This window comes from Bombyx mandarina, chromosome A1, assembly GCF_030267445.1.
Source record: "Bombyx mandarina strain Sakado chromosome A1, ASM3026744v2".
NCBI classification, from domain to species: domain Eukaryota; kingdom Metazoa; phylum Arthropoda; class Insecta; order Lepidoptera; family Bombycidae; genus Bombyx; species Bombyx mandarina.
The window spans coordinates 16351492-16639849 of NC_143234.1; the positions used below are offsets into that span (position 1 = coordinate 16351492).

Consider the following 288358-nt stretch of genomic DNA (forward strand, 5'->3'; position numbering starts at 1 on the left):
TTGTACTGTTTTCCGGCGTCGGCCTTTGTTTCCGATTTGCTTTTGATTAAATTTGCGCTGCTTTGTTTTATTATTGCTCTGCAAGTCTAACTTAATTTATGTATGTGGTTGGTGGTAATTGTTTGATTCTGTATTCCGATTCATAGTAACGATATGAATTGAAAGTGGTTTAATAGACGCGAGCCGAACTAAAAAAAGCAAGTTCGGATCGAATGTCTTAGAGTTGGCGAATGTGAATATTATGTGCTAGCTAGATAAATAGATAAATAGACGGATAGCCGGACAGGAATACAGACATATAGACGGATAAGAAGCATTATATTTCGCGATACATTGAGCGTTATTCTTTTAGTTTCAATTAGTTGAATACGAATTGACGAATATGAAATTTCATCAGAGATTTTTGGTTTTTCAAGAATAACACATTAACCCGACAAACTTACTCGCACGGGGATGTACGTAGCCCCTTTTCATTTTGCTATGAAGCGTTTTATTACTGTATGATTCAAATCGATTGTGAATCGATTTGAATCATACAGTAATAAAATCCGTTAGTTATACCCCGAATTCATAATTCTACGATTTTAATCGATTGATCTTTAAGGGTTATCTGAGTTGAAAGTCGGATGAAGCGTGTACTATCAGTGTAAGATCGTTCACGTTGATTGATGGTGATAAATGAGATAATTTTGGTGTAAAAGCTTTATTATTGTCAACCATACCACGTTCTGCCCTGATAATATTTACGAAATACGTATATTTGTTGGCACGACTTGAGCGCTATCTGTTTTATGAGGGATAGTTCTACATAGGGTTTTTACTGCATTAACCTTGAATACGAATGTCGCCCAAAGTCTTGAAAGATGACGTCGAACTCTCAATTGATTACGTCACGGCAGAAGTTTGGTTATATCCTAAACTAAGAATACAATTATTTTAGTAAAACTGACTGCCAGTTTTGTTTGCTCGACCTCAAAGCGGAAATACAGTAGGATAACACTACGTATGACAAAGGACACAAAAGGTTACGTGTATATTTAAAATAGTAAACTTTCATTAGCGGTTTTCCAAACCAAATCAACATTAGTTATCTATGAGAAATTGTGAGTAATTATAAATTGTTTTGCATGCGTACCTCGGTTACTATTGATCCAATATCATTCTAGACATTCGCAGTAATAATGTAACAGTTGAATTCCCTTTCCTTTATATTGGAGTCATAACTATGGTGTGTATGTACTCTTTATTGAGAAACAAATAAAATTTCTCATACATTTAAATGTAAGAAAACTACGTCAAGTTATTTTCATACAGTGTACCGATTTTTCTCTTTTTAGTTTAAGCCTTAACCCAGATTTAGTCTTTAATTTGTTGTATTCTTTAAATGTGTTTTTTGTACGAGTATATGTCATCATGTTATCCGATACCTCCGTCTAATTTCAAGTCATTAATATAGATTAATTAAGATTAGGGTGATTAAGATTACCGATGGAGGCAGGCAGTAATGATTGAGCGATGGAAAAGAAGAAGAAGAAGGGTGGGTCAAGCACTCCTGAGGACACCATAATTAATTCCACATCAATGATTATCATCAGCGACCTTTCCGTCAATGAGAAGAGCTAGAAGAGTAATACTTCTCTTATCTTCTTCTATTTATCTACCTTGTTTTTTTCGAACTAATATTGTAGTAGATGCAAAAATCATATCACAAAACTTTAGAAGGTCCCAAAATATTGTCAGAAATTTTTTACCAATCTTGAGTATTAAAAAGTCATTATACGTCCTCTACCAGTACGTGACGTCTTGAAAGTATTTAGCATCTGTGAAAAAAAAAAGAAAGAGATTCGCTGGACGTAGCCTCTCAAAACCTTCCAAAAGTAAACTTTGAGGTCTTAGTAACTTCGCTATTTTATTGTGAATCTATTTCTAGTTTCATTGCGTTTATTTCGATTATATGTAATAAATACCAAAACGATATCAGATAGATCAATATTACTCGCGGAAATGTTACGATAAACTTACTGTAGTTAAACTCAACATTGGCAATGATGACGCGGTAAGAAACTAATTGCCATACTGAAAAATAAAAGAAGACATCCCATGTGTTGACACACAGATGTAACGTCCAGTCTAATTTAATTATCATTATTATTTTTAATTATTTGATTGCTATCTATGATTCAGTCGCGTATTGTCATATTGCTCAGTAATCATGAAAAATATTTCTAAATTACTTTTACGAGTACATTATTCATCTAAGCTTTGACTGTTTAAGCTTGAAATCGGTCAACCTTAATTTCTAAAAATAAAATAAAAATCCAATAAATATGTAAAATATAAAATAAAAATATAATTTTTTCTAAAATAAAAATCAAACCCGCAAAATTATAATTTGCGTAATTACTGGTGGTAGGACCTCTTGTGAGTCCGCACGGGTATGTACCACCGCCCCGCCTATTTCTGCCGTGAAGCAGTAGTGCGTTTCGGTTTGAAGGGTGGGGCAGCCGTTGTAACTATACTGAGACCTTAGAACTTATATCTCAAGGTGTGTGGCGCATTTACGTTGAAGATGTCTATGGGTTTCAGTAACCACTTAACACCAGGTGGGCTGTGAGCACGTCCGCACACCTAGGCAATAAAAATAAAAAATCTATAACTGACCGAATTGTTTTTTTTTTCTAAATTTTATTGAGATCAACAAACAAATTGCGTGACGTAGCATGTTTTTAACTGAAGCCCTTTTCGCTAGACGGTCCAGATGTACGTAACCAGAGACGAGGGCGCGAGGCGATTTTTTTTGCTGACATTTCGATCCCAAAACCGAAAGATAAGCAAACCGTGGTTTCATTATGATTTATTGCGTCGTTGAATGATGCCAGCAGGTACTACATGTCGTTTTTATGACGCTAGACGTACAGACACCATCGCTGTCAGACAATTTTGAACATGACCATTATATTAATTTGTTTTTAGATAGTTTTTTTTTATACGAATGTAGTAGTATAGTACTTTACTTTACTTCACTTTGGCAGAAGTCCAATGCGCTGATCGGACCACATATGCTCCACTCTCAACACTCCAGTCCACGTTGCTATCCACACAGCCGAGGATAGGTAGGAGTGGCGTAGGATAATTCAAGAGAAAGTTATTAGAGGAGGCCGCGACCTTCAGCATTGAGGGTTATCGATGCAAGGAGGAAGACAATAGTACTGCCTTATGTTTTTAAATAGTGTCACCATTAACCTTGAAACTAAGATTTTGGATTTTTTTAAATTGGATAACGGCTATCCTAAGCATCAAAGGTTTACGGAGCGCATTACTATTTTGTGAGCGGGCGTTACAATAAATACGTCCTTCAGTACAAACAACTATCTTTTCAGCTAAAGATGCGCGATAAACAATAAATAACATTAACTGTGCAAATAAATCTCTAAAAATGAATAGTCGTGAATAGTCGCGAATTACGTCAATACCAAAATAAGATAATGTATTAAAATATGTTTTTATGAAGAAAAAAAAACAAAAGACTCCGAAAATGGCCCGAAATTTGACATCGCTCGTGACAGACACGCCTGAGTCCTCTACGCCATGTGTGCAATAATTTACGATACATAGTACAGCTCAGGAGCAGATGTGTGAATTTTAAGAACATAGGTACATTCATTAGCCATGATTGATGTTGACAAGTTCCTTCAGTTAAGCAATGCTCTACTCAAAATGTTATTGTGAAAAATCAAATGTTGTAATGCCATCTATCGTGTAGTAGCGGAAACTTTGTAAAGCGATTTCTTTGAAATGATCCATAGACGAAATAAAAAGAATCACCCGATTTTTCTTATACCTATTTGGGTGTTTAAATAATTAAAATAAATAATAGTTTAAAAAAACTAACAAAATACGTTTTTATAGAAAATCACAATTAAAAAAAATTTATAAATTTGAATTTAAAATAGTGTAAGAAAAATTATTTTATTGTAAAAAAGCGTGGGGTGCTTTTCAGGATATTATCAAAATAACCCTTCTACTCATATCTGTTCAGAAAATATTTATAACTCCATACGTATACCATGCACCTCACGTTTTTTTTTCAAATTTATTAAAATTTATTTTCTATTTTTTAGTTAGATTGTCTGTAAAAGCATATTTTGTTAGTTTTTTAAACTATTATTAATTTTCATTTTTTCGTTGAAATTAAATTTTTCCAATTATTATTTTTTTCATTATTATTTTTTTAATATTGAATTGTCATCGGTCCTTAATAAGTATACCAAATTTCGAGATAATACGACGTTTTGAAAGGGGTCAAAATCATGTTCAAAGATTCCGTTACAAACATACATAGTAATACGTCTGAAGCTAGTAAAAGCGTATTAAAAAATAGGCAGCAAAATATCCACACCAGCATCGCTTAAACGACATTATCTTAAACTTCTTATAACATTTTACCCCAACCGGAACTCTTTGCAGTTGAGTACCATCAAATGTATAAGTATCTCTTAACACAATACATCATTGATATTTTCGTACAGAAACCCTCATATAAAATTATAATGTACCCGTATTACTGCACTTACTCCAAAATATTAAATCTGCAAAACGAATGAGTTAGAGTTTAGACCTTTCATTAATAAAAAGTACTTGAGCTCATAATTTTGATGTCACTTGAGATCTTAAACGCGTTCTATAATATTACGTAATTCAGTGAAAGTTTTCAGGTCATTTTGATACTTTTTAAAAAGAATTCCGTTAAATGACAATAAAAGATAGCTATGGTCATTTTTATTAATCAAATAATTCAAATCAAGTATTTTAACATCCATAAAACACTAAAATAAAAGAATTTCTTCAAAGATCAAAGCAAAATTACTGTTATATCGGATTTAATGAAACTTTTTTCATAAATTCAAATTCATTAAATAGAATTGTGTTCTAAGGGTGCTGCGGTAAATAAGATGTTTTTGTTTCTATGATGCAAACTACCTATCGCTAGATGGCATTAGCTTCCCAACTATAAATGGAAAATTAATTCGAAAATTTTTACTCATTAATCAATAGTTTATATATTGTTAAAAAACAAGCGGGCACATAGGGGTACTAACTAAATTGTTGAAGTGGTTTAAGTTAATTTTTGTTAAGTGCGGAATTTTAATTGGTCCTGGTAATTGGTATTTATAAATAATTGTAATTTTATCCGTCACACTTCGGGTTTTATTATTTATCTAGTTAAAATTTAGAGTTTTTGGTTTCTTTTATTTAAGAAGACTTCAAAGTACTCATTTCTTAATTAAGTCAATCAAAATATTGTGTTAGAAATTAAAGCTCTGTAATTACTGGTCGCAGACCATAGTTTGAACCCTCAGTAATAAACATTATCACAATTATGTGTGATAGCCACTTTAAAAAACTGAAACTTTGACTCCGGGTTTCACGGTAGATAAGAGAGTTCATAATTTTGTGGCTTCAGTATCCGCTTATGATCAGATGGTTAATAGTAGTTTGGCTATCAAACGTCGCCTTAATTTACAATGTTATCCGATGCAAAAAAATTATACCTAGTCATCATAATCAATTTTAATTGTTTATTTGACGTCATTTTAATTTACAAGCAAAAATGCATGCTGTTACAGCCACCACACGCATATTTCGTAACGAGATAGGAATTGATATAAATTGATTTTCGATTCCTGTGGGGATCCATTATTAGAAAAAAGTTACCTCTTTACGCATTAAAATGTGTGAGAGAGCTGTCAATGATCGTATCGGATCCAACGGATCTTATGGTGGCAATATTTTATCGGCATTATCCAATGATTCGGTCGCTCTGTTTGCAGGGTGCAATTGAATCAATTCCAAAATACATAGCGTAAAACATTACAGCTATTGATCTCTATGTTAATAGCAATAGAAATCGCAGTTATTGCACGGTACTCTCAAGGCTATCAGCTTAGGAAATAAAAAAAATGCACGGTATGCAACTAGCGTTACGAATTATCTGACGCCAAAATTTAAGGTCTAGACGAAAAGCGGGGAACTGTACGTTCACAAAACTTGATATAATCTTAAATACAAGAATTACTTTATAGTTTAGTAAGCGAAAATTGTTTTCAGAAGGCTAGTAGTTTCCCCAGTTTCGGTTTTAGTGAGGGACTCTTAATATGCCGTATTATTTTGCAATAAGGAGAAAACGAGAAAACAACATTTAAAAAACATTAATTTTTTTACAAGTATTTAATAATAATTATTAATTTTCAAAATGTATGGTCGATTTGTATCATAAAATTTATAGAATTAAGTATAATCAAATTTTAGGGATGAGTGTCATTTGAATAAAACAATTGTAGGGGTTGTAATTACAATGGCAGATGGACTCGTGGCACGTGCCGTAGATATAATCTGTGGCGCCCTGTGTGCGACATGCGTGGTGATGGCACGATGGGCATACCTTGTTTTCAGTTTGACAGTTGACATTTTAACCGAAAGAACGCGAAAATATCCAAGAAAAAAACCTCAAATGAAAACAATTATGGCTGACAATGGAAAGCATATTGCTGCAACGAATGTACACTTAAGGGGTTCGACGCAACTATGTGCCGTTTGCCTCCGCAGCGTTCTCAAATACTTCGCCCACCTTGCCAGATGGGAGGAGAATACTTCGAGGAACTCTGCATTACTGGTAAAGTGGACGGAAAGATACTTCAACAAGAACGCTGTCTCTTGCTCTGGATCAAATCCGAGCGACGCTCAAATCTAATCGTCCTTATGTCATTATCCGCGCCCAGAGGATATGATTAGATGCAAGAACATAGTCCGATATAATAGTATATGTATAATCTTTTCTTTGGTTCGGAAGGATGGATTACTGGTGTCCCGAATCTCTTTCCCGTTTCACCAGGACAGGTGGGCGAGCAAAGGCTCAGCCAGGAGGGGTGGGATTTGATAACTGCTGCCCGAGCGCTTCCGAAGGAGACCTAACAACTGAAACAGCTGCTTCGCGAATGTATCTACTACCGGATTGGAATCGCGACCCGTCAGATTTGAGCCCCGTGAGCTCAGCTACTTGTTAGGTTACGCTGACATAGCATCTCAAGGCTATCAGTTTAGGTAGGAAAAAAAAATAAGAAGCTATATGTGGTACTCGAGATATCCTTGGCCGTTCTCGAAGCCGAGGAGGTATAATCGTAAAACTTTGTCTCATTCTTGTCAATCAACAAAACAATTCAAGTGTTCAATTCAAGATAATAATATAACATACGCATAACATAGATGCAGGCCCTTTATCTTGTCCCATCATATCTTATCTCCCGTAGGGATGTCACAGTACAGTGTACATTTTAATAACGGTGAATATAACTTATGCGGAATATTGCACGAATAAACTAGTGTTTCGTAATGATCTTTACGATAAGGCACGTCGAGAATTGCGTATTTGTATTCTATGAAAAGAATATTCGTTTTCTGTAATGAAACATAAAATATCTATGATTTTAGAAGAATAATGTTTTATTTAATTAATATGGTTGAACTTGAGTTGTCGTATAACCAAAAAAATGCACATAATTATCGCCTGTGACCATTTGGTTCTACTGTTATTGTAGTCTGCTTCGGTAGTGGATAAATGAAACGTAAACTAATCCTCAGGCACATTGAGTTTCTCGCCGGATCTTCTCAGGGGGTCGCGTTTCCAATCTGGTGGTAGCTTCTGAGAAGCATTGCTCTTGCTAGGCCTAGTGTTAGCAAATTCGTCAGGTTAGAGCCCTGAGCTCTCCTACTCGCCCGGTGAATCTATTTTGACCCCTATGAGAATAGGTAAGAAAAAAAGGTGGTAAATGAATATGGCGCAATCATCTTAAATATCTCTCGAGAGCACTCCCCATATGGAACAAAATTCCATAGTAGACTCAGAAGGTGTGGCCGTGTAATCACACGATAATCCACAATCCGAACGGCTCTGTTCTTGGTAGAGTCAAATTGAGTCTGGCGAATGGAGTCGGTAGGCAGTGGCTTGGCTCTGCCCCTGGCATTGCTGAAGTCCATGAGCGACGGTAACCACTCACCATCAGGTGGGCCGTCTGCCTATAAGGGCAATTAAAAAAAATGGAAATGGAAGTGCTACAATAAGTGATACTAGTATTGTTTTACTGATCTGTATGATTATAAGGAGGTGAATGTGAAGTCTGCAGCTTAAAATATGGCTTGTTGTTATTTTAAAATGTTAATTTTAATAAGGTACTGCTGTATACTTATAAGTTCAAAGAATCAGTACTTCCAAAATGAAAGTCATAGATGTACTTTTGTTACTATTTTAACTTAAAAATGATTTTTGAAATTGCGTTGAGTTATTTATAATCGCAATAATAAATAGTAGAGTTTGGCGTTTTAGAAGTATGTATATAGATATACTTACCATGGGGATATTTATAACGAAAATTACCATTTTCTATGCAAGTAAAGCAGCTGGGAACAGACTGAATAATTGACTGGTTTTGCATACATAGGTTCAAGTTTTACGCCTACATTACGTCCATTTTGTAGAACTAATGTTCACTCCCAATAATAACTAAAATTATAACAATTAGATACTTATATATCAGTTCAATGGTCACATATTTTTTTAACAACTAAGTTCTTGTTTTTATTTGAGTGAAATGCAACGCAACTACTGTGAAAAAATATTTACTAACTAATCCTTCAGAGTATTATTGCTTATTATTAGCGAAAACTTTTACCCATATTTAAGGTAGAGTTGACGTTAGAAGTGGTCGCCTTCTGAAGTTACCCACTATATAACTATAACTATTGTTTGACATCTGTATGTGAGATGAGCTGGTGGTCACACAGATTATGCAGAATTGAACGAAACAAATAATAATCGAACGGCGCAGTATCTTAGGAATATGGCGAGTGGAATAGGCCCATAGGAGCATTTTCAAGTAGGTTTTAAGGAATTTGGTAACGCGAGGCTGGGCTTTCTTTTTAGCTGACTGGTGGCCTAAGGGACTGTTCCAACTACGCTCGAACCAATAGGTGATTTCACAGGCATACACTGAACATGAAGCAAGAGCAGGGCTTTGCTGAATCTACCACCGATTTAGAATCGCGGCCCACTGAGAAGATCCCGCGAGAATCTCAGTCGGTTGCGTCTATGGGAGTCGGGCGTTGTAATGCAGGAGAATGGTGAGATAAAGTGTAACAATATCTTATTCCATCCTTGAGAGGTAGTAAGGTCATATTAATTCTCCAATTCCTCCAATTCAATTCACTTTTGCTCCTTTTAGAAATGGAATATGAAAGAAAAATAATTAGGCGTATTTTATCTCTGGTGATTTCATAAATTGAGATATTCTTATTTAATGTCATTTGTCATACTTTTGGGTGATTAAACAATTAAGTTTCATCATCTGGGCATATGTTACACGTGGTATCACCATTTCCTTTAGACCCCGTGTCTAAGTTATCAATGACGCCGATCGGATACGTCGCAATGTCATGCTAATTATAAAAAAATGTCGTTGTTTTAATGGTTATAGTGTACATTAGTAATGCCTTCAACTGTGGAGAATTCGTTTTAGTAAGGCAAAAAATGAACATATGAATAGAGTTGCAGTGAATATTCTGTTTAAGTTAAAACATTAAAGTAATTCAAGCGATATTCTTAAAGTGGTAAACGTAAATAATTCACAATTTTTATTGTTATATATCATGTATCGTTGCAGTTCTATCTACTATCAGAAAAAAACCGATGTTATTTTTTCAGTATGACATTCCAAATGGTTCCCTAAATTGCAATAATTACCAATGTCGATTTTCTGTATGACAGCCGAAAGGTTAGAGTTAAATTTTATATAAAAATCTTCATAATTTTCTAAATAAAATGCAATTCAAATCCACGACCATAGGCTTCTTAGAAGATCCCGAGAAGCAATGTCCGGAGATTGTAATGCCATTTGCCTACACTTCACCACTTTCATTTGCATGGTGGTTTGCGTTTTACGCATTCGCATGCGGTTTCCGATTGATTTCCAACTTTGTATAACTATTGTTGGTACTTAGGCGAAAATGGCGCTTCAGGGACAATTTCGCGCATAGTACCAGCAAAGTACAAGATAATATAACGCCATAGTCATACCGAAGCTTGGCCCGTTTCCACTGATGTATTGGATAATAAATAAGTGGATTGAAACGTGCGCTATGACATTATTATAATTCGGACCATTAAAACCTAAAGGATACGATCGGTGTGTCATTGCAGACGCATGGGCTCGTGCCACAATTTTCTAATTAATTCAGTGATCCGCCAGGTGGCGTGGCAGATGGACGTGAGGGTTGCGGCTAATTTACATTTCTCGTGTTGTCTGGGCACGAGACAGCGTTTTATATTAAAGTCCTGGATGATGACTTGCTGATCGTACGATTGTGGTTTTTGTGTTGATAACGTAAATTATTGTAATTCGATTAGATAATTTATAATAATGGTGGAGTGGTGGCCTAAGATGACGCTACCCTATGTCTGCCGGTCGTAAAATATGCCAAAGGGATTCATCAGAAAATGGGGAAACAGCGTTCTATAATAATTATTAATAAACCAATGCGCTGCGAACGCCAAACGGAAATTGCGAATAATTATATTTTGCCTACCTATGCTAGTAGCCTCGAGGGGTTATACTAGCTTCACCTAGCGTGTAGGCTCACGGGGCTCAGCCTAGGAGACTTTGCCAATATTGGCCTTAGCAAGAGCAGCGCTTCGCAGAAGCTACCAACGGATCGGAATCGCGACCCATTGAGAAAATCCGGCGAGAGACTCAGTGGGCTGTGTCTGTGAGTTAAATTAAGTCTAATCGTATAAACTGCGAACTATACCGAAGTTCTTACCATTTTTCCTAAAATACGTGCCGAATTCATGATCACTTTCACAATCAAGGAATAACATCGTGCAATAAAAATCAAACCCATAATGACTATATAATTGAGATATAAACCAAAAGTTTGAAGCTTGAAGCTTTTGAAGAAGACCATGGAATTTTGTAACCGCTTAACACCAGATGTACCGTGAGCTCGTTCAACCGTCTATCTAAAACAAAAAAAAATAAAGCGTATTACACTAATGAATCACTAGCAAACATTTTTAACTATTACGAAAATAAACTTTCTTATAAAGTTGGTGGGACATACTGGTGGCAGGACCTCTTGTGAGTCCGCACGGGTAGGTACCACCACCCCGCCTATTTCGGCCGTGAAGCAGTAACGCGTTTCGGTTTGAAGGGTGGGGCAGCCGTTGTAACTATACTGAGACCTTAGAACTTATATCTCAAGGTGGGTGGCGGAATTTACGTTGTAGATGTCTATGGGCTCCAGTAACCACTTAACACCAGGTGGGCTGTGAGCTCGTCCAACCACGTAAAAAAAAAAGTTGAGAATAATACCATAAATGAGAGAATACATTCAAATCAAATTGAAAATAAACTAAATATATTCTGCCTTTAAAGGGTGTTGTTTGAACGTGTAGTGGAACGAAAATGCTAATTGGCTTTATGAATTAATTACACAGTATCGTTCTGAAGCACCTTGAAGGGTATTGCGCGGTCCAGGTGCTCACTAAATTGGAAAAAAGCCAATTTAAGGGATTCGCCCCCGACGGACTAGGGGTGTCTTGTCTTGCGGTAATGAAGACAAGGCATTTACAGAGCTTTAATTTGTATAGACAGGGCCTTTTTTTAATATCGCATTGAAATCGCTGAAATACCATCTTATGTATTAGTTAAGAGGTTTCATAGACTTTGTCTGATGCGAAGGCTTTTATGTAAGGCGAGTATTTTTTGAGCGTGATAGATATTACGTTACATATGTGGATATTAAGTATAATGACAAAAATAAAAAATATAACACACCTGTTCATCGTATGAATGATTGCCTGATGTGGGAATCGAACCCACGACCCTTGGCGCAACAGTCAGCGGCGCTAACTACTACATCACCGAGTCAATTACTATAGATTCAATGGAGATACAGTTATGATGGAGATACAGAGATGCTTAATGTGAGTTTTTAAAGTTCACGATAGCGTAAAAGTTGTTTCAACTGCATACAAATTTGAGTTAACTTTTACGCTATCGAGAAAGTTAAAAAACTCGCACTAAGCACACAGAGCTCAAGTCTCGGCGTAGCAGCATTCACATTGTGATTTCTGTGTGCTGCAGTGACCACTTATGACTAGATGGGTCGTGAGGTCGTTCACCCGTATTTTCTTCTTCTCCTTCTTTCTAGCGTTGCCCTGAACACGTCATTACGGATCCTCCCGATACATTAACGGTGCTTTTAGGTACCTCAAGCACTGGTCTCCGTCCTCCCAGAACCCGTCGCTTGCGACGAAGGACTCGACGAGTAAATTAACCCATAGAGACACAGCCAACTGAGTTTCTCGCTGGATCTTCTCAGTGGGTCGCGTTTCCGATCCGGTGGTAGATTCTGCGAAGCACTGCTCTTGCTAGGGTCAGTGTTAGCAGCACTCCGGTTTAAGCCCCGTGGGCTCACCTACACGTCAAGAAGCTGAAATAGCTGAAATATTAGCATGCAGCAGCAGCAGGTGGGAAAGAAAAAAAGAAAAAAAAACCAGCAACCAGCAGCAGGTAGGAAAGAAAAAAAGAAAAAAAAAACCTAGCGTTTTTCTGCTCTAGTTCCAAGGTTCCGATTTCCTACTTAAACTCCTCCACTTTGCTTGGTCTTCGGCATCCTTCTGGCTGAGGTTATTCTCCTCCATATCCGCCTTTATCACTTCGTTCACTCGTATAAGGAAATAAAGAGTTTATTAAACTACACATACACCTCAATCACATACGATCGGTTCTCTATTCAATTTATTTCCACATACAATTTTTTTTCATCACTATTAATATACATACTGTTTGCACTGTAGAATTTTCTCACGGCATCGTTTCCAATGGTATTTATTGATGAAAAAAACGAAATACTATTGTACCGACCATTTATGTCTATTGTTATTTGTTTGGCTCATTTACTTAGAAGTGACGTGAAATCATATATCGTGACGCGTTATTGTAATTGAGTTCATTGTGAATTGTTCACGACGCAGTGTTTTTATTCATGCGTCTGTTTTCATTATTTTTAATTAAGAAAATCGTTTTGAGGTGAGATATAATATGAAATGGGTATTGGTCATGTCATCGGCAACCACTGACAATAGAACCATAATAATGTACCATAATAAATAATTATAATTTCAATTACCTAATTATAGTCGAATTTCGTCTACTGAGGGACCACCAGTAACAGTAAAAATGCGAGATTAAACAGTAAAAATAATTTTAATAATTTCAGCCACTTCCAAGTTTTCCTAGCTCTACGTCCAGATGTAAACTACACGGTAATGTTCTACACCTGGTGACGAGCCGCGCCCGACGGGGTGCGACCCACATTGTCTATAAACGGTCCTTTCTCCTAGATCTAAACGGCTACAATTACAATCTCCAATTTAGGGCCGTGTAAAGAAAAATTAGGCGAACTAATAATATTTCCGTTTCGTGATATAAGAGTGTGTTATGATATTCGTTTTTTATTGTCGCGAATCGTAATTCGAGATTACGCTTTTTCCTTTTTTTGCGGCAGCCAAAATATCTGTTATATTTTTTATATCAACTGTGCAAATGACAAGTCGATTATTCATACTTAATATTACTAGAGGTCCCGTAGTAGTCGAATTTCGACTATAATTAATTGGAATTGTAAGTTTGTACACTATTATGATTGTATTTTATACTTCTATAATCACAAATTTCGCCAAGGCTACACTATAAAAAATATTAATAAAGACAAACAATATTTAATCTATTCTCAATTTGACCACAGACGTCAAGAACAAAAGTTTGACAATAAATAGTATGCATGCGTGTGTGCGTCAAATACATACATGATATGTAGTGTGTGTAATGTTTTCTTTATTGATTTAATGTATCTTTTATGCATTATTTAAAAAAAAAGCATTGTGCACTTCTTCTCTATATTCTCTATAAGCGTGGAAAATTTCATACTCCTCCGTCTGCGCAATTTTCGTAAAAAGGGATACAAAGTTTTTGCTTCACGTATTAATATATAGATAAATCGAAACGTCAATTTGTTTCGCTTTTCACGACTTTATATGATAGATTTTTTGCCCTACTTGTTCTAGTAACCTCGAAGTGTTTGTTATATACGATAGTGAAGAAATTTCGCATACATACACATTGTCAACGGCAATAGCACAGAAAAGGGTATAGAATATCTTTCATTCAGAAAAATCGAAGGATGTTTTTTTTTTTATTCTAATATAACGCAAGTCATTTAATAATATCAATATTTTTTCAAAAATATTTCGTTCGCATTGGCAAAGGTAAACTCTGAGCAGCGACACAATCCAAAATTGAATATAGAACTACAAAGGGCAGATCCTTCGTACGATTAAAATTAAAAGCTTCATTTGAAACATAATTTGTACAGTGCGGCAAACGGACAAACCGCAAATACTCAAAACGTTGCGCTTGCACGTCCCCCGCACACGAATAGTCGATGCGTTAAATTTATGCGCAAACTCAAATTACGCATCGCATGGAAATGTAAACCTCATGCGTTTACTTATTTGCATACTGATAAGTTTGCATTTTTATTTAGGCTAACAGGATTTTGGCTGAATGTTAGTTTAAGCGCGGGTCCGTCAGACGATCGAGCAAAATAATCAATTAACAGAAAGCTTTAATATTTACTAGCGGTTTTTCGAAGATCCAATGGCATATTAAAATTTTATTCAGAAACTCTATACCACATATTATTCGTAATCTTAACTTAATTGCTGATCTATTTATAAAAAATTCTCTTGTACTAATGTTATGTGTGATTTTTTTACTAATCACGGCTTTTTAACATAACTAGAGACCTCGGACGATGAGAAGCTCAAAAGTCATGGTCTCTTTGTCTTTTCGTGTAACAGTGCCATCTTTCGTCGAGTGGCTAAGCTGTTTTTATTCGTTGGATAGTTTAATTGATTAGTCCTTTAATATAAAATACAAACGTAGTGTTCTTAGTAGTAGCATGATATTAGTAAGTAGGACATGTTTTATCTTTGAGGATACCACTTTTAGGTAGATACCTACCTACTATGACCAGGGGTTATTAATAACTGCCTGAGTGTCTCTGAAAGAGGCATATCTGTTATACGGCAGATGCTTCAAGAGTAGCCTATGCTACATTATTTGATAATTTAAGTTCAATATATTTGAAATATTTTGATGAAAGCAGATGCAAGCAAGCTGCTTAAACTAACAATACCCAATCAAAACAAGCTCTTTCGCGCATGCGCCATCATTTGTAAGCGCGTTCAAAATTCAAATGCATCATTTACAAAAAGCAATTAGGCGTTCTTGTCCAAAAGAAAAATGACGAAAGTGTTTCAACAATCGATGTTTTGCATATAAATGTTTTTATAATGATGCTCTTGTTGGTTTAAAACTAGTATTTGGCACGTGTAAATTCGTAAATATATTTTTCATTTTCTCCAAGCACAGAATGGTGTACTATTGTGTTTTTTTGTTCTTTTCATGTCTTACGACATTTTAATAAATTGAAATACTAATCAGAACAACGGTGTTCGTTTGGCAATGCGAAATACTAAAATTAGATCGATATTTTAATTTTAAAACAATCTCCTGTCGAATAAAATTTGAATGAATATTTAGGTTAGAAACCATTGCAAATATGACTTAACTTAATTTTTAAAGGGCATTGGGGCATTCCGCTCAGTAAATAATAAGTAAACGTAGTAAGTATGTTTTTTTTTTCTTCCTTCCTATGCTGATAGCCTTGAGAGTCTATTTCAGCTTCACCCTAATGTGTGTAGGTGAGCTCACGGGGCTCAAACCGGAGTGCTGCTAACATTTACCCTAGCAAGAGCAGTTCTTCGTAGAATCTACCACCGGATCGGAAACGCGACCTACTGAGAAGATCCGGCGCGAAGCTCAGTGGGCTGTGTCTATGGGCTAATTCGCTTGTCGAGCCCTTCGTCGCCAGCGACGGGTTCGAAGAGGACGGTGACCGGTAAGTGTGTAAGTGAACATAGATAGGTCGTGAATTTAATTTAAAATTTCATGTACCGCAAATCAACAAATGGCACCCAATTCATATTATGTTTATGTTGTATGTACTACTACTAAATGCAGTAAAACCTCCATTCTTGTTTATTGTCACAAAAAAAACAGTTAATCTGACGGCTTAACTTAGCGCCTTTTCGACAATACTGCGCAACAGAGCAAGTCTTTATATTGCCATGTTATACTTTAAGGCGCTTAACGACTACTTCACATTCCCATGGCGTCCGTGTGTTTAGTGCGAGCTTTTTAACGTTCTGGATAACGTAAAAGTTAACTCAAATTTATAAGCAGTTACAACAACGCACCAGTGGCAAACGTAGGAGCCCTATCCAACTCCATACAAATTTGAGTTAACTTTTACGCTATCGAGAACGTTAAAAAACTCCCACTAAACACATTGAAAAATACAAAATATAATATAATTACAAAATATTTTATATTTTCCCATACACCTTTAAGAAATTTGCAAGATAAGGTTGCATATATACAAGTTTCGAACAACATTTGAACATTTAACGATGAAATATCCTGTAACGCAAATCAAAATCGCAAGTTATAAATTTGCGTAATTATTGATGTTAAGTAGGCACCGCCACTCTACCTATTTACGAGAAAAAATATGAAATGTCCCGGTTTGAAATATGGAGTAGCCATTATGCAATAGGCCGTCCACTCATGCGTAAAAAAGCTATAAAAGATAATCCTCTACAGTTTAACCTATTCGATTTTATGACCGATGGCTATCAGAAACGACAGCTTCAAATCGTGTGAGCACATGGCCCGAGGGCAGTGTGCTTAGTGCGTGTATTTTAATTTCTCGATCGCGTAAAAGTTAACTCAAATTTGTATGGAGTTGGAATAGCGCCCCTAGCGGCAATCATAGGCAAACGATACAAATTTGAGTTAACTTTTACGCTATCGAGAACGTTAAAAAACTCGCACTAGCACACAGCACGCAAGGGCGGAAGGGCTGCTCTTCCCGCAGCGCCGGAGATAAGGCGGATTCAAACTTAAGCTCCCTTCGAGTATGAATAAATAATGCAATTTTAATCAAAAAAATTAACCCTGGATATCTTCATAAGCAAGAGGTTCCGCGGGGTGGGAATAGTGCAGGGGGTAAACACTTAACCCCAATCCCCACTCCTACCCAAAATCGACGGACCATAAAGGAAAGTTTAACCGAATTTTTGCTGCGGTGGCGTTAATACGTAAGTACCAAATACCTCAACGAAAAAAAAAATCCCCAAATTTCTCCATCATTACTCACAGGTCAGAATCACGGGTCAGAGACAAAGTTACAAGTAGGGACACGTTGCCTCGGTGACTCAACGTTTTCCGTCAATCGGATGAGTCATGCTCGGACTCTATTGGACTTTTATTTGTTTACACCATTGGGTTCCGTCGTATTCAAGATCAAAGATTGTAATGAATACTGAACCGTTTGTTATAGGATTGTTTTCGGGACCATTGACTGATGATTTAGAATATTCTGATTGCTAACCTTTATTTACTGGTCGTAAGGCTGATGAGTCCTCGCAATTGGGTGTCATAGCATAACCCTGTCTATTTTTGCCGCATAGCAAACATGCGGTTTGAAAGATGGAGCATCCCTCAAACAATTATATTGAGACTTTGTTAGACTATTGTTAGTCCTTTAGTTAAATTTATACAGTGTATACACAATTTACGTAGTGTATACACTTCAGTTGTCGCATAATACGTATATTATTTTGTACTTCAAGAAACCCCCTCTCCTGGCTGAGCCTTTGTTCGCCCACCTGTCCTGGTGAAACTGGAAAGGCCTTCGGGCTACCAGTAATCCTTCAATCATTAAAAAAAACTGTAACAAAAAATTATTAAATCTGTGGTTGACTTGAATTTAAAATGAGAAATCACCACAAATAACAAACACTGCAGAACCTTTTGCCTGTTTGACGCTTTTTTTCGTTTTTGTTTTTAATTTAACTGCGTGCATCGCGTGGGACACCTCCGAATATTCGGACTCCATGTCCAGTGGGTAGGAAGTAACTAATTTGAAAAGTATTTTGCGACGTTCTTTTTGATTTTCGAAAAGTTCCAGACAGTTCTGTAGGTGTGTTTTTTTTTGTAGATTTAGGATATTTTGTAAAAGCGACTCGTTTCGATTGCTAGTATTTTATTATTATTCTAGTTATTATTTTTATTGATTAGTGCTTTTGTGGAACGTAATTGTAGTTTTGATTTCAATATTATTTTTTCTAATTCATAATATATATTTTGTGTTTTCTATAAAACCTTTCTAGTGTTTAAAATATGAACAAACTTGAATCTTCGTGTAAGTAACCCTATCAGTTTTCACATTTTCCGACGTGTTTCACATTTCCTATGTAGGTATAACTAAGTTACTTAATTGTTTCACTACTTCATAGACATTGCGGGGTCATCTACTTCAGTTAATGAAACAATTATGTTAAGGGTTTATAATTATACAAAAGTGTGTGTGTGTGTGTGCAAGTCACACACGGTAGAAGTGAAACTTATAAATAAGATATAGATATAGATATACCGACTATCTCACTACACAGGAGCATACATATGGACAATGTGTAGTAGAACGATAGTGGGGATGCTACGAAGAGTCGCACAAAGAGACCGAGAACGTCTAATGTGTTCTATCTCATTCTCTCGCCGGCTGAATCCTATACATTTATGTGTTTGTGTCTCTATGGACTTATTTTTTCGTTTCATCGAGTTTGAAATCACAACGATTCAAAGAAGTTTCACTTCAATAACTAATTGTTTTTTGTCGCAAACTAATACAAGCGTAATTTTGTATTTATGAGGTCAAAATTTAAAACCAGTGTCTATTTTCGAGACAAATATGAACGGCTGTCTTCGAGGATTCACAATGGGTCTTTTTCATCACCAGTGTCCCGTAGTCTATTGACTTACCACCTGCTTGCTGTAAATTGGAAATTATATGCGGAAACTTACTATAGGTGCCTTTGTAAGAGTCGTGTCTTCTATAGCAAACAGATCCAAATTAATGAACGACAAGAAATAAACCAAATAAATACAATTATATTATCAAATTTATTTATACAAATAGCAAGTTGTACATTAATCTTGTAATTAAAAATATCACTTGTTAATCTAAAAAACACGAAGAAGCGCTTGCACCAAGACATTAAAGGCTAAATTATTTAACGGGTGGTTTTTTTTTTTAAAACACTAACGAAAATACTAATTTACATATAAATATTAAAAACAAATCTAGGCACTTAATCGACTTATTTTTATATAGGTATTAAATTTCTATATTAAAATTTACAGGCTAAGCGTTTTTTATTATTATTATTATTATGAAGAGACTATAATCTAAGGACAGAATAATTAGGAAGCTTCCTAGATTAACATAATTTAAGAATTAAAAAAAATATATATATGTATATATATACATTATTGCAGAGATCTCAGACTAGATTCTAAGATTAAAAACAAGGTTTAAAACTCTTACATAGGTACGCTACGTGTGGATGCGATGGACAATGAATGACTTTAGCTCTACGCAAATAGATTCTAATTAATCGAAGTACCGGTAGGGTGTGTTCTAGATCCAGACAGGTTCGACCATACGTCTGTATCTCTTACAGGTCATAATTTTTTTTATTGCTTAGATGTGTGGGCGAGCTCACAGCCCACCTAGTGTTAAGTGGTTACTGGAGCTCATAGACATCTACAACGTAAATGCGCCACCCACCTTGAGATATAAGTTCTAAGGTCTCAGTATAGTTACAACTGCTGCCCCACCCTTCAAACCGAAAGGCATTACTGCTTCACGGCAGAAATAGGAAGGGTGGTGGTACCTACCCGTGTGGACTCAAGAGGTCCTACCGTCAGTAAAAATTCGTTGCCGTTTGAGTGGTGAGACGTGTTTAAACTGTGATGTCTAAGCAATCCGGTCACTGCCCGCATCGGATGGACTGTGAACACGATTATGAAGTATCGGCGTATGTAAAAGTTTTATTTTAAAATATATTTTTGAAAGAAAACGCATTTTTTTTTCCGTTTTTTTAAAAACAACTTAGGATTTAACGACGATCTCAAAACGTGAAATTTATTGATATTTCAAACAATATTTTCCACATACTTTTTCTATATTATAATCAGAATGCATAACTAACATGCCTTGAAACCTGTAGCTGTGTCCGTTCTAATACATAATCAATCAGTATGTTTTTTTAGATGTTTAAGTACATTAGGCAAATGAATAAATAAAAATATTATGAAAAATACGAAGCGATATAATTATTGTTTTTTTGTTAAAAAATGTATTTTTTATTTATTTCATTTTACAGTGTTTCAGTTTGAATAATTCGCATTCATCGCCTTTATTAACTACAAATTATTGTTTATAGTTTTATTTTTAATACATCTAGTCTTTCGTGATCACGAAATATTTTAACTAAGTCATTAGAATATAAAATGAATTAAATATAGACGTTTTTTAATGTTTAAGGTGAATTTTAATTCGGACGCATTATGAAAATCCATGAAATATCTTGTAAAATGAGTATAGTGTTTATTTATTTTTGAATTTGCCCGTCTGTTAAATAAATTATTAAATAACATTGTCTGTTTGTTAAATAGATCCGATAAATAGTCTGTACAAAAAATAATCAATTGAATATGCTATTTCGAAAAGGGCACATGTCGCATATTTTGTCAAATACGTTTTTTCATATACATGTAGTTTTGAGGCTTACCTACACCCATGTTATAATAATTCCTAATTAATTTTCAATTGCTAATTAATACTAAAATATATCTCAAAAGTTAATATTTTAAATTTTACACTGCTTTAGAAAATAATCAGTTTTTTTATTTTATTTCCTGAACATTTTACATTTTCAGAGATGTGGCCTTTTCGAAATTGCTTATTCAATTGTTTTTCGACGTGATCCAAAAGAGATTTTGAATATCTCAATCTTCTATTTACATCGAAGAAAATCTGCATAGTGGCATGCTATTTATATATAGGCACGTACGTTGTTTCAATGAATTAAAAACTAAAGCATTAATTCAAGTTATTAACAGAATGAAATATCTTCTTCAAACTTCATTTTAAGTGAAGAAAATACGAATCCCGCAATAATTGAGGATCTCTATTCGAACTTCATTGGCTCTTTAAAATTGATGCGATTAAAACTATTTTTACCGGTTATTAAATTAGCGATTTTTTTTTTCTCTCTCTCTCTCTCTAGAAGTATCGAATGCTTTTTAATTTTCACAAGGAGCTATTCGTTGACATTTTGTGCGACTACCGTCAAATTACCTGTAAAATTACTTCAATAAATGACAGCGAAAAGTTAAAAGTATTCAAAACACCGGAAACGATACGACGTAAAGTATCAAATGCGAATTTAAAATGCTAAAAATAGCTTTAGTTTTATGTCTGCGAGCGGCGAAAATCGCGGGAAATGTTACGTTGACTTATTACCTTTTTGGGTGTGCACAATATTATTTTACATATGCATGTATATTGAATGGCTATGGAATTAATGTATAAGAGTAATTCCGTGTTGGAACACGTACTTAGGACCGTTGAAACACAATACAATTATAACTGATATCCCTAAGTCTGTAATGTATGGTAACAAAATATAGGATACACACACTTAATTTGTTTCTTATTTTTTGGTTACAATTTATGAAAAAAAGAATATTGCTCGAATATTAAAACAATAATTATTAGTCTAACTATTCGTGAAATAGCTAATTGATAGGAATGATACATAACTCAGATTAATTCAAAAGTTATATCATTTATGAAATTTCGTTAATTTAGTTTTTTTAGAAAAAAAATTAAGACTTTTTAGCCTCTAAGCCCCGAAAGATAAATAAAAAAAACCTTAAAATCATTTAAACATAGGAACACAATGTTAGTTGAATGAAAATAAATCTAATAAATATTTGATTGATTTGTAAGAAAATTATAATTAATCATGCGTTTTCTATCATTCTTCTAATTTTCTTTATCGCTGGATGAAGAATCGGCATGCTTCCTTAGCGTCCAGTAATCTGAAAAAATTAAATAAAATTAGTTTAAAAATAAAATATAACACATGTAGTGTGAAAACTTAAAAATGTAATTTAGTTTGAAAACGAAAAATAAGCGCGTTTAAATAGCAACCCGAAGTTGTATTATGGGAATGAAAATATTTTTAAGTTTGTAACGATTTAAGGAGTTTTGCTTTCTGGGTTGAAACCATATTGATTGGGGTGATTGGGCGACATTTTTGCATCTTTACAGGAGAGACATTTAAAGTTTTTGGTAGGCAGCGGCTTGGCTCTGCCCATGGCATTGCTGAAGTCCATGGGCGACGGTAACGACTCACCATCAGGTGGGCAGTATGCTCGTCTGTCTACAAGGGCAATAAAAAAATAAAATTTAAAATTTGGAAAAATAATCATAACATATAAAACTTCTTCAGCTGAAATAGCAATGTAGTAAACTTAATTAAAGTTCAATTAAGAACATCGAACCGTTGATGTTAATAGGAAATAAAACGCACTTTTAATCCTTAAGATAATTGTCGCGTATTAAGCAAAATTTCGAGGCTATAGGCTCCGATAGATGCTAAATATTAGCTGAGATGTCTAGACGTGACCCGTTACGATGGTAATATAAAAACAATATAAAATCGAGTATTGATTACAAAACAAATTTTATGTTTTTTTTTATTGCTAAGATGTGTGTACGAGCTCACAGCCCGCCTGGTGTTAAGTTACTGGAGCCCATACACATTTACAACGTAAATGCGCTACCCACCTTGAGGTGTAAGCTGTTCTAAGGTCTCAGTATAGTTACAACGACTGCCCCACACCCTTCAATCCGAAGCGCATTACAGCTTCACGGCAGAAATAAGCGGGGTGGTGGTACCTACTCGTGCGGACTCACAAGAGGTCCTACCGCCAGTGACATTTAAATTAAAACGAAAATTGTTATTTCAATAGATACAATAAAAAAAAGTGCGGCGTTTTAAATTAAATGAAATGAATCTGGAATTAAATAAATATTAAATAATCAAATAAAGGTGGGCGGTAAACTGGTCTGGTTGGGATCACATCAGACACGAAAGAAGGGCTCCCACGTTAAATTGATTTATCAGAATTAGGGTTCCGCATAATGAATTCCATTTCACATTCCATGGACGTGTTTCTCGAAAGGAAATGTAGGTTGATTGTGCTGAAATCGCTCATTGTTATTCGAAAACGAACCAATTCGATTTTTTTTCTCGAAAATATTGAAATTTCGTTCACAGGTTACGCAAGTGTATCAAACAATTTTGTTTAGAGCCTTAGATAGTCTAATGAACAGGCGATGCTGAGATAGATGATATATTCACAGCTCTGTTGTTGTTAAATGGTTTCTGGAACCCAATAACAGTTTGAGACATGAGCTCGAAGTCCAAACTTCAAAACGACTGGCCCATCTGTTGGGAGACATGTACACATGACGCCAAAAATGTCTTATTGACGACAGCTTAACAGATTCCATGGCAGTTATTCCTATATAATTTTAGCGAAAGCCAGGGCCACAGTTATTATTTTAATTCATATCCTCCTGGCGTCGTAATACTCACTGCTGAGTGCAAAAATATCATAGTATTTTCTTTAGTTTTTACAAGTATACATAGCTAATTAATACTACTTTTACGGTTAATTCTTGGGTTTTTTATATATTTATTAGAATATATACATATTACTAGCGACCCGCCCTCGCTTCGCTTCGGAAAATGTAATTTATTATTGATTTCTCCACTATTTAATGGATGTTATTATACATAAAAACCTTCCTCTTCAATCACTCTATCTATTGAAAAAAACCGCATCAAAATCCGTTCCGTAGTTTTAAAGATTTAAGCATACATAGGGATATAGGGACAGAGAAAGCGACTTTGTTTTATACTATGTAGTGATATTCATACAATATTATATTGATTATTATTATATTATAATCGTACTATGTACGAGTAGTGCGTTCGGAAATTTAATAGATAAACGAATAAAAATTCAGTTTAACTTCCTACATTAAATTAAGTAGGCTAGTAAATAATATACGGCTAATATATTATATTATGAGAATGTGATCACGTTAAAATTAGATTTAAAAGTTAACGCGATACCGCCAGACAGACGTAATTAGAATCAAATTTTAATTCTTAAAGAACGGACTAATTTTAATGTACTTTTTTCATTGTCTGTTTGTTCGTTGCTTAAATAAAGAGCCTATCGGTAACATAAAAGCAATAGACGCATCTTACTTAGATTACAGATCACGTTTGCAACATTGTAATATTTTATTCACAAACGAATTTGAACTCTGTCTTCCTTGAAATAAAGATGAATAGGTAAAGAAGGTTCTTATTGCATTTTTATTATTGATTTCATTGGTGCCTGAGTACAGTTAAAGTTGTCTAGCAAAACATGCGACTACCCACAATTTTGCGTAGGTAGTGTATATTATCTAATATCTAATATATATAAAAATGAATTGCTGTTCTTTAGTCTCGCTAAAACTCGAGAACGGCTGGACCGATTTGGCTAATTTTGGTCTTGAATTATTTGAGGAAGTCCAGAGAAGGCTTAAAAGGTAGATAAATATGAAAATGTTCATAATTAAATAAAAATAACAATTTTGTTTTTCCTTTGGTGTGTCCCGCTCCGGACGGATTCCTTTTGTTTAAGTTTATTTATACAAAAGTTTAGGTCTTTTGTTTATCGATTGAGACACTACGAAGTCTGCCGGGTCAGCTAGTCTAAATATAAAATTCTTTCCAAAGCCATCTATCTGTTCTGGGGAGCGATGAGACGTTACGATCGAATTCTCAATCATAATAACGATTCTACTCCTCGGAAGCCGTGACTCATACTTCGAGTCAGAAATTGGCCAAACCACAGGGCCAAACCGTCTAAATTTGCCTGTCTCCTGCTAAACACTTAACGCCCGATAGTGTGTGAGCTCGACTGCCCATAATAAACAATTAAGTTAATCAAATTATAAAGATAATTCTCTAAAGATTATAATCTAATTATAAAGATTTTAGTCTGATTTTTATTGTAATATACACATATACGGCATGTATTGCACTGTATAACATAAATAATACACATCATAAGATAGGTACATTCTTTTGTCATTTGTTTTGTCGTGTACCCGATGATTACTCGTATAAACACGAATATTTATCTTGTGCTATACAAACAAAACAATAAGAAAGTGTAATTTTTAAACACCAAGCGATGTGAGACCGCTGTGAGACGTATGTACTCGCGAAAGAAAACCGGTCCTTATTCTCGTCTAACATAAGAAAAAACTGAACAAAAAACACACCATAAAAAGTAAGGTTATTTATCGAATGTGCTACCTGGGTTACGCAGGCTAACAATACTGAACAACAATAAAACTTAAGGTTCCTTATATTGTATTTCTTTTTTGTGGGTTATTGAAATTGACATGGTTTTTTTTAACAGACTTCAAATTAATAAATACAGTTTAATAACTATGAGAACTCGCTTAATCTGAAAGCTGAAATATAAATTAAAATGTATTTTTTTATCCGGACGATCTTGGTCAGTTATTAGTGGTATTAAGCCCACTAAGTTTTTCGCCGGGTCTTCTCAGTGGGTCGCGTTTCCGATCCGGTGGTAAATTCTGCGAAGCACGGCTCTTTCTAGGGTTCGTGTTAGCAACACCGTCAGGTTTGAGCCCCGTGAGCTCACCTACTAGTTAAGGTTACGCTGATATGGTCTCTGTAGACCAAAAAATGGTATTAGGCTAAAATTATTGTATTCACGTCTTCACGTCTTGAAGTTGATGAAAATTACGTTTCAAAAACCCATTACATAGATTCAAATCAAGCTAATCAATGTTAAGAAGAAGGCGCAATAAAGCTGTGGTGTCTATTGTAACGGTGGCCCGAGGTAAATGATCGTTGAAATAACAATAAATTTAATAAATACATTGGTTCCAGTTGTCGAAAGGAACTCTGTTTCGTAAGTAAGAAAGAGATTATCACAAATGATTCCAAAAAGCAGTAAGTGCCCGTGTAGTAAGAGAAATGTTTTTCGTTTATACCCACAATACAGTTTGATGATTCAATCTCTTATATGTTTGTAATTTTTCCGTTTTCTGATAGTCCCATTAATAAATGTGAAAATTTTAAAGTCATCGTGGATTAGCCGTATTCGTATCTAGCGATGCGACTGTGCCGTGATTCGATTCCCGATAAAATAATTTTATAATATTACAATTATTGTAATTTGCGTAATTACTGGGTATCTTATGAGCCCGCACGGGTACCTACCTACCCTACCACCGCCCTGCCTAATTCTACGTGAAGCTGTAATGCGTTTCGGTTTAAAGGGTGGGGCAGCTGTTGTACTGAGTACTGAGACCTTAGAACTTAGGTATATCTCAAGGTGGGTGGCGCATTTACGTTGTAGACGTCTATGGGCTCCAGTAACCACTTAACAGCAGGTGGGCTGTGAGCTCGTCCGTCATATCTAAACAATAAAAAAACTGAAATTTGGTGAAATAAATCAGAATGATATTTTAATATATTACAAATATCCGCGCTAATATTTTATGAGTATGGACGTGGCTTTGCCTGTTTTACATTTTCACACCCAAACTGCTGTATCGACGCTGACTAAAATCGGTATGGAAACAGTTGCGAGGGGAGTCCTCAGTTGGGTGTTGTTAATGTTGTACTTAAATCTTTTTTTTAATTGTTTACGACAGGGACGACGGCCAACAAAAAATAAACTAACTTTTACGGACCAGTCTTAGTGATCAGAATATAATCGCGCAGGAAAGGGTTTAATTCATAAACTTTTATCATTTTAAATATCAACTCTCTGACTGACTTGGCGATGAAATAGTGCTCTTGACTGCTGGTTCTTAATATCTCTAATGTACAAATTTAAATCTTATTAAGTACGTTTTTTTATTGCTTAGATGGGTGGACGAGCTCACAGCCCACCTGGTGTTAAGTGGTTACTGGAGCCCATAGACATCTACAACGTAAATACGCCACCCATCTTGAGATATAAGTTCTAAGGTCTCAGTATAGTTACAACGGTTACCCCACCCTTCAAACCGATACGTATTACTGCTTCACGGCAGAAATAGGCAGGGTTGTGGTACCACCCATGCGGACTCACAACAGGTCCTACCACCAGTAAAAACGTACGTATTATAACCTCTTCGGATCCGACGGCACAAGGAATCTTATTTTGAGGACAGATGACCGTGTCAAACTTGTCTCTGGTTATTATTTAATTATTATGGCTACTCTAGTATACCGTAGCCAATTACTGTCAAAGGTGAGTCGACAAAGGAACTATTTATCATTACATTCGATATTAAGCACCGTACCTAACAAACACTATCTCGGCGAAATCAGATGGCAGGTCAGATAATTCGTTTTCTATAAGATCTTAATTGTATTTTTTTTGTGTTCATTCAGAAATCAAAGAATGCAAGAATATTTAATGCAACACGATTAACAGATGCATGTTTTGGATACAGATATCTTTTCCTAGAGGCGTTTTAATAAAAAGATTTCTGTCCCAACGTTTTTGTATAGCCATTATTTTAAATCGCCTGCAAATTATGTTAATTTGTATTGAAATACATGTCTGGCTAGATTCTTGATTAAAATGTATAATGAGGTGGGTAGATAAGTATTGAATGGTAAATTACAATATGTCCATGTTTACGTTAACTATTATTATACATAATTGTTACCACATATCTTCGTTGTACGCTGTCCACGATTTTAATAATTATTTTGTAATCTGCCTTCAGACAGTAGCTTCCACGTTGATAGTATTATCATTGTTTTTGCCAAAAAGTTTATTTCGATTATGACATTTAGTAAAATGGTCTTAGGGCTCATTATTGATTCGTATATTCGTTTCGTTTCGCATGTGCCTTAATACAAGTTTATCAAAAAAGCTCCTGCCTAAGCTCGTCATGTTGTTGTAGTCCTAGGGTACCCCGCTGGTACATAGGGCCCTCACAAGTTGTCTCCACTTTACCCTGTCTTGCGCTTGCTCTTTGACATCACTCCAGGTCACGTTGGCAGTTCTCATCTCACTCTCTACGGTGCGTCGTCAAGTGTGTACAGGGCGACCAGGTCTTCTCCTGCCAAGCGGTTGCCACTCAAACGCGATTGATGCTGCGTTGACTCCGCTGCGCCGTAGAGTGTGTCCTATCCAACGCCATTTCCGATGAGCAATGTCTTGCGCGATGGGATTTTGGTCACATTTAGTCCAAAGGTCCTTATTAGAGATAGTGACTGGCCAGAAAATGCGGAGTATCGACCTCAAGCACTTATTTACAAATACCTGCAGTCGGTTCGTGAGTGTCTTGGTCACTCTCCAGGTCTCACATCCGAAAGCTCGTCATGCATTCATATTACTATAACATAATATTTTGTTATACGAGAATGTGCAAGTATCAACAAACTTTCAACTTAATCGCATAAGCAACGCATTTACAGTTGCGTAAATAAGAATTTGAAACTGTCCGCATATTTAATATTTAAGCTCTATATCAAAACATTTTTACTCTGAGCACATTGGCACTATAATTGTAAAGTTTATTAGAATTTAAAAAACACGGAACACATGTTTATTATCAGATCAGATTGAAAAAGTTATTGAATATTTCCTAATCGAAGGATTTGTTGGTGATCTAATTTTATCATGCAAGTCACTGTGTTGCCAGCTTTGAACTGCCTAGAATGCATCTGTTTTCGCCATGTCAACACTCACTTTTTTCCGAGAACCAGTCTTTCTACGTAAATATTTCTGCATGCTACCGCCATTATCCTTTTGACAGATCTATTTTGATTTTGCAAACGCATACTGTGGTATGAATGGAACTTTTTTTTTCATCCTAAACACCTGGCAAGCCTAGTCGCAAATTACACGTACATCTATTATATGTAATTGTGAAAATAGGAATTAGGATGAGGACCTTGGGAAGCTGTGTGGAAAAAGTAAAATCATAATTCTATAGATCGATGATGGGGACATAAAATGGTGGTAGTTCAATAAAATCTGAAGCGGTTATTGCTGCTACTTTTAGTGCACCTGGTTTTAACAGTCTCCTATATATCACGACATGAACCTAGCTTCAGATAAGAGTTCGAAGTTTCAATTGTATCCTAACACTCTTGTCCAATCCTTCCTAAAGCAGGACATATGACTGCTTCATGAAGGTTTTTTTTTATTGCTCTATTGGGTAGACGAGCTCACAGCCCACCTGGTGTTAAGTGGTTACTAGACTCAGAGACATCTACAACGTAAATGCGCCACCCACCTTGAGATATAAGCTCTGAGGTCTCAGTACAACGGCTACCTCACCCTTCAAACCGAAACGCATTACTGCTTCACGGCAAAAATAGGCGAGGTGGTGGTACCTACCCGTGCGGGCTCACAAGAGATCCTACCACCAGTAATTACGCAAATTACAATTTTGTGGGTTTTATTTTTTACACGATGTTATTTCTTCCCCGTGGAAGTCAATCTATTCGTGACAGGGAAGATCGAGGGAAAGAGACCGCGCGGGCGCAGTCCGACAAGTTGGTTCGACCAAATCCGCACCACACTAGAGATCCCATTCCACGACGCCCTTCATGCGGCCAATGATTGGAGGCGCTGGCGGGACATCACAAGGAATAAAATCATGTCGAATTATAATGGTCACGACCCTCAGCAGTGAGGAAACGACGCGAGGAGGAGGAGGAAGTCAATCGTGAACATTTGTTAAGTACGTATTTCATTAGAAAAATTGGTACCCGCCTGCGGGATTCGAACACAGGTGCTTCGCTAGATACGAATGCACCGGACGTCTTGTCCTTTAGGCCACGAAGACTTCGAGAACACGCGAGAAATATAGATAGATACATGGATGTAATTTCATCGAATAGAATCGTGGTATGTATCCGAGGGTGCTCAAAATATGCCCAATCATAACCAAAGCATACCTTGTCCTCCAATTAATATACCCACGGGCAGTCATCGCGCAAATTGATTTTACATGTCAATAAATAAATCAATATTTACTAACAATCGCGCCACGTTAACTGGTCCCGTGATAAGTTCATAAAGAACTTGTGTTACAGGTACCAGATAACGGATATAAATGTAAGATTTTTATTATACACATACATATATTTAATATACATCCATAACCCTGGAAAATACATTTATATTTATCATACAAATATTTTCCCTTGGCGGGATTCGAGCCCGCGACCCCCTTGTGTAGTGACCATGTCACTTACCGCTACACCAGACGGCCGTTAAATATATTGAATATTGAATATAATAATATTGAAACTCAACTTGCAACTGTTACAATATTTTTAAACGCTTTATTCAGCTTCATATGTATGGAAGTTTCATTCTTTGTAACGCAATCTTTGAACGTGATTTTCACCAAAACGAATATGTCTGATCAACTTAAAAATCTGCACACCAAGGACCGTTGGCAATGCAATAAGTTTATAAATCCGCTCTTATATCCTGACCAGTATCGACAGGATAAAAAAAAGAACGAAATTAATTGTTACTTCGGTTCGTTATTTTAGTGTGTTTTTGTTTTACGTTTATTTATTCAATCGGAAAGCTTGTTTTCGTTTTGAATATTTTTAAATTACACCAATTCCCTTCGCCGACCTTTAAAATTGCTTCGATAAATAGAAATGATTGAACGAATGGCTATTAAACAGGAGCAGCGTGTTAATTGATAGCTTCCTGTTCCTGTTGGCCTGAATAAACAAATCACTATTTAGAATCTAAATTAGTCAATACAACGTTTAATTTTTTTTTAACTTAAAGTAAGGTGGGAGGTTTAGTCTATATTTTTCCGTAGACTATTAAAAGTTCAATTGAACGAGTTCAAGCCAACGGTAAAGACAAGTGACCGCCTTTCTTATGAGGCGATGTGTTCACGCGGATTTGACGGGTCGATGTTTTTTAATTTTGAAGACTTCGATGTTCGGGTGCTTTGTTTCTCCAGTTACTACATATTTGTAACTAACGAAAAAAATAGTAGGTTTTTTTTTGGTCAGACGGAAATGGGCGGAATCCCACCCTCCACCGGGGATGGCAGGCCGAGCATGTCGGAGTCGAACCGACTAAAACCTCCTGTCGCTCAACAACCAACGTCTGAGCCTCGCATGAGACAGAACTCATGAAAAGGCAAAGGGGCTAGAGTGAAGCGTTTAGTGCGGAGCACATCTCTCCCATCACCCTCCCCCTCTGGATGGCGGGCCGGCGGTCGTCGGCGCCACGACCACCAGCCCTCTCGCTCGGCAAGTATGGTAGGTACGATTTTAGGCAGTTCGTGTATAAGGTAATCACTATTATAGTAGCAATTACAGTGTATCACAATATAGAGAGTCATCGTCTCCTCCTTACATCATGATCCTCAGTGCTGAGGGTTGTGACTGCTACGGAGCACTTTTATTCGGACTATGTTCCTCTTTTTTTTCCTGTCCTCGGCGCAGTGGATGGCGACATTGATGCTGGAGTCCATTGTCGTCTTAATTTGACTAAACCAGCGCATGGGACTACGCGCGCTTGGCCTTGCACTTACTTCTACTATGCCTATGATGAGTAGTTTTTCGAGATTGTCCCCCTTCTTCGCTGTATAGAAGATTAGTATAATTATTTATGTAATGATTGACATCATTTCGGGTTCAACTATATATCAGTATCTGAGAGGCGAATGTCGTCCTGCAACTGCGTGAAGAATTTCACATTTCGGCAAAACGATTTCGTATTTCGATCTTTAAGTTTTCAATAATACAGACGAAGAATAGCTCATATTTAAAAGGTTTCCGTTTTTGAGCGACCGAGCCATAGCTTCTCCACGGCTATATTTAATCTAGACTTTAACAGTTTTAAGTTGAAATCGAATTAATCCGAAAAATACCAATATACTTAGTCAGCGACTTAGTGAATGACTAAACCGCATATGTTAAAATTGTACTATGTGCAGAACTGATTTTTGTTCTGTAGTCATTACCTCAGATTTGCAGAAAATTTTCTTGTATTTATATTCATTCGACGTATTGATATATATATTTTGATAAATAAAAGTCACATTTTTATGTATGTTTGTCCTCTATGCATTCCTAAGCCATTCACTCCGCTGAGATGAGACCATTTAGGTACTTATTAACTCCATGGATGAGACTCAGTATAGTTGTTGTTTGCACGACAAGGATGGTTTTTGTTATAGTACCTTCGAAGTACGTTAGATGGCACGTGAATAATTTAAAGACATCTAGCTTTCGCTTATCAATCTATAATTTCCAGTTCTTCTGGGTTGTAGCGTATGTCCGTCCATATTAATATAGTCTTCGCTAAGTAGATAACGAATTGATAGTATTGACTGAAAGCATCTGTGAAATACGTGCTTGAGCAAAATCGCAAATGTCGCATCGAATTTCATTATTTTAACAGTACGACAATATAAAAATGGCAATGAGCCCACAAGTTCCCGGAATATTTTGTGCAAGTCTTCGACATTCGTGAGTGTCATTATCGAATTGCCATTGGGTGATCCATTCGAGGAATCGAACCCCTGATATATTTCATCAAATTCCCGGTTGGCTCGTAATTAAATATCGATTTCATACAAAAAGACATCATGTACCGCATTATCGATTGATCTTTATCGCATATTCGGGTGAGGTTTACCAAGATTTATTTCGATAGTGCCTCGTCTTTTTCTTGTATTTTCTCTTACAAACTGAGAGCGATGGAAATAATAACAAAAATCCCGTCAAGAGAAAAATGCTTTTTATTTTCAATTAAAATCCAACGTGCCCATTTGACCATTTAGGCCATTTCATTTTGGAAGTCGCTTATTGAAAATAACAATTACTATTTAAACTAAATACAGTTAAAGTTAAGTGTTTCCTTAATGTTACGCATGTCAACAAATGTTCAAGACGGTATTAAAGAGAATTCATGACCAAGCTACCCCCGTTTTCTACTATAAATACGAGTGACTATTGTCGCTCAAAAATTAACCCATAGACACAGTCCACTGAGTTTTTCGCCGGATCTTCTCAGCGGGTCACGTTTCCGATCCGGTGGTAGATTCTGCGAAGCACTGCTCTTGCTAGGGCCAGTGTTGGCAACACTCCCGGTTTGGGACCCGTGAGCTCACCTACACGTCAAGGAGAAGCTGAAATAGCCTCTCAAGGCTATCAGCATAGGTAGGGAAAAAAAAACGCTCAAAACATTCTGTCTCGACAGCAGACTGGGGCCGAGCTCTCTGTTGTTATCTCTATACACTTGAAATGTAATAAATGGAATTCATTGGAAAAGTGAGCCTTAATTACTGTCACTATGGAAGGAAATGATAATGGCATCAGTGATCCTAAGGTCACCATTTTACAAACACCATGGAAAAAACCTGTACTCCGTTATATTTTATTGTTTTTTTTTAAGCTCAAAAATCTTTTCACATAATTATTTTTAGTTTGGTATCAATATTATAATCCGCATGCATTTCATTATTTTCTTAAGAACATCACCCGTACACAAGGATTACACAATATCGGTTTATTATACAACACGAAAAGGATTTTGTTTACCAAAACATTCGCCACGCACCGACGCTATGTTGGATCCCGTTAGTATTAGTTCAACAACCTCACATCTCTATGGTGACGTTGCGAAAAACATTTTTTTTCTTTACCTTAATATACATGACAATTAAAAGTAGCATTTAAATATGAAGTTATGTTGAAACATAGTTTAATTTTTGCCATAATCTTTGTGAGTTCAGGTTAAGGTGCATATAGTATACAAGAGACACTTAATATTAAGCGGATTTTGAACTAGGACTTCCTGTCCTATTTCATACAATAGAGTTGAGATTTCGATGTCATATCTCAAGGTAGGATGAAATTCACTACGAGTCAATGGCGGTAGGGCGTCTTATGAGCCTTCTTGGGTAGGTATCATAGCCCCGCCTACTTCTGCCGCGAAATTAAAGCGTTCCGGTTTGAAAGACGAGGCAGCCGTTGTACTATGAAACGAACACTTACGACTCATGTCTCAATGCGGATGACGGCATTTACATTGCTGATGTCTATTGGCTCCGGTAACCACTTTGCGTCATTTAATCCGTGAGCCTGTCTACGCATCTCAAGAAAATACCGATAGTTGCTCGATAGTTTTGATTGAAAGCACCGTGTCCAATTGGATTATGAATAATATACGGGTATTGTGGGAAATAAGTACTTTAAATACATTGTCCCTAGATCACTCCACTGTATAAGTTGACAACATTCCTCGACACGCTTATTGGTAGAATCGATTATGTACGCTCTGGTAACACCGAACCCATTACGGTCAGGATCAGAATGGCTTACCAACAATTATTTTTAGCCGGCCAGTTGCTTAATACTGGGGATGCTGTAAGCGTGCATAGTTTATTAATAACTTTATTTTAAATGATGATAGTATAGATTTTTTTTCGTATACGGATCAAGCGTAAAAAATGATTGTTTTTTATTCGTAATTTTCATTTTCGCACACAACGACTAAGCTCTTTCGTTTTATTTAAGCAGAAACAAAATTAATTTACTCCAAAATTGGTAGTTTACAGCAAACTAAAATACAAAACACATTAAAGCTATACATATTTGTTTAATAAATACAAGAGCGGTGTAAAGTATAGAACGCTAGTACACCTGTGTAACCCAACACCGATTCGTAGGTACAGCATTTGTTGTGTTTGAGAACTTACCATGCTGTAGGGTTGCCAAGCTTAACCATTTAAAAATGTTAAAAAAATGTAAGAAAAAAATACAAAGTTAAACAATTTTAACAATCTCATTCGAATCTCTTCGCTTAAAACGTTTATGATTTTAAATCACGTTTCATTTTGCGTGTTCCAAAGAATCTGTTTCATATAATCATTTAGGAGGTTTATTACATTACGTACCGCAAAAGATACATTAAAAGCAGTAAATTCGTGTGTGTCACAGACGCGAGAATGCAAGTTGGAAATTGAGCACGTGTGGACGGTGTTTCCTGTAGCTCGGATCCCGTGGACACTACTGCGTGGATGGACTTTCAGTAGAAAATTCAGTTGTGGCCTATAGGAATATTTTTTTTTTCCCTACCTAATCTGATAGCCTTGAAAGGCTATTTCACCGTAACCTTAACTAGTAGGTGAGCTCACGGGGCTTAAACCGGAGTGATGCTAACACTGACCCTAGCAAGAGCAGTGTTTCGCAGAATCTACCACCGGATCGGAAACGCGACCCACTGAGAAGATCCGGCGAGAAACCCAATGGGCTGTGTCTATGGGTTAATTCGCTCGTCGAGCCCTTCGTCGCAAGCGACTGGTTTAGGAATACTGGGGACCGGACCTTTAAACGAGACCATAGGATTGCACCACGGTAAAAAGAAAGGTATTGGTGCTTAAAGCATACCTTAACATTAACAGCCCTAGTTCATAGCGCGTGCCTCGTGTTGTGATAAGCATGCGTAACAAGGAACCACAGTTATCAGGCCACAGCAGTTCAATGACCTAAATCTACTTAGTTTTCTCCCTGCCATGTTACGCAAGGGAAAAAAATACGTAATATTTGAAGCGCCTTCATAAAATAACATTCCATTATCCAAATTTCGTAAGCATATGAAATTACGTAGATATTTTTTTGGCTTTTCATCTTTACACTCTATAAATGTAAATTATAACTGATTTCAATTTTACCGATATTTAAATACGTGTCTTCTGTACTATGGGAACTGGGAAACCACATACAAGATAAACATCGATTATCTTTAACACTGATTCAAATCGATTCCGAACCCTGTGTTGTATTACCATTCTCACTAACAATTAAACCGTTGATTTTTTTTTATTGCTTAGATTAATGGACGAGCTCACAGCCCACCTGTTGTTAAGTGGTTACTGGAGCCCATAGGCATCTACAACGGCTGCCCCACCCTTCAAACTGAAACGCATTACTGCTTCACGGCAGAAATAGACAGGATGGTGGTACCTACCCGTGCGGACTCACAAGAGGTCCTACCACCAGTAATTACGCAAATTATAATTTTGCTGGTTTGATTTTTATTACACGATGTTATTCCTTCACCTTGGAAGTCAATCGTGAACATTTGTTGAGTACGTATTTCATTCGAAAAATTGGTACCCGCCTGAGATTCGAACACCGCTGCGTCGCTCAACACGAATGCACCGAACGTCGTATCCTTTAGACCACGACGACTTCTAAAATCTAAAATCTTCTGAATCGATAAATACATTGAGAACAGCGCTTGTTCCCTTAAAACCGCCTTTTCAAAGGTCCTCCAATTTCAGATACTTGACCTCTCTCATGAAAATAAGCTCCGGTGCCTTGATTTTGTTACTTGTTTTGGATAGCAACCCGACAAACGCTCCCATAGGGTACGGTGGCCACCTCCGGTGGGAGCGTCACGCTCGCCGCTTCCGTTCCGCACGAAGAAGCAACGGAATTTTTATTCTCATTATTCCAACCATGACCTGGGAAACTTGGAAACGAATTTTTGAATTGTAACGTATTTTGGCCGTCTCGAATGTTGACTGACGTTTCGGTGGCTATGATTGCGAGATAATTTTCAACAGACTACTTCAGGATCAACGAAAATGAGTCTATAGAGCGCCTTGTCGTTCAGGGCAAAGTAGAAGGCACCAGACCGCGTGGAAGGTTGCCCGTGCGATGGACCGACCAGATCAAGTCGGCAGTTGGCGGTTGTTTGCGTGAGTGTACCAGGCTCACCACAAACCGGGAGAAGTAGTGATTGCTCGTGAGGCGCATAACATCTGCCCACAGCAATGATGCCAGATGACGGCCACGACCGCTCTGGCAAGAGTGATACGACATACGATACCTCAGGATCATAGCTAGCATATGCGTAATTTGAAGCGATTGAGGTTCTTTTTTAAATATGTTGCCCAGTTTCACCGGGACATGTGGGCGAAGAGGGGCTCAGTCAGGAGGGGTGAGATTTGCTGACAACTGCCTGAGCGCCTCCAAAAGAGACTTAACTACTCAAGGGCTGGACGCTGCTTCGCCAATGCATCTACTATCGGATTGGCGGTATTTATATGCCAATTTACAAACGATGGATTGTAACTGCTACATTACGCAGGTAGTAGGAGAACGGTTTTTAATAGGTTTATCGACGGCTAGGGCACAGCCAAGCCGTTGTCCACCGCTAAAGAATCCTTTCAATTCTCACTTTAAGAAGAACACGTCAAAACACTGAGGTAGTGTTGAGAAGTGGAAATAAATTCAAAGGCAGGTGGATACGTTGAAAAAAGGAGCTGAAACGCATCACTGCTCCACAGTAGAAAATGTAACAGGTACAAGTACAAATGTACAAGACAAGCAGGTATCATGCGGGCTTACAATACTTAAAACCAGAAGGGTCATATTAGAACGATAATCACTTTCAACGTCAAAAGTCAAATTAGTTAATGTAACGTAACAAAAGTCCGAACAGATATCCAACCTTAAACCCTTAAATACCCTAGTGTCTGATATTTAAAGTAAAGTTCGTTTTTCACGATCTGAGTCCGTCGCTTCACATAAGCAGTGCCCGTGTGAATTGACACAATAATAGACAACAATGTGGGCGCTCTGTACTCTATTATAGCCCTGTACTGTGGACTTGTGCATTATTGTGCGGCGTTGCATTATCTGTTCGATCTGTACAGACTTCCTCGTATTGTTACTACGTATATTACGATTGACAAGGCGGCCCGATTTGTAAGTATTATGTTGTATAAAAATGATTCGAACGTTTGAGATATAATATTTTGTAATACTAATTAAACTCAGCCCGGTTTGCTGGTCAATCTTTCATGTCATAGTATCACCCGCTAGGATAGTCGATAGACTTTTATACATACATAATATTTTTTTGTTTGAACAAAATGTAATAAGATAAACCTCCATTTTACGTTTTGGACTCTTTCCAGAGCTCTATTTCCATCGCTTGTCAACTCCAGTACTCGTCTTCTATTCTGTACTATTCGCATACTTAATGATTCTCGTGTTATATTCCTAAGTTTTAATGTAGCCCATCTGTCTATAGTGAACGGTCTCTTTTATACCACCGAATTAGTTGATCGATTTCAATTTTAAATTTAAAAACGTACGAGGATTAAGTTTGGAAGCTGGTTCGTCACCAAAGACAAGGAGCTGATGCATCTGAGCACGCAAATCTGCGGCTAAGAATAGTGAGGCTGAATCTAAGTAAGGTGAAGTAAATAGCTGGAGAAGAGAATACAGTAAGCAAACTAACTTAAGCGGTAGGCAGCGGCTTGGTTCTGCCCCTGGCATTGCTGAAGTCCATGGGCGACGGTAACCACTCACCATCAGGTGGGCCGTATGCTCGTCTGCCTACAAGGGCTAAAAAAAAAATTAAAAATAAAGAATTGATATCAAGTTCCGAAAAACCAGCTTTATTCGTACACATTTTTTTGGTCAACAAACAATAAAATACCTCATGATTCAAGTGGTACAGATTTAATGTGACAACTATAAATCTCTCAGATCCTAATGAGCACGTGCGTTAAAGCACCTGTAGCTTCTTTGTATCCCGTAGTGTGTAATAAATTATTAGAGGTGAACAGTTATACATAATATATTTAGAATAAAATATATATAATGTCATTACTGGTGGTAGGACCTCTTGTGAGTCCGCGCGGGTGGGTACCACCACCCTGCCTATGTCTGCCGTGAAGCAGTAATGCGTTTCGGTTTGAAGAGTGGGGCAGCCGTTGTAACTATACTTGAGACCTTAGAACTTATATCTCAAAGTGGATGGCGCATTTACGTTCTAGATGTCTATGGGCTCCAGTAACCACTTAACACCAGGTGGGCTGTGAGCTCGTCCACAAACCTAAGCAATAAAAAAAAATTAAAAAGAAATTGAGAGTTATTTGTTTTACCGGAAACGTTCATTAAAATATGCAAGGTTACAATCTCGTAGACATAAAAAAAATTCGGTCAATAAGTCTGGTGTTTGAAGGGAAAGTTATTACGACTTTCTCTGTGCTTGCTTTCGTGATTACGGTAGAAGGAATATCAATGTTTGCGTTTATTTTAATGCGATATCGACTAAAGTTAAATCGTAGGAAGGTCATGTGCGTACAGAGCATATATGAGCCGTCAATTATCAAAGTAGGCAATCTGTGCATTTGGACAAAAAAATGTTATTGATATAGCAATACAGATTGATTTGAATATAATCGTCTCCTTCAAAGAATACGGTTCAAAACCTGCATTAAATAAAGTATTAACTTAACCTGTTCTTTATCTAAGATGTCGTTCAGAAGAGTTTTGTGACTGCCAATTGAATACAAAGTCAATAATTCGTTTTTCTGATTTACCAATAATTGTCCAAAAGTCACATTGACGGCTTTGATAATAGTCGACTCATATTCCACAAACAAAAAAAACCCCTTTTATGATTCATGAACCGCTTGATTACGAATTAGTTGCACAACTTCAAAAGTCAAAGTCGTGAACGTCGTGACGTTGATTTCATTTTAAAATATGGCCGTGTACAAACGACTTTGTTTCATTATAGGAACGTTAACCTAAAGGTTGCCTGATCGCAAGTTATTACTGTAGCTCATGAACGCGGGTGATCCGAAGAAGAAATATCCAAAAATATTGCTATTCATTGATATGTATATTAATATTATTCTTTACAAATTTAAAGTTCGTGAAACCGTCTGGCACGTCTAATATAGTATTTTCGCATTAAAAGTGTTTCCCATTACAATTCCCAAAAATATTCCAAATTGAGTGAATATACAGAATCATTTTTGGTATCACCAATTTTCTCATAAATACTGTCAAAAGAGCGTAGTTTAGTTTTTTTTTTTTTTTACTTTACCTATATTTTGACTACTATTAACAAAATTAATACATAACTTAATCTTAATGTAAAAGACAAATAATGCAACTGGCAAGAAATAAAAAATAAATGTTGCAAAGATGATAAATTTATTGATAGCCCATCTCTTTCTATTTCCAGCTTTAGACAGAGAGAGAGAGAGAGAAAATAAAAAATAAATGTTGCAAAGATGATAAATTTATTGATAGCCCATCTCTTTCTATTTCCGGCTTTAGACAGAGAAAGTAGGTGAAACGACACGGTCGTACGATAGTGTAACCATAGCCTTACGTGATGGCAAATAATAAAGACATATCGTCTTCTCGCGTTAAAACTGTATATCTCAAAACTTACAAATTGTACTCCTGTAAAATTAAATAATAATTTTACTCCTGTAAAATATCACATGTTAAACCTGAGTGTTAAAGGTCTTTATTATTTGCCACCACGTAAGGCTATGGTTACACTATCGTACGACCGTGTCGTTTCACCTACTTTCTCTGTCTAAAGCTGAAAATAGAAAGAGATGGGCTATCAATAAATTTTCGTGCAGACAATAACAGAGGAAACCTTTGGGCGCTCCGTTAGCTTCGCGAAGCTTGATTCATACAGTCGAAAACGATTAAAATTTTTGAGATTTTATTCGGTTGTATGCAAAATAAAATCTTTTGATTCATCTTATTTGTCATGATCTGATCAAATGATTGCTGACTCATGTAATTTAAGGTAGCCTTTTTGGGCGTTGGTGTGTTAATTTTTCTGCATTTTAATTCTTAGCTTTTTTTCTGTACCTGGTCGTTGGCAGCCAATCGGCTTTTCGAACTACCCGCGATTTGGTAGGTGAGCCCACGGGCCTCAACCTGGGAGGAATTTCTAACACTAGCCCCAGCAAAGGCAGTGCTTTACTCACTGAGTTTCTCGCCGGATTTTCTCAGTGATTTGCGATTCCGATTCGGTAGTAGATTCAAGGAATCTATTATTAATTTTATCAGGTTGAAACTTCCGAAAGAGATGAGCTCACCTTCCGATTCACGCGAAGTTGGAAAAGCCCCTTAGGCTACCAACGATTTGGTAAGGTAAAAAGCAGTTCTTCGCTGAGTCTATCACTGGATCGGAATCGCAATGCTTACAATAATGTATATTAGTTTTAAATTGTTTGTTTACATTAATTCAAAGTGAACTATCGTTTGCTATTTTTTAACAAAACTTCAACAGTTTTATCGAAGTATTAAAATTTTAATTTTTCAAAAATAAATAAACAAAACGGTGTCCAAGTAAAACAAGCAAATCCGGTTCGACACTCGCTTAGCAACAAAAATTTAGTAATTTGCATTTTTTTTTATATCTATCTTTTTTTTATTGATCGAAGTGATGACCTATAAATTCTAAACGCAAACACGTCAACAAGATAACCAACCTAGATTTAAACGGGTCAAGTGAGACACGCCCAGAAACATTCTTGTTTATTTACTTACTTCGTGCAGTATGGAATTTAAGCCGATCCTCTATCTACTTATCAGCAAATAGATTTATCGATTTATGTTATTGGCTCTTTAAAATAACCATTAACACAGTTTTTTTTTCCGAATTGTGTAGTGTTCATATTTATTTAACAAAATGATTAATATGGCATCGAGCACTCGTGAACGCAATTCCCATAACCTAAATGCGGTTTTTTTTATTGCATAGATGGGTGGACAAGCTCACAGCCCCCCTGATGTTAAGTGGTTACTGGCCATACCCACCTTGAGACATAAGTTCTAAGGTCTCAAGTTTAGTTACAACGGCTGCCCCACCCTTCACGGCAGAAACAGGCAGGGTGGTGGTACCTACCCGTGCGGATTCACAAGAGGTCCTACCACCAGTAAATCTAACCTAACAGTAACCTAAATACGGTGTCTTATGAGTACCAAAGTCGACGAGCCTGTGTTACTCTTAGATGAACGATTCAACGACATATCACTGTAAAAAAACTATTGTGAGCTATTGGTTGTGTTTAAGCTATATAAATGTTTTATTATCAAAAAGAAAAATCGATTTCAACTATATAAATTGAGAAATACATAATAAGAAATACCAACTTACAGATAAAAAAGAATGATCGAATAGATTCACCCAGCAAAAAGTTAACACACAAAAAGAAGGCGCATTCATAACCACCTCCTTTTTTGAAGTTGATTAAAAACAAAGATACGGGGCTACGTCTCCAGAAATTTCAACTCTATGGCTTACGATTATACGAACGTATTTTGTATCAGATGCGTTTGCAGGTGAACCAATTCGGTTAGAATAGAAATTAAGAATCACAGATAGAAGTCTGAGCAAAACCTGAATTTTGTTTGTGTTCTCCGAAGCTTCCGAGAGTAACGTGTCTGATAATACAAAAAAAAAACAACAAAAGTTTTGTTAGTGATGTCTTATTTATGTATTTTTATTGAAACTAGTGGTCGCCCGGTAGTAGAAATTCGACTATAATTAATTTAAATTATAAGTTTGAACATTATTAAGGGTCTATTGTCAAAGACTATCATAGCCCTCTATATTAACAAATTTCGCCACGGCTACACTATAGATACATAATATTGAAGACAAACAATATCAGTATATTCTGAAATTGACCACAGACTAAACAATAAGCAAAAAAGTTTAAATGCGTGTGTGTCAAATACATGGTAAGGTGTGTAATGTTCTTTTTATTGATTTAATGTATTTTTATGTATAATTGTAAAAAAATATAAGCATTCTGCACTCCTTCTCTATATTCTCCATAAGTGTGGGAAATTTCATACTCCTCCGTCCGCACAATTTTCGTAAAAAGAGGTACAAAGTTTTTTCTTCACGTATTAATTTAATGAAGATACCAGATCATCTTTATCTGTTCTTCAATATTTTAGGAAAATACTAAGGAGTAGATAAAAGTATCTATTAAATCGGTAGATGTTGGAGTCTCAACGAATTACATAAGAATCGAACATAGCTTTAGTTTTGTGCTGTAAATTTTAATAATTCTAATTTTCATTAAAAATTTCATTCTAATATAAAGCTTCGCTGTCATTTAAAAGCTCTCTATATTTGATTAGCTCATCAAACGAGGTTGGCTGTAGCATGTAGCTTACACTGCGGGTCGTTGACTTTAGAAGATGAATACCCTTTCTTTACAGATAAAAACTATTCACGGTCGTGTGTCTACAGATTTTCACACTGGCGTTATACGAACGCTGCGCTTAAGCCGCAACTAATTTTAGTTACAGGTCAACAATTCGTGTTCTCGCATTAAAACTGTATAATCTCAAAACTTACTAATTTTACAGGAGAGTGTTTTAAATGCTTAACATATGATACTTTTAATATTTATTAATCATCTTTGCAACATTTATTTTTTATCTTTTACCAGTTACATTATCTGTCTTTTAAAGTAATGTAAAATTATGTATTAATTTTGTTAATAGTAGTCAAAATATAGGTAAACTAAAACTAAACTACGCTTTTTTTTACAGTATTTATGAGAAAATTACTGGTGATACCAAAAATGATTTCGTATATTAACAAAATTTCGAATATTTTTGGAAATTGTACACTTTTAATGCGAAAAGACGAATTGAGTTAATTGTTAAGACATGAAGCGCTTTAGCTGTACAACTGGTATAAGCATACACTGGCGATAATAACCATTTACAAACCGCTGATATTTTCTTTCGACTGCCGTAAATAATGTAGTAATTATAAATACGGTGGTAGGACCTCTTGTGAGTCCGCGCGGGTGGGTACCACCACCCTGCCTATTTCTGCCGTGAAGCAGTAATGCGTTTCGGTTTGAAGGGTGGGGCAGCCGTTGTAACTATACTTGAGACCTTAGAACTTGTATCTCAAGGTGGGTGGCGCATTTACGTTGTGGATGTCTATGGGCTCCAGTGACCACTTAACACCAGGTGGGCTGTGAGTTCGTCCACCCATCTAAGCAATAAAAAAAAAAATATCTCCGTTAATGTTAAGATATTGCAATTGGATATTGCAATTGGATCTATACATAAATTTTCGAAATAGCTTACATGTTTACTTTACGTGTTTTTTTTTAGTTCCAATTCGTAAACTGCAATTTTTTTCAGATAATAAAGATGGCTACTCGAGTAATGACCGCTTGAATCCGACTTTTTTAACGCCGCAAACAAATCATTTAAGATTAATCGGAGGATATAATTTGCAACTTTGTATCGAGCGTATAATTCAAGCGTGGTAGCAAAGAATGAATCATTCACTTTTTTTTAAAATACAATACGTACATATATCTTATGACAACGTAATACGTGCAACATTGAAAGTATTTAATGTAACTACGTAAGGTAGAAATTCGCCTGTTTCGAAACTAATCAGGGATGTCGAATGATTTTGTTAAGGTACTTAGTGAAACAAAAAAATAGAATGGTGCGGACTGATGACGTAACGGGGCGATGACCTCGAAACCCATGGCCCGCCTATCGATTAACCATGACTTGAATTTCTGACTTTAAGATAGGAAGTATATACGGAAGGTTACCGACCTCAGATGAAAAAAGGTAAGAGTAGATGATGTCATGAATTCACATGAAGTAATATGACAAAAAATTGTACCCACATGTTGCTAATATTATCTTTTGGATTATTGATTGTATTTATATAGCACGTGTCCGTCAATGTGAAATGTTCGTGGCCTAAACGTTAAGACCCCTGGTGTTATGGTATCGAGTAATGCGATTACGGGTAGAAATCGTATTAAAAGCGGAAGAAGGTAGGTATCATTTATCTTAATTAATATGGACCTAAAACTTTTATTAGTCAGTGTTGTATTGTTCGCCCACGCGGCTAGGTAATAATGCTACACGCTACCAAGCAGTTGACGGTTCCGGTTTGAATGGTCATAGTCATCACGTTGTGATGTCCATGGACCCCAGTAACGACTCAACACGAGATGGACTGTGAACTGATTTGCTCAATCGCATTTAAATATATAAATATATGTTTTATTTATTTTGAAATGAGTACTATTTTTGTTTGCATAATTAGTGTAACTAGAGGTCCCGCTGTAGTCGAAATTCGACTATAATTAATTGGAATTGTAAGTTTGTACACTATTATGATTGTATTTTATACTTCTATAATCACAAATTTCGCCAAGGCCAATATTTAATCTATTCTCAATTTGACCACAGACGTCAAGAACAAAAGTTTGACAATAAATAGTATGCATGCGTGTGTGCGTCAAATACATGGTATGTAGTGTGTGTAATGTGTTATTTATTGATTTAATGTATCTTTTATGCATTATTTAAAAAAAATATTAGCATTGTGCACTTCTTCTCTATATTCTCTATAAGTGTGGAAAATTTTATACTCCTCCGTCCGCGCAATTTTTGTAAAAAGGGATACAAAGTTTTTGCTTCACGTATTAATATATAGATAATATTCTTAGTTAATCAGAAAATTGGTTTGGAAGTTGATAATTCCAGGTACATTGAGTTGTCACTACTATACTATACCGTATCAGTATTAGTAAATCCTAAACCATTCCTATCCTGAGACAATCCATGATTTATTGGGAGGATTGGTATATCAGACGGCCTGGGCTAAATGTATACAGACTCGAACTGCGACTTGAAAATGTTTGTCAATCGATGGTAGGCCAAACAGCACGAAGTCAGTAGAAAGAGTAGTCTAAATAAGGAAGGTGTTCTCTGGAATTAATTTCAGAAATATTCCGCTTTTCTACTAATTGAACATTCTCATATATAATAAATAAATTTTCATTGAACTTTAAAAAAATTAAAATGCGTGTTTACTGGTGGTAGGACCTCTGGTGAGTCCGCACGGGTAGGTACCACCGCCCCGCCTATTTCTGCCGTGAAGCAGTAATGCGTTTCGACTTGAAAGGCAGGGCAGCCGTTGTAACTATAGTGAGACCTTAGAACTTATATCTCAAGGTGTGTGGCGCATTTACGTTGTAGATGTCTATGGGTTCCAGTAACCACTTAACTCCAGGTGGGCTGTGAGCTCGTCCACCCATCAAAACAATAAATAAATAAAACTGCTTTCCCGCCCTTCAAAACGGAACGCATGACTGCTTTGCGATAGGAATAGGCAGAATAGTCCCTACCCGTGCGGGGTCACGATTGTGTACCAAACATCATTGATTAATTTAACCTAACCACTCGACACCAGGTGGGCTGTGAGCTCGTCCACACATCTAGGCAATAAAAAAATAAAAAAAACCGGCCGCCCGCTTTGATACCCAACTATTAATGTGTTTGCTGTCAATTCAATCATAGGTAAAAATCCGTAGACCAGTTAGTTGTTAAAACGACGATAAATGCAATTTTATGTAAAACATTTAAACCTGGATAAACGAGTCGCTTACATCACGTTCAATGCAACGTGGATTGACTAAAAAGGGGCTTAACCAGCGGCTCTCAAACTTTTTTACCTAAAGACGCAGTGACAGTCTCGTCACAAAACCGCGATATGTATTTATTTGGTTGTTCAGTTAACATCTAGTAAATAGTTTCAATGCAGAAATACAATTCCTCTGGGTCAGCTTAGATAAAAATATCGTATTTGTAAATCTCTCTACACACTTGACAAGGGCTTGGGACCAATTTGTCGCGACACGGTGGTTGAGAGCCGCTGGCTTAGACGCTCTATTGAATTACAAGGAGCATTTTCTAGCATACATTTACTTGGAACGTACAATATTTGAATAGAATCGTGGAAATTCTGCACAAATATTCAAACATTTTAGATTTGTTTCACTCAGTTCGAAAAAAAAAAATTGTCATGTAAAATATTTGGGAAAGCACGCCACGTAACTTAATTAATTTGAACAAAAAAGCTCTTAAAAAGGCACATATTTTTTCAAATTACCTGTCGTACATTATTACATCATACCTCCATAGTACAATGCAAGACAATTTCTCTGGACCGCTAATAAACAAAACAAAAACACAAAAAGGGTTTTGCCAAAAAAAAAGCTTAACGAGCATTAAATTGAATATTTCTTTATTTTCTTTGTAAAATTTTATGTTAGAAGATAGTGCGACCCTTAAGCCTTGTTCGGACTAGGCGAGTATTTTAGTCGAGTACCGAGTAATTTAGTAGCTAAATGTGTCTCAACACCAAAAATTTTGTCGAGTAGGTTAGTAAATAATTTAGTCAAGTCAATCCATTTTGTTCTATTTTTATCGGGTGAGTAGCGAATAGTTTAGCCACTAAATACGGTACTCGACTAAAATACTCGCCTAGTGCGAACAAGGCTTTACTCTCCAATTTAAGTGTATTTTAATACGGTGTACATATTTGATGCTGCAATAATGGACCTATATCATCTAAAATTATTATTAAACTAGCGGCCCGTTCCGGCTCCGCTCGAGTCTTTAACAAAAATTTCAACGACGTTGTTTTATTTTTTTAAATAAAAGAGAACTTATTGCGGCGTAACTATAATAGTTAGACATATGAGCTGTCGTGACACTATTTGTACATAAAAATGTGTACTACAAAATCGTAGTAGATTATTTTATTCTATCATCAATAGTTTTCGAAGGACACGTGATGTAAAGAATATTTTAGGTACTTTTTTTACACTTTGAGTTACATTATTGGAGTTTTAGTAAAGATCTAATATATAAAAGATATAAGATATAAGTATAGAAGTGTAGACAAACTATCTGTCGTTCCCTTTTGTTAGAATACATTTAGTTTAAGTCAAATTGAAGTTGTTTTTCAAACTTTAAACGAAATCTATTAATTCTTATTCATTAACCGTTCTACCGCCTTCTGAATTTATGTAATATAGATTGTATGCAGACTTGAAATCAATAGATTTTTATTATTATTTTGTATTAAATATAGACATTATGTTGGTTTCGCGTATTAAATTTCCCGTAGGTAAGTACGTATTCATCAAAACGCAATTAATCGCATCAGCTAAACCTAAAGCTTCTTATAAATTGCGACAGGTTTCATAAATTTGTATAAAATTAATTATTCTAAATCGTCCTTTTTTTTCCTACCTAAGCTGATAGCCTAGAAAAGTGTTTGCAGCATCGGAGATTAACAAAGAAAACAAAAATATATGAGTTTCCGCATTCCATGTTCATAGATTTATATAAAAGAAATCTTTATACTGATTACCAATAAATACTCAACAAGGAAGTCCTTGGAATTGTAGTAATTTGGCAGATATTATCATATTTACTGTTTGAGAAGTCGAGTGTAAAGCCACTGGTGTCAAATCCGTGCATCTTTAAAAAACTAAAAAAAAATATATAACGATAACGAACCCAAGTATTGAATCTTAATGATCCTTGTAGGTAAGTAAAGTAAAAAAAAGACGTTGTAAATAAATTCGATTTACCTTATACACTGAAGTTTTATTTATTGACCTTTTAATATTTGAATAGCTTTCTTATTGATAAGCAAGCTGATTTCCGACACTTGCACAAACATTAATACAATGACGTTACAAAAAGAAAGTCTGACAACAAACCTATTTCGTCTTGACTATAATGCATCACGGCGTCAGAATACTAAATGAGTTTGACCAAGAACATTATAAAATTGTAGACGACGGGTAAATTTATGTGCATTTAGGAAAAAAATAATTTATATTATGTTGTTCCTATTCTTTTGCTACGATTTATTGTTTATCCTTTTACCAATCCCCAAGAAGTGGCCTCGAGCAAATTTCGTGTGAAAAACTTTCAATAAATACTTATTTTAAAAGTATAACTAACTAGATTGGTTCCGTAGATTTTTCCTTAATGACAAGTGAATAGTAAAAAAATGTTAACATAAACAATGGAATGTTGGTAATAATATTAATTGGTACCTGTCATTTGGAGCTGTCGTCTAGAAGCAGGCGTTCGTGGAGTTCGTGGTGTACGAGATGCCCGCGGAGTGCGAGGTGTTCGAGGGGTTCGCGGTGAACTACTATTGCTTGTCGACCTTCTAGATGGCGACCCCAAAACCCTCAAGTCAGTGTTTTCCACACATGCCAATGCTTCAGTTCCATTCCTCACGGGGCTATTTGAATTTTCTTTATCTTCTTCGAGGAACTTAACAGGAGAATCCAATTTCACTGCTTTATAAGCACACTCTGATTCTATGTCAAAATTAAACCTTCTAATGAAACGCTTCTTGTCTCTTGCATATTGTTCAGCCATTAATCGCCTCGTTTCATCTCTGTCGGGCGCACCGAATAAGCACTTGCAGCTTCCGCGTCGCCTCCTTGGTGTATTAGATACATTTCTTAAGGCTGCCATTCCAGCAGATATCTCGAATCTCCTCTGTTTAGGTGTTCGTCCTCCAGCAGCCATGTCTAACGAACGAGTCAGGTGAGCTTCAACTGGTTGCCAAGAAACATCTGACTAATCTCTCGAGAGAAAACAGCTGTTGTCCGCAGGTAGGGCAGGTGAGAAAGACTATACGGCGTACGGCAAGTTAGAGCGGGGGAGTAAATAACACCTGGCGATACGACGCGCCAATTCTAACCTAAAAGCCGGTTCGGCGTGGCTGCGACCGAACGCGGGCTCTTTCTGCGTTCGACTGACGCTCAGTTTTCCCGCGCATCGCCTCATGCGCCGATTTCGGCCACTTGGCGCGCAAACTTTAACAATGGAGTCAATGGATCCAAGGACGCTTTTTGTCACGGGATACAGGTGTAGTCTTGAAAGGGGAGACATTTAAGAATAGATCCTTATATGTATATACATTTTTTATACTCTGAAATTGTGCCTATAATTTGTTCTCTGGGCGGTATTGAAATTAGCAGCATTTATTTTTAGGTGTGACGTTGTTATCTCTCGGTTACAACGATTAGATAAATAAACGGACACGGGTAATTTGTAAATTTTATGTGAAAATGTTAATTTTTTTAATTTGTCTAATACCCGATAATTATTTCAAAACAAGACATTTCATTTCGTAGTTTCCTTTTGATCTTCTGGTTTCTCAATCATGGCCGCGAATTTCAAGTGTTTCGTATTTTATATTGTTTTAAAACCAACGAATCGTTTTAACGATGGATTGAAATGTGTACCTGTTAATGTTCTCAATATATTGTTTATGGTTACTCGAACTTCAATTTTTTCCACATAACTCAGCCTTTCTGCATTAGAAGGAAACGGGAGAACGATCCGTCAGTAGCCGTAAAGTTGTCAGGCGATTGCAGGGTTCTAATATGGGTCTAATACAATATTTATAAGAGACATCAAACGAGCGCTGGAAACTTGGCAGTCCAAGTAGGGATGTGCTATATGCATCTAAGCGCACCTTTCTGCCAGAAAGAGACGTGGCCATTCAACTTTTGACTCCGTTAAATGTTATCGCGCAAGTAGATAATATTCACCAAAAAAATACGTTTTTTTTCGTTTTCACCATAATGAGTTTTATTTAATCATCACTTGCTACCAAAAACAGAAATAAATTATGACAATTGTCTTGGTTCATCCATAGCAAAATACAATGGGTCTCCATTTTGAAGTCAGAAGGATTCTAAAGAATGGAAGAATAAAACATAAACGATCTTGGACCCCGGTGTTACACAATAATATACAACCAATAAAACAATACGGATGACCGAAAATTGCCGTCATAAAATATTGAAGTAAGTGATTTATTGTCAACCATAATAAGTATTTTTACGACGTAAAAGTAGCGGCTTCTTTGGCTATACTGTGGTTCAATTGTATTGGAAAAAAGTAAACTAAAGGTATTAGTTAGAATCATAATATGAGTTTCATTTTCTCAATTATATTTTGTTTTATGGTTTATGTTTTTCCTTTAGTGGGTTAACAAATAATAATTATTGATGTATTACCAAAGCCACATTTTCTTCCACAAAAAAACTCACCAGCCGATGTGACATTAACAACAGACTCCTCAGACTCCAACAAATTCTTCAAAGCCTTTTTGTACTGCTTCTCAGGTATTGATTTTTTTCTGTCAAAAAGTTGAACATATTTTGGAATAAGTAGAAATCTGTTGTTGCAAGGTCTGGTGTGTATAATGGATTGTTCAAAACTTCCAAGCCTAGTTCTTGTGACTTAGAGGCGATCTGTTATGCCGTATGAGGTCATGCGTTGTCGTGTAGGAGCAGCGTCGAGGAGCGATTACCAAGGCTGGCCGGAGATTCATGAGCTTCTGTGTCATTATGTCCAGTTCCTCCTAGCACACAATGGTGCGGCGGGGCGAGTGAGGCAAAGCTCTCCTCACTACGCAGAAACCCGCCGCCGCCGAGCAGGGGGTCGGGACCGGGGTCGTATCCGTGACCTGGCCCCCTAAGAGCTAGGAGTCCCACCCGTTTTGTGCGGGGAGAGACCCAGACGTGGGGTGGCGTGCTTTGCACGCTCACCCGCAGTAGGAAGCCGGGTGATGGTAGACCGCGTTCCCCCGACCGCTCTGGGGGAAGGTGTAACGCGGCGCCATCAAGGCAGGCTCTCGGCCCGCTGAACGAGGGAACCGGTGGTCGTGGCGCTGGCGGCCGCCGGTCCGGCGTCCGTGGGACGGTGGGATGGATGTAATGTGCTCTGCGTCAACCCTGTCCCGCCGTCTCAATAGCCCCGACTGGGCTCCGGCCCGGTCCGAGGTAGGGCGCCGGTTGTGAGCGGCAGGAGTTTTTAGTGAGGTTCAACTCCCACATACCCCACCTGCCGTGCGGGTGGGGATCCGGCGATTTCCTCCTGTGGAAAAAAAAAAAAAAAAGCACACAATGGTACGCAGTGGCTAACGGTAGGCAGCGGCTTGGCTCTGCCCCTGGCATTGCGTCCATGAGTGGCGGTAACCACTCACCATCAGGTCGGCCGTCTGCCTACAAAGGCAATAAAAAATAATAGGCTCTATAAAGAGGCTATGATGAACGGCACTGGACCACAAAACAATGACCATGACTTTTTTAAGTCTTTATTTCTTTAACTAACGTGACCTATAAAGTTTTTACCACGCCAATTCGTCGCAAATCGATCAATATTGTTTAGATGCTAATGTTGAATTCGGTTGCTAGCTCAGCGACAGATTGAGCATCGTCAGCTTTCACTGTCGCCTTTCATTCGTCGTTGTTAACTTTAGTTTTCGGATGACTCTGAGGATAATTTTTTAGTTCAACATTTCCATTTGGAAGCGTTCAAATCAATAAAAAGTCATGGTTTCGTTTGTAGTTTTATTTTTATTTTTTATTGCTTAGATGGGTGGACGAGCTCACAGCCCACCTGGTGTTAAGTGGTTACTGGAGCCCATAGACATCTACAATGTAAATGCGCCACCCACCTTGAGATATAAGTTCTAAGGTCTCAGTATAGTTACAACGGCTGCCCCGCCCTTCAAACCGAAACGCATTACTGCTTCACGGCAGAAATAGTGTCGTTAGTCTTGTGAGCTGTTTGCATTGCTATCGCGTATTGCATAACCGAAACTCGTATTTTATAATTACTACTAAGAGTATCGTGTCTATATTGTTGAAAAACATAAAACGTAATGACATGACACGTCATTACGGATCCTCCCGATCTATTAACGGTGCTTTTAGGTACCACAACCACCGGTCACCGTCCTCGTCGAACCCGTCGCTTGCGACGAAGGGCTCGACGAGCGAATTAACCCACAGACAGAGCCCACTGAGTTTCTCGCCGGATCTTCACAGTGGGTCGCGTTTCCGATCCGGTTGTAGATTCTGCGAAGCACTGCTCTTGCTAGGGTCAGTGTTAGCATCACTCCGGCTTGAGCCCCGTGAGCTCACCTACTAACTAAAGTTACGCTGAAATAGCCTCTCAAGGCTATCAGCTTAGGTAGGAAAACAAAAAAAGTGACTTGGTGGGTAAGACGATCACTATATTCGTAACTTCTATTACTTTTTATGTTTGTTTTTGGCCTACCAAACTACCAGTACCCTTGACGGGCTACCCGTATCCTGCTACTTCTCCCGTAGCGGGTGGGCCAGCTCATGGGGCTCAGCCTGAGAGACGCTGCTAGCATGTACCCTAGAAGACCAGTACTTCGCTGGATCTACCACCGGCAAAATCTACCCACAGAGCAGATCCGGCGAAAAACTCAACTGGTTTCTCTAGGTATATGCCGGAATTCAAAAAATCTAGCAAAAACAATTGGGTGTTTGATAATCTGACAAATCTAGACAAACAACTTCTGTACAGCAATGCGACTTTTATAATATGTACCTGAGAACATCAGGAACACAATGTGATCGTACTTCTTATAAGCAGCTACTGGTAGTAGGACCTCTTGTGAGTCCGCGCGGGTAGGTACCACCACCCTGCCTATTTCTGCCGTGAAGCAGTAATGCGTTTCGGTTTGAAGGGTGGGGCAGTCGTTGTAACTATACTTGAGACCTTAGAACTTATATCTCAAGGTGGGGGGCAAATTTACGTTGTAGATGTCTATGGGCTCCAGTAACCACTTAACACCAGGTGGGCTGTAAGCTCGTCCAACCATCTAAGCAAAAAAAAAGTTATTACTGGATTATTTATTCAGAAGAAGTGGGAACTAAGCTAACTAACCACCATTTCAAATCGTTGTACGGAATTTAATATTGCTTCAATATAAATTATTTGTTTAACAATCGCGAACACAAGCGCCATCTAGTTATGAGAGTGGAATGTTATAGTGTTTTTTTTTTCTTCAAAACTAGCATCAGTTGCACGAGTGTATAATCTATGGTTGCACGTGTCACCCGACACGCCAATAACTAATTTTGAAAATCAAACAGGTCATGCAGCACGCGACACAGGTCATTAAAATTGACAGGAAGTTCTGTCATTAAACAATACAACAATTGATTAATGAAAAAAAAAAATGAAACGTGGCTTATTGTTTTGATTATATTTTTCATTGCCCTGTCATTATATCTCCCCCTAGTAAATTGTTAGTTTCAAATATAAAATTCAATTAATAATCTGCTGGGTAATGATTTCCGTCATACTTGATTTAAATTATTTAGTATTATTTCGCAGTAAAATTAATAACAACATCCGCTCACGCGCATTAGTTTTACAATTATAAGGTACACTCGCATGACTATGATAAATTTTATCCAATTAAAAAAAGTATAACCTGTTCAAAAGGACGCTAGTTTTTTTCTTTTTCTTTTCTTGAATTCTCTTTAAATCAGTATGAGGAATCATGGTTGACAGTGAAATCATTGCTTCACTGCAGAAGTAAGCAGGACGTTATTCATCCTGGAAGTCGTTCGTGAAGATTTGTAAAGTACTATTAGAAAAACTTTGCTGCGGGATTTCAACATTGCATCGCTTTACACGAGAACACCGGGCGTCTTATCCTTTAGGCCACAACTTCGACTTTGCTATAATTATAATAACTATATATTATAATAGAAGTCGAAATTCGACTACAATAATTAATTTAAATTAAAAGTTTGAACATTATTATGGTTCTATTGTCAAAAACTTTACTTCTATAATCACATACCGCCAAGGCTACACTATAGACATAAATAAAGACCAACAATATTAATCTATTCTCAATTAGACCACAGACTTTAACAATAAACAAAAGAGTATATATATGCGTGTGTGTGTGTGTGTGTGTCAAATACATGGTAGTGTGTGTAATGTTTTATTTATTGATTTAATGTATTTTTATGCATAAAAATATATTGGCATTCTGCACTCCTTCTCTATATTCTCTACAAGTGTGGAAAATTTCATACTACTCCGTCCGCGCAATTTTCGTAAAAAGGGGTACAAAGTTTTTGCTTCACGTATTAATAAATAGATTTATTATCTGCATCATCTATCACCTATTTTCTTTATATAGGAATAAGGGATGAGTCAGGCGTGATATCACCCGTAAGTCCACGCGTCACCGAGTTCTGGCGTGAAGTATTCATACATTGAAGGTTCAAGGTTACGTAAATGGTAGTTATTCCAATGCAATCCTTGACTTCATGTCTCGAAGTAGGCAGCGACGTACACTGTAAACTCTTCTTCCGACTGAAAACAAGAGAGACCGGTGTTTGGAATGCCTAAAACATCGATAGATGATTAACAAGATCCGAAAGAAAATTGGGCGACTGCCGCTGTATGCCGTCCCGTCAACTGGGTTGCTAATGTAGTTTGCGGCGACTACGGAAGAAGGGTGATCATACCATGCTGCTTTCTCAAGAAGCGCTCTGACGCCATGTTCGGACGTTTACAAATCAATTCTAAGTCTAATTCGTCGTGACGATCTAACATCTGTCATCCCCATACAGCCAACGTGTACGAAGCGAAGCAGAATTGTTGAAAATAGTAAAATTTTAACAAGAATTAATCCATCTCTTTTTATTTTTGCAAATTTTCACTACGTAATCATTTATTTACTTGAGTAGTAGAATGTTTAGGTGGTGTTTCTTTCTGCAAGTTGTTTAGTCGGTCTTGTCTTAGAATTCGACGATAGATTTTTACTATTATATTTATCTGTCAGGGAGCTATTCTGGCTTCATCTTGGCGGGCGTACTGACGGGGCTTAGCCTGAAAGACTACTAACATCTTCTTTAGCAAGAGAAGTTTCCGCGAGAAATGCAATGCGTTGTGTTTGCGTGTCGAAGAACGCTGTCTCAACGTAGGTATCCAAACATAGTCTTGTGGCTATTTTCTCCTATGATGTGTATAAGCAGACTGAATAAGTGCCTTAGCTGTTGTCTATGTGAGCTGATATCTCGTCGTAAAGACTTGGCAATGGACCCGCAACGAGCGCTAATAATAATTTCCGTTTCGTGTTTTTAAATTTATTACTGTATAAGAGCACACGAATGTTTGCATTCACAATTTAAGTGCGAAATTGATTTCGATTCGTTCCGTCGAGGGGTCATCGTAAAAAGCAGGAAGCTGACACAATGAGTACTTACCTCGACGTATTCCGGTACTTTCGCACGCAAAAATGAGTTGCGTTTCTATTATCTTTATCTCTATATATAAAAATGAATTGCTGTACGTTAGTCTCGCTAAAACTCGAGAACGGCTGGACCGATTTGGCTAATTTTGATCTTGAATTATTCGTGGAAATCCAAAGAAGGTTTAAAAGGTGAAAAAATAGGAAAATGCTCGGAATTATATAAAAACAAACAATTTTGTTTTTCCTTTGATGTGTCCCCCGTCGAACGGATTCCTTTTGTTTGTTTTAAGTTTATTTTATACAAAATTTTAGGTATTTTGTTTATCGATTGAGACACTACGAAGTTTGCCGGGTCAGCTAGTTAGTTATAAAAAAAATATGCGATTGTCGAATGTATTCAAAATTATTATATATTCATTTCAGTGTGTAGACCGTATTATTTCATAAGATTATATTGTAATTATTATTTTTAATTAATAAATAAATTTACTCTTTCAATTTAAATATGTATGTATAGTATCATATTCGCTATAACGTTCGGTGACACTAGTATTTTTATAGATAGCTACCAATATACTATGTAATCATATTTAAAATGACCTTTACAGTTTAATCTCGTATTTTTCGCGGGATCTTCTCAATGGGTCGCTATTTTGATCATGTGATAGATTCTGCTAAGCACTGCTCTTGCTAGGGTTAGTGTTAGCAAATTCTCTCAGGTTGAGCCCTTGAGCACACTTACCCGTCCGGGCGTAGCTGCAATAGCTCCTTAGGCTGCCGGCGGATAAGTAGGGGAAAAAATATCTCCCCTATTTTTATTCTCATTATTTAATTAACGTTTCGAATTTAAAACTGGCTTTTTAAAGTTACTTTACAGGCTTCGAGATCACGGAGTCGCCCGTAAAAAAGCGGCAGATTTAATTATGTCTACGACTAACGAAAACCGAAGAAACCAGAATCATCATGTTGTTCAATCAGCATTAATTGCATCACAGAATCCGTAAGCAGCAGAGAGATATTTGTCTTAAAAGAAAAACGCATCAATGAGGGCGTCGCTACTCACTTTGTGATATTTATGTGTTCCGATAACCGTGTAACACCAGACTGGACGTCGCTGGCTGGCTAATCTCGTAGTCTGCTTAGCGCACGTGAAAATATCATAAACTATACGCTCTTATCCATAATAGCTTACTAATCAACTTCCAGAAAGTAAGAGGTTCTGAATTCGACGGTATTTTTATGTGTGTGCGTGTCCGTGTGCGAGTGCATGTGCATGTGCATGGGTGTGTGTGTGTGTGTGTGTGTGTGCCTCAGATCTTTTTTCTAGGTGTACCGATTTGTTTATTTTTTTTCATCTGAAAGCTGGTGCTCCTCATGTGGTCCCAATTAAATGTTATACTTAATAATACATGTCTAATTGACTTCGAATACATTGATGATGCACTACACGTTTTATTTTGCCGAACTCTTTGTTTTTAAATGTATTGTTTCAATTTAACATTAGAACTGATTTCTATTGATTTGGTTTTTGACGTAGTAACATGAACTTACGACCTCAAACACCAAACGCTCATAATATTCATTTACTAAGTTGATCCAAACGCTCATAATACTCATTTACAAAGCTTACCTATGATTTAAGTTTAGTATGTAAGTCCCGCTGAGTTTCTCGCCGGATCTTCTCAGCGGGTCGCGATTCCGATCCGGTAGTAGATTCATTGGCGAAGCAATTGCTCTTGAGTTGTTAGGTCTCCTTCGGAGGCGCTCGGGTAGTTGTTAGCAAATCCCACCCCTCCTAGCTGAGCCTTTGCTCGCCCACCTGTCCTGGTGAAACTGGAAAGGCCTTCGGGCTACCAGTAATCTTTCAATCATAAAAAAAAAGTAAGTAAGTTTACCTTTAGTGAAGCCGAAATCTATGCATAAAGTCGAAACTAGCAGAAACCCCCGCATGTAACCTAAGCGCTTCGTTTAATTCTAGCTGAATATATTGGATATCAGTAAACCACATTAGTACGTTAAATATTCCGGCCGTGACGCCAGAGAAACGTGCTTCAATTAACTCATACCTGTCTTATTGGGCAGTGTTATTTATGTATTTACAGTAAAAAAATAAATAATAGTTTAAAAAAAACTAACAAATACGCTTTTACAGAAAATACAACTAAAAATTAGAAAATAAATTTTAATAAATTTGAATTAAGAATAATGTAAGAAAAAATGATTTTATTGTAAAAAAGCGTGAGGTGCTTTTCAGGATATTATCAAAATAACCTTTCTACTCATATCATTATTCCTTTAAATCATTTTTCCTTACACTATTTTTAATTCAAATTTATTTTCTATTTCTTAGTTGCATTTCTATAAAAGCGTTATTTGTTAGTTTTTTTAACGGGGTCAAAATCATGTTCAAAGATTCCGTTACATACTAACATACATACGTCTGAAGCTAATAATAGCGTATTAAAAATACTAGTAAATATAATGCACGTTTCATGATTCTAAACACTTTTATGTTCAACTGTACATTAGTTTACCTGCAAATCTGTCTCGGAAGTGGTGGCGTATTGTCTCACGCCCCCGCGCACTGCTCCAAACGTCACCGGGTGTGCCATTTTATGTCATTATGTTACTTATTATTACTCTAAGGTTACTTTCATATTTTACAACAGGTTTTTGGGGACGCCGCCCGTGATGTATTCGGTAATAGTTTTGTTGTTATGGAGCCTCCTTACTCCTTCGCCCAATTTTACAATAAAAATTAAATAAAAACTTAAGCTATCAAATCCAGTCGCAATCTAATCCAATCTATTTGTTGTAAAACTTGTAAATTAGTCTATTATTTAAGAAGTAATTTTAATTTTCAATTTTTTTTTAAAGTGTTTAGTCTGTCTTGTTTCTAATCTAGAAGCATTCTATATCAATATTAATAATTTAATTATGCTTTCATTGAACTTTTAATGATTTATATTATAAACCACAAAATCAATCTTCCTCGTGCTATATGTGGCTAATCGTTGTTTTACATCAACTTTAATTAACTCGTCGTTAATTTTGACCACGAATGACGTCAATAAAATGAAGTTTTGTTCGACTGAGCTTTTTGTAAGTTCACGATAATTTTGGAACAAACCCGCTGTTCGGTTTCCTATTCATAACGCCGTAAAGTAACATAATTGATGACCATCTGGATGAAGTTATGGTTTTCCTTCCCAAATGGCTCTGTAGTTACTTACCGACCGAAAAACATATTACTGCCTCGTTCGTATGCGGGCTACTTGAGTTGTAACGGATTATGCACAGATGTGATGTGCACCTTTCGGAAAGGTGTTCTCAAACGAATGAGATATTAAAATTTTACTACGAAATTTTGCTAATTGATATCCTTTCAAAGGCATTCCGTCTATTGTTAGGGCAAAATAGGAGGGAGAAGAAATAGTATTTATTATTGATATGTATTATAATAAAATTACATGATACAGCACAATTTTATAGTTGTTCTCATTTGTAAGATGTGTTTCTCGCTGGATCTTCTCAGTGAGTCGCGATTCCGATCCGGTGGTAGATTCTGCGAAGCACTGCTCTTACTAGGGTTAGCGTTAGCAATGTCATCAGGTTTGAGCCCCGTGAGCTCACCTACCCGTCCTGGCGTAGCTGGAATAGCCTCTTAGGCTACTAGCGAATACGTAGGGAAAATAATAATAATGAGAAGTTTCAGTCATAACCAATCACTTTTTCATTGTATGATTATTTCCATTTCAACCTTGGCTCGAGTGTTTTGTAAAGTCAGTAAATACGTTGCAATGCAATAATTGTTACAAACGGTCAATGCGCCTCGTCTCAGTAACTCAACATTCCGATTTGAGCAACCGACGCGCGTGGACGTGCTCATTGTTTTGTCGGAAGTGACTACCGGTGATAATAGATCATTGTTCGTGGCACATCTGTGGCCCAAGTGTTTCTCGGAATTTGTACCTGCGCCTAATTGCAAGGCATTGCCGCCCGGGAACTGTGCAGTGGTTCTATTCACTCTAATTCTATTCTATTTATTCTATTCACTAAAATTTCTAAAATTCCTAGAATCGCTTCGGCCAATTTAGTGTTACCGACGCAGGGGCCTCGCCGCAAGGCGAGCGCGTGTTTAAGTCCCGGGGCCGCCCCCCCCGGGCGAAAATCACGTAAAGATGGAGGAAAAACTTTTCATCGACTTCATTCGGGAAAAATATCCGTCAATCGCGCCCGAATTCGAAGCCTATAGGGCCTCATTTGGTAAATATTCTCCCCCCGCATCTCTCGCCGCCGTCACCAAACATGCCTCGCAGGCATGCCTCGCGTGCCCCGCCGCCGGTCCGTGTTCAAGCGCACGTACGCACGCCGCCGCCGTAGCGTCTAACGCCCCCGCCCCCGCTACCCCCGCGCCCGCGTCAATCACGTCAGTTTCGTCCGTCGCGACCTCAATAGCGTCTAGTTCAGGCTCCGATACCGAATTGGAGATGGACTTCGAGTCCGCGACTAGCCCTCAACCCGGAACCTCGGATGGGTTCCAAACTGTAACGCGCGGTAAAAAGCGTACTCGCGTCGTGGAGTCCCGGAGCTCCGTGACGAAGCAAACCAAGTCCGCGACCGCCTCCCGACCACAGGTAGTCGTGACGCCGGAGTCGGACTCCGCCCGCCGCGTAACCCCACCGCCGCGCCCAAAAACCGCGCCCGCGCCTAAAACAGTTGTCCCGCCCCCGCTGATACTCCAGGAGAAGTCAGCGTGGAATCGCGTATCCCAGGCCCTTCAGGCCAACAAAATTAATTATACCCATGCGCGTAACGTCGCGCATGGGATTCAGATTAAGGTCGCAACGCCGGGCGACCATAGGGCCCTCTCTGCTTACCTCCGAAAGGAGAACATAGGTTATCACACCTATGCTCTTCAGGAGGACCGCGAACTCCGCGTAGTGATACGCGGAGTCCCCAAAGAACTCGACATAGACTACGTAAAGGAGGATCTGATCGGTCAGTCCCTCCCAATAGTTAGTGTGCACCGGATGCACAGCGGACGCGGCAGACAGCCGTACAATATGATTCTCGTCGCGCTAGAATCAACCCCGGAGGCAAAGAAAAGAATCTCATGTCTCAAAACGATATGCGGCCTCTCCGGGGTCACCATCGAAGCCCCCCATAAACGTGGTACTCCCGGGCAGTGCCACAGGTGCCAGCTCTATGGCCACTCAGCGCTTAATTGCCACGCGCGCCCCCGCTGCGTGAAATGCCTCGGCGATCACGCAACCACAGAATGTTCGCGTGTTAGGGAAACCGCGACGGAACCCCCAAGCTGTGTCCTATGCCTTAAGCAAGGGCACCCGGCAAACTACCGCGGATGTCCTAGGGCTCCGCGTAAACGCCCGAACCACCCAGCCCCCCGAACCGTCGACCCAAAGACTTCGGCGCCTTCAGTGCCGAAACCAGCCTTCGTACCGGCTGCGGTTCCCACCGTCTCGGCGTGGAAAAAACCGCTGCCGTATACGAAGGAGGGAACACAAAACGTACCCCAGCCCCCGCCTGCGACACGTCCCGCGCCTCAGCCCCTGCTCGCACCTCGCCCCGCGCCCGCGTACCGCCCCCCGCAACCCTCTGCCGTCAACGACTTCGCGCTCGTGCGCGACTTCGTCACCGCGGTAAACTTTGACCGTCTGCGATCGTTCGCAGATGCTATCCGTAGGTCGGTAACCCCCGAACAGCGGCTTGCGGCCGCTTTCGATCACATGGACGTCTATGAGTCCGTATCCCGTACGCTTTAAATCTTTACCGGTTATCAATGGCGCGAAACGGTAGAGAAAAACTTTATTCCCTTAAGTTGGCATTCTACAATGCTAACGGACTCGTGCGGCAACGCGATCAAATATACGAATTCCTCCGCGACAACCTAATAGATATTCTGTTAGTGCAGGAGACCTGCCTGAAGCCCTCGCGTCGTGACCCGAAAGTTGCGAATTACGTCATGGTTAGGAATGACAGACTCACCGCTTCCAAAGGCGGGACTGCCATTTACTATAGGCGGGCCCTGCACGTTGTCCCTCTCGATACTCCCTCGCGCTCACATATCGAGGCGTCAGTGTGCCGTATCTCGCTGACGGGACACCAGCCGATCGTCATCGCATCCGTTTATCTCCCCCCGGACAAGCCCCTCCTGAGCAGTGACATCGAGTCACTGTTCGGCATGGGAGACTCTGTCATCCTGGCAGGCGATTTAAATTGCCACCACACTAGGTGGAACTGCCATCGTACTAACGTCAACGGTAGGCGTCTCGACGCGTTTATAGACGACCTCACCTTCGAAGTAGTCGGCCCCCCAACTCCAACATGTTATCCGTATAACATCGCGCTCCGTCCGAGCACTATAGACCTGGCATTGCTTAGGAACGTAACTCTGCGCTTGCATTCCATCGAAGCACTGTCAGAGCTCGACTCAGACCACCGACCTGTCGTTATGCAGCTCGGTCGCCCTCACAACCCAGTTACTGTTACGAGGACCATGGTGGATTGGAATAAGCTGGGCACGTGCTTAGCCGAAGCCGCTCCGCCAATCCTCCCTTACGGCCCGGATTCGAATCTATCCCCCGAGGACACCGTCGAATCCATAAACATCATTACCGATCACATCTCTTCCGCGATCATTAGATCTTCTAAAGAAGTCGATGTGGAGGATAGCTTCCACCGCATTAGACTTTCCCCCGAACTTAGGAATCTCTTAAGAGTTAGGAACGCGGCAATCCGGGCCTACGATCGTCTTCCCACGCATTCAAACCGGATTCGGATGCGTCGTCTACAACGCGAAGTCCACTCCCGCCTAAGCGACGCCCGTAACGAAAATTGGCATAGTTATTTAGAACAACTCGCGCCCTCCCACCAAGCATACTGGCGACTAGCTAGGACTCTCAAATCCGAAACTACCGCTACTATGCCTCCCCTCGTACGCCCTTCAGGCCAACCACCGGCTTTCGATGACGATGACAAGGCTGAGCTGCTGGCCGATGCACTGCAAGAGCAGTGCACCACCAGCACTCAATACGCGGACCCCGAACACACCGAGTTAGTCGACAGGGAGGTCGAGCGCAGAGCTTCCCTACCGCCCTCGGACGCGTTACCCCCCATTACCACTGACGAAGTTAGAGAAGCGATCCACAACCTCCAACCTAAGAAGGCACCCGGCTCCGACGGCATCCGTAACCGCGCGCTTAAACTCTTACCAGTCCAACTGATAGCAATGTTGGCTACCATTTTAAATGCCGCTATGACGCACTGCATCTTTCCCGCGGTGTGGAAAGAAGCGGACGTTATCGGTATACATAAGCCGGGCAAACCGAAAAACGAAACCGCTAGTTACCGTCCGATTAGTCTCCTCCCGACGATAGGCAAAATTTACGAACGGCTCCTTCGGAAACGCCTGTGGGACTTCGTTACCGCGAATAAAATTCTAATAGACGAGCAGTTTGGATTCCGCGCTAAGCACTCGTGCGTACAACAAGTGCACCGCCTCACGGAGCACATCTTAATAGGGCTAAATAGGCGTAAACAAATCCCGACCGGCGCCCTCTTCTTCGATATCGCGAAGGCGTTCGACAAAGTCTGGCACAACGGTTTGATCTACAAACTGTACAACATGGGAGTGCCAGACAGACTCGTGCTCATCATACGAGACTTCTTGTCGAACCGTTTGTTTCGATATCGAGTAGAGGGAACTCGCTCTCGCCCCCGTCATCTGACTGCCGGAGTCCCGCAAGGCTCCGCGCTCTCCCCGTTATTATTTAGTTTGTATATCAATGATATACCCCGGTATCCGGAGACCCATCTAGCGCTCTTCGCCGATGACACGGCTATCTACTACTCGTGTAGGAAGATGTCGTTGCTACATCGGCAACTCCAGATCGCAGTAGCCACCATGGGACAGTGGTTCCGGAAGTGGCGCATCGACATCAACCCCACGAAAAGCACAGCGGTGCTCTTCAAAAGGGGTCGCCCTCCGAATACCACTTCGAGCATCCCACTCCCTAATAGGCGCGCAAACACCTCCGCCGTTAGGCCCGTTACTCTCTTTGGCCAGCCCATACCGTGGGCCTCGCAGGTCAAATACCTAGGCGTCACCCTCGACAGAGGGATGACATTCCGTCCCCATATTAAAACGGTACGCGACCGTGCCGCCTTCATATTAGGACGTCTCTACCCTATGCTTTGCAAGCGAAGCAAACTGTCCCTCCGTAATAAGGTAACTCTCTACAAAACTTGCATACGCCCCGTTATGACGTATGCAAGCGTAGTGTTCGCTCACGCAGCCCGCACCAACTTGAAGCCCCTTCAGGTTATTCAATCCCGATTCTGCAGGATAGCCGTCGGAGCACCATGGTTCCTGAGGAACGTGGATCTCCACGATGACCTGGAGCTCGACTCTGTCAGTAAGTATCTACAGTCGGCATCATTGCACCATTTCGAGAAGGCGGCACGACATGAGAACCCTCTTGTCGTGGCCGCTGGAAACTACATACCCGATCCTGTAGATCGAATGGTAAACAGTCGACGTCGCCCAAAGCACGTCATTACGGATCCTCCCGATCCATTAACGGTGCTTTTAGGCACCACAAGCACCGGTCACCGTCCTCGTCGAACCCGTCGCTTGCGACGAAGGGCTCGACGAGCGAATTAACCCCTAGACACAGCCCACTGAGTTTCTCGCCGGATCTTCTCAGTGGGTCGCGTTTCCGATCCGGTGGTAGATTCTGCGAAGCACTGCTCTTGCTAGGGTCAGTGTTAGCAACTCTCCGGTTTGAGCCCCGTGAGCTCACCTACACACGTTAGGGTGAAGCTGAAATAGCCTCTCAAGGCTATCAGCATAGGTAGGAAAAAAAAAAAAAAAAAAAAAAAAAAAAGTAACTCAATATAATATTATTGTAAAACATAGTACATATCATAAACATATCATTTAAAATTACTAGTGGTCGCCAACTAGTCGAAATTCAACCTTAATTATTAATTAAAATTATAAGTTTGCACATTATTAATTTCTATTGTCAAAGACTTTACTTCTATAATCACAGATTTTGCTAAGACTACACTACAGACAAATAATATTAAAGACAAAATATATTAATTTATTCTCAATTTGACCGCAGACTTTAACAATAAACGAAAGAGTGTATATTTATATGCGTGTGTGTGTCAAATACATGGTAACGTCTTTTTTATCGTTAAAATTAGCCTTCTGCACTTGTTCTCTATATTCTCTATAAGTGTGTGAAATTTCATACTCCTCCGTCTGCGCAATTTTCGTAAAAAGCGGTAAAAAGTTTTTGCTTCACGTATTAATATATAGAAGATATTGTCAGTCAACAAACACATTTTGTTGTTGTTGATTGAATGTGATTGTCATTCAGGCGTCGTTACTTCCACTGACCGTCCAAATATGGTACGATAGTATGGGTAATAAGTATTCTTTCGTATCTAAATTGAAGACATGAGTGGATGAAGGGGATATAATACAATCTGTTAATTTTGAGAAAACGTTTATTACATGTACTTTTTCTTCGTGCATAAACTCCTTCATCACATGTAATTTCTAAAAATAGCCTTTAAGCCCGGACTTTTGAGGTCTAATATGGTTTACAGGCACATAACAGCTTCATTTAATGTAAAAAGTGAAAATTCTTAAAAATGATACTTAACTCCTTCATCCACTCATGTCTTCAATAGTTTACGACACTATCGGTGGTTAGTTTTCAATAAATTTACAAAGCACAATAAAGGGACTGTCAATTATCCTTTACTTCCAGCTAATTTATTAATCAGAATAATCAAGGACGTTTAACATGTTTTATAGTTTGTACTTGTATCATCCGATTAACAAAGTTAGTGCAGCGTCAGGAATTTGTATCCCGTACTCTTGAAACTCGATTTATGTTTAATTTCTTTATTTTGTAAGGTTTTCTTTGTAATTTAATTTTGTTAATTAACTGTTTAATAATGGAATCCATCTATATTTTAATTGTTTTTCTTTGACCATGATTTAGTATTATATATGTATATAATATGTTTTCTACTTCTGCATCTCTAATTCATAAATGATAAGATGCATATCTTATAAGTAGATATGGATGCGCCTGACTTATTTTGTGAATAGCTTATTTATAAATTGTTTGTTGTCGGTATTGTATGTTTTCATGTGACACTAATACATAAATAAATTAACGGAGGTGCATGACATATAACAAGCCAACTGTCGACCTTGAGATCATAAGACGAAGAGGGAAAGTTTTATTATATTTTAATGAAGAAGAGTATATTAAGAATTGTACTTTCCTTCAACTTGAACCGCGTAACTATCTTGCGCCAGATAAACCCTTTAGGGGTCACAATACACTATCACTGATTCTCTTGGGTAATAGAAAGATAGGAGAGAAAGAATGAGTGGGCAGCAATTGCATTGATCTTACTGATGGTCAAGCGTCTTGTGAGCCCGTAGCAATAGGCACCGTCCTGCCTATTTCTGCCATGAAGTAGTTAAGTGGTTCAATTTGAAAAGTGTGCGTTGGACGATTAAATTTGAGGGGACTGAGTTCTGTAGGTGAGGGGCTATTTAAAAACACTCTGCTTCATGGTTAATATAATTATATTGCAAACACTATTACGCCATTACAATATTTTATTTTTATAAAACCTTAGAAGTTGCTCTGTCCGTGTCTAGATGAGAAGTCATTGTCTTCACTTACGAGAAGACAATCATCTGTTTTAAGCATTCCAATATTCGAAACTGTAACCTTACATGTGTCAAGTGTTGCCTGCCATTACTTTCATATTCAAACTCCAACAGTGTGACTCTTGTACTGTAACAATTAAAACTTAGAACTCATATCCACATATCTAAGCAATAGGAAAAAAAAACGTGTGTTTGTTCACGATTTATATGGCCTTTTACGCCAACCTTACTGTTTTTATATTTTACAGTAAGTATATCTATCAACAGACGAAGAATAAACATTCACTTGCATACCCGTAAACTAATCATCGATCCCCCGACAGCAAATCTCACAATAGCTAAACGGATTCAATGACAAGAAGCCCAGAATGTATGTTTTGTTTTGTACGAACCCTTTCTCTTCAGTCGACACCGGCAGATGCGTTACGCGGTCCAAAAACGTGAGCCGACTGGTTTTTGTGGTTCGTTCCGTATATCTTTATGTGGATAGTACGTAGATACGAGAAAATAATAATTCATTGGAAACATTATGAGTGTTATGGCATATTATTGTCAAGTGAAGCAGTTACGTGTTCAGATTACGGGATATTTTATATTACAAGAGACTTCGACCTCATGCCTCAAGCTGGGTAGCGTGAGACACAAGTCGATGATACCAAGTTAGGTCAAGTTTCACAAAAAGAAAAATATAGTTTTCATGTAAATTCAACCCATTTCCGAGCCTCAAATGCTATATTGTTTTCCTGTTTAGCGTAAAATAAAAGGATTGACATCCCGTAAAGAATTATCAGGTCATCATACAGAAGAGGCTTAATGTACCGTTAATGTTACAACTAAAATAATTCTTGCACAATTTTTACAAAATATATGCATAATGTTGTTTTCAAGTTTTATTACCTAGAATCTTTTCAGTTCGTTTAATATGTATGTGCATTTTATTTTCTTATACCTCTTCAGATTCTCTAATGAGAACCAGTGGTGACATCCGAAAACTGACTCGAAAGACGGTTAACAGGTTTGTCTGCCGTTGGCAGCCTACCGACAATCTTTAATCTACCCGTGATAATGGTGTTAACATCTCTGGAAATTAAATGTGGAATTCGTGGCCAGAACCCTGTAATTTTTAATATTTGTCATATAAATAGACGCGAAAATTTAAAACAAACTCGCATTCAATAAACGGAATATCCATGTTTGACTTTTCACAATAGGAGATAACAGGTGTACATAATTCGCACAATGGCGAAAATATACGATCCGTCATCCGACTAAGCTTTTGGTGCTTATAAGCTCGAGGTCATTACGATTTAGATTGCGATTCCACGTCTCAAGTCGGGCAGCGGCGCACTCACCTAACACCAGACGGACCGAGACTCGTTCAGAGATTTAGCGAAAAAATCATGTGATCAAATCAAACGGCCATTCAAATTGTGGAGCCTATTAAAAACTAAATTGGAACAATCAAAAACAAATTGATAGTTAAGAACAATAATACCCGCGCCATAATTTTACGAAGAACAAAGAAACTGAATACAACATAATTAAAATTACTCATACGGTTTAATTTTTTTTCAATATATTTCTGTTTTTTTTTATTGCTTATATGTGTGAATGAGCTCATAGCCCACCTGGTGTTAAGTGGTTACTGGAGCCCATAGACATTTAGTCATTTACAACGTAAATGCCGCCACTCACATTTGAGATATGAGTTCTAAGGTCTCAGTATAGTTACAACGGCTGCCCCGCCCTTCAGACCGAAACGCATTACTGCTTCACGGCAGAAATAGGTAGGGTGGTGATACCTACACGCGCGGACTCACAAGAGGTCCTACCACCAGTAACCAGTGTTGACCGCATCCGCAAAAACTAGAAAGTACACATTCGACACGTCGGATATATTATTATGTCTTATGACTACAACTCGCGAAAACCTAAGAGAATACTGTAGTTAACCCATTGAGCGCGAAACGTCGATAGATCGACTCTCTATTGATGCATATAAAGTGCGGAGCGTCGAAATACCGACTATTGCGGAGTTTGATTATATGTAACACGTTTTTAATATGTAAAAAAATATATAAATAACAATTTAAAATTATTTTGCTGTGAATTTAGCATTCTCTTTGTATTTTTTTTTGAAGTTTTATAAGGTTTTTTTTTTTCCAAAAATCGTTTAGTTCTGCAAAATAGTATGTGAAAAAGCTCAGCACTTCAAAAAGGTTAATAAAACACAAATATATCACAAACAGCTTTTTATTTAATATAAAATTTGAACTGGCAATAAAAAAAATTAAAAATTCACATACTCAACTAATCTTGAAATATTAAAAATGTAGGTACACATTTACATAGTGCCAAGTACATAGTACAAATCATATTCCCTACTATATATACATAGCAGGAAATATGAAATGGGAATTTACTTACGAGTAAATTAGCTGAATTATTGCATTAAAACAATTAAAAACCGATTACGTTACTTTTGGATGAGTTTGAAATTAATTACCTACCTATTATTTATATTCTAGCAAATTACTTCAGAAAATTAAATCTTCCGAGATTACGCATTTTACATACTTTAACGTTGAAAATAAAACCCGATGTTGCATCATGCAATGCAACTTGCATGTGTGAAGCGATTACCTCCCATTTAGGCCAAGAGTTGAACATACATCCTGCCTTCATCATGCCTTCTCTTAATTACCACAGACTTTATTAGTAGATTGGAAATGTATTTTTGTATTTACATTTTTTTTTAATTGTCAAGATGGGTGGACGAGCTCACAGCCCACCTGATGTTAAGTGGTTACTGGAGCCCATGGACATCTACAATGTAAATGCGCCACCCACCTTGAGATATAAGTTCTAAGATCTCAGTATAGTTACAACGGCTGCCCCGCCCTTCAAACCGAAACGCATCACTGCTTCACGGCAGAAATAGGCAGGGCGGTGGTACCTACCCGCGCGGACTCACAAGCGGTCCTACCACCAGTAAAACATAACATAATCATTTAGCGATACAGACAACTAATAACGCCATCTATCGATTATTACTTTAAGCGCCCGTTTAAGATACTAAAACTTTAATAAGGTTACATTATATTAAGATTATTGTGATTTTCTTTAGATAAGGACCAAATTGTTAAGAATAAATTTTATTGTGTCCCTTAATCGAAATTACAAGCTTTAAGTAAACAGAAAACAATATCCATTTACTGAACTAGCCAAAGATATTGGCAATAAAACGAGAGGGCAATGGGCATATAACTTCGTGTTCCCTCGCAAGGGCGTTGACCCCACGAGTTATTTCTTTTTTTGTGATACATTGCGTGCTTTACAAAATAAAATTTGTAAACCTTTGTTATTGAATGTGTTCTTTAGTAGCCTTTTTCTATTAGTTACCGGAGCTTTATGAATCTGTTATCGAAATCCTGTCGGTAAAAAAAATAACAAGATCGTATTTTACGAACAGTAAAATTCTTTACAAATCTTCAATAAAAAAAATATAATATTCATTAAAAAAAAAATATATATATATATATATATTAATAGCCCTCTTTTATCATCTTCTTATAACGAGCTTATAAAGCTCCGATAACAAATTAGATACAAGACCATCGGTATACCAATTACATATATTCCTTTTCGGGTATGAATCCATTACACCTTCTTTATAAAGTACAGTGTTTTTACACGGCACCTATTTGTAATATCGGCAGCGCTAATTGGAATGCGTTTTGGATGTAAGTCGAGCTGTTGCCGGCCTGAAAAAAATAAAAAAAAATTCTATATAATAGAATATGAGATGTCTGTATAAATGTGCAAATGGAAAATTTATCACATCAATTTTTTTCGTACAATAATATGTTTCGGTTTTAAAAAATAGTACAGTGTGCTTAGTGCGAGTTTTTTAATGTTCTCGATAGCGTAAAAGTTAGATCATATTTTTATGGAATGGGATCGTTTGCCGCTAGGGGCGCTGTTAACGCAGATTTGTATGGAGTTGGAACGTTAGTCTAAGTTTTTTTTTTTTTATTGCCATTTACGGCCCACCTGATGGTAAGTGGTCACCGTCGCTCATGGACGTCAGCAATGCCAGGGGCAGAGCCAAGCCGCTGCCTACCATAAGGTTAGCTGCCGTTGGGGGCGCTGTTTCAACTGCATACAAAATCGGGTTAACTTTTACGCTATCGTGAACGTTAAAAAACTCGCACTAAGCACACTGAAGTCAGTTAGTTCGTCTCAGTGTAGTGTGTAGTTAAGTCGAAGGGTATCTGTTAGTGGAACTGAAATATCAACCTTCTGTTTTAAGAAAGGCGGTAGGCTCATATAATAATAATAATTCCCTCATCCGGCTCCAAATTAGTATTCCCTGTATTAGGGGTACCAAAGACTGACCTACATACATACATACAATGTATTGTTTTATTCACATCAAAATAAAGTTTAGCCCAGTAAAACTATAGCACAAAATGAGTTGCTCTATAAAGAGAAACAACATTTAAAGCTATTGCTTCACCAGTATTTATGTTTTTTATATTTCAATATTCAAATTAACATTTATGTCACCTGTATAACATATTATCCTCTTTTAAGATTTTTGTCATAAATCAAATAGAGGTTACATATATATAGACGTTTAAATAATTAAAAATATAAAGAGCAAGCTAATCTGTTCATCACACGAATGTTTGCCTCATGTGGGAATCGAACCCACGACCTTCGGCGCTACAGTCAGGGGAGTTAACTATTGCACCACAGAGTCAGTCACATTGTGATGTCTATGAGGTTCTAAGCACTCACTCACACACGTGGTCTCACTTGCAAATCTACAGTGCTAGTGACATAGTCCACAACAATGGTATGCGAAGTTAATTTGAAAATTTTCTCCATTTACCTTTTCATCTTCAGTATTGTCTTCAGCAAGATTCTAATAGCGATAGGCTATCCATTGTAACAAGTAGGTATCTTAAAAATTAATATTATTTTCGTGGAATGTACAGTAAACAAATTGATGCAATTACCTCTAAAAATATATTCGTGATGTAATTATGTATTTGCTCCGTATTCTCTGTTTGCAATTCATTCAATTTCTCGGTGAAGAGAGTCGCCAACTCACTGACGTGTTTGGTCAGTACCGCGGTCATTCTGAAACGTGGAAATTGAATCTTATTGCTTCGTCCGAAAGCCCTAATTGTGCTGTTTCGTTTACTTTGAAAACGTTGCGGATTATGACGTCACTATTAGGGCTGACGGTAAAGACAGTTCTTCCCCTCATACTATTCCGTTTTCATAACGTCTACTGTTATTCATTCAATGGTGCTAATTGACATCACTAATTGCTATTTCATCGCATCATGTCATTGCAATCGTATAAACAACATAATAAATAGTCTTTTCGCATTAAAAGTGTACAATTTAAAAAAAAAATCTAAATTTAGTTAATATGCGGAATCATTTGGTATCACCAGTATTTTTCTCATAAATACTGTCAAAAGAGCGTAGTTTAGTTTTGCTAAACCAAGCTATAAATGCTGCCAAGACGATTAATATTAAAAACATCACATGTTAAACCTTTAAAACACTCTCCTGTAAAATTAGTAAGTTTTGAGATTATACAGTTTTAATGCGAGAAGACGATATTAAAGTTGCGTTTTAGTTTGAACGGTGGGGCAACCGTTGTACTGTAAGCACTGAGACCTTAGAAGTCATGTCTCGATGTGGGTGGCGGCATCCACGGTCTAGACATATATGGGCTCCATCAACATAAGCAAAAAAATAATAATTAATGAACGAATGTTCTTTCATTGATAGCACCAGTAAGTCCGAGTTTTTTAACCTTCTCGATATCGTAAAAGTTAATGCAATTTTGTATAGTGTTGGAACGTTTGCCGCTAGGGGCGCTGTTCCAACTGCATGCAAATTTGAGTTAACTTTTACGCTATCGAGAACGTTAAAAGACTCGCACTAAGCACACAGATCGAAGTTGATGTAAACGTTTCGTCGTACTGAGTGAGGGCGTCAGCTTCGTCTGCCGTGGAGCGACGCGGCTTCACCAGCAGCATCTCGCCGGCCTTGTGGTACAGTTCCACCGACAGCGCCGTCGCCTGGGCCAGGCTCGCGACCGCGCGCTTGTACACTTGCTTCTCTGTGAGCTCGCCGCCCGACGACAACCAGTCTATCGCTTCTGTGTACTGTCTGTAACGGGCATAGCATGATAGTAAACACGGACTTTTTGGCGGGAACGCGACGAGTGAAGTTGTGTGATTTTTTTTTATTGCCCTTGTAGGCAGACGAGCATACGGCCCACCTAATGGTGAGTGGTTACCGTCGCCCATGGACTTCAGCAATGCCAGGGGCAGAGCCAAGCCGCTGCCTACCGCTTAATATTTCCACTCCACAAGCCTCGTTTGAAGAAGGACATGTCATTATATTGAAAAAACAAATTGAAGTCGGAGCTCAACGCCTTAACTTGGCTTTAGACTGCAGATGGATATTTCTAGGATTCATTATTAGTTTTCGGTTTCCGAACACCCTGTACATAGTACGTACTTGACGATGGGCTGAAATTGTAACTTCAGCCCGAGATCTTGAGTCGCGGTCTGAAGTCTCTCGTGGAAAGCCTCAGATTCGAACGTGTCTTCTGATGGGTCATTATCGTTTTCGTCGTCTTCGGGCATCTCACATAACTCTGGAAGCAACATAGATAATACAACTAATATCAGTATTTTGGGAAACGATCATGGTTTCTGTCAGTTATTCAAAGATCTTCATTGTGCGGGTGGGTGTCTTTCAGAACACGGACTATTCTGATCAAACTTCATTATATTTTTAATACATTAATTTATAGTAATCGCGGGTAACAATTCGCTGTGATTATGGCTATAACAAAGATGCCTAGATTTTTTTTAATTCACGCGCCATCCATTTTCCATTAATAGTACTAATACAGAATCCTTCCTTGGATCGCCAAACAAAACTGAACCAACTCTATAATAGCCGGCAAACTTCTTGAGCATTTGTCGACGTAGTGGGGGTAAGTTCGCGCATGGTACACTCACGTGCAAAAACATTATTTACTTACGTCATAATGCTATTAAATTATTAAAATCAACATATTATGTATTTATTTATATATTTATTAGAACATCAACAAAAAATATAGGTTAATAATTGTAATAATTTAATCTTGGGGTAAAATAGATATTCCTTCTATTAAGTCAAAACTAGAGCTGTTGCCAGGTCTTTATTCAGTTGAAGCGAAGCTGGTATTTGTAATTTTTTTTTTCGTTATCATAATCTTGACCATCATCATCATCACTGTTTTCATCACCCGAGTGATCGTGATGAGTCGACATAGGGCTCATCGGTGTAGTTTACAACTCAGTCGGTTCGGTCTTCTTTTTGTCTATAATTAATTATTTTTTGAAGATATTCGATTCGTAGTAATCGAATGTTACTTTTTTCAATTACCAGCTTCCGATTACTTTCTGTTTTGCATCTGAAGTCTAGCTCTTTCATAATTCGTCGTAAGCTTCATTCCGAGCCATTAAAATTTATATCTTCTTTAAATTTTTCGAAGCCTTTCTACGATACGGAGTTTCGCTGCTTGTTATGTAGTTATTATGATTACATCTTTTTATTACAGATTGACCGAAACTATCCATTCCGGTAGCTTTCTTCTTCCCTGATCTTTTCTTACCCGGAGTCCGAAACACGGCGAGCAAGCCAGAGCCTTTAGCTTCGTTAATAATGCACCTAACAGTACTCACTGATGTTTTTCTTGCTTCCAAAGTCTGTTTTACTTTTTCCATATAATTCTTCCCCTGTTTTATAATGAAGCAATATACGTCGTACACAATTTTTCTACCCTTTCTTTTGAATACTACACCAGTTTTAGCGGCATAGTGTATTTTTTATAAAAAATCAACAAACACTCAACATATAGCAATGGCAACAAAGTCAACAAGCAATTATAACAAATAACTTAATAATTAATAACGATAGACTTTTTACTGTACGCAAGCGTACTTTTGGGAGCAAGCGGAAAGAGGGCGCGGTGCGGGACGCAAGGTTCGACTGATCTACCAATAACGCGCTCGATACGATTTCCCCTGCCGTCGCGCCTCACCCTCACCACCAAAGTGATCTAAAATTCGGTTCTGCGCAGTCAAGGTCATTTGCTCAAGAAGTTTGCCGGTTACTATACCAAGAATGCATAGAGAACAAACTTTGACCTTTATTTTAAATATATATCAAAATTGTAGCTTAACTCAATCGTTACAATTTTCAATACAGCGCCATCTCTTAAAGACTCATAGAGCTCACAAGTGACACTTTGTCTTATATTAAGCTAATCCATCTCTCAAGCCGGACCAAATCACACACTGTATGCGTAGTTTCATTAAAATCGGTTCATTGGTTCATAAGTGCATCGCGGACAAACAACACGATTCCTGCTTTTACTCATATAATATGACCATAGTAAGTGTGGAGATAATGAGGTCTGAATTTACTTTTACACTGATTCGTAGGCAAAAACAATACGCGCTAAAATAATGTTTACGAAGCCATTTGTTATCTATGGGCGAAACTAGGGATAGGCCGGTTTTGCATCAAAATTTATTAAGTTTTAAATAAATTGCAATATACATATAAGCACGAATATGAAGAAATGTGCGTTAGGTCACTTTTGCGCTGACGTCCTCATATATGGGATTAACACTACCTTTATGTTAAAATTTGTTGTAACATTAAATCAGATATTAAGTAAATAAATAGTGAAAGCGTGAAGAGAGAACGTAGGGCGAAGATAATTCTAACGTACCGGCAACCTGCTGCAAAGTTTCCTTAAGATCCTGTCGTTTTTCGGGCGAGAGCCCTCGCATCCGTTCTTCTATTCTCATGTTCACTTGCCGAGATAGGATCTCTAAGGCTTCCAAGTGAACTAGACCTGGAAATTATCAAATAAATAATGAAACTGAACAGAACCTAATAATTTAAAATATCTCATTTAAAATTCACACGCCCCAAATTAGGATTATGAGTGTCTTATAACTAACAAAGACAGTGACTGACTAATTCTGGCTAGGATCTGATGCTGATTCACGAGGTCTAATAGCCAATCAGTAACTATAGAAGTATTATAAGATGTCTATTTTCTACTGACGGTAAACATAATTCGAAATTAATAACCTTCAAAATCGTCAAACAAATTCTCATAGTGTACTTCTTTAGCTTCCTTCTTTTCTTCTCTTATTCTGTCATCCTCGTCAGCTTTAGCTTTCGCTTCTCTCAGTATTTGTGACAGCACCGGTTTCTCGTCAGGAGCTAAGCCGAGTAGTGCTCGTTTTTTTGCCAACCCAGGATCTCCATCTTGAAGAACTTCCATTGTTTTCTTACCAATCGTCTCCAGAGTGCCTAGGCCACCCGATATGACTTTAGTGCCTGAAAAATTACATATACGAAAAATTAAATTATATGTATATTATATATAATTAACAAATGTTTACCCGTGGCTTTGCCAGCCTTAATTACCATGTATAAATATGGATTGGTCAGTTGATCGGAGCAGTCTTTATCTTATTTTCCTACTTTTCATTTTGATTTCTATAGTACTCCTAGCCGTATTTTAGTTTCGTGAGTTCACACACTTGGCTATCATCATGTCTGAGTGAAAATAATTGTGATATTGTAGTAATTGTGAAATTAATTGTAAAAAAGTTTTCACTTTGTGATATCTATGGGCTTCTGTCACGTAAGTGGGTAGTGAGATCATCTTCCTATTGATAGTAATAAAAAAACTTACCGGTAGTTTCAACAAATTTAGTCACTTCTGAGATAAGACCTCTAAATGGAAAAGCATCACTCGTGCTTTTTGGTTCGATTTTGTCATTATTCGTATTTATATTACTTTCTAAACCATCAGGACTATTTGCCTTTGCTTCTTTTTCTTTGGCAGTTTGTCTCGCTAACTCTTCAGGGTCTGGTGCACCGATACTGGTTTCTAAAACCGTCGAGATGCCCTGAAATATGAGATTCAGTATTAGATACCTACATTCTATAGAATAACTTTTTTGAACGATTTTACTGGTTCCCCTATATTCTATATGATACCTAATATAATTTCGTGTTCAGGTTAGGATTTTCCGAATTGACTTTCGCCACTAGCGGTAATTTTAATCTAGTTTTACATATGTATACACAATCATGAACCCACGGAGTACTTTATTCATTTAATAATTTAACGAGTGTCATACTTCAGCCTGTAGACTACTTACACTGCATTTGCCCTTTCTACAAGAACTCTTTAAAAATAGGTCATATGATATTGTGGTCACAGGTCACCCCTTGAAGTCTTCATGAACACTATTCTCAACTAAAATTCGGATCTGAATTACCAAAATAATTGTTTTTAAAGGCAGTTTATTTCTTATGGTATCTCTGGAACTTAAGCCACTCAAAATCAACCAGATTAAATAAATCAGATTCAACCAAAATTGAACTTTTTTACTTTAAATTATCAGTTTGAATGTTATTTGATTTTAAAATTAATATATTCCCTAGAGTTGCTTATAATAGTTGCCAACGTGAACCTTTGCTAAGAGATACATTGAACTAATAGCAACATTGTTTTATATTTACAGAAAAAAAATATACCTGAGACACTTGATTGGTAAGTGTACTGATACCAGCAGTTGCCGTAGTCAATATGGAGTCTACACTCCATCCCCAACCCCAGCCCTGGTAGTGCTGGTTGTCGTAGTATTGGCTAGCTTTTCTGTAACCTCTTGAATATCAGGATAAATTGATTTTGTTTCCTGTCGTGTTGGCTGAGTCTGAATTGGTTTATAGGGATCCTGAAACACAAAATTTAGATATTAATGCTATTTATTTGCAAAGGAGGCAAACACAGCCCTCCTGAAAGTGGTGAACATTACAATTATGCATCGGAAATGCGAAGTGTACAGTCAAGTGCCAAGTTATATAAACTTATATTTTTAATTAAATTATTATCATTGAAAATTAAGCACAATTTTGAAAAAATCAAAAAAATCAAAATCAAAAATTTTTATTCAACATAAATGGAAGTACATACTTGTTGAACGTCAAAAAAAAAACTACCGCCAATTCACAAGAACTAGCCTCCGTCCTGAGAAGAATTGGCAAGAAACTCAGCGGGCATGTTTTTTTTTTTTTACATATGAAATTATTATTTATTTATTTTTTAATATTAGATTTTTTTTAAATATGAATTTTTTACAATGAGTAATATAACGTAACAATTACTACAATATTGAAATGCCTGGAGCGAGCAACTCATTCCCACTTTGTGCAATCTTCTAGATAATCATTGACTTTATAGTAAGCTTTATTGCACAGATGTTCTTTAATAGTTTTCTTAAACCTATGTATATGTAGGTTCTGAACATCTTGTGGGATTTTGTTGTACAGGCGCACAGACAAACACCCGAATGAATTTCGTATCTTATGTAATCTACTCATCGGCACAACAAGCTTGTGTTTGTTCCTAGTATTTCTATTATGTATGTCCGACTGTTTAGGAAACTCCTCAATATGTTTACGAACATACATCAAATTTTCAAAAATGTACTGGGATGGCATAGTGAGAACTTTAATTTCTTTAAATTTCTCCCTCAGGGATTCCCTTGAGTGCATGTTATAAATAGCACATATAGCTGTTTTCTGCAGAATAAATATCATTTCTACATCGGCCGCATTGCCCCATAGCAAAATGCCATAGGACATGACACTGTGGAAGTAACTAAAGTAAACTAAACGAGCCGTGTCCGCGTTTGTTAACATTCTAATTTTTTTTACTGCGTATGCTGCAGAGCTGAGCTTACTCGCCAATTTATGAATATGAGGTCCCCATTGCAGTTTGGAGTCCACTGTTATACCAAGAAATACGGTTGACTCAACAAGCTCCAATGATTCCTCAGAAACAATGACATCACTCTCCACTTGTCTCACATTTAAAGATGGTTTAATACATTTTAAAGTAAATTTAATACATTTAGTTTTCTTACTATTCAATAATAGGTTATTGATACGGAACCAATGAACCACACACGAAATCGCATCATTCACTTCGTCATAGACTTGTAATTGTCGTTTAATTTTAAATAATAAAGATGTATCATCTGCGAATAATACGACCTCGTGTCTGGACTCAATAAAACTAGGTAAATCGTTTATATATATTAGAAATAAAAAAGGACCCAAAATGGAACCCTGAGGTACACCCATTTTCAACAAGGTGCCTGAAGATCTATTACTTTTCACATCTACTGTTTGTATCCTTCCTGATAAATAGGAAGTAATAAGTTCCAATGCACCATCCCTAATACCATAGTGATGTAGTTTCCTCACCGATGTTTCATGTTCAACACAGTCAAATGCTTTGGACAAGTCACAGAAAATTCCAAGACAATCATGCGATTCCTCCCAAGATTTAAAAATATTTTTGACTAGATAAGCACCTGCATCAGTTGTAGAGCGACCCCTGGTAAACCCGAATTGTTTATTGTTTGATGTTTGATTGTTTGTTAATTGTTTAATGAAAACTAGCATTTATATCAAATGTAACTTATAAATTAGCTATCTTGAAATGTTTTCGTATGGAAAAAAATATAAAGCGTTGACTTGTTGATATCGGATGTTTTGTTGGACTGAAAGATCAAATTAGGCAAAAAATTTATGTCATTTGATTGAATTCATAAAATAAATTATTTGAATACTTTTTTATTTGTGGCAGCAGTGTATGATGATATATTCCAGTAAAATTCAGTGACCTCATTGGAATTAAAAGTTAATTTCACTAGTTTAGTTTCAAAATGATATATTTTCATTTATCACTCCACTACTTGTACATCTTCTATGGATATATTAAAAGCATGGGCATTAGCAGAGTCACTAATAATTTATAATAAATAGTAGTTATTACCTCAATCGTATTATCATCTTGTCCCCAATCATCAAAATCATCCCAACCTGTATCTTTACTCTTTGTTTCTTCAGATTTCTTTGTTGTCTTGTCTTGTGAGTAATTCGAGTCTATGGTTTCATTTTTATTGGACTGCAGTACATGAGTGTTAGAGGGTACTGCGTTTTGTGCTACCAATATTTCATCATCATCAATATCAAAATCATCCCAACCGTCAGAAGATTTCTGTAATTGAAATCTATTAAAACTTTGCAGTCCGGCAATACCGGTGGTGTCGTGTGGGTAAAGTAGCGGTCAACTGCCAGCCTCACCAATGTGGTGTCATGAACATATCAAAGTTTCATGAAAGTAGGGCAACGGGGCTAAGAATCTATGAGAACTAATCATGAAATTAATAAAAAATTACGATTTATAATTTCCCAGATATTAATCAAGAACGGCCGGTGACAAGCCAAGTAATCCAGATTAGTACTGCCGATGCCAGCAAATAAATGTTTAGGAGAAGTGCGGACGGGAAAGTGTTAAAGGCTGTTCTTGGGTAACTAGAATTTCTCTCGTATAAGAAATTAGTCAAGACTAGACTACGACTCATTAAAATTTCGATATAATACATTTACACCAGGGGATTGGAATGGAGAGATGTGTTTGGGTTAAAGCCATAGGATTTTCAAAAGTACCTTAATATTTAAAGTCATTAAACTAAAAGTTAACCTAACGAGTCATTATAAAATAGAGTTTTCAATGTGGATCACTACAAAAGTTAAAAACAAATTGAAATTTTTTGTATACATTATACGTATTGTAATTTTAAATGCACATATCATTAGAATAATGTATTCATGTTGTGATATAATTTTGCCGAATTAACAAATGCCATTATAAGTTGTACTGAACTTTCACTAGATTGAAATTACAAATGACACTCCTTTTTTTAAACTTACATAAAAAACCCATACTTAAATGATTATATCACGGAATATGCATTTATGATTAGTTCTCCAAAAAAAATATTTCTTTATAATCTCATTTACCATGACTTTGTTAGTATATAGTTATGGATGATAATTTAATGGATACTGTTAGATTATACACAGTAAAGTTGACAAAATAGATAGCGTAACGGAATATAGATTACACGCAAAATTTTCTATAGTAAATTTGAATAACAGCTGTTGACTTAAAAATAAAATTTCCAAAATAAAGCTCAACATGAATTATATTGAAACAAAACTAGTGGGACCCCAACTTTAATTTTACTTAAAAGACACCTTATGTTCCGATGTATACATAAAAAGCGTTAAAGACAGTATTGTATGTTCCTGAAAAACTTTAAAAATGAGCATGAAGGAAGGCATGACTTACAGGTTCCTCTTTGTTTTTCACAGTGTCGGTAGATGAAGATTGTGTTTCTTTTATTTTGTGGTCCAATTCCCGACTATTTTCGGTATAATTAGAGGACGATAATCGCTCTTTTCTATCCTTTTTATAGGTGTATTTTGTCCCTCGTCGGCACTTTCAAAATCTTCACTATCACTTGTAGCCATTTCGAAGGAATTACTTTTTAATAATACATAAGCCAATAAATAACTATTAACTAAGGAAAATATCCTTTATTCCATTGAAAAAAAATTTAGTTCCTACTTATTTTTGCGTGTTATGATGAAATTGCCAACACTTGACATTGACTTTTGATTTATTCTTTGGTAAAGACATAGAACAGGCAAAGAAAACATAATAGACACAGCCAAGTCTTTCATAATATTAACCCGCAGACACAGCCCACTGAATTTCTCGCCGGACCTCCTCAGTGGGTCGCGTTTCCGATCTGCGAAGCACTGCTCTTGCTAGAGCTAGTGTTACGTTAACATAGCCCTCTAAGGCTACAAGCTTAGGTAGGAAAAAAATTGAATTGAAAGGATGGAGTTACATTATATCTTTGATGCGTAAGTGAAATTAGTGGTCATTGCTCCTATGGATATTGGAAACTCCAGGGGCATTGCGCCACTACTGCCTGTTATGAAATATTATTTTAATTTTTCTGTAAAGGAAGACATGCTGTAGGACTACGAAAACATCGAAGTGAGAGTTCAATTCAGAGTCATAACGTGTGTGGGATGAAAGTAGCAGACGTAAATTATTCCAAGAAAAACTGGTGAATCGTGCTTAGTTAATAAAAAGGAGATCTTTCTAAATTGCCATTAACAAACGTGAGCATACAAAACTACCAGAATTATCTTCAAAAAAAATTCATGTTTTTCTTTTACTGACTGATTTTAAAATTGCACTGAGCGTCTTACCTCCACTACCTCAACATAATACAGAAGATTTAGACAGAATGTTCGTTGCTTATCTGCAGGCAAGTTTTTAGTTCGTATGAAAGTTCCTTCCTGTGCTGTTAGCCTTGAGAGGTTATTTCAGCTTCACCCTAACGTGTAGGTGAGCTCACGGGGGCTCAAACCGGAGTGTTGCTAACACTGGCCCTAGCAAGAGTAGTGCTTCGCAGAATCTACGACCGGATCCGTAATGCGACGCACTGAGAAGATCCGGCGAGAAACTCAATGGGCTGTGTCTATGAGTTAATTCGCTCGTCGAGCCCTACGTCGCAAGCGACGGGTGCGACGAGGACCGTGGCCGATACTCGTGGTACCTAAAAGCCCCGTTAATGGATCGGGAGGATCCGTAACGACCACTGATGTAGGAAACTTAAGGATATGAAACGTCAACAAAATTCGTGCCACTGTGACGTCATCTGGCCACAAAACATGGCGGTTTTAGTGCTGCCCAGAAGATTTTAATGTTAGTAGGTTTTATCGATAAACGTTCTTGGCTCATTTTATTTGAAATATTGTTGAGTATGAATTATTTGTAGAATTTATACTTAATAGGAAGTAAGTATATTGTTATGTGCAAAGATGATGTGATTTAGATAATATGTGAAATCTAAGACGAGTTCGTGCTTCAAATTTGCCAATTAAACGATATGACGATTTTAAAAATTTGCTACACTGATTTTATAAAGTTGTCGTTTGCCGCAAAACATAAAGATATTGCGTAGTACAGTGCCATCGGTGTCCATTTCTAGTATGCTAAATGTTATCGTATTTTGAGTACGTGTTTTTTTGGATTATTACGATCTATTTTAATTGTTTTGCTGACTCTAAAGTCCGTAACACACTACTGCAGCGCACCTCAAGGAAGGTGCGCCGCACCCTTTGCCTTTTCCCCGAAATATCTAAACAGAATGTCTAAATATGTTTTGATGACACATTTTATTAAGAGGTATTTATGATTAGTGTCATGATCAATAGATTCCGACCGAAAAATTGTGTCCGATTTTTCGGATGAGGGCTTCATAATGAATTTAAATATATATAGATAATAGTTTTGGGGCATCGACTTTCTTGAGATCCTATAAAATATGTTTTAATTATTATTTTGTATGTTTTAAGCATGATAAAATAAGAAATTTAATATAAGTAATCATATTAAATCGATATCAAAGTCAATAAATAATGTACAACCCAAAACAGACGCCGAACTGACGTGACAATGACATTTGGTGCGCTAAGCATGGCGGATTTTCGGCCTCATTAGACATTTACGTATATTCATGTTTCATTTTATGTACGCACTGAAATACTGTTATATTGTTTTCCTGCGAGTTAAAGTGTTGGGTAAGAACGAGATAGATATATGTTTATGTGTGTGCCTTCAAAATGGGTGCTATTGATATAAGCAATTGTACGTATAGAACAATATGTCGTGTCCCTACTATATAGGTCTATGGTAATGACGTTTTAAGGCGAAAGAAATTAATACGTAAACTTTATAAGCTTATTTTCCAAACATAGGCTGTCTATTGAATATTAGGAACCGCTTTGAAATCCTCTCCATCTTAAGGAATCGTAGGGTTTGGCCGTCACTTCAGTATTTGTAGCATGGTATCTAAAAAAAATATTCTAATTCTGGTTCCAGCACCATGGCACTGTGGAACAAGTCCATAGAATCTGCTCTGTAATAAGGAAGGCACTAGAGAGAAAGGAGTACTGCTCCTCTGCCTTCCTAGACGTGCAGCAAGCGTTTGATAGAGTATGGCACAAAGGTCTCTTGTATAAAGTAAAAACTCTTCTACCCTGTACATTCTTCCCCATCATAAAATCTTATCTAACAGAAAGAATATTTCAAATAAGAGAAGAAGAGTGTACATCGCCATTTCACTCAATCAAAGCTGGTGTACCGCAGGGGTCTGTCCTGGGTCCAGTCTTGTATACCATTTACACATGTGATTTACCACAAAGCGAACATGTTACATTAGCAACATTCGCAGACGATACCGCTGTACTGGCATGTAGCAATAGCCCAAACGAAGCTTCAGACTTCCTACAGACTGGATTGCAAGAAATTGAAACCTGGCTTTCAAAGTGGAGAATAAAAACTAGTGTGACAAAATCCGTTCATGTAACCTTCACTCTCCGTAGAGGAGACTGTCCGCCAGTAACTCTGTGCAATCAACAACTCCCGCAAGAACACTGCGTGAAATACTTGGGAATACACCTTGATAGGAGACTCGTATGGAAACAACACATACAGAAGAAGAGAGAAGAAATCAACCTGAAATACAGAGGACTCTACTGGCTGCTTGGCAGAAATTCCAAGCTGTCAGTAGATAATAAGCTACTCATCTACGAAATGCTCTTGAAACCAATTTGGACATACGGGATTCAACTATGGGGTTCGGCGTGTGACTTTAACATAAGTATCATACAGAGGGTTCAAAATTACATCTTGAAACAAATATCGAACTGTCCGTGGTTTATAAAAACATCGGAGATTCATGAACACCTCAAAATCAGGACTGTTAAACAGGAAATCAAGACCTGGAGTATGAAATACAGAAAAAGGCTAGAAATGCATCCTAATAAGCTTGCCACGCAACTAACCACTCCAGACCTAATAAATAGGCTTAAAAGGCGACAAATCCTAAGTCTTGATAGACACGGTTGACAGAGTGGAGCAGTCTCGATGGAGATTTTGCTCTGACCGTCTAACAGCTCTCAACACATCTGCTCATAGTCTAGCTGACTGAATGCAAGATAAAGAAAAAAAATAAAAAAAAAATCTGGTTCTAAAAAAATGATTATCATTTCTAAAACTCCCAACATACATAGAACGAGCAAATAGTTTTCATTGCATTGGAAAAAGATTATCGATCAATTAAATCGGTGATCGTTATTTAACGAAACAATTTAAAATTATTATTATACGTTTGATAGCATTTTGAGAATGTTATTTCTGCCATACAGCAGTAATGCGTTTTGGTTTGAAGGGTGGGTCAACCGTTGTACTGTAAAGACTGAGATTTAGAACTCATGCCTCAAAGTTGATGGTGGGATTTAAGTTGTTAATGTCTATGGGCTCTGATGACCACTTCATACCAAGTTACCCATGAGCTCGTACACCCATCTATATAATCAAAAAATCATATTCATTTATTATACTATTCTTACCTCTGATATCATGAATTATTCAAACGACACTTATGGAAAGTACTTAACGGTAGGCAGCGACTTGACTCTGCCCCAGGAATTGCTGAAATATGTGAGCGACGCTAACTACTCACCATCAGGTAGGCTGTATGCCCGTCTGCCTACAAGGGTGCTAAAAAAAGAAAAGAAGGAGCAGCCCCTCTGCGTCCATAAGTACGGTAACTACCGCTTTCATAATTATTATTAAACTATTATACTTTTGAGGATCCGTACTTACCACTGTTTTTAGTTTTAGCAGAGGTAGCAAGGTATGGCAGTTTTAGTGTTGTTGAGGTCATCGTCATAAATCGTCATGGCTTACTCGTCTGCCGAAGATACCTACACTTATACATATTATTTTTATATAGGTACGGTACAGAATTGGATATTATTCCATTAGTTTTACATTCCACATGCAATTCTCATAGCGTGACAGTAAAAAAGCCGATTGGAACAAAAAAAACGCATGTATTCAACACATTTCAAAATTTCACGACGTTCAAAAAATATTAGCATCATTTTCAACGAAATTTTCTGGGTAGCTTTAAAATAAAAAATAAAAACTTGAATGTTCTATAAAATCAAATTAAAAAATAAAACCACAGTAAAACGTAATCTACATTTTCACAGCTCTGAGGATTCTAGGCTTGAACAGAGTCTCTATTCCAATCTCCACGGTCAATTTGATGAACAAAATTATGTAGGTAATGTAATGAGCTGTGGACCTTCATCATTATCCTGTTTACTGGAAACCTTTTTACGTGACAGTCGTCAAGCTATTAAGAATAAATGTATTTTGCTTTAATGTATGCATCATAATCAGAATTTTACGTTTTTTATGTTGGTATTACACCTATAAAATAGGCAGGTATTTAAATCATGTTTAAACTTGTAGATACCAGTGTATTGTAAGTATCTCAAATCTACGGTACGGAATGCATTGTATGTAGTCTATACATACATACTCGAGTAAACATATTTATACAGTAGAATCGTAAATAGATTCAATGGGTACACTGCAAATACACACGTACTTTTAGCATACAGCGAGCTGGCTTTGCAGTATCCGCGTCGCGTACGTTGTATCAGACGGTAGTAGACCATGTAATGTAAACAATAGGTGGTTAAGGAATGCATCTAACCACCAGGAGTTACCTTCTGGTAGTGAATATTATCATGCGCTGTGATAACGTGGCGGCGCGGCGGTGGGGTTCAGTCAGCGCCGCGGGCTCGCGTGGTGCGGTCGTTAGCGTTGTTATTGTCGTTCGAGTGACGTACGGAACCGCTTCGTGTGTTCGCTCTCGCGTACGCGCCGCATTCCATCGTGGGGACCCTTCGCCGCCATTGGCTGATCCCGCGTGACGTCACACCTCGTAATGAGGTATTCAACATGGCCGTGTAGCTAGTTCGCGAGTGTGCTTCGTTACTCGTTTGAATGGATTTAATCAGTGAAATATGCCAAGGAGACGAAACGGTGAGATGCCCTTGCCCGACGGATGGGATTATGCAAGGGACTTTGACGGAAAACTTTATTTCATCGATCATAACAACAGAAAAACGACGTGGATCGACCCGCGAGACAGGTAAGTTTCCCAAAGAGAAGTGTTAACCCGTAAGAGCCCCATGTCAAAACTTTACATTCCAATGTGATTTATAATGTTTTCTACATTAGAATGAAACATTTTAGAGTACTGATCAAAGGGCCGAAAGGTGCACTGAATGGTAGAGAAGCTAGAAGTGTTAATAATAGCTCTAAAATAGAATAAATCATGAAAAACAAACTGTATTCTCGTCGCGACGCTACTGCGCTCTAGTGAAGAGAATGCGCAATAACCTCGATTTCACACGACATTCCACAATTCAGTGACAACAAATGAGTTTAACACAAATTATGGTTATCATTTGTTATCCTTTGGAATTTGTGTTAACTCTTTGTTGTATTCTGAGGACATGTGAACAGACTTTTAACAAAAACGCTTAAATTAGGCCACTGGCCTAATCCACATTAACATTATTTACATTTAGCTAAACGGTTGGTACAACAAAATATTTTGTTGATGATAATTCGAACGAAAGTGGTTCGTTAGAACTAGGAGTGTCAGGTAGTGGTGTAGTGTGCGTGTGTTCCTATGAGGGCAGTGCGTGGAGTACGCGGTGGGAGATGGAATGCAATGCATAGGCAAGTCGCGCGGTGTGAATGACAGGCCGTAGAATGCGGCCCGGGCCTGCGGCGATGGTCGCGCCTTTCTAAAGCTGCATACCCCCGCGTACCCCACTGCCGTTTCCCCACACCCCCTTCACAACGACGTCGAAGTGCAGGTGCTGCACAACACAACCCTATTAAATACCGATCATGTCTGCTACTATTCTTCGTGGCTGTTATGGGTATAATATACATACCTGACGAGTTACATTAATAAATTGTCTTAAAATATTGCTCTTGACGATGCTTAGATCGATCTATCGATAGATACAATGACATGCTTACATCGATTTGTCTATACATATACAAAACCTTAAATACCTAAACGATTTTCATTTGTTCGTGCATTACGCAAAAACTACGTAACCGCTGACTTTGATGTTTGAAGTTTTGATGGTATGTAAGCCTATTATTCGCCTTAAAATTTGAATCTACATTAGAAGATCTGACAAGAATAATAGAAGCCAGAGAAATCAAATTAAGAGTAAATGCAGACTATTGTAAAGTGAGCCAGTAATGAAAGTTTGTTCATATTATTTATTGAAATTTAACTCAGGTGGACCTGCGGGTGCACATAGTCAAACCATCAAAACTTTGATAGAACAAAATTATATTCACTTTTCATAATAACAGACAAACATTTTTTTAATTGTTAAAAACGATAGAAACTGCATCACATTGTCAGCACAAATAAGAAGGTGTTTGAGGTACCTTAAAGAGTATCTAATATCAATTTTATCCTGCAAATGTCTACTATAGTTGTACTGCATTAAAATATATTTATTTGTGTTGTAATGTCAATAGAAAAGGAACGCTTAAATTAATGAGGATCAGGGTTAGACATATATTATATGTAAGTAGGTATACCGAGGTACATTGACATCACGATAAAATTCGTTGTGGACACAGGAAACATAAAGTTGTATTTTTATTGAACGTTTTGGCGAATTGCATTCCGCGCGGTCTACATTACAGAACGACATTCGAGACGTGGTAACCAACTTAGCATATCGTAATTCTTTTTCTTTTTTTTTGTTTATTTGTAATTGAATTTTATCAGATTCGTATATTTGAACGCCGACTCGCATTTGCGCGATAATCGATTTTTTTTGTCTGAATTTTGCCTCAGTTTTCGTTAATGTTATAGCAATTCTTTTCAATAGACGAAACGACACGGCACCACCTACTTAACGTATTGTTTTAAAAAGAATGCTAAGTGGATGGGTAAAAGAGCAACGACAGTCAAAATTGACCTAGAATTCAGCGCGCTCAGCGAAGCCACCGCGGATGTCACTCGGTCTACATGCATACATGTGCGAAACGCGCACACAATAAACCGAGCCACTAAACCAATTTATTAATTCTAAAAATAAACCGGCCAAGTCTTGCGCATACGACGTTATTAACCTTATACGTTCAACTTAAACGTAATACTATGAAAAATGCTCCCTCACGTCCGTTACGCAGTTAAATGCCCCGCGTACTTTTGTCGGAATGCAATTATCTACCTACCTCAAGAATGTTGGCTCGCTAGAACGAGCAATTTCCAGGCACATGTAAGTCTCGCTTCGGAGTCGGGCCGACTGTCGTTTATAACGAAATAATCGCCCTTGAATTTTCAATACGCGACTGTTTTAATGAGGTAAAAATCTTTATAGCGTCGCGTCCCTGTTCGAAAATCATCAAACGCCTTCGTATTAACGAGTTGCGTGCGAATGTGTATTCTGCGGTTTTCGCAGATACGGCAAGACAAGTGTGACACGTAGGTACGCTGTAACTAGATGAGGAGGGGCGTAACAGCAAAAACTAGATTATACAGAAGGTTCACGGCTACGTATTGTGAGTAGGAAAAACTGATTGCGGGAACAGGGAAGACAATGATAGCGTCCATTAAGGAGCGAGTGGGGACTTAAATACCGTCATTCGCCGGTGTTTATTACCTTAATTGTATCGGTTGAATGCGGTTTCGCTAGGTACGTACGTAGCTAGCTTCACATACCGACGCATTGCATTCTGTTGATAGCTCATAATTCCACATTACGAGTGAAATCTGCATGTAGTTGATACGCACATGTGGGATCCACAAGGGGACATTCAAATGGAATGCAATAATGTAATTTACGATCGCCGTATGGATGTCTCGATAGTAAATTAAATGGTATATTTTTCTTGTGTGACCAGTTTCGCGAAATCATATCTATTATACAGGTTTCTCATTTATTTGGATGGCTGATAGAATAAAAATGGGATACAGACGGGCAATGATCACATTAAAGTCGTTGTAGGTATTATTAATCTTTTCAATTAAGTCGTAATTTGGTATATACACGAGATCGTGTAACTGGAGTGTGTACTTCCCACGCTTAAGACAATCCTCGGGTCTTCCAAGCGTAACGTAAACCGGGCTGGGCACTTTACTGCGAAGCATTTTCATTAGAACCAAAGATACATGTCTATTTCTTAGTTTCATTGTATGTATATCATTACGTTGTATTGAAATAACCATTTATCTACTAGCTCACCCGGCAGACTTCGTAGTGCCTCAATCGATAAATAAAAGACCTAAACTTTTGTATAAAATAAACTTAAAACAAACAAAAGGAATCCGTTCGACGGGGGACACATCAAAGGGAAAACGAAATTGTTATTTTTATTTAATTTCGACCATTTTCATATTTATCTACCTTTTAAACATTCTCTGAACTTCCACAAATAATTCAAGACCAAAATTAGCCAAATCGGTTCAGTCGTTCTCCAGTTTTAGCGAGACTAACGAATAGCAATTCATTTTTATATATATAGATTATATGTAGTATATTTGTATTTGAATTTATATTTTTTCTACTGGTTGTAGGACCTCTTGTGAGTCCGCACGGGTAGGTACCACCACCCTGACGATTTCTGCCGTGAAGCAGTAATGCGTTTCGGTATTAAGGGGTGGGGCAGCCGTTGCAACTATACTGAGACCATAGAACTCATATTCTCAAGGTTGGTGGCGGCATTTACGTTGTGGTTGTCTATGGGCTCCGGTCACCACTTAACACCAGGTGGGCTGTGAGCTCGATCACCCATTTATGCAATCAAAAAATAATTAAGTTTATTTCTGGTAAGAAATCAAGTATGATAAAATAATTAACATAGTCAGCGTACTTTGTGGAATTATCGTAAAGTTTACTGAAATGTATTTAATGTTTAGTTTTTATGGTTCGGTCAAACGTCGCAGAGATATTGCAGGGTGCGGCGAATGGCGGCGAATGAACGAGAAATACCGTACATTGTTTATTCTACGCATTCCACTCAAATAAATATGTCCTTGGTGATTTTCTACGACTAGAGTCTAGACGCGTGTCGGCTCCGCTCAATCGTCCAACGCTACTAACATTCGCCGGATGTATTTTCATATTAACACGCTTTTAAATTTGATTATGTACGTATATAGTCATGCATTATATAACTGAAGTTAACACGCCATAGATTTTCACTATCGAATCGTTACTGTCTCGCTTATAATTCATGTGGTAAATATTAATATACTGGTTTACGAAAGATAATATGGTAAGCTCGATTTCGGTCGTCAAATTTATTCTGATATAACGCTGCTTAGATCATAAGTTGTCGTTTAATGTCTGATGTATCATTATTTGTAAAATGATTATGTTGATAAATTAGGAAATGTTTCGAAACTCTGTGTAGAGATTAAAATGAATACTTACGTGATTGGAATCACGAAAAATATTAATACGAAACGAAATCCACTACAAAATAAAGCTATGAATGCGAAGAATAATACACAATTAAAACTAAACCTAAATGTTTTAAAATGGATTCGAATTGTAAATTGAATTAAAATAAAATATGTTATCTTAGTCGTTATACTGAAAATTGGTTTGAAAATATGCATGTTTTAAATTTATCTACATAAGTAGGCGATAAAAGTCGTACTGCTCTCGTTTCTAATCGAAATTGGCATTCCACGCTTATCTTGCTTGTCGTCATTGTCATATAGTAGTTGTTTACATACTGCCAACGACTTTTTCATTACATTTATAACACAGGACGTTTCTTTATTGTTGTTGTTGCTTTTTTGTACATTAGCGCTCTGCTGCCCGTGTAAGTTTAATGCGTGCCGTACCACAACCACCCGATAAAAAGTTGGCACGATAAACTTACAAAATATCTTGTGTCGACACAGCGAGCTTCGGAATGTTAAGATGGAATTTGTTTGCGTTTGCCCGTCCATGTACGGACTGTTGATAAATCGTCGATACGATAGTCCACTGGTCATAAACTCGAATAAGTATTTGCTTGATTTGCATAAGACTATTTGATTAACCGTCGGAGGACGCCCAGACGTCGTCTACTAAAGAATGTTGCCTATTTAACGTTTCCTATCCGTAAAGGTTTGTGACTGTTTAATGTCCACAGTAAAACGTGCGATTCGAATTGGTATGACGAAAAAATCGATTCTTTACCGCTATGCGGCTTAAAAGTGTCCAATAAACGATATTATTCGCTGTTGTTGTTGTATATCCATTAAAGAAAGTTCATTTTTAAACGAAATTAGTCTTAAAATAATTGAATAAGGGTCATAAATTGGTTTAAACATTTGCGGCTATTTACATTATTTAATGGTTTCCAAATAAAGTGGACATTTTAATTTTAGTGATTTTCGGGTAGTTGCGAACGCTAGTAACAGGTAGACTACAGGGTGCTAGCAGAGAAATCTATTCCTCTTCTAAGACCGTTTTTGAGTGTCACCTCGGGAATTAGACGACCGGTGCCGACATTCAAGATCTCGCATGACTTTCTTGAATCCATTTTTTTTACTAAACTTATTGCTCGATTCCACTAGCTAAACCTAAAGCTATGTTTGTATATTTCAATTGCTTCTATTGCAAATTTTGGGAACTCTTTTTTCAAAAAGGAAGGTAGCTAGCACCCGTTAAATAAAACAGTATAGTAACCGGCAAACATCGTGAGCAAATGACCTTGACTGCGCAGAACCGAATTTTAGATCACTTTGGTGGTGAGGGTGAGGCGCGACGGCAGGGGAAATCGTATCGAGCGCGTTATTGGTAGATCAGTCGAACCTTGCGTCCCGCACCGCGCCTTCGTTCCGCTTGCTCCCAAAAGTACGCTTGCGTACAGTGAAAAGTCTATCGTTATTAATCGTTAAGTTATATTTTGTTATAATTGCTTGTTGACTTTGTTGCCATTGCTATTTGTTGAGTGTTTGTTGATTTTTTATAAAAAATACACTATGCCGCGACAAACTGGTGTAGTATTCAAAAGAAAGGGTAGAAAAATTGTGTACGACGTATATTGCTTCATTATAAAACAGGGGAAGAATGATATTATGGAAAAAGTAAAACAGACTTCGGAAGCAACAAAAACATCAGTGAGTACTGTTAGGTGCATTATTAACGAAGCTAAAGGCTCTGGCTTGCTCATCGTGCTTGGGACTCCGGGTAAGAAAAGATCAGGGAAGAAGAAAGTTACCGGAATGGATAGTTTCGTTCAATCTGTAATAAAAAGATGTAATCATAATAACTACATAACAAGCAGCGAAACTCCGTACCGTAGAAAGGCTTCGAAAATTTTAAAGAAGATATACATTTTAATGGCTCGGAATGAAGTTTACGACGAATTATGAAAGAGCTAGGCTTCAGATGGAAAAAAAAAACAGAAAATAATCGGAAGCTGGTAATTGAAAAAAGTAACATTCGATTACTACGAATCGAATATCTTCAAAAAATAATTAATTATAGACAAAAAAGAAGATCGAACCGACCGAGTCGTAAACTACACCGATGAGCCCTATGTCGACTTATCACGATGATGGCGACTCGGGTGATGAAAACAGTGATGATGATAATGGTCAAGATTATGATAACGAAAAAAAAATTACAAATACCAGCTTCGCTTCAACTGAACGAAGACTTGGCAACAGCTCTAGTTTTGACTTAATAGAAGGAATATCTATTTTACCCCAAGATTAAATTATTACAATTATTAACCTATATTTTTTGTTGATGTTCTAATAAATATATAAATAAATACATATGTTGATTTTAATAATTTAATTGCATTATGACGCAGAGTAAATAATGTTTTTGCACGTGAATGTACCATGCGCAAACTTACCCCCACTACGTCAACAAATGCTCAAGAAGTTTGCCGGCTATTATACTAATGCGCAAGAAGGCAATAAGTGACATTTTAAAGCTAGCGCCAACAACTACGGTTCTATTTTCAAACAAGATAGGGCGAGCTAATTTACAACTATTTAAACAGGCTTAATAAAATGAGTTAGTGATTATTCAAAGCCGAATGTATTTTAATTACTTACCTACTTTAAAGCTTCTATGTAATTTCTCAAACGTAGTCATTAAAACAATTAGACAATCGAGTTTTTTCAGGCAACATGGAAGGTCAGAGCATAAATCCTTGATTTCAAATGTTAATGTAAGTACAAATTGTCACAAATGTTGTTTGGGCGTGGGCAAAAGTATGCGACAACATTGGCAGTATAATATTTCATTCAAATAAGTAGGTACTCGCTGCTGCCTCGTTTCGTAGGCACACTAGCAAATTCATTACGAAATTTGTGACCCTATAGACACCGATCGATTGTAATACTCCAACATCATTTTGCTCTTAAATTACGTTGTAATTCCAGTGCTAAATGAGTGAATGTTTGAAAAAAAAAAAAACGTTGTCATTAACATTTAGTTGGAACTGGTCCGTTCGAAATCGAAACAATAGGATTGAGGAAGTTTTTGTTGTTGAAGAAACATTCGCGTATGTATGTATGCGTTTTCCATTCATTTGCTTGGACATTGATGATGACCCGTTTGAATCGTGTTTAATCATAATTTTCCGGTTTGCGAATGGCATCACTCTGTAGTACATAGTAACTGACTTTCTACAATACTACCATTGGGAAAGTATCATTTGTGCAGTCTGAGTTTTACTGCAAACGTTACAAACTTGTATAGGTAGAGTATAGCAACATTTCCCGCAAATTATGGAATTCGAGTAAGTAATTATTATTAATATAATTCAATATTTTTATCGCCTGGAACATTTTGACTAATGATTTTGATGGCTAATCATAATTGTTGTTAAAGTTTATTTTTATTTGAATTCATTTTTGGGATTAGAAAACATTTGAAAGAAGTGTTCATTAACATTTAGGTTCTGCCGAGTTAAAAATACATATATCATTATAATGTTGAGTTTTATTTGAAATTGTATTTCCATTGATATCGATACACTATAATTCTATTAAGTTAATTTATTTTGAAACTGAGGGTCCTTTTGAGTTTCTTATCATTTTCTTCTGTTCTGAGCGTGTATTTAGTAGTCAATTATAGACCTTACGACGTGCGAGAGAGTGCTCATTGTTGTGTTACAAGATTACTATAATTAACTATTTGTATTACCTACATTTCCATATGGAAATAATAATGAAGACGCTGATGAATGCGTGTTATTCATATAGATTGTCTGAGTCTGTCGTGTTATCGAATATTGAGTAAAGTCGTGATAGTCATAATATTGTGTCGCACGCGCCGCTTGCTGGCGTGACGAAGGCGCCCGGTATGCGGCGTGATTCAAACGGAAACCCTATATATTCAATGTTTATGCAACTCGCTGTCCGTCCGTCCGTCACTTCTACAGACAGCGTGCAACATTCTAAGACGACGCCAAATTCAATTCAATCGATTCTAGCTCGCGTTAATAAGCGTGCACACCTACTTGAGCCTGAATTAATTTACGTTCGGAATTCAGTTCGCTCTGATGTTTAATGTGTTTGGATAATAACTCATATAAAATTAATGGGACCACAGGATTTAAAAAAGAAAATAAACCTCTGTGGTTTCATTGAAACACTTGACGCGCTTTAGTTGACAACATTTTCAAATCCCAAGACGCGCCTGAGACCTTGGACGTATGACGTGACATGCTTCTCAACAACACGGCTCACACTAGCCGTCGGAATGTCGTTTGTTAATGATCGAATAACGTGACGTCATAGCATCACATTTGCTGCCCGGTTGTGCGTTTACCAACGCCACATAATTACCATTTTCGAACGATCACTGCAATTTGGCTGATAAATTCGGTGATTGGACATGACGCAAGCCCCGAAGAATGTTTACATGTGCGACTCCTTTTAATGTTCGCCTCGGAGTTTTATGTCCACGTATCGGATCATCCGGTCGTCGTGCTTCGACGAATCCATTGCAGCCCGTGTATATAATTTGATTTTAAGTGCGTTATTATACTACACGTCAGCGGTTTGGTATGCGCGAGGAAATCACATTGACCCTTAACACCTCTCCTATTTTGGACATCACCAAGATTATAATCTCCGCCTATGTGAGACTAGTGCGTTTATCGTTCCGTAAGTAGATGTATTTGTTTTAAGTGATATCATGTCGTAAGTATTTAGTCATTGGAAGGCCCAGGCTGTTCACCTAACATTATTATCCTTAACCGTGACTATTGACACAGTTTCGTATGACAGATTGTCTTACACTGAACTAAAATTTAACTGGGACGTTGCCCTCTTCTGGAGTGATCGAGTGAAACGAAAAAAAAACAAAAAGTCGAGAATGTTCCGAAGTCCATGGAATGTACATTAAACGGGCCATCCGGATTAAAATATTTCCCTGGCGGTATTTATAGAGCATTAGTTAGGTGTGCGTGTCCGTCTGTCGGTCGACCGATATGTGTGAGACAGCGTGGCACCGACTCCGACCAGACGTGCTCCATGTTTGTCGTAATCCAGGATTTGGTCACAATTCATGTTAAATGCTATTTATATTATTGGAAGTCCAATTAGCTAACGTAGGTACCTATTTATTTTAATATAAGTATGACAAAGGATTAGTGACAGAGCTAACAAGCCATGATCACTTATCGAGTTATTCACGTTCTCGCTGTCCAGTTTCTCAGCCGCATCTATGGAATGCGTACATAAATATAAACGTATTACCTTCAAGAAACGAGAGACATGAAGGGCATCTAAGTCAAGGCGTGAATTCTGCAGGGGCATTTAGCAAAATATTCCAAACCGGGCAGCAACCTTCTCCGTGCTATTTGCGGATTCTGACTGACGGTACATTGGCCTTCTGACGCGCCATTTTCGAATGAAAACGAGGAGTGCTTACGAAGTGCATCACAAATTTGAGGATAGAATATAACTGAGTTGTTTTTGTAATAATAATGTAGTAGTACCTAATTGACAAACCCAGCCTATGAAGCACTGTATATGCATTGAATTTTAACGGTAGGCAGCGACTTGGCTCTGCCCCTGGCATTGGCTGAAATCCAAAGGCGACGGTAACCACTCACCAAATAAATAAAAAAAGAACTCCATAAATATAATGAAAATGGAAGAGTTACAACTATTGATAAAGTTTGAGGAACAATGAGACGCATGAAAGCAACGTAATCCACTCGCACGGTTTGAGCGCAATCGGAATTTAATTTTAACGAGAATCAATAGATGGCATTGCAATACAGTAAGATTTTAACTCGATCTATGACGCATTTCAATCAAACCTTTTTTTTTAATCATAACATTTTGAGTTAATATAGGCAAGCGTCATTAGGTACTAGTAATAATACTATCCCTTGTCTAAAATCTTAAAGCTACTAAAGTAAGTCGATGAGAAAAATACGATTTCCAGAAAAATAGTATTAATGCGTCTGCTAAGGTTTTTTCATTAATCGATACCATGTTTTTTTTTACAACTACTTTGTTGCATCATTTAGTGCTGTTTCGAATTTCAAGTAAATCCTTAAGTGTGGAATTTTACAACTGCGGTTTCGTTTGACCGTCCAATAATAAAAAACTTTTGTTTGCTTGAAAATAACAAATGAGGTTATGAAAGGACAATAGAGATAAGACGATGAACAGAAACGTTTTAAAATAAGAAAAACGTCATAATATAGAAGTTAGTGTCAAAAGTTTGTACTCATTGCAAGGTGCCTTAGCGTCGGCGGGTTCTGTAGGTTTTTATTTTCAATGTTTGTAAATATTATCTCGATCTTTCATTTCTTTGACAAGCAATGCAACTTGAATTATTTTGGCGGACTTCGTATGTCCTTATATCCGTCTTAATTGAGGAAGTGAGTATTTGTAACAAAATGGGTACAATGTTAGAGGTCGTAAACAGTAATTTCGTATTCAGATGTAGGTATTTGTAACACTTTTAATTTGTTAATTTACATAATCTTTTTTTTATTGCTTAGATGGGTGGACGAGCTCACAGCCCACCTGGTGTTAAGTGGTTACTGAAGCCTATAGACATCTACAACGTAAATGCGCCACCCACCTTGAGATATAAGTTTTAAGGTCTCAATTAAAGATAGAACGACTGCCCCGCCCTTCAAACCGAAACGCATGACTGCTTCACGGCAGAAATAGGCAGGGTGGTGGTACCTACCCGCCGTTCTACCACCAGTAATCAAACAGCTTTTAGTGTCATAGCGGGATTTTACGTTATTTTTCTAACTATCTGCTTGGTATATATACAATTCTTTGTTTTACGCAAACCGCGTGATGCCAATATTAAAAAAAAATCTTTGTTTTAGGTTATTAAAGACTTCGCAACGCCGCGCCGTGTTCGTTCGTTATCAGATAAAAATCCTTTGCCTAAAATATGATATCTATGGAATGCGACCTTTCAGTGTCGCAAATAACATTGCCTTATAAAACTTTCCTAATACGATTTCATTGATAACGTAAAGGAATTGACTGATATGATCGTGATATTTTTGTATGCTATATAGATACATAGCTCATACGCATGTATTTAATTGTCACGGTTAGATTACAATTCAGATATTTCAATCAGAATGTAGTTATTGCCTAATGCGTTTAACGCTTTTAATTACTTATAGACGCCGAAGGCAAACTAGATTACGGCACATCTTATCTTAAGTGGTCACTGTCGCGTATGAAAGTCGGCAAGACTGAGCCAAGGAAGCCTAAATAATGTCCGAGGTGTTCGCAGCAAATTCTTTATCATCAGCATCAGCACAGTACCTAACAGCACAGTAACAAAAGCACTTGTTTAACAAACCTACGTTATCAAAGGTCACCTTGATTTTGTATTTAGGTTACCAGGTTTCCCTTTAGTGAATTCGCAAACAGAAAAAAAAGCCTCATATTTAATCAGCATTAACGTTGCGCACGCAGTTTGTGTGCGTCGGGTCGTATGTGTGCGCTAGGAATTCCGTGACACGGGTCACCGTTTCCAAGAACCCGAGTCGTCTTGACAACACGCTGACAGGACAGGTTTTGCCGATCGAGCATGCAGCAGCAACATTGTGTTCTCGGGCTATCTCTTTTACACTTATGGTTTGGGTGTCGCGGTCCCGCTCCCGCATTGGATGCGCACAAGCACGCGCCCTCTATCCCCCTCACGAGCGACCGTGTTTTGAAATGGGCGCTCTATCTACCCGGCATTCGGTAGCCGTGCGGAAGGATTCACAAATTCCCATTCAGGGCTCGCCCTTTACAACGACGCCACCCACTATTCAATTAATTTGATTAAGTATAAAATTTAAGTTGACAAATTAATAATGAAAAGTTAAACCTTAATAGGTTTAAATTTTTTTTTTCATACACTGCAAGGTTTGAAATTATTATTAATGAAGTTACTTAATTTTGACCAAGAGGAAATAAAAATCGAAACATAGAAGTCAAAACTTCATAACTGTCTTCATAATATGAAACTCTGAATCACGTCACTATACGTAAATATGTCAACTCTAAAAAATACTCGCGTATGCGAAACTGGACATAAAATCGACAATTAACCGAATAATTTTATTTAATAATCGACTACCATATAAATGCTTTATTACGTTTAAGTTAAATTTTTTTCATACACTGCAAGGCTTAAAATTATTTTTGAATTAATGAAATAATATAACGGTTGACCTAATTTTGAGAATGAGAAAATAAAAATCGAAACATAGTAGTAAAAAACTTCACAATACGAAACCCTGAATCACGCAAGTACACATAAATACGTCAACTCTAAAATAATACTCGCGTACGCGAAACTGCACATAAAATCGGCAATTAACCGAAGAATCTTATTTAATAGCCGACTACCATATAAATGCTTTATTAAAAGTCACGAAAACCGTTAAGCGGGATGCGTATGAGACGCGCCGCCGCGCCGCTCGGTTTCGTCACTATCGGAAACGAGAGTTCGCTTCTTGTTGTTGGACGAGTCTTGTGAATCATGATCGTAACTTGCACGAGTCAAGTGGAGCAAGTCGCTGGCGCCACCGCACCACGCCCTGCCGCGATCGAGCTCCTGTACCAGCGGCCGCCACTAATTATTCCGCCACGACTTGCATATTATCGAAAAAAAAAAACGTCTTGACGATCCGTGCTCCGGCTCTATCCACAACAATTATAGTTCATTAGGGTTGCGATTTCTCATTTCTAATCTAATTGAAGTCGTCATGGCCTAAAGAATAAGACTTTTTTTTATGATTGAGAGATGATTGGTGGCCCGGAGGCCTTTCCAGTTTTACCAGGACAGGTGGGCGAGCAAAGGTTCAGCCAGGAGGGGTGGGATTTGCTAACTGCCCGAGCGCCTCCGCAGTAGACCTAACAACTCAAGATCAGTAATGCGTTTCGATTTGAAGGGTGGGGCAGCCGTTGTAATCATACTGGGATCTTAGAACTTATATCTCAAGTTCGGTGGCGCATTTACGTTGTAGATGTCTATGGGGTCCAGTAACCACTTAACACCAGGTGGGCTGTGAGCTCGTCCACCATCCAAGCAATCTATCAATGCCCGTAGCAGAATTTTCATGTAAAACCATGGTTTATGATTTCATTGAATTAGAAATAAATAGTAGGTACATAAAATAATTATTACATAATATGATTTTATCGTTATAATGTCCCGAGTTTAAACACAAGAGTATCAGTAACTCGAAGCTCCATCACCTATTACCGAACTAGCAGACATTACGCGGTCGAAAAGCTGTAGTAATAACAGGGGTACGCATTTTTGTTTTTGATTTAATGATAGTTTTCGGTGCGAGTTAATTGGTTCGCCCCTGTGCGTTCGTGGGAACCCTGGAGAAATAAAAGATTAGTTTTTTATGTAGATTTAATGTAGAAATTCTAATCTTATACCTTTAAACGAGCAATTCTTGTATATTAATATATATATATATAATCTGAATCTCGGAAACGGCTCCAACGATTTTCATAAAGTTTAGTAGTACAGGGGATTTCGGGGTAGATAAATCGATCTAGCTACGATTTATTTTCAGAAAATGTTGTTTTATTCGTGTTTTCAATAATCAACTCTTCCCGACATCTATTGGCTAATTATAATACTATTTTTCTTAATTGAGAGCAACTAACCGCTTTAAAGACACAACAAGATGGCGTTATCAAAAAAAAAAAAACGGTCATCGTCTAGTTTTAAACTTATGTAACATTTTACTGACTTTTATTAGAGCGTCCTCATGTAGAACACAAGGCGCATTTCAACTTCTAGATAAATCAGTCCGTTTCTGTAATGCCGCCGCCCAGTTTGCAAAGTCAGTTCCGTGTCAAATATTTCTCAGAATTAATAGAATAAATCTCATTGTTTCAGATACACAAAGCCACAAACGTTCGCGGACTGCATTGGCAATGAATTGCCGCTTGGCTGGGAGGAGGCCTACGATCCTCAGATCGGGCCCTACTACATTAATCACGTCAATCGTAAGTTGCGTCAATATCACTTAACTGTCAAAATTTAACAATCATAAATCAGTACATATCTGCGATCCTTCGTTTGAACACTAAAAATTACTAATACGTAGTTACAAACTCTTATAAAAATACTAGCTGTACCTGTCCGCTTCGCTGGCCATTTAAAATTAACATTATTATTTCGCACCCCCACAAATATTCTCATCATTAACGCCCCCAAAAATGGTGTAGGGAGTCCAACGCTTGTATAAATATTAGCCTATCCATTAAGTATATGTATTTTCTACATGGATACCAAGTTTCAAGTCAATCGGATTCATGGTTCAGTAGTTATAACGGAACATCCGTAAAAACTACTGCAGATTTATATATTAGTATAGATTCTCAGCTTACTAATATGTAACATAACCAGATTCTAAAGTTACGTGGATTTTTCTGGAACACACCGATGATATGACAACAAATTGAACAGATTCCCATTGCAATATCTCATTTTAGCACAATGAATTATTTGTGTAGGTACGTTGCAACAGGTTCGTATTTATGTCCCTATTGTCATTCGGGATGTCGAGTGAAAAATGTGTCTACACGGGGGGCGTATAAAAGACCTCACTTTATTTATACTGTATGAATTATTGAAAGGCTTGATGCATGTCTAGCCTGCGAAATAGTGAAGGCTGTACGTTTGTCGTTTAGACGTGGCTTTATTGCATTTTAATAGCGCTTTTAGATTTATCATTTTGGAACGGGTCAATAGATGCCTCTCTGTGTTATTTATTGATCTACCTAGTCTTTTGTTGCGTGAATATCGGAGAATTATTCCGAAACTCGCTTTAAGAGTACGAATAGTTATACGTATTTTTTAAGAGAACAAATATAACTAAACATGCCTGTGTTCACGATCTTAAACGAGACAACAGAGGCTCAACATATACTGGTTGCACTTGGTTATGAAAAATGTGGTTTTAATGTTATATCGCCGGCTTCTGTCGTAGCCATTATAAAATATACACCAGTTTTATTTTATTCAGTAAATTTAATCAAAATCGATGCAACCTGGTGGTAGGGCCTCTTGTGAGTCCGCGCGGGTAGGTACCACCACCCTGCTTATTTCTGCCGTGAAGCAGTAATGCGTTTCTGTTTGAAGGGTGAGACAGCCGTTGTAACTATACTTAAGACCTTAGAACTTATATCTCAAGGTGGGTGGCGCATTTACGTTGTAGATGTCCATGGGCTTCAATAACCACTTAACACCACGTCGGCTGTGAGCTCGTCCACCCACATAAGCAATAAAAAAAACCCTTGATAAGGGGTGCTAAGTAGGACCAACAATAATCAAGAAAAATATTTTAAAATGGTGATTTGGCTTCAGAAACATTTAGTATCGCAACATTTCATTGCAAGGATCTTATATTTACATTTTCAAAATAGCATAGATCGATATTAGTTGTAAGTTCTCGTTTTTACATACGGCTCAGAATGTGAATATTACACGGATGCATTCCACATACTGTGTCTTATTCTTTATGCAAACACGATAGGAACATCGGTGAATGTCATAGATTCTCATAATATCGTATCGCGAATAACTAAATAAGTCGTGTGTATGAATGGAATGCATACGTATTGTTTATTCACGCAAATTTAACTTTGCCATATTATGTCGAATTGATTAGAGGATGCATAATATGTTGGCGCATATTACTTGTGGGAATCGTATTCGAAGGATTTCAGAAAATTATAATAATGTTGTGGATGGAATTTTATCTGGTTGCATAGAAATAAGTATAATTGAGAAGCAATATTTCATTGAACCCCTTTTTAGCGTTAACGAAATTATTAAGTCTAATTTTCATAGAACTAGTAACTTATCTAGTGTCTTCTTCTTCTTTGTCGTTTCCTCATTACTGAGGGTCGTGACCACCTTGGTCCAGTTTTTGCACCAGCTTCTTCCAATGTTGCCTGCATTCGGCTTGCTTAATGGCGCCCGGGACGCTGGTGTTTGTGGCCTCCTTGACAATGTCCGTCCACCTGGTTGGCAATCTTCCTCTTATATATATATACATATATAATTATTATTTATATATATATATATATATAATTATGATTTATATATATATAATTATTCATATATTTTAAAAGTGTCTTAATTAGAATTAAGTAAGACACCTTTAAAATATATGAATAATTCGAATTTGTTGGAGAATAAATGATGCGATGAAGTCGTCTTCTCGGATTAAAACTGTATAATCTCAAAACTTACTAATTTTACAGGAGAGTGTTTTAAAGGTTTAACATGTAATATTTTTAATATTATATTAATCATCTTTGCAATAATTTTTTTTAATTTTTTCTACCAGTTACATTATCTATCTTTTAAAGTAAGATAAAATTATGTATTAATTTTGTTAATAGTAGTCAAAACATAGGTAAATTAAAAAAAAAATACTCAATTTATACTACGTTCTTTTGGCAGTATTTATGAGAAAAATACTAATGATACCAAATGATTCCGCATATTAACTCAATTTTGAATTTTTTTTTTAAATTGTACACTCTTTATGCGAAAAGACGATGTTTTGAAACATTTTAAGAGAAAAAAATATGCTTTTTTTGAAAAGTTTGAAGTTTGAAAAAAAAATCATGATCTTTTAAGATCGATTCAATTCGCTCATTTTCACACCTCCAGCTCGCGGATTCCAATGCATTATGTATGAAAGCATGTAGGGCTTTTCCGCTGTTTTCTTGTTTTCTTTAACATCGGACCACACACGGACTCGAACGAGATCGCATTCGATATCGTCTTGTTAGTTTTTATGTGTTCTTGGTGTAAATTGCGAGAGTTATGGTCGCGTGTATTCGTAATTTTGTCTTTTCTTAATACGTCCGCTAGTTACGCGGCGGCAATCGTTTACAATGTGAGACCGTTATTTACGCATTCTTCACTTTATATTTACCGTGTCATGCTTGCTGCATTGCTGTATTTTATGACCACCTTTAAGTCTCGGTTCCAAAAGCATTAAGTCGTGAATAAACCTCAAAATCGAACATTTTATTAAAAAAAAAAGGACAATTAATTTAATATTCGCTGTAATATTTTATTACCCATATTTTATAGAACATAATGTTCGGCTAAAATAATTTAAAATAGAACGTTACGTTGAATATATTGAGTCCCGTTACATTTGAAAATTATTAATAAGATATAAAATTATTAATATTATAGTGTATTCAATATCGATTCGAATGGAGTTTCAAGTGAGTATTCAATTCCAGTCTATATCAAAACTTCAATGCAGTTATAAAATAATTCATGCCACACACTGAAAGCGTTCAGATAGATATCTTTTGAATATAAATATTAAATAGGATGTAACCGTACCTGCATCTAGATATTGCACGTATTAGTGCCTTAGAAAATACCGAATAAATACTATGCGATTTACTACACAGCCTTTGAATTAAACGACTTTGACTACAGCACCTAATGGTGCTATTTATTTCAACTAGCAGTTCGCTATCTTAAATACAGTTAAATTTGTAATTTAAATACGCGTAATTTAAAGTCAAGTCAAACGTTTATTTATCAGGGAGATAGAATCAGGATTATTTTAACGTTTATATTTCTTTCCAGTGAAATGTTTGCAATGCATTGCAGTAGTGGATTCTGTAGACATTCTGTAAAGCACGAATAGTTAGTTACATTACTGCTTTCATTTTCCATTGACAGCTTCAATTTTCATCTTCGTGTAGCAGATGAATAATTATAATTTTATTTTTCGGCTTACACGATTCTTTGAAATTAAACCCTGTCAGAAAGAAACGTGCAAATTAGCCGCTGAAGGTGTTTGAAAAAAATACTTTTGATCTAAATTCGGCAGTCATTTATACCGAGCCAATACGATCTAAAGAAACAAATTAGGGTTTAAGCAAGGACAAGTTACACTAGGTTTAAAAGGAGGGAGTTCATTCGTTATTGGAATGTTCCCCTTCCCGATGTTTCCTGATCGCTATAACATATCTTTTTTCAAGTGAAATTAATGTAGAGTACTTAGCGGTAGGTAGTGCCTTGGCGTGCCCATTGCATTGGTGTTGCTCACGTCCATGTGCCACTGAAACCACTGACCATCACGCGACCCCTAAGCTCATTTGCCTACAAGGACAATAAAGAAAAAAAAAATCAAATTTAAAATCATCATCATAGTCGGCTACTGTACAGAGCAGTCGTGGTCATGTGGAATTCTTGTTTATTAAAGCCTTGACAAGTGTTCTCATTAGTTTGCGAACTGAAGCTTGGAGCACGCACTCGTTAAGTGGGGTTTTAGAAAGGTCTTTCGTTCACCTGATCAGTCCAGCGCATAGAGCTTCGTCCACGAGATCTTTTACCATTGACCCTACCCTGAACAACAAGTTTCTCGATAGACTCTGCTGGCCGTCGCGGATAGGTGTCCAATTTATAATACATTAGCTGTACCCGTTCGCATCGCTAGGCATTTAAAATTAACATTATTATTTCTCACCCCCACAAAGATTCTCATCATTAACGCCCCCGCAACTGGTGTAGGGAGTCCAACACTCATATAAATATTAGCCTATACATTAAGTACATGTATTTTCTACATGGATACCAAGTTTCAAGTCAATCGGACGCATGGTTCAGTAGTTATAACGGAACATCCGTAAAATTACTGTAGATTTATATATTAGCATAGATATAGATTCTCAGTTTACTAGTAAAGACTTACTATAAATTTTCGCGTGTTTATGTAAATAAAGAATTACGCTTCCGAATTTGCCTTCCGATTGAATCGGACTGCACTGATCGCGATTGCGACGCTCCGGGTACCTTAGCATATGAAAGCAAAAATTGCGTTGGTTCCCGTTACTCATAGATCCAAGTTATTATGCCTAGTCTCGACTTTCATTTAGAATGGGCCATAGTCGTTCACTTGTCATATTCAATACCTACGTACTTTTAATTTTGTTTTAATTGGAATCATTACGTAGACTCTACTGGCACGATACAAGTTAGCATCTTGCGTGCATACTAAAATAATTAATCGAAGTATACGCCAAAAAAGATAATTGAAGAATCAACTCTCACACTATCTATCGAAGATTGCATTTAAAGAAACATAATTGCTGACCGTATCAGCGAAATCAAAATGCATGAAAATTCTAAATGATTTTTCTTAGTCATATATTAACTGTCGTAAAGGAATGGGCGTATTAACTAAAGTGCTAATTATAGCGATTAATAGTCATTAGCGATTCGATGTATAATGAAGCCTGTTGGATACAATGTTGCCAGGAAAACATAAAGTATCCGATGATTAAGTCGTTGGTGCTGTTTATTTTTATTTTAATGTAGCTTGTTGCTCAATGCAAAAAAATGCGTTTAACAAATTCCAGTTGTGTTTATTTTCAAAGCGATTTCTATTAACCACATAATGAACCTATTGAAATATTCGTTTATTAATAACTAGCTTTTGCCCGCGACTTCGTCCGCGTGGAATAGTTCACAAATAATGTTTTATTTTAGAACACATTTGGTTAGCATAAGAAACGTTATTGTGAGCCAACCTTAACATATAGACGTATGTTGTAATAATTCTGTCATACATTATTTTAGCGAAACTTTAACCGTTTCTGCAGCGCACACAGCGGAAGCTCTGAAAAGGGGATAAATCTGATTTTGAAACATTCTTTATTGGTGCTCCGCTTGTAATGGCCTTAGCGTGATGTTATATGTAGCCTATAGACTTCCTCGATAAATGGGCTATCTAACACTGAAAGAATTTTTCAAGTCGGAGCAGTAGTTCCTGAGATTAGCACGTTCAAACATACAAACTCAGCTTCCTAATATTATAGATAGAAAACACAACTTCAATCTAGGTAGAAAATAAGGGTTTATTAAAAGTACGTTTACCTATTAGTCTTGCAATTTTTATTGTCCTTATATGCGTGTATTATTATATGTATTATTACCGATGTTTCTAATACTCTACTACTTTCATGGTTCGCGGCCATCAAAAATGGAATATTAAACTGTAACAGTAGTTTTAAACAGTTTCCGACTGTAAAAAATCGGAGAATATACTAAAAATATGGCAAATAAAATAGTATTAACTTTATGGTGAACAGAGAGCGCATAACTTTTTACAGTGTTGTCAATGTCAATAAAAATGCCAATACAAATTATTCTAAACTAAATTTTCGGTTACGGAGAACAGTTCAATAAATGTTTAATTATGTATCTATATCTAAACGTTTATTGAATCCTCATTTGTACATGAATTTCCAATACACGAAATAGTTATGGTAAATTTATGAAAGTGAATTAAATATTAATCTTGAACGTATCAATGAAATATTATATGTGTTTCATTTTTATCTTAAGCACGTTTTATTTTAGCTCAGTACTACATTGTATTACTGGTATGAAACATAAATCTATTTATTTAATATGTCTTCAAATTAATTAAATTCCATTGGGATGAAAAAGTGACTTTTCAATCAACAGGTGACCCTGCCGCCTCTCCAAATATATGTTTCGCACACAAAACAAGAAGGGGCACTTAAAGACTTGTTTTTTAAACGTACCGTGTCTTTTGTATTATATCCTTTTTTCAACGATAAATGCTTGGAATGTCCGTTTATAAGTATGTATATTTCTACTTGAGTCCACCACTTTGCATATTTAGTTTAAAGCATTAATATTTTATCATAATATACGATCGGTTTCGCGTCTATTTTCTGCGGGCTTTTTGTATTTATTCTCCTTGCTTTTGATAGATTTTTACTTAATGATTTTGGTATTTAAACTACTAATATATAAAATAAAAATATGTATGCTAAAGGCATGTTCAGCTTCTGTAATTAAGAAAACTAGGTATATCATATTTTGGTATCTTGGTGTGTTCGATGCAAACTGCATTGCATTGTGATCCTTAACATTCCTTAGTATTTTTGTAAGTATGAGAAAATTTGTGTGTGCGAATGTTGTGGCTGATTTTATTGGTGTTATGTGATTTGGTAACAAAGTATAGACTTATTTTATTTAATAATATCAACGTAACCAATACTTAAAGGGACAATCGTCCACTAATCTTACCTATGCTGATAGCCTTGAGAGGCTATTTCAGCTTCGCCCTAACGTGCGTAGGTGAGCTCACGGGGCTCAAACCGGAGTGTTGCTTATACTGACCCTAGCAAGAGCAGTGCTTCGCAGAATCTACCACCGGATCGGAAACGCTACCCACTGAGATGATCCGACGAGAAACTCAGTGGGCTGTGTCTATGGGTTAATTCGCTCGTCGAGCCCTTCATCGCAAGCGATGGGTTCGACGAGGACGGTGACCGGTTTAACGTTTCTAAGATACGTCTAACTAAATATTTTCGTTACGATTGTATTTGTTCACACTCGAAATAAAATGACTTCCGTTACCTTTTATTGGTGCGACGATCTTATCTTCTTCAATCGTTGAACTCTTTGCATATATAAATATGTGCTGCGTGTGGTCAACACTTTTATGTTTCACGTGTTGTATTTCGGACACGTCCGTTTCAACTTTGTTATTGTTTACTATCGGTTAGCCCTCTATGAATATTTAATGCGTTACTTTTGTTTGTGTTTATTGAAGTACGTGTGTGCCTGGAACTCTTTGAACTCGCTTTTTAATTCTTTTGATTGAATTATGTTACTTCTAAAGTTTGTTCATTTTCTTGTTATTTATTTACATATTTGAAAGTTTTTTGTCAGTGAATTCTTGTACGGATTTTGGATTAATAAGATGTTTTCGATTAGTGATTTGTTTTTTCGATTAGTGTGGTTTTCGTATTCCAATTTCAGTTTAAATTCGGGATATTTTATAAATGCAATTATTATGAATTTTTTTTTTAAAAAAAAATTTGGTTCCAAAAATGACAGGTGCTTAGAGAGAAAAACATTTACTGAATACAAATAAATTTAGTCTTTTTACCATACGCGAATCTCTGATTTTAAGAGCAGCACAAGCATATAATATGTTAGACTAACTACTTTAAAGATAAATATTATTAGCAGAAAAAAATGTACACAGAATATTTACATGTTTAGAATAGACTAAACTTTATAAAGAATTAATGCAATTATTTATAAGATTTTTGATACTATATAGTATATTGGATATTAACCGTAGATTTTACAAATCTGCGCATGTACACGTCATTTAATCTTCGACTAGTGAGCGGCAATCACTCCATGGAATCATTCCGGCCTTGCTTGCTCCAGAATTGAGAGTAATAATTGAAAGATCGTTCGTACTTTGGTTGTCACGCGGTCACCGAGTGCTTGGTGAATGCAGCTGGTTGTGGCTCTATGATTGGTTCTATAACATCAATTTTTTAACCTCCATTAAACGGTGCAAAGTGTCGGTACTCATTAGATTTATGTGAACTTTATGACGATGAATATTACTAATATATGTATGTATAAGTATTCTTTCTGTAGTTAGTTACGTTTTAAGTGCTCCTGCAATAAGACATTTCGATTTAGAAGCTCTAAACCTTTTATGGTACCTGTAAGGTTGTAAGGTTAGGCGCCACCTTCACATTTTTCTCACCCTTCTCCCACTATGTGGAATAGGCAGAGCACGTCTTCTTATTATTCTGCATAGAGATGTGGCACAAGTTTTGCGATCAGCAGCGCGACTACAAGCCGAACTTATATCTCATCATATCCATTTTAACGTGCAATAGGGAGTGAGACTTTTTCTGTTTCTTCATTTGTTGTCTCGTTTACTTTTTCTGGTTTTGATTCTATGATTTGTATATTATTATTATTATTAACATTTGCAGCAAAATTTAGATTTCTAAATACCATAAAATTAAATTTATCACATTCTGGATTTTCATAATAATTTTTACCAGTGAACCAGCAGCTTAAAAATATAATTGAGGTTTCTTGCAACTCATACTGGGTGATATATTTCATGCTGTGATGCCCATGGACTCAGGGTTCCGCTTAACACAAATTGCGCTGCGTGATAATAATTGATTTTTCTCAATTCAATAATGGTAATGTCCAATATGAATTTCAACAAATTCTAACACACACTACCCGTTACTTATTAAAGCACCTTTGACAATATGAAGAAAGAAAAAAAAATGTGAGCCGTCACGGGACGCCTGGCAGATGTGAAACATCGACATTATTTTGTAAAAGTAATATGCAGAAAAGAACAGATTGTGATAGGAACTAAATATGTCATAATGATAAAATAAAATATTACGAAAAAATAATTTGTTTTCAAGTAAAACACAGAGAGAATCGCACAGTCGATTGCGCATGGCGACGCGTCGCCACACCGTACACTGCATATAGACTGTGTGTATATACCATCATATTATAGTGTATATATATACCATCATATTATCATGTATATATATACCATTCTATAGAAATCGGTTTTACGTGCGGCTATAGATGTTTCACATCAAAAAACTTATAACTTCATTTAAGCAAGAATCAGTATCGTAAATTAATTATCAGAGATTAACTAAATCGCTTATTCCGAAATGAATATTTGTATCGATATTTTATCAGGCAACGGCGCCGCCGCTATCTAAGCGGTCATAAAAATATTTCTTTAATGTTGCGTGTCGAGACCTTATTTACTGTTTATTAGGAAATCGTCGATAGTACCTACCCGGAAAGCGTCTCGTTTCTTTTCCACGTGACGTTCAATTGTTTTTCCTGTATGCTTGCTTATGCTTTAGTTGTAATTGATGTAATTTTCGAATTTGTTCCGAAAACCGAAGATAAATAAAAAAGTTCACTGGACTTACGTAGAGCACAGAGGAGGATACTAGGATTATTTACGTGCGCTGTTGTTGCTTCGTAGAGATTATTTTTAAATAAAAATTAAAAAAAATCAACAATAAACATACATGTAAGCTGAACAAAAACAGAGTCAAGAAGCTATTGTACAAAATTATATTATTTTTTCATATGTCACACATTTGATTAAAACGTTCCTAAGATTTGTTTATCATATGTCGCATGAAAACTATAAAGCCTAATATAGAATATAGCCTATAATAAAGTCTAATAGAAATATGAATATCTAATAGAGCCATGAAGTCATATATTATGTGTGTTTCATAGAAAATTATTTTTTGCAGAGGTGACCCAGCTAGAAGACCCAAGGCTAGAATGGCTGAGTGTTCAGGAGGCGATGCTGAGGGACTACCTCCACACAGCGCAGGAGGCTCTCGAGGTCAGTTCGAAAGCTTAATATAGATGGTACACAAAATGCTTTTCAATGGGAAGTGCACCATCACATGAGAACCGCAGAATCGATATTACAATAAAAACAGAATGCAAAGAAAAGTACACTTCACAATAGAATCGCGAAATATTTTTTTGAAATTAGAACAGGTTATAATCGATTAGTTAGTTATCGTAAATGTGAAAATACTCGAACTGCCCCGCGGCTTCTACTGCCTTAAATTTGTACTTTAGAAAGTATGAAACATGTTGCACTAGAGATGATGATTTGTAGATCCGTACGTACCTAAAATCCAATCCAGTGACCGCATTGTGATAGTGCTCTGAGGAATTGCTTGAGATGATTCCGTCATCTCGTTTTTACCATCGCACCGCGCCCGCCACCGGAGTAGAGTTCATCATACTATCTGGAGCCACTGTGTTCATCCACAGTGTTTCCAGAGATATTTTTTGCTATGTACCATCTGGCGTTAGAATTTTGTGAGCTAGTTGAGAAGATGAGCTGACGATCTGCCCTTTGTAAAGTGGTTTCCTCAACTCATAGAAATCGAATCGTGAAAAAATGTGGTATTCTCGTCAAGTCAAATTTCAAGCTTACATGGCTTTCGTCGCGTTAATCGCACACAGATTTATAATCAAAATTTAATTAGGCATATAAAATTAAAAATCTCCGCTTTGAAATTTTAGACAGCCAAATAACATATAACTATAATATATTTGTAAATCTTCGATGGAAAGACACACGCATTTTTTTTAACAGTCGAACAATAGGTTCAGATTGATGAAGAAGAAACATGTACATAGTTGAACAATGTTAATTATCAGAGTCAAAAAATATACAACAAAACATACAGCGTACGAGGAAAACACATTGTTGTAACCACATCCATTACAACGTTCTTCCGGCGGAGGATATCCGCGATTTTTGTCTCCGTTCTACATTGCCACGAGTTTCATTGGAAACAAAAACTAAAGATACACGCCCCTAATTGCGAATCTCCTCCTTTTTTATTTAAAGTCGGCTAAAACACTTTCTCTTCTTTTAGTAATAGGTACGTATTTTAAGAATACGTACGTATTACGTCAATCATATCACTCGCTATCATCAGACGGTGTATTTAAAATGTAAGTTAAAAATGCTATCTATAGTGTTCGGAACGCCCGTAAAAAGCTTAACAGTAAAGCAACAATTGTCATATATAATTTTTTTTATTTTTTTCTCTACGGTTGTCAATAAAAACTGTCAGCTACGAGATGCGCATCTTATTTTTTTATTGTAAAATCTGCCTCAAAACCTAAAATATAAACAAGAAACCGTCCGCTACACATAGTCTTGGTTATTTAGGAGTGTAGAAATATAATTAATAATTCTCTGTGTGTTTAGATTCTGTGATTCTTCACTGATTGTATTCTTGAATTCCTCGGATTTAAAATAAATATAGTTTTATCTTTTAACGTATAATATTAAAACTAAAACGAAACCTGTTAGAAAAAAATAAGTGGAATTCGATAAAAATGAATACGCATAGATGCAGATACTCACACATACACAATACAACATGCATGCGCGCACATGCCCACATATACACACACTCACACACACACACACACACATTCACACACGCACACATACACATAATAACCTTAAATGATAACACCTAATGATCTCTCAACACTAGTCCGCAGCATCTGTTCACGACTTAACCCAACCTAATCTATCTTAAGAAGAAGGGATCCTGGAGATTAGTAATACAGGTATTTGAATCTAGTACAGACTTCAGCTCTTTCAAAGGCTTACAAAATAAATTATAAGGTTAATGTCCATTTGTATTCGTACTATACCTTTAAGAGAAATAAATAAATTATTATTATTATTATTATTTCTCTTTGCTTTGAATATGCGTTGGCCAATTGTTTTTGTAATTCATAATAATATACTCGAAACCGCATTCGTCTTTCTGTTCGTAAGGTGCATCATGTTAGGACTGTTTCTGAAATGGCAGTTAACTATAAACGTTTTTACTAAATTAATTTAAATGAAAAACGAGACAGCTGGCATACGTTGGCTCAAACACAAACCCCGGGTGTCAGCTGATATTGAAACGTGTTCGATCGATTGCGTCACTTAAAAAATATACAAAAAAATATCGATCGGCAGTTTCTGTTGTTATCATAAGAGAATCCGTAACACCTGTCTTTGTTTGCGATAATGATCCGTGTACTTCGATTAAACAATAACATATCTATACTTATCTAATATATAAAAATTAATTGCTGTTCGTTAGTCTCGCTAAAACTCGAGAATGGCTGGACCGATTTGCCTAATTTTGGTCTTGAATTATTTGTGGAAGTCCAGAGAAAGTTTGAAAGGTAGCTAAATATGAAAATGCTAGGAATTAAATAAAAATAACAATTTTGTTTTTCCTTCGTCGCGTCGGACGGATTTCTTTTGTTTGTTTTAAGTTTATTTTATACAAAAGCTTAGGTCTTTTATTTATCGATTGAGGCACTACGAAGTCTGCCGGGTCAGCTAGTTATTGTATAAAATGCAATCGTGAATGCAATTGAAAATTCGTCATACAACAAATTTTGTAATACGCATAATAACCCTACGCGAATTCATGCGATTCGTTATTGTATCTTATGCGGACAAAATAAGAAAATAGCACAATATATATGCACCACACACTTTTTTTGTCAATAACATTAAGTGTCTTGTTGATAGCTTAATTCTGATTTTAGTTAAAAATGCGAAAATAAATCTTAAAAGTAGTTTAATTAATTAAGTCAACGACTCGCGTAGAAAATTCTATTTTTATTTTTATTCAAGTTCAATTTTATTTTATTTCTTATTTATTTTAGAGATATTTTCTTATTTCAGATTTTTAAATCATCTTGAAAAAAAATTTGTCTACGGCCACCCACAAAAGCGTGTTTTTTAACTAGTATTTATTTTTTCGTATTCTTTATATTTTCGTAAATGTATTTTGTTTATTGAGTTCCTAAAATATCAGTGTATTCAAAACTCAATAAACAAATATACGACTATTTAATTTTGCACTTATATTTTTATTGTTACTTGCAATAAAGTACGTAAAATGAAAACAATGTGTCATTTTGTGTAAGTGTATCCACATCAATGACGTTGTGAATTTGTCGTCATATTTTCGCCTATTTTTGCCGCGAAACAGTATAGAATTTCAGTTTGAATGGGCAGCCGTTGTCCACTATAACTGAGAGTTAGGTCACGGCTCAAGTCAGTTGCGGAATTTACATTATTAGACATCATTAAAGGCTTCGGCACCCGCTTAACACTAGGTGGAGCGTGAGATCGTTTACCTGTCTAAGCTTTTTTTATTGCCTCTGTAAGCAGACGAGCATTCGGCCCACCTGATGATAAGTGGTTACCGTCGCTCAAGGACGTGCAATCCGAGGGGCAGAGCCAAGCCGCTGCCTACCGTTAAAAGAAGAAAAATCTGTATAAATTTTTGAGTCTGATAATTGACGCACGAACGCATAGAGATTTATTTATTTATTTTTTATTGCCTTTGTAGGCAAACGAGCGTGCGGCCCACCTGATGGTGAGTGGTTACCGTCGCCCATGGACTTCAGCAATGCCAGGGGCAGAGCCAAGCCGCTGCCTACGAACAAACAGAAACGGATTTTAATTTTAAACACCTTATTAGAATAAATTTAAAAATTTACCATGTTATAGTAAATTATAGTACAGTTCATCGACATTACACAGCGTGTTCCTTTATCATTTAAGATAAATTTTGCATATAACGAACACCGTTCATTTCTATATTTATTTCATTAGCAGTATCCGTGACTTGTGTTATTTGCATAGTAATCTACGGCTTTTGCACGAGCACATATCAAATATTTAGTTTTGTTTCTAAATTAGCATGCTTTATTTTCATTTTATATTATTAAAGTGGGAAACAAAAAAACTTAGAGATCTCCGTGTTAAAATTATGATTTTTTATTCTCTTACTTCCAAATTCATTTGTAAATACTTTTAGTCGGTTCTTGTTTTAATTAAGTTAATTTTAAGAAGTTAAGAAACGTTTAGCAAAATAAAACTATTGCTACTATTTTACTATTATTATTTTACTGGTGGTAGGACCTCTTGTAAGTCCGCACGGGTAGGTACCATCGCCCTGCCTATTTCTGCCCTGAAGCAGTAATGCGTTTCGGTTTGAAGAGTGGGGCAGCCGTTGTAACTATACTGAGACCTTAGAACTTATATCTCAAGGTGGGTGGCGCATTTACGTTGTAGATGTCTATGGGATCCAGTAACACCAGGTGAGCTGTGAGCTCGTCCACCCATCTAAGCGATAAAAAAATAAAAAAACTAGCTATGGATGAATTGGATGATATGAGTGATCTGTTTAGGAGCCTGACCTTTGTCCTAGCTTACTCAAAATATGCTATGTCGATTGTATACGATGATAGATGTCAATGACCGGTTATCATATTTTGATACGTATGTCCTTGTGTTTCTGTTGAAAATCTTTTACCACGATTACCCAAAACTCATTTCAATCGTCATCCCATTATAGTATTCATAAGTCGAAAAAAATAACTCAGGAATAATAAACATGTTTTTTAGTATTTGAAAACGTAGAAAAAACCAAGCATTGTATATCGAAATAGAAGTATTTAAGTTGCCAATACAAATACAGATGGCTCAATATAATTTTTCAGTTAGCAAATAAATAGGTCGTTACGTTCAATTGCTGTTATATTTCATGCCGTATTGAAATGGGACTTGTCAAAATGGCGAGCTCAGACAGGGTGTCTGTTTCTATCGTATAATTATGGTTAGTGATAACGTCTACAAATACAATCTGAAACATACAAGTCTTTACAATAAACATGTTTCGAAAACCAATCAAGATTGACCGACGTCAATATAATTTAATTATGATTGTATTTAATCTATATGTAATTTCGGACGTTATGGATTATATTGAGGGGTGCAAAGTTATTTGGTTTAAGTGTCATTTCGCGACAGTTATCTTTGTTATTAAAGGTGCGTTTTATTTGGTATAAGCATCAATAGTCCGTTGTTTTTAATTGAACTTCAAGTAAGTGAAGAAGTTTTTTGTTTTGATATTTTTTCCAAATTTTAAACATTAAAAGGCTTCCTCTTCTGTAAAGTTGCAAACATGTCACTTAAACCAAATAGTCTTTCACCCCTCGATATAGTTTTTATAGCTAGAAACAATAGAACCAATCGCCAACTAACACTCATTCGGGTCTGCTGATGTGAGAAATCTTCAAACGGAAAGGTTGAGGAATAGTTTAAGCACTCTTTTCAGAGCCACATTTAAAACTGTTACAGAAACTATATTTCAATTAATGTCTTTTATATTTACAACAACAATTTGAAGAGCAGACCCGTTAACGTGGTATGGACATGTGATGCATAGAGAGAAGATGCATGTGACTATGAGATGTATGGAAATGGTAGTGCAAGGTAGAGCGGGAAAAGGTCGACCGAAGAAGATATGGGTGGAGTGTGTGAATGACGATATGAGAGAGAGAAAGGAGTGAGTGTTGAGATGACAGCTGATAGAAGAGAATGGAAGAGAAAAATTTGCTGTGCCGACCCCACCTAGGTGGGGATAAGGTGGAGACAAAGAAGAACATTTTTTATATATTTACAAGTAATTCTAATTAGTATTAAGAGTTAAGCTATGTTTCAGTGATAAGCAGTCGAAAAAGGTCGTAACCAACTTTGCTATTCCCTAATCTTAGTCATCTTGTTGTAGGTACCACAATAATTAAAACTTTTGTAACATATGTACAATGAAAAATAAATACCTATGTACACGGTTTTGATAGTGTTCCAAAAATAAAATTCAACACCTGCGCTCACACAGAGACATACGTCAAAGGCATTTTTGTCAAAGCTGCTAATACTGTTATTTTGTGCAGTTTTCGACCTTATGACCCGACGCGGTTTGGTGTGCGCTGAAGTTAATAAGTTGGCTAATACAGAACGCGGTGTAGTACTTGACAGGTTCATACGTAGTATGTAGATTGTTTAGAGTGTCGATACCATACACATGCGCGTCACCGATTTGAAAATAATATTTCGCTGTAATGCAGTGATTTGATGACTATTTATTTGTACTACAGATCCCGTAGTAGTCGAAATTCGACTATAATTAATTGGAATTGTAAGTTTGTACACTATTATGATTGTATCTTATACTTCTATAATAACAAATTTCGCCAAGACTACACTATAAAAATATTAACAAAGACAAACAATATTTAATCTCAATTTGACAACAGACGTCAAGAACAAAAGTTTGGCAATAAATAGTATGCATGCGTGTGTGCGTCAAATAGATGGTATGTAGTGTGTGTAATGTTTTTTTATTGATTTAAGGTATCTTTTACGCATTATTTAAAAAAAAAAATTAGCATTGTGCACTTCTTCTCTATATTCTCTATAAGTGTGGAAAGTTTCATACTCCTCCGTCCGCACAATTTTCGTAAAAAGGGATACAAAGTTTTTGCTTCGCGTATTAATATATAGATTTATTTTAGTTGTTGTGATTTCATGTTGAATAAAACTAACGGAATGCTTTATCTTAAAATTACGTTCCACAAAATATTACCACATCACATATTGATACGGTAGTAGGTATAATTATTATGACACGTGATAACTGTCGCAGCGTGAGTTGTGATATTTTAGATAAAACGCATTCTGTTGGTTCGATTTAAATTATTAAACATTAAATTAATAAATCTATACATACGTATGTTCATACACGAATATCCCATATTAAAAGCATTTTAGATTTCTAATGTAATTTTAAAAATAAATTAATAAGCCTTAATGGTTGCGTAAACAAAACAAGGTAAGTGCGTAAAAATTTAGGTATCTTTCACTGATTGAGTCACGCAATACCTTATAGCGAAATGTTAGTATGATTTCTTCATGCCTTTCGAGATATTTAGCGTGTCCCATGCCAATATTAGCTTTCCATTAATTTGAACACACACAGAGAGGTTATTTGAAACCATTATTAAGAATTAAAAAACCGTGTAGGCAGTAAAAGGTTGTAGGTTGTAAAAATTTGCGCTTCCGATATTTTTGACTCACGCAAATGGAACGCAACATCCTATTTACTTACCCATGTGAAGTAAGCCTTGTAAATGTCAATATTAGCTTTAGAATATTTGGTGGTTCACAATTCGTACGGTTTTAAAAAACTTTATATTTTTATTAGGTTTTTTTTTTTCTAAATAAGTTATAATATGTTATTTAAATCTTTGACTGCCGTGTAGGTCATCGGTGCCCTACGTGGCGCACTGAAGTTTTTTTTTGTATTGCTTAGATGGGTGGACGAGCTCACAGTCCACCTGGTGTTAAGTGGTTACTGGAGCCCATAGACATTTACGCGCATTTACAAACGTAAATGCGCCACCCACCATGAGATATAAGTTCTAAGATCTAAGTATAGTTACAACGGCTGCCCTACCCTTCAGACCGAAACGCATTACTGCTTCACGGCAGAAATAGGCAGGGCGATGGTACCTACCCGCGCGGACTCACAAGACGTCCTACCACCAGTCCTACTACAATTATGTCGATTTATCTCTTCGATATTCTTACTAAGGCGCCGAAATATCTAGTAGACTCCGGGAAAGACGAATTCGAAGATACTGAGAATGAATCTATTTGTAAGAGATCCAAAAGACTTAAACATACATTAAAAACAAAAGAAGGCAAAGTTAGGCAATCTAGAGGCTTAGTAACACAACTCGACATTACTTCACAGCGCCGTGTAGATCACCGGTGATCTACATGGTAGTTAAAGGGTTAATTAGTATATTCGTAGATCGGAAACGTGCACCTACTAAAATGGCCAAAATTGTTAGACACTGTTTTGTTCATATATCTGAGGAACCGCAAAGGAACACTATATTAGTTACGCGTTCCATTCCGTGATGTTGTTATTAATAAAATCTAGTTTAACGTACGTAAAATTCGCGGAGTTTCCAATGACGTACGGCGAAGAAGTTGTTTTCTTAATTAAGTCTCATTTGATTCTTGATTAAATTTTTTGCTAGATATGTGGAGCGCTGCGATTATTTACATAATTCTTGTTACTAGTCTATATTGGTGGAAAAATATTGTATTAGATTTGACGATAAGAAACTAATTCGTTTGAAAATTTGTCATATTTTAACCTAAGTAGCTAAATATACTGGGTGTTAGGAAATCGCTTCCGAAAACGAAGAGACGATAGTACTAATGACACATTTGATGATGGGACGGAAAAAATCGACCTTGATTTAAAATTAAAATAAAACATATTTTTAAAACGTTTGATTAGCATTATTTTCGATCCATCATGTTAGTACAGCTAAATGAAAAGATAGTTTCATAAAAAATACATTACCTTACTAAAAAAAAAACCAGCAATGAAACACGAAATCAAAAACAGCTGATGCTCGGATCAACGAACGCACGGGCGCGGCCTTTCTTTTAGGCGCATACCGGCGCGGCGCTGATACCGCGCTTCCCAAAATTTGTAGGTAGAAAATTTTCTTTTTCGGAAGCGGTCTCCTAACACCCAATATAATATATGCTAAATATTTCTTTAACCCTTTAAGATATTTTGCGTCGTGGCGATAAATGAAACTGTTACCCTGAAATTTTTCATACAATGCCTATGAATACAAAATATGAGTCACCCAATTGAAACAATAGCTGCAAGGTTATTTATTAACTAGAATAATAACTTTGGCATGCGTTGCTTTTCCGGCGGCAGCGTCCATGGCAAGTTGAAACAATGTTTACACGTTTTTTGATGAAATACCCATTTTGAAGTCGTACGTCGGCGTATTACATAAACTATGCAGAAATGCGGTTATTCTTGGTTATTGTGAGTAGACAAACTTGTTAGATTACTCCGTTCATTAAAGCGACCGAGTTGAATAGTTTCCTAAAACATCTAGAATAACGCCATTGAAACCATTTTGCAAGTTGCTTTCATTATATCATTCGAATTCAACATTCATAGACGGACTACGCAATACTTAATTCAGAGCACACGTAAATAAAGATTTTTTTAAATGTTTCCTGTGAAATTTAAATGAATAACATATTAGACAAAGCTGTGCAATAGAAAATATATTTTAATATGCTACAAAAATATGCTTAGATATGTGGTTTTAGAGAAACTTTTAAGTCGAGAAAGGCAAGCGGCTTGCAGACGGGCAGATCTGTGTTAATGATGATTAATGATTCGGAATATTACAACAAAATGATACGTATATGGTATTAACTGCAACAGTTTGCGCATTAGTAAGGTCTAAGGTCCCCGGGTATCATAATTGATCAAGCTAATGCATCTTTTTGTTTACTCGCGCTGGTGTTATCAATCAATTGACGTCAATTGCTAACCGTGAAGGTTATCTGAGATGACTGGGAGTCATCCATCGCCAGCAACGTAGGTCGCGTTGCATTCCATGAGGCTACGAATCAGAATTACGTAAACAAATCGGATGATGTATGTAAAACAGAAGTGATTGTGTGAATATTCATTTGTCGCAAAATGTTGTGTATTTTTAGATTGGCAACATTCAACTTGTTTTTTTTTAAAACTATATACGCTGTTTTATTATATATTTGATTTATTTTTAGTATTTATGTGTAAAGTAGAATTATTAGGTTAAATCGCTTGGAAAATGTAATGAAATATTTTCTTAACCAGTTTTCTTATTTAAGTGCCGTGTAAACTTCTATACTAAAAACATAAATTAATAACTTTATTTGTGTGTAGCAGATAAATAGTTTTCGGTTTTGGTTCATTAAATACGTTAAATATATTCAAGCTACTTACAAACTTCCGAAATGTCTCGGACACAACGCCTTTGACACAAAATACCAAACTAATTGGAGCTAAATATCAAGGTTCGTTTTATGAAAATTGCGTAAATGCCATTTCCTCTGAGAATGTATATTATAATGATATAACGTTGATAAGTTCTATATAGAATTATAATAGGAGATTATTGGAGTTTCATTTTAGGGATTGTTCTGTGTGTAGCGCGAAGAGTGTGGTTTTAAACTCTAAATCACGTATTTTCAAGTCTCGACGAATGCAGATATGTAGAGATAACGGGATACTCTCGGAGTGCGAATACGTACGTGACGTGTTTCACTAAGCTTATCGCAACCTAGTATTCCGCCGTTGAAAAGTGGCAAATTCGAAACGGATTTAAAATTATATCCCGGATTTGGAACAACAACAACAACAAAAAAAAGTGTTTTTGAGTCCACATTGCCTCTTCATGCACGAAATGTTTAAGTAAATATGAGAACCTATTCAATTAAATTAAGTGGCGTTCATAGTTTCACAATTCGTCTTTTCACGTTGCTAGATCAGTCCATCAGCTGTCCTTATTCTCTCGGCTGTGCGTGCTCAATGCGAAACAATACAACCGGCACTTATCTCGTTGTATCAGACCATCGCATTCCATTGTTATCTAATCTACAGACCACTGTGCGCGCACTCACTGCGCTATTCACTATATTCATTATAGATAGCAGAACGTTTCATTTTATTCTATCAGTTTTTAATTAACAATCGCGATCTCAACGCTGAAAAAGGTCTGTATTAAATTTTCGTCATTTTTATGTCTATTAGGAACTTGTGATATCCAGTTTGAGCTATTAAGCACCTCTTTATAATGTCGAGTGAGATTTACAGGCATAAAATAGTTCAGTTTTAGAGGCAGAGTTCGAAATTGGAAATTGTTTCTTGATTAATCATCGTATAAAAGTTGAAAGAAACATGTAAATTTGTTTATTTTAATTTAAAGTAGTCATCCACTAGATATTACAACGCTTTGTGACATGAAGTTGATTTAATTACAATAATTTTCTGGTTTTTGAAATATATATTCACAGCAGGTACCAAAGTCGGCCATTTGAACACGCCCCAGGGGTAAAGAAAGTTAGGTAGAAAATGGTAGAAATAGAAGTGCGGATACTATAGACGAAAGGGAAGCAGATATAGTAATTAGATTGTGGTGACAACGATCTTACATGGTGTGTAAGATCGTGTGACAAATCGTAAATTAAGAAATAAAACATTTACAAACTAACAGGCCTTCACAATCGAATCAAATTCTTACATTGATGACAATTGCTCTTTGGAATACTGATTCAAAACATGTACCTTAATAGTGCATCAATAAAATTGTTATCATAACAATAATGTGATTTAAAAATAGATTCTCAATAGACAGTAGTCTGATGATATATATGAGGCCACTTGAGTTTTGGACCGGTTAAGAGTAGCAGCTGATAATGTAGGTGCCCGTCGTACAGACGCTTACGAATCTGGCCACAATGTCTGATGGCTTGATAAGAAACGTAATTCCTTTGTGTTATTCATAATTCTATTCGTTTTCTTCTATGAATAGACCACAGTGAGTGTTGATTGGTAATTAATTTGTGTTATTTATCAAATTTTAGTTTTGTTGCGACATGTCTTTCTTTGTTTTCGATAGTTTTTGATCAATGCACCAAATCTCACTAGGAAACTAAAATTTTATTTGTAGTTATTACCGTTTGATCGTTATTCTATTGCTTAAATCAATCCTTCGTGGAAGAAACGAATTTCGTGAGCCTATTCCTGGAATTTACTCGCGGCGCGGAATGTTGGCTACGTTGTTTTGGCAAAAAATAGAATCGAGAATTCGTAACGAGTACAATTGCTTAGATCTTTCCGTATAGAACTTTAAAATAATGTTTAACAACACAACGGAGGCGTTTGCGGATCACAATCGATCAAGACCGTTATCTTGGTGCTTTATTTAGACAATACGGGTATATTCTCCCGGGCTAATTCATATAGAACGAGCTCATGTTTCAGCTGATTACTGAACTTTGTGATTGTACTTGCTGTGCTTGTTGATGATGCTGCCCACTCCCTGCCGCACTATATTAGACCGAAGTATTAATTGCTTTAACCGAAATGCCACAATTTAAAAATTAAACTCGTGTTTTCGTGACGACTGTACCATTCTGACGTAATAGTAAAAACTTTAACCTAACAACGCACTACTATTTTTTTATTTTATTGGTTAGATGGGTGGATGAGCTCACAGGCCACCTGGTGTTAAGTGGTTACTGGAGCCCATAGACATCTACAACGTAAATGCGCACCTACCTTGAGATAAAAGTTCTAAGGTTTCAGGTATAGTTACAACGGCTGCCCTTCAAACCGAAACGCAATACTGCTTCACGGCAGAAACAGGCTGGGTGGTGGTACCTACCCGTCTAATCTACTAAAATCAAAATAATCAGCAAATTATTTAATGCTTAAATAATAAAAGCAATTATTTACAACGTAAGCTAAGTGGTATCCGGCCTCATCTAAATTATTGGTATAACATGGCTATATTTTTCCTTAAGCCTAGATCGTTTTGATTTAATAGGGACGAAATTATTTCGCCGAAGGGCCCCCGGTGATGTCGGGCTCCGCGAACGGTGAGCGTGCTACCGTATCACATTCCATAGACCTGTATTATACCTACGAGATACGAGGCGATCGAGAATGTTATTAACCTTTTTAACCACTAAATCATTTTTATATATATATTTTTTTAAATTAAAGTTATGTTTGGGTATCGAAAATGACTTTTTTTTATATATGAAGAGGAAGAATTTGAAAATAATAATAAATGTATTTATTTTAATATGTATGCCTATTTTTATGCTTTAGAATGTCAAACCAATATAAGTTGTTTTGTGGTGGGTTTCGGATTGTTGAATTATTTTAAACTAGCGACCCGCCCTCGCTTCGCTTCGGAAACATTAAAACACACATGAAACAAAAAAATAAAATAAAAATAAAAAAGTAGCCTATGTTCATCAGGGACAATGTCGGCTTCTAATGGAAAAATAATTTTTCAAATCGGTCCAGTAGTTTCGGAGCCTATTCGAAACAAACAAACAAACAAATCTTTCCTCTTTATAATATTATAGTATAGAGTATAGATGTGTTATTAAAGTACTAGTTTCCCTACCAAATAAATGCGTAATTCGGAGACCTTGATAGTGTACTAAATATGAAAACCGGTCTTGAAGTTTTCGTTGCGAGTTGAAAATTTCCGTGCACCCTTTTGCATTGGAGTTTGATAGGTTGGTTGAAACAATACAATCGATACATCACACGGAAGAGTGAAGGTATTCATTGTAGACTATAAGATATCTGTTAGTAGTTTCGATAAAAATAATGACGGAATAATTTTAAATAAAAAGTCTTCAAAAGAGAGAACTAAAGACAACACGGTGTTTATTTTATATAGTAAAACAAAAAAATTATTGTTTTTTTATTGTTTAGATGGGTGGACGAGCTTACGATCCCCTTGGTGTCACCGAAGCCCTTAGAAATCAAAAACATAAATGCCGCCACCCACCTTGAGACATGAGTTCTAAGTGTCAGTTTTATAATGCAATGGCTGCCCCGCTCTTCATTATTCATGCATTATTTCTTCGCGACAGAAATAGGCAGGCTGGTGATACTTATTCGTGCGGGCTCACAAGACGCTCTACCGCCAGTGAACATTTTTTCTACCTACGGTGATAAATAGTAAAAATAATCTCTGGAAAATGTTCTGTGGATTACACAGTTCCAGATTACTATTAGCTGTGCTTTCGTCGCGGGTAGTGCGATGGTGAATAGAGAAGACAAGATGTTCCCAAATAAGTCTTCATAGTTTTTCCCACGTAACATATGTATACATACGGTACAAAACAAAGAAAGAATTAAGTCGTTCCCTAGACCCCGTTTTACGATTCGTGATACAAAGATTATCGACAAACCGAACGCACCGTCACGTTGTGGCTTGCTTGACAACGAATCAAATCTTCCTAACATTGATCAAATATCGTCATATATTCCACACCAAGAAATGTTTCAGATGTTTATAAAAACAGTACAGTAATAAGACTAATGAAATTTATTATACTTTTTTTTTACGGGACAATGAAAAGACACTACCTACTGGTGGTAGGACCTCTTGTGAGCACGGGTAGGTACCACCACCCTGCCTATTTCTGCCGTGAAGCATTAATGCGTTTCGGTTTGAAGAGTGGGGCAGCCGTTGTAACTATACTAAGACCTTAGAACTGATATCTCAAGGTGGGTGGCGCGTTTATGTCGTAGATGTCTATGGGCTCCAGTAACCACTTAACACCAGGTGAGCTGTGAGCTCGTCCATCTACCTAAGCAATAAATAAATAAAAGACGTGTTGCTGTGGATATAGCTTGTATGCTACAGAGCTTATTGAAATATATGAACCGTTTATTTTGAAAATTGTGTAAGTCCATTTTTGAGAAAAATGAGCTATCACGTAATTCATGCTTAATTTAATGTAATTTTTTTATATATAACTAGTCCGTGTTTAATTTCTCAAAAAAATCCCATGTTTTGCACAACTTAAAATCGGTCGGTAAATGAAATTGCATAATCATCGATTATGAAAGTGGTGTAAGTCCAATTGACAGAGGTAGGTGGCATAGCCAGACCTCATATGATTTGCCTGTATTTTTAAATCAACAAATATAGTAACCTTTAATTTTCTCGAAACAAAAGAAAATGGACTTACACCACTTTCAAAACAAACGGTCCATATATTATAACATTATTATTATTCGTTTAGAATGAGAGATTTAACACAGGTGTGAACGGGCCACGCCTGGCTTCATATAATTCACTCTAGTTTCCTAATGCGAAATTTGATCCTGATTTCAGGAATGTTTACACGTTGATGTCACGTGTTTTTTTTTGTATAAACGAACTTGTTTGCCTTTTATCATTGACCGGACGTGGCGTTGCCGTTTTCAAATATTCATAGACTGTCGTCATTTTTTTAAATATCAAACAAATTCCTTAAAATAACTGTAAATGATGATTTGTGGTTGAATATATTATGGTGATGTCATAAGTCCATGTACAGTATTAATTATAGAATTAACGATTAATGATTTATTTTGGTGTACATTTTCAAGTTTATTTTTTTATAGAACATTAAATTTTGTTTTAAAGTTAAAATGATGTGCTTAGGTAATTATCATCGTATTAGTGTCATCACATATTTTATTAGATTATACCTTGTTATTATGTAGATATGTTATGGCTTGGTAACGCACGAGATACGTTAAAATATTTCATTTTCGTTCGATACACGATTGTTTTAATTTAAGCAAACTAAATATCACTGTGTCTCTCCACTGTCTCGCTTATTAAATTTCACTTTGATAATGTAACACATAACTAAGGCGTACATTAGGTGATATCAAATCTTGAAGGGATCCGGTGAATGCTGGAAAAGAGATAGACTTTGACGTGTTTTGCCCATTTGACAAATAAATAAAAATGGCTTAAATGTAAAATTAGGACACATTGAAAACCATATTATTAAAGCACCGTGCATGTCTTCAACTCTAAACACACGTACTAAATTGAAAGAAATAGTCCTCGTGTTTACGCCTCATTTGTAATTCCGTGAGTGCGAATTTCGTTTTGCATTGCATTTATTCAAATAAGGTCTTAAAGTACTCTAATACATATTTAATTGTCCACACCCCTGATGTTTTGTATGCATCGCCAAGGTTTATCGCTTTGCGATTTGTATTTTTTGTCTATTCAACTGCACCGAGAAATTGAGATATGTTTTAAAAAAAAAAAACATTAAAACGAAAAATAAAGCGCACTCTAAATCTATTAGACTAGTTATACTTAGTAATTTTGGCCAATATTACTGTTATCTATATATTAATACGTGAAGCAAAAACTTTGTATCCCTTTTTACGAAAATTGCGTGGACGGAGGAGTATCATCAAATTTTCTACACATATAGAGAATATAGAGAAGAAGTGCACAATGCTAATATTTTTTTAAAATAATGCGTAAAATATACATTAAATCAATAAAGAAAACATTAATTCTCCTCTAATTAATTAATTCACTTCAAAACGACTATAGAAAAAAAAAAATGCATTCGCATTTTTAATTCATTATTAGAAGCAAATCTTTGCTTTTTGCTCGCGCTTTGCTTATCGTTTACCCCATGATAAATCTTGTCCACTAATGCGGTGATGGCTTCAATTGAATCAGATAAATGACGCAGGCGCTAGAAGGTACAGAAAGCATCGCTTTTTTTTTATTGCTTAGATGGGTGGACGAGCTCACAGCCCACCTGGTGGTAAGTGGTTACTGGAGTCCATAAACATCTACAACGTAAATGCGCCACCCACCTTGAGATATAAGTTCTAAGGTCTCAGTATAGTTACAACGGCTACCCCATCCTTCAAACCGAAACGCATTACTGCTTCACGGCAGAAATAGGCGGGGTGCTTAAAATGAATACCAAAATACGATTCACTACACAAACAATATTAACGTAACAAAATATAAAAAAAAACGTCTAAAACTGAATCTCTCATATAAACACGCAAACCTGTTTCTCGGTTATCATTATCGATCTCTAAAATACAAAAAAGAAGTTCTATATAATTTGTATTATTTTGATAGCTGCGGTAGGAGATGGTTGGTAGTCATTACTGAACCGGGTATCTGGTTCCCGGAACGAAGGCCCCGTGCCTCGGGCTGCAGATGAGGGGGCAGAGTAGCTCCCATCATAGCTATTGTTTATTATTTTTTTCGTATTTAAACTCTTTATTTAATGGTGTATAATATTAAATTCGATCGCTTCGTAGCGATAGTGGTTAGTGATTTTGAGTCCTGTGATACAGCGAACCGGGCTTGATTCCTGGTATATATTGTATCATTGTTAACCAATTCTTTGTATTTTTTTAATGAAAATTCATCCATCAGTGTCATTTCAGTCAGAGTTTCTGACTCCCGTACGGTATAAATAAACTTCGAAGCCAAAGGACAGGACAAAGTTACGATAAACTAATCAATAATAACTGCTATGGTAGTACAAAAGCTAATCACCTATCCTGGTGAAACTTATAAGGCCTCGCGGCCACAAATATTACCTCCCTCCAAAAAAAAAACGCTTTGGACAATAAGACTCAATTTTGAGTGGCAACCTGCCTTTAATAAATTACGATTATGTAAATTTCTTTTAAATATTTTTAATGTTTTTAGTTCGGACTTTTAAGAGCTTGTGACTAATTAAACAAATTTAAGCTCTACAGACATAATGCATCAGTGTTTCTCAGAAGTAATCTAGAAGATAATAAATTAGGTGGGCTTTTGGTTTTAACTCGCCATTTTTAAAAAGCTTTTCAAAATTCGAATGTGTTTTTAAAGAATGTTTATTTTATTAATTTGCTAGATCTACAGCATATATTGTTTGTTTTAATTTTTACACCGACAATTCACTGTAGACGAGATAGACGAGAGCACATGGCACACCTAGTGCTAAACGCTTGCATTATCCCATCGAAATCTAAAAGTAAATTGTACTGCACACACTTGAGCTTAAAGTCGTTTTTATTCGAGATGAAAGAAAAAATCGGGGTCCAGAAGTCTTTTCAGCTTCACCAGGGTATGTGGACAGTATGAGTTCGGCCAAGAGGATTAAAATAGTAGTAGTAAGGAGAAGGATTTGCTAACAGCTGCCCGAGCGCCTCCGAAGGAGACCTAACAGCTCAAAGAAAACGGCTTCGCGAATGAATCTACTATTGGATCGAAATCGCAATCCACTATAAAAGATAACTAACTATAAGTAAGGTTTGAAAGGTGGGGCTGTCGTTATAACTATACCTGAGACCTTCGAACTTATATCTCAAGGTGGTTGGCGCATTCACGTTGTAGATGTCTGTGGGCTCCAGTAACCACTTAACACCAGGTGGGCTGTGAGCTCGTCCGCCCATCAAAAGCAATAAAAAAAAAGATTCGGCGAAGAATTCTCTGGGCTAGGTTTCACGCCGGACTTGTAGTAGTAGAAATCTCAATTGTGTTGTACTAGCGGTTTTAACTAATATTTAAACCGAAACGTATAAGCTCTTGCAATAAAAATAGGTAGTATATTTAGCTATCTACCAAATAATCCTATAGGTAATAAAATACTTCTGAAACAAATACTTTAATTCCTACTTATTCGCGATGTATTATACAATAAATATTTGTACTTTCTATCACCATTTACTTTCTTGATTTAATTACTATGTGTCACCATAGAATAAAATTAACATGATACTACTCGATATTTTCCGTTTTATCATTAAATTCAGAAAAACTGGTCTTTTATTTTTCGACATTAATTTCTTTGTTTCCATTTGCGAATTTATGTATCCAAAGAAGTGCTCAGAAACTTAATTTATATTTTTAATTCTAAATATATTTCAGCAAAAAAGATACAAGTTCACGTGACAACTTAAAGCAGATATTCGAAAAGTCAATCTCATAAAGTGTGTGGTAAATTTTAGCGAGCATATTCATTAAAAAAGAAGCTAAATAATATTGAAATTTGAATCAAAAACACGATTAATACGGATTTGTTTGCCTTTTTTGCACTATAAGGTGCACTTGACACACGACACTAAAATACGCATACGCAGCTGTTGGGATCATTCAGGTATGTTAGATCAGCAAAAAAAATATCTTAGATTCCTTCATCAAATTTTTGTTATGGGACTACAGATGAAAGATATTTCAGTATTGGACGTTTGGATGACATGATGAAGTTTACATGATTAAGCCTATAAACACCGTTACGCGACTACTGCCGCCAACCTTGAAACAAGAGGGTTATGTTTCAAATTTGAATCACAGCAACATGGCCTTAGCAACCGGAACGCGTGCTTTGCGGCCATAACAGACATGATTGTGGTAAATACCCGCCCGGTCCCGGTCCCGGTTTATTACTTTTATCTATACTGAGTAAACTATACTGAGACCTTAGAACTTATATCTCAAGATGGGTGGTGCATTTACTTCGTAGATCCCTATGGGCTCCAGTAACCACTCAACACCAGGTGGGCTGTGAGGTCGTCCACCATTTAAGCAATAAAAAAAAACTTATCAGAAGCTAGGTACTTCATTAAAAAATAATATTGTTTAAATTAAGTTATTACAATTTTAATAAGAAAGATGTGTTAACCAAAATCAAAATTATGTTCGTAAAACGCGCTATTGTTATGTTTTATTAAGAACAATTCAAGTGGCTACTGAAGTCCCTGTAGCTGCAGCTAATTACTCATAAAAGTTGGTATATAACTCACTCAAGATTGAGCAGTCACTTACGAACCACTCGATCGTTTACGGACGAATTTTAAGTCCACTGGACACAACCCAGTGAGTTTTTCGCAACTGAGTTTTTTTGATAGAGCAGATGCTAGCTAGCAATGTGTCTCAGGCTGGTCCCCGTGAGCTGCTCGCCTACCTCTTAAGTGAAATCTGAGTAGCCCTTGATGCTATCGGTGTTTTAATGCTAATCTAAATTCATCAAATCACGTGTTTGTCCGGGATGAACTCTAAAAGTAATTATGCGATTCTAACGATTTTTTTTTCTAAATATGTCTTTTGTTCCAACTTGAGAGATAGGATTTTATCTCAGTTTATGATCACAGTGTTTTTATTATTACAAGTTATTTGTGTATTGTATTACAAAGGGAAAGAAATTACTATTTGTTAGCTCTGCAAGTTTCTAACAGATGGCGATGTTAGTTAGCTTAGCCATAATCGCAGCGACCATGCTTACTAGTAATATATAAACCTACCTACACATTATTATAACGATTGCATCAAATTATTACGGTGCGCTAAACGCTTACTACACAATACTCAAATTACGCGACTTAGATATCTTTATCATAATATGAGTAATTAAAAATATTGTATTTCGAGATAAACAAATTTTCTAATTATATCCGTTTGATCTATAACATTATTACTAATATAATAAAAAGATTCCGTTTATAATTAAAATTCTAAGTAGTGTAGTAATTATGGAATAATTAATACACATACCATAATGATTACGGTAATTATAGTTTAGCATAATATTTTGTTTGCTTCGTTTCTTTGAAGCAAGTCCGCAACATTCCTACTAGACTGGATTTGCTTGTTCCTATTTAATGATTCTTAATTATTATATTGTATATAGTGGTGCCCGGTGCCTGGTGACTGGTGCCTGGTGACAAATACACAAACAAATCACAGCGGTAGCTCGATAAAAATAGAACAAATTGAGTTTTTAAATTTTCATTTCTAATGTTGATTATATAATATTTCAGTTTTTTTTATTACTTAGATGGATGAACGAGCTCACAGCCCACCTGATGTTAAGTGGTTACTGTAGCCAATAGACATCTTCAATGTAAATGCGCCACCTGCCTTGAGATATAAGTTGTAAGGTCTCAAGTATAGTTACAACGGCTGCCCCACCCTTCAAACAGAAACGCATTACTGCTTCGCGGCAGAAATAGGCAGGGTGGTGGCACCTACCCGCGCGGACTCACAAGAGGTCCTACCACCAGTGAAAAGTCACAGAAATATCCTGAATTTTAATACAATACATGTATCTGCAATTCTTAAAGTACATAATTAACATTTGATCTTCAACAAGGTCCCAATATCGGTTCTGATTCTATAAATATGTATTCTAATTACACGAGGACAAGTAATTTGTGCACATTCCCATTAATTTTATTAAGGGATTAATTTTTCTATCAAATAGAGTGGACAGGAAAGTAAATGACATCGGAAGTCGTAAAGAATAATCTCATTAAACTCAGAACTTGAAATTTCTATGAAATCATAATTACTTGAAGCGGAACTTAAATTATACTAGTGGGCCCACAGTAGTCGAAGATCGACTATAATTAATTGAAATTTCATGTATAAGCATTGTTATAGCTCTATTGTCAAACACTACCTATTATACTTCTATAATATAATCACAGATTTCGCCAAAACTACACTATAGATAAATAAATATTAAAGACACACAATATTAATCTATTCTCAATTTGACCACAGACTTTAAACAATAACAAAAGTTTGACAGTTGGCTATAAACAAAGAATAGATTTATATGTATGTGCTGTGTCAAATACATGGTTGTGTGTGTAATTTTTATTTATTGATTTAATGTATTTTTATGCATAATTCTAAAACAATATTTGCATTCTGCACTCCTTCTCTATACGATCTACGATCGATGATATTCTCTATAAGTGTGGGAAATTTCATACTCCTCCGTCAACGCAATTTTCGGAAAAAGGGGTAGAAAGTTTTTGCTTCACGTATTAATATATAGATTATATATAATAGATACAATAATACATACTTATTGGGTATTGAAAAGTATTGGATAAGATCATCTAGTTGTAGAGAGCTTGTCGAAATTTGTATTGCTGTTCTTGAGGATAAGATAAGAGTTTTTTTTTGTGTAACAGAGATTTTTTGGATGTTACTCACGTTTTAATAGTTCCGGCGTGTTTCGAGATTTCCTTTCCTTGGGCAGTGCCTGTTTGTGCAATGCGAGCGCCTTTGTAAGCCAATGCTTGACTTCTGTACTTCTATGCCTTGTGCTAGCCATTTCCTCGTCGTATATACTGGTGTAAAATAACCATTTCTGAAGTCGTAAACGTATAAATACTTACCGTTTTAGAAAGCTTACATTTTCTACAGAAGAATAGTTGAGCTGCTGCCTCAACGGTCTTGCATTAGGTGTAGTGCAAATTCAAGTACCTATTTACAAATATAATAATGCTTGATCGCGATTTTTAAGTTACTGAAGACGACTACCGGTATTGACAATTCCTTTACCATATAAACAAAATTTTGATGTTTCTAATGATAACCATAATTTTGGATGCCATGAGCCCACTTCTGACTCCATTTGCCAAATCTTCTATTTCTTCCCAGAAATATTTATTACACGTCAAATGAATTCAATCAAATGAGAAAAATAGCAACATTATGGAAGTAGAAAGAAGGATCCAACAAACCCGGAATAAGCATTGGACCTGAAAAGAAATATTTCAAAAGAACATTTAATAACTCTCAAAACAATATGAACTTCATGCTTATTACTGAGCTTAACTTATGGAAGTCAGACCTGGAATTTCTCTACATAGGTCATGAATAGTATCAATACATGTCAAAGAGGCTTAAACACAAGGAAAATGGACAAAATAAGACATACAAAGATAAGAGACATAACTAAAGTTAAAAACGCTTTGACTTTTGCTCTAAAACTGAAATTGCATTGGGCTTTACATGTAGCGAGAATGTATGACAGAAGGTGGACCACACGAGTGACCCAGTGGAAAGGACCACTAGGCAAGAGAGAGAAGGGGAGACCATTAGCCCGCTAGGAAGATGATCTGATATAACTTATATTACTAACATAATTTAAGTTAACTTACTAACAAAAGTCATATTTAAAGTAATATCATAATCCACACAAGATTTAAAAAAAAAAGAAATAAAATGGCTCATTATTATTATTATTAAATGAATTGAATAAAACAATGCCTTATGACTTCAACGATTCTTACGAAAACGTGATCCGGTTTGCGACCACTCAAAATAAAATTGAACATTACGTGAACAAAAATAAGTATTTTAAGTAACTGCTACGTTTTTTTTTGTATGTTGTGTCACTCTGTAATACACAGATTAGATTAATTTATTACTGAGAAATTTCAAAGCTTCAACTTAATGGGATCAAATCGTAGTCAATTCATAATACAAGAGCGACGTACTGAGATAAATCAGATATTCTAATATGCATTTCAATATATTTCGTTACAAATGGAGATCTAGTTTTAGTAGGAAACGATACATCTAGATAAAGTACTGATACAGTCATTTTTCATCGTTTGTAATCGCTTAGGATTGTAATATTTATATGTCGATGTTTTCGTTTCCGTGAATTGGTTTGATAGTAAGCGAGTGGAATTGCTTTCCGAGAAGGGGAGACTAAGTTCACCTGGTATTTCAGATGTAGACTCAATATCTTGAGGAAAATACTGATTGGTATCTGTGGAATGTCATGTACCTACCGTTTTTACTATAATTTCAATATCATGTTTATTAGTGGAAGAGTACACCAATTAATATTTTAAATTAAAAAATGAGCTGCTTTTTTAGTAAATTTTAATTTGTTTACATTGCGCATCAAACGCAAATGTTAATTAAATCATGCAATTTTCTTTATATGGCGGTACCTCGTGCATTTCGACGCCTCCATATTTACTTTTGTAGAGCCCCTTAATAGAATACAACAGAATTCGTCCTCAAATTTAAAAGTGGGCACTACAATTATGTTCTTGTCTCTTCTCTGATAATCACTGTGAACTTAAATTATCATTAAATGAAATTAAATCGCTTCAAAACTTTGATAAGTTTAATAATGGCATAATAATGGTCTACGAACGAAATTAATCTTATATTGCAAATTGAGTTTACAGTAATGTTTAATAATACTAGAGGTCCCGCAGTAGTCGAAATTCGACTATAATTAATTGGAATTGTAAGTTTGTATTATGATTGTATTTTATACTTCTATAATCACAAATTTCGCCAAGACTACACTATAAAAATATTAACAAAGACAATATATAAAACAATATTTAATCTATTCTCAATTCGACAACAGACGTCAAGAACAAAAGTTTGACAATAAATAGTATGCATGCGTGTGTGCGTCAAATACATGGTATGTAGTGTGTGTAATGTTTTCTTTATTGATTTAATGTATCTTTTATGCATTATTTAAAAAAAATATTATCATTGTGCACTTCTTCTCTATATTCCCTATAAGTGTGGAAAATTTCATACTCCTCCGTCCGCGCAATTTTCGTAAAAAGGGATACAAATTTAAAGAAAAATAAATGTTATATATGAATTTGATAGCGCACACATCGATACGTATCGCGCCGTAATGCACATTTATTACCGATGACACGTGAATAATTTAATTGAACGAGTATATTTAAATATTTGATTAAATAAAATATACGTTAAGCCGATTTACCGTGGAATGTTGATAACATTATTTTTAGTCTTAGATGCATCACGAGTTTCCTACTGCGTCCATTTAAATGACAGTGTTCATTCTAAAGCATCTTGTCTTGTATTATATCGGCTAAGTCTTGATTTATTGCAGAATTTGTTTCATAAAAATAACTTTAAATACGGTTTTTGTATAAGTTTTTTGGAACCGGTGGTAGAGTTAGCATTTTCTTTTACATTTTGACATTCAACAAGCGTGTTTTTGATGGCATCCAAGTTGAAATAAATGATTTTGAATTTGAATTTGAATTTGAAGTAATCGTTTTTGTAGTAATCTTTGTGTTTCATTTGGGAGTTTTGTATATAAGTCCAGGTATTTTTCTACTAAAGATATGGTTGTTAGAATGGAAAGAACGAAACGATATCAGATTGAAAATTTGTTATTGTTTTACTATATTTCGTACGGATTTGTTCAGGGACGCGATTCAAGTCTTCAAGAGTTGGTCGATGCTGGACATTTTTCTTGCTTGAAAATGCCCAATAAATTTGTCGTTTCGCTCACCTACCATCACTCTTCGAGTCTCGACATTCCTCACTCGGCTTTGTATCATATAGCTTATCTTACAGCATACTAATACTGAGTCATAAGTATTTAATTATAAAAGCACCTAATTCTAAACGTATTATATACATACAATATGCATTCAAAGCATATCTTGATATTCAAATTCCGTTTCAATAGTTTGTATGTCGTTCCATACAACTGGTACTCGGTTTTTGTCCTTTTCACGCTTGTTTAAAGCTTATTGAGTTTGAGATGGACGGGAGATCGAGGTTTTATGTGCTATTAAGACACGTGCGATCACATTCATACATTAGGAATGCGTCGAGGATCATGCCACAAAGGATTGAAAGGACAAAGTGTGATGGATGTGTTTTGTTGAATTCTGTGGTCCATAATTTGTTGGGTTTTCATTTTTATTTTATTGTATTTCTTTTATAAAATCCACGCTTTCTTAAAGAGCCGCGTACATGAGCGGGAAAGAATTCACCGATATATCGTCAACTTGTGCAAAAGGTTTTTTAGTCCTTTCCAAGTGTCAGACATTTTATTTCAGCTTGATTTATTTTTAAGTACCTAATGTCTCGTTGGTATTAAATGCACTTTACACATTCAATTCTTTATCTTCGCTTTTATACATTCAAGGGAAACGCGCCTATTATATGTTTATCGCAAAGTTGTAGTCCGTCATTTTGAAGTCGTGGCCTAAAGGATAAGACACCCGGTGCATTCGTATTAAGCGATGCAACTGCGCTGGTGTTCGAAACCGACCGACAAGTACCAATTTTTCTAATGAAATACATACTTAAGTATTAACATCGTGTAATAAAAATCAAACCCGAAAATTTATAATTTGCGTATTTACTGGTATACTGCCTATATCTGACGTGATGCACTATTGCGTTTCGCTTTGAAGGGTGGGGCAGCCGTTGTAACTGAGACCTTAGAACTCGTATATTGAGGTGAGTGGGGACATTTACATTGTAGATGTCTATGGGCTCCAGTCACCACTTAACACCAGGAGGGCTGTGAGCTCATCTACAAATCTATACAATAAAAAAATAAGCATCCTAAAGTAAAAACTGAGACCTTAGATGCTATAGCATATATATCTCAAGGTGGGAGGGGCACGTACGTTGTCTAAGGGCTCCGGTAACCACTTAATACCAAGAAGGCCATGACTCGCTTACCAATCTAAGCAGCAAATCAGCAGCTTAAAAAATAAAAATCTGAAAATATATTATATTATAATATATTAACAAGTTCCGTAAAAGTGTAGAGTGATAAAGAAATATGTTCCTATTTATAGAAAACTACACATTACATTCGTATTCAATCAATTCATTTACATAAAAAAAATATATTTCTAATTGTTACGAATTGAATTACTTCACATAATTAGAAATTACAACAGTCAAAATATTACATTTAAGAATTGTGTAACTATAAAATTATCTGTCTTGTATTTTTTTTTATAAACATATATTTTTATTGGCGTTTTATATAAAATGACCGACATTAACCGGTAAACATGTTGTTATCATGAGGAATTTAAGCTTTCGCGTCCACTGAAATGTTTGGAAAGGCTCGTACAAAAATATATTGTACTCTAGAAAATTAAATCATCTATTAATGAGAAAATCAACGAGGGAACAGTATTTCATATGTTCCCCATTAACTTTTTATTGAATGTTCACAATCCAATTGATAATTATTGGTGGTAGGAAGGACCTCTTGTGAATCCGCACGGGTGGGTACCACCACTCCGTCTATTTCTGCCGTGAAGCAGTGATGTGTTTCGGCTTGAAGGGTGGGGCAGCCGTTGTGACTATACTGAGACCTTAGAACTTATATCTCAAGGTGGGTGGCGCATTTACGCCGTAGATGTCTATAGGCTCCAGTAACCACTTAACACCAGGGCTGTGAGCTGGACTACCTATCTAAGCAATAAATAAAAATTAAGATCTACGTATTGTGTGTTTTTAATTGAAATCGCAGTCAAGTGTAACATATGAAGTCATTTTGCATTTTAAATTACACTTAATTAAATGAACCAGAGGTCCCGCAGTAGTCGAAATTCGACTATAATTAATTGGAATTGTAAGTTTGTACACTATTATGATTGTATTTTATACTTCTATAATCACAAATTTCGCCAAGACTACACTATAAAAAATATTAACAAAGACAAACAATATTTAATCTATTCTCAATTTTACAACAGACGTCGAGAACAAAAGTTTGACAATAAATAGTATGCATGCATGTGTGCGTCAAATACATGGTATGTAGTGTGTGTAATGTTTTCTTTATTGATTTAATGTATCTTTTATGCATTATTTAAAAAAAATATTAGCATTGTGCACTTCTTCTCTATATTCTCTATAAGTGTGGAAAATATCATACTCCTCCGTCCGCGCAATATTCGTAAAAAGAGATCCAAAGTTTTTGCTTCACGTATTAATATATAGATTCTAGAAAATTAAAGTTCAATAGTTAGTTTAATCTCCTGTAGCGCTCTCTTTCAGGAAACTGTCAGATAGATGAGTAATAATGATAGTTTTCACAGAACGACTCATCACGTAAGCCAGTCCGCGGCGCCCGCGCCTGTTGTCTTTGGTAGCCGTCAATCCTGTACATCGCGTTATGTCACCACACTTAGTAACTTTGAAAACGGTCTCATAACACACATATTTTCGTTTTTAATGGCTTGTACGTTTAACGAGTAAACTGATGGATGTACAGAGATAATATAAAACGTTATGAAAGGATCAATCGGTACTGTGGATGACATTTAGATGGAATTCCCATTCGTCTCCGCGATAATATAACATTATAGTTTATTACTTTTCAATGTAAAAAAATATGGAATTCGTTTTTATCTTTATAGTTTTAAAGTTGTGAACGCTGGTGTTACTTGAAATGAGTGTTTGTTTGATGATTTCGTGGAATGGATACGTAATGTAAGTGTTTTTTCTTGACATTAAAAAATGTGTTATGTTTACATAGACCATGACGTATAAAGGTCCATCGAAAGTTAACAATGACAATAATGAAAATAAAAAAATGTTATTATTTTGTAAAATGATTTTAAGTGGAAATGTTACTTAAAAAACATTATGTTAGAAGGATAAATCCGTACGTCATTAAACCAATGTAAATCTTTAATTTGTGCTATAAGCTTTTGAAGCCATACTGTCACGGAAGAAGCGTGTTATGTAGAAAACGGACGGTATTTCAACATAAATAAAATAGAAGGGATGACGCGTCATGTTTAATCGATCGCATAATTTCTATAGAAACATACAACACTATTCTTTAAAGAATATTTTATATTGATTAGACGAGAACGAGCTCAACCGGCATTAAGTGGTTACCAAAGTCGCGGCCTACAAAGAAGATCCTGTGAGAAACTCAGTAGGCAATAGAAAAAAATAAAGAAATTTCAGGTCACTCGATTTTTTAGTGTTAAACTAAAGTAGAACAAAACGTAAAATTCCAATGTAATTACAAAACGCACACCAAAAAAAAAAATGGAGCGCGAAGTTTAAATATGGAATGTTTTCATTCGAACAAAATGTCGTGCCATTATTCAGTACCTATGGTATGCGCAGCCTGTATTCATCTCACATTTCAACGAGACTTTTTGAATAATTTCAATAATCATTACATACATCGGGCTACTGATAAATTACTGGGTTTGCCGTTGTGACTAATTATAGGGCGAAATGTGAACGAAATTGTTGTAAATGCAAGTTATATTGAGCATCTGTTTGGAGCGGACGAGAAATGCTGTCAGTCCGGTTCTGTCGTCAATTTTTTTTACAATGACAGTCCGTGACACGCACGTCCGTACTTTTGTTGAATATCTGCTCAGTTTTTTAGCGTCTTCAATAACGTAAAGGACATTTTCGTTCTCTTCAATGTCATGTGTTACTTATTCGGCTCGTCTTGAAATTCTCAATTCGTATTTGCCTCCTACGTTTTGTGTACGTTTGAACAGATAAATTATTAAAAAAAAAAATGTTTTGAATTCCACTCGCATGACTAACCGAGACATATGTACGTACGCCCGAAGACAACCCCGATTTCCGAACGGCTATTTTTTCCCCCGCACCGAAACATAAACCGTGGAATTCTGTGTTGTAAACATTCCTTACGTCTTATTTTAAGCCGGTGACACTACCGCACTATGACCCGGCTCGTTCACGGTGCATTACGATTATAGACGCGTTCTTTAAAAATTGATTTTTTACGGAACGCATTCAAAATGGTACGATAATGACGCCATCTGTCATAGGTGCACCGGGGTCAAGATGGCGTATTCATTATCTGTCAACAGTTTAGAATATATATATTTTTAAACTACAAAATGTGATCATAAGCACATAAGCCATACACTACCGCGTACGCATATTTCGTGATCAAATAAATTCATAGCTTTTAATTTTATTTAATGTTGATAACTACAAATTTCATAATTCGAATACTTTGACGTTTTTAAGGTAGGCCGTAACAGATAATACCTTTAATTCTAATTTTAAACGAGTACTCACCATAACCATAAAGAAATATTAAACCTCTATAGTTTACACAAAGACTCATTTAACACTATCTAATCTCCCGCTGCGTAACTCGGTAGCGAATAGACATTGTTTTTAATCTTGAACCATAAAAATGAAACGAGTTTTTTGTACCATGGATTCTTGGGTACTCCATTAAATATTTATAACTTGGACATGTTGTCAATGGAGTGAATCTAGCGTGTCAAAAAAAACATTTTAAAATCCAAGGGATGTATTAAAACTCAACGAAATCTACGATTCCAAATCCAAAGAGTTTCTATTGTTGAGGTTGTTCCAATTTTATATAATTCAATTTAGTAGTTATTTCATAGATTTGGTTTTTAAAAAAAAAAAGGCTGACTAAGGTTTTATACAAAACGTGATCTGATCTCCAATCGTAAAAATTCTGGGTACGTGCTCGCGTGGGCGATGGAATGTAACTTTCCTTGCTTCAATCATGGAAGGATGACAGCTCGGATGGGACCTTTGCCGCATTTTAAAACACCGAGACGTTTTTCAGAGTACCCCGACGGGTTGTGGGTTGCATTCTCGTGTCCGTGTCGTATGGTGCTCGGATGTCTTATTGATTACCTGTTTCGATGTATACATCCATTATGTACACAGAAAAACGGTGTGAATTGCATAAATAATTTTCGCAGTTAGTTGTAACTTCATTTAGAATATATCCGGATATAAATCACTAGACACATTTTCACATCCCTATAAAGTTTCATCACCTATTTACTTATCTAATTTATATCTTGAGCAGTTACCGGTGCCTATTTCTGTCGCAAAGCAGTCGTGCATGTTGGCCAGCAAGCCAGAGTCTTACTAGAGCCTAGATTATTGCTTTGACGAGCTCACAGAATATCTGTTATTAAATTTTGTTTTATTATGCCGTCTATGCCGGCACCTATCCTGAAAAATGATGGCAGTGAGTTGGTTTGGTAACCTACCTGGTGTGGTACCTATTGATCTTATTGAGTTTTCTTAATTTTTTTCCTTCTTACTTGACACTTATCGTTATAATTTGGGTAATTCACGGTATATCTTTATAAATTATAGCCTATGTATTATTCTGATATGTAAGCTATACTATTGTAAAGTTCCATCAAAATCCATTCAGTAGTTTTTGCGTGAAAGAGTTACAAACATACATCCGTACATTCTTACAAAGTTTCACGTTTATAATATTAGTAGGATTATTCATCTCACTTTTTAAGTTGCACGCAATTCACATCACTACGTTCGAAGAGAATGCTATATTAAACCTTGTATGCACGTTTAGGGTTTCGTATTATAAAATAATACGGGCAGCAACACTGAAGGACGGTTAAGGCTGAGTCTCATTGCGTCCTCGACCTGGGCGCGGCGACCTCAGCGCGTGCGCGTCCATTGTTCAACAATACGGATTATGTTACACTCGTAAAACCCTTTGCTAGCTTAACCAACGTTTTACCATGTAAAGAAAAACCTTCATGGTCTAAAGAACTCTTTAGTTTTATAAAAAGGATTTTACTTATATGTCATTCAGTGAAGTTTGACATTCAGTAAAAAGAAAGTTCAGTTTGTTTAAAAATATTAATTTTATTAGATTGAAGAGCTTTAAATGTTGTTTTCTCATTATAAACATAACAGAAAACGCAATTAAGTCTTTTATTGTTTATTTATTCTGGAGTACCCAATATCATTATACGCATACAAATCTATTTTTCCTAATCCATTTTCGTAGACACCCATGATTCGAATCCTGAAGGTAGGCTTCGCCTTAACAGTAAATCGTGAAATATCTGCTGTTTCACTGTTTTCAGAGAGGTACTCATTTCGTTGGTTTTGAAAGGTTGAACGAGCTCACGGCCCACGTTACGTGGCTATCGAAGCCCATAGATATGAACAACGTAAATACTGCCACCCACCTTGAGAGACGAGTTCTAAGTCTCAGTCTTTACAGTAGTACAACAGCTGGTACACTTACTGCAGCTCTTAATTACTTACTACTCCGTGACAGAAATAGACAAAGTGGTTGTACCTACCTATGCCTATAAGAGGGAAAATGTATTTTTGATGTCCGTCCTAATATTACGCTTGCTCAGCAGAGGTCACTACGCCTCTCCCAACAAGTGAGTATGCCAAATGCAGATTAATAACAGAAAGACATATTTTTACTAAATTGTCAAATTCAAATTCAAATTCAAATATAATAGTATATTATAATAGTATCGGTGCTTATATTAGAATGGTATTATCATAAATTGATTAATACACAGTAGATCTGTGTGCTTAGTGCAAGTTTTTTAACTTCTCGAACGCGTAAAAGTTAACTCAGATTTGTATGGAGTTTGAACAGCGCCCCTAGCGGAAAACGACGGGAGGCTATTCCAACTCCATACAAATCTGAGTTAACTTTTACGCGATCGAGAACTTTAAAAAAACTTGCACTAAGCACACTGGACGTGGTAGTCATTCGGATAATGCCGCCAAGTTACGGCCACCTCATGGTGCAAATAAAAATTGGTTTAAAACATTGCCTCGATCATGGTCACACTAATCCTTAGAGGCTGTAACCCGAGATTGTTTTCGCAAGTAGGGACGCGTGCGCGATGTTTGACCTCCGCATTAGACCTTGGAAGTTCATGCATCACTCATAAACGTACACACATACAGCTTTTATGAAGGTTTTTCAATTTTTCACGACGTTTTTTTTGTTTGTTTTTATTTCCTTTTTTTTATTGACGGAAACACGGCTCGTTAGTGAGTTTAAATGATGTTGTTCTCCGACAGTGTATTCGTGACGTGCTAATATTGTTGGAACGTCACCAAAAAAAATACGCTTGCCAAAACATTTCAGCTCTTACTAAACCCGAATAAAGTGATCAAAATTCATAATTTAATAACCATTGCTTAAAAGGATCGCGCTGTATTTCTTAACGCGCCGGTCCTCCGCGTCCATATAAAATTAACAATACTCGAAGACTAATTTATATTCAGACGTTCCAATCAATAAACTATCAGTAGGCCCATCACGGATATTTACAGCGTGCAATAAAAGGCAGGTTTACGCATACCATCGAGTGTCACGCCATTAGTGCAAAGAACGATTGCTAAATGTAACGTCTGTATTGATTGTGAGCCTCGTGTGGCCGTCGGGAATTCACGCGAACACGTTTTTGACATCAATTATGACATAATAATATCATTGTCTGTTGTTTCAATATATGTATACATCAAATAAAAGAACCTTAATTTTTTTTGAAATGGAATCTGTAGTTTGGTTAGGAATAAAAAAAAAAATGTAGCGTTTTTTCATTCGATTCTAGAATGGCAACGGGGTCTATTGAATAGTCCTATTGAATCCCAGCGTATGCTGTTCGGATGGCACGCGAATTCTTGGAAATCACGATTCCCATCCACCGCCACAAAGATGCCAGTTTTTTTTTTCTATTTCTCACGAGGGTGTTCGACGGTCGGGTTTTTTTTTCGTCGCATTCCGGGGATGTTTCCGTTACGATGGTTGTAGGTAGACGAGGTATTTTTTTTTTTGTTGTCGTTTTCGATCGAGCTCACGACGAACGAAGTCGAACGTTTTTCTGAATTCGCTAATCGAATTTAAATTATTTCAGCGAAGAAGTTCGCATAAAAGAGAATCGAATAAAGTTTTTGGCTTCCCAAAAATTTAAATATTTCTTATTTATGAACAATCGTTTGAAGTACGCAGCAGATACTTTAAAATATAATAGAATAAACTACTAGGTTAAAATTTATTATGAGCATAAAAACTTGGGTATAAAAAAGCATTTTGTAATAGTTCACTAACCTATCTGCTTTCATCGCTATCGTATCACGTCGTAAATTAATATAATTTAATACTGCCTGACCAAGGTACGTACTTTGATACTATTCTACAATTTGTGAATAACTTTTCGAGTCAATAATGGAATTACAGTTTGACTGTCTACTTACAACTACTAAATAATTGACGTAGCACGGAAGCATGAAAATAAACCAAATAATAAGTCGCACTGCTACCAAATATATTAGTAAAAAGTAAAAAGACAAAATAAAAATAAAAATCGTATTATAAATGCCGTATCTACAGTGAAGTGCGTCTGTGGTGCATTCCGCGCCCGTAACACCGGGAGCAGTCGGACCCAATAATAAGAATATGAGCGTAAAAAACGAATACGTCAAACAGCGAGATTCGTTCTCCGCGTACCCCTCGATCCCCAGACCCGGCACAGGGCTGATACAGATACATAATCACACTTTGGTTTTTTTTTCTCTACTTATCTTAGTAACCTTGAGGGGTTCTGTGTAGGCGATCTGACGGGAGGTTAGCCTGGCGAATTTGCTAACACTAGCCCTAACAAGGGTAATGCTTCGCTGAATCTACCATCGGATCGAAATCGCGACCCACTGAGACGGTCCGGTAAGAAACTCAGTGGGCTGTGTCTGTGAGATTCACAATAGGACTTGTAAAATGATGACTTTTTGAGGATTTAACATCTGAGTCCTCTAGAGAGACTAAACATGCGGGGTTTCAAGCCCTTAAACGAAAATACAGGAAATTAATTTTCTTAAACCGTTAATCTAAAGTATCAGTTGATTTTTTAGTGCCGTGCAATTCGTGCATTGCTGAAGGCAACATATTATTATGTTTTTCAGTAATTGTGTTAGGAATTGATAGCACTGCAACTTAATTTCGCTTCCAATACGGTTCTCTTGTCCAGCACCTTTCAAAACTATGTCCGTTCTTTAGAATTTACCTATCTATATTTTATTCGTCAACTGATTTGAATGAAATAAACATTCGGCTTCAGTCATAAACGAGCTGCGAATCTTGCATCGTGTTTTATCTCTTTCGGTCCCGTTTAAAGTTAACTGTCAATGAAGAAGACAGCCGCCTAGCCGTAACTTTTCTATGTCCCATTATGTTTATTAATAAGGCTGTAACCGTTAAGCTTATCGTAATATATCATTGAGAACGATACTCTAATTGGCCAAGCTTTAGAAAGATTAATGCGGAGAAACGCACGGAAAAACAGACAAAAAACGTACCTTGACGATTTTATTGTTATGCTAATAAATATCGATAAATATTCAACGAAATAATTGTGGCTTGTTTTCTTTGTGGTATTTAATTTGTTTAATTTAACTGAATTCAGTTCGGGAAAGTATGTGGGTGTCATTATCATTCAAGTCAAAGCTCGAAGATATCAATATTTTTTCTGTAAAAAATATGAATATTTGTTGACACTGAGTATTAAGCACAGTCGAAAATTCTGTGTAGTGGCAGCCCTCGATTCTGTCGTAACGTTTTTTACAACTTATTTCTTTTCTCTCTGGAAGGATAATCGCGTGTAACGCTACACTGCTTTCGAGACGTACGTACGTATTAATATGAATATTTTGTGTGTAATAAATAATTTAATTTCATATAGAATTTGATTGAGAAGATAGGGGCGCCAAAATTCTTAACAATTTGAATGAAATATACACCACATATGGATTTTTCATCGGCTTTCACGAGCCGTGTAGAAATTTTTAAAACTATTTTTACGGTTAAATCCCGCGTTTTTATTATTGACGATTTAAATACTCTAAAGTTTTAATCATATAAAATGAAACCGTAAAATGACTTTTCATTATATGCATAAACATATTTATTATTAATACTCGTATAGTCATAAATATTGATTTCCAGTAAAGGGTAGAATATACTTTAAAATTGTAGAATAAAATTTATAACAATGAGATTGTAACAACAAATGAGGTCTAAAATTGGTTTTAAAAACTCCTAAAGTATGCTTACTTGTGTGGTAATATAATAAAATACGATCCGAATTTTCGACCTTGTACATGACGCGTTAATTAGCCCAATACTCTAGCCTTCTGCCTGTCAGCATAGAGTCCCTTAGTTCGCATCCTCGCATGGTTCCACAGACCGTGCGCTTTTCATAGCCACTGTCTTCTAAGAACATGCAAGAAAAACATTTCCATTTCTCCAATATCGGTTATTTCTGCTATAGATATAATCACAGAGGAATGTTAGTTACACTTTTGTTTTGATGATCGTTTGGAGACATGGAAGTTTTTTTCTTTTTGTGTTTTTTTTTCATTTATTTTCTCTTGATTGAGGTTTATAGAAGGATATTTAAACTCTTTTATCTACCCCATCACTTTTTGCATGTCACTTTATCTTAACTCTTATGAAGTTTTTGCATACGGCTTAATCTCGCGTTTAATATTATAATTCCAACTAATATAATTTTAATTTTATTTTCATTTTAATTATTCCTGACGTTTGGAATTCTTCACAGTTTATTGGACACAAATGAGAGTAGTCTACGACTTTGCGTATATTACGAAGACATGAGCTGAATATTCAACGGTAGGCAGCGGCTTGGCTCTGTTCCTTGTATTGCTGAAGTCCATGGGCGACGGTAACCACTCACCATCAGGTGGGCTGTATGCTCGTCTGCCTACAAGAGCAATAAAAAAAAGAGGTATACCTAGTCTTCAATAAAAACAGGATAAGCGGCGCCTATCGGTAAATTGGCACCGCTGGTGTTTCCCAGTAACTAATGTTCTCGATATGAACATTTTGGATACCATTACATATTTTAAGTAAAAACCACTCGTATATTTTTGTTATAAGTTCATTTAGAAGAATATTCAATGTTTTTTTTTTTATATTCCTCGAAACGTCCCTCTAGTACACACAATTTGATTTTAGACGCTCTTCTATATCTTTATTTAAATAATATTTCTTCTATCATTAATTTTTTGAGGTTTTCTCCCATCAGCTTAAGACCTGTCTATTGACACTTAATACTTCAATCTTTTTCATGTTACGCGTGTATTTTATGTCATAAAGTTTTTGATATAGCGTTGTTGATTAATTAAATTCCAAATATTATTAAAGGCTTTATGGAAGTTAGCTGTTTACTAGCTTTCTCGAACTTAATATCAAAACTAAAACAGTATGTTTGAGAAAACGTCTCGGCTTATTCAATATCTACTTTGTTTTAAGTTAATAAAAGAAGCATCTAAAAACGGCGTCAAGCTTAAACTAAAATTTTGAACGACAAATGTACGTGTAATTTAATGTAAGCAAAGCAAGTAATAGTGTAAAGTTTTTCATTTAGAAATTGTATTGTACGTATTGTGATTGTAAATGTGGTTTAATCAAATTCTAAGGAGTTACTACTTTTATTAAGTCTATGTTCTAATAAGTGTAATATTCCATAATTTCTCCGCTCTTCTTTGACATTATAGACTAATCTAATTATATATGTACATAAATACATATTGTATTTTTGGCTTGAGGATTGTCCGTCGTGGTGGTAAGTTACTGTAATTTTGTTATGTTGGCGTCTGGGGCTCGCTTCTTGTTTGAGATTGCTCTCGGAGGGGCCCGTGAAACGAACACAGACTACATAGTCAGAAAGACACGTCAAAACAATAATATTTCATGAAAATACGCAGTGAGTTCCATATATCGATAAAAAATTACAGTAATCAATTTAATGTAGACAGTGTCACAATAGTTCAGATTGAATCTTAAAAAAAAAACCACGCGTACAATAAGAAGCATCCGTGAACGACAGTGAAATACGTTAAAATATTCAATGTTATCTCTGATGTACGCAGCGAATGAGAAATTGAATGTTTCGAATTACTGTTCATTGTTATTATAATCAAAAGAATCAATTTCGTTATTATTGAGCAACAATAGCGGGACAGTCGATTGGGCGGTCTGTGGTCATCGCGGCGAAGGGACGGCAGGCGTGAGGCTGAAGGCATCTCAGGAATTTTAATCGCATCCAAGCCCCCGCCCGGTGCCCGACGGCCGAAAGCAATAAAAACAAAACGGTCAGCCTCGGGCAGCTTCGATTTTTCGGATATGAACTGACGTTATCTGTCCGGCCTCGACCTTCAGGCCTTTTGTCCAAACTCACGGTACATCCTACTTGTATACTGTCATTTTAAAATTAAAACTTAAAAAAAAATAGAATGTAAAAACGTTGTATAGTCTGTAAGACGTAAATGTCATAAGAGAATGTACAGATAAAAAATACGACGAATTTCACTACGGCAGACGTTTATTGTGTCTGCAATAAAACTTGAATCGGTGTTACGCAATTGATTAGAATTAATTTTAAACAGTAGTGGAGTTTTTTTTTTTTTAGGAACAACTTGTATGCGCTGCTTAGTTTTGGTTGCCTTACAGCAGATAGTCAACGAAAAGAAAAAGAAGTAAAATTAGTTCCGTACCAGCGAGTGGAAGCAGGACGGCTGTTTGTACGCTCATGCTGAAGTAAGAAAGAGATAGATATTTCGTAGAGTGAGTAGAGCAACAACCGGTCCAAGGGAGGCAGATGCTCTCTAAAAACCCCTCGGCAACCTTCAGATTCCAACAACAAGAAAATAAATAGGAATTACCACAATTAAACCAATATGTACTTATTCGAGAAATACTACATATGTTTTGGTAAAATGAGACACTCGTTAGTTCAATACTACACGTTTAATAGACTTTCTTAGCTTCTGTTCCAAATATATCTCTATAGGTATACTTCAAGGTTAAATTTCTAAACATTTTATTTAAAGAAACACAAGTTCGTTAGTCTGTTCTATTTAGTTAAACATCTTCAAAACTGTCTGGCCTGCCCGTAATAATGATGACCACCAGATCTTTTCTGTGTCAGCAACATTGAAATTGTTGCGAAAGTTTCCAACATAAGATTTAAACAATAAGATTCGAATTCCTTCGCTATTGTGTTTCTGTTAAAACCTACTTATTGTCCGTTCGGATACATTATCCGCGTTATTTTCGTAATTACCTGAAGTTTTAACTGGTATTCGTTAGCAAAAAACACATGGTGCTATTAGTCGTAAATACGGCACGATGGAATGTGGGCGACGAGCCAAATTACCTGTCTGTACACCATCAACTCGTTAACTCTCAACTTTATGAATTAAATTACTTATTCGGAATTTCTTAGTTACACACACACACACACACACGTTAACATTATTATTCTTAATTTTGTATACAATACGTAAAGTATTGTAAATGCATGTCGAATGCGAAGTTATTTACGTGAATTCCTTTACAACCAATGTTTGCTTAGCTGGTTTCGGAATTATTGTGTCCGTGCTTTTGTTCGTTTAATTTAATTATTTCGCGAAATGTTTTTTTTTTATGTAATTGATTACATTCCAACTGACGTGATAGTGTCTATTGAAATTCAAATGCGTATATAAAAGTTATACGGTTCGTAAAAAACTGGTCGGAAGCTAACCATAATGCCGCTTCTCATACCTCGCGTGAGAATAATAATTGTAATTGGTCTAACCTAAACTAGACTGTGTTCAGACAATTATAAGCAATGAGTTATGATATTTTTAATGTTGCCCGAGGATTAATGTGGGTTTTTGCATCGGATCATCTCTAATGCGGGCTGTAGCCATGACTCGGGTGAACGGGATCGCAAATGAATTTAAAGGAATTCCGAATCAAAAATACGTGCGTTTACCTGCAACGCCGCGCATCCGCCAGATGTGCTAGTATCTCAGTGCTCTTCGACGTTTACGGTTTGGAACATAAGCCAAAAAATGTGCACGAGAGTTATGTATTAAAACTGAGAAAATCGCGCTATAACGCGTACCGAAGTATGTGAAATTAGTTTTTTTACATTCACATACGGGTTGTCCACGTTATAGGCTTCTTTGCTTGCAGAATCCAACCGTGTTACTACCGCTTTTTCGAAGTCCGGATTCATAAATAGAGTTACGAATCGAGTTCATTATTGATATCGATAAAATTTTAGGTGTAATTTTGGGATAATTTAGCATGCAAAAAGCAAAGGCTGGGTTCCCGGAGTGTCCGTTACAGTGATAGGCGCACCGACACTTCGGCGGGCCGCATGTTTCGATCCGACGAAGCTATTACGACAGATGGCCGCGGCCCGGGAGGCGGGACCCCGGCCCTTCGGAGAGTTCGACCTCCGAAATGCGCCCGAGATTGCATTCTTTCGGCGGCGCGGGCGCATTCCACCGCGCGCCATCCGAGCTCCGCGCGCCCGCGCCAGTCGACGCGCGCCCTTTTGGGGGTTAAGATGTGTCCATTGCGGCGGGCTCTCACAATGTGGTCCCAGCCTCCTCCCCCCGAACCCGAGATGGAATCGACATTTAGAGCTCGTGCCTCCACGACCGACGGACACAACTGGTGCCGCGGCTGCTTCGGCGGTCGTCAGATAGCGCGGATGGTTCGCGAGCCTCTCGAGTACGGCGTTCGGGTCGATCCTACATCTTCGCGCCCGCCGGGTCTGTGCGTCCGGGATGAACCTCAGTATCAAAACTTGGAAGAGTTGCGGAAGCGTCCCGAGTACGCTAATCTAGACGAGATCAGCCGCGAGTTCGGCTACAGACTATGCCCCGAAGGACAGAATTTAGAGGACGAAGCTATTTACGAAAATATATTGTCAGTGCGCCAGATTCGTTCCGCGGAAGTGCGCTTAGTGCCGGTGTCCGAGGTGGCGTATTATGAGGGTCAAGGTTACGTCGCGACGCAGGTGCTGAGCAGGAACGGGACGTTTCCGCAATGTCCTCCGCACACTTGGAGTCGACTGCAGAACGCTTGCAGACCGACCGGCTCCTTACGACTTTTCACAGTAAATGCTAATTTTTATTCTTAATTACCGTTATTAAAATTATATTTTGAACAAAAAAAATCACGGAATTCGTTCCCATAAATTGAATACAATGAGAAATTAAATTTAATAATTATCTTTTTTGAATACGATATTCGACCGTAAATGATGTACGTAGGTAGGTAATCAGTTTTTACACGAATTCCATTGCAAAGTCATTGCCCAACACATATTTTTATGTTCGCAAAAAAGACGTTGGAATTTTTCTGTAATGACTCTGTTCGTAGTGACTTGATGTATTTCATTCGGACGTGTTATTTGCGATCGTTTGGAGATTTGAATGAAACGTGTTGATTGAAATCGATTTTGAACTACATAGGTGTAATCTATAGGTAATTTTCGCTCGGGAATTAAGAAATAAATTTTAATCGATTCAAATTAATTTTGTATTAATGAACGACTACATTTTTGAAAACCATAACGGCTTTTAATTGGCTTTTAAATAGGTTAAGTTTAATTTTACAATTATTTTTATCGTAATACAATTGGGAGTTTGATGTCTCACGTGTGTGGTAGTAATCATGCATGTGATGTCCATGGGCTCCAAAAACCACTTAACACGAGGACGCAGTATTGAATTCTTGTTCTCAAGGAACAACCGAAAAGGTTAAAATGTATAACAATAAAAAGAGCTTAACTAATTAATCATTAAACATGTAATCTGTAATATATAAAACCTGCAACTGGAAGTTTCTGGAAGCTTAATCTGTACAATGTAAATTCTGATACTAAAATGTAAAAAAGTCATAAGTGTGAATGTAATTTGAATCTCTCCATTGTCCACAGGCTAAGAAAGAGATGTACGATGTAAAGAAACAAAGGCTTTGCCTAGCTCAAGATGAATATAAACACCTCAACAATGCTCTGTCCACCCTCGCTGCCTCAAGAACTAGTCGTAAGTGTATTTTGGTCAAATATAAATACAAATTTCTTGTAAATTTTCGTATATTCCTTTATGGATTTTGAGACAACCTCTTTAAGTACCTATCTAGGATTACACTAAGGACTTGTTGAAATTTCACCCGTAAAGTTAAGGTGAAGTTTCATCAGGAAATCGAACCATCTACATAATTTAATAAAATAATTCAAAATTAACTTCATCACAGATATTGGCACATTGGTACGTGTTTTTGTTTAATCATTTATATATTTAACAGTATCCTAAATGACTAAATATGCGGCCATATGCGGAAAAAAATCACAATTTTTGTTTTTTTTTTTACTTATTCACATGTTTTCAATAACAAAGGAACAAATCGCAATAAAGAATAAACTAAATTTATGTTTTTTTTACTTTAAAAAGTTCATCCCTGAAAAGGTTAGATAATTTTTAAAAGATATACACAGCTAGTTAGTTATATTAAACAGGTATTTTATCGTAATTCAACTCGGATAGATGAAGATCCGGCCTAAGAAGCAACGTTTCACGTTTTGGATCCGTTGGCACAACAATTTGAGAGCCGTCGCTTATCTAGAATCACTCTATGTTTTACGCCTATTTTACCGTACACACTACTGAAATTTATAGAATCTTTACGGAATATGAATTCATTATATTAGTAAAGTTATCGCAATACATGTCGGCCGACATACATAGGCAAAGACAAAAGAGCTTAGTACCTCGTCAGGTTTGAGCCCCGTGAGCTCACTTTACTTGGGCGAACTTTACTTTGTACGAATGCACTAGAAATACCTAGTAATATAATTACTTATTTGTATGAAAATTCACAATTTAGAAGAAACTCTGAATATAAATTTTGTATTTCGTATAAGAAAAGGCGTGTCCGATAATGGTCCGTTATATGAATTTCCTATAAAATAATTTAATAGGCCCCTTATTGCATTCACAATAATGAATAGGGTAGCCCATAATATGCAGCACGCCCTGACAGCACTATAGAAACACGATTATAAATTGTAATCAATATTAAATAATCTAACGCTAGTGTACAGTCGACTTGCGGTATGTGGATAAATTGTAAATAATTTTGCAAAACGTTCAAGCTAGTCTGGTTAGTCGAGGTACTTTGATAAAACTCGCTATAACACAGCCACTATTGGGTTAAAATAATTAGAAATATTTACTACAAATTTTAGATTTGATGAGTTGTTATATTTTGACATTTGCAAGCGCCGATCACGGCACTAGTATTCAGTGTCAACTCATCGTCAGGTGGGCAATATGCTGGCCTGCATACAACGGCAATAAAAAATATTCTTGGTTTGTCATTATTTTATTAGGGTTTCATTGAACGGACGCGACGCCGTGGAGAGAATATGCAATGAATCATCAAAGATTGTGATGAAATCTGCTAATTTTCATTGGATCCGTTGTACTTATCTCGTGCCTTCGTACCTACAGTTTGTTCATCAACCACCTCAATGACAACAACGTCAACGACTTCCCGACACGACCCCGAGCTGCTTCGCTCAGAAGTGACACAGGCTAGAGGCCGCGTCGCTCAACTAAGGAAAGAGTTGAGGCAGGCTCGAGCAGAAGTAGCTAGTGCAAGACGAGGCGTCGATACATTGGCTGAGTTAGTATTTGGAACGTTTTAAGAAATATGGTGGATTGTAAACCTTGTAAATCTGATTATTTGATAAAAACTTGTATTTCAGGGTCGAGCAAAAACTTAGCGCACAACAAGGTTGCTACAACATAACCGAAGCTCAGGCTATAATGACTGAGCTAAAGAACGTACAAAAATCATTAACCTCCGGTGAAAAGGAGAAAGCAGACTTAATGCAGTCTCTGGCAAAATTAAAAGACGATCTGACGAGACTGCAACTGGGAGATGCATCGCCAGACTTATCTTCCACCTTGAGTTTCCCTCAAGAGAAACTAAGCACCGCATCGCAAACTGATCTGTGTGCCGATTTAGTGCCTATAGGCACGAGATTAGCTGAAATGGCGCGGGTTCGCCTCCAGTACGACGAAGCTAGGAAAAGGATACAACAAATCCAACAACAGCTGGCGGATTTGGAGGACAAAGTCCAACCAGGACAAGCGGAATCAGACAAGGACCGTTTGTTGCTATTCCAAGAAAAGGAACAATTGCTACGGGAGTTAAGAAGCATCACGCCGAGAACGAGATCGAAGCAAGAGATGAGCGACATACAATCTGAATGCAAAAGGCTAGAGCAGGACTTGAAGAATGCCTTCGAGATGTCCAACAAGTGCATCGCGGACCGTTTGAGGCTACACGAAGAGAAGCAATTGTTGCTGCAGCAATTGAAAGATGCGTTAACGTCAATGACGACTTTAGAAGGACAGTTGAAGACATTATCGGCGAGCACACTGTCGGTGTCCAGCAGTTCGAGTTTGGGATCGCTATCGACGGCGAGCAGCAAAGGATCTCTGAGTTCAGGGATCAGTTTCACGGACATATACGGCGGGCCGCAGATCGCGAGCTCGTTTCAAACTGACAAGCCTATCGATATGGTGGATCTACATCGGAGAGTCGAAAGGTGAGAACGATTTTATGTACCGATTGCAAAAAAACTTTTTTTTTTTGTAATTTGTTGCTATGGCCCTCCTTGAAGTTAAGCGGTTGTATTGAGCTTGAGAGATTAGAATTGTGACTTACCAACCGTTGAAGAAGGAACGCAGATTTTCAAGAAACAGAGGGGGTTTGCATAAAAGCCAAAAGTGGTAATTTAATAAAAAAATACTTTTCTTCAGATTATTACGAGGTACCAGCTACAACGCGGACAGCGTAACTCCAGGCGCAAGCAGTTCGCCATCCCAGCCCTCTTTGTCGCCACGAAGCAGCTTGTCATCGGCCAGTCCACCACCACCACCGCCCTCTTACCACCAGGTGAACAATTTTTTTATCATTAGAATCACTCTCACATAGTATCAATTAAAAATTATCGATAGTATAATTAAATTAATAAAATGACAATAAAAACGTGAGATCAAACCCGGAGTCCATAGACATCTATAATGTAAACGCCGCCACCTACCTTGAGATATAAGTTCTGAGGTATAGCTACAACGGCTGCCCCATCCTTCAAACCGAAACGCATTACTGCTTCACGGCAGAAATAGGCAGGGCAGTGGTTGTGGTACCTACCTGTGCGGACTCACAAGACGTCCAACCACCCGTAAAGACGTACTCGTAAAAAATCGACGCAAAAAATAATCAGTGTGCTTAGTGCGAGTTTTTTAACATTCTCGATAGCGTAAAAGTCAGCTCATATTTGTATGGAATGGAATGTTCCAACAGCATACAAAATTGGTTTAACTTTTACGTTATCGAGATTTTTTTAATATTTATTGCTTAGATGGTTTGACGAGCTCACAGCCCACCTGGTGTTAAGTGGTTACTGGAGCCCATAGACATCTACAACGTAAATGCGCCACCCACTTTGAGATATAATTTCTAAAATCTCAGTATAGTTACAACGGCTGCCCTACCCTTCAGACTGAAACGCATTACTGTTTCACGGCAGAAATAGGCAGGGCGGTGGGTACATACCCGCGCGGACTAACAAGAGGTCCTACCACCAGTACCGCTACGTTAAAAAACCTTAAGAAACTCGCACTAAGCACACAGTACCGGCCACTTGTCGCGTTATCGGTACACACATATCTAACGCATGTCACTATATCGGATCCGTGCGAAACCCACGCCTCGGCTCGTGGCGCTGTCAGTTCGCTAACCAGACAGGCGTTCGCTTTCACGCGCGAGGTCACCGATGGACAGCTGGATAAGAATTAGGTTTTATTGTGCGCCTCCTTTAGGTCGAAAGACAGAGACGGCAGCAGCGAGAACTGGAAGAGAAACTGGCTGAAATGAGGATAGGCGTGGCCACCGGACTGGACGAAGTCACCGGCCTGGCTACAAGTGAGTGCTTCGTTGCTTAGAATCGAACGGTTTTTGGGTTTGCGGAAGTTGATGTACGAACAGCTTAAAGATGAATGTTTTTTTTTTATTGCTTAGATGGGTGGACGAGCTCACAGCCCACCTGGTGTTAAGTGGTTACTGGAGCCCATAGACATCTACAACGTAAATACGCCACCCACCTTGAGATATAAGTTCTAAGGTCTCAGTATAGTTACAACGGCTGCCCCGCCCTACAAAAAGAAACGCGTTACTGCTTCAGAGCAGAAATATGCAGGGTGGTGGTACCTACCTGTGCGGACTCACAAGAGGTCCTACCACCAGCACTGTGTAATGAGCGCTCGTGAACACCCGAGATATACATGACTTCAGATGCGGGTGTTTTTCTATTGATCTATTAGGACGGTGAAGTGGTTACGAAAAGACATAGAAATCGCAGTCTATCTTGGGATATGAAATGAGAGTTAGCAATGAGCGCTCGTGAACACCCGATATATACATGACTTATCAGATGCTTGCGTTTTTCTATTGATCTATTAGGCGGTGAAGTGGTTACGAAAACACATAGAAATTGCAGTCTATCTTGGATATGAAATCGGCAGAAATAAGCAATGTGTGCCTAACCAGTAAAGCGCATAATACCACCAAAACGTCATGGGATAACGGATACTTCCTTTTTCGTTGAAGAATTTTGTAATAAAAAGTCAATATCGATTTCAAATATTTATTTCATCTCATTTAACCGCTTCAGACTTCATAAGTTCAGAATCAATTGAATATGTTATTTCGAAAAGGGCACATGTCGCATATTTTGTCAATTTTTTTTTTATTGCTTAGATGGGTGGACGAGCTCACAGCCCACCTGGTGTTAAGTGGTTACTGGAGCCCATAGACATCTACAATGTAAATACGCCACCCACCTTGAGATATAAGTTCTAAGGTCTCAGTATAGTTACAAAGGCTACCCCACCCTTCAAACCGAAACGCATTACTGCTTCACGGCAGAAATAGGCGGGGTGGTGGCACCTACCCGTGCGGACTAACAAGAGGTCCTACCACCAGTCAAATACGTTTTTTCATATACATGTAGTTTTGAGGATAACCTACACCCATTTTATAATAATTCCAGTAATTTTCAATTGCTAATTAACACTAAAATATATCTCAAAAGTTAATATTTTAAATTTTACACTGCTTTAGAAAATAATCAGTTTTTTTCATTTCCTGAACATTTTACATTTTCAGAGATGTGTCCTTTTCGAAATTGCATATTCAATTAATTTTGACCGTAAATATGTTCAGTTCCAGTACAACTCCAAGGTCCGGGTCGACCCTGTGAGCCGCTGTCTCCCATATCGGAGACCCCCCCGCCACCCCTGTCTCCAAGGACTCCCTCGTCTAGTGGTAAATAAACTAATATTCATTATTGCTTAATCTATTATATTAATACGTGAAGCACAAACTTTGTATCCCTTTTTACGAAAATTGCGCGGACGGAGGAGTATGAAATTTCCCACACTTATAAGAACATAGTGCAAGAGTGCAGAATGAAGTTTTTTTTTTATTATGCCTAAAAAATCCATTAAATATATAAAAGAAACATGACACACACTTAAATACTCTTCGTTTATTGTCAAACTTTTGTTATTGTTTAAAGTCTGTGCTAAATTGTGAATAGATTTATATTGCTCGTCTTTAATATTATTTAATTTTGTCTATAGTGTAGTCTTGACGAAATCTGTGGTTATAGAAATATAATAGTCTTTTACAATAGAACCATACTAATGTTCAAACTTATAATTTCAGTTAATTGTAGTCGAATTTCCACTACCAAGGGAACAACTAGTTCCATTTATTCCATGTCAACTTTCCAAAGCTTAGACGAAATCTATGTATATAAAAATCGTCCCTTCCATTTCGAAATAGTAAACAAAAAAAATTATTACCCATTACAATTGATACAGCATATATTTAGGGTAAGGAATACTCGTCGACCAAAGTAGTGTCTAGTGACGTAATAATGAGGTCTTAATACAACTTTCAACATTAATCGGGATATATACTTATTTATAGCTTAGACGAACAAGCTTTGGGCTCAGCTGGTGTTAGGTGGTCACTCTAGAGCAGGGGTTAAACTTATTTTGTCTATTGCCCACATTGAGAATAAATTATTTTTTAGCGCCCCCATTTTTTCACCTACTTAAAAACCACTATAGAGAGAGCTCAGTCGGTGTCTAAGAGTCATCCTAGATGAAATTACAAATCGCCTCCCAAGGCTCGACACAACCCCCCATTTTTTTCTGGGTGTCTTACCACCCACTGTATGCTTGCAGCGCCCACAAGTGGGCGTTATTGCCCACTTTGAGAAAGGCTGCTTTAGAGTTCTAACCTTCAGTTCTGCAGTGCCACGGCTACCCTTCAAACCGGAGCACTTGACTGCTCGGCGGCAGAAACCCATAGACACAGCCAACTGAGTTTCTTGCCAAATCTTCTCAGTGGGTCGCGTTTCCGATCCGGTGGTAGATTCTGCGAAGCACGGCTTTTGCTAGGGCCAGTGTAAGCAACGTCGTCAAGTTTGAGCATTGTGAGCTCACCTATTTCTTAGGGTTACGCTGAAATGGCATCTCAAGGTCGTCAGCTTAGGTAGGAAATAAAAGTTCGTAATATCAGGTCACCACTAAACTAATAGCTTATACTACACAGGTACGAACACTAGATCAGTCTCGGCTGCGGTGAGCGACGAGTCAGTGGCGGGAGACTCGGGGGTGTTCGAAGCGGCGCAAGCGGCCACCGACGCTTCCAACGCCGGTAACATATACGACGACTTCTAATTCATTACACTCTTTATTGGTAGGCAGCGGCGTGTCTCTGCCCCTGGCATTGCTGTTGTCCATGGGCGACGGTAACCACTCACCATCAGGTGGACCGTACGCTCGTCTGCCTACAAGGGCAATAAAAAATATCTGAAGAATGTAAATTAAAATAATTTACGAAAGATTTAGGTAGTAATGTTTGTATTTAAATATTTATTATTTAAATTTTGATATTCCGTCTCTATATTATCCTTACAATGAGTGAACGAAATGAATGATTTCTTTGCTTCGAGTTCTCACCATCGATCCCAATAGGCGAAGATCGACGCATGTATTTGTCGTGATCGCCCGCGTAACTTTAACTGGGGGTGAACATTTGTAAACGCTATATAAGCTTTATTAGGAATACCACGCTTTTCGTAAGCACCAGATAAAATCTAATAGATAAATCGTGCTTGCAGTGAACAGTGCACAAATTGAGATCAAATTGCGTTACTGTCCCGACGAGACTGCGTTGGAGATCGGCATACTGAGGGCTCGGAATCTGCACGCGCTCTTCATCGACATGGGAACCGAAGTGTGAGTGCAACACTAATTTAATTTAATTTAAACAAAATATTATTTGTAAATAATTTTCTCGGTAGCAGTAACATAGCGAATAAGCAACATCATTTTTGAATTTATTATATTATATTATATCAGTATGGATAGATAGATGTTATCAGTAGGTACTTTAATAATTTGTTTAATAATTTAATATATTATCGAAATATAATTGATTTAATTATTTACCAAATCGGTTGAAGTTTTTTTTATTTTAAAACACAGATAAAATATTTTCTGTGTAAACGAAAACAATACTTTTGTGTTACATATATAAGCTAAATATAATCCTGTAATATTGTATACGCAGGGGCGTGAGAGGAGCGTTAGTTGTGGGCGGCGGCTGCGGCGTGGCGTTCGGCAGCGCGGCGTTGTCGTGGCGCGGCGCGACGCTGGCGTGGCGTCACGCGCAGCGCGTGCCGGTGGCGGGCGCGCGCGCGCTGCGGGCCGCCACGCTGCAGGTCAACCTCACCAGCGGCACCGAGTGTCTGGTAACTATAGCTGCAATCATATCGAGAAGTAAAGGCTATTTAGTATAAGCGATATTCTTGCAACTTTACAAGAAAACCATTTAAAGCTTAAAACTTAAAAAAATATCACATCAAAAAAAGTTCTTCACCTATTTGAATTGAGTAAACTTGACTGAAGTTCACTTAAAAACGTCGTATTGTTTGTTGATGGTAATAGCAAATTGTTGAAATAATACTCCGGAATAAAATATGTAACAGTTTTAATGCAAATAGTAAAAAGAAGAAACAAACTTATAAAAAGCAAAGACGGTGGCGTCACACGTGAGCAAATTGTGAACCATTTTTGACATTACAGATAATATGAAATTATGTTTACAATTCTCCAACACAAATAAAGCGGACTTTGAATTACAAATATAAATGTCACGTATTAGGCGAAATGACGCTTAAACCAAATAGTCTTTCATCCCCGGATATATAAATAGTCTTCAAACAAACATAAAATAATTTAACAGAAATAATGATTTCAAAAGACATGATGACGACTAGCCAAATTCGAGTATTCGGCTAACAAAGCCTTGAGTGCCATGTGACTAGAAACAAGGCGAGAGCGATTTAATATCTGATACAACCACATCCAGAAAACGTAGACCTACTTAACTATAATAAGTCTTTGAAATAAACCGTTTTTTTTTTCAGGGCTGCGCTCAAGTTAGCCTGGCCGACTTCGATCCGGAGCTAGGGTCGCAGAAGTGGTACAACGTACTGAGCTTCCGTTCCATGAGGAGAGACGAAAGCTCCGACGAATCGACGGTTATATCGTCGCAGACCTCCACGTTGACCCGGAACAGAGGTGAGAATGAAGATGTCATCTATCTATCTATATAATAATATATAAAAATGAATTGCTATTCGTTAGTCTCGCTAAAACTCGAGAACGGCTGGACCGATTTGGGTAATTTTGATTTTGAATTATTTGTGGAAGTCCAGATATGTTTAAAAGGTAGATAAATATGAAAATGCTCGGAATTAAATAAAAACAACAATTTTGTTTTTCCTTTGATGTGTCCCCCGTCGGACGGATTCCTTTTGTTTGTTTTAAGTTTATTTTATACAAAAGCTTAGGTCTTTTATTTATCGATTGAGGCACTACGAAGTCTGCCGGGTCAGCTAGTAATATAATAGTTTCCTTTGTATAGTTTTGTTTTGGCAAATGTGATTTTCAAAATTAAACTATTTTAAATTGTTGGATGAGAAATGAGATCACTACCATTCACGTGTTCAAAATAAAATAAAATCCACTCTTACTTATACTGCCTATCAAATATTAAGCGATCGAATATGCTCTTAGCATTGTTGATGCCTAAAGCCGATGATATTATTCAAAGGGACTTCAAGTAAAATAGGTTATGAAGAGAAAACAAATATTTTTGTGACGTGTTTGTACTAGATATATTGAATTTTTATCATTATTCCCGCAGGTCCGGAGAGCATGGCGGGCGCGGAATGTAATATCGACTGCGGTGATAATTCCGCTTCGGAAGACGAGGAGTCTAGAGAACCACTGAATCAGGTAATGTTTCGAACGAACCCCACGGCGAGGGCGCGCACCAAACCGCCGCTGTGAAATAAATATAAGGGTGTGCTATCCCACGGCACCTATACCTACAAAATTTACTACAACGAACTGATCATCTATATGATGTTAAGTGATAACAGCTCATAGACAATTAACAAATATCTTGAGACATGAGCCTCGGTTTTAAAGTACCGCGGCTGCCCCGCCCTTAATAATTTTTTTATGGACGAGCTCACAGCCCACCTGGTGTTATGTGGCTACTGGAGCCCATATACATTTACAAGGTAAATGCGCTACCCACCTTGAGATGCAAGTTCTAAGGGCTGTGGGCTCGTCTAACCATCTAAGCAATAAGAGCTAACGCGATGGTCTCGATCGCCAACAGATTGTGGAAGAGGATTCGTTCGAAGATTACATTCCCGAGGAGGAGTTAGTGTTGGAAGACGAGTACCTACACCCGGCCACCGCTGAGAAGGAAACCAACACCGAATGCAACTTCTGCCCTGAAGCCAGGCAACTCAGAAGGTACGCGACTGACTATTGCTATTCGTCCATCTACAATATAATAGATATAAGTAATAAGCCTGAAATCCTAGAGGAAGTCCTAGAGGGTTTATAAATTTCGTCCTTAACGACGGAAAAGTGACTTTAAAGTTTTTTTCGTTTTTATGAGTTTGTCACTAAATTGTACATTCATTTTCTAATTAAACTTTATCGCGGATGATATTTACGCCTTTGGTATATTTTGGTTAACTCTTAACCTAATCGATAACATATTTTCTTAATATAAAAAAACTTCGCTTTTAATATAAGTTAAAAGATTATTTTGTTATTAATCTTTGAAGGTAGCTGAGTTTATCTGCGAATGTGTAGGTTAATCAAAATATTTTTTTAATAACTCAGTTATGCAAGACAGTGATAATAGTAGTAAATTGTTTACTGTTGCCTATAGAGATTGTTCATTGACAATTGAATATATTTTGTGTGTGTACAAATACATTCTTGTTCATTTATGCAAAAGAAATGTTGCAGGATTTGAGAAATATATTTCTTTTTCATTAAATTTAAATTTCAATATCTGGAATTTTCGTTAAGTGGCAGCCCTGAATTAATGATTAAAAATCATTTTGTAGTTAGTATTTTGGATGCTAGTTCTAAAGTGGTGGAGGTGGAGGTTTCTGGTGATATCCTAACATAAAACTGAGTGGTAGGACCTCTTGGGAGTCCGCACGGGTAGGTACCACCACCCCGCCTATTTCCGCCGTGAAGCAGTAATGCGTTTCGGTTCGAAGGGTGGGGTAGCCGTTGTAACTATACTGAGACCGTAGAACTTATATCTCGAGGTGGGTGGCGCATTTACGTTGTAGATGTCTATGGGCTCCAGTAACCACTTAACAGCAGGTGGGCTGTGAGCTCGTCCACCTATCTAAGCAATAAAAAAAAAAAAAAAAATGTTATTATCTATTCGGTATGTTGTATATTTGTGGTGGGAAGATTATTTGTTAGCATTAAACTACATATACAGTAGATTGGGGGAATCGGGACGTTTTTCAATTCCAAGACGAGTTTTCAGAGGTTTTTCTTAGGTTAATACTAATATAATTGAAATTAAAATGGTTCCAGAGGTTTAAATTTTCCGATGCATTATTGTAGATAGTACATTGAAAAATATACGCAAAAACTTAAAACAAAAATTTGGGGTGAATCCGGTCACGTATGGGGACAATAGTTTTTCGATAGGGCTGGCACTGTTCAGTTGTTAAGTAGGTACTTACATTTAGGTAACTAACTTTTCAATATCTTTAATCAGTTACAAAACTCTGATGACTAAATTGAAGTATTTAATATTCATAAACACTAAATAAAAGTCCTTTCAAATTCCAAAAAATTTAAATCTCACAAAAGCATTGTGGCAACCCAGATTTGTCCCTATTCTACACTTAGTCCTCATCCCCCCCAATCTACGGTACTATATTTATGTAAGTACTGAACGTTGCGAATCATAAAACGGTGTTGGGTGTACATAGTTGTGAATTTCTACCACAGATACATGAAGCGATTAAAGCGGATAGAGGCCGATGGTAAGCCTCAAGATGAAACGCCATTAGAGAAATAATACCGTCCAAATGAACATATCTGTACATAGTTTTTGTATATAGGTATGTTTACATTGTGTCGGTGTTTTTAAGCTTTGTAACAACGTATTAAGATCGTTTTTTGCATGTACTTTTATGAGCATGATCATTAACCGGCATGATACTTGGCACGGCGTGAATGTAACGTTGTTTTCACATCAACCGACATTGGTCATTGATCACGTTGGTCTAGTGGTGCCATCGGATCCGGGTTCGATGGCCGGTCGGAAACAGAGTCTTTGCTAAAGATATACAATATCGTTATCTGGTCGTAAATTAATTTTTAAGTAAACAACTCGCTTGTGGGCTTAATACAAAAATATTTCCTTTTAACTTAAAAAATTTCATTATTTCTCGATCGGTGTCATGTTAGCCGAATATTCAGTTAGAGTTTACAAATGTTTTGTAACAAATACTAGCATTATAAATTCGCATATATAAACGGGGAAGTTAAAACAACGAATGTTTTATGATATATGTATATTTTTTTTGTCTTTACAGGAAGCAACAGACGAAAGCTGAGTCAAGCGAAACTTTAGCGCCGATAAAGAGATCTCAAACGTTTTCTCCGCAGCCGCAGAGCATCGGGAAAGGCCAATATATTTGCAGGTCAGTCATACGTATCAACATTACGGGGAATAGTAACTGGATAATTTTTGGAAAAGCAAGGAGTTTCTGTTTATAATTTGCGTAATTACTGGTGGTAGGACGTCTTGTAAGTCCGCACGGGTAGGTACTACCGCTACGACTATTTCTACCGTGAAGCAGTAATGCGTTTCGGTTTCAAGGATGGGGCAGCCGTTGTATTCTAAAACTGAAACTTTCTTGTCTCAAGGTAGGTGGCGGCGGCATTTAACAGCAGGTGGGCTGTGAACTCGTTCATCCATTTAGGCAATAAAAAAAAAGAGTCAATTAGTCGTGTGATAATCGCACGCAGTATCTTGTGATGCCAAACTGACTATTATAAGTGACAAACAAATCGTTATTTAATTTTATATCTATATCATTTTTTCAGATTGAATCGTTCGGAATCTGATTCGTCAATGGTTCAGTACGCGAGACGAGTGCCCCTGCATCCGCCGCCCACCACCAGCATCCCATTCGACCGGACCGTCAGAGAACGCAGATCTCTCAGGTAAGCTGAACATGTTTTTAAGCTATTGCATAGCTTTTATCGCGGGCTTTGAGCGCGGCGACCGAATCAAGAAATTCAGTAACGAAAAGAAAACCTAACACCCCCACTCCGCCTACCATGTAGCTCGCGTTCAACACATTCGCACGTTGCGCTTGTGTAGTGTTTGTGAATAAGCGTGCGGCATGACGTCGCACTGCATGCGCATCATGAAAAGTCTGTCCATCTCTCTCTCGTGCGGTCTAGTTTATGAGTGTGAAGGGGACAGTTAATGTTTTTCTTTTATTAATGTTTATAAAAATTGCGTGGTCTTATTTTATTATTGCTTTAATATTAAATTATTATTGTCTAATTATAATTGCATAAGTTGATAAAAATGCTATGCAATAGCTTTACTGCGGCAGTGTTGTTTTTATTGCTTAGATGGGTGGTCGAGCTCACAGTCCACCTGGTGCTTAGTGGTTACTGGAGCCCATAGACATCTACAACGCAAATGCGCCACCCACCTTGAGATATAAGTTCCAAGGTCTCAAGTATAGTTACAACGGCTGCTCCGCCCTTCAAACCGAAACGCATTACTGCTTCATCGCAGAAATAGGCGGGGTAGTGGTACCTACCCGCGCGAACCCATCAGTAAAAACCTGTCCTGGTGAAACTGGAAAGTCCTCAGGGCCACCAGTAATCCTTCAATTATAACAAAAGTACATACCTGTGCGGACTCACAAGTTCTGTCTGTGTGTGCAGGCTGGGTCGCGTGGCGGGCGGCGCGGTCCGTCGCAGCGCGCCCCGCTCGGGCCCGCGCACGTCGCTGGACCTCACGCTGGACCTGCGCGCGCAGCACACGCGCCTCGCCGACCTCACCGACGAAATCGCCACGCTCACCCAGCTCAAGAAGCGGTAAGCTCCATATACCTGATGGCAGACATTAGTCGTGTGCAGACGAGACTACAGGACCCCTCCCCCCCCTCATGTGTACTGCGCATAGGAGATTGGAGGGAAAAAAAACTAGAGTTATAATAGCTACAAATCTGGGATGTCACAATACTTTTAGCTGTTAGAGATTTAACTTTGTTGAACCGAAAATGACTTTTATTTTTAGTGATTAAGAATTTTAAATAATTTAATTTAGTCCTCAAAGTTTTGTAACTCATTGAAGATATTAAAAAGTTAATTAAAGTTAAAGTTAGGTACCTACTTAACAAACTAAATAGTGCCAGCCCTATCGAAAAACTCTTATTGTCTCCATACGTAACCTGATTCACCCCAGAGCCAAGGTGAATCGGGTCAAACTAGTTTTTTTTTTAGTTTTTGTGTATATTTTGTAACGAACTATGTATAATAACGCATCGTATATAAAATTTTAAGCCTCCGGAGCCATTTTATTGGTATTAACCTAAGAAAAACCATTGAACCTTTGTGTTGGATTTCGAAATGGTCCTGATTTCTCCCAATTTACGGTAACCCTCCAAACTGAGCGTGTCCGCTTCTGACAGTACCTATTCGTGCTGTGATTCATAATATGCCCAAAATATTTTGCTTTAAGCTTCTCTAATAGATAAATGGAGTCTAAAAGTACATGCAATTATTATCGTGCATTTTACAGTTAGCACAATATTTAAAAATCTACGTACTGACCATGGAAACTATAAAGTATTCCGAACTCTATACAAATTATTTTAAATATTTAATCATGACTTACAGACTTGAGGAAGCCTGCGCTCGTGGTGACCCATCGGTCGCAGCGCAAGTGGCAGACGACGAGGCTCTAAGTAGACTGGTCAGTTCCGGGGCCGCGGACGCGGGCTCCACCAGGGCGGCGCGGCTGTTGCAGCGAGCAGCCAGAGACATCTACCGGCTGCGGCGCTCGAGACAGGGAGGCAGGAAACCAGACCTTATCACGTTTAGGTAAGGACTATTTGTTACATGTGGGATGTTAATTCACATTAACTGACCACCACCTACCCTGCCTATTTCTGCCGTGAAGCAGTAATGCGTTTCGGTTTGAAGGACGGGGTAGCCGTTTTAACTATACTGAGACCTTAGAACTTATGTCTCAAGGTGAGTGGCGCATTTACGTTGTACATGTCTATGGGCTCCAGTAACCACTTAACACCAGGTGGGCTGTGAGCTCGTCCACCCACCTAAGCAATAAAAAAAAGGTCTCTGCCAATGACTGTAACTTAAATCTGTCCACGTAACTTCGACTTACCGCGACTGTACCTTATTTGCTTAGTGTGAGTTTTTGAACGTTCTCGATAGCGTAAAAGTTAACCTAATTTTGTATGCAGTTGGAACAGCGCCCCTAGCGGCAAACGTACGCAAACGATCTCATTCCATACAAATATGAGCTAACTTTTACGCTATCGAGAACGTTAAAAAACCCTCACTAAGCATTCAGGAAACATTGTCTCATAGCAATCTTTCTTACAGGGAGAAGATGGCATTTTTCACGCGAAGCAAAAACACGATACCCGCTCTGCCCGGAGAGGCCGACGACCTATCCGAAGACGACTGGGAGGTAGACCTCGAAGAGAGAACCACTCCAGACGGCAGGTCCTCGAAGACGTCATTCGAGAGACGTGAGCAGCCCTGTCTCGAAGCTGCGAAGGTGGTGGAATGTAAGAACCCGTGCATGAACCCGGAGCCTTGCTTCGAAGATCAGGCCAAGGAGGAAACTAAGACTGATGATGTGAGGTATGATTTCGTTGTTGATAGAGTGCTCGGAGTTCAGGTTTGAATGGTTTGTGATTTGAGGAAACAATTTTGTAACATGATTTTTTTGCGTTCGATTGTGGTCGTATCAATAAAATATAGATATGTTTATACGCTGTCACCGTGAGCGTACCTGAGTACTTGCGGGAGTGATCTGCCCTCAACGGGTGATTGGGTTGCATCAAGTCGGAAGAACTTCATAGATAGTTTATTAACATGACAAACCCCCTCAATGAAGTCATATAGAGGGGTGAAAGGGTTAAGCGACATTTCGCTTAGTATGCGACATTTATCTTTGTACTTAAATGTCTGTTTTATTAGCTATTAGTATCAACAGTTCGATGTTTTTAATTGAACTTCTATTAATTTATTCCATAGAAATAGCCGAAGAAGTTTTTTGTTATGATATTTTTTTCAAATTTTAAACTTTAAATGGCTCTCCTGTAAAGTTGCAGAAATGTCGCTTAAACCAAATAGCCTTTCACCGGTCAATATATATAAGCCTAAAAACACTATATTTTTGTTCATAAACCATTAATATAACGAGAGAGACAGCGTAAACGGATCACGTTTTGTTGAATGTCCAGTGTGCGACAAAGTTTATATCGATTACAATTGTATTGCTTTTATCGATATAGACGTGCGTAATAAAAAAATCGTACTACAAAAATGTTTTCCTCGAATAGCTGAGTTCTTGAGGCGCAGGGAGCCGGCACCGTTCATTAAATATTGCAACTAACATTGTTCTGTGATCACTATTGCCCATTGAGATTTTCTGGATCGAAGACTGACGTAACAATTATTCTATTATATTGGTTATATTTTTATTTACAATAAAACAAAGGCGTTACAGGAATCCGTATGCAGTTTTTTTTTCTATCGCACCACACTTAATGTCATCTGTCAAAATATTTGACATTTATAATGTAAAGCCAAATGAGATTGAATAATCCAATTGATTGCCATTATAAAAAAAAAAAAAACAATTTCTGTAACGCCTGCTCAGATTTGAACCTTACATAAGCATATTTCAGATCACCATGCATCTGCACATATATACATATATATGTTTAATAAATTATGTTTCGTGCAAATTTTGTGCCATAGAAAAGTTCAATGGAGTTTGCTGTAAATGATAACGTGATGTGCTTTGACTAGATCAGTATGTTCTGAGAAACAGTTCAATGTAATTATAATATATTATTAACATCCATTAAATTATAGTAAAACAGTGAATTCCATATAACATAAGTAAGTTACTAATATGTATTTCATTTTGTACCGTTCGATTGTTGTACAAAGACATGTGCCTTAGACACGGTGCCCGATAGAGCCTGCGGGAGTGCCATACATGGCAGGGGTAGACGCTGTTTAGGTACAAAATAGATTGTATGAAGAGTCACAAAACAAATGCCAAACATTCTTTTTAATGTTAGAGAATTATGTGGGGATTAAAAAATGTTTAATTGTTGTAAATATTATCAACGGTCGCCCACCGAATGAATCGATGCGTTTCTACCATCCTCCACGATTTTCTATGCCCAGAAATAGCTGGTCAATTTGTCATTACTCACACCCTAAATAATGTAACAATGGAATAACTTTTTTAATAATATATTGTACTACGATCAACACATTAATTTAAAAAAAAAATAACAACATACTTTTCACTCAAAATAGTGACATTTATTTCTTGGTATATTCAAATCGTGGAAACGTAATAGGGTTTCCTCCACCGAGTATATAGGACTTGAAGGCCAAAAAGCTTTGTACATATAAAGGCTTACGTGAGTCGTTTACTTAACAGAGAATAGGGATGATGGTTCATTTATTATTTTATCAAACAGTTATCCTATTCAAAGTACTCAAAGTCTAAATTAGCAATAATATTATAATACATTCAGGAAAGACCAGAACCTTTTAAATTGATGGTGGGGTGCAGAAATATGCACAGTGATTCGTGACGTCATCGCCAAAAATTGCAGGCGTGTGAAAGAGAATATCGCTCCCGTTACGTAACAATTTTCCCCCATACCTGTCTTTATAATATTGTAATTTCAATGCCATTTTCACAAAATAATTATTTAAAATCTTAAAAATAATGTGCATTGCATCATAGTAAATCTCCGTATTTATTATTTTATTGTAATTATTCTACGGTGTTATACTATTAATCAACTGATAAAAAAATCGAAAAACAGGCATTGGAATGAAAACGTCCAACATTAATTAATTGAAATTTAATAAGATGCAATTGTTTTTATATTTTCTTTCCTAGATCTGAAATGTAATTAATGGTCATCTCATTCGTAACTCAACATTGTATTGTAAACGTGATCGCCTATTCCTTTCTACCAAATTTGGAAATCAAATCACTAGATAAGGACCGGGTCAAATTGTTTTACGAAATAAAAGCCGTTTTTGGACAAAGATGTTTCTAGTTTTAAGTTGAAATGTTTTTATGATACATTCATTAACTTGTATGTTTTGATGACATTCATGAATCCCAAAAATTTTCTATACATGTTGTATACAAATTTTTGAATAATGTCATGTTATGTTGTCTTCAAAATGTTAGTTTCTGTCAGTGTTAAATTTAATGTTATTGTAGATTATTTTTTTTGTAATATATTTAATTTAATTGTAGCATAATAATATATTGTGTAAATAAATAATCTGAAATATATTTAAAGAATATGCATATCTGTAATATGAATTCAGTTTTATTTTAAATCACTTATGTAGCAGTAGTAGTTGGAGAAAACTATTTCGATAACAAAATAGTCTCTATAGACTTTTATAAATTTTTGTGTTGTAAAAATAATGTATATTTCCTATTTTTAATAATAATTATTATTTACTTAGAGTTTTATACATTGTAATTGTTATAGAGGTAAATTTCTAATTTGCCAAATTAATATAAGTTTTGTTTTAATTCTTCCACTGAAAGGGATTATTATATTTTGTAAAAATGCCAATACTGATGATAGAAAGTTGATATAAATAAAAATTGAAAATAAAAATTACAAATTGATTTTGGTTGTTTGAATTTTGGAATTATCAGAAACCTATTGACCGTGCGACCTTCTAGAACTTCAAAATGTTTCTTTGAATTTAAGTTTCTACCTTGTATTGCATAGCTCATTGAACGAGTTCGCAGTCCTGTCATATGCTGTTAAGTGATTATCGAAGCATCACTAACCTCAGCGTAGATACAGCCGATCAACTTGAGACATGAGGCCAAAACATATTGTATAACGACTGTCTCATCGTTACAATAAGGCCATACCATCAGTACATGACTTGAATATTGGTGACAGCGTTGACAGTGCTCTGTGTATGGGCTTCACTAACCACAACTGTCTCTCCATCGATCTAATGCTATAAAAATATTGGCGGATCACGCAAAATATTTAGACGAAACTTTTGCTTTGCAAACACACATTTAGTAGTTTGGTATGTAACGGAATCTTTTATTGTCTTTTTCACGTACTTCAAGACGTGCCCTCAACTTGACAATTTGCACACGCACCAAAGACCGATGACAATACTATAACAACGAGTATACCACCTTCCTCTAATCTTCTGATATCACTACATAGTATAAAACAAAGTCGCTTTCTCTGTCCCTATATCTGTCCCTATGTATGCTTAAATCTAAAACTACGCAACGGATTTTGGTGCGGTATTTTGGAACGAAGTTCCTTACGGCAGGCTTGGAGGGGATAGGGATTTTGCTGCGCGACCGAACTGAAAAAAATGTGATAATAAAACCGTAAGAAAAAATCCGTGGAAAAAAGTGCCTGGAATAAAACCGTTAAATGAGACGTGCGCAGGCGCGACAGTCGCATACACAAGCGAGTAGTGTATAATACCTTTCTCTTTCTCCTTCTTTTTATTATTATTCATATAAATAGCTGTTTCTTGGTATATTAATATTATATATTTTTTATAAATCATTGTAAATAAAATAAAGTTGATAACTTTGTAAAGTTTTTTTTTTTATCAATAAAAAATCATAATAACGAATAGAACTTAAAATTAATAATATTTATATAATAAAGAACTTCGTTCCTATCCGGTGTCCCACGACACCACACATCTTTTTTTAATAGACAGCGTGATTGAAGAGGAAGGTTTATATGTACAATAACATCCATTAAATAATGGAGAAATCAATAATAAATTACAGTTTCCGAAGCGAAGCGAGGGCGGGTCGCTAGTGTATCAAAATGATAAATAAAGCATATATTAAATTTTTAGTTCGACTTGCAATTTAAGCGTGTATATTTGTTTTTTTTAAACTATGTTTGAAAAAGCATTGAAATTTAAGTCATAAAAGTGACTATAGTTAGTGTTTAATTTATAGGCAGCGACTGGCTGTCCTATCCTAAAAACTAGAATGTATGGCTGTGTCATGTTCATTATACGCTGGTTGGTGACTCAAAACCAAGCGGTCTCAAATTATGCATTATCATCACTAGAAGTACGAATTTATGTAATCTGTGTTTCCCTTAAGTAGAGTGATGAGTAAATTATCAAAATTATTATATTTAAAAAAAAATGTGCTACTGGAGTTACCATAAATATAATAATATATACTTACCCGCGTAGACGAACACGATGCACTACTACCAATAATAAAGTAAATTACTAAATTGGATTCGAACTCAGACATTGTCACATTAGACGATACAAGTATACCCAATTTCTTTGTGGACCTCTGTCCTTTGTGTTGCCTGATGCAAATCCTGGTCTCATTCGATTAGTAAATTAAGATTAGAGAATAATGCGCGCTACCCTGATGATTATTTTATTTTTTTGTTACTTAGATGGGTGGACGAGCTCACAGCACAGGTGTTAAGTGGTTACTGGAGCCCATAGACATCTACAACGCAAATGATCCATCCACCTTGAGATATAAGTTCTAAGGTCTCAGTATAGTTACAACGGCTTCCCCACCCTTCAAACCGAAACGCATTACTGCTTTACGGCAGAAATAGGCAGAAGATATTTAAAAAAAAAGATTGATTATGGAGACGGAAGTTAAAGCACTAGTAACTTGAATTGATTCCGATCGCAACCCGTGTCTTCTAATCATCAGTCTTTCAAATAGCCTAACTAGAGCTGTGAGTATGGTATAATTTAAATGTATTGCCCCTGTAGGCCTTCATTACGGTGAGCCCGAGTGGTTGCACGCAAACGGTCAGTCCTATAATCTCACTATTTATCGTTTGAATTAATGAACTCGGGAACAGGTTTTTATAGGGTGTATTGAATCCGCTCCTGAAAATAAAGACCTATGATTTTCCGTACCTATGATTTCGTTCGGTTCGTGACACGAAATATGAACTTAATAACAATAGTCTTAGAGCTGGTCGTCCAACAATGAACGAAGACTTCGGTTCTCTCTTTTTTTTGTACCGTACGTTCCATTGGGAGAGCTCTGCGTCCTCGTCGAACCCGTCGCTTGTGACGAAGGGCTCGACGAGCGAATTAGCCCATAGACACAGCCCACTGAGTTTCTCGCCGGATTTTCTCAGTGGGTCGTGTTTCCGATCCGGTGGTAGATTCTGCGAAGCACTGCTCTTGTTACTGTTAGTAATACTCCGGTTGGAGCCCCGTAAGTTCACCCACACGTTAGGGCGAAGCTGAAATAGCCTTTCAAGGCTATCAGCAAAGGTAGGAAAAAAAGCTCTGTGTGCTTAGTGCGAGTTTTCGAACGTTCTCGATAGCGTAAAAGTTAACCGAATTTTGTATGCAGTTAGAACAGCGTCCCTAGCGGCAAACGTAGGTAAACGATCCCATTGCATACAAATATGAACTAACTTTTACGCTATCGAGAACGTTAAAAAACTTGCACTAAGCACACTGAGGTATTGTTTGAGATGATGTCGCCATTTTTATCGCGCCACACTCCTCTGGAGCAGGGTTCATCCATATTACCTGGAAATATCGCCCTCAGCCACAGTTCGTTTATTCTTGGCCACGGCTATCCGACTCTGGATAAACTTTCCTCCGATTTATCTCGTGAGCGCTGATATGCATTTTTTTCAAATTTGGTTGCAAAATAGTTCAGAGTGATAGGCAGCAACTCAGCTGTGACACATTTTTACTGGTGGTAGGACCTCTTGTGAGTCCGCACGGGTAGGTACCACCGCCCCGCCTATTTCTGCCGTGAAGCAGTAATGCGTTTCGGTTTGAAGGGTGGGGCAGCCGTTGTGACTATACTGAGACCTTAGAACTATATCTCAAGGTGTGTGGCGCATTTACGTTGTAGATGTCTATGGGCTCCAGTAACCACTTAACATCAGGTGGGCTGTGAGCTCGTCCACACAGCTAAGCAATAAAAAAAAAAAAAAAAAAAAAAAAATACGTTGGTGATCACTCAGGTTGGCCGTCTGTTTGTCTGTTTCTACTTGTTAATAAATAAAATATATATAAAAAGATCAGTGTTTATATGCTTAATTAAGTTAATGAAATATTCTTTCCGTTTACTATACATATAATTATAGCCTAGTAGTGTATTTATTCTAGAAAGTTTGATAATCTAGAACACCCCGTCTATTACAAAAAAAAAAAACTTGCTTGTATAAAGAAACAATTTCGGGCTCTATGACTTGTGCAGCTTTGATTCGTATTCGTAAAATCTTTCAATTATCTTAAACCACTGAAGTATGAAATAGGTCTATGTTTTAAACCAGCTTTAAAACATCTAATTGACATAAAGATTTGCAGACGTATCAAGAGGGTGGATCGCTTTGCAAGAATTTTATTACTTTAGCCTAAAGCCCTGATTGATTATTAATTCTTAATTTAACGTTATTTACGTGTATTTTTATACTTTTTAAACTATTTTTAAATAATAATTTTATATTGCATAACGATGGATCCAAAAATGCACGTTTCTAATCATATAGCTATTCGATAGTTAACTCCGTCACTCGAGTTTACATCTACTCTTTGACGTAAGTGAAAAGTAAAAAAATAATTTGAAGTAACATTCACGCACACTTTCATGTACGGGACTTTATGATTATACTTTCCCGGTGCTGCAGTGGAATTTTATAAGGCCGTCGATAAGGCAACGAGCGGGGTGAAACCAATTAGGTATTCGGCCCTAAATCGTTGGAATCACGAAGGGACAGTGATCAATCATAGTCGGGCTTTTATCGTACCGTAATGACGGTAGATTTTGTGGTTATTTCTATGAAATAACCGCCGTTGTATTTGAGTCTTTAATGATGATAAGAACTTTATATAAGCGTTGATTCTAATTGGGTGTTTTATTAAAGAATACAAAAAAAATTGAATGGATATAAGCCTTAGAGAATCAGTAATGTTAAAGTATAGATAGAGACAAGTGTTGCAACGCTCTGCATTTTTAGTGATCGTAGAGCGTAAATTTAAAATATATAAATGCTACGTAAATAATTAAGAGATGTTTAACTATGAATGAAGAAGAGGTAGACCTAATAAGAAATGGATGGATTGGTGAAAGACGATATGTGTAAGAGGGTAGTGAGCGAAGAAATGGTAAATGTAGAGGAGTATGGAAGGAGAAAACATGTTGCGCCGACCCTAGCTGACTGGGAGAAGGACAGGAGAATGATGATGATGTTACGTAAATATGTAATTAATAAAAGTGACCTTTGTAATTAGTGCATATTATGTATTGTTCGTATTAACTATAAATCTTAACCTTAAATTAGAAATAACTTACGGCGCACCGGGACAAAAATGGGTAAAATGTCCTGGTGGTAGGACCTCTTGTGAGTCCGCGCGATTAGGTACCACCACCCTACCTACTTCTGCCGTGAAGCAGTAAGCGTTTCGGTTTGAAGGGCGAGTCAGCCGTTGTAACATAGTGAGACCTTAGAACTGATATCTCAAGGTGGGTGGCGCATTTACGTCGTAGATGTCTATGGGCTAAAGTAACCACTTAACACTAGGTGGGCTGTGAGCTCGTCCACCCATCTAAGCAATAAAAAAATAAAACCGAATTCCTTAAAACACGATGGAAAAGTTTCAGTTGCATTATATGGAAAATTTCTGCCTACTTCTACCGTGAAGTAATTGCTCATTTCTTTTCGAAGGATAAGCATTGTAATAGCATTGTAGCATTGTACAAACTTTAAAAAAAAAAAAAGAATATCTCTTCTACTAAGCTAATAATAATTCTCATTATTACTTTATTCGGACAATTCTTCATTAGCGTTCAAAAATCATGTAACAAATCGGACATAAGCTCTTTTTTCAATGCTGTTCAAAGCTTAATGTTTTAGGTCGCTGCAGTGCGTGACCGCGTTTTGCCGGAAAGGGGTTGGTCAACCAAAGGTATAAGCACGAGGGGTGGTTTGTTGTATAACGTTCTTTGCATAGTAAACGAGTTAGTTTTAACATGGCGTGGTTTGCTTATATTACACATGTTAAAAGATATACTAGATAAGTATAAGCAAGTAGGGATGGAACGTAATGATTTGTTATAAATATATTTTCAATCAAATGTGACAGATCTTGTTTTTTTTAAGCTTCGTTGTCCAGAACGCGATCATGACCAAGAGGCATTAACATTAATGTCACAAGTACTAAATAATCGCGCAATCACATTCGCAAATCAATAATAATTAAATTATATATACTGTAAGGAATACCCTACAAAAAGGGTATAAAACCGGCGTGCAGCTCCGTCACCCGCGCATTTGTCGGTTGACATTCGTCGAGAGAACATCGTTCAAAGACTTTGCCTATAAATAGCAACGCCTTTGCTCGAAACATTCATTCGATCGGCGGCGTTCGTGAGAGAAGGTAGTCGTGGACGTGGTGTGCGTGAGTCATTGTTTTAAGTCTCTGTATACGTGTGCTAATTGTTATATTTTTTTAAATGGTTTTTCTTCTGATTCCTAATATCAGAAGTGGGATAAAGGACTCAAATAGCCCACAGTAGCGTAAAACTCTGAACTTTGTTTTGTTTTACAATGACTGCTTACTTTGATGCTTTCATACTTTAGTTGTTATTTTTCCTGTGTGATTGCAAATTTTAACTGTGATAATGAGACATACTGAAACTCCTAGTACACGGAGGCGACCGTCTCGAGATGATTCTCGTAATCGAAAACGATGTTATGCTTTCGCGATCACAGAGATGATAGACAGAATCGCGATGCGAACGATGCGCTCGCGCACGATAGAGCCTGTCGCGACATGTTCTAACGATAAGGCGCACGCTGAACAGACCACCGATATTCTACGGACAGTTATGACTCCCATGTCGAATATCGTTGGTTCGCAACAAGGCCACGTAGAATCTAGTATTCCTGGTTCTGAGGCGTCTACCCTCGCCAGTGCTTTGATAAAACTTTAATAGTGATACGGGGCATAATGGGCCCTCGGGTTAGAGCCGCGAACACTAATCTACCCACGATTTGATTTCATTTTTAGTGGAGGTCAGGTTAGGCCGAGTCCTTATAGGGTTCAGGCACTAGTTGAGTCACCAGTGACTCGTAATGTCACACAGGTAGATAATTCTTGAGGTTGACTGCATACTTCCGAAGGTGAATTCGGGATTATGTTGGCAAAATGGTCAATTCAACTTTTGAGATTACAGCTCATTCTGAACATCACAAAATGCAAGACAACAGACATCCGCCCTGCAGCTTCTGGTAGAAAAGACGCCACCACACCTGTGGTGAGGACTCTAATTAATGATGTCACGACTGAGGTGTTTCGGAGCCGTGAAGTTCGTCGAGAACTAGGTCAAGGTAGAGCTTATCAATTGGTACCACGGAGTGTAAAGCGACATGATGCTCGCGTGGACGGGCACCGACGAGCAGCAGCCGTTTTTAATGTCGATAATCTTGTTTGGGTAATAACTCGCAGTCTACAGGAAATGTAGATCCGGCAATCCGTGGACCTTACCAAATGGTGAGGATGGTGCCTCACGGGCATAGCCGCCAGCTCGGGCCCCTCGATGGTTCCTGCGGCAGTAGCACGCAAGCGACGTGCCGGTAGCTGCGTAATATCGGTCGGCAGGTAAACTTGATTCCGGCATGCGTGGCCCGTATAAGGTTGTCGAAATTCTACCCAGTGGACGCTATACCCTACGGCAGTTATGGCAAAACTACGCAAGCAGCTGCACAATATATGGTGTCGTGGCGGGGCGAGTGGACCCCTGAGACATGTGCTGCCTTCTTTGAGAGCAAGTAAAGTTAATAATGATCATTGTTCACAAATATACGTATTCCTATGGTGAACCTGAAGGGTGAGCTATAGATGATTGCTCTCTAGTTACGTATCCCTCACTCGGAGTCACGGTGAGATGCCTCAATACGATTGGTCTAGGCTGGCGTATTGAGAAGCCTCGGCACGTTTGAGTACGGTCGGCGTGTCGGGAAGCTTCACACGTTTGAATAAACTCTGCGTGTGGAATGCACTCGTACGTTTTTAATACGATCTTCGTACGAGTGGGTCTGGGACCATTTTACGTATCCCTCACTCGTGTGGTTAATTCTACACGGTGAGATGCCTCAATACAATCTGAGCCGTATTGAGAAGCCTCGGCACGTTTGAGTATGGTCGGCGTGCCGGGAAGCTTCACACGTTTGAAAAAAACTCTGCGTGTGGAATGCACTCGTACGTTTTTAATACGATTTTCGTACGAGTGGGTCTGGGACCATTTTACGTATCCCTCACTCGTGTGATTAATTCTACACGGTGAGATGCCTCAATACAATCGGCCTAGGCTGGCGTATTGAGAAGCCTCGGCACGTTTGAGTATGGTCGGCGTGCCGGGAAGCTTCACACGTTTGAAAAAACTCTGCGTGTGGAATGCACTCGTACGTTTTTAATACGATCTTCGTACGAGTGGGTCTGGGACCATTTTACGTATCCCTCACTCGTGTGATTAATTCTACACGGTGAGATGCCTCAATACAATCGGCCTAAGCTGGCGTATTGAGAAGCCTCGGCACGTTTGAGTATAGTCGGCGTGCCGGGAAGCTTCACACGTTTGAATAAACTCTGCGTGTGGAATGCACTCGTACGTTTTTAATACGATCTTCGTACGAGTGGGTCTGGGACCATTTTACAGGGATCACTGGTAACCAAATGCAGAAGACACTTAACGAAGGGCGACGCACACTGGCCCTTGGATAATAACAGGAATATGCGCATTAAGGATGATTGCTACTGCGCGCACTGCTCCCGTGCCGCTACCTGCACGCGCTCTCTCACTTCTGGCGTGCAAACTGCGCGTACTGCTTGCGTGCCGCTGGCTGCGCGCGCTCGACTGCTTCAGACGTGCATACCGCGCGTACTGCTCGCGTGCCGCTACCTGCGCGCACTCGCCTGCTTCAGACGTGCATACCGTGCATACCGCGCGTACTGCTCGCGTGCCGCTACCTGCGCGCACTCGCCTGCTTCAGACGTGCATACTGCGCGCACTGCTCGCGTGCCGCTACCTGCGCGCGCTCGCCTGCTTCAGACGTGCATACTGCGCGTACTCCTCGCGTGCCGCTGTCTGCGCGCGCTCATCTACTTCTGGCGTGCATACTGCACGTGTTACTCGCGTGTCGCTGCCTGCGCGCGCTCGTCTATTTCTGGCGTACTGACCGCACGTGCTGCTCGTGTGCACACTGCACGTGATGCTAGCGAGCCGCCGACTTCACGGTGCCGTACGACTGGCAGTGACGCAGAGGGCGATGTCGCTCGATCTGTGGCCTGCTGCTTCACTCGTTGGGGACTATGATGCCTTTGGTCTACTAAGCCCGACGCAGGGAGTCACGAGTAAGGAGTAGTTCGTTTGCAGTCCTGCTGAGCTAATTATGCGCTCCGCCTGCATTTTCAGGATTATCTATCAGGACGGTCGAGCGGGACGCCCGCCACACGTGGTGCAGCCTCACATCGTGGTTGCAGACTGGAGCTGGGACGGCTGCCCTGCCGAACTTTCGGGAGGCGCGGACTTAACAAGATCTTTCGCACGCTTGCGCATCATCGTTACGAGTGGACCCCAGTTATGTGGTCGAGGACGAACCACAGTCAGGAGAAGCCGTGTAAGGAATACCCTACAAAAAGGGTATAAAACCGGCGTGCAGCTCCGTCACCCGCGCATTTGTCGGTTGACATTCGTCGAGAGAACATCGTTCAAAGACTTTGCCTATAAATAGCAACGCCTTTGCTCGAAACATTTCGTTCCGATATCGAGTCGAGGGAACGCGTTCCCGGCCCCGTCACGTCACAGCCGGAGTCCCGCAAGGCTCCGCCCTCTCCCCGTTACTATTCAGTTTGTATATCAACGATATACCCCGGTCTCCGGAGACCCATCTGGCGCTCTTCGCCGATGACACCGCCATCTACTACTCGTGTAGGAAGAAGGCGTTGCTTCATCGACGACTTCAGACCGCAGCTACCACCATGGGACAGTGGTTCCGGAAGTGGCGCATCGACATCAACCCCACGAAAAGCACAGCGGTGCTCTTCAAAAGGGGTCGCCCTCCGAACACCACGCTGAGCATCCCTCTCCCGACTAGGCGCGTCAACCCCCCCGCCCCCGCCGTTCGCCCAATCACGATGTTCGACCAGCCCATACCGTGGGCCCCGAAGGTCAAATATTTAGGCGTCACCCTCGACAGTAGGATGACATTCCGCCCCCACATTAAGACGGTACGCGACCGTGCCGCCTTCATTCTAGGACGTCTCTACCCGATGATATGTAGGCGAAGTAAAATGTCCCTTAGAAATAAGGTGACACTCTACAAAACTTGCATACGCCCCGTCATGACCTATGCAAGTGTAGTGTTCGCTCACGCGGCCCGCATACACCTAAAAACATTTCAAATTATTCAATCCCGTTTTTGCAGGATAGCCGTCGGAGCCCCGTGGTTCGTCAGGAACGTCGACCTCCATGACGACCTGGACTTAGAGTCCATCAGTAAGTATCTTCAGTCGGCGTCCATGCGCCACTTCGATAAAGCGGCACGACACGAGAACCCTCTCATCGTGGCCGCCGGTAACTACATTCCCGATCCTGCGGACAGAATGGAAAGCAGTCGACGTCGCCCAAAACACGTTATCTCGGATCCTCCCGATCCACTAACGGTGCTTTTAGGTACTTCAAGCACCGGTCACCGTTCTCGTCGAACCCGTCGCTTGCGACGAAGGGCTCGACGAGTAAATTAACTCTCAGACACAGCCCACTGAGTTTCTCGCCGGATCTTCTCAGTGGGTCGCGTTTCCGATCCGGTGGTAGATTCTGCGAAGCACGACTCTTGCTAGGGTTCGTGTTAGCAACATCGTCAGGTTTGAGCCCCGTGAGCTCACCTACTAAAGTTAGGGTTACGCTGATATAGCCTCTCAAGGCTCTCAGCTTAGGTAGGAAAAAAAAAAAAAAAAAAAAAAAACGAAACATTCATTCGATCGGCGGCGTTCGTGAGAGAAGGTAGTCGTGGACGTGGTGTGCGTGAGTCATTGTTTTAAGTCTCTGTATACGTGTGCTAATTGTTATATTTTTTTAAATGGTTTTTCTTCTGATTCCTAATAATACCTATAAATTAGTAGAATAAAAAAAAGTAAATCTCAAACGTGGATCTCTAATTTGGAGATCAGTTCGTGTACAGAATAATGTAGTATTGCAAACCGCTCGGAGAACTTTTTTTTTTGAAATAAATGAATAAATTGTTACTAATTTTTAGCGCATAGAGAAATGTTGAGAAAACAACTTATTGTATTAGAACTGAGATTGAATTTGTCGTGGCGTAAAATACATTACAGACAATGCGACTAGGTTGGTGCTCAAATTTAACAGGCAGATATAATAATAGTAAATTATAATTATAATAATAATAAATTTGTTTATTTAGATTATTACAAGTAGATAAATAAAAAAATGCGTGGTGTCGTGGGACACCGGATAGGAACGAAGTTCCTTATTATGAAAATATTAATTTTAAGTTATATTCAAGGTATAAAGAAAATAATTATTCGGGTTTTATTATGTTCTATTTATTTATAAAAAAAAACTAGTTTACAAAGTTATCAATTTTATTTTATTCACAATGATTTATAAAAAATATATAATAATAATATACAAAGAAACAGCTATTTATATGAATAATAATAACCGCCGTCACGTAGACTATACATTAGACACTGTATAGCCAGCCATCATACTAAGACTATACATAAATTATAAAAATCTTACGTTACGTACGTTTTTTCCCGGTTAGGTTACCCCTCCGCATCGTCCCATAAGGAACTTCGTTCAAATAAAAATAAAAAAAAGATATCGAGCTTCCTAATGTAATACATGTTGACGAATAACGTTTAGGCTGAAATAATGGGATTATTTGATAAAAATCAATATCCGAAAAAAATGCGTAAATGTCCAAATCATTCTGTCAAGTTTGAAAAGGTGATATTGGTGGTAATATTGGTAAAGGTGGTGTATAAATGTAGTATTCACGTTTTTAAGTCTCTGGACTTCGGCTTCCACTTAAATACCGATGGAATGTGGCTTAATTCACCTGTCTACGCAACAAAAGGGTTCTTCAATCCTATGCTTTAAGATAGATGTTGGAATTCATTTTGCAGGACACAAATTTTCTCCAGAAACCAGTCCGTACTAGCTACAACTTCAATGCATGCCTGTACTAATAAAAACGTAAAATAAAAACATTCAACATACATCCTATTAGTTTTAAAAATAAATGTGCATTAAGTGCGGATATAAAAATGGTATAACAATAGCCTAGTGTGGTACAATGGTGAGCGCGGTACACAGTGTGTCATGTAGACATGTCGTCAGAATGCAGATAGGGTGGGCAGGATTGCCGGCGCCTCGAGGTGTGGTCCCTATAACAGCAGATAAATCAGAGTAGTATGACACTAGTCAGTCTAGCTAGTTTCATCATCATTCTCCTGCCCTTCTCCCAGTCAACTGGGGTCGGCGCAACATGTTTTCTCCTACCATACTCCTCTATTATATACCATTTCATCGCTCACTCCCCTCTTACACATAATTCTTTAACGCAATCTATCCATTTCTTCTTAGGTCTACTTCTTCCTCTATATCCTTCCACATTCATAGTTAACACTCTCTTACCAACCTCATTTTCATTGCGTCTCATCACATGTCCATACCATCCCAAAAGTCCCGAATAGTCGAACGAATATCGCAGGATCTAGTAGTACCCAGAATGCTCGAGAATTCAACGTTAGAACAACAGGTGAACCAGTCTGGGAGACAAGTGTCATGACTCGTCGGATCAAGCTGACCCTGTACGACTCCACAGTCAAAAGTGTTCTCCTGTTCGGATGTGAGATCTCAAGAGTGACCAAGACATTGACGAACCCACTGCAGGTCGATACTCCGCATATTCTGGCCAGTCACTATATCAAATAAGGACCTTTGGACTAAATGTGACCAAGCCCCCATCGTGTAAGACATTGTCCATCAGAAATCGCGTTGGATAGGACATACTCTATGGCGCAGCGGAGTCAACGCAGCATTAATCGTGTTTGAGTGGTAACCGCTTGGCAGGAGAAGACCTGCTCGCCCTGTACACACTTGGCGACACACCGTGGAGAGCGAGATGAGGACTGCCGACGTGACCTGGACTGATGTCAAGGAGCAAGCGCAAGGGTCAAGTGGAGATAACTTCTGAGGACCTTATGTACTAGTGGGGTACTCTAGAACTACAACAGTCTAGCTGCTAAAATACGAGTGTGCGATGCCTGTTTGACGCACTCACTTCTTCATCATCCGATGGTAATCCTCTAGCGTCCCCTTCCCTTAATTACAAATTTGAATGCCAGTACTGATGCAGATAGTTCGTTTTCTTAAGATCTCATCTAACTTTAAATTTAAGTATACTGTAAGTATACTTTTATGTAACTTTTTTTTATATGAACTACATTATGAAGTTTTTTGTACAAAAATAACAATGTATTTTGCTGGAATCGTTCAATTTAATATGTATTTGAAACATTAAAAAATCAGTTTGTCACATCTCATTTTGATATGGTATTCATAAATTTATAACGCTACACTACATCGTCTTATCGGAAGATCTAAATTATGTTTCGATTAGCTACAAGCTCGGAAACAGCGAATAAAACTGCAATGTAAATTCTGATCGTATTTGTTGCAAATGATTCCGCATAATCTTTAGTTTTTACCCGCTGTAATTACGACCACGTCGCTCAAGGTACGTAGGAATACGCCGCATCTAATTCATATTCAGTGACGATACTTTTAACTGTTATCGATAATGTCTACACATTGTATGTTTATTGGAAATCGTTTTAGATGTCTTAATGTAAGCTCGTGTCTCAGGGTTAAATTTTTTTCGACGTCATTTGTCAATTTACATACATTTTTATTTATTGAAATTCTCTATTTAGTCGTATTATTCACCATTCCCTCTCTGTTTATCACGCGTATATTATTACATAGTTGTATAAAACTTCATTAAAATATTTTTCTCTGGTAGAAGATCGGAATGGGAACTTTATAAATATATTCAGCGGAGGGACTTCGGTTCCCTCTGTATTCTGTACCGTATGATCCATGGGGAGTGCTCTGAGGAATTGTTCGAGATGATACCGACATCTGGCTTTTACCATCGCACCGCCCGCCACCGGAGTAGAGGTCACCCATACTATCTGGAGCCACTACGTTCATCCACAGTGCGTTTCCAAAGATCTTTTTTGCCACGTACCATCCGGCTATGGAATGAGCTCCCCTCCACGGTGTTTCCCGAACGCTATGACATGTCCTTCTTCAAACGAGGCTTGTGGAGAGTATTAAACGGTAGACAGCGGCTTCGTTCTGCCCCCTTTTTTTTTTGTTTTTTTTTTTTTTTGTTTTTTTTTTTTTTGGTATCGATGGGGAATCCTAGTCTTTACGGATACCCTGCCGACGGGGGTCGGACCGGGTTATGTCGGACTCCGCGCCTCCGGTGGAAGAAAGAGGAAGAAGTCGCGAACCGAGGTTCGCGCCCTCAACCAATTGGTCCACGGAGACTACGCCTTTAGAAAGGCGCGCTGGGCTAAGTTCAGCTCTCGCCAAACCCGCCCAGCTTAACGACTACCGACTAAACCCCAACGAGCTCCTCCACTCCGGCTGGGCGGGGACCCAGGTACCGCCATGTGCGCGCCATAGGCCCACCTTCGTCGGCTCCCACCCCAATGTTACGTTGGGCGGGATCTGCCACCGGGGACTTCTTCCCCCTCTCATCTCCACGACTCGTGAGGGGCGCACTGGAGCCACAGCGCACCACCACCCCACAGGACCTTAGTGCCGAGCACCGGGCGCCCCCGCACCCAGCAATCGACGGCCCCTGCAGGAGCCGGGTGGGGGCTTTCTGCCCGCACCACCCCACCACCCGCTCCGCCTTCACTGCCTACGAACCGAGGTCCACGACCTCCTCCTCACGACTTCCTCCTCGGTTCATCGGCATGCCCGGTTCTTCATAAAACCCCGGTCTTCCTTGTGCCCGACGGAGGCTGGACGTCCATCGGAGTCGTCGTCTCGCCGAGTTGACTTCGGTCTGCAGCAACGGGTGCGGCCGCCCCCCGAAGTGTGGTCCGCTGGTTTCCCGGCGGAGGCGCAGACGGCGCATCGCGGTGCCAGTGTGCATCCGGATGCCACGTGGCCAGTCTATCCGCACCGGTAGCAGTCGTGGCTGCGGTCGACCGACGACGGGCACCGTGCACCCACATGGCCCAACGCGTGGCAGCGGAAGCATTGTAGCCTCCGGGCCTCCAGCAGGTGGACGCGAACAACGCTCCACCCGATGCGCACCTTCGTCACTGTAACAATCTTCTTCGTCGCTGCTATCGGGCAACGAACGAGAACCTGGCCCATTCCTCCGGATCCGGGCTTGATAGAGCCAGCCTTGACTGCATCGACGGAGCATTCGCCGATGCGCGCAAGCTCGGTGCATATCTCCTCCTCCGTCAGCGAATCGGCAAGTCCGCTTATGCGGATTGCAGCGGTCACCATCGGTCTTGTCACCGTTACTCTCTTGGAAGAGAGAACCTCCTTGAGCTTCTCGGCCAGCAAGTCGGCCTTCGCGATCTGGTCCTCGCCGCTCACTATGAGTATTTTGGCTCCGGTTATTGCTGACCGGACCTTCTCGATGGGGATCCCTAAGGCTCCGGCGTCGATGCTGGCCCTCGCCTCGGCGAGCACCTCCCGGTAGGAGAGCCCCTTTTCGATGGCCTCCGGGTGCAGCCTCAGAATAACGGCCTGCGAGCGCGGAGTTCGAAGTCTCTTCTTTCTACCTTTCTTCTTAGGCTTGAGCGGGGCAGGGTTTCTGTCTCGTTGGCCTTCCGCGTTGGTCGTCGGTGCTGGCTCCTTTTCCCTTCTCGGCCGTGCTCCTCTACGCGCAACGGTCGCCCAACTGACCGTAAGGGCAGCGGGGGCCGGAGGGAATGCGCGCGGCTCGGGTGGAGCTGGCGGCTCTGGTGGAGCTGACGGCGTCGTCTTCTTGTTATTGCCCTTCTGTTTCTTGGGCTTCACTTTCTTGTTGGTCTCAAGCTGGGGCAGAGCCGCATAAGGCGGCGTCGCCTCCGACACAAGACCTGCAGTGTCTGGATCGATTTCGCTCTCTCTGCTCCTCCTTCTTGCGTCAGCGGCCAAAGGTGGTCGCAAGCGAGGCTCTGGGAGTAGACGGGCCTCCAGACCCTCGAGTCGGGCGTCCAGCATGGACCCGACTGCTCGCATGATTATCTGCAGGTGTCGCTCGTCGTCTTCGTTTGGCAGTGTTGGGGCGGGAGTGGGCTGCGCTGTCGTCTGAGCGAGGCGCACCATTTCCGCTCTTACGTCCTCTACTTCCTTCCTGAGCTGCAGGATCTCCGCCTCCTGTCTCTCGCTGAGTGCCTGCAGCCTCAGGGTTTCCTCGTTGGCCGATCTGGAAGCTAGATCTTCCGTGGCCTCCTTTATTGTTGTGGCCATCTCCTTAAGGGCTTTGATGTACGTCCCCTTCGGGTTGCGCGCTTTCGCCGCGATGGTAAGGGCCATCTGGGCGGCCTCCTGGAGCCTAGTCGCGGGATCTGCTGTTATGTTCCCGGATATTAAATGTACTGCGCGCCTCTTCTCACGCAGGTTGTGCACGCTTTCCACTGCCTCCTGTTCAGCGCGAAGCTCCAGCTCTTCACGTTGAGCTTTTAAGTATGCCTGCTTCGCCGCCGCCAATCCCACGTATTGGCCGATCGTTGGAGGACGACCTCGGCCTCTCTTCGATGGTCTGGTCCTGGACACCAACGATCCTGACCTAGACGCCTCCGATTCGGTACTGCTGTCGGAGCTTGCGTTCTTCGAGCCTTTTGCCCTTTTGCGCGTCGTTCTCTTTGGTGATGAACAGCAGGAGCTGACCACCATGCTGTCCTCCGAGCAAACGCTGCTTTCTCTCCTCCGGTCTTCGTTTTGCACCGTTTCTCTTTCGTCCCTTGTGGACCTCTTCCTTTTCTCCCCGTCCTTCTCGGACTCTTTCCCGGAACAGCTTGTGCCCCCCCCCAGAATACGAGGGGCAGCGTGCGGCCGATTTCTCGACCGCACGGAGGGATTCTCCTCCCGCAGAGCAAGAGGTACCCTCCTGGGGTAATAACTTTTTCAGGCTGGACATGCTCATGCTTTTTTATTTTTATTTACCTAGGGTGCGGTCCCCTAGGACGCCCTCGAGACTGGTCTCCCACCAGCCATTCGTCCCGTTGCCGGGCGTCAAAACTTGGGATTGGGTGAGAATAAAGAAAGAAAGAAGTGGAAAATATAACAAAATCTAACATAAAAATGTAACTAACAGTACAAGAGTGAAGATAGTAAACAAACAAAACACAAAGAACAAAATAATAACGAAGATAAGGACAGACAAACTCAACATAAATTAATTCAAAAATATAAAGAAAACAAAAAGACAGTAAAAACAAACTCAAAATAATAAGGAAGAAGTCGGGGGCCCGGGCATCCCCGGAAGAAACACCCTTCAACTAGGTGAAGGGCGCAGAGAGCCCAGAACCCCCCCTGCTGGTTTTGGTCCACGTCGCTCAATCTCTCCCGCCATAACACAACGAGAGAGAAGGAGCGATACCCCTGGGAGTATGACTGCTCCCAGAGGCCCGTTATCCGCCACCTACGGACGCGCCCGGTGGAAGTCCAGCAAAACTCCCCCACAGACGGAACCCACGGCACGCAGAGTGCGCATCGGGGGCCCGCCCAGGTCCCGGGTTCGTTCTGCCCCTGGCATTGCTGACGTCCATGAGCGACGGTAACCACTCACCATCAGGTGGGCCGTGTGCTCGTCTGCCTATACGGCAATAAAAGAAAAAAAAAAGTAAATGGAGGAAATTCTGACGGATTTTTTACCCTTCATATGTAAATAAAGTTTACAAGTCTATCTGTATCAAAGGCCGGTTTACTCTGTGCAACGTCTGATTATCTTTTTCTTAAAACTAAAACTATTATAAATATATAAAAAAATTACTTTGTCACTTTCTTTTATGTAGTCTATTTATCATAGAAAAACGCCTAATAATTCTGGACTAGTTAAAAAAAATCCCAAGTCATTTGTTAATTTACACCTTTCGAATAGAATAGGGTTTTAATACTTTAGTGCCAGGCTGTTCAAAAGTTACCTTCGACACCATTCTCTTTGTATTTCCACGCTTAGAAGCAACCGTTTTATTGTGTGGAAATGCGGGTTTTTAGGCAATGTGATTGTGTTAGTATAGTTTTGGAAAAAATGTTTTATGTTAAATTACTAGCGACCCGCCTTCGCTTCGCTTCGGAAACTGTAATTTATTATTGATTTCTCCACTATTTAATGGATGTTATTATACATACAAAACCTTCCTCTTCAATCACTTTACCTATTAAAAAAAACGGCATCAAAATCCGTTGCGTAGTTTTACAGATTTAATCATACATAGGGACAGACAGATATAGGGACAGAGAAAGCGACTTTGTTTTATACTATGTAGTGATGTTACCTTTACGAAGCATAATGTAGGATATACTTTTATCCATAATCGATTTTTTGTTGATTCACGATGTGTTTTTTTTTTAATTTTTTGCGGTCTACACTTTTGTTTTTTGTGGTACGGATGGGTGAACGAGCTGATAATAAGTGCTTAAGTGTAACCACCTTGCGATAAGAATTCTAAGTCTCAATTGGATTATGTATATACCATCTGTCCTAAATCTTCAAAATGGATTAAACTATTGTTCTGCGATAGAAACATTTACTGGTGGTAGGACCTCTTGTGAGTCCGCGCGGGTGGGTCCCACCACCCTGTCTATTTCTGCCGTGAAGCAGTAATGCGTTTCAGTTTGAAGGGTGGGGCATCCGTTGTAACTATACTTGAGACCTTAGAACTTCAAGGTGAGTGACGCATTTACGTTGTGGATGTCTATGGGCTCCAGTAACCACTTAGCACCAGGTGGGCTGTGAGCTCGTCCACCCATCTAAGCAATAAAAAATAAAAAAATAAATAGACAGATGGTATCTTTCCGTGCGGGCTTACTCAATTAATTAATTACGCAAATATATTTTTACGGGTGTGTTTTTTATTAAACGATTTTATTTGTTAATTGTCGAAGTAATTTGTCAACATATGGTAATTACGTATTATACAATGAAATTGTATCTTTTATAATGAATAGACAGCCTTTTAAAATTGTATAATATACGAGTAATAACATAAGTACGTACATAATATGTAAGTTAATGATTTATAAAGGTACCCTTTTTTTTCTTCGGTGGGTGGCCGAGTTCACGGCCCACCTGGTGTTAAGTGGTTACCGGAGTCTATAGACATCTACAACGTAAATGCAGCCACCCTCCTTGAGACATGAGCTCTAAGGTTGTATAGTTACAACGGCTGCCCCACCCTTCAAACCGATATACATTACTGTTCACAGCAGAAATAGGCAGGGCGGTGGTACCTACCCGTGCGGACTCGCAAGACGTCCTACCACCAGTAAACTCTTTCGCACTTTGCATATCGAGACATGAAGTAGACGTCTGGACAAGGTTTTGTTATTTATTTAGGATTATACATACATATTTAGAGAAACAAAAGATCGTAATTTAAAAAAACACCGTTTTACTATTGCCGTTTAAAATAAATTCTGAGGTTTTCGAGATTCGTTGTTCGTCGTAACTTTTACGCTTAATAAATACGATATTAAACCTTAAAAGTGACTGCTTACTGGTTGTCAAGGTGGGTGGCGGTGTTTACGTTGCTGATGTCTATGGGCTCCGGTAACCACTTGAGACCAGATCGGCCGTGGTGAGCTCGTCCACTTTTCGAAGTAATAAAACTAGAAAAAAAAATTTAAGTATAATTTACTGAGGTTTAAAAAAAATTCAATCAAATCCGGCGCGAATATAAATTTCTTCATTGCTTCAATGGATCCCGCAAAATATACAAAATCATTTAGACCTCAAATTCATTTACACTATTTTATTAACTAAAATAGCTCAAAGAAATAAAAAATCGACTTTATTTACAATGAGAGGAGGTATTTTAAATCAGTCAGTTAAACATCTAAATAGACAATAGCGGAGCGGATATTTCCCTACGTCCGGCTATTCACGGTCCGGTGCGGACGGCCGGACGACCGGGCGGACCGTAAAATAGAGTCCAGGTATCAGCCCCATCGGACAGGCTACACTGCACATTGCGGCGTTGAAAGCATTATTAAAACCCAAGACTGCATTTGAGGCCGTCAGCGCAAAAGTGGCCTAAGCTTACCATAGTTATGTGGCGGGTAGCCATCATACAACGCAAGATAATTGACAGATGCCTGAATCTCGCTTACGACATTTTCAAGATAAAGCGCATATATACAAGTTCCGAATAACAACATCTGGACCGTCGGTCTACCGAGCAATATCATCCGCTCGGTGGAAGATCTTCCCTTTGTCGTATATATTCCTATAACTGGTGACCTGCGACGGAACAATCGCAACCTTCTGATTCATCATCAGCGCATCAAGAACTTCGGCTACCACAATCCCGGTATTCTCGCAGATAAAAGCAAGTCATCGACAGTCGTCCCACGGCAAGCCAGCATCGCAGCCTCAACAGGACCATCGCAGCCGACTCACCGCGCTTCCTGGCCCTACGGCACGTACCTACACTGCCTCATCGCGCAGCATTCAAGCTCAGTCTCGACTCACCGCAGACTTCAAGCAGCACTGGCGACAATCACGCAGCATTCAAGCTCAGTTTCGACTCACCGCAAACTTCGAGCAGCACTGGCACTTGCAAGCTAATCTCAGCATGGACAACGATAACTAAATATGACACGACCTCCAGTCTCGGAGGGGAGTGATGTGGCGGGTAGCCATCATACAACGTAAGATAATTGACAGATGCCTGAATCTCGCTTACGACATTTTCAAGATAAAGCGCATATATACAAGTTCCGAATAACAACATCTGGACCGTCGGTCTACCGAGCAATATCATCCGCTCGGTGGAAGATCTTCCCTTTGTCGTATATATCCCCAAAGTTATTATGGAGCAATGAGGCTTACGTTTTCATGAATTTGAATTTGAGTAGGCAAACAAACAACACGCTCAAAAATAATGTTTACAAAGCCATCTGTTATCTGGTGAAACTATGGATAGTCAGATTTTGCATCAAAATTTATTATATTTTAAATAAATTACAATATACATAATTAGAAGCATGATTATGAAAAATTGTGGGTTAGGCCACTTTTGCGCTGACGGCCTCATTTATCCTACACTGCGATACGTCGCCACGTAAAACCAATGCAAAGATTACAATGTTGAAGATTTGGAAAACGTTTGAAGAGAACACGCATAAATCAATTTGTCTTTAAACTACGATCCAACATTAAAAACAACAACGTTATAATGAAATCAGGAAAAAAAAACGAATAAATACGAGAAAAACATTCGAATCAGCCGAAAGACATCTAAAAAGCAAGCAAGATTCCGTTTTTGGAAAATACCAGGTGATAATAAATCCGAGTATTTTCCAACAATTTTAATAATATACTGCTATTTTAACCAAACGTTTCTCCACATTACGACAAACCATAATAAAAGTGTTACAGCATTTTTAATAATCACCGTGATTGGATCTTCTTCTACCAGCCATTTTCTGCGTGTCGGAAATACATATCAAATTTATTTCACCACGAGGCTCCGACCGGAAACCGAATACGGATAGTATGGAACAGAGCTAGCGTCCATGGTATCGAGGTGATAATTTGTATAGATCAGACCAGAAATGCGAGGGCTATATTTAAAAAGTGGGATGTAATATTTTGGCTAAGTTCTAACAATTCAAGGGCCGCTGCCTCATGATGGGTATGCGAATGAATCTAACACGGATAGGCAACGCGAACCGTTGAGAAAATCCGGTGAGAAATTCAGCGGCTAAGTGTCACGTCCAACTTAAAGTTGTTTAGTTGGCGAGTTTATACAGTTACATGCTATTAACCTATTTCTTCATGCTCTTATCCCATATTTGCATTACCAACATACCATGCTGCATAGGGATTTGGTATAAGTTTTACGACTGACCGTCTGCCTGAAGTCAACTACCCTTGGAAATGTTATCGTTAGCATAAAATAGTAGTCAGAAGAAGTCCCTTAGTTGGCTTTTTAAGGCACCTATGGCATGATATGGATCAGTGCAATTCTAAGCCGCAAACCGCACGACTATCAACCGCAGTAAATCAATTTAATTAATTGAAATATTATTGTACCGATATGCACATTTAATCACTTGCATTCTCCGTATTTTGCCAAGATCTTGCTTAATACAATACCCAGCTGTTTTCGACATCGTTATGCCGGCCTTATGGGATCAAATTACTCTAAAGAACGTGACTTATAGAGAATTCCACGCAGCCTTGGTTGGTGGCATTTAGTGACGTGCGGAATCGTGAAAAAATAACTAATTTAGGATTGTTGAACTTGTTAAGGAGATACGCTAGGGCACGCGCAGAGACAGGTGCGCATGCGCAGCTGTTATGACGATTGAACTATGATGTTGCAGAGTCGGCAGCTGTAGTTCGCTTCTGTTTACACTTAGTCAAATAATACCAGACTAATTAACTTTCCCAATTTCGATAGAGTTCAGAGACGTATCAGAGAACGTAAATATCGTCATTCAATCCGGACCATGAGATGTAAGTCCCAATAGTATTGCGTAATGAATGAAATCCCTACGTTATGGTGGTATCCAACTGCGCCACTTTGCAATAGCCCTGCCATTAGTAAATGTTGGTTTGTGATCGCAATTTCATTGCATGATACCGACAGAACGGTGATAATCATTCTTCGGTGTATCTCTTAACCTTTCATGTTAACTACGTAAAAATATGAGTTGTCGCTATTCTGGACACCGCACGATATCCGTTTGGCCAAACTTAAGCTTATTATAGTCACCAGTTTTTATAATAATCATAGAAAGCTAATTTTGCTTTCGTTTTGTTTTAAGGTAAAAGTTTATTGTGTGTATGACGTTGGAAACAATATTCTTGCATCCTGTGTCGTATAAGAAAAGCTTTACAATAGTATAATTTGTTTAATCTTCCTTGTAACAAAAACCAATGTAATTTTGCAGTATTAAAATATTAATGTTAGTTTAAAATCAGTTAAGTTCACTGAAGACTATCTGTTTTCCTCAAATTGATAGACGAGTGCTTGATACTAAGTGACATCACAACGTAAATGTTGCCTTGAGACATTACGTCAAAGTGGCATTGGAAAATTGACGGATGCCACTAGCTACAGACCGGAACGCGTAATTGCTTCACAGTAGAATAAGGACACTTGTACTGCCTTAACAATCACAACAGTCTTCACGTTAAAACAAATTTAAATATGGAATTAAAAAACAAACGCCATCTTGAAGTATAAAGTTTCTGGTTTTGTAACCAACTTATTCTATAGGTAAAAAAATACAATCATGTAAGAAAAATCTCTGGCGCGAAAATTTACAATAACACAGCTTTTTGTTTAAGCTAGTGTTGGCTTTTATCATTTCGCATTTTGTTATTTGTTCACTGGTGGTAGGACCTCTTGTGAGTCCGCGCGGGTAGGTACCACCGCCCTGCTTATTTCTGTCGTGAAGCAGTAATGCGTTTCGGTTTGAAGGGTGGGGCAGCCGTTATAACTATACTTGAGACCTTAGAACTTATGTCTCAAGGTAGGTGGCGCATTTACGTTGTAGATGTCTATGGGCTCCAGTAACCACTTAACATCAGGTGGGCTGCGAGCTCGTCCAACCGTCCAAGCAAAAAAAAAAAATTTGGATAAATATAATATGACAGAAGCAAAATAAAATAAAAACTATTTTTGTTGTGTTATTCCGTGCCAATGAGTAAATATTTGATTATTAAAATTTTAATGAGTAAATATTTGATTATTAAAATTTTAATAATCAAATATTTACTCATTAATAAATTTATTACATGATTTTCACATTTAATTTATTAATTAATTCATTTGGAAAACGAACATGAAATATAGGTACAAAAAAAAACAAATAAGTTTCCACTATTAACCAAACACATAGGCAGGTTGTGTATAAAATATTTAACATTAAAGATAAGTACTACAGAAAATAATAAAATATAAAATATAAATCACAACTAAGTCATCTTCCGAATACCCAAGAATAGACCTTGTATATTCTGTAGGTGACAAACATCCGTAAACATTATATGATGTACCTTACAATCTAAGAAAATATGTATTACCATAATTCGTTCGTGTAGTGAGCTGTTTATTTCCGAGAACATAACAGAATGAATATTTTCCCATAAATTCAACTCTCTTTGGTACCTTTATGTGTGGTCTTTGATTAAAATGCAACTGATTTGGCAAGATTTATTAAGATTAAGAAATTATGCAACGAAGTCGCTAATGTACATTTGCATATATTAATGACAATATTAGAGAGTTGATAAGCATTTTACGTGTTAGCAACATCGTCAGGTTGAGCCCCGTGAGCTCACCTACTAAAGTTAGGGTTACGCTGATATAGCCTCTCAAGGCTCTCAGCTTAGGTAGGAAAAAAAAAAAAAAGTTCTAAGCGCGTTTAGTTTAGTTCAAGTCTAATAGCGGGCAGGCTTATACAAATCGATGCCTCCAATTAACACTACTCTGACTCAAAATTTTGAAATTTTCGTTTTTCACGCAAATCGCTTCACTATTTTAAAAGTATTACAAATTCATTATTGATGGGTTTCGAAGTAAGAGTAAATCAGCTAGTTACACAAGAAAAAACCATAGGTAAATATATCTGCGATAATAAAGATTTTATCAACTTTTTTCATTTAAACGCTCCTACTGTAAACCTACGAATTTGGAGTTAGCGTAGTGTTCATTGGAGGCATCGAAATTAGCCTGTATAATTAATAAGTATATCTCCATAATTTTGATATAAAACAGGACTTCCTAGTTCCTATCGTGGCACGGCATGTTCCATTGACATTCACATACAATTTCTAATAGTGAGATGTGGATCCAGTGGGTCCGGGTGAATATATTCCGCTTTTTCAATTGGTTGATATGGACGTGTGTTTATTTATATGTAACGGAACCTTTTAACGTAATTTTCTATACATCTGATGGACATCAATAATTGTACACGCATAAAAAAACGATGAAAAATCAAGAAAATTTACAGCTTCGCTCTAATATTCTGACCAGTATCAACATGATAAAAAAAAGTAATTGTTAACGAAATTCGTCAGTTTCCTCTTAGTCCGTTCAGAAATTAGCGACAAAGAAACAGCAGCTATCGTGCCTAAAAATAAAATTAAAACGCTTGTTTGGTTTTTCGCAAAGAGCAAATAATTGTGTATATACAGCTTGAAAAACTCCGGTTTCGTATATACTACTACTGAATTCTATCTATTAGTATAGATATAATACAATGTATATATAAGTATATATAATAATAATGATAGTATAAGTATAATACAATGGGCGGTGAGAGATCTCTTCGAGACAACTATCGGATGGATAGTAATCAACTACGGAAAGAAATTAACTGCCGTGTACTTAACTGTTTATGATAATAATACATTTAACTGAATACTAACAATATAATGAAAATTTTACTACTATAGACATAAAAATGAATAAAGAATTTACATAATAATATTATAAATGTCACGTATTGTTTATACTTACTAATTTACATTAACAATTTACCTTAACAGAAATTAAACATATTGAGAACTAATTGTAACAATAATGCTCTTTAATTAGCAGCCGACAAACATTGATTTTTATATATGAGATGTCCGGCCTTTAGAAGACAACAGAGGCGCTTCCTTGCAACACATGCGTTTTCCCGGGATATAGAGTCGTGATCAAAAATATATTAATACTATAGCAGTGGTTACCATGCCAACGTTTTTTTTTTATCTAACTTTGCTGATAGCCTTGAGAGGCTATTTTAGCTTCACCCTAACATGTAGGTGAGCTCACGGGGCTCAAACCGGAAGAGTTGCTCACACTGGCCCTAACAAGAGCAGTGCTTCGCAGAATCTACCACCGGATCGGAAACGCGACCCACTGAGAAGATCCGGCGAGAAACTCAGTGGGCTGTGTCTATGGGTTAATTCGCTCGTCGAGCCCTTCGTCGTAAGCGACGCGTTCGACGAGGACGGTGACCGGTGCTTGTGGTACCTAAAAGCACCGTTAATAGATCTATGTTTGTTATGCGCATGCGTTGCTATTTTGCTTTATTGTTGCTAATTTAATGCCTATCAGACGGGTAATAACTGTAATAAGAGTCTCGTGATGATTGTTATTTAGGAAGGTTGCGTTACCGGCACGCTTGGTTCGTTTTCACCGTCCTGCTTATTTGGGCTGCAAAGGCATTGCTTATTACAATTTGAGATTTGAACCTCATGGCTTAACGTACCACAAATTTACGCGTACTCTGGAACGTATCTATTGTGACAAATGAAAACGCAGAACTGGAGATAGATACATACGTTCATTTATTATTGCTCATAACCGGCCGAGAGATCGTTGAAGCTACACGAGTGAACTTCCACATATTGTAATTCCAAATTATTGTATTAAGAGCAAAAACAATTTAAGTATATGCGCGCTCGCACTCATAACCTTAACAAGAATACGTACTATTATTGTTTGGTATTATTTTTTAGTGAAATGACAGGTGCGCGGGCGGGCGTCGTATAGTCGTAATAATCGTAGGGTCCGATCGTTCAGTCGGCAACTAGCTTGCGCGTGAGTCGATTGTATGTACACCTGTGTGTTAAAAAACACGGTGAAACGAATCAAAGATACGGTGTATCGATGTGCTGTGAGTGTAATTGTTGAGTGTTTTGTGTCTCTGTGTCTCTTGTCTGTCCTTCCGGTGGACGTTTTCGGTGAGTTTTATTTGTTTGTTTTGAGGTTTCTTCGTTTTGTTGTTACGGCCATATGATCACGCATTTAGGCGTGGTGTGAGCAGATGATTAATTATCGTTTGTTTTTTTACGATCATCTATGTGAAAACAGTAAATTAATAACGTTTATCAATTAAATTGCGGTTTTGGTAATGTTTTATTTTGTACATATAATTTTTGTTCGTGTTTCGTTCAAAGTTCGTAAAATTGTTTTCGATAAAATTTATTTCTAGCTAACTGTGGTTTTTCTTTCGTAAAAGATATAAAGCGATTAAAGAAACTGCAATGTAGTCTGTGACTAACTTTTTTGCTCGCATTTTTCGCTACACTAAGTGGAAAATTGAATATTGCTAAAATTTTAATCTTATGTTGCGGGTTAATTTGACTTACAGCTTTGACCGTTCACCTCAAGTTAACCCTAAAAAACCGTGGGTCTGAGAAGTAAGAGTGTAAGGACTGGACGTGAGGAAGTTAAATTTCAAGATATCTTTAGATTTTTTTTTTTTTTTAATTACATTTTTTTTAACATAAGTCATCATCATCATCATCATCATCAGCCTTTATCTGCCCACTGCTGGACATAGGCCTTCCCCAATGCCTTCCACATAATGCGGTCCTCCGCCTTCCGCATCCAACGACTTCCCGCCGTGCGCACTAAGTCGTCATAAGTATTTTAAATAACATAAGTATTTTTCGTAAATCACCGAAGCGTACATGGCTCAATGGCATCATGCTAGAAACACAGATTCAAGGCTGATGTACAACAAGTAATTAATTAATTCGGTATACATATGTTTTAATTTTTTTTCCGACCTAATCCTAATTACTTGGTAGCCTAAGGGGCTATTCCAACTATTCACGGAGTGATAGGTGAGCTCACGGGCTCTACCTGACCTTTTTCCTCTACGCATTCGCTGGTAGCGTAAGAGGCTATACAGCTACGCGCGGACTGGTAGGTGAAGCTCACGGGCTCTACCAGAGAGAATTTGCTAACCCTAGCAATTGCAGAGTTTCGCAGAATCTACCACCGGATCGGACTCGCGACTCACTGAGAAGATCCGACGAGAAACTCAGTGGGCTGTGTCTATGGATTAGTTCACACGTCAAACTCTTCGTCGTATTCGACGAGTTTGACGAGGACGGTGACCGGTGCTTTAAGAGTCTAAAAGCACCATATTTTACATTTCGATACTAACAGATGTCATGTTCAATTGCTGTTTTTAATATGTGTCTAGGCCTCCAAACCGAAGTGCCATGACTGCTTCGTGGCAGACATGGACAGGATTGTGATAACACCGACTAGTGCGGGAGGTTACTCTTTCTCGTCGTATTTGAGAATGACTTAAGAACGTATTTCATTAGAAAAATCGGTGCCCACGTGCGGGATTCGAACACTGGTATAGTCAAAGTTATCATTTGACGCGATATAGTTGATTTTAAAAGCTAGAGTGGGACTAGTTCACGAGCGCTCACATTACGTCCTACCACTAGAAGTTATGCTTTAGATATATTCAGGACCGGTATGCGAAGAAGTCTTTATTTATTTCTGCCGTGAAGCAGTAACGCGTTTCGGTTTGAAGGGCGGGGCAGCCGTTGTAACTATACTGAGACCTTAGAGCTTATATCTCAAGGTGGGTTGCGCATTTACGTTGTAGTTGTCTGAGCTCCAGTAACCACTTAACACCAGGTGGGCTGTGAGCTCGTCTACCAATCTAAGCCATAAAAAAGTAAGTATTTACTTTTAAACAATTGATGCCTTTGTGAGAATTCGCATTTCGACATAGTAGATTCTCAACTGAGTGCACCAAGCTTTTTGCTCACGACATTTCAAATTTCATAATAAATTAATATAACGTAGAATGAGTTCACAAGTGCTAAAGATTACCGGCGACAACTGCGTGTAACAAGCCTGTTGGTCCACCAGCGTGAGCCGTGAAAAATCTGCAGATATAAAATATAATCCACAATACATTCAATGAGTCAGCGCTTATGTGAGAAATGAACGTGTTAGTCAATGCGCCTCTTAAAAAAAAGCGTATTAAAATGCCTTTTAAATGCATTCACACCCATAAACTTGATCCTGTGTCGTGTTGTTTTTTTATTGGTACCAAATTATAAATTTCATATTAAGGACAAGGTGGGACAATATGTTAAATGCGTTCATTAATATACGAACTAATAAATCATAAATTGGTACATTCTTACGGTTGATCGAATCGCGGACGATTTGTGTTTTTATAATACATTTGCCATAAGAGGGGGGTTATGCCGTAATCGCCACGCTTGGCAGGCGGGTTGGCGATCGCAGTACTCGGTGCCTTGCACCGGTAATGCTGCTGCCCGTTACCGGCCAGGAGATTTCTGCACCGAGCGGTTTTTGTTTATGGTTATTCCGCCATCTATCGGTCGCCAGAGCCCTGTTCGTCAATCAGCAGGATGCACCACGTGCAGGTAGGGTTGGCATTTGAGACAGTGTGGTGTTAATTTGTCCCATTACATCCCTTGGACGACATCCCCCCAGAGACTTGACGACTTCCAGCCTCCGGAGCAGGCAGGATTCCGAAGAGGATTTGGTACCGTGGACCACATTCATACAGTTCGGCAGATTATACAGAAGACTGAAGAGTATAATCTGCCACTATGTCTGGCGTTTGTGGACTACGAGAAAGCCTTTGACTCGATCGAAACCTGGGCTGTCCTGGAATCTTTGCAGCGGTGTCAAGCTGACTGGCGATACATCGATGCACTAAGATGCCTGTACGATGCCGCTACAATGACCGTCCAAGTACAGAAAGACCAGACGAGACCAATCCAGTTGCGCAGAGGTGTAAGACAGGGGGATATTATATCCCCGAAACTGTTTACAAACGCACTGGAGGACGTCTTCAAGACTCTGGACTGGAACGGACGCGGCATTAACATAAACGGCGAGTACATCTCACATCTTCGCTTTGCCGATGATATCGTCATCATGGCGGGATCGCTGCAGGACCTACAAGAAATGGTGCACAGCCTTAATACTGCATCCCAACGGGTTGGCCTCGGAATGAACTTGGATAAAACCAAGGTAATGTTTAACGGAAACGTCATTCCGAGACCAATCGATGTTGATGGTACACCTCTCGAAGTTGTTCAAGAGTATGTCTACCTAGGACAGACCCTACAACTAGGTAGAAACAACTTTGAGAAGGAAGTGACCAGAAGGATTCAGTTGGGCTGGGCAGCGTTCGGGAAGCTTCGTCATGTCTTTTCGTCGCCCATACCACAATGTCTGAAGACAAAGGTCTATAATCAGTGCGTCCTACCCGTGCTTACCTACGGAGCCGAAACGTGGACACTGACTGTGCGACTAGTCCAGCAATTAAAAGTTACTCAGCGAGCTATGGAGCGAGCTATGCTTGGTTTGTCATTGCGAGACCGAATACGCAATGAGGTCATTCGGGCAAAGACCAAAGTGATCGACATAGCTCGCAGAGTTAGTAAGCTGAAGTGGCAGTGGGCTGGTCACATATGTCGCAGAACCGATAACCGTTGGGGTAGACGTGTTCTGGAGTGGAGACCACGAACCGGTAAACGTAGTGTAGGACGCCCTCCTGCTAGATGGAGCGACGACCTGCGCAAGGCAGCTGGCAGTAACTGGATGCGTAGAACCGAAGATCGGGTTCAGTGGCGAGCTTTGGGGGAGGCCTATGTCCAGCAGTGGACTGCCGCAGGCTGATGATGATGATGATGAATACATTTTACCTGTTTATAATTAAACAAGCGGACCGCTCCGGCTCCGCTCGGGTCTTTAACAAAAATTTCAACGATATTTGACGTTGTTTTATTATTTTAAATAAAATAACACTTATTGCGGCTTAACTATAATAGTTAGACATATGCTATCGTGAAACTTTTTATGAATAATAATGTGTTCTACAAAGTCGTAGTACATTATTTTATTCTATCATCAATAGTTTTCACAGGGCATGCTATGTAAAGAATATTTTAGGTAATATTTTACACTTTGGGTTATATTAAGGAGTTCTAGTAAAGATCCCTAATTTTTTTCAAAAAAGATTATTAACCTATGTCACTCGGGAATAGTGTAGCTTCCATACAGTGAAGAGTGAAAGAATTTTTCAAATCGGTTCAGTAGTTTCGGAGACTATTCAATACAAACAAACAAACAAATCTTACCTCTTTATAATATTAGTTTAGATATAGATAATGTAATTAATCATAAATACGTTGAAATTATCATTTTTCTCCGAATCGAAAACATTTTCATTGTAGTCGGTTAAAATTAATGTTATCTGTCAACGACGAAATAAATAAAAAGAGTAGTAGTAAAAATATTTATCTATATTCTATTCTATTCTATTATACCTATCTATTTATTAATGCGTGATGCAAAAATTTTGTACCCCTTTTTACGAAAATTGCGCGGACATGACGGAGTATGAAATTACATACATTTAAAGAGAATATAGAGGAGTGCAAAATGATATTTTCTTTTTTAAATTATGCAATAAAAATACATTAAATCAATAAAAAAACATTAGACACACTAGCAATTATTTGACATACAAGATGCATAATATATATTCTTTTGCTAACAAAAGCTACATAAAAATGACAGTCAATATAATGTACCGTAATTTAAAGTAAAGCTGGTAATGTTGACAAAGTTTTTAACAGTTTTATTGGTAGAAAAGGAACCGGTAAAGAAAAATATTATTTATATATGTTCATTAGATTCCTTCTGTCCTTCGTGACGAAAGTGTATTGTATTTTTGACATTTCTTCTTTCACTATTTTATCGGAATTGAGTAGTGTAATAACACTATGGTGTAGCAGCTTATATGTAGAACACTCCACGATGTTTCCCGAGCGCTATGACATGTCCTTCTTCAAACGAGGCCTGTGGAGAGTATTATTTTTTTTTTTTTTTTTTTTTATTGCTTACCTGTGTGGACGAGCTCACAGCCCATTAAGCGGTAGGCAGCGGCTTGGCTCTGCCCCTGGCATTGCTGAAGTCCATGGGCGATGGGAACCACTCACCATCAGGTGGGCCGTATGCTCGTCTGCCTACAAGGGAAAAAAAATACACCTACCCATTGGTGGTAGGTTGCCACATGAGCTCCTACCGGTATGTAAAATTATTGATTCTACCGCCGCTAATCATTCTTGATTTTCGTGTCTGAGATAACTGTTCACATTTCAATTATTGACTTCAACCTCATGTCGTATGCTGGATCGCGACATCTACACGGCGTCTCTCTTTACTAGTAAGTAACCAGTTATTATCAGATGAGCTGTGTGCTTCTCTCCCATCTACGACTGTAAAAAACCTACAAATTATTTTCCAACCACTGTCGACTGATATATGGAAACAAATATCAGTATTCCAAATCTGAACATTTTAAATTTCTAAACTAATATTATAAAGAGGAAAAATTTGTTTGTTTGTTTTGAATAGGCTCCGAAACTGCTGAACCGATTTGAAAAATTCTTTCACTGTTTGGAAGCTACACTATTCCCGAGTGACATAGATTATAATCTTTTTTGAAAAAAAATTAGGGATTCTTACTAAAACTCCAATGATGTAAGTAACCCAAGGTGTAAAAAAATTACCTAAAATATTCTTTACATCGCGTGCTCTGCGAAAACTATTCATGATAGAATAAAATAATGTAGAACACATTATTATTACAAAAAGTGTCGCGATAGCATAATAATATGTCTAACTATTATAGTTATGCCATAATAAATGTTCTTTTATTTAAAAAAAAAAAAAAACGTCAAATATCGTTGAAATTTTTGTTAAAGAACCGAGCGGAGACGGAACGGGCCGCTAGTAAAAAAAAAATTGTTATTGAATTGAATATTGTTTTTTTTTTAAATTAACATAACTTTTTCACGTGGCTTTAACTATCAAAATCGAGTGTTGAACGTATGTAGAATGCGAGCGCGTCGATTTAATGATAGATTATAAAATCGTGCTCTACATAATTGGTCGTTGGTCCGTAAGCTATATTTATTTAGGAAATCTTTCGTTCATATTCACCACATCGTGTGACCTTTGGGTCCAAGTAAATGACTATTAAATGGATGGAGTACAGATATTATGGCCAATAAAATAAGGTTTGATTAAAAAAAAAATATAAACCGTAAACTCTCGCAACGCTTTAGTTCAGTCATTAATTGAACGAGATAGATTTTTATGCAAAGTTCGTCTATTGTAATTTTTAGATATTTGAATATACTTGCTTTTTGCAGAATTTAGTTTTATTTATTCAAAGCTTCTGCAAATATATGTACTTATTATATGGCAATTAAAACTAAATTTTTAAGTTTAAATTGCTATGATATGTCTTTTTTTTAAAAAAAAAAAAGGATTCCAGCAATAAATCTGTTTTATGTTAGATATAAAGTAATAACTATCGATTTTATAGCTTTAAATTAAATTAAATACTTATTCTAAAAAATAACGTAAAAATGAAAGAACCCTTCACAGTATGGATTTGAATCTGAGTATTATTTATGAATGAATAAATATTCTACAAAAAATTACAGGGAATACATAAATATGACATCTCATATTCTTCAACAGCTCAACATTGTTGCAGATTTTCTTTCCAAAATACAAACGTAAAAAAAACCCAAAACCCAATATAATTGAACGATAATATACGACTTATCCTTTATTTTGAAGAACATCTCATTATAATAATATTGCAAACACGTTTGCACCTACAATGCATAAAGTCGTATGTTCAATATAATTGTAAATTCGAAAATAGCCGTTAAATCATAAGTAAATAAAGAATTTTATCGTTTTTTTATAGATGACCTATTTCTTAACTTAGAACTTAAAGATCTAACGATAACTTGCCTCAATAATAGTATAATATTATACATCTGAGCAAATCTGAGGTAATAATTTGTATAATTCATTACCTGAACCTAAACGTGTTAAAAAATAAATCCTTTTTTTTATTAAAATAATTTTGGTGATCATATGTTTATATCTTAACATTATTTGCTGTGAAAGGTTTGTTTATGGCAAAGTTTAGTTTGAAAAAGACTTATAAAGTCAAATAACGAGAGTCACAAGTGACGGTAGCTTTTAAAGACACTCGATAAGTTTTAATGAGTATTTTTTTTAATTATCATCTTAGTAATTCATAAACCAAAATTTTTGATTATTATCACTAACCATTCTACATGAGCTTACACAGTGTTCGTTTATTAGAACCCATCCATATATTTGTCGGTCTACCACACCTAACATTTATAGCCACTATATGAAAATATTAAGGAGAAATAATAAAAAAATGTTAAAGGTGTAAAAAAATTACCTAAAATAGTGTTTCCGTCGCGTGCCCAGCGAAAACTATTGATGATAGAATAAAATAATGTACTACGACTTTGTAGAACACATTATTATTTACAAATAGTGTCGCGACAGCATATCTCTAACTATTATAGTTATGCCGCAATAAGTGCTCTTTTATTTAAAAAATAAAATAACGTAAAATATCGTTGAAATTTTTGTTAAATACCCGAGCGGGGCCGGAGCGGGCCTCTAGTGTGAGATAAACTTAAATACTGAAGTTAAATATGCAAGCAAAACCACGGTACTAGACTTTCTTTAATTCAAAAGTTATGAATTGATACCTTTTTCATCGGCGTGTGCTTAAAATTCTTAATAAAATACAATTAAGCGACTGCTTTATTGAGCAAACTTTATAAATGTTTATCGATGTTTGATTTCGGTTCGTTGACGTTTATTTTTGGGATCAATTTCGGTTCGGTTTTTAGTTTTTTTTTTTTGTGTACTAACAGGGTGAATAATAACTACTTATAAATATTATCAAATTCACAAACTTCGAGTTAAGAAATTAATACCGGTGTTTTTAATTGATATTGAATCTTTGTTTGATATCGTCTTGATAACACTGCGGCATTAGTGACTTACAGAACCCGGTCCCGTGGACCGAATTGATCCTTACAGATCCTCCCGAACCATTAGCGGTGCTTCTAGGTACCTCAAGCACCGGTCACCGTCCTGGCCGAACCCGTCGCTTGCGACGAAAGGCTCGACGAGTAAATTAACCCATAGACATAGCGCACTGAGTTTCTTGCCAGATCTTCTCAGTGGGTCGCGTTTCCCATCCGGTGGTAGATTCCGCTAAGCTCTGCTCTTGCTAGGGCCAGTATTAGCGTAAAAGTTAACTCATATTTGTATGGAGTTGGAATGTTTGCCTACGTTTGCCACTAGGGGTGCTGTTCCAACTGCATACAAATTTTGGAGAATTAACGACGAAAGGAAGATCTTCAACCGAGCGGGAAGTTACCGGTAGACCGACGCGACGGTCTGAATGTTGTTGTTCGGAACTTGTATATATGCAAGCTTATCTTGAAAATGTCATAAGCGAGATTCAGGAATCTGTCAAATATCTTGCGTTTGTGTGATGGCTACCTGTCGCAATTACCTTAGAACCAGTGCTACCCCACCCTACAGATCAAAACACGTAATTGCTTTGTGGCAGAAATGGCTAGGTAGCACTTGTTTGGGCCTAAACAATTTTGCAATGAAAGTTAAGTACATGATTTATTAGTAAACCATTTTACTAACTACCGAATTGTTTCTAAAGGAACAACACGATTTTGTATCTTCATTAAATTCAGTCATTGTTCCGACTTTCACTAAAGATCGTATCTCGGTTATTATAGTAACAGTAACGCAATACCAATCTACATTGAAATTACAGAATCGTGAACGATTGCGTATTTTGTGTAATATTTCTGATTTAGAATAATTTCGTCAGCCATTGTTACTCAGCGGCGTCTTCTTTTATGAGGTATTTGATTGAGAACTTTGTTCGTTCGAAGGGCATGAATAATTTCAACGAATCTGCATAGCAAAGGAATTGTTGTTGTTTTTGTAAGTAAACGATCAAAGTTTGTGTATACACTTGTATTTCAGTTTTGCAGGCGCTAACTCCGAGATATCTGATTACTATAAGTATGTTCTAAAGTTTTATTTGAAAATTGAAATGGAACATGAAAGACTTGGAAACAAAATAATCATAGCCATATTTATTAGTAATGCCATAAGTAGTTTTCATTCTCAAATGTTTGTTTTTGCTTCCGGCAGTAGTAATTAAATCGTGTCCGTCGGGTCTACCGGAATCTTAACTTGAAGCATAAACAAAATTTGCGTTTTTAGTTTTGCCTTCAATACCTCAATGAACAGTGAAGTTTGTTCATTTCCAACACAAATCTCACATTTAGTGTCCTTGAAGCGTCGATGATGTGAGAGGTCACTGCGGTACAGTCTCGGTAGGTACCGGCGCTTTACAAATTCTGTAAATCTTTGAGTTTTTATTGCTTAGATCGGTGGACCAGCTCATAGCTCACGTGGTGTTAAGTGGTTACTGGAGCCCATATATTGAGATATAAATTCTGAGGCCTCACTATAGTTACAACGGTTGCCTCACCCTTCAAACCGAAACGCTTCAAGGCAAAAATAGGCGGGGTGGTGGTACCTACCCATGCGGACTCACAAGATGTCCTACCACCAGTAATTATGCAATCTATCATTTTGCGGGTTTGATTTTTGTTAAACGATGTTATTCCTTCAGCGTGGAAGCGGATCGTGAACACTTGTTAAGTATGTATTTCATTGGAAAAACTGGTACCCGCCTGCGGGATTCGAACACCGGGGCATCGCTAGATACGAATGCACCAGACGTCTTATCCTTTAAGCCACGACGACTTCATATTGAATTTTCTATAAATAAATAAAATAATTGCGTTGTCATTTTATTGTTTGAAACAAAATAGTTAACTTTAAAGTTATAATACAGTATCGCGCCCATTGGTATAATACACGTCTAGTAACAAGTGTAAGTAATGTTCTGTTAATCTTAGCTATGCAAAATAATGAAACGCCTATCATTATAAAGAATAATAAGTAGGCTTTGTCGTTTTCCGTTTACGGACTATGTGCTTGGAAAATATTATATCAATTCCTTGCACCGTGGATAGGAAAAATAAGTATAAACCAATAATCACATTCACGTTCTCAAGATTATATTAAAAATAATATAATTGTATTATTTTAAGAATAATAGCAAGCGTAGCTCCTGCTATATTGTATTTTCATCGGTTTTTGTGAGTAATAGATAATATTAAAATAACTTTTACGGAATATTAAATACGTGAACATATTATTTCCGATAATTTGAATACTTTACAGTATTCGGGGCCACGCGACAATAAAAGACGCGAGAATTAACGTTAAGGAAGCCACCCTGCCTATTTCTGCTATGAAGCAGTAATGGGTTTCGGCTTGAAGAGCAGGGCAGCCGTTGTAACTATACTGAGACCTTAGGACTTATATCTCAAGGTGGGTGGCGAATTTACGTTGTAGATGTCTATGGGGTCCAGTAACCACTTAACAACAGGTGGGCTGTGAGCTTGTTCAACGATCTAAGCAGTAAAAATAATAATAATAATAATTGGAGAGCTGTATTGTTTTCGATTTTAGTGACGCTTACTTATAAACACGAAATGCCAAAAATTTACCAAAAACTTTAGGATTGCAATTCTTTGTACTTTGCCCACATTAGACTTATCTATCTTATAAAGGCTGGGCTAGAGCTGCATTACACATCGATCCTTGGGATATTTGAATCCTAGAAAATTTATGCATACCAGCTTAAAGCGTATCAGATTAGATAATCGTGATTATAATAAAGTAGGACTTCAGCCTCATGTGTCAAGGGCGCATAAATAACGAGGAAGTAACTTGATCTTTGGTTCGAATTATTACACAGCCGTGTTTACCGATAACTAATTCGTCACATTTTGTTTTGATTCATTTAAAACTATTTTTCATTTCGAATATGCTCGTAAACTGGAAACTGTCATTAAAGTTTAATGCTTCCATTAAACTTATCTTTACAAATAGACGCACAACAGTTACGGAGGCGCACGGTAATGCCTTATGGTACAATTTTGGGAATTCCATTCTAACTTTGTCGCTACCTCCGCAGTTTATTTGACTTATCTACGTAAGGTTGCTGTTGTATTGCGTGCGAGCTATCGCTTCGGAACCGATTTATAGCAGAGAGAGCTAGCTATCTTGTACATTTTATAGTATTTCATTTCATCAATGCCAATAATTAAAATATTAATGAAGTTGTTGTATACTTGTATACAAAATACGGATATGTTTTTTTTATTTTTTATTGCTTAGGTGTGTGAACGAGCTCACAGCCCACCTGGTGTTAAGTGGTTACTGGAGCCCATAGACATCTGCAATGTAAATGCGCCACACACCTTGAGACATAAGTTCTAAGGTCTCAGTATAGTTACAACGGCTGCCCCACCCTTCAATGAATCCAACTGCCGATAAAGTACAAACCGCCACCATGTACATATTTTATCGCAAATAAATTACACATTCTGCTTTGAAAGGAGGCTAATGTACCATTTAATTGAATCTTCAAGTTGTTATTTCGATAGGCTCTTATAACATCTATTTTTATTTAACAAATAGCAGTGTGTAAGCATTACTAATTATATGGCATATGATTTTGTAAACGTCTTGTCAGCGTGTGCTTTTTTTTTCCTACCTATGCTGATGACCTTGAAAGGCTATTTCAGCTTTGCTCTGGCGTGTAGGTGAGCTCTCGGGGCTCATACCGGGAGTGTTGCTAACACTGGCCCTAGCAAGAGCAGTGAGTGCTTCGCATCGGAAACGCGACCCACTGAGAAGATCCGCCGAGAAACTCAGTGGGCAGCGTGTGCTATAAAAAATCCTCAATCTTATAGTGTGCGGGATGGTTTACTAATCGCGGGTAGAGAGGCGCGGGGCAAGTGACGCCGGTTCATACGCGTGCGATGAATGCTAACTACTGTACCTAACTACCACAACGTGCTGTACTGAACGTGTATATTGTACTTTGTACATTACTTTTATTATTACTGCTAACATAGAAACAAGAACCAGAATAAAATTTCTCGTAAATGACTTCTTTAAGTGTTACTCGTAATTTATGGGATATAATATCTAAGACACGTACGTATGACACGAGACTTTCGGTTCATATTAAAGAAAATTCCCGACGCTTCTGGAAACTTCTGGAAACGTCTTATGTATTGTTATTATTATTATTAGGATGACCGTTACAATATAATAGGCTGCATTACACAAATATCATGTTGCTGTTGTTCTTCTAGATTTTTTATTGTTTAGGTAGTCTTTCGCCTTTAACATTAGGAATATTTTTATTTAACCTTTTCTTAAAACGATTTTCAATATTATCTAGTCCTCTTTAGTTATTGAGAGAGTTATTTCACAAGCATAATCGCACGTCTTGTAGACCTTTGAGACTTGTACTGTGTGCTTAGTGTGAGTTTTTTAACTTCACCTCTAACTCCTAAAATGTGTATGGAGTTGGAACAGCGCTCTTACGTTGGCCTCTAGGGCGCTGCTCCAACTCCATACAAATTTCAGTTAACTTTTACGCGATCGAGAAGTTAAAAAACTCTACAACTCTACAAACTAAGCACGCTGTACTGAGCGCATGTAGCGGTTTGGTTGTACTCCTGGGATCAGGAGAACCGTATGCTCGCCTATTTTGGAAAGCAAACAAAAAGTACAAAAGGTGTGTACGCCAAAATAATGTTATAATTTAGCGTAGGTTATTTCAAGAGCGCGTAAACCAGGTGTCCATTGAGTGACATTTCTTAGTATATCTGTCATTTTGCAATGGAACATTTGGTATATTTTCTCTGTCAATATTCGAAAAGGTTCTAGTTTATCAATGAATTTCCGGTGAACGTTACATACTCGTAATATCAATTAGAGTCTTGCTAGTGGTTTGTGAGATTTTCCCTTTGGAGTTAACAGTCCTGACCAAATCGTAATGTCGACTGAGGCTTTTGTTGACATCTAGTTTTCACGGTTCGTTAGTGGCGTCAAGTGTTTGTATAACCGAATAAGTTTGAGTTGTCGACTTCTCACGCATCGAGCTCCGATAGATGTATTTTGAAAAGAGAAAGTACCTACTGACACTCAAATAAATGTGTTTACGTAAATATATATGTATGTGTCGAGTTTTCCGTACGAGTTTCGGGAATGTTCGTAGCATTGTTACGTAAGGATTTGCTTAAGCAACGTCGTCTCTTTCATATTTTCTTTAAAATACTAATTACCTGTTTCATTCTGTCAGCCGCCAGTAGGGCTAATCGGAAAGCGATGTTATTTGAAATATAAGCTGTTAATGATCAACGTTCCGCAGTCAATGTTGTCAAGTTAAGATACTTACCGGTCACCGTCCGCGCCGAATCCGTCAATTGCAACGAAGAACTCGAAGAATAAATTAACCCATAGACACAGCCCACTGAGTTTCTCGCCGGATCTTCTCAGTGGGTCGCGTTTCCGATCCGGTGGTAGATTCTGCGAAGCACTGCTTTTGCTAGGGCCAGTGTTAGCAACACTTCCGGTTTGACACTAGGGTGAAGCCGAAATAGCCTCTCAAGGCTATCAGCAAAGGTATGAAAAAAAAGATACTTATGATTTATTTTGGCTCCAAGAAACATACACATCAATAACTTAAATGCTGTCAGCCACTTTGAACCCAGAGTTCTGTCTCAGTTTTATAGAACAACGGTTGCCCTCCCCTCCGTAAGCCGGAACGCATTACTTCTTCGCGGTAGAATAACCAGAATGGTAGTACCTACCCGTGTGAACTCCCACGAAGCCCTACAACCAGCAAAACTGATGGAATGTAAACCAGACCACTGCTGTGTATTTAACGAATGCAAACAAAAACCAATCCAACAGAGAGCTACAGTTTTAAAAATTATTTGTACAACATTATCCGTGTTTACAGTGAAGACGGATCATTAACTTATTTATTCATATCGATTCTTCAAAATGACTTGCTTTTTCCGTGATGACTTTAGAATAGTTAGTGTTGGCCCGAGAAACGAAATTCGGTTGTAATCATCGATACCTCGAAATTCAAATGATTTTCATTTAAGTTATCTTTTGTTTTGTTATAGAAATAAAAAAATAGAAGCTCAATAGCAACTAAACAACACAAAAACAAAACAAAAAAAGATAATTGAATAACAGCGGAGAAAATAGTTCGTAACTTTCTTCCCTTATCTATTTGCGTACAGATATTGGATGAAAAAATTATTATATTTACATCGATTGATGGTCTATCTTTTGTTATCATTTAGAAAAATAAATGGGCTGAATCTTTGAATCGGAAGTTATTAAAAAGTGCACAGACATTTATATCAAAAACGGGAATAAAAAAATGGTTGAGAAAATATCGAATAATAATGACACCTAATGGTAGGATTTATTATAGTTCAAAATTGAGACTACGATGCCTAGTCGTATGGTCGTCTTAACATTAGGTACAATCCCTTTCTGATTGGTGACATCCTTGCATTAAATGCTAAGTCAGCCCTTTTAAGTCTCTTTCCGGAGGCACAATCTAAGTCAGAATTTCGTAGGGAGCACTTGCCATTTCTAAATAATTTGTTTGTATTTTGTTTTACTTAGACAAATTTAATTTAATATTTTAATACGAAATGTTTCATAAATAAATTTTACCTCTTAACTCAATCGATGGATTCTCGTATATCAAAGAGTACACTACTGTGCTTTTAATGTCAGTGCTCTTAAAAAAGTATATACTACTGGTAAAGTATATATTACTGGTGGTAGGACCTGTTGTGAGTCCGCACGGGTAGGTACCACCACCCAGCCTATTTCTGCCGTGAAGCAGTAATGCGTTTCGGTTTGAAGGGTGGGGCAGCCGTTGTGACTATACTGAGACCTTAGAACTATATCTCAAGGTGTGTGGCGCATTTACGTTGTAGATGTCTATGGGCTCCAGTAACCACTTAACATCAGGTGGGCTGTGAGCTCGCCCACACAGCTAAGCAATAAAAATAAAATAAAAAAATACTACTATGGTCCACAGTGGCAGCAACAGTATACTTAAGTTTTTCTGCTAACATTCCTATTTTAGATTTTAAAAAAAGTACTAAGAGAACAAGACCCAAAGAATCTTTCGTCTGCTGCTTCAAATATCCTAGTTACGTTTTTATTGTGCAATGCACTCTATTCTGCGGTTAATCTTGATTGTAACAGTACAAACAAACTTGAGTTCAGAGTGTTATTAAATGAATACGAATGTTGATTAAGTATAATTTAATACATTGACCCCAAGTTTAAGAATAGAGCTCAATTAGTGGAAGTCATTACGCGCGAATCTTGTATATCTTGACTCATAAAAGTAGGGTTTGTACACAATGTCATTGGTTTTAACGCGATGCGTTTTATATTCGACATACAGATTTGCGTTATGTGTATTTTACACAGTCTGTATACTTTATGGTTTTTCCCTAGGAACTTTCAAGCAGCAAAATCCCTTTCTTCTGTTTATACAATGTTCAATGTTCTTATTAATGTTACGAATCTATATATATAAAAATGAATTGCTGTTCGTTAGTTCGTTCGCTAAAACTCGAGTATGGCTGGACTGATTTGGCTAATTTTGGTCTTAAATTATTTGTGGAATTCCAGAGAAGGTTTAACAGGTAGATAAATATGAAAATACTTCGAATTAAATAAATATAATATTTATTTCCAACAAGTTTTTCTTTTGATGTCTCCCCCGTCGGACGGATTCCTTTTGTTTGTTTTAAGTGTATTTTATATAAAAGCTTAGGTCTTTTATTTATCGATTGAGGCACTACGAAGTCTGCTGGGTCAGCTAGTATAGTATAAAGTACCTTTTTTGGGAGTACATTAAGTTGACTTAACTTCTAAATCCAGGAAATAAAAACACAGATTGCAATAATTAACTTAATTCTGTAATGCTTTATTTATAAATCCATTTGTGTAATCTTTAGATATGTGCTCACTACAGCACCTCATACACCGCTTATTCTGCCGTTTTTTCAGACTACCGCCTTTTATATTATGCCACGTTCCCACTACCGCCATTGCTCCCACCACCAGTGTTGCTATTTGGAAATCCGAAAATTTCCTTAAGTTTAACATGATAAATTTTATTTTAATTATTTTACAACAGACTTTAAAATTAAAATATTCGGAGCCGATTTAAGTACATATATCATTATTACTGGTGGTAGGACCTCTTGTGAGTCCGCGCGGGTGGGTACCACCACCCTGCTTATTTCTGCCGTGAAGCAGTAGTGCGTTTCGGCTTGAAGGGTGGGACAGCCGTTGTAACTATACTTGTGACCTTAGAACTTATATCTCTAGGTGGGTGTTGTATTTACGTCCTAGATGTCTATGGGTTCCAGTAACCACTTAACAGCAGTTGGGCTGTGAGCTTGTCCACCCATCTAAGTAATAAAAAAAAAAAAATTTAATGGTCTGTCCAATTTTACTCAGAAGATACAAATATACAATTCAGGTTCCCTCAAGCTACTTCTAGAGTCACTCCATTACCAGTTTCTCGATTTAATTTCTCCCTAACCTCCTTGGTACCATTCTGTAACTTCTCCTGCCAGTAAATATGCAACTTAAATAATATCAAAATGTTTGGATTTGATTTTATTACGTGATGTTGGTTGCTTTAGAAATATATCGGTATTTTTCCGAAGATTGAACAAAGGACAATTCGCATCACTACAAGCACATTGGGTACTTGTAAAGCGATGGGTGCTTCCAAATTGAAATAATTATACTCATATATAACGTAATATGGAATGTAATACAGGAATGTTTATTTGAGACATATTAATACCTGGTGTAAGTATCTTACCATACGAATACATAGGCTTCTTATCCATTAAGTCGTAAAGAAACTGGCACATGTGTGTATATTCACGTACCCTTGGGAAAACGAGTTTAAAAATTTGCAAATTACTCGCGTCTAGGATCTTCATGCGTAGCATAGAAGCCCAAAGACCGTCTTTGTGTATTTCTCGGTAACCTAAAACGGACCAGACCTCGCATTGTTTTAAAACATTATTTCATTTTTAGCTTTTGCGCCGGATGATTTTTGAGTACCTGTTTTAGGAACTTGTTTGTTGATGTTCAGTGAATTACTAAGTAAGGTTAATAATAACTCGTATCAGGATTAGGTGAAGCGCTAAAGATTACCATAGATAGAGACGCGTGAAGAACAGTTGGACAACGAGTGGTCAGAGAGTAGTCTTCAAACTAGACACGACCTTCACAAAATTAAGTTACGGAATCGGAAGAAGGATCCGCTGAAATTACTATAAACGATTTATACCAAGGGAACTTTATATTAAATGATTTTCTTTAATTGTACAAAGTTGTTTTGAGTGATCTGGTTAAGGTATGGAACTATTGATCTCTTGAAGGCCTTGTGATGGTAGGCGAAACCTAGAAGACACACGTCTCTAAGCATTTGTACCTGTCCAAGGATTCAAGGTCAGATGCAGCTGCTTTTATTTTATTATTCTAGATAAGTTTATTCTAGATAGAGGCTTCCGGCCGCCCGGAATTAACTGGTCGCCAGAGTCTTAAGACTATATGACCACCTTGAGATAAGACGTTGAAATCTATCCTGTAAGGACGGGGCTGGTGATTGCATTATGACGTATAATATTCTGGAAATGCCGCTATCTACTTACCTGTTAATCCCTTATTCGCTTTTTACACCCACGCGAATGGGGTAATTCTATTTAGTGACAAATCCACAGCAAAAATATAATATACGCTTCTTTCTTTCTAACCAGATAACCAATGGGCACGTCGGCGACTTTGTACTGCCAGTAAATAGAAAACATTTATAAAATCCAAAGTAACACTAAAAAAACATTCCCAAAAAAACATTCCCAAAAAACTTTAAAGATCACAACCGAAAATGGAACGAAATCATATAAAAGGGCATGTCCTAATGGCTTTCCCTCCCTGCTCACGGTGAGGCCATGATCTCACAATGTGCGCGTGTGGGCGCTGGCTTCGTAGGAAGATGAAGAAAGTGCGTTATTATGTGCACCTCTCCTTAATCAAATCATATTCTAGCTTCACGCGAACAGAGCTCTTATTCTATGTGTTAAAATATCTATATAGCCTGCGCAAGTAGCTACATTTATTTTTATGAGCGATGTATGATATAGAAATGTTACATAGAGAAAGATTATAGAGTTAGTCAATATCAATGCTGGGATGTGTTGTGATTCTGTAACATTTAATGTTTCAGAGTTAAAAGGGCGGGGTGACATAGCCGCCGTTAAGCACATTCTTGACTCAGATGACGGGACAGTAAATAACTGCTGACACCCCAAACATCTCATTTAGGATCCGCTCGATCTATTCTCTGTGTTTTTAAGCAAGCACCGGTCACTGTTCTCGTCAAACTCATCAAATGCGAAGAGATTGATGCGTAATTTCATCCATAAGACTCAACTCACCCAGTTCCTTGCCGGATCTACGCATTGGATCGCGATTCTGATACGGTAGGAGATACAGCAAAGCACTTCTTATGATAGGGCAGATGTTAGCAAACTCCTTCAGGCTGAGCTCGTGAGTTTGCAAACCAGTTCAGAGGGAAGCCAGAATAGCCTCTCAAGGCTCCGGAATATGTAAGCAAATAAAGGTAGACACATAATAGGGGTCTGTGAGATTGTTTCACGTATTTAGTGCGATAAAACAAACACGTCCACGACAAAACTAGGCTTGTCCACGAAGAATCTTGCCTGAGAACAGAACTCAAGTTTTATTAATTTGTATACTAGTTAGTACTCGTACTTTGCTGAATGTAAAGTTGACAAAAAACCGCTATAAATCAAATGAGTTCATAAAATTGAAGCTGCGTTCGTATTTCTTTACGAACCATATGGTAGACAAGTTTATCGATTATTTATCGTGTGCTATCTAGGTTAGGCTTCAGACCTTGACGGTGACTAATGTCTATGTTATTAATAGCTTCATTTATTTTTATTAAGATTGCTACGTATTTCTAGTCGCGTTATATTTCTCAACATCCCTCTGTTTTGCTGTTAAACTTATTCGCGTTTCATTTTTTTGTTATTTATTATTGTTCTTTGGGAAATAACCAAGGCAAGATCTTCCACCTAGCTGGTGGTCGGTAGACCAACAACAGCGATTCTAATCGTCTATTCAATATGTTCTATCAATATACATATTTCAATAGCTAAACAAACATGATCAATTATACGCACCTTGTGCATTTCTACCGATACTGGTACCGATCTTTCTTTACTGGTGGTAGGATCTCTTTTGAGTCCGCATGGGTAGGTACCACCACCCTGCCTATTTCTGCCGTGAAGCAGTAATGCGTTTCGGTTTGAAGGATGGGGCGGTATTTGTAACTATACTGAGACCTTAGAACTTATATCTCAAGGTGGGTGGCGCATTTACGTTGTAGATGTCTATGGGCTCCAGTAACCTCTTAACACCAGGTGGTCTGTGAGCTCGTCCACCCATATAAGCAATAAAAATAAAAAATATACTTTCGTACATTCCGTTCCGAAGGATGGGAGCCTACGCAAAATAAAATTGTGGACTGTTTGATAAAATACACTATTTATTATTCAGCTCGACCTCCTTATGAGCGTGAACCCACTTGCCTATTCTAGTAATCAACTCACGATGCAATCGAACGCAAAAATGCTATTTAAAATCTGTTATTATTTTTTTTTGTCTCCGCGCTGAACTGTCTTAAATACAGGTTTCTTCAGTCTTCTCGCATAAACGATTTCGCCAGAAGCTGACACGACCAGGAAAAAAAGAAACTCAAAGAGATTTCGTGAGGCAATTCAAGCGTAACCGTATTTCGTGGCACGTGTGTTAAAAAAAAAACGTCATTATTATCATAACACGATAATAACTCGCATTACCTATACGGGCCCTCAGCGCTGCGTGAGAGCCATCAATTGTTGGTAATCGTCGGCGGTCTCGAGCTAAGACGGCGCCTTTCATTGGCCGATGTTAACTTGCCGACGATAAATTTTGCTGTTTCCAAAATGTTCAGGAATTGGCCCTGGGCGGGTCGTGGGCGAAGCACAGTTTCCGGAGCCGCCAACATTACGAACGTGCTGCACAGAGTAACCTACGATGTCCTGCTTATATTATTATAGTTCACTAGCTTTTGCCCGCGACTTCGTCCCCGTGGGATAATTCCGAAATAATGCTTTATTTTAGAACAAATTTGGTTAGCATAAAAAACGTTATAGTGAGCCAACCTTAACATATAGACATATGTCGTCGCGTACTTTTTTTTAGATCTTTTAAAGGGGAACAATTCTGTCAAATTTATTGCTTAGATGTGTGGACGAGCTCACAGCACTCTTGGTGTTAAGTGGTTACTGGAGCCCATAGACATCTACAACGTAAATGCACCACACACCTTGAGATATAGTTCTAAGGTCTCAGTATAGTCAGTCACAACGGCTGCCCCACCCTTCAAACCGAAATGCATTACTGCTTCACGGCAGAAATAGGCAGGGCGGTGGTACCTACCCGTGCGGACTCACAAGAGGTCCTACCACCAGTAATTACGCAAATTATAATTTTGCGGGTTTGATTTTTATTGCACGATGCTATCCCTTCACCGTGGAAGTCAATTGTGAACATTTGCTGAGTACGTATTTGATTAGAAAAATTGGTACCCGCCAGCGGGATTCGAACACCGGTGCATCGCTCGATACGAATGCACCGGACGTGTTATCCATTAGGCCACGACGACTTCTACGACGTATATATTTAAATTGTTTTTTTTTGTTGATTAATATTTTTAATGGTAATATGGTGCATGTTATTCTCATGCTACAAAAATGCGAATACTGTTATGATGTGCCTTTGACTGAGTCTGACTGAGTTAAGGATTGATTGTTGACGGATTTATCCTGAGACTTTTTTTTTTAATTCCTACCTAAGCCGAGAGCCTTGAGAGACTATTTCAGCGTAACCTTAACTAGTAGGTGAGCTAACGGGGCTCAAACCTGACGAAGTTGTTAACACGAACCCTAGCAAGAGCCGTGCTTTGAAGAATCTACTAGACAGAGAACATCCGGCGAGAAACTCAGTGGGCTGTATCTGTGGGTTAATTTACTCGTCTAGCCCTTCGACGCAAGCGACGGGTTCGACGAGAACGATGACCGGTGCTTGAGGTACCTAAAAGCACCGTTAGTGGATCGGGAGGATCCGAAATAACTTCTGAGACAAATTCTAAATGTAATATTGGAAATCACATATAAAATAAGCAACACACATTTTCAATGCACAAACTTAATTTAATCACAGATTTCGTGATTGTAATAAAAATAATTTCACTTGAAAATCTTTTGTTGGCGATACTCGAATTTACTTATTTCATTAGTGTGTCTGCATCGAGGTACTAAAACGTAAATTCAACAAGCCTCATCAAATTGTTGTATCAATAGGGACTTTAAATTTTAAAGGATACGGCTTAAAGTGCTAACCTTTTAGGATTTTAAAAACGATTTAAAAAAAAAAATATGAGTCGAGTTTGGCGAGAACGAGTGATTTGTTTGGAAAAGGTTCTGCCGTTTTCTGAGAAGCTCATTCTTTCCACATTTAAAGTGCAAAGTTCAATCAACACCAGACTTGAACCTCACTTCTCAAGGTGAGTGACAGCTTTGTCGTATCTATATAATCTGGGCAGTCGCCGTCATTAGGTGGAATGCACATGCTCAACCTATTAAAATCCATCCAAAGAAAATACTGGACAATAAAATTAAAAAAAAAAACATAGATAAATAAATATAAATATTTACTAACAATCACGCCACGTTAACTGGTCCCGTGATAAGTTCGTAATGAACTTGTGTTACAGGTACCAGATAACGGAAATAAATGTAAGATTTTTATTATACACATACATATATTTAATATACATCCATAACCCTGGAGAAGACATTTATATTTATCATACAAATATCTTCCCTTGGCGGGATTCGAACCCGCGACCCCCTTGTGTAGTGACCATGTCACTTACCACTACACCAGACGGCCGTTATAGCCGTTGTTGATGTAATAACACTAGAACAATTGTACATATTGTTATTAGTACGTGCGAATTCAAGTTGCAATACATAAACTGCTTACATTAATCTTAGTGCGGTCACAATTATTCGGTAAAAATTTACTTTTCTATTTACTACACATAATTCAATTGACTTCTCACGTTGGTTTTTTGAAGAATAATTTTTGCTTCACATACAATACTATCTGATTTACTCGTTTATTTTAACTTATCGCACTTGTTGACAACAATAGTCCACCGGTTCATTTCTGCATTGACCTTGTAATGACATCCTCCGGTACCAAGCCTGCCCTACCAGGTCCAAACGAATGGGCACGGTGCATTAGGAAGTCAGAGTTATTTGGTCTCCACGACCACCACAATGCGTTGCCGTTTATGTTGAGACATGAATACTGCTGATTGAATTAATGGCTTCCTTCCGCACAATTCGTTAGCCGTGTTCACGCAGCGTAATTATGCATATTAAAAATTATGGTGGTTTGATTTAATGGTGTTTTTCCTTCATTGTGGAAACTGATCATAAACATAGCGTTTTTATTGCTCCCTAAGTCAGACGATTATCTAATACACCTGACGTGTGAGTGCTCTTCGTGGCTCATGAGCATCAGTGCTGCTAGAAGCACTGCCAAATCGCGTACGTATCGTTAACCACCTTTTAACCGACTCCCATTTATAAAAATCGAGAGGGTTCTTAATTCGAAGCTTCGATTTTATTAAAACTCGTTTGATATATTGCCTTAGGATGGAACAGCGTTATAGTGGCCTTAGTTCGCAGAGGGTAACTCAGACTATGGGAACTTTAAAATATTTATTTAAAATTGGAAATGAATTAAAAGAAGAAATAAAGTTTTGGTAGAGTCTCTATTAGTGACGATATCGTTGGACAGGACCGCAAGAGCTCTAACTATTGGATTTGGAATACTAGACTACAATCGCTATAGAAGATGGTCGGTCAGTTTTCCATAGTCTTCTCTAACATTGGTACATAGGATATCCGTCACAAACTGATATTTAATTTATCCTCAAACGCTCCGTATCGACAATTTCTTTCGCCAAGCTAATGTCCAAATATTTTCATTAATAAACGCTCGATATTTTCAATAATTGAAAACGTAAACGTAACGTGCTACGTTACAATTAGCAGTTCAACTGACACCCACGTGTATTGAAGGGAACCAATACCAGAAACCGTTTGGAAAAATTAACACATTCCCGAAAGGTCGTGAGCAATTCGAAACAATATTTAATTCTTTGTGGTTAATGACTTTCTTGATTCGTATATTGCTTCTAGTAATAAACTAATGAAAAACATGGAATATTCTAGATGTATAGAGAATTCGGTGTTATTAGATTGGCACACGAACAAATATTTTTCAATTCACGCTAATAAAATAAATAATTTGTTTTTAACTGTTACAGAAGTCCATAGTCTGAGAAGCGATTTTAAAACGATATGGTCGAGTTGCTGGTGATACGTATGATACGATTATCGCCGTCAGCCATTAACGCTACAAAAATCACCAATCGCCGATTTGTTGACGATTGGACACCTACATGGAAGTGGCGATGGGCTTTGGCATTTTAAGTAGCGAAACTAATAAGTAATCATATTGCTTGTATATGTTCAATAATAAAGAAAAATATTTTGCGCGTATTTTGCGTTTGAATGTGATATAACTGAAATACATTGTCAGTATAATTTTCATAGTATTAATTCGAAGGAGATCGTAATTAAATCGCTGGGCTAGCTTTCAAATTGATATGTTAATCATTAGATACGTATTTTGTGACAAAAACATAAAATACTAAAATTTGGCTATTGGCTAATTAAAAAAAGGAAATGTAATTCCAATTTCAAAACGACATACAGCAGTAGGTCCATGATAAAAATACTTATGAAAATTTTATTGATTTCTCTACAATTCGCAGTACTCTGTGCACTGAGGTCAGTAGGGCGTTACAAAGCCTTCGCCGACCGCTGCCTTTCGTGTCCACTATCGCGGTTTTAAAATCTCCATTGTACTTGCATGAAAATCTGAATCGATTCTACGTTGTACTTTGATGTTAAACCACCAAAACATTCGACGTAGGTATATATAGCACTATATTTATTTAATACTATCTGACCCGGCAGACTTCGTATTGCCTCAATTGATAAATAAAAGACCTAAACTTTTGTATAAAATACTCTTAAAATAAACAAAAGGAATCGGTCCGACGGGGGACACATCAAAGGAAAAACAAAATTGTTATTTTTATTTAATCCCGAGCATTTTCGTATTTATATTACCTTTTAAACATTTTCTGGACTTCCACAAATAATTCAAGACCAAAATTAGACAAATCGGTCCAGCCGTTCTCGAGTTTTAGTGAGACTAATAAACGAACAGCAATTCATTTTTATATTTAAAGATGTGTAGCGTAAGCCTTAAATTTCCTAAAACTTAAAATTTCATGAAAACGCCTCTCTGAAGCGAAAGCGATGCTTACGCGTTGTATGTATAATTACAAACCCTAATAAATCCTTCCGGGCTCGCTTCACGTGACCGTCAATTCATAGTTCCGTTGACCCGTGACTCAGAGCTGACCGCACGCACTGTGACATAACTGTCTCGTTCTATACATACATAGTTCGTTTTTATAAGTCGGTATTAAAAGTTTTTCGTCGTAAGCGTCGAGTTGGAGCGCGTTTTATTACCTTAGTTGCGTTAAAAATGTAGTTAATTTAAACATTGCGTTATTCGGTTTATTTTTTGTATGACTGAGTGGTAAGATACTGTGTAATGTAAATCTTAAAAGTCGACTGTTTTGTTGCTACAAAGACTGTGTAGCGCCCCATTTTATGTTAAGTGATTACATCGAATTGGGGGTTTGGTGATTAAAACGGGTGACTGGTTCGCGGCAGAAATGGGCATAGGTAGGAACACCGTTATCGCTTAAACAAGGTGCACAGCGGATTTACGTGCTGATTTTGAGTCATCAGACAAAGACGCCTGAGAAATAAATAAATAAATCAGTACAAGTAACCGATATAATTATAGAGAATGTTATATTATTAAATGTTATTAGACAGCAATTGTTTTTTTGAAGTTATACTTCTTTAGGCACGTTATGAAAAATTGATAAGAGTGAAATTTTACGATGCGCGTGACACAAAAGTAACAGAATGAAGTTGCCCACTACATCGCTCACTACAATACGACTGACGTAACTTGGCGAGTCTGAATATAGCCGCAGGTGAACTTTCCGAACCGTACCGAGAATTACCGAATTTATACGATGTCAAGAAAAGGGATATCCAATATGCGTGTTTGAGGATGTTGTTTAATCGATTTTTTTCAAATTGATTAAAATTTAAATAAAAAAAAAACAAATAAATTTAATAAAAATAAAGTATAACTTCTTACGCGCGTACATAAGTACACGCACCCTTTTTTTCTAACAAAATGATTTAATCGAGCTGCGATTGATGCTTTTAAAAATACCGGCACAAACGAAATTAAAATTTTAGAGTCTTAAGTATGCTTTTTGTCTTTAACGTGCTCAACGATAAATATAAAAACGAAAAAATTTGCAAATATAATAGATTTTCGGACGTGGGCGGGCGTCTATTGTTTTTTTTTTCTTCTTTAAGTACACTCGCGCACGATCTTCCTAAATTCATGTTTTTTTTTATTGCTTAGATGAGTAGACGAGCTCGCGGCCCCTTTTGGGGGGTCCATAGACATCAACTACGTAAATGCTGCCACCCACCTCGAGACACGAGTTGTAAGGCCTTAGTTTTAACAGCACAACGGTCTCGAGTTTGTAAGGTCTCAGTTTTAACAGTACAACGGCCTCCCCTCCCCACCCTTCAAACCGAAACGCATTACGGCAGAAATAGGCGGGGTAGTGATACCTACCCGTGCGGACTCTCAAAACGTCCTATCAACAGTAATGCTTGCTTATTAATGCGCAAGCTACATACGTATGCACCATTATAAAATATATATCTACAGAAATGATTAATACCATGACACGCTTATTTTAATTGTGCGTATATTGTCGATTCCTTGCATCGCGCTACTGACTGAGCTTCCGCCATGTCAATGTTTCCGATTTAGCTAAAATTTCATAAAGGAAATAGAGTATATTTTCTCAAAAAAAAAACCATATAGTTTATCAATTTTTAAGTAAACTCCTAAAAGCTTTTCAAGCTTATATTTCTAATATGTTTCTAAACATAACTACTTCTAGCTAGTGCTACGTTCTTTTAATGCTTCAAAGTATAAATAATCTTCCTTTAATTATTTTTTCCTACTCAATTTTTTCTTGAAATTTCGATTTTTCATATCTTCGACTACCTTCATCTTCTAATGTCTTTGAGTTCTGAGAACACCTACGAATTTCAGCGTAAGCTCATATTCATAATTAAAAAATATGATTACAATGTATATTCGGTCTGATTGTACCTAATTATAATTTAGCACCGGACCTGATTTTTACCGCTGAAGTAGCGTTTTAATTGGTATATAATTTACGATCTTTGTTTAACTAATGAATAATAAAATATGTGAAGATCTCGAATTGAATAATATTAACAAAACAAAAAAAAAACCTGCAAATATAAGTATTTTTTTTTAATATTTCAAATTTCAATGCTGAATGGCTAAAGTTACAAAGGCCCGTGATTCATGTTACACTCCTGCATTGTTCGTCTGGTTTAGGATCTCGCAATGATTCGAGCGAAAAGAACGCTACCCCAAACGGTTACTGGTGGTAGTACCTCTTGTGAGTCCGCCCGGGTAGGTACCAACCACCGCCCTGCCTATTTCTGCCGTGAAGCAGTAATGCGTTTCGGTTTGAAGGATGGGGCAGCCGTTGTAACTATACTTGAGACCTTAGAACTTATAATCTCAAGGTGGATGGCGCATTTACGTCGTAGATGTCTATGGGCTCCAGTAACCACTTAACATCAGGTGGGTTCTGAGCTCGTCCACGCATCTAAGCAATAAAAAAAACGACCCCGAAGGGCAAAGCGACAAATTAACAGAAGCCATTATGGACTGTCCTTATGAACATTTAGTTACATCCATTACGAGCAAGATTCGATCTAATTATCGAGAGCTATTAATTAAAAACTCATTAGCATATTTATTGATCGCGCATTTGTTTCTCGGTCACCATTTAATCGTTACGTTTTATATTTGCATACGATAATTTTCATTTCTTGTTAATGTTTTGTCTGGACGCTATATTTTGTTGACACTCGGTTGCTAGGATACGCGTCACGTGTTTCAGTACGATGTGTTTAAAACTCTACCTTATTTACGATAAAGGTGTTTTTTCATTGAACCGTATTGTAAATTCTGTGGCAGTTTTGCGTGACTTTCAGAATCGGATTGTTTTACACAATAAAAGCGTGTTCGTTCGTCTATTAAGTAGATAAGGTGATGTGGTTTCAGAATCCTCCTGACTCCACCATATAATAGAAGTAGCTATGATCTGATCTTATTTATTTTAAAGACTAGTAAAAAAAGTTAATTACTATATCTACATCCAACTCTCACCTAATTATGTTTAATGAAATATAATATACAGTTACATATTATACAGCCAAGTTTTTTTTTGTTTATTGCTTAGATGGGTGGACGAGCTCACAGCCCACCTGGTGTTAAGTGGTGACTGGAGCCCATAGACATCCACAACGTAATTGCGCCACCCACCTTGAGATATAAGTTCTAAGATCTCAGTATAATTACAACGGCTGCCCTACCCTTCAAACCGAAAAGCATTACTGCTTCACGGCAGAAATAGACAGGGCGGTGGTACCTGCCCGCGCGGACTCACAAGAGGTCCTGGCACCAGTAAAAGACTTTGCATTTTGACGTCTACGGTGTTTTTGTTGCTGTACTGAAAAAGCCGAGTTGTGGCTCCGACTATGATGCTTTTATAGTTCACAGACATCACAACGTGGATACATCCGCCCATCGTGAGACGTGGGGTCGAAACCTCAATTGTGATTCCTAAGCCGGAGGAGTTCATCCATATTATCGTGAACCTGGTGGTGAGTGGTTACCGTCGCCCATGGACTTCAGCAATGCCAGGGGCAGAGCCAAGCCGCTGCCTACCGATTTATTGCACTTGTAGGCAGACGAGCACACGGCCCACCTGATGGTGAGTGCATTTACATGTACCGTTTGGCTCTGGAATGAATTCTTCACCATGGCCTTTCCTGAGCGCTATGACGTGTCCTTCTTCAAAAAAGACTTGTTGAAAATAGTAGTAGTCAGCGGTAGGTACCCACTTGGCTGTGCCCCTGGTACTGTTGATGTCCATCAGCGACGGTAATCAATCCCCATTTATCTGTTCGGACCTAGCTGCAATAGCCTCTTAGGCTACCAGCGAATAGGCTGGGAAAAAAGGCCAATCATCATATTGCTCACCTGCTTACCAAGGCAATAAAAATAATGATACTGACTATCTCTCCCTTTAAATCGGAAAACATGATGGTGGTACTTATCGGTGCGGTTCCTAACACCACGTGGGAGGGGCAATTGTGTGTCTACCTACGTCAGAAAAATGTAAGAGCAATGACAAACTCGTTAGAAATTATAAGAAATTTTAAGATTTAACACAACTCACGCTTATTTTATTTATGTACACACAGAAAAGAAGACATAGTACATAGTAATAGGAAAATTATGTACAAAGGCGCTGCTTATTTCTTTAAGAAATATCTTCCAGCCAGGTCTGCTGGAAAGGATTATGAGAATAATAATTAAAAGTGATGAGTGTGTGTAGAACAAATAACATATAACTAAAATAACAAATACAACATGAGAATAATATCTTATTTCTTATATTTATTATTCTTATTTAATCTCTTATTTAAAAAATGACAAACATTTTGCGCGTTTTAATTTCGTTTAAAATAATGTCTTTGGTAATTCACAAAATTATACTGAAAAGGAAATTAGTTGATACAAAAGTCGTAAGCACTGCTTAAATCAAATTCGGCCACACCTCTTTCCCATCGGGGGGTAGACAGAAACGATTCGGTCACGAGCACTGTAACGCGACCTACATTACGCAAAGACGTGTCCTACGTGACTGGTCCGAAATATTTTACACCGACCAGCTTTCCTCAAATTAGTTCATCATACTTTAGGTCATTTAAACGAACATGGTGTTACGCGGTGGGGTTCGGGATAATTAAAAAAGTTCTACCGAATTACAAGTTACCCCTATATTAGCACTTAGAACACTTAAAACAGTCAACAAACACCTTAAGACTCTCAATTTGCTTCTTCTGCTTCGGTTCAAGCATAGATAACCCTGGGTTCAAGTGGGTTCAAGTGGGTTCAAGTGATCCGTTCGCTGTTTCGCTTCGAGTAGTTCCTGCCGCGTGCTATCTCTGCAACACTTTTGTAGTCGATACCACATCCCTAGAATTATCGAGAATATTCCACACATTTCGAGTATTGTGTTTCCGCTATCTGACAATAGACAGCGTTGTAATTCTCTAGCGTTCTAGGTGCTACTAGATCCTTCGATATTCGTTCGACTGTTCGGCGATAGATGGCGTTACTCTTACCGGCGTAACAGGCGCGCATTTGTGTATAAATATAAAACAAGCATTCGTTTAGATTTTATGTAGGGAGTATGAAGCATCTGTGGAGCCTCTACATACTTTCTCACTGATATTAGAGTAGAATACAGTATAGTAGAGTATGCTTTATTGTACAGCAATATAAAATAAACAAAAACACATAACATTAAATTTTTGAATTAACGATCTTATCGCTGAGAGCGACATCTTCCATTATTTTTTCTAGCTACTAAATCGTTGGTGGTAGGGTATCATTCCATATATGCGTAGATGAGTAGGTAAATTTATGGGCTCAACCTTAGAGAATTTGCTAACACTAGCCCTAGCAAGATGTAAGTAGCCTTTGTAGGACACTCTATATAATCAAAGGAAGGTAGTTGATTTTTTGGCTTCGACAATTCAATTTAATACATATTGGTCAAAAGAAATCCGTGCAAGTCATTCGCATGACCAAATAGTTTCTCATACTTATTTTATCAATACTGAATAATTAAAATTAGATGTTTTTTTTTCTCAAGCTCAATATTTTTTGTTTACTTTCAATAATTTATCTTTATATTCCGGTAGCACTTAAGAAACATGCGTTTATGGTTCATAAATAATGTATACAGCCTAAACGGTGGGCGTCGAGTGTCCGTACGTAAAATAAGTTGTTAGTTGTGCTTGGCCCGGAGGTTATAGGCTGAATGAATTTCACTATAAAAAAAACTAATGTTACGGTTTAATCCCGCGTTCTTTTGTTGTCATTAAACTACTTCAGACGATTCAAATATAGACTTTACAGTTTTCTTGATCACGAATTTTGAGAAAGCAGTTTTAATTAAATATTATGTTTTAAATTACAATTCGTGTTTTATAGTCGAGAGAGTAATCAGATGTGATTGACCTCAGGGATTTTGGAAATGATTGGTTTTTTTTTAATTGTACCAAACCTAAGTCAGGTAAGCTCACATACAATATATATCTATATATTAATACGTGAAGCAAAAACTTTGTATCCCTTTTTACGAAAATTGCTCGGACGGAGGAGTATGAAATTTTCCACACTTATAGAGAATATAGAGAAGAAGTGCACAATGCTAATATTTTTTTTAAATAATGCATAAAAGATACATTAAATCAGTAAAGAAAACATTACACACACTACATACCATGTATTTGACGCACACACGCATGCATACTATTTATTGTCAAACTTTTGTTGATACTGAAATTTATATAAGCACTATAACCGACACAGCCTTAAGATCAGCTAATGTGTAGTAAGTAACATCATCACTGTCATCTTCAGTACTTCGGTACCTTTGCACTTTGTAACCAAAATGATAAAATTTCGATCGAGTAATGTTTTATACGTTGGGAGAGGTTCGAACTATGAGTGATTTCGTCTATGTCATGTCTCAAAGTGGGAAGCAGCATTCGCGTTATTGTTGCCTCCCCTTTTTTATGTCATAATGATTGATCGCTCACCATTCTTATCCACGTCTGCTCAGCCGACTCGACCATGTCATCAGGCCATCGTGCCATAGGTCTTCCTCTTTCCTTTCTCCTTCTCTTTCTTCTACGACATCCTTCGAGAGGAATTTTCTAGAACATTAAATCTAAGTGAATTTTTGGAGTTCATAGATTTTATACGTATAAAAGGAGTTCATGAATTGACATGTAAATAAAAATTAACAGAATATTATTAAAAAAATTATGTTCTTGTGCGAAATAAAACATCGCTTTCGAAAATTACTTGAATTAATGTATTTTACACGCGAAAAGCATCACAATGCTGACCGCATCTCGCGTAGGCTTTAAAGGTATTTTTGAAACTACAATATGGTCGATATTCGTGTGCACTTGACGAGTGCAATTACTGTACAAGTGACAAATGTGACTTGCTATCGCCATGATCGCGTTGACAAGGAATTGATACAATCTTCGAATTAAGGGCTCTATACACTGAACTGAAAATATCATAGAACCTTTATTGTATAATAGGACTTTACTTATAGCTTTTTCTTATACAAGAAAAGCACGAAAACAAACTGTCAATGATATTAAAAGCCGTGAGCACTTGTGAGCACGTTCACATACGACTTATAGATGATATGGTCCAAGCGCAAGCGCCTTCCACAGTGGTTTTTATTTATTACTAACTGATCCGGCAGACTTTGTAGTGCCTCAATCGATAAATAAAATAACTAAGCTTTTGTGTAAAATAAACTTAAAACAAACAAAAGTTGTTATTTTTATTTAATTCCGAGCATTTTCATATTTATCTACTTTTTAAACTTTCCCTGGACTTCTAAAAATAATTCTAGACCAAAATTAGTTTTAGCGAGACTAACGAACAACAATTCATTTTTATATATATAGACTAGCGACCCGTCCTCGCTTCGCTTCGGAAACATAAATTTATTATTGATAGGCGAAGCCCACTATGTTGCGCGCGGTACGACAATAACTGCGGGTGACGCCGCGGGGCGAAGCTATTCTAAAAAAAGTAGCCTAAGTTACTCCTTATATCATCAACTACCTATTAGTGAAAGTCTCGTCAAAATCGGTCCAGCCGTTCCAGAGATTAGCCGGAACAAACAAACAGACAGACAAAAATAGTAAAAAATGTTATTTTGGTGTATGTACCGTATATATATTCATATGCATGTAGTAAAAAGCGGTTATTTCAATACTACAAACAGACACTCTTATTTTATTTATATGTATAGATGTATAGATTCATAGTAAAAAAACAAGTATTTTAAGCTGTCGTTTTAGCGGCGTGAAAAAAATTTACAGAATCAAATTAAATTAGTTTGCTTTATGAACCTCTAAATAAATCATGCATTAATTTTTTTGTTCGATAACGACCGACATTAATGACATAATCTAAAGTTTTACGACAAATAACCTGATATAAAATATTTTTTTATAACAGTGTGCATGCTCCGTTCGGTTGGGGTCATAAATCTCTCGAGTAGCAGCGACAAATCCCAGGCACGTGTGTAAATAATGCTACAGTTCTGTCCGTGTCACACTTATATACCTACGGTGATAATACCAATGAGTAGATTTATTTTGTACTTTTTTACCAAATTGAAATTGATAAAATTTCGATACAGTAACGTGTAAGGTTGAGACACATTCGAACTATGTCTGATTTCGTCTATGTCATGTCTCAAAGCGCCCACCCGCCCTGGTAAAACTGAAAAGGCCTTCGGGTCACCAGTAATCTCTCAAACATAAACAATGGATAGCAGCATACGCATTGTGGTGATGCCTATGAATTCCGGCATCTGTCAAGTGAGTCGTGAACTTATTCACTCAGCTACGAAAAAAATAAAACTGTTGAGTCACTATCGGTGAGCCATCTTCTATTGATAGCAATAAAAAAAACCTTTCTGCCACCTATTATCAGATACGATAAGACTTCAGTTTTTGTAATAACAGCCTGTAACTATATCATTGAAGGGAAAAAAAACACCGAATTTCTTTTCAAAAAGTCTTCGGCTGACCTGACTTAAACAGCCGAGCAAGAAAATCATAACATAGCGTGACGTTTTATGGAAATTATGATGGAATGGCAGCCGTTTCCGGTCACTATTCACTTCCGGCGCAGAGAACTACTGAATTATTCACGAGCTTTTTCGACTGAAATTTGTTGGCTTATTTGAGAAATATTTAATGTCTCGAGAAACACGTAAATAGCCATTATTATAGTTTGAGCATTTATTATAGTTTGTGATCACAACGAGGATTTGAATTTGATTTCAGAATTAGATTCGGTGGTATATTTAATGCTTCTTCTGCGTTTAAGTTACAAAAAATCAAGACCTTTTCAATTATCATAAATTGTTATAATGATATTGATAAGAAAATATTGTATTAGTAACAGAAAGTCATAATTGTTACGAAGATATTGATCCTCCCCTCGCGTTGTTTCCTCATTGCTGAGGGTCGTGAACATTATATGTCGACAGGATTTTGTTCCTTGTAATGTTCCGCCAGCGCCTCCGATCATTGGCCGCATGAAGGGCGTCCTGGAATGGGATCTCTATATAATAATATTTGGAAAAATGCTACTTAATTTGAAATGTTTTTTTTTAAAATATAAATCAATAATATTGTGTTTAATTTTTGTCTAGTATTTACTGTTGCAGCTTTTAATGGGGATTAATAACTTCTCTAATTCAGTTTATCTTTCATAAAATACAAATAAGACTTATTTAAAAAAACATCAATACATATGCTTAATGTGACTACCATATATTTTTCTATAATTATATTTGATATTAGTACTAGTGAAAACCGGTTAAGTTCCATTACGATTTTGATATTAGTATGAAAACTTTCCCGAGGATTTAATGAAAATTAATTAAAAGATATTGATAAGTATAAATAATTAACGGTGGTCTCAAGATTCGAAATCCAAAAAGGCAAGAGTGTCTCCACTGGAAGAAGCCCGGCTATTGATTCGTTAACTATTTCATCTCTTTTTTACAAAAAACTCAACCAACCAACCTTGCTCAACCAACATTACAATGTTGGTTGAGCAGCAGTCAATTCGCTAGTTCTCTGTTCACGGCCTGCCTGCTAACATTACTGTTTGGTTTTTTAACGTTTACCAACCCTTGGTCTTTGTGCGTAAATTCCATAGATAATAAACGTAAATTAGTTATAGATAAGGAACACAAGCACTCAACAAAAATGTTTACGGGCGTCGGCCACTAGATGGCTTCACTTCGATTAGTTTCTCATTGCTCCTGTAGATAGCAGTAACATATTACCTATCCTATATTTTATTTTCAATAAGGGACTTTGTAAATTTTCAACAACAAATAAAGATTTGTATGATTTATAGTTTTTTTTATTTTCTGTGTTTAGTTATACAATAAATAAATGCCTTACCTTTAACAGCATACAAGTTTAGGGGCATCTGCTACAAGATGTCGCTAGTTTCCATACAAAAAAATATTTGTCTTAAAGTATCGCAGTTTTCAGGGCCCTGGTAAATTCTTTAATAATTTAGGCTCTTTTTCACAAACCATAGGTTAATTTAAACTTACGATAAACGCCCATCAACCCGAAAGCATGCGCGTAGAAAAAAAGATCTCCAATAAATACAACATTTATTAAGCAGTTCACCGTCATAAATGGACTTGACGCAGGAAAATATTACGATACCTAAGTCGGAGGAATATGTTAAGAAAAACATTGAATGTCACCGACCGGTGTACGTTGTGGCTCAGAAATGTAGTAAGTAGGGCGATACCTTGAACATTCAAAGTAAGCATACGAAAAACTATTAGATACAATGTAATTAAATGTGTGAGTGAGTGCTGGACTTAGATTATGGGATTTTATAAACGTTACTACGTGCTATAATAAAATATTTAGTTCAATATTTGGAAAAGTGCTATTTAATTTTAATTGTTTTTTTTTTAAATATATATTAATAATATTGTGTTTAATTTTTGTCTAGTATTTACTGTTGCAGATTTCAATGGGGATTAATTACTTCTCTAATTCAGTTTATCTTTCATAAAATACAAATAAGACTTATTAAAAAAAAAATATCAGTACATATAACGTGACTACCATATATTTTTCTTTAATTATATTTCATATTTGTACTAGTGAAACCCGGTTAAGTTTCATTACTATTTTGCTATTTTTATGAAAACTTTCCCGAGGATTTAATGAAAATTAATTTTATGTAAACACACTACGAATCAACTACGAAAATAATTAAAAAAGGAATTGACAACAGTCGATCTTGTAGCAAATTATTGATTGTTTTTTTTTTGGTAGAGCTAATGTTTTCATAGTATAAATAAATCAAGTCATTTACGGTTTATTCATTTTACAATTTAACTTTAACATATCGATATTATTTTATTTTACTACCATAAATATTTATAATGTATATACAAACAACCTAATAAATGAATAAAAATAATAATTATTTAGGTAAAGCTACTTATAAATAGAAAATCTGCGTTAGCTCACCGCCGGTTGGCAGAGTTCCCAGAAGGCTAGCAGCATTTCCACGCTGGATAGCAATGCTAATTTTTTGTGCAAAATACGTACCGGCCTTCTGGTCTCCCGAGGCCTCAAAAAGTTTTTTTTTAAGGTCCTTAAAAAAGCTTTTAGCAGATGGGCCCCAGGGGCCAGTTTCTAGATATCACTCTTTATGTGTTGCTATCTTACGTGATCATGACACTTGCCCAAATTTATTACTGAAACTGTCTCAAATAACAGAATTATTTTCTACCGATTTTATCTGCACATATTACTCTCAGATTAAGAAAAATTTAATAAAATAAGAGAATTACTGGTGGTAGGACCTCTTGTGAGTCCGCGCGGGTGGGTACCACCACCCCGCCTATTTCCGCCGTGAAGCAGTAATGCGTTTCGGTTCGAAGGGTGGGGTAGCCGTTGTAATTATACTGAGATCTTAGAATTTATATCTCAAGGTGGGTGGCGCATTTACGTTGTAGATGTCTATGGGCTCCAATAACCACTTAACACCAGGTGGGCTGTGAGCTCGTTCAATCATCTAAGAAATAAAAAGAAAATAAAAAAAAGAAAATTTTAAGTAAAGCACAGACAGCAGTAGACCTAAACAGGACGGACAAATGTCATTCGACAGACAATATCATTAATATTGGCATACAATCCGTACGAGACATTGCGAGCCGGGGACCTACATGTAAAACATAATATGCTAATTTTAATAGTTTATTCTCTTAATAAAGGTACATAATGTAGAATTACATTTGAAAAGGTTAAAGTATCTTTTACTAGGTACAACTAATCGTTTGGTTATGTTGAATTTTGTTCATCGTTTAACGATTTTTTTGTTACGTGTTAATTTTGGAGATTAATAGAGGAAATAGAAGATGAATGTTAGAAAAGGATTTGTCCAGTACTTAGTTAGAACAGTGGAAATAAATTGGTTTGATATTCAAATTTTAAATTATGGAAGACGCAATGGAACACGTGTGTAGGCTTAGTGAGTGCGCTCGACCGTCAAGTGAATGCGGATGTTGACCCCAAAAAAATGCATCCGTTCATTGCTAGGTATTGCAGGTCCAAAAAAAGGTTGAATTAGCAAGATAAGTCTTAATGCTTTGTTTAGAAAATGACTAAAGTTATCTTTTTTGTTAGAGTAGTAACAACGGAAAATACTATTGTCCATTCTTTGTCGATTCAAAAATTTTGCATACTAATGCGACACCATAATCCAAAGGGAAATTAGAAGGTATATAATACGTGGAAACTTCTTCTTGTTTCGGTTTCCTCAATACTGAGGGTCGTGACCACCTCTTTGCAACAACAGTTTATTACGGACCATTCCACGCCATTTGCCTCTATCTGCCGCCGAGGGTAGAGCATCCTGAACTGTGGTGTCGAGGGTAGTGCGGATCTGGTCAGTCCAACGTTTCGGGCCTCTTAAAAAAACTTACAAAAACTAAAGTCAGAACAAGAACTACGAAGAAGAAATAAGTTACGTATGTTTATCGTAAATTGATTTCTCTTACGTAAATTATTAATGAAGGAAAGTTAGATCATTTCCATGTAAATGTTTATTTATCACCAAGAAACAAGGAAAACGAGGATTCAGCAATAATGTGGTATGATGGTTGTTTGGTGGCGCTACGACGCACCGTTTCATATTACGTTTCTACATTTTAAAGACAGTTTGCTTCTAAATTACTCGAAGATTTTGATAGTCCAGCGTAGGGTTTTCCAAGCTAAAGATGTTTACGGGACTAAGTTAACTGGTGGGCCTAAAAGTAAAGCGTATTAGCTAGATAAATGTTTTTAAATGGAACTTGTCAAGAATTTATTTTGTGAATTTTTATTATACATATATATATTTGTTAGAACACGGGCTCGAGGCGAAAGAGCAGATTTTTGCAAATAATAGCTACGTGTACTGAGTGAGTTATGGAAAGGTAGCAGAATAAGAGAGCATTATTTTTTATATTTTTTTTTTATTGCTTAGATGGGTGGACTAGCTCACAGCCCACCTGGTGTTAAGTGGTTACTGGAACCCATAGACATCCACAACGTAAATGCGCCACCCACCTTGAGATACAAGTTCTAAGGTCTCAAGTATAGTTACAACGGCTGCCCCACCTTTCAAACCGAAACGCATTAGTTGTCGATAGTTGTCGATGACACCTTGAAACGTAAGTTCTAAGGTCTCAGGTATAGTTACAACGGCCGCCGCACCCTTCAAACCGAAACGCATTACTGCCACACGGCAGAAATAAGCAGGGTGGTGGTAGCTACCCGCGCGGACTCTCAAGAGGTCCTACCACCAGTAATTTATGAAAATGTTAAGAATTTTGAAATCTTTACTGTATCATTACATTCAATTTTCATTTTGCTCATCTAGATCGTATGCGATGCTGCATAAACAATTTTAATTTTAAAGATTTTGGTTAGAACGTGAAATGACGCAATTTAATGTTTGGCTGTAGCTGTAACTGTATTTATTTGGCTCTAGTTAGAGAGCTGCTGCCTACAGTTGCTGCCTTAGCTCTGCCTATGGCTTTTCTGTCCACGAGTAACTGTTAAGCATCAGGTGGACCATATGTTGGTCGTCTGCATAAAAGTGTAATAAAAATATATATATTTATCAAAAACAATTATTTTACTTTTAGTAATGCGCCTGCGCACTGTCTCTAGAATTACACTACGATCGAAAAATAATTTTGTCTCTGTAAAGTTTTACAAGTTGTAGTCGGTGTTGTCATATAAATAAATAGACAGAAATTATTAGCTGATACGCCTATCGGATGATCGGGGCACAGGGATTTGATATTGGATTTTATTTTAAAATAATTCTCAAACCGTTACATACGCTGTATTTCCAATGTCTGCTACGACACGTGATTTGTTTGATGCGAGCAAAAATAGCTCAACCGACCAAAGTAATGTATAATTACAGGTTATTTAACCTTAAATTTAGACTACAATACTTTTTTATAATGCTAAAGTTAATCCACATGATGGAGTTGTGAGGATCATTAACTACAATTCGACTTAATAAAAAGCATATACAAAAATACAACATGTCAAACATATCTCAATCGAATATCCAAACAGTGTATTAGAGAGAAGTTATATTATTGAAAGAAATGAATTGGAAGGAAATGATTTGAGCTCGTCGTGGCCTAAAGGTAAAGACGTCAGTAATGTCAATCAGTAATGCGTTTGAGGGGCGGATAGTTGTTGTACTGTTAAAAAAGTGAGAACTTACAACTCATGTCTCAAGGTGGGTGGCGGCATTTTCATTGTAGATGTCTATGGGCCCCGGTAACCACTTAACACCAGGTGGGCTGTGAGCTCGTCCACCCATCGAAGCAATAAAAAATAATAATATTGAAACGATAAACATAATAATAATTGAACAGATAAAGGAGTACCTATGTTTATAAAAATGTCTGCTGCCGGTATTCTAGCATTGCGACTCCAAAAAACTCGAGATTAGATGGTTAATAATCAAGTTAATTACATAATTACAATTTTAGATTGAATAGTTGATAGCGCTAAATATTTTTCCCTAAACATAATAATAATTGAACAGATAAAGGAGTACGTATGTTTATGAAAATGTCTGCTGCCGGTATTCTAGCATTGCGACTCCGAAAAACTCGAGATTAGATGACTAATAATTAAGTTAATTACTTAATTACAATTTTAGATTGAATAGTTGATAGCGCTAAATATTTCTTCCCTTTCTCTGAGAGAGAAAACAATTGTAATTTAAGTACGATTAAGCCTTGTTTTAATTAAGTTGTAACTTTTTGTAATTACCTATGTTAGCATTCAGTTTATCATTGTTATGGATAGGTTATATCGAAATTGACAGAGTAATACTAACATTAATGAAGTAGAAACTTTCTAGCAGGGTTGTGATAATCAATAAAATCATAATTAATCTATACTAATATTATAAAGAGGAAATATTTATTTGCTTGTATTGAATAGGCTCCGAAACAACTGAACCGATTTGAAAATTTCTTTCATTGTTTGGAAGCTACACTATTCCCGACTGACATAGACTATAATATTTTTTGAAAAAACTATAACTCCAATAATGTAACCCAAGGTGTAAAAAAATTACCAAAATATTTTTTACATCGCGTGCCCTGCGAAAACTATTGATGATAGAATAAAATAATGTACTACGACTTTGTAGAACACATCATTATTTACAAAAAGTGTGGCGACAGCATAGGTCTAACTATTATAGTTATGCCGCATAAAATGTTCTTTTATGTAAAAAAATAAAACAACGTCAAAGATCGTTGAAATTTTTGTTGAAAACCCGAGCGGAGCAGGAGCGGGCCGCTGGTAGATTCAATAAAATCGTTCAAATATACTGGAATCTCGTCTATGTGTCAACAAAGGAAACAGCTTAGATATCCTATGATGATTGCGAACAAGTTATGTTCGAAGATGGGTCACTATTCCGCGTCGTTAATGGAAGTCTCTATACAATTTGTTAGTATTTATCTCGTTTCACTCTATTGCATATTTATATTACTTGTTCTTAAGTTACCTTACTTGTAAAACGTTAAAAATTATTTTAACACAAATAGTATTGATAGTAATGTTTATTAGTATAGATTGAGAGTATATTTTAAAAACATCCAATGAATTGATTACAAGTTTGTGGATATTGAATGTAATGATAAATGGCGTTATTTATCGTTATACAAAATAAAATAAAAATCTCTAAATGATGCCACTGAGTATATAAATAGTAAGCAGTGTGATAATTCCCAGTAATGTACGTAATTTAAAAAAGTTGTTTTTTATTGACTTCGGACGGATCGATATCAGCTAATTACAAGTTGCTGTCCACCATTGAGGACTGTCTTCAAATCTAGTTGCAAGAAGAAAATGTTTTAGCGCTTAGGAAGCACCGTAGAGGAAAGTAAGCTTCACACTCGTATGATTGTGTTGATGAAATATATGTAGCTTAAAATCTAAAAATACGTTTAGATTATATGAGTATCTCATTTAGTTAGTTTACGCAAACCGAAAGATCATTTTTTTTGTGTACTTAGTCAGAACATTAGTGCGAAGCTAAAAACTTTTATATTGTCATGTGTACTTGATGCGCTTAATCCAACTTCGGTAGGTATATCGCTGAAAATGTCGTGCAAAGATTCCGTGATGTACAAACAAACAGAATATATACATGAAAGCGGGAAAAAAGGAAAATTAAGAGATTTTTATCGGTAGTGTCGAGTGTCTTTATCTATAACTAGCGACCCGCCCTCGCTTCGCTTCGGAAACATTAAAACACACATGAAACAAAAAAAAAAAAAAAAAGTATCCTATGTTCATCAGGGACAATGTCGGATTCTAATGGAAAAATAATTTTTCAAATCGGTCCAGTAGTTTCGGAGCCTATTCGAAACAAACAAACAAACAAACAAATCTTTCCTCTTTATAATATTTGTCGGGGGAGATACAGATGGAACGTTTTTTAAAAAGTGTGACGTCAGCATTGCTGACGTCACGGTTATTGCTTTGTTGACGACAACTCATGTTTGGGTTTCCGAAACAAAACTTCACGAGAACTTCACAAGAACTTCGTATATTGCACGAGAAGCATAACAACGTTACAGAGATATCCGTACAGTACAACGGCTCGGACACGAATCAATCAGTGCTAGACAGCACGGCCGTATTTATGGGGCTTCGTACCCGTGAGCGTGTTGACACGTTTTAAACACGTGAGCGTGTTTACACGTTTTTCAAACACGTGAGCGGGTTTACACGTTTTTCAAACACGTTTTAAAGTATTGAAATTACAATAAAAGGAACTGTTTAACATTAATTTCTTATCACAGAGTAATTAGTTGATGATCAGTAGGTAAATAGTCATATTTGCGCCGACACGGCCATACTGACAGGCGGTGCGCGCTCTGCACCAGCCGCCCATGTATGGTGTATCACCAGAGAGTTCTTGGAGTCCATCTGAAACAATGGAATGTCTGTTTCTGAGATTGGTATCTGTGTACCTTTTTATGTTACTTTGAAAGTAACTTATTTTGTGTAGTTTTATATTGTGACGTACACTGTGGTACTATGTAGTGGACGTACACTGTGGTACTATGTAGTGGACGTACACTGTGGTACTATGTAGTGGACGTACACTGTGGTACTTATGTAGTGGACGTACACTGTGGTACTATGTAGTGGACGTACACTGTGGTACTATGTAGTGGACGTACACTGTGGTACTATGTAGTGGACGTACACTGTGGTACTTATGTAGTGGACGTACACTGTGGTACTTATGTAGTGGACGTACACTGTGGTACTATGTAGTGGACGTACACTGTGGTATTATGTAGTGGACGTACACTGTGGTACTATGTAGTGGACGTACACTGTGGTACTATGTAGTGGACGTACACTGTGGTACTTATGTAGTGGACGTACACTGTGGTACTTATGTAGTGGACGTACACTGTGGTACTTATGTAGTGGACGTACACTGTGGTACTATGTAGTGGACGTACACTGTGGTACTATGTAGTGGACGTACACTGTGGTACTATGTAGTGGACGTACACTGTGGTACTATGTAGTGGACGTACACTGTGGTACTTATGTAGTACAGAATAAAGATTGAGAAGCTTTATACAAAATTGTTATAAGTATAGGAATGCTGTACATGGGAGGTGAGCGATGATATTGAAGTGCTTGTAATGCTCCACGCTTACTCGCACGATTTATGTACTCGTAGATATATCGATACAAATGCTCCACGCATAATTGCACGATTTGATTTCTCGTAGATAGGATTGATGCTGTGGCGCTGAGCGGTCTCGAACGCCGTGGTCCACAGGGGCTCTAAAGGATTGTGAAGGTCGATGCTGTGGCCTGGGCCTTATATTTATGACCGTGGTCCACAGAGGCTCTGAAAATAAATAGCGTAATGAAGAGCTCACATGGGAATGATGCTGTGGTGCTGAGCGGTCTCGTACGCCGTGGTCCACAGGGGCTCTAAAGGATGTAGGTAGGACGATGCTGTGGCCTAGGCCTTATGTATTATGACCGTGGTCCACAGGGGCTCTGAAATTGGTTCAAGGAAGGAAAATAGGATAGGGGTAATGTACAGGCTTACTTTTAATGATGGTCGACCCGTCAACAAAGACAAAGGCCAACGGCTGGATCTTACTGCTGATGTTGATACTGACCTTCTCATAAATTGGTAAACATTTTAAGTAACTATCAGGATAGCAGTAAGAAATATAAATCGGCGCGCGGCGGGGATGGTTAAGCGGTAGTTTCCGTTATCACTCGTGTTCGATTGAACTCAGTTTAGTCAATAAAACTTTTTGAATAATAATTATTGAAACCCAACACACACAACTTTCACAATGACAGGGTAAACCGACAGTTTCGTGCCACATACCAACAGACTGACTGACTGCCAGAGACTCATTGACTCTGACGGACGGACCGTCTGATACGGACTGGATGACTGTCTGACACGGAACGCCACGACTCTGTCCACGTACCGCCATTTTATACTGTGGCGTTACGGAGTCTACCCTACATTTTGTGATATTTATCAAAACAGCATTTCATCATTTAAAATAATAGTCAAAATAACGTCTTAATATTACTAAAAGTCTTTAATCACGACACGGCCATTCTGACATGTCACACGTCCCTGTGTGACGCTCCTGCTAGAAAAATAACCTTCTGTAATATCAAACAGGTTTCGTCTCGGCCAATCCTGATTCATTCAAGATTGAGGATTGGGATTCTTTCATTACAAAACATAACGTTAGCTTTCAACAAGATCTTTAACCTGTGTGAGTAGATAATTTAATTACCCAATTATTAGCGACACACTATACAACTGAAAAATTTCATTAACGCTCAATAAGCATTAGAAACCAGAGTCATTACAAAACTAAGTAATGTGAGTAGTATTTCATCAGTATTCAGTATCAATCACAAACTGTCGTTACAATCACCTCCATCTAGTGAGAGTAACTCATGCCACCTATATCGAGTGACGATAACCTTGATACCTCCATCGAGCGACGCAAATAAGTGGGACCTCCATCCGGCACCCAACTTCAACATAAAACACACGCTCGATTTAGGTGATGTGTTCAATTACCAGTTTTATAAATGACACCGAATACTTATCTTTACTAATCACACAAAATAGGACAACAAAAATCCTTACTTTAATCAGTTAGTTGTATCGTGGTCTTTTGACTCTACATCTTCTAAATCACTAGTTTCAACAAAATCGTATTTAGGGATTGCACTACATTTTGATGAATTAAGCACACACACATAGTAAAAGCTTAGAAAATTCTCAAGTATACGGAAATAATTGATCACAATAAACTTCTAGAGCAAATTAAAGAGCGGAGGATGATCAGAGCCTTGTACCACCGTCGTTTATTCATTCAACCATTTAATTAAGCATAATTAAATTATCGAAACTTCACATAAGCCTCTCTATCGCCACGGCTCTCCCGCCGACCAGCAATCGCAATTGCCCTCATGATGCGCATCCACAGCGTGAATCGCCCGTGTGCATCACCCCCTGACTACACACGATGGTATTTACAGACCCCGACCTCCGTCAGAGCCAAACGCGCACCGCGCACCCACGGACTACTTGAGTTGCCTCAAGAGACATCGATTTCTACCGGGCTATGACTACGTAATAGCTACTAGTACGGTCGAACACAATACGGCCGATAGAGTCTTACTAGAGTTTCCAGCACAACTTAGGCTCACTCATCTTCAATAGGATCATTGTCAACATCAACTTCGACTGGTACATGACCTACTGATATCCTCCTCAACCTATCGTGTGCATATTTGTACGAACGCTTACCGGAAAATTTTAAATTTTCGCCTTTGTTTGATTAAATCGCGCCTTATCATAATCTTTTGTTCTCATACGCTATCTCGCGAATTTCGTCAATATCAATTTCAGTCTACATCGCTACACATCAACGACGGTCTTGCAACCTTGCCGATTAAAAGCTCGAGTGGCGATGCTTTCGTTACACGACTCATCGTGCAATTAATAGCTAGCTGAACCTCACCTACAACATCTTGCCACGATCTGGTATCGCTAGTCTACCGCTGTTAACATTGCTTTTAGGACACTCATAACGCGCTCTACCTGTCCATTAGTACGAGGGGAACCGGTTGCTCTCTGGTCTCGTCAAGGTTAATCTCTTGTTTTCAGTATCATTTAAAGTAAAAAGCTTTTTGGGGTATGGCACGCGAATTATTAAAAGCTCAAGAGGGCTCACCCTTTTTATACGTTGGATAGAACAATTTAAAAAATATGTGCTTCTAGCACTTCTTGTCAAGAACATGTCAAGAACAATTCCATGAGCTAATTGCGAGCTTGGTCAGCAATAACGCAACGTGGGCTTCGAATAAGGACACACTAGATTTAAGTGCTTATTTCGCTGAATGCTCAATCTCACTGAACCGATTAAAACAACTATCGGGTAGTACATGACATTAAAATGGTTAAGCAATAAATCATCGCAAAGGATTTGTTCCGTACAGTTTTGGTCAAAACAACAGACCCTTTATGAGAACCATCGCATAAAATTCCTGAATTATGAAGCTACTACTAATAGATTTCTCGACAAGAGAACATTCGGCATCAGATTCCAAATAAAAGTAAAACGACTCACCAGATTTTTCTCATTTACCAAAACACCCGATGTTACGCAGCTACCGGCACGTCGCTCTGCTGCTGCGTTGCTCGCGGCCGTCGATGACATCGCGCCATCAATTTGCCTCGGCGGCAACTCGTGGCAATGTTTTTGCTTAGATGGGTGGACTATGAACGAGCTCATAGCCCACCTGGTGCTATGTAGTTATTGGACCCACATATATCCACAACGCAAACGCGTCATCCACCCCGAGATACAAGTTTCAAGGTCTCAGCATAGCTACAACCGCTGCCCCACCATTCAAACCGAAATACACCACTGCTTCACGGCAGAAATAGGCAGGGTGACGGTACCCGTGCGGTCGATGGCACTATACGGATCACCCGTCTGGTGCCACGTCCTTACCCACTAGAACGTCGCTGCGCTGCGACGGCGGCAGCGCGCGATCGCGGTCAGAGTCATTCAAGGATACCTCACAGTCTCCTACGAGGCGGCGCGCCCTAGCGCAAGTGCAGCCGGAGCGCGAGGGCTCCAAACTCGGCAGTCCGTGCTGGAGGCGTAGTCTCGTCATTTGGCGGACCCGTCGGCCGGCCTCCGTACCGTCGAGGCGATCTGCCCGGTTCTCGCAGACTGGGTGGGCTGCGACCGCAGAAGTCTCACCTCTGGCTACCTGTGCAGACTCACAAGACATCTTACCACCAGCCACCACGCAAATTACAATTTTGCGGGTTCCACCTCTACTACACGATGTTACTCCCACACTGCGGAAGCCAACCGCGAACACTTGTCAAGCACGCACAAGCACACACTTCACCCGAAAAACTGGCATCCGCCTGCGGGACCCGAACACCGCCGCATCGTCAGACACGAACGCACCGGACGGTGTATCTTACAGGTCACGACGACTTCAAATGTGTCAATTTTCTTCCCCACGAAAAATTGCTTGCTTTCTTGTTTGCTTGCTTGTCGTCATGACAGATCCATTATTGTGATCGAACTTCCACTTGAGACTTGCACTTGCCTTAATTTCTTGCAACAGCTTGTTTCGTGTCCTATTTCCGCTAGTAAATGCCATGTGATAAAGTTTCTTCGTGGCTCAGATCTTCCATCGAGGTAGCAGACGCTATTACACGACTTGCGTATGCTGCATTCACGCTTTTGTGGCTTACCATTGCTTAAATTGATAAGCGTCGCAGCAAGAATTTTGCATAACGAGCGAGAAATAAGTCGCAAATGCCTCCATGTGACACTTACGTATGAAATCCGCGACAATCATGATAAGGCACCGCCTTTCAGGGCCCCACTAAAGACTACAATGAGCCGTGCACCATCCAGTAGACGTTCATCGAGGTACATATCAATCGTAGCGCACCAAGCACATGGATCGGAATCTGTCTGTTCCCGAAGAATTTCTGACCCGTGATCTCAGATACCGTTACTGGTATTCTCATCTGCATCATGTTTTTCCGCTGTACTTCGAACATGTTCAAACACGTCACGCCAGTGAGAGTAGAGTCCTGATCCTTCACTTCTGATGTCGGGGGAGATACAGATGGAACGTTTTTTAAAAAGTGTGACGTCAGCATTGCTGACGTCACGGTTATTGCTTTGTTGACGACAACTCATGTTTGGGTTTCCGAAACAAAACTTCACGAGAACTTCACAAGAACTTCGTATATTGCACGAGAAGCATAACAACGTTACAGAGATATCCGTACAGTACAACGGCTCGGACACGAATCAATCAGTGCTAGACAGCACGGCCGTATTTATGGGGCTTCGTACCCGTGAGCGTGTTGACACGTTTTAAACACGTGAGCGTGTTTACACGTTTTTCAAACACGTGAGCGGGTTTACACGTTTTTCAAACACGTTTTAAAGTATTGAAATTACAATAAAAGGAACTGTTTAACATTAATTTCTTATCACAGAGTAATTAGTTGATGATCAGTAGGTAAATAGTCATATTTGCGCCGACATATTAGTATAGATAAATTATATCTAATTTGCAGAAAATTAATAATACTATTACCGGAAATATCCTTCATAAATCAACAAACCACTTAACCATTATAACCGCGAAACATTTAATAACCCCTGGTTCAGTAGTTAAAATTTATGACACTCAACTATTTTGTTTCACACGAATAAGACGAAAAAAACATGCTTTGTTCAATTTGAATAACGCCAATTTTGACCGATGGCGCCGCTACAATACTGATTACATTTAAAAGAGGCCCATTGGATTTAGATTTATTTTATGCATTACGTTTACTTATTCTTTCTCATGTTGCTCTAAGAATGAGTTTGGTAAGAGAGTGCTAACTATGAATGTGGAAGGATATAGAGGAAGAGGTAAACCTAAGAAGAAATGAATGGATTGCGTGAAAGACGATATGTGTAAGAGGGGAGTGAGCGAAGAAATTGTATATGATAGACGACTACGGAAGGAGAAAACATGTTGCGCCGACCCCAGGTGACTGGGAGAAGGGCAGGAGAATGATGATGATGATAAACGTTTACTCTTTTGAATTATTTGAATGATTTGTGGAAGTCCAGAGAAGGTTTAAAAGGTAGTTAAATATGAAATGCTCGGAATTAAATAAAAATAACAACTTTGTTTTCCCTGTGTTGGACTCCCTACACTAGTTGCGGGGGCGTTAATGATGAGAATCTTTGGGGGGGGGTGAGAAATAATAATGTTAATTTTAAATGCCCAGCGAAGCGGACGGATACAGCTAGTAATGTCATTCTATTTAATTTGATTCTTACTATCCCAGAAACTGCTCTATATCTGATGAGAAAAATAAAGCCGCTTAATAAATCTGCTGTTACCTCGCAGATTCTATAATCCAGATATTAGATACATAAACGAATACTTGAATACAAAGCTCCGTCTTCATACGCCACGTGTGCCAAATCGATACGTCACGCCGGTACCTCCATACTTTAGTAGGAAATGTAATAATTGTACAAAATTATCGATTCGTTCTTAGTTAGCAACGGAGATGTACAACGGACGAGACACGCAATCCAAATAGTTTGGATTTCATGAAACGTTACGGTTAAAAACCTTAGGCGTAGGTATTCGTGTGAAATAGCTTCATTTTTAGAATTCCATAATCGTTTCTGTAAGGGGCCTATATTGGTTGGTGTTGGATGTGATATAGGTAATGTTTAGTTTTTGTTTTGGACATGTATTTTACTATCTGTATATTATGAAGGATTGTTAGTACCCCGGAGGCCTTTCCAGTTTCACTGGGACAGGTGGGCGCGCACGGGCTCAGCCAGGAGGGGTGGGATTTGCTAACAGTCGCCCGAGCGCCTCCGAAGGAGACCTAACAGCTCAAGGGCAGCTGCTTCACGAATGAATCTACGACCGAATCGGAATAACGACCCGCTGATCCGGCGAGTATCATTATATTTATAGTATATGGCGTTCGTTGGATGCCTTTTGATGAATTGAATGCCGTTTTTGTTAGGATAAAAGATAATCACACTTTATGTTTAACAAAGTGGACATGTTATACCAATTACATTCAACGATATTTCGCATTCCGAAATTCCATGAATATATTGTAGATCGATAGTGAATACTATAGTATTAATATATTAAGAATAAAATAAAGTAAACCGTTTGACGAATCCTTTTCTATATTGTTCAGTATTCTTTGGACTTTTTATCGTTGTAAACGTTTTCAAAACGTGGTTTAACTGTGTAACCACTTACTGGTTACACAGAATAGTACTTTAAATTATTGCAATGTAAATTCGCTTCGAGACACCGGCCCCCCATTATGGTGAACGGAAGCGCGTTGCTAAGGGGGGAGGTAAGACCGGATATGACGTCATGTGCGCGCGCGCCGATCCGTGAAGCCCCGCACTTGGCGGCCATATCAATTTATCATATTGTAACGGTTAGGGTCGATGGCAGATGGGTTTTCTTGTAATTAGTTTTATTTTTAAATGATTTTTAACATCAGAAATAAATAGAACTAGATGACGACCGAGCTTTTTTTTTTTTTTTTTGATAACGCCATCTTGTTGTGTCTTTAAAGCGGTTAGGTCTCGACAGAGGGATGACATTCCGTCCCCATATTAAAACGGTACGCGACCGTGCCGCCTTCATATTAGGACGTCTCTACCCTATGCTTTGCAAGCGAAGCAAACTGTCCCTCCGTAATAAGGTAACTCTCTACAAAACTTGCATACGCCCCGTTATGACGTATGCAAGCGTAGTGTTCGCTCACGCAGCCCGCACCAACTTGAAGCCCCTTCAGGTTATTCAATCCAGATTCTGCAGGATAGCCGTCGGAGCACCATGGTTGCTGAGGAACGTGGATCTCCACGATGACCTGGAGCTCGACTCTGTCAGTAAGTATCTACAGTCGGCATCATTGCGCCATTTCGAGAAGGCGGCACGACATGAGAACCCTCTTGTCGTGGCCGCTGGAAACTACATACCCGATCCTGTAGACCGAATGGTAAACAGTCGACGTCGCCCAAAGCACGTCATTACGGATCCTCCCGATCCATTAACGGTGCGGTTGAAGTTAAGCATCAATTGCACATGATGATGATAGACGGACAAATAACCTCATATTTGTCAGAAACATTTTCTGCTGTCTGTGATATTTGCAAAGCAAAACCGTCAGAGCTTTTTGGAGTGACTTGCTTATCAAAGAGAAAATAATGAAGAAATATTCCAGTATGGAATGCCATCTTTACCTGCCTGGATAAGATGCATGGAGTGCTTACTTCATATCGGTAAATATAATTTTATTACTTCACAATTTTTTCATCGTATGTAGTTTCCTGTGAGATAATTTTTTAAATGACACTTTTTTTACGTCTTATCGTTTGGACTTCAAGAAATGGAGTTGCAAGGGGCGATGACAAAGAAAAAATAACAACCAGAAAAAGTGCTATACAGCAAGCGTTTAAAAAGGAATGCGGTTTACTTATAGATGCTGTCAAGCAAGGAGTAGGAACAACCAATAATGGCAATACTGCCAGAAGATTTTTCAGGGATGCAGAAGAAACAGCCCGCATAACAGGAATACGTAAAGATTTAATAGAGAGGTTTCACGTGATTCTTCACTTTGTTGCATCTGGAGAGCGCGTTTCCAATTTTTCGGAATTTTTTAGATATACTGCAGAATTGTATGTTAATTTATATCCCTGGTATTATAATATATGCTTTCCAGTATCCATAAATTGTTGGCATATGGCAGTGATATACAATAATGAAGAACTTTGGTGCCATTCGTATAGGTAAACTCTCCGAAGAGGCAGTGGAAGCTCGCAATAAAGATTTTCGGAAATATACAGAGAGTTGTTATTCAAGAATGAGAAGTAGAACGTCGACTAATGAGGATATTTTACACAATCTTCTTTCGTCTTCTGACCCAAAGATCGAAAGGTGAAACAAAATATATAATATTTAGAGAGATTGCATAATTAGAGACCTACTAAATGTATTGTTGTTAGGTATTATGTAATTATGGGTGTCATTACGTGCTTTTACTTACTAATCCATATCAAATTTAACTTAAAAGCACTTACGAAAAAAAATATAAAGGTTTTTATTCTATGTATTTATTAATTTTTTTCGATCCATTTATTTGGCAGAGTTGCAACTTTATGCACATGCTTATAGCATCAAATGATAGTAGACTAGACAAGGTATAAGGAAAATAAAGTTTCAAAGCGGGACCTCGCGGTACTTAGCAGGAATTTAATTTAATGTGACCCGCTCCATACAAAAAAATCACAAAACACATTTTTCTGACCAAACTATAAAGTTTTTGTAATTTTTGCCCAAAACAATTATTATTGAGATTAATGAGCTCTATCTATCTACATAAAAAAAATTATAAAAAAACAAAGTTGGTCCCTAAGTTACTAAAATCATAGAATCGACCCACTGTGCGACGGCCGGCTCTTCGAGCCGGCTGCTTCCAAACGTCGGGGGTCCCGATCAGGTGGCGCGCCGCCTCTACATGGGGGTGGTGCGGTCGATGGCACTATACGGGGCTCCCGTATGGTGCCACGCCCTGACCCGCAAGAACGTCGCGGCGCTGCGACGTCCGCAGCGCGCGATTGCGGTCAGGGCGATCCGAGGATACCGCACCGTCTCATTCGAGGCGGCGTGCTTGCTCGCCGGGAAACCACCCTGGGACCTGGAGGCGGAGGCGCTCGCTGCCGATTACCGGTGGCGTAGCGACCTTCGCTCTAGGGGGGAAGGGCGCCCCGGCGAAGGAGTAGTTCGAGCGCGGAGGCTCCAATCTCGGCGGTCCGTGCTGGAGGCGTGGTCTCGCCGCTTGGCGGACCCGTCGGCCGGCATCCGTACCGTCGAGGCGGACCGCCCGGTTCTCGCGGACTGGGTGGGCCGCGACCGCGGATGCCTCACCTTCCGGCTAACGCAGATGCTTACCGGCCATGGTTGTTTCGGCCGGTACTTGCACAAGATAGCCGGAAGGGAACCGACGGCGCAGTGCCACCACTGCGCGGACCGCGACGAGGAAGATACAGCGGAACACACGCTGGCGCGTTGCTCTGGATTCGACGAGCAACGCGCCGCCCTCGTCGCGGTCATTGGAGAGGACCTCTCGCTGCCGCGCGTCGTGGCTACGATGCTCGGCAGCGACGCGTCCTGGAAGGCGATGCTCGACTTCTGCGAGTCCACCATCTCGCAGAAGGAGGCGGCGAAGCGAGAGAGGGAGAGCTCTTCCCTTTCCGCACCGATCCGTCGCCGTCGAGCCGGGGGCCGGAGGCGGGAATACGCCCGCACGTCCCGGCCCCTGTAGGTGGCGGCCTCCCCCCGGTGAAGGTCAAGGGGCGACCTGAGGGGGTGAGGCCGCGCGGCGCGCTACCAGCACTCTAGCGCGCTGCCGTGGAGTGAATAGAGCGACCGGTCGACGGTGTATCGCGTCCCGACCCGGCAGGCTGGTTCTGGTCCAGCGGGGTATTCCGGGACACCAGCGGCACCGTCTGGGCGGCCCGACGGGCTGCCGTACCGAGACGGCCGACGTTTCAGAGCCTTCGATTCGCCTCGAAGGCTCCGTCGGCTGGGCGTCCTTGGGGTGAGCCGCGCCGTCTGGTTGTAGTGTTGACCGCGGTAGCCCCCCTACCTCATCCGGGTTCTGACCTCGGAGGGGATCGGACGTCGGGTGTAAGAGTGCAGGGGAGTCGTTTAGTGGGTGGGTCCTAAAATCCTTGGGCCCGCGGTCTGCTCACAACACCATGCAGATCGTTGAGTCTCACATACCCCGCGCGCCCCTTTTGCGCGGGGACCTCGTAGGAGGTTCGGCCCTCTACCCGAAAAAAAAAAAAAAAAAAAGGGTCAGTGTTAGCAACTCACCGGTTTGAGCCCCGTGAGCTCACCTACACACGTTAGGGTGAAGCTGAAATAGCCTCTCAAGGCTATCAGCATAGGTAGGAAAAAAAAAAAAAAAAAAAAGCGTTAAGTTGCCTTCAATTAAGAAAAATAGTATTATTATTCGCCAATAGATGTCGGGAAGAATCAACTCTCCCCGACATCTATTGCCGATCTAAAACATGAATAAAACAACATTTTCTGAAAATAAATCGTAGCTAGATAGATTTATCGCCCCCGAAATCCCCTGTATACTAGATTTTATGAAAATCGTTGGAGCCGTTTCCGAGATTCAGATTATATATATACAAGAATTGCTCGTTTGAAGATATAAATAATAATAAGATTTGAACTTACTTTGCGGGATAAGTGACGGAGAAATTGACATGAAAAGTTTTGTTGAACTATAAACTCAAACTAGCAAGAACATACTTAGTAGCTTATTGCAAAAAAGTTTCGTCTAAATTTTCCTATTAAGAAACGGTCCATTCATAGATTTTAACAATGGACATTTACGGCGTGAATTGACCAATAAACCTTACAACAACGTCTAAAGACGTGATGTATCAGTGTATGACAATCGGCGTGGAACCTTCTTACATCATTCTGTTTACGCACAATAGTTGAAATGAACAATAAAATTATTTATGAAGCAATTTTGCTTTTTAGAACTGATATTTTGTAACATCGTTGATGTTTTATGGCGTTTAGTTGCTATAACATTGTGGGTTGGCGAAGCGTAAGAGGTCAAAAACCATAATTGAAAATGTTTCAAATTCGAGATGGCAGTTATTATTTTATTACTGATGCCTTTCGTCCTCACGATGGTACGCAATCTACTTCTAACTGCAGCCATTCGGATAACATCGCAGCTCTGTGGAGTCGTGTCCTTGATCAAACAAATCTAGGTCCCTAAGGCGTTTTTCCTCTACTTTACCAGTGACCGATAATTATTTGCGACCCGACTTAATACTGACATCGAGATTTGCGAACATATCGAAGAATTTTTAGTAGAAATTTACAATTAAATAAAAAAGCTTTTGAATTAACATAAAATATTTTATTTAGTCTACCATTCGATAACTTACCATCATTCGTTTCTTTGTCTGCTTGTCCACTATCAACAATTTCTTAAGCATTAAGAGAAACAATGAAATATTGTCTATTGTATAGTTTTTTCATGGTGAAATTCGTAAGTCTTTGCGGTCCACAGCTTCCATTTGTGGACTCACTCGAGTGAAAACTAATAATGGACATGGTTATGCAAAACGACTCCGCAATTCATTGTTTGGATAGTAATTTAAGTTAAATCAAGAAACGTTTTGATCGTCTCGTTTGTACGGTAGTTGTTCACGGCGAAGTCAATATCTCTGTTACTAGCATGTGGTATTCGGATATAAAATCTCTTCTCAGCTCTTCGGAACTCTTAGGTTTGGCCGTCAATATGAAAATTTCTTTGTTACTATTGAGATCTACTAGATCTACTATCCCTTCGCACGACTTTCCGAACGAATGCTTCCATCCTCAACGAGCTAAAAGTTGACCAGAGGCTATCCACCAAATGCCTATATAGAGTGCTCCAATATTTTGGTCATATAGCAAGAAAACCCTCTGACAACCTGGAGAGACTCATAGTGACAGGTAAAATGAATGGAAGACGATTAAGAGGTCGGAGCCGAAAAAGATGGAGTGACCAAGGGTCCGAGCATCTGGACACGAAACTGAGCCACGCACTTCACTGTGCCACTGACCGACATAAGTGGTTATAAATTACAATGCAATGAGCGATCGACTAAAGGAGGAGGAGGAGATCTACTAATCATACTATTACTCTACTCATCTCTACTCATACTGACATCTACTGAGGTATAGTAATCTGTGTTTGAATATTTAATATCATATATTTTAAAACACATGAAAACTGTATTTTTGTTTCACAACCCGCTCTTAAATATACGGAACTCGTTATCATTATTTTCACAAACTAAAATTTCTCACAGTTCGAAGCCATAGTTTTCGTGTACGGAAATGACAGACGGTTACCGTCCCGTCGTCCCACCATCTCGCGTTCGCAATCATCGCGCTCACAGGCCATATCGGTGGGATATTTGTTTGTGGTTTTATGGTTAAAATAATGAGACGGCTATATTTATACTTTAAAATAAAATAAGAACCGTTTTTAAGCGACTTTACGGTTCGGGAAGATCTAGGATAATATTATCTAATTAGGCACATCACACGCAATGTATGACAATTAAACATCTGCTTACGTGCGGGGTCAACGATCTCGTGTGCACCGGGGTTAGGGACAGCGCAGGACATTATTATTTGTTTTCCGCCTTCACTTTAGATCGCGCGTTCATGAAACACACAAAGAAAATCAACTTCTTCTTCTTTGTTTCCACTTTATCCCACTAGGTGTGGTCGGCACAGCGCAATTTTCTATTTCCGTTCTCTTCTATCAGCCGTCATCTCAACATTCACTCCTTTCTCTCTCTCATATCGTCATTCCCATACTCCATCCATGTCTTCTTCGGTCGACTTCTTCCCTCTCTACCTTGCATTACCATTTCCATACATCTACCAGTAACATACCACGCTAAACACGCTAAAATCATGCACTAGTTTATATATAAATATAAGACTTTGAAAATATAATCAAAAACTCATCGGCTGATTTTACAACCTTCTCTTTGTCATGAAAACAAAAAATCACAAGGGTATATATACCTTATCATATATTCAAAATGTAAGTACATTGGCGAATTTATTTCCATAAAGGACTATCTTTGAATTTAGAAACCGAAAATTATCGGTGCCTACTTACAATGCATCTCAAAATATAGTTTATCTGTTAAATGTATATTTTTTCACAATGTGCAGTATTCCACGTGGTAAGGTTTCTGATATTTTTAACGAAATTGTTTTGATTATTCGATAAAATTTTCAACAGAAGATTTATGTAGGGTTATTTATTACACGGATGCTTCTTAACAATAACGATTTTTTTGGTGATATTTTGTAACTGCTGATCTTATTAAACTATTATCCAATGATTGACGGCAAAATTACAGCCATTCATTGGAGTACGGGAGAATAAGACCTATGGGAAACCTTCCAATTAAAGACTCCGTCCTGGCGGTTAGGCCCTTTTCTAACATGAATTCACTAAAAAGACTGCCGAACTACAAATGGTGAAAGAACGAGAAATGAACTTTTGGTTTTTATTTCATTTGCAGAATAATTAAAAGTTCCTAAACTTTAATTTGACCGATGCAATACCGAGTGCAATACGCTGATTTTCATCGTGCTAAACCCTTAACTAGATCAATCAAAAACGACGCTAAAGTGATCATGGAATGCAATGACATATGAAAGCATGTTTTACTGTGACTTAGTTGTTCGTCTTTTCACTCTAAATATCATTCGTCAGAAACGTTACAACCACATTACATATATCACGAATTCTTTTAAGCTTTAGCAGCTAACTTCATAATATGACATTAGCGTATAAACTCGCAACTCGTAGCATAGCGCTTGCTACAGTGCCGAAATCCATAGATAGCCCACTTAGTTTCTCGCCAGATCTTCTCACTGGGTCGCGTTTCCAATCCGGTGGTAGATTCTGCGAAGCACTGTTCTTGCTAGGGCCAGAGTTATCAACAACCCGGCTTGAGCCCCGTGAGCTCACCTACCTACACGTCAAGGAGAAGCTGAAATAGCCTCTTATTGCTATCAGCATAGGTAGGGGATAAAAAAGCGCCGTAATATCAAAAGCTCATTAGAGTGAGCGTTGTAAGAATTCGTTAGGTAACAATGTTTATAATTTAGATAGTTTACTTCAAAAAACTCAAAAGATTATTGATTATAACAAAAACCTAACCCATGTTCTACAATGTGGAGAAGAATAAAATTATGTTAGTGATAAATCATAACCACAAATTCACCGCTGCGCACAATGACCACGCTGATCGCGAGCGAACATTATGCTCTTCGTTCAATAGTTTTACAATTTTCTGTGTCCGTTCACAGAAAATTGACATAGGAACAATAATAATTTCATTTTTTTCTTAATATTTTTTTGTATTGGTGTTAAGTACTGTCCAAAGAGGTTGCCAATAATGAGCGTTCGTTCACAGATCATAAATGTATCTACATATTATGTTAGTTGTGTCAATAGTATACGTCGTCGTGGCCTAAAGGATAAGACGTCCGGTGCATTCGTATGTAGCGATGCACCGGTGTTCGAATCCCAGGCGGGTACCAATTTTTTTAATGAAATACGTACTCAACAAATTTTCACGATTGACTTCCACGGTTAAGGAACAACATCGTGTAATAAAAATTAAACCCGCAAAAATTATAATTTGCGTAATTACTGGTGGTGGGACCTCTTGTGAGTCAGTGCGGGTAGGTACCACCGCCCTGCGTATTTCTGCCGTGAAGCAGTAATGCGTTTCGGTCTGAAGGGTAGGGTAGCCGTTGTAACTTACTGAGATCTTAGAGCTTATATCTCAAGATGGGTGGCGCATTTACGTTGTAGATGCCTATGGACCCCAGTAACCGCTTAACACCAGGTGGGCTGTGAGCTCATCCACCCATCTAAGCAATAAAAAAATAATAAAAAAAACATAAAAAGAGATGTTTCATCGATATATGTACACATTTCAAATATTTAAATTCATTTGCAACGGCGCATTATTATGATTTTTTATTTAGTTGGGTAGACCCGGTATTAAATTGTTACCCATTGCCATTCAACATAATATCGAGGAGTGAAAGGCTATTTTGTTTAAGTTTTTTGCAATTTTACAGGAAAGCCATTTTAACTTTAAAATTTGTAAAAAATATCATAACAAAAAAAGTTCTTCAGCTATATGAATGGAGTAAACTTAATAGTTCAATTAAAAACTTCGAACTTTTAGTAATACCAAATGAAACGCACCTTTAATTACAAAGATAAATATCGCGTATTAAGCGAAATGTCGCTTAAATTTCACCCCTTGATATGATGCTAAAGACTCAGTGAAAATTTGGTGTACTTCGCACGTCATTATGGATTATCCTGATCCATTAACGGTTCTTTTAGGCACTACAAGCACCGGTCACCGTCGTCGTCGAACCCGTCGCTTGCGACGAAGGGCTCGACGAATAATCGACAGACACAGCCCACTGAGTTTCTCGCCGGATCTTCTCAGTGGGTCGCGTTTCCGATCCGGTGGTAGATTTTTTTTAATTTTTTTTTATTGCCTTTGTAGGCAGACGAGCATACGGCCCACCTGATGGTGAGTGGTTACCGTCGCCCATGGACTTCAGCAATGCCAAGGGCAGAGTCAAGCCGCTGCCTACCGCTTAATACTCTCCACAAGCCTCGTTTGAAGAAGGACATGTCATAGCGCTCGGGAAACACCGTGGAGGGGAGCTCATTCCATAGCCGGATGGTACGTGGCAAAAAAGATCTCTGGAAACGCACTGTGGATGACCGCAGTGGCTCCAGGTAGTATGGATGAACTCTACTCCGGTGGCGGGCGGGGCGATGGTAAAAACGAGACGTTGGTATCAATCATCTCGAACAATTCCTCAGAGCACTCCCCATGGAGGTACATAATACAGAGGGACATAATTCTGCGAAGCACTGCTCTTGCTAGGTTCAGTGTTAGCAACTCTCCGGTTTAAGCCCCTTGAGTTCACCTACAAACGTTAGGGTGAAGCTGAAATAGCCTCGCAAGGCTATCAGCATAGGTAGGAAAAAAAAGGTGTACTTCAGATACAACGCGGCCTTTTCAGAAGTCGGTCGTGCGAATAAATTAAATTTAAGCAACCAAGATCGTTTTGCTTAGGTCCTTACGTTAGTAGTTTAAGATCGTTGTTTATATTCTGAGAAATGTATTAAACAGAATCGCAACTAGCGTTTAAATAAGGCGAACCATTTATGGTTGTTAGTGTAGCGATTTATAAATTTACCGGTAACTCACACGGAGAGACAGACGGCTTCGGCTAAAGCGCCCAGTGCCTTATTCTGCGATTGGAATATTGAATTAATGTTAAAAGGATGAAATATTTTTATTGTACGTTTTTTATGTACCGTAAATCTTTTTTTAGTTACTTAGATGGTTTGACGAGCTCACAGCCCACTTGGTGCTAAGTGGTAACCGGTGGTTACCACTTAACAAGGTGGGTGGCGCATCTACGTTGTAGATGTATATGGGCTCCAGTAACCACTTAACACCCGGTGGGCTGTGAGCTCGTCCACCCATCTAAGCAATAAAAAAAAATCTATAAGTGTAACACAAAAAGTTTAATCAATATTCGTCGAAATTACGCTGTTATTTCTAACTTAATTTCTCTATGTACATTAGACTAACAACATCGGTAATATTGGTGACGTTACATTACTTCATTACATTAGAATGGTATGTGGAGGATGATTTCTGTGTCTTTTTCTGTAACACTCGTATCGGTCAGTTAAGCTCGACTTTGATTAAAAAGTAGTGGGACATATTACTTTAATTGTTTGTAAAATCTATAACAAAATAAATATAATACTATACACTATTTACCGAAACACTACTTTTGGTGTAATAACACATTTTGGATTCCATTTTCACATTCGAATTCACGTTTAGAATTTCAAATGCTAAAACGACTGGAATATTCTCGAAGTTAACGTTAATTAGTGAATAAACGAAAAATACATAGTAAACTGAGCTCTGAATAGCAATGCCAAAGAAGTCTGCTTGGTTTTTGTCTTAATTATCTGAATGATAATTGATTTTATGACGTCAGCGAAAAGTGGTCGACTTGAATCGCAGACGTTTCACTGACGTCGACACTCTTAACTGCTGTGATGATGTCATATTAGTTTTGACATTACAGCTTACAGATTAGTATTTGATTGATTTATTATGCTATTTCGTAGCCTCGTTTGCACGCTGAGTTTCCCGCCGGATCTTCTCAGTGGGTCGCGATTCCGACCCGGTGGTAGATTCTGCTCTTGCTAGGGCTAGTGTTAGCAAATTCTCTCAGGTTGAGCCCGTGAGCTCACTCACGCGTCCGGGCGTAGCTAGAATAGCCTCTTAGGCTACCAACGAATAGGTAGGAAAAAAAAGTAGCCTCGTGTAAAAGCGTTCAAATCACTGTATTATATAATAATATGTATTATATAATATGTATATATTTAAAGTTATTTAGATATAAATAATGCAGCACTGGTTCATTTATTTTAGAATTCGGCGTGGTTTTCGATCTGCGAAAATATAATAATAATGACACTGGAATAAATAATTTTCACAAAACAAAAAAATAAAGATCTGAAATTAAGCTTAGCGGTTACTAACTGAAGACGTAAAATGCATTAACTTGTCAATAGCTTTAGCAGATAGCAATAGAAGAACCGTATTCTGTTTTCTAATTATCTTTTTATTTTTCCGATCCATCACGTTTTCTTTCATTGTTACATCTTTGTCATGATGCTTAATATCCATTCTACTGCGGCTTTTAAATTTAATTAAAAAAAAACAAGTCGAATTTCGTACTTGGTCGATTTTTAATCGAATCGCGCGTCACGCTTAATCATATTGTACAAAAAATTACGTTTACGATATATTTATATTGCACTAGCTGACCCGGCAGACTTCGTAGTGCTTCAATCGATAAATAAAAGACCTAAGCTTTTGTATAAAATAAACTTAAAACAAACAAAAGGAATCCGTTCGACGGGGGACACATCAAAGGAAAAACAATATTGTTATTTTTTTTTATTCCGAGTATTTTTATATTTATCTACTTTTTAAACCTTCTCTGGACTTCCACAAACAATTCAAGACCAAAATTAGCCGAATCGGTCCAGCCGTTCTCGAGTTTTAGCGAGATTAACGAACAGCAATACATTTTTATATATATAGATTTTATTATTACAGAATAAGACCGTGTAGTGCTCCCATAAAACAGGTGTCCGAGCCATGGATACCGACAGACTAGTTGGTCAAGACAAATCTCTCAATGAAAAAAGATCACTTCAAAGCGAAACGAATGCTTGGAAGGTTATTATTACACGTTATTTTTTGTGTGTCCATGTAGTTATATTTGGTGCATAGACTCCCGAACTTTTTGTGTGTCGTATGATATTTTAGATCTGAGTATATTTTATGTTTTAATTGTATTGATGGGTCAAGAGTTCACGGCATCTGTTTCATAATGTGATTATTACAGGTGGTAGGACCTCTTGTGAGTCCGCGCGGGTAGGTACCACCGGCCTGCCTATTTCTGCCGTGAAGCAGTAATGCGTTTCGGTTTGAAGGGTAGGGCAGCCGTTGTAACTATACTGATATCTTAGAACTTATATCTCAAGGTGGGTGGCGCATTTACGTTGTAGATGTCTATGGGCTCCAGTAACCACCTAACACCAGGGGGGCTGTGAGTTGGTCAACCCATCTAAGCAATAAAAAAAAAAATACAGACCTCAAGTACACCACAACCTGAAATCCTCACCATGAAACGAGTGAGTCTCAATTGTATTGTAAAATGGCTATTCCGCCTTCCATTCCGGAACGAATGATAGCTCTGTAGTAAAAAATAGATATGACGGCAGTGATAAGCCATGTACGCTTAAAATGCTCAATATTCATATGTCGTTCGGAGAAGGCAGTAGATACTTTAGTATAATACCAGCTAACGTTGCTACTCATTCTTATGTGTATTCCACAACTTTCTTTTATAACATCCGTGAGAAGATAAGGGCTCGTGCTATTCCAGGCCACCAGGACAAAGCCTTGATCGACTTCCAGTTTTGTAGAATAAGACAAAAACTAAAATAGTTGTACTTTTTTTTTGACGACACCGTTGGCTTTTATATGGTCCTATTTAAATCTTATACAGTCAAATTTTCGACGTAGACTACTAGCTCGTAGTATTAGCGTGATAAAGACAACTTTGGAGGTGACTGAATTAGCTGTTGAATTGTACGGCTCGCAGTTGTATTCAACAAAGTGGATTTTAAATAATTCAGTTTTTTATCAATTTCAACCCGCCGTGAATAAGCTTCTCCATTGTGTATTAAACAAATGGACCTTATTTTGTGATCCAATTTCTGGGTTACAGTAGCTTCTTACTATTTATTTTGTTTCGATATGGTTTCCATTCGAGAATGCTTCTATTGTTTCTGTAATACGAAGCTGCCCCATTTCATCTCCAGTTCGTCAATCTTCAAAGTTAATCGTTATATTTTCAAATGGATAATCGATCAGTAACGTTTCGGTGGATTGCTAGATGTAGTGAAAGCTGTGAAAATATTTAAACAAACTTAACCGGAACAATGAGTTGAATGATTATGATGCAATTATTTTTCTAGTTATAGTACAACGGAATGTGATAATTTTCATAATTTTGAATTGGCTTATCTTAAACGGGTTTTCACATGTTTGTAGTACTTTTTAATTGGAAGAAGTATTCCAAAGACAATTCATGGGTCAACGTTGTATTTTTTCTCTTCCCCGTTGTTTCGTATTCATTTCGAATATTTGCTGGTGGATTATATCACTTTAGGAATCACTAATTAAAATCAAAGTTCAATTAAATTCGATACTGTGTCACTCGCCATCCAAAACTAAATTTATTTTCGCTTACTTGGCTTCTGATTTCCGTAGTATGATATCTGGTATCCAAACGAACATCTTCATTTTATAATAATTATAAGAAATAACTTTTCAGGAACACATTTGCAGATGCTATTGTAGTATGGTTTATGATGATTGTACTAATAGATAAAGAATTATAACGTTTTATCCTTGATTATATTTTCCCTAATCATTGAAGTAAACTATATAGAAATAATTATTATAAAAAACAAAAATAGTGCCGTCTGTGACGGATTATAAACAAAAGCTACGCTTAAGTCACTAGCAGTATTCACTATCTACTAGTGATATAATCTGTGGTACAGACAAAATGCCGCCAAAATCAATGAAAGTTTGTATTTGTCAAAAAAAACTTGTACCGTCAAATGGGGTAAATAGGGACAAAATCGAACTTCAGATTGAATTTTAACATAGTTCCAATTAAATAGTCACTGCTCAACCAAAGAAATAAGTTGAGTCTTGAACGTACCTAGGTGATAAAAACCGTTACATTATTTTAATTAATCAATTTAAAGAAATAATCGGAAAAATGATGGAAATCCCAATTTACCCCGCATTCGGGGTAAATTGACACGGGTAAGGGTTAAATTGGGATATTTGTAAGGGTTGTCAGTTCGCGGTACTGCGATATATAGGTAGGTAGGTAGGTGCCATACAATTATTTATATGGACCGAAATGATGAATACAATCCATAATTTAAGCACAATACACAACATAGTGTAAATTAAGCTGGTTTCTATTCCGAAGCGATGTGACGTGAATGATAATCAACAATACAATGATCAAAAAAAGTATGTGCATGTTATATTTTAGAAAATTATTATTTAATTTCTTAAAAATCACAACTCTGAAACAAAATCATAAAATAGAATAAAAAATAGAAAACAAAAGGACTGGAAATGCAATAATACAATTTTATTTAATCAACATTTTCAAAATAATCTTTGAGCAAGAGTAAGATATCAGGTGAATAAGATAAAAAAGCAGATTTATCTGATTACTGCCTATAATAACAAAAATAAAAGAAATTATTTCTAAGCTAAATAACTTCTTCTTTTTCTCCACCTTATCCCACTATGTGGGGTCGGCACAGCTAATTTTTCTCTTCCATTCTCTTCTATCAGCCGTCATCTCAACACTCACTCCTCTCTCTCTCATATCGTCATTCACACATTCCATCCATGTCTTCTTCGGTCATTCTAAGCTAAATAACTAAACTCAATTAATTCACTCACTCATAATTGGAACCTAGATATCTCGGATTTTTAATTAATGTTACATTTAAAATCTGAGGCCTGTTTTTATTTTTATGTGCGTTGTGAATGTTAAAAAAATCATGATTCGACGCGTGAATAGATTCTGAAATAACAAAAGTTTTGATTCGTTTGAGTTCTTTTTAATTTTTAATTTAATTTTATTGCTATAAAGGACATACGACCGGGCAGATATTACAAGGTAAATGTCGCGAAAAAATGTAATTATATATATACTTTTCTTTTACCTATAGTACTTACATAAACTAACTGATAAACACATTAACCTTCTTTACATCACGCAATTGAGTGATAGTATAGGCTAAAAAATCTATTATAAGATATCAGTGACAACCCTAACAATCCATCCCTATTTTGTCTTTTGGCGTTCCAATTTTGTGTTTTCTCGTCCCTAATTTTTCCAGTCTCGTTCCAAATTACCCTACATACGTCCCAATTTTCCCCAAAAAGAAAGGAAAAATTGTACATTTTTTATTTTGTTGAAATATTGTATTTAAAATAAGAATATTGCAACTTACCGTTTGTTGTGGTATTTCCAGGTGTATTAAAAACTTATATAAACTGTGATCTTATTGAAAAAACAACGATAATATTACTTTTTTTAAAAGTTCTGTAAGCTGTTTTAAAACGCACTTTTCAACCACTATTTTCAATTTAATTTGACGAATTTTTGGGACCAACATATCTCATATTTAGTAATTCCATAGTTAACTCGGTTTTTCTTCTATACATTGATAAATATTAATATAAACAAAATTAGGTCGATTCCGTGCTACAGGTACTTTGAGAATCTTCCGCAGGTTTGTCCCAATTTACCCCAGGATCCCAATTTACCCCATGTCATGGTAAATGATACTGTTTAAACTAATTCAAAGATATCTGCATAATGTTTGCTTGTGTTGTTTAATTAGCAAGGACCTGTACGAGGTCTAAATTCTACACTTAGATGCTTAAATTTAAAAATCTTATAAACACGAAAATATTGTACAATGACATGCGGAAATTTAAACTGTTTCAGAGATTCTCACCGATCATAATATAATAGCATAGCATTAGTTGTGCAAACAAAAATCGTTTGGTGATTACTCATTCAATAGAATTAGTCATGTCCAGTGATTCAAATGGAAATCTTACAGTGTGTATTACAATATTGTATTGTACACGTTGGGAGATCTCTAAATGACATTCCATTAGGTAAGTGATTTTTGTAGATTGTTGTTGAAAGTGTGTTGCCATAGCAACGGTCGCAGCAAGTTGATTACCTACGAAATTTATTTTAGTAAAAGTTGAATTCGTAATCTGCTGTATAAGGGTAGTTCTAATTAAAAATTTTGGACGTGGATAAGTTAGTCAAAAAGTCAGATCATGCATCTCTAAGAATGTGGTACAACAATATATTATGTGAAATATTTTTGTCAGTAAAAGAAGAAATCTCCTGATTTTCAGAATTAATTAATTTTGTTCAGTGATACACCTAGCAATCTTCCAATTTATTTCTCATGAAGAGGCTTTTCTTTCTCATTTTCGATGCTTGACATTTTCGAATTCATATAATAGTCAATATAGTCTCCTATCTTTGCCACACATTTACAATTAAATTTATGCCATTCTCTTTTGCTTTCATTCTTTTTTTTTATTCTTTATTAGAGAATTAAAAAAAAAAGAAGGATGAAAGCAAAAAAGGCTTTCATCCTTTGGAAACATTCAAAAACATTCAGTAAATTTAACATTCGAATAATAACGGCGCACGTCGAAACATTTCCGCATAAAGCTGTGTATTCTAAAACGTGTTTCGAACGGCCAAGTTCTATGAATGGAAAATCGATACCCCTACAAGCGTAAAACTATAAACGGCACATAATCGTTTGACCGCACACCACAAATACACCGCATACGTTTCACCATAAACGCTCATTCGTTGTACGCAATAGATCCACTTCACGCGCCTAAAACGTATAGGATTACTGCCATATCGAAGGCCCTTCATATTAAGAGCGGCAAAGAAAAATGAAACTTATTGAGTGCTTTCTAAATTATACATGCTAAGTAATGAAATAACAATACCTGGTAAGTATGTGAGGTTAATCTGTGCCATGTACAGTCGAGCCAGGACGTATGTACGAACCGCCGCGGGGAATTCCGACGAGTTCAATGTGGCAGTGGGCTTACACCAAGGGTCTGCACTAAGTCCCTATCTCTTCCTGCTTGTGATGGATGCCTTGACATCGGAGATACAGGAAGAGCCCCCTTGGTGTATGCTGTTTGCCGATGACATAGTGCTCGTCGGAGAAAACGAGCTCGAGGTCCAAAACATACTGGAGAAATGGCGATGCAAGTTGGAGAGTGTTGGCCTAAAAATCAGCAGATCGAAAACCGAACATCTGTTCTGTGATTTTGGTGGTCTCTCCAATTTTACACCCATTTTCCTCGACGGAATACCTTTGCCAGTATGTCAAGACTTCCGATACCTAGGGTCTGTTATCCAAAGCGACGGTGAACTGGATCGTACTGTGAGGCACAGAATTGACGCAGGATGGATGAAATGGCGGCAGGTCACGGGCACCATATGTGACTCGCACATCCCTCTTCCCCTAAAAGGGAAGATATATAAGACCTTAATAAGGCCTGCCGTCTTGTATGGATCAGCTTGTTGGACAACGAAAGTGGCGGATGAAAGGCGATTGCATGCAGCAGAGATGCGAATGTTGCGATGGATGTGTGGAGTAACGAGAATGGATAGAATACGGAATGAATATGTTAGAGGAAGTCTGAAAGTGGCACCTGTGACAGAGAAGCTGAGGAGTGCACGTTTGGGATGGTATGGACATGTGATGAGACGGAATGAAAATGAGGTTGTTAGGAGAGTGTTAACTATGAATGTGGAAGGATTTAGAGGAAGAGGTAGACCTAAGAAGAAATGGATGGATTGTGTGAAAGACGATATGGGTAGGAGGGGAGTGAGCGAAGAAATGGTATATGATAGAAGAGTATGGAAGGAGAAAACATGTTGCGCCGACCCCAGGTGACTGGGAGAAGGGCAGGATAATGATGAAGTAATGAAATAACAATCTTGATTTTTTTCTATGGATTGTTTTAAATTATACACGTAAAAGAGATGACGTTTATTAAAAGTAATTCATTAAAACGTAATTATAAAATTTGAATTTAAACATACAGGAAATGATTGGTAATTTTTCAAATCCTGTTAATACTACATTGTTTTGATCACTAATATGCATATATGGTTGGAGTTGATTTTTCGCCATTATAATTATTAAACATAAAAACAAAAAATTCCGTTTAACTTAAAAAGTCATTGGTTGTATAATAAAGAAAGACGAAGGTGGACTTTTTGTAACTGCAAGCCAAATTAGGCTACAACATATTATTATTATTTTCATATGATTCCCCTTTCTCAGTTCAGCCTGTCGACAGAGCCAGTGGAGCTGTATATACGGGCTTTTGGCCAAGTAATATACATTAGTTATGGGTTAATAATTAAGCTAGTTTTTATGGCGTGTAGTAAGTTTGCTTTTCTTCAAGCTGCAGGAACTTTCTTACTATTCTGCATGTATTTAGGATAGCTGTTTTTTGTAGTGAAATAAATATGTTATCTTTTAAATCTAGAAGCTTTAAGCTGTTGTGGATGTGGTTTAATAATAATAATATTATTATTATTATAATTGAAGAAATCTAAAACTCGGGATAAATTCACGTCGCATTCGGAAGGCTCGACATCACTACCATAGCTTTTATTTAGCTCCAGTGCGAACAAGCTAAATTTAGTGAGCGATCGATAACCGCCTATGTCGGTAGGTGTTTCACTGTCCGTTAGTAAAACAATCACGGATCACGTGACGACGGCCATGTCGCTATCTGTCATTACGACCGCCATAATTCGCGAGTTTTTAATTCAACGAAATTCGAAACATTATCTAGGATCCATAGCAATATATCTTCTATGATTTGGACTTGAGAACAATTTTAATCCTGATAGTTTCTTCGTGTACTAAAAACAAAATCGCGATAAATTTGCGTAATAGACCCCACTCAGATCCCAGACCTGTCATTTCGGATCCTCCCGATCTAGTCTCTGTACTGTTTTAGGTACCCCAAGCACCAGTCATTGTTCTTGTCGAACCCGTCGCTTGCGACGAAGGGCTCGGCGAGTAAATTAACCCACAGACACAGCCCACTGAGTTTCTCGCCGGATCTTCTCAGTCTGGTAGATTCTGCGAAGCACAGGTCTTGGTAGGGTTCAAGTTAGCAACGTCGTCAGGTTTGAGCTCCGTGAATTCACCTACTAGTTCGGTGAATCAAGAATATACCCTCGAGGTTACTAAACTAGGTAGAAAAACATAAAAGAAGCACTGCTCTTGCTAATGTCGATGTTAGCAAAGCCCCCAAGCTGAGTCACGTGAGCCGGCTATATGTTCGGTGAATCTGGTATAACTTCTCGAGGTTACTAGTAGCAGTAAGGCTTAAACAAAAACCAGATCACCACCGCGGCTTGTACTATTCCGGATGCGAAGCAGCTTGGGTTCTGGTTTGGTCAGTTGGGATAGTCGATATTATAATTGAGAGAGCATTCGCTTTGAAATCTGACGGGCATCTATGAAAATTGTCCAATTTCGTCAAAAACGATTTTATTCATTGTTATGAAATGTTTATTAACAAATTGTTGTTAAAAAATGCAATGTACTTACTGCCAACCGTAAATATATTAATCTGAACGCAAAAAATGACGTTAGATTCTTTATTAAAATTCACAAAGACGTTCACGTTAAATTCGACTTTGGAATAAAAAAAGGTCAAAGAAATTGCCATTGTGAACGTCATCGTTCGTTATTCTGTCGCTTGACAACGTGTTGCTATGTAGAAGCACGTGACTATTGTTAACTAGAATTATTAGCAACGAGTGAGATGTTTGTACGTAGTTATTTAATCTAACCGTAGGTCGAGCGACTCTGCGTATTACAGCGGACTTGGTCCCGGGCCTCCAGTCTCTGTGAGATTTTACATATACGTATTTGAGGTCTGGGTGCATTTATTATTATAAAAACTCCTTGATTTTTAATCATCATACTTTATTTTCAACTAGGTGACCCGGCGAACTTTGTTCCGCCTTGGAGGCAATAAATGGGCAGACTTTTGATTTTATCAAGATCAATTTTTTATTTGGATCATTATGTAAATTAAAAAAGCAAGTATTTTAATGATACTTTATTGGCCATGTATTTTAGTTGTTATTATTATTATATTTTCTTGTTCTTGCCTTCAGTCTTTTCACTCGCAATGTTTTGAATCCTAGTTGCATTACGGCTTCGACGGGGAATATTTGATCGTGTTGGTCGCGACATGGCTTTTTTAATGATTACCTATCCCGGCACAATAAAGTAATAAAAACTCGAAACAAACACATCAACCAGTCAACTTCAAAATTCTACTATAATTAACCTTAAACTACATTACGTTTAGCTGTCAGTTACGTTTTGTTATTCCGTATTAGTTGCGTTTTTTTATACCACGTTTTTATGTCACGTCCCACGGGAACGTGATAAAAATATATAATAAATATCCTATATCCTTCTCCTGGTTCTAAGCTCCCTACCAATTTTCAGCCAAATCTGTTCAGCCGTTCTTGAGTTATAGATAGTGTAACTAACACGACTTTCTTTTATATATATATATATATATATATATATATAGATTTTATGTAATATTACACGGCAAGTAAAAAAAATACATAGTACCGTTTCAGAATTGTTTAGTCGGAAAGTATTATGTATCGTTAAATTTATAGAATTATTAAATTGCAATTAGTTCGAAAATTCGTTCATATATTCTAAATTTTTTTTGGCGTTTCGCATTCTTGATGTTTTCAGAGTTATAACACTAATAGCATTTCGCTTAACATGCGTGCAGTTTTTATTATGTACGAGTTGACGTTATTGTACATAACATTAAGCTTGCTTTAAATAAATTACCCTAAATCGCTTCTATATTCAAAATAGCAATCATAACGGGCAGCTAAACCCCATAAAAACACCACGACCTTGCTTGCAGCCAAATCATGGCGTATAGGTACAATTACACCATGGTACGACTGGACAAAGGTACAGCCATGGGAATGGAACCTCCATTTGTCATAGACAACACAATAGTCTATTGAACCTCCACCACACGAATATACAAAGTTTCCCTTACTAATTATTTTCGAAAGATTTTGTTCGTGATTCTTCGATCGGTATAGGTGGAAAATAAATTTATGTATACTTTTTACGTATTGTATATTTTTAGGCTTAGGTATTTCATATTTTTTAATAAAACAAGCAGCTTCTTAGTAAACATCACATCGTCTGATGATCGTTTTATGAGAGGCTTCTTTCTTTATTGTTTCTATCATCTATTTTTTTAATAGTTTATATTTTTCAAGTCTAAGACTTGGACAATTTCGCATATCAACAAACTAATTTGATGTAGAAAATACAAAAAGTGACCGTGACGTGGTAAATAAACATTCCGAAGTAGTAGATATGTCATTGAGTTTTATTCCCCATAATCAATATAAGACTATTAAAATAATGTTTTATTAATCTATTTTCGAGAACCCATAGTACGGTATTAATATTCTTAATGGACGGAATGAAGCGACCTATTTCTCAAAATAGAAAAGGAAAGACAAGTATTACTCATTAAATTATTTATGTAATGTGTCGTTAATATTTTCTACATTTGGAGTGATTGATATGACAGGTTTATTTTGGAATAGTTTTGTCAAATGTCAACAGGACTAATTAGAAATAGGGTGAAAATGAGAGTCGTCCTATAATCAAAAGCAGGTCTTCCAAAAAAAGAAGGCCTGGTAAGCATTTATTACCATAAATAAAATTATTTCATGTTTCTTAGTATTTTAAATTTGTTTGTTTTTACATCATCTATGCTTTTTTTGTTGCACCCGATGAGTGAAAGATGTTTCGCCTCGTCTATCACCCGATTGCTTTAAAAATGGTATATAGTTGTTTTTGGTCCTTCACAGAGAAGATTTTTTATATTAATGATAAAGAAAATCGGTCGGTCGGCCCATAGCTGGCGCGTTAGTGGTTGCATAAAGTGGATTTTTTTTGTTGAATTATGTGGGTAATTCAAGTCATTCTTTGCAAAAACTATCAAGACCCTTGCGGAGATCTTGGGTACTGTTGGGAAGTTTTCTCCTGTAGTCCCGATCCAATATACTGTTCGACTTTCCGAGGGATGATTATGAAAATAAACTTGGATTAGAAAAACTCGTATATTCAATAAAAAATCAATAATCTACGGATACAATGTCACTTATGACAAGGGTATCACGACAACGGATTTGCGTATTACAGCGCCCTCTAGTGACGGTTTTAGGAGTTAGAAAAAACAGGGTGAACATATACAAAGTGGAAGTTACAAAATATTGAAATGTGTGAAGTCTTTTATTTGTGTTAAAAGACCATAGCCTTTGAAATAGTAAGGATTTGCCGTCGTAACATGAATAAGGATAAGTGGTATTCGGCAACAGATTCGCTTTGGACAGTTTTCACGTAGCCTTTCATTCTTACAGCGACTCATAACAACACAGTGTCTGCCACTCAAATTTTCACTTTAATTTTTCTGGTAGAATAATTTAGAAGCACTGTGCGTCTGAACGACAGCTGAATGGTGGTGAACAGCGAAAGCTGACAACAAAGCATCGGCTTTGTGTGTGTGTGCTTCACTTTCATTCGATTGTTATGTTATTAATGTTTAGTTGCGTATGACCTTTTCAATAGGCGTTGTTAATGCTACCGATACTACAGTAAATAAAGCCTGCATTCTCGTAAATGAAGTATTTATATACCGGCTTCTTACCACTATACGATGCTAAAGGTTGAAAAAGAATAAAAGTGGAAGATTTAACATGTGATTTTTTTTAAAAATGTTTTAAATTTGAATGCACTTTTCTAATTCCGCTCTTGTGGGTACACGAAATTCGAATTACGTTACTGAAGAGGACACTACTGCCCACGCGGAATGGGTATCTTAGTAGTAGACCCATATAATATGAGCTCCCCACCAGACTGTTTTCTGAGCGCTATGATATGTCCTACTTCAAACGAGGCTTGTGGAGAATATTAAACGTTAGGCAACGGCTTGGCTCTGCCCCTGGTATTTCTAACGTCCATGAGCGACGGTAACCACTTACCATCAGGTGGGCCGTATGCTCGTCTGCCTGCTACGGCAATAAAAAAAACCATTATCGTGTAAAGACCTCTGATCACAAAAGTAATGGCAATTTTAGCGGTTACCATATCATAGAATCACAATTGCTTTCAATGTGTTGCATTAATAATTAAAATCTAAAAATTTTTTGTTACAGGTATGTTCCTAAAAACACTACGCGTGTAGCAGCCTCCCCAGCAGAGGATCAATTATGGTAGTTTACTAATTAAAACGGTTAACATAAAACTTCGTTTGCATCGAGACGTGGAAACGACCGTGGGAATATAATAACGGTATCCTTATGAAGCTCGCAAATTTTAAAATCAAGTTTCGACGCTTAATACAAGAAGTGATTGCTTCAACTAAGACCGGTTTGCTTTAAAACCGATTTAAGGGTAATCATTCAACTTAACGTAAAATGATGTTAATTTCCTTGACTAATTACATTGAAATCGTTTTTGGTCAGTTTGTATTTAATATGTGAGCCCGTAATGTAAAGTGAAGACGGTTGACGGAAATCTACGAAGCCGCGTCACAAGGGACTATTGACCCCGGAAGTCAATAGATATTCTGATTGTATTACATTGCGTGCCGTACAAAAGTATTCGTAATTTTTTTGTTTGTTTTTGAAACAAAAAATTGCTTTGTTTGTATTACTTAGTTAGTTATTTTCTGGAGAGTTCTCTGTTTTTTTTTAAACATAGTCTCTTTAAATCGTTTGATAGTTTCATAGTTTCTCTTTTGATAGTTTCATAGTTGCGTTATGCTTACGGGGTAACAAATTCTAAGCAATTTCCCTACCCTCATCATAAAATAACTATGTATGTATGTGTAATTAATATCAGTCGTATCCAGATTTTGTTTGAAACTGTCTTTATTGAGATTAACTAAAAAAATAGCGTATATTTTTCAGTCTTAACTGTCTATACATAATTTAACCGTATTCATTTGAAACTAGAGGTCCCGCAGAAGTCGAAATTCGACTATAATTAATTGGAATTGTAAGTTTGCACACTATTATGATTGTATTTTATACTTCTATAATCACAAATTTCGCCAAGACTACACTATAAAAAAAAAAAATATTTATAAAGACCAACAATATTTAATCTATTCTCAATTTGACCACAGACGTCAAGAACAAAAGTTTGACAATAAATAGTATGCATGCGTGTGTGCGTCAAATACATGGTATGTAGTGTGTGTAATATTTTCTTTATTGATTTAATGTATCTTTTACGCATAATTTAAAAAAAAATATTAGCATCGTGCACTTCTTGTCTATATTCTCTATAAGTGTGGAAAATTTCATACTCCTCCGTCCGCGCAATTTACGTAAAAAGGGATACAAAGTTTTTGCTTCACGTATTAATATATAGAATACACTAACAAGTGACGACGGCTCAATACTTGAATAGTCAGCGTAACGTTAAATCATAAGCGAGTACATTTTACTCTATCACGAACTGGCCCTGTTACACGTTTTCGAATCGCAGCGCTAACCGTTCACAATTAAATCGTATTTGCATTACACCGTATTGTATTTGTGAACACTTTATTGTGATCAATGGTGGACAAAAAGATGGCGTTAGAGAGCTCACATTGCTTAGGCTTAATCTGTTAAAAACAAAAATAACCTGGACTTTTTTTTTATTGGAGACCATCACATATTTTGTGTTTAATTGAAATATAATAAATTTGTACACGAATCCTACACACAATTAAAAGGATCTATTTTTTGTCGTGTTAAATTTTGTATCACTATTTCCGTTTTAATTAAATATTTGTCATGTTTTAATTAAATATTTGTCACGCCACACTCTGTTATCAATAATAACTTCTGATCGTTTTGCTTACAGTACTATATATGTTTGTTTTGCAACTATTACTAGTTTCTATAATATAACTAAAATAGTTAATCTAACTAATCGTGCAGGCAATAGACGATTTAAAAATCAAACAACTCTGAATAATTACACGAATTCGTGCAGGAATGTTAAGAATCTATATATACATATACGGCACGGTGTAACGCATTGCCCTGGTTCCATAGTTCGTAGTAGAATTGAATTCTCGCGTGCATCAATTACAATATTCTGTATAATGTCCGCGCTTGGTTGCGCTTGCGACATGAACCGACGCCTCTGTGCCCGATTTACACAATTATAATAATAACTTCGTATTGTACGAAGGCATTTGGTATCCACCTCGTTTATAGGAAAAGGGTATCTGTGATTGTGTTACAGCGTGTTTTTATAGCTTAATTCGAAGATGCTTAGAAACCAATTGCACTTAAATATTATAAATGAAAATGGGTCTGTCTACGTACGGAATTTATTGCACTAGGCAATTGAGTCCGTGACCCGTCTTGTGTTAAGTGGTTGCGGGAATCCATAGACGTTGCCAGAATCTTATATATTATAAATCGAGCCGTTATGGTTAATTTATTTTCATCCTACGATGTAAAAGTCACTCGTGAAGATGTGTTTATTAGTAGTACATTTTTCCTTAATAAAATTCAAACTGCCTCAAGGATCTGAACTCTGCCATTGTCATCGGGTGCGATTTAATTATTGTCCAATGTTTTCAATCGGAAACCCCGGTCATCGTTGACGTCGAACCCGTCGCAAGCGACAAAGGGCTCGGCGAGTAAATTAACAGACACAGCCCACTGAGTTTCTCGCCGTATCTTCTCAGTGGGTCGCGTTTCCGATCTGCGAAGCACGGCTCTTGCTAGGGTTTGTGTCAGCAACATCGTCAGGTATGAGCCCCGTGAGCTCACCTACTAGCCCCGTGACGCTGATATCCAATAGACCATCCAGCTTAGGTAGGAAAAAAAAACAATCGGAAATACCCTGAAAAGATAATGTCGATTCGTTGAATTTGGTTTTCCAATAATTAACGTAATTTTTAATATCAATTCGATTTACTTAAATGTGAATTTTTGTAATGTGAATTTTTGTTAGCAACAGCCGTCGACAATATTTAAATATATAAAAATCAGTGGCGAATGTCAGTAACAACAATTTAGATACTCGCGCGGAATACCGAAAATCCAGTATTAAAATTGTACTTCAAAGAACATTGACACCCATCGAGTTATCCGGTTGGCACGTAGGTGGTAAGTTAAAATATTAAAAATTATATAGCGGTACTAGTTAGAAATGGTTCGCTTATTTTTTTTTAAATCTTAAATAAGTTCTCGGTTTACTTGGTGTTATGTGGATCTGGAATTTAATGGAGAGACCACATACATAGACCATAGACGCATTGGTTACTACGTGAATTCGGCCGGCCACTTTAAAATATCTGTTAAATTAACGAACAGCAGTAGAAGTTTGTTGATTTTTTAATAAAGGTACACATACCGTACACAGGATACAAAGTTATCAGTCAATTGTATAATCTGTCACTCTTTAGTAAAAACTGAAAACTATAAAATTATAGAATTGAGATTTGGAAACAGATTTGATAACTGTCCCGTTGGATCCGTATACTTTAGTCTACGCTAAACCTAACGTTGATAAATAAAGTGAGCTCATCAACGTCAATGTATTCAGTGTGATACGCGTTTTGTTTAAATCAGCAGAGTTTTCCCATGGGCTATTGTCGATGGTTCATCGTGGGTTTGCCTTCTTGGAAACAAGGCGCTTCGTGATTTGGGAGATTTGGATTTGTATTCTTCTGTCATTTGTGTGTTGTCAAAGAATATTGATGGATGATTCACCTGAATTTACAAATGTTACAAATTATCTACAACCGAGTCCTCTCGGTATAACGACGGTCCCAATGTTGTTGTTCAGAACTTCTACGCGTCTTAAGCTTTTCTTGAAATTCTCATTACCGCGATTCAGGTCTTTATCAGATTTGTTTCTGCTACATTGAGTTTTATGTATGTCTTAATACTTAACGAGAAGATTAGGTCTGAGATTATTGTCCGGTAATATTTTAAACATTTTCGTTGTGCCATCAGCCCTAATCGTCACTTCGCGTCATATTTACGGCAGGTTTATGGCTTTACAACATTCACATAGATTTACAAGAAAAGCTGGGACCGTGTAAAACTTATGTAACAAAGGGAAAACGCGGCAAAGACATTTTCGCATACAGCATAGTTTACGAGCATATTTAGGGTTGTCTCTTGAGATTGAACTATTAGGATGGTGACTTAAGAACATTGCTGACCGCGTTCATTCGATACACAGCTAGGTAATAACTCATTTCGTTTACTTTGGATCTAAATCAAGATTATCAAAGTTTTAAGTATAAGCATTTAAAATGAACGACGAGACAGCATTTAAATATGTTATAGAAAAAAAAGGTTTTATTTTAAAACGTCAGCTTTTATCACAGGCTACACATGCATGCTACATTGCAGGAAGCATGCAACTATTTAGCTAAGGTTTCCGTAAAAAGGTTAAGGTAAATTTTCCTTCTTCAAACGAGGCTTGTGGAGAGTATTAAGCGGTAGGCAGCGGCTTGGCTCTGCCCCTGGCATTGCTGAAGTCCATGGGCGACGGTAACCACTCACCATCAGGTGAGCCGTATGCTCGTCTGCCTACAAAGGCAATAAAAAAAAAAAAAAAAAGTGACAACCTTAGCGGCTTTAGAAGACAATATTGCGGTTTTCACACGACGATAAACCGCCAACAGTTGGAAAACGTGTGCATGATGCATTGACAGCTTACTCATTAATGCGAATAGTTTTGTTTAGGTACTCGTTATGTTTTGTATTTCACGAATACATACGCGATAACGTTTACACATTACGATCGTTAAGTAGTCGAGGAAGCGATTAAATAAATTATTAAAACACGACGTGATTATTATGACAATCTTACACGCCAAACATAGAATACAACCTATGTTTGGTTTTCTGTTCTCAGTTTTTTTGAAGTGAAAACTTCTTTAGAATCGTTGTGATTTCAAACCGGATGCAACGGAAAAAACGACAGGTAAGAGACACAGATACAAAAATGTGTAGGATGAAGCCAGCAAAGAATGAGACAGAAATATACATACTATTTAATACAGCGCCACCTGTGAGATTTTATAATACTAACGTGTGTATGAAAGCTCTTGTAGTGAATTTTAATTTAGGATTATACGTAAAATTAAAATATCAATTCACAGAGGGCGCTACCTTACAATTATTTACTAATGACAAAATTTTACATATACTTAAGACGTTTAGGATAATTGTATTTTAATTTTGGAAGGTTTCACTTCTACCACGTGTGAATTGCACACATTTTGTTTTTTTTTATTGCTTGGATCTTTGGAGGTGATCTTAAGTGGTTATTGGAGCCCATGGACATCTACAATGTAAATGCCTCCACTCACCTTGAGACATGATTTGTAAGAACTTACTTTTAACAGTACAACGGCTGCCCCGCCCTTCAAACCGAAACGCATTATTGCTTCACGACAGAAATAGACAGGGTGGTGGTACCTACCCGTGCGGACTCACAAGACGTCCTGCCACCAGTAAAAATTCTATGTGTTGTTAAATGATTAGATATCCTATGCATCCTTTCGTTTATTTCGCAACGCTACACGCATCCCACACATGTGGGCCACACGACATTACAGCATTTCCTGTGATTGTGCCGAGCTATAGTGCGGAGAGAGTGCGTTGCGTATATATACACTATACTAACCCGCCATGCGTATCATGAAAGATTTTCCCTAACAATATTTTTGGTATTTAGAAAGTAAATGTGTCAGTAATTATTAATGCTGAGCTTCTATTATTTTTTTATTGCTTAGATGAGTGGACGAGCTCACAGCCCACCTGGTGTTAAGAGGTTACTGGAGCCCATAGACATCTACAACGTGAATGCGCCACCCACCTTGAGATATAAGTTATAAGGTCTCAAGTACAGTTACAACGGCTGCCCCATCCTTCAAATCGAAACGCATTACTGCTTCACGGCAGAAATAGATGGGGTGGTGGTACCTACCCGTGCGGACTCACAAGAGGTCCTACCACCAGTAATTACGCAAATTATAATTTTGTGGGTTTTTATTTTTATTACACGATGTTATTCCTTCACCGTGGAAGTCAATCGTGAACATTTGTTGAGTACGTATTTCATTAGAAAAATATGTACCCGCCTGGGATTCGAACACAGGCCCATCGCTCAACACGAATGCGCCGGACATCTTATCCGTTAGGCCACAACGTGTGTGTGTGTGTCAACATGGTAGTATGTGTAATGTTTTCTATGGATTTATTGTATTTTTAGGTACAGGCACATTTGTAGGTAGGTATAGGTAGGAAGTCAGAGGACATTGAAATGTATGCTTAAATATATTTGAATTAAAGCTACTGGTAGGGCATATTAGAGGCTCGCCTGTGTATATCCCCCTGCCTTGCCTGTTTCTCGTCACATTATGGTTGAGTAGGATAGAAAATGCAATTAGAACTCTAATCTCACGTTCAACCAGGAACCATTTAGTACCAGGGAAGCCGTGAGCACGTTCATCCATTTAGCGTATTAAATATAGTTAACTCACTTAAATTCGGCATTCAACCGTAAATCAAACATTAACTAAGTTTTAATTCATTGTATTGAAAGTGTAGTACGTATCTCTTGTTTCTGATGTAGGTATTTTCTTCGACTTTTAAGAAGGATTACTGGCAGCCCAAAGGCTTTGCAAGTTTCACCAGGACAGGTTGACGAGGAAGGAGTCAGTCAGCAGGGTAGGTATTCTCAAATCGTGTAAGTTATGAAAAATATTAATCACCGACTGCCTTAAAATAGTTTTAAAATTTTTACAATTATGTTAAAACAATATTTAACATAGCCATATTACGAAAACTGAATAAAAATAAATTGTAAAATTCAGAAGCTTCTACAAATACGTATAATTACGCTAAACTTTTAACTCGTAAAACTTTATGGTTGCACACGATCGATAATTGAGCCCAAAAAACAAGTAAGTAGCTGCCGCCAATTGTCTCAATTACCTAATTGACACTATAAAAATAATAACGACATATAAAAATTTCACCTAACACTATTCTGTGAACCATTATAGCTACTCAAACTTTTGGTTCATTTGACATTGATCTAATTCAAGCAACTCTAATTCTTTTTCGATTATTATTAATCGACTTCTACCATACAGTAAATTTTTAATACGATTTTTTATGGTTTAGCCGTTGGTCCGGGTCTGTTTTATTTGTTTTATTTCATTTGGGATTTATTGCATTTGTTCACCTACATATACACCATAGTATTCAACTATAGAATTTCGAAACTTTGTTACTGGAAACCGTTACTGAAAATTTGTTACTGGTTGTTGCGGTAGGCAGCGGCTTGGCTCTGCCCCTGCCATTGCTGAAGTCCATGGGCGACGGGTAACCACTCACCATCAGGTGGGCCGTATGCTCGGCTGCCTACAAGGGCAATAAAAAAAAAAGACGTCATAAAGTTGTCGCCCACCTTCAGACATGAGCTTAAAATCTCAATTCTTTAACGACTGTCCCGACCTTGAGATATTGTCTTAGTTCAGACTCTAATTATTGGATGTACGACTTATTTTTGGTATTCATACTCGCAAATGAACATATAGTATTATGATTATTTTGTAAAGATTTGAAGACATGAGTGGATGAAGGGGTTAAGTATCTTTTTTAACATTTTTTTAGTTTTTACATTACATTACATAGTAGACTGTGAAACTCCGGGTTTGAAGATTATTTTTAGAAATTTTTAGTGATGAAGAAGCTATGTGCGAAGAAAAAATATTATCACGTTGAATGAAAGTGACATGAGCACTTAACGAATTCTTTAATAAATTTATAACGACTTTGACTCTTGTAAATGTCAGGAAATACTAAAAATCGTCATGCGATACGTTCGTAACATTAACGCGAAATTCTTCTTGAAGCTATTTCAATATACATATATCGAAATTGCGCAAAGATACGTAATAACCCCTTAATGGATTATTCGAATACAGACCCACACTTTCGCGTCAGCCCGACTAAGCTAATGAACCGTGAAGCATTTGTAACTTGAGATTAACTTACCGTTAATCAGGGCTACCGAGTTGGCGCGGGAAAATAATCGTTTTGTACACGGGAGACGTTATGATAGTTCTAACAAAAATGACTTAGAGTGGTCTATGTAACATTATGTGAAATATTACCTATAGAAAATACTTGAAATTAGCACATTGTTTGAAGCTTTGAAAAATATTAATGGCTTAGTAAATAACGTAGCTTTTGAATAGATAAACCGGCTTACGTGTTTTGCATTGAATATCAAGTAACGCTTAGATATGAATACATATGTTTTCATTTAAATTCTTTGCTTTCCCAAAATAATACTAACAGTATTATTATCCTTTTTTTTATTCGTTCTCATGAGAACTACATGCGCCTATGTTAGAATACGAAAATTAATGTGCAATCAAAGTCAATTATTTAATAAAAAAGAAACGTGACATTGTTTATGTGAACGTCAAAACGTCAATGTCATTATGACAACGACGATTTCGCCGCCATATCGTAAATCCGGTTGCCGCGTAATCTAGACACATTTAGAAAAATAATTATCTGACAACCCACACGCATTTAATTACAAAGCAAAAGTGTTGCGACAAATTCATTAACCGAACAGAACACGTCCCAATGAATATATTTATTAGTACGGAGCAAGCGATGAGTTATGAGACAGCTCTGTGAATAAAATTTAGAATCTTAATTACCTTACTGGTGACACTGCGAGAGATATGACTCTGTATAAATTAAAAATGAGAGATTGTAAAACGCGCGATCGCGTGGGCTTTGAAATAGATGCAGTTCATTGGGCATGCAAGTTTTTAATGTTGTTTGAATTGTCTATGGCACCGATGTGCGAGTAAATCAGTAAAGACGAGAGATTAAGAAGTAGCTAACGTGGGAATATTAGATAATGTCGTTCTTATTACAATTACGAATGGTAGGCAAACAAAAAATCTTAATCTACTTATACAGATGCGAACTTAATCATCCTTGATTGGTGTTTCGAAAATTCATAAAGTATTTTAAATTCTGTTGTTGGTAACTATGTGGCTACCATCGGCCTATTTTACACGCCGTCTCACAGCAGTTCGGTTTATGATGTCACTAGGCTTCGCTACCAAATTCCTTTTCAAAATCGCTAAGCATGGCTACCACCGGCTGACTTTTGGCGCGCACTGCGGTACCGTAGGTTTGGTGTAGCCGGTGTGGTGGAACTCGATGGGGTTTAGTCGGTAGTCGGTTTTGCAAGGCGAGTTCCTCGCGTGCCTTTTTCAAGGCGGAGTCTCCTGCGAGGAATTTGGGGAGGTGGAGGAGGACCTTAGCCCTCCTCGTCTCCCTCTTCTTCTCGGGAGGCGTCGGAGTCCTACATAGCCTGGTCCTTTACCCCCTCGACCGGGTATACGTAAAAGGATTCACCAGAGTTAAAAAAAATGCTTCGGTAACCATTTAATAGATGTGACGTGAAGTCGCTTCCCCTTTTAAAGTGATAAATAAACATGGAAAAGAAACCTACCAACGCAATTGTCACCGATCTGAACTTATAAATTTGAATCACGCCAAATAAAAAAACATTTGAAGTTAAGATGTTTGTTAAGAAACTGATAGTTTATACGAGAAACGTTTTCCCTTTATCCGTGACGTTTCCTGTCAAAAAGAAGAGCTTTTGACATATAATGCTCATGCGCCTCCATATTTAGGTACTAGCAGCAATGACAGGATGACAAATAACCGCCAGCTACAGAGGTAAATAAAAGAGAAGTCATGGTTTGAAAATTGGATTGAATAAGTCCGTTAATAACAAATGATTGAGCCGATACATTAAAAATAAATAAATATCAAAGACGTAACAATAAAACATATCTATTAATTCCATTTGAACAAAAAGTATAATGATATGCAAATGGTCTTGTTGAGGTTATTAAATATCAAATTACGCATAATAACCGATTTGAAGTAATAAAATACATAAAAAATTTACAGCCTATCAAATTTACACGATAAAAAAAATATAACTACCGTATATATAAACATGATTTACTGTATTCAATTAAATTTTACTTAACTATAGTCAAATGTATCTTATCTTAAGTAAGAATTGTTAAAACGGGAAGACATATGTACATACGGCCCATTGTAGGTAAGTTGTTACGGGACCTCACAATAAACGTGCTTATAGTAATGACAATTTTTTTTAAGGCGTTTATCCAAATCCATTAGGTTTCCACGCCTAGCGAGCTTTCGGAGTATGTTGGTCTTGACAGTCCGCAGCTGTTGGGAGCAGACTGCTGGCCCACGTTATTTTAGGGCCTTACAATGACATTTTTGGTCACCTACCTTAAGACATGAACTTAAAGTCGCAATTCCATTGTCTACTAGTAACCAACGATTATTGTGCTTATTATTTACATCTACAATATTCTTATTCGCTGAAATAGATCCCGACACCAAACCTCGAAACTCTAGTTGCTGTTACTACATTCCCATAGCTCATGTTACTCCCTTAAATAAATAAAAAACTAAGTAGTGCTATCTTCTTCCCTGTGATTATGGTCTTACACTAAAGTCTTACACCCTCAACCCTAATTTTACTAGTTACTATTGCGTGAATACTATCATTTGATTTATTTTGGCCACGGAGCATTTGTGCTGGGCAAGAAAAGATAAGCAACGATTTCAAATTAGGTGGGTGTTTTATAAAGCAAAACCTTATAATACAAATTTTAAAGTGGACAAAATACAATATATTCGACACTTTATTAAATAAAATTACTGTTTATGTGGTATTTTTATCTTGCACTTAAATTGCATTCTCGCGATTCGAGCGCTTTTATTTTTCTTTTTTTATGTCTTACTGATCTTTATTTACTTAGGTCTTGAATTAATTGGATTTGATAATTCCGGATGATGTGCACGTTCAAATCCTACTAACTCAGTAATCTCTTGAATTCTGAACATAAAGTTGGCTAAAAAGTTGAATGTTACTCTATATTAATACAACTAAAGAAGTTATGATTTTACCGCCCATTTTCTTTTTCTTAGACAGCTGAACGACCTCACAGCTCAACTGGTGTTAAGTGGTACCGAAGCCTATAGACATGAACATGAACACAACGTTAATACCACCACCCACCTTGAGAGTTAAGTGTGAGTTAGTTGTAAGTTTTTTTTTTTTTTTTTTTTTATTGCACTTGTAGGCAGACGAGCATACGGCCCACCTGATGGTGAGTGGTTACCGTCGCCCATGGACTTCAGCAATGCCAGGGGCAGAGCCAAGCCGCTGCCTACCGTTTAATACTCTCCACAAGCCTCGTTTGAAAAAGGACAAGTTTCAATGTTATAGCAAAACGGCTGCCCCCTCTTCAATCACGAATGTGTTACTGATTGGTGGCAAAAAAAAAATTGGTTAAACAATGACCAGGGCATTGACCTAAATCATCTTTTGAAATGTGCGACTTGGCTCTGGGAGCTATATTCATTTCCCTAATGTAATTTCCTTTCAGACATAATTTGTTGGGCTCCTATTACTTACTTATTACGATTACTATGTTGACAGTAAGATATTTTTCTTTTACAAACATTATAAATGCGTTCCATTATAACTAGGAGTAGCTATATTGTTCGACTGGTAATAAGGGGACGGAGATCTTAAATTTTGCATTTGGCTTCTTAGCTACATAGAGCAGCTTTAACACAGAAATTCAAAACTCTATATCACCCGACTACATTTTAAATTAACAAGGATATTTAGCAAATAATTGAGTGAATGTAATATGAGTTATATTAAGAATTATGAATTAAAGTTCAAAGTTCAACTATATACCTATGCAATATGGAATATTTATGGAAATAATATGAAATGGTATACTGGAAAAAATAGACGCCTCTCAGGTCAATATTTTCAATTGTACAACAACGGCATTTATGACTACGACGTCTATCCGCTTAATATCAGAAGCATCGAGAGCTTCTTTTCATACATCTCAGCTATAAGTCTAAAAGTACTCCCGAAGCTCTCCAATAAATAAGGCCACACTAGTTTAAATTATAATTTCAAACATATAAAGTTTAGATTACTTTATACCGACAAAAACGACATTCAAAAGAGTAATAAAAATATAACGTGCAATTGAATGTCGAAACAGCATCTGAATGGATAATTATTTAAATGTGATCAATTAAAACGTTCATATATCAGGTACCAGGTGCGCCTGGCGTTCATGGAAACTTGAATGACTCGTATCGGTCACGGGGTGCTGATACATACGTTTTCTTGATTTCTGTGCGCTAATAAATAAATTCTTTTATCTGTTTAACCAATATCTATCTATATAATGGAATGTTTGACTAATTTCAAGATGTCCGATTATCATGAAAATTTGCGTATGATGGAACAATGACAATACATTAGTTTTATTGCTTTGCTCTACAAATGTAATTAAGATTAAATGGTTAAAAAAAACTAACAACAATTCCGTTGGATACTTATGTTTCTGTTACGATTATTTTTGAAATGATTAAAAAGTTAGTTTTTCTAGTAAACTTGTTTTAGTTTCGATCGTTAGGATCGATTGATCTGGGTGCTTAATGATCCTTGGAAGAGCAATCCGGTCGGCGATGTATCGCGTTCCGACCCGGCAGGCTGGTTCTGACCCAGCGGGGTATCCCAAAACACCAGCGGCATCACCCGGGCAGCTTGGTAGGGCCGCCGTACCGCGGAGACCGGCGTTGCTGGTCGTCGACTATTGCCTCGATGACCCGTCGGTCGGGCGTCCTCGGGGTGGCACCGCGAGTCTGGTTTTAGTGTTGACCGCGGAATCCCCTCTACTCTGACCGGATTCTGACCCCGGCGGCGGCGGGGAGATCGGACGTCGAATGTAAGAGTGCAGGGGAGTCGTTTAGTGGGTAGGGTTCTAAAATTCGTATCTTTTCTTTATCTTCGTAGGAGGTTGGGCCCATGGCCCGAAAAAAAAAAAGGTGCTTAATGATCTTGACACTTGTACATCGAGTACATATCGCTGTCTTGACTATTTCTGCTACGAAACAATCTTGCCTTCTCGTTTGAAGAGTGCGAGAACCACTTAAAGTGTAGTTAAGACTTCCTGGCGACATTCACATAGCGATAGGGTTCTGGTAACATATTTACAATACTCAGCCTGCGAGCTCTTTTACCCGGCTAAAAAACAAATAAAAAATATATATTAAACGTCTTTCGGAACCTCCTGATCCAATCTCGTTGCTTTAAGATATTCCAAGCACCGGTCACCGTTCTCGTCGAACCCATCGAATGGAACGAAGTGTTCGTCATGAAAATTATCTCACAGACACAACCCACTGAGTTTCTCGCCGGATCTTCTCAGTGGGCTAGGGCTACCAAAGTCCTGAGGCACATAGCATAGCCTCTCGACCTTGCTATCAATGGGTAGGCAATAAAAGGATCAATTACAGCTGGATTGTTCCTAGTTATGACTTGATTTATTTTCATATTTCTCCTTCTATTCTTCATATTCTTCTTACACCTTACTCATGCAACATGCCCACGACGTGACAACTACCACTACTAAAAGTAATAGTAGTTTATTCGTTACAGACTTCATTATTGCTACTAGCAAAAATCGTTTGTCATCTATCATTTGAATCCTTTGCGGAATTATGTAAACAAATGTATACAGTTTGAACTATGAAAAATACTCATTATTTTAGTTTTAAATCTTCTGAAAACGTACTAATTTTTAACTAATGCCATGAGATACTGCATATCTCAAGGTTCGTGCTGGTCTTGATCATAGACAAGGGTAGTTACTTAAGAACAACGTCAAGAACGCAATAGGTCAGCATAAATAGACTGAATGAATAAGTTTTTGTTAGCTTTTGTTTCTCATGACTCGAATAAAACCTGCAATGCGCTTTCCGTGGAACATCCATTATGTATAGGGGCATTATTATTATAACTACGCTCTGTGAGTAACCGTAGACACGAAACCTAGACCACAGTTTGATGCCTAAAATTTACGTATAGACTGTTATTAAGTAAAATTTAGGCAGAGAACTAAAAAACAGTTTCTATCATATTATTTATTTAATCATCTTGACGCACAAGAATACAGTGGGGGACTTCATGGCTTTGGAATTCTCTGCCAGTCAATCAAGAGTGGTGTAGAAGGTCCTGAGATATGTGCATTGTATCTTACATATTATGTATCCATATGAATCTTAAATTTTAAAGCTTCTATTCTTCAATTCATTTATTTTTAAACTCAAATCTCGGGTCTGAAGCAAGACAGTAGAGCTCAAATTGCTAGGAGATCTGGTAATCCAATAACTTTATGTAGTCGGGAAGCTAGTTTATACTTGTATCTATATCAAGAAAAACATGTAGCTCCTAAGAAAAAATAATTTTAGACCTCTAGTAATATACAAATCCCAAAACAAAAGAATACGGTTTTTTTTAAACCGTACAAGAATATTTTGTTCTAGATTAACGAAATTTAAAGATGCATCAATTTATAAAGTTTTTATTTTTATTTTTTTAATTAGAAAATCTGAGCATCATAGAGAAGTTATTGCGAGTAAAGTACATAGATAAAAAAGGTTAAAATGAAGGAAGAATTGAGTCCGAATTTGCCGACATAAATGCGAGTAATACCTAAATGAAATGGATAGCGACAATTTACCTCAGTGAAAAATAATCAAAATGCAGTTAGGAAAATATCGTAAGGTACCAAAAAGAATTATTTAATCGACAGGGACGTCCGACTAGACGAAACAAGACTAAGCTTGCGATCGAAAAAGTTGAAATATTTTTACTAAATTGAGGTATTTAATACAAATATTTGTATAGGTACTTATTGAAAAACTTACATAAGTTTGAAATTAAAAAAAATACAAAATGCGGTGCACAAAACAAAGTAAATTGTGTTCGTTTTTTACTTTGAAATGATTAAATTAATTGTGTTAATGTTCAGAAAGAAACACGCATGCCTTTGAGCTTGTAACATATAATTTTATTTTGTTATGCAATTCATTGATTGAAGGTAATTTTAGCAAATTCAGCTTTATCGACACTCGTAAAAAACCAAGCCCGTACGAAGCGATAAACCAATGAAAGCCCTACGATTGCGCAAGTTGTGATTTCAGCGCTCTGACCGCAATAGCTAGAGTAGCGGGCGGATGCGAATAAAGGGGTAAATAAATCGACATAATAAGCCTCTAGTGGACTTCTTGAAGTAATCAAATTGAAATAGATTATTTTGTGATCAGCTATATACTCAAGCGAACATTAACAAGCGAATTTTAAAATTTTAAAAGTCACACGCCATAACCATAATATGTTTTTTTTTTAATTGCAATACTATGACGTGTTCTAAATGTCAATCTTATCTAGCATCAAACACGCAGTAATTGCTTGCGCGAAGTTGTTGTTGGAGCTACCATGTTCTTAAAGATTTGACAACGTGACACTATACAAACACCGTACCATCAGTTGGATCTCGATCAATCATTCCATTCACTACATAATTAATACCTCGCCTTTAACCGAATCACCACCCTCACGGCAATTTGTCCGCTATGCCGTGAATAGAGCTCGTATCAGCCCATCACAGGTATAGGGGTCCGGAAAAATCAATATTTTTCTGCCCCACCCGCGAACACGCATGCGTGGTGGTATAACTGGTGGTATTGGTACCGCCCTGGGGTAGCCGAGGCGAGTGGTGCTGACCCAGGTGTCACTCCTGTGGTACCAGTCGAGTAGGCAACACAGCCGACATGTTAAGCTCCGTGGGGTTCTTTGGACCCTGGCGGTTCAGGCCACCTTGTAAGTACTCTGTTTCTATAAGTTTTTACATAATGGGTATTGATGGGTTACCTAACTATTACGTCACCGGAACATTTGGTCGTCAAGGGCCGTGGGCACAGCCGTTGTCATAAAATGTTTTTAAATTATAAATACGTTAAGCTCATTTAAAATTTATAATTCAACGTTTATAATGAAACTTGTGTATCGTTTTCAGAATTCGAAAAGGCAGTTGCATTGGACGAACGGTAAGATTTGATTCGGTTAAAATTCACAAATTCGATATTATCAAACAAATACCTTTTATAGTGTTTTGTCGTTGTTTTTTCACTGAGATTCAAATACATGCATATAAATTCACAGGATTTTAAGATACGGCTTTGTATGTCGTGAATTTTATTTAAAATGTTTGTTTTATTTTATTTTTGTTTCGAGGGTTGTGTAAGGTGTATGTTAAAACTTATTCAAATGTGCACTACAAGTTACATGTAAATCTTAGTCAAAATTAATAAAATGCTTAAAAATACGCACGTAAAGTTTTTTGCTTCACAAATTTGGGCTTTCAACGTAATATAATAATCAATTGTTACCAGCAAGCTCTCTATATAGACGATCGACTGGAAGAGGTCAATTTAAGGGATAAGGCACAAAATGTCACGCTATTTTTTTTGAAGTATTTAAATATTTTATATACCTTTAGATTCTTTATCTTTGATCTTCAATAAAGTGCTTTCTATTCGACTCACTGAATTACTACGAGTAATTGTACAATTTATATCAAGTAACACTGAACTATGCCAAAAAACTGAATCAAGGAAAGTTACAAGGAATTGATATTCTCTTTTCATTTTTTATGTCAACCAACTGGTTAGGTAAACTTCAATTTCAAAAAAGAAACCATTGATAATCAAATGATTGATATACAACTACTGCTTCTACAAAAGATTTTTTACGTAAAACTGCATAGTTATATTTGTCTAGAGTGCGTTCTATATCGAAAATTATACGCGACTCCACCCCACTTGAGCGCCCTTTGGAAGGGTTGCGCCCTTTTACTGCGAAATGTCATGTCACGTCTATGAACTGACTTTCTCATGGCATTTAAATTCAGGTACTTTAATACAGCCAGTTTGGTCAATGTGTAATATTTCTGAATCTTTATACAGCCAATGATTCATATTAATTTTCAACTAGATCAGAATATGAACGCAGCAATGTCGTATCGTATTATTAAATAAAAATTACATATAACACTAACTGGCTGAGAGCTTGTTAGCATATTACATGAACACTTGTAACTTTCATAAAAAAAATAAGTTCGTAGTGGTAAGAATCCCAAAAACGTACGACTTTTCACAAAATGGACCTAGAATTTACGGCTTATCCACGGATATGATTGGAAGTATATTTGTATTTAAAATGTAAGCAACTCTTATACATATTTACTCTTATACATATTTATATTACATACCTGGTGATTTCGAAATCGGTAATGGCACTATTTTTAGAAACGCTATCATTACTAAGCAAGCGTCTAGAAAATTCGTATCTGACGGAACTTTAAAAGTATTTTGGACATTCAATAGAAATAGGACGAGATCAATTTTTGATGCTTAGCGACTGCAAAGTATAGCCGTTTTGTAGGTATCTTCCTGACAAGCAGTTACAGATTACGTCATTTGGGGGCAATACAGACGAACGCGCTAGCCATTAATTAAATGACGTGCTTGGTTATCGTTGTCGTAGGAATGATTCCATGTTTATTAAGTGATTCAAAATTGATCTTATAAACAATACAGAAAATAATGTAATTGACCGATCCTTTTAATTTAACTATCAGTCCTTTTTATTGCTAAAGGTGAACGAACTCAGGCCCACCTGATGTTCCACCCTTCGACTCGTAACGACTGACTGCTCCGTGGTAGATTTAGTAAAGATAGGCGGGCTTACAATGCTCTTCACCATCACTAAGTACATTTAGCTTATGTTTTTTGGTGTCCGTTTTTTGTTATTTGCTTACGTAACACTAAAAACTAGAATCTAGCCTAGCGGATAAGTCCGTTGATAGATCAGGCCATATAAGGCCGTATTCAACAGATTTGCAAGTTATTTCGGAAATAAAATATCGCTTTTATTATCAACGATCCACCCACGTTGCATCTTACATACGAGTCTCATAATCAGTCAAATCTTTATTGTGTATAAATTTTAAAATAGTTTAAATGCATCGATTATTTTAGAAATGAATCAAAATAATTTAGGAACATAATAAAAGCAATTAAATTCAATTTTTAAAGAACACGATTCGCTTAATAACTCAAATAAAATAAAACGGATAAATTGTATAATCGTTATTGGTCTATTGCTAACCTGCTAATTTAGTGCTTGCTCATTTAGAAATCTATTTGTTGAGTATATCTTGAGCTAGTCAAGGATTGTAGGAAATTTCGGACACATCTAGCTTCCACGACCCAACGTAGTTCGTCTGGTGTACTCGTAACGACTATATTCTTATCCGGTAGGTACCAAAAAGTTCTAAGTAAGATACGTATCTAACCCAACATTTGTTTACTGTTGGTAGGACCTCTTGTGAGTTCGCACGGGTAGGTACCACCGCCCTGCCTTTTTCTGCCGTGAAGCAGTAATGCGTTTCGGTTTGAAGAGTGGAGCAGCCGTTGTAACTATACTATAAGACCTTACAACTCATATCTGAAGGAGAGGGGCGGCATTTATGTTATAGATGTCTATGGGCTCCAGTAACCACTTAAAACCAGGTGGGCTGTGAGCTCATCCACCCAATTACGAAATAAAAAAGATACATAACACGGTAGAGGAATAAGAGCGGGTAATAATAAGGTAGCCCGGTTTTGCTTAAATTATGATGATAAGTAAGCAGCGACTTGACTAGGCCCTTCGAATTGTTTATTTCCATTAGCGATGATGACTACTTACAGCTATACGAGCCGTATGCTCGTTTGCCTCTAACGTCAAAAAAACATCTGCCAAATTACGCCACATGCAGTCAACTCAGGTTTGATGCGTAAGACAACCGGGATATAATTCAACAGCTTTGCGTTATGTTGCTACGGGCTACGGTTACTACTTAACATCAGGTGGGCCATGAAATCTTCTATTGATAGCAATGAAGAACAATTTAAGTCTTGTTTGTTATAAAGTACTTTTGTTATTGACTGATGAATGAAAATGAATGTAACAAACATAATGCCAATATAGTACATATATTTTATGGATGTATTCGATACGTCGACTGGCATATTAATAAGTCCTTTTTTATTGCTTAGACGCAAGATTGAGCTCAGCTCTTATCTGGTGTTAAGTATACTGGAGGCATACTAGTAAGTAGATACCGGAGCTTATAGATATCAATAACGTAAAAGCTACCATCTAATCTGAGACATGAGTTCTAAGTCTCAGTTCTCTAGTGCGACTTTAAACCGAAACGCATTATTGCTTCTCGGCAGAAATAGGCAGGGTTATGATACTAACGCGTGCGGGCTCACACTCCTTGCGTCGGTTTCCTCATTACTGAGGGTCGTGGTCATGGCCTTGAAACAGTTTAAATGTTTCTCTGTCCATGACTCTCTTGGGATGTAATTGTGGTGGGTTCCCACGTCCTTCCACATCAGTATTTCGAAGGGATTTATTCCTTCACGGCAAACTGGTTCCGCTC

The 288358-nt window shown here is 37.6% G+C and overlaps 4 protein-coding genes and 1 long non-coding RNA gene across 9 annotated transcripts in view; 2 read left to right on the forward strand and 3 right to left on the reverse strand.

Annotated features, from left to right (window-relative positions):
* Positions 1–19183: 19183 nt before the first annotated feature.
* Positions 19184–49705, reverse strand: LOC114252644 (uncharacterized). Of its 2 annotated transcripts, none has more exons than XM_028187217.2 (2): positions 48979–49705; positions 19184–22190 (listed from the first exon to the last, which is right to left on the reverse strand). In XM_028187217.2, exons 1-2 carry the CDS (start codon positions 49463–49465, stop codon positions 22135–22137), a joined length of 543 nt encoding a protein of 180 aa, XP_028043018.1. In that variant the 5' UTR covers positions 49466–49705; the 3' UTR covers positions 19184–22134. The 2 variants fall into 2 exon arrangements, with proteins under 2 accessions (XP_028043018.1, XP_089595656.1); XM_089739530.1 differs by lacking the exon at positions 19184–22190 and adding an exon at positions 48175–48391.
* LOC149499584 (uncharacterized) lies at positions 19184–157487 on the reverse strand. The gene is made up of 2 exons (XR_016325663.1): positions 157228–157487; positions 19184–20875 (listed from the first exon to the last, which is right to left on the reverse strand). It is a non-coding gene; the product is annotated as an uncharacterized LOC149499584 (long non-coding RNA).
* On the reverse strand, positions 68961–81372 carry LOC114253098 (protein FAM114A2). The gene is given in 13 exon segments (XM_089739960.1): positions 68961–70487; positions 71748–71871; positions 72733–72921; positions 73276–73414; positions 75551–75676; positions 75919–76170; positions 76532–76748; positions 77383–77469; positions 77472–77582; positions 78709–78728; positions 79702–79915; positions 81053–81177; positions 81180–81372. Coding segments are annotated over 13 exon segments (1734 nt in total). The 5' UTR covers positions 81235–81372; the 3' UTR covers positions 68961–70412.
* On the forward strand, positions 86312–170602 carry kibra (WW and C2 domain containing protein kibra). Of its 3 annotated transcripts, XM_028173082.2 has the most exons (20): positions 86312–86798; positions 101071–101180; positions 111336–111430; positions 152064–152172; positions 153640–153814; positions 153897–154745; positions 154960–155095; positions 156025–156127; positions 157427–157528; positions 158828–158932; positions 159399–159516; positions 159851–160031; positions 160710–160863; positions 161492–161583; positions 161975–162114; positions 164226–164333; positions 164740–164859; positions 165601–165753; positions 166558–166761; positions 167287–170602. In XM_028173082.2, exons 1-20 carry the CDS (start codon positions 86671–86673, stop codon positions 167591–167593), a joined length of 3489 nt encoding a protein of 1162 aa, XP_028028883.2. In that variant the 5' UTR covers positions 86312–86670; the 3' UTR covers positions 167594–170602. The 3 variants fall into 3 exon arrangements, with proteins under 3 accessions (XP_028028883.2, XP_089595654.1, XP_089595653.1); XM_089739528.1 differs by lacking the exons at positions 86312–86798; positions 101071–101180; positions 111336–111430 and adding an exon at positions 117278–117632; XM_089739527.1 differs by lacking the exons at positions 86312–86798; positions 101071–101180; positions 111336–111430 and adding an exon at positions 150558–151238.
* Positions 170603–196627: 26025 nt separating this feature from the next.
* Positions 196628–288358, forward strand: part of LOC114247301 (uncharacterized) — a 135063-nt gene continuing 43332 nt past the window's right edge. The window contains exons 1-2 of one of the 2 annotated variants that reach the window (XM_089739532.1): positions 284547–284688; positions 284885–284915. The gene's annotated coding sequence lies outside the window, so the exon portion shown is untranslated. Of the gene's footprint in view, positions 196971–284546; positions 284689–284884; positions 284916–288358 lie in introns of those variants that run through there. The other variant, XM_089739533.1, reaches the window with a different exon arrangement.

Coding starts and splice junctions, on each gene's coding strand:
- LOC114252644 (XM_028187217.2), bottom strand. CDS start 49,465: ATGGCTGCTGGAGGACGAACACCTAAACAGAGGAGATTCGAGATATCT. Junction 22,191..48,978: donor ACGACAGCTCCAAATGACAG/GTACCAATTAAT, acceptor TAATTTTTTCAG/ATTACTGGACGCTAAGGAAG.
- kibra (XM_089739527.1), top strand. CDS start 150,684: ATGTGTCCATTGCGGCGGGCTCTCACAATGTGGTCCCAGCCTCCTCCC. Junction 154,746..154,959: donor CTACATCGGAGAGTCGAAAG/GTGAGAACGATT, acceptor ACTTTTCTTCAG/ATTATTACGAGGTACCAGCT. Junction 166,762..167,286: donor CCAGACCTTATCACGTTTAG/GTAAGGACTATT, acceptor TCTTTCTTACAG/GGAGAAGATGGCATTTTTCA.